Genomic DNA, 288,358 nt, shown 5'->3' on the forward strand with positions numbered 1-288,358 from the left:
ATCATGGCTGTGGTAAAGGAGGACACTATGGAGGGCTTGAGCAGGGAGGCATTATGGGTAGGGCTGAGAAATAAGGGTGCAGTTACATTGTTGGGCTGTATTACTGGACTCCCAACGGTGAGCATGAGGTAGAAGAACAAATAGGTAAAATAGAGGCAACAAGGTGATGGTAATGGGAGGTCTTAATTTTCTCAACATTGACTAGGATACACAGTGGCAGAGGGTCTAGATGGGACAGAATTTGTAAGGAATGACCATGAAAGTTTTCTAAAGCAGTATGTCAATAGTCCAATTAGGGAAGGGGCCATATTTGGACCTGATGTTGGGGAATGAGCCAGGCCGGGTGCTAGAAGTTACAGTGCGGGATTTCTTTGGAATAGTGACCACAATTCTGTAAGTTTTAAAATACTCGCAAACAAACATGAGAGTGGTTCTAAGGGAAGAGGTACTAAACTGGGCCAAGGCCAATTATATCAAAATTCAGCAGAAGCTGGGAAATGTGGATTGGGGGCAGCTATTTGACCCTCTGCCACTGTGTATCCCAGTCAATGTTGAGAAAATTAAGACCTCCCATTACCATCACCTTGTTGCCTCTATTTTACCTATTTGTTCTTCTACCTCATGCTCACTGTTGGGAGTCCTGTAATACAGTCCAACAATGTAACTGCACATTTGTATTGTGGGAGGCTTTCAAAGATAGGTTGGAGATAGTGCAGGATAGGCATGTCCCTTTGAAAACACGGGATAGAAAAGGCAAGATCCATGGATGACCAGAGAAATTGCGACTAGCCAAGAGGAAAAGGGAGGTGTAGCCAAGAACAGAACAGGCTCTGGGGGAATATCAGGAGAGTAAGACCAGTCTTAAACGAGGAATCAAGCGGGCTAAAAGGGGTCATGAAATAACTTGAATCAGCAGAATTTAGGAGAATCCCAAAGCACTTTATTCTTTTATAAGAAGCAAGCGGGTAACTAGAGAAAGGATTGGTTCACTAAAGGTTAAAGAAGGAAGGCTGTGTGTCAAACTTGAGAAAATGAATGAGATTCTGAATGATTACTTTGCATCAGTGTTCATTGAGGAGAGGGACGTGATGAAAGTTGAAATTAGAGATAGAAGTTTATTTACTCTGGATCACATTGACATAAAGAGGGAGGACATTTTGGGTAGGCAAAAGACTATTAAGGTGGACAAATACCTAGGACTGAATGGGATCTATCCCAGGTTGCTGAGGGAGACGAGAGGAAGTAGCTGGGGCCCTGACATATCTTAAAAGTGTCCTTAAAACACAGGTGAAGTGTCGGAGGACTGGAGAATTGCTAATGTACCCCTATTCAAGAAGGGTAGTAGAGATATTCCAGATAACTACAGACCAGTGAGTCTGACATCAGTGGCGGGAAAGTTGCTGGAGAAGGTACTGAGGGATAAGATCTATTTATATTTGGAAGAGAATTGACTTATCAGTGATAGGCAACATGGTTTTGTGCGGGGGAGATCATGCCCAAAAAAGGAAATTGAGGGGGGAACCTGATTCAAGTTTACAAAATCCTGAAGGGTATAGACAGGGTGGATAGAGATAAGCTTTTTCCCAGGGTGAGAGATTCAATTATAAGAGGTCACGTGTTCAAGGTGAGAAGAGAAAAGTTTAAGGGGGATCCACACGGAAAGTACTTTACACAGAGGGTGGTAGGTGCCTGGAACGAGTTGCCAGCAGAGGTAGTAGAGGCAGGCACAGTAGATTCATTTAAGATGTGTCTGGACAGATGCATAAATAGTAGATGGGGAGCAGAGGGATGCATATCCTTAAGAATTGGGAGATAGATTTAGACAGTGGATTTGGATAGGCACAGGCTTGTTCCCAGGCTGTAATATTTCTTTGTTCTTTGAGAAATGAAGTGAAAGTGAGTAACCTTGGCATTAAGGCATGATTTGGCAAAGTGGCATTGACTTCAGCTCTTAATAAAACCACTCCAGGTATTTCCATAGAATTGAAATAAATGAATTTTTTTTCACAATAGTTCAAAATATTAAAAATGAAGCATCCTCACCGTCAGTTCTGGGATAGTACTGCAGGAGTTGCTTGGTATAGTCCTAAGTCCAACAATCTTAGCTGTGAGGTCATAAACAAGAATGCTGATGACACAATGAATCAATGTTCAATATCATTTGTGATGCTTCAGATTCTAAACCAACCTGTGGGCCTGTGTAGACAGACTGGACAATGCCCATCTCCAACAAGAAATAATCTAATCATCTCTCCGGATATTTGGTATTGCCATCACTAAAGTTGCCTGTTGCCAACATCCTGGAGGTTGCCACTGAACTGGAGCAGGGAGAACGTGAGGACTGGAGATCAGAGTCGAGAGTGTGGAATGCTAGAAAAGCACAGCAGGTCAGGCAGCATCTGAGGAGCAGGAAAATCTATGTTTGGGGCAAAAGCCCTTCATCAAGAATGAGGTCATTCTTGATAAAGGGCTTATGCCCGAAACGTCAATTTTCCTGCTCCTCAGATGCTGCCTGACCTGCTGTGCTTTTCTAGCACTCCACATTCAACACTGAACTGGAATAGCCAGTTAAGAAACTGCTGACAAGGGTATATCAGATACTTGGGATTCTGCAGTCTGATGAAGGTTTATAATGTTGAGAGCCTGGTTTCAGAGTAAAAAATAGCCTTAAGTTGAATTAATGTGTGACATATGTGACTAAGAGGAAGACACTTATAGATTATAGAACAGAGAACATTATAGTGCAGTCCAGGTCCTTCGGCCCTCGATTTTGCACCAAATGTGAGATTATTCTGGCCTACACCATTCCATCATTATCTATATGTATGTCCAATGCCCATTTAAATGCCCTTAACATCGGTGAGTCTACTACAGTTACAAGCAGGCTGTTCCATGCCCCTACTACTCTGAGTCTTGTGTTTTAGGTTTGTTTTGAGTGGTGAAGAGGCTCAGCTGGAGATTTATAACTTTATATGCATTTTAAATCCTTTAAACCATTGAAGTTTGATTTAGCTCCTTCCTGCTCTCCCTACTGCTTCACTTTTGATGGTTTGCATAGCTCATAATAGGTTTTACTTAGCAATATCTAATTGGCCACAATGGTTAGATCTTTAAAAAGACAGACTGGTTAAGGCAATTAACACACTTGCCTTCATTGTTCAGACTGGGAGAAAGTGAGGACTGCAGATGCTGGAGATCAGAGCTGAAAAATGTGTTGCTGGAAAAGCACAGCAGGTCAGGCAGCATCCAAGGAGCAGGAGAATCAACATTTCAGGCATAAGCCCTTCTTCAGGAAAAGTCCTGAAGAAGGGCTTATGACCCAAACGTCGATTCTCCTGCTCCTTGGATGCTGCCTGACCTGCTGTGCTTTTCCAGCAACACATTTTTCAGCTTCATTGTTCAGACCGTTGAGTATAGGAGTTGAGGTGTTATATTGAGGCCACACAGAACGTTGGTGAGGCTGAGAGTAAGATGTACAGTTCTGATGCCCTTATTAGAGTCATAGAGATGTACAGAATGGAAACAGACCCTTCGGTCCACCTGTCCATGCTAACCAGATATCCCAACCCAATCTAATCCCGCCTTTAGCAGCCGGCCCATATCCCTCCAAACCCTTCCTATTCATATACCCATCCAAATGCCTCTTAAATGTTGCAATTGTACCAGCCTCCACCACTTCCTCTGGCAACTCATTCCATACACGTATCACCATCTGTGTGAAAAAGTTGCCCCTTAGGTCTCTTTAATATCTTTCCCCTCTCTACCCTAAACCTATGTCCTCTAGTTCTGGACTCCCCGACCCCAGGGAAAAGACTTTGCCTGTTTACCCTATCCATGCTCCTCATAATTTTGTAAACCTCTATAAGGTCATCCCTCAGCCTCCAACGCTCCAGGGAAAACAGCCCCAGCCTGTTCAGCCTCTCCCTATAGCTCAAATCCTCCAACCCTGGCAACATCCTTGTCAATCTTTTCTGAATCCTTTCAAGTTTCACAACATCTTTCCAACAGGAAGGAGACCAGAATTGATTAGATTAGATTTTTTTTAGATTAGATTAGTTTACATTACAGTGTGGAAACAGGCCCTTCGGCCCAACAATTCCACACCGACCCGCCGAAGCGCAACCCACCCATACCCCTACATTTACCCCTTACCTAATACTATGGGCAATTTGGCATGGCCAATTCACCTGACCTGCACATCTTTGGACTGTGGGAGGAAAGCGGAGCACCCGGAGGAAACCCACGCAGACCCGGGGAGAACATGCAAACTCCACACAGTCAGTCACCTCAGGCGGGAATTGAGCCTGGGTTTCTGGCGCTGTGAGGCAGCAGTGCTAACCACTGTGCCACCGTGCCGACCACATTGAACGCAATATTCCAACAGTGGACTAACCAATGTCCTGTACAGCTACAACATAACCTCCCAACTCTTATACTCAATACTCTGACCAATAAAGGAAAGCATACCAAGTGCCTTCTTCACTATCCTATCTACCTGCGAGTCCACTTTCAAGGAGCTATGTACCTGCACTCCAAGGTCTCTTTGTTCAGCAACACTGCCGAGGACCTTACCATTAAGTGTATAAGTCCTGCTAATACTTACTTTCTCAAAATGCAACATGGCGTATTTATTTGAATTAAACTCCATCTGCCACTTCTCAGCCCATTGGCCCATCTGGTCCAGATCCTGTTGTAATCTGAGGTAACCCTCTTCGCTGTCCACTACACCTCCAATTTTGGTGTCATCTGCAAACTTACTAACTGTACCTCTTATGTTCATATCCAAATAATTTATATAAATGACAAAAAGTAGAGGGCACAGCACCAATCCTTGTGGCACTCCACTGGTCACAGGCCTCCAGTCTGAAAAACAACCCTCCACCAACGCCCTCTGTCTTCTACCTTTGAGCCAGTTCTGTATCCAAATGGTTAGTTCTCCCTGTATTCCGTGAGATCTAACCTTGCTAATCAGCCTCCCATGGGAAACCTTGTCGAACGCCTTACTGATGTCAATATAGATCACATCTACTGCTCTGCCCTTATCAGTCCTCTTTGTTACTTCTTCAAAAACTCAATCAAGTTTGTGAGACATGATTTCCCGCGCAAAAAGCCATGTTGACTATCCCTAATCAGTCCTTGCCTTTCGAAATACATGTACATCCTGTCCCTCAGGATTCCCTCCAACAACTTGCCCACCATCAACGTCAGGCTCACTGGTCTGTAGTTCCCTGGCTTGTCCTTACCACCCTTCTTAAACAGTGGCACCACGTTTGCCAACCTTCAGTCTTCCGGCACCTCTCCTGTGACTATCGATGATATAAATATCTCAGCAAGAGGCCCAGCAATCACTTCTCTAGCTTCCACAGAGTTCTTGGGTACACTTGATCAGGTCCTGGGGATTTATCCACCTTTATCCGCTTCAAGACATCCAGCACTTCCTCCTCTGTAATCTGGACACTTTGCAAGATGTCACTATCTATTTCCCTACAGTCTATATCTTCCATATCCTTTTCCACAGTAAATACTGATGCAAAATATTCATTTAGTATCTCTCCCATTTTCTGTGGCTCCACACAAAGGCCACCTTGCTGATCTTTTAGGGGCACTATACTCTCTCTAGTTACCCTTTTCTCCTCAATATATTTATAAAACCCTTTGGATTCTCCTTAATTCTATTTGCCAAAGCTATCTCATGTCCCCTTTTTGCCCTCCTGATTTCCCTCTTAAGTATACTCCTACTTCCTTTATACTCTTCTAAGGATTCACTCGATCTATGCTGTCTATACCTGATATATGCTTCCTTCTTTTTCTGAACCAAACCCTCAATTTCTTTAGTCATCCAGCATTCCCTATAACTACCAGCCTTCCCTTAAACCTAACAGGAATATACTTTCTCTGGATTCTTGTTATCTCATTTCTGAAGGCTTCCCATTTTCCAGCCGTCCCTTTACCTGCGAACATCTGCCTTCAATCAACCTTTGAAAGTTCTTGCCTAATACCGTCAAAATTGTCCTTTCTCCAATTTAGAACTTCAACTTTTAGATCTGGTCTATCCTTTTCCATCACTATTTTAAAACGGATAGAATTATGGTCGCTTGCCCCAAAGTGCTCCCCCACTGACACCTCAGTCACCTGCCCTGCCTTATTTCCCAAGAGTAGGTCAAGTTTTGCACCTTCTCTAGTCGGTACATCCACATACTGAATCAGAAAATTGTCTTGTACACACTTAAGAAATTCCTCTCCATCTAAATCTTTAACACTATGACAGTCCCTGTCTACATTTGGAAAGTTAAAATCCCCTACCATAACTACCCTATTATTCTTACAGATAGCTGAGATCTCCTTACAAGTTTGTTTCTCAATTTCCCTTTGACTATTAGGGGGTCTGTAATCCCTTTCTTATTTCTCAGTTCCACCCAAATAACTTCCCTGGATGTATTTCTGGAAATATCCTCCCTCAGCACAGCTGTAATGCTATCCCTTATCAAAAACACAACTCCCTCTCCTCTCTTGCCTCCCTTTCTATCCTTCCTGTAGCATTTGTATTCTCGAACATTAAACTGCCAGTCCTGCCCATCCCTGAGCCTGTTTCTGTAATTGCTATGATATCCCAGTCCCATGTTCCTAACCATGCCCTGAGCTCATCTGCCTTCCCTGTTAGGCCCCTTGCTTTGAAATAAATGCAGTTTAATTTATTAGTCCTACCTTGTCCCTGCCTGCTCTGACTGTTTGACTCACTTCTGTTCTCAGCTGTACCCATCTCATAGAACATAGAACAGTACAGCACAGAACAGGCCCTTCAGCCCACGATGTTGTGCCGACCACTGATCCTCATGTATGCACCCTCAAATTTCTGTGACCATATGCATGTCCAGGAGTCTCTTAAATGTCCCCAATGACCCTGCCTCCACAACTGCTGCTGGCAACGCATTCCATGTTCTCACAAATTTCTGTGTAAAGAACCTGCCTCTGACATCCCCTCTATACTTTCCTCCAACCAGCTTAAAACTATGACCCCTTGTGTTAGCCAGTTCTGCCCTGGGAAATAGTCTCTGGCTATCGACTCTATCTATGCCTCTCATTATCTAATATACCTCAATTAGGTCCCCTCTCCTCCTCCTTTTCTCCAATGAAAAAAGTCCGAGCTCAGTCAACCTCTCCTCATAAGATAAGCCCTCCAGTCCAGGCAGCAACCTGGTAAACCTCCTCTGAACCCTCTCCAAAGCATCCACATCTTTCCTATAATAGGGTGACCAGAACTGGATGCAGTATTCCAAGTGCGGTCTAACCAAAGTTTTATAGAGCTGCAACAAGATCTCACGGCTCTTGAACTCAATCCCCCTGTTAATGAAAGCAAAAACACCATATGCTTTCTTAACAACCCTGTCCACTTGGGTGGCCATTTTAAGGGATCTATGTACCTGCACCCCAAGATCCCTCTGTTCCTCCACACTGCAAAGAATCTTATCCTTAATCCTGTACTCAGCTTTCAAATTCAACCTTCCAAAATGCATCACCTCGCATTTATCCAGGTTGAACTCCATCTGCCACCTCTCAGCCCATCTCTGCATCCTGTCAATATCCTGCTGCAGCCTACAACAGCCCTCTATACTGTCAACGACACCTCCAACCTTTGTGTCGTCTGCAAACTTGCTGACCCATCCTTCAATCCCCTCATCCAAGTCATTAATAAAAATTACAAACAGTAGAGGCCCAAGGACAGAGCCCTGTGGAACACCACTCACCACTGACTTCCAGGCAGAATATTTTCCTTCTACTACCACTCGCTGTCTTCTGTTGGCCAGCCAATTCCGTATCCAGACATCTATGTTCCCCTGTATCCCATTCCCCCTGACCTTCTGAATGAGCCTACCATGGGGAACCTTATCAAATGCCTTGCTGAAGTCCATATACACCACATCTACAGCTCGACCCTCATCAACGTTTCTAGTCACATCCTCAAAGAACTCGATAAGGTTTGTGAGGCATGACCTGCCCCTCACAAAGCTGTGTTGACTGCATTTAATCAAGCCATGCTCTTCCAGATGGTCATAAATCCTATCCCTCAGAATCCTTTCTAACACCTTGCAGACGACAGACGTGGTCTGGTCTGGGCCTGGCGACTTGTCAATCTAAACGTTTGACAAAATTTTCAGCACATCAGCTTCCTCTATCTCTATCTATTCCAGCATGCACACCTGCTCTTCAAAGGTTTCATTCACTACAAAGTTTGTTTCTTTCATAAAGACAGAAGTAAAAAACTCATTTAGGGCTTCCCCTACCTCCTCAGACTCCACACACAAATTCCCTATGCTATCCCTGATCGGCCCTACTCTTTCTTTGACCATTCTCTTATTCCTCACATAAGTGTAAAATGCCTTTGTGTTCTCCCTAATCCGTTCTGCCAAGCCTTTCTCGTGCCCCCTCCTGGCTCTCCTCAGACCACTTTTGAGCTCCTTCCTCGCCTGCCTGTAATTGTCTAGAGCTGAGCTTGACCCGAGCTTCCTCCAACTTATGTAAGCTACCTTCTTCCTTTTGACGAGAAGCTCCACTGTTCTCGTCATCAGATCGATCTCTTTCCTCACTATCTCCCTGGGTCCCACCGCCCCACCTTCCTAGTTTAAATCCTCCTGAGCAGCTGTTGCAAATCTCCCTGCCAGTATATTAGTCCCCTTCCAATTTAGGTGCAATCCGTCCTTCTTGTACAGGTCACTTCTACCCCAAAAGAGATTCCAGTGATCCAAAAATGTGAATCCTTCTTCCATACACCAGCTCCTCAGCCATGCATTCATCTGCTCTATCCTCCTATTCCTGCCCTCACGAGCTCGTAGCACTGAGAATAATCCAGATATTACTACTGTCGAGGACCTCCTTTTTAAATTTTTGCCTAACTCTCTGTAATCTCCCTTCAGAGTCTCAACCTTTTCCCTTCCTATGTTGTTGGTTCCAATGTGGACAATTACCTCCTGCTGGTCCCTCTCCCCCGTGAGAACATTCTGCACCCTCTCTGAGACATCCTTGATCCTGGCACCAGGGAAACAACACACCATTCTGCTTTTTCTCTGCTGGCCACAGAAAGATCAGGCTGTACTTCGGACTACAGAATCCCCTAACACAATTGATCTCTTGGAAGCCGAAGTACCCCTCATTGAATTAGAGCCAGCCTCAATACCAGAAACTTGGCTGTTCGTGGTACGTTCTCCTGAGAATCCATCACCCCCTACATTTTCCAAAACAGCATACCTGTTTGAAATGGGTATATTCACAAACGACTCCTGCACTAGCTGCCTACCTCTCTTACCCTTCCTGGACTTAACCCATCTATGTGACTGTATCTGAGACTTGCCCCCCCTTCCTATAACTGCCATCCATCATATACTGTTGCTGTTGCAAATTCCTCATTGCTTCTATCTGTCTCTCCAACCGATCCACTCGATCTGATAAGATTCACATCCAACAGCATTTATGGCAGATATAATCCGAATAACCCTTAAACTCTCTTTAAACTCCCACATCTGACAAGAAGTACATATCACTGCAAAGGCAATTTTTGCTCCTTCACAATCTACAGACTCAGAAAATAACACCGTCTTATTCCTCTACAAACACTGCAACAGATTAAATTAATAGCTAAGGCTTATATTTTAAATTTAATCAAGAGACTTATCTCCAAAAACATATAATCAAGAAAGAACCCACTCTACTGACTAATACAGCCTTTCTCTTGGACAGTCTCTCTCTCTCTCTCTCTCTCACTCTCTGTCTCTCTCAAAAAACGGAGCAGCTCTTACAGCCAGAAATATTTCTCATTCTACATCTTGGATTACCCAGAATCCACTTCCACCCCCACCAATGCCACTCATCTGCATTCTGCTGACATGCCCCCCACAGATCCTACTGTCACCATCCCCGGCCCCCAGAACCCTGAGGGGAACACCACTGCTGCTCACGACCCCACCCCATTCCCCCCACCACCACACCCACTCCAGTTACCAGCTCCACCCCACTCCCAGCCCCACACCCACACCAGGTCCCAGCTCCCAGCCCTGCCGAGTTTTCACCATCCCCCCAGACCTCCCCCTCACTGAGGAAGAACGATCAGTCCTCAGCAAAGGACTCACCTTCATCCCCCTCCATCCACGCATCAATGAATTTTATACATGCCGTGACATCAAACACTTCTTCTGCCACCTTCGCCTCCGAGCTTATTTTTACAATCAGGACTCCCGCCCACCTTCCAAGGACCCCTTCGCCCACCTCCAACACACTCCATCCACCTGGACACCCCGTGCTGACCTATTACCCGCCCTCGACTCCCTCTGCTCCAATCCCGACCTCACCATCAAGCCAGTGGATAAAGGGGGCGCAGTGGTAGTCTCGCGCACTGACCTCTACACCGCTGAAGCCAGAGGCCAACTCGAGGACACCTCTTCCTACCGTCCCCTTGACCATGACCCCATCCCCCACCACCAAACAATCATCTCCCAGACCATACAGAACCTCATCACCTCAGGAGATCTCCCACCCACAGCTTCCAACCTCATAGTCCGGGAACCCCGCACTGCCCAGTTCTACCTCCTTCCCAAGATCCACAAGCCTGACCACCCTGGCCGACCCATTGTCTCAGCATGCTCCTGCCCCAGCGTACTCATTTCAACCTACCTTAACACTGTCCTATCCCCACTAGTCCAGGAACTCCCCACATACGACCCCACACCCTCCACCTCCTCCAAGACTTCCGTTTGCCCGGCTCCCAACACCTCATCTTCACCATGGATATCCAATCCCTCTACACCTCCATCCGCCATGACCAGGGCCTCCAAGCCCTCCGTTTCTTCCTCTCCCGACGTCCCCAACAGAACCCTTCCACCGACACTCTCATTCGTTTGGCTGAACTGATCCTCACCCTTAACAATTTCTCCTTCGAATCCTCCCACTTCCTCCAGACCAAAGGGGTAGCCATGGGCACACATATGGGCCCCAGCTATGCCTGTCTCTTTGTTGGCTACGTAGAGCAATTGATCTTCCGTAATTACACCGGCACCACTCCCCACCTCTTCCTCCGCTACATTGATGACTGCATTGGCGCCACCTCGTGCTCCCGCGAGGAGGTTGAGCAATTCATCAACTTCACCAACACATTCCACCCTGACCTTAAATTTACCTGGACCATCTCTGACACCTCCCTCCCCTTCCTGGATCTCTCCATCTCCATTAATGACGACCGACTTGACACCGATATTTTTTACAAACCCACCGACTCCCACAGCTACCTGGATTACACCTCTTCCCACCCTATCTCCTGCAAAAACTCCATCCCGTATTCCCAATTCCACCGCCTCCGCCGTATCTGCTCCCAGGAGGACCAGTTCCACCACAGAACACACCAGATGGCCTCCTTCTTTAGAGACCGCAATTTCCCTTCCCACGTGGTTAAAGATGCCCTCCAACGCATCTCATCCACATCCCGCACCTCTGCCCTCAGACCCCACCTCTCTAACCGTAACAAGGACAGAACACCCCTGGTGCTCACCTTCCAACCTACCAACCTTTGCATAAACCAAATCATCTGCCAACATTTCCGCCACCTCCAAACAGACCCCACCACCAGGGATATATTTCCCTCCCCACCCCTTTCCGCCTTCTACAAAGACTGTTCCCTCTGTGACTACCTGGTCAGGTTCACACCCCCCTACAACCCACCCTCCCATCCTGGCACTTTCCCCTGCCACCGCAGGAACTGTAAAACCTGTACCCACACCTCCTCCCTCACCTCTATCCAAGGCCCTAAAGGAGCCTTCCACATCCATCAAAGTTTTACCTGCACATCCACTAATATAATTGATTGTATCCGTTGCTCCTGATGCGGTCTCCTCTACATTGGGAAGACTGGACACCTCCTAGCAGAGCACTTTAGGGAACATTTCTGGGACACCCGCACCAATCAACCACACCACCCTGTGGCCCAACATTTCAACTCCCCCTCCCATTCTGCCGAGGACATGGAGGTCCTGGGCCTCCTTCACCGCCGCTCCCTCACCACCCGACGCCTGGAGGAAGAAAGCCTCATCTTCCGCCTCGGAACACTTCAACCCCAGGACAATGTGGACTTCAACAGTTTCCTCATTTCCCCTTCCCCCACCTCACTCCAGTTCCAAACTTCCAGCTCAGCACTGTCCCCATGACATATCCTACCTGCCTATCTTCTCTTCGACCTACCCTCCTCCACCCTCCTCCCTAACGTATCACCTCCATCCCCAACCCCATTCTCCCATTGTACTCTATGCTACTTTCTCCCCACGGAGGAGAAAGTGAGGAATGCAGATGCTGGAGATCAGTGCTGAAAATGTGTTGCTGGAAAAGCGCAGCAGGTCAGGCAGCATCAAAGGAGCAGGAGAATTGACGTTTCGGGCATAAGCCCTTCTTCAGGAATGAGGAAAGTGTGTCCAGCAGGCTAAGATAAAAGGTAGGGAGGAGGGACTTGGGGGAGGGGTGTTGGGAATACGATAGGTGGAAGGAGGTCAAGGTGAGGGTGATAGGCCGGAGTGGGGTGGGGGCGGAGAGGTCAGGAAGAAGATTGCAGGTTAGGAAGGCGGTGCTGAGTTCGAGGGATTTGACTGAGATAAGGTAGGGGGAGGGGAAGTGAAGAAACTGGAGAAATCTGAGTTCATCCCTTGTGGTTGGAGGGTTCCTAGGCGGAAGATGAGGTGCTCTTCCTCCAGCCGTCATGTTGCTATGGTCTGGCGATGGAGGAGTCCAAGGACCTGCATGTCATTGGTGGAGTGGGAGGGGGAGTTGAAGTGTTGAGCTACAGGATGGTTGGGTTGGTTGGTCCGGGTGTCCCAGAGGTGTTCTCTGAAACGTTCCGCAAGTAGGCGGCCTGTCTCCCCAATATAGAGGAGGCCACATCGGGTGCAGCGGATGCAATAAATGATGTGTGTGGAGGTGCAGGTGAATTTGTGGCGGATATGGAAGTATCCCTTGGGGCCTTGGAGGGAAGTAAGGGGGGAGGTGTGGGCGCAAGTTTTGCATTTCTTGCGGTTGCAGGGGAAGGTGCCGGGAGTTGAGGTTGAGTTGGTGGGGAGTATGGACCTGACGAGGGAGTCACGGAGGGAGTGGTCTTTTCGGAACGCTGATATGGGAGGGGAGGGAAATATATCCCTGGTGGTGGGGTCCATTTGGAGGTGGCGGAAATGACGGCGGATGATACGCTGTACATGGAGGTTGGTGGGTGGTAGGTGAGGACCAGTGGGGTTCTGTCCTGGTGGCGGTTGGAGGGGCGGGGCTCAAGGGCGGAGGAGCGGGAAGTGGAAGAGATGTGGTGGAGAGCATCGTCGACTACGTCTGGGGGGGAAATTGCGGTCCTTGAAGAAGGAGGCCATCTGGGTTGTATGGTATTGGAACTGGTCCTCCCATATCAGCGTTCTGAAAAGACCACTCCCTCCGTGACTCCCTCGTCAGGTCCACACCCCCCACCAACCCAACCTCCATTCCCGGCACCTTCCCCTGCAACCGCAAGAAATGCAAAACTTGCGCCCACACCTCCCCCCTTACTTCCCTCCAAGGCCCCAAGGGATCCTTCCATATTCCCCACAAATTCACCTGCACCTCCACACACATCATTTATTGCATCCGCTGCACCCGATGTGGCCTCCTCTATATTGGGGAGGCAGGCCGCCTACTTGTGGAACGTTTCAGAGAACACCTCTGGGACACCCGGACCAACCAACCCAACCGCCCCGTGCTTCAACACTTTAACTCCCCCTCCCACTCCACCAAGGACATGCAGGTCCTTGGACTCCTCCATCGCCAGACCATAGCAACACGACGGTTGGAGGAAGAGAGCCTCATCTTCCGCCTGGGAACCCTGCAACCACAAGGGATGAACTCAGATTTCTCCAGTTTCCTCATTTTCCCCTCCCCCCACCTTGTCTTAGTCAAATCCCTTGAACTCAGCACCACCTTCCTAACCTGAAATCTTCTTTCTGACCACTCCACCCCCACCCCCACTCCGGCCTATCTCCCTCACCTTGACCTCCTTCTACTTATCGCATTTCCAACGCCCCTCCCCCAAGTCCCTCCTCCCTACCTTTTATCTTAGCCTGCTGGACACACTTTCCTCATTCCTAAAGAAGGGTTTATGCCCAAAATGTTGATTCTCTTGTTCCTTGGATGCTGCCTGACCAGCTGCGCTTTTCCAGCAAAACATTTTCAGCTACTTTCTCCCCACCCCACCCCCCTCTCATTTATCTCTCCACCCTGCAGGTACTCTATTCCTGATTTTGCCTGAAATGTCGATTTTCCTGCCCCTCGGATGCTGCCTGACCTGCTGTGCTTTTCCAGCACCACTCTAATCCAGAATCTGGTTTCCAGCATCTGCTGTCATTGTTTTCACCCATTTTTGCTCCTTCACAATCTACAGACCCAGAAAATAACACCGTCTTATTCCCCTACAAACACTGCTCCAGGTTAAATTAATAGTTACGGCTTATAGTTTAAGTTCAATCAAGAGACATATCTCTAAAAACATATAATCAAGAAAGAACCCACTCTACTCCATACTGCAGCCTTTCTATTGGACACACTTAAAATGATTAACTTATCTGATTCTGTGCTCTGAACTTCGCCCAAACAGGTTCCTCCAAGATCAGTTGTAAATTTCACTGTTTGTTAATTTTCCCAGACGCACTCCGATGTCCAGCGATACATGAATTCAAAATCAGCAAAGGCAGTAACTGCAGGTTCTCTCCCTCCCCTGCACTGACCTCACCATGTGCTTCCTTTGTCTGTTCTCCTCGCTTTTAAATCTGCTGTTGTTTTGACTTTTTTTTTCCAAAGTTCCAAAACAATGCAATAGCATATAAAACAGGAACTGCTGCTCCTGGAATTCGAGGAAATCACCTCCAGCATCTAAAATACCCCAAAAATGGCAGCACTGCTGCTTCACAGCTCCTGAGACCCGGGTTCAATTCCCACCTCAGGCGACTGACTGTGTGGAGTTTGCACGTTCGCCCCGTGTCTGCGTGGGTTTCCTCCGGGTGCTCCGGTTTCCTCCCACACTCCAAAGATGTGCAGGGTCAGGTGAATTGGCCATGCTAAATTGCCTGTAGTGTTAGGTAAGGGGTAAATGTAGGGGTATGGGTGGGTTGCGCTTCGGCGGGTCGGTGTCGACTTGTTGGGCCAAAGGGCCTGTTTCGACATTGTAATGTAATCTAATCTAATCTAAAAAAAAATCTAATCTAATCAAAAATTCTGGTCTCCTTCCTATTGGAAAGATGTTGTGAAACTGCCCCCTGAACAAGAGTCTTTTCTCAATGCCCCTGTATCAGAACAAAAGGTGCAGGAGGCTGTCAGGCAGCTTCAGGGTGGAAAGGTACCCAGTCTTGATGGACTTCCCAGTGAATGTTATAAGGAGTTTATAAGCATATTGTCAGGCCCAATGTACAACATGTTCAATGACTGGGACAGGTATGATCATCTCCTGCCATCTTTAAGAGAAGCTGATATCTCTCTTATTCTTAAAAAAAGGGAAAACGCCAGGAACTGTGCTTCCTACAGACCCATTTCACTTTTAAATGTTGATTTTATAATCCTTTCCAAGACTGTTGCATTAAGGCTGGAAACTGTTACCTTCTATTGTTACAGAGGACCAGACGGGCTTCATAAAGGACCGCAGTCCTTCCAAGAATGTTAGGAGGTTGTTTAACATGACTCAAGCATGTCAACAACAGTCCGTGTAGGGATTGGTGATCTCTCTACATGCAGAGAAGGCAGTTGACTGGGTCGGGTGGCTGTACCTTTCTTATACTCTGCAGTGGTTTGGCTCGGGTGAAGATGGGTAAAGGTGCTCTATAGTGACCGTCTTGCTGCAGTTCTCACCAAAGGTGTGCAATCAAGCAATTTTAATATCTTTAGGGGTAGCTGACAGGGCTGTCCCCTTTTGCCATTGCTTTTTACATTGGTGATCAAACCACTGGCAGAAGCCATTCATAGGAATGGGCAGCACGGTGGCACAGTGGTTAGCACTGCTGCCTCACAGCACCAGAGACCTGGGTTCAGTTCCCACCTCAGGCCACTGTCTGTGTGGAGTTTGCACATTCTCCCCGTGTCTGTGTGGGTTTCCTCCCACTGTCCAAAAATGTGCAGGTCAGGTGAATTGGCCATGCTAAATTGCCTGTAGTGTTAGGTGTAGGGGAATGGGTCTGGGTGGGTTGCTCTTCGGAGGGTCAGGATGGACTTATTGGGTCAAAGGGCCTGTTTCCACACTGTAGGTAATCTAATCTAAACTAATAGGAATCCTAATATACCTGCTCCAGAAGTGGGGTCAAAATTACATTAGATTTCATTGTACACGGACAATATTCTCATCTTTTCGTCAAACCCAGCAGTTTCAGTGCCTGATGTGATAAAATGTATCAATTCATTTGGCACCTTTTTGGTTTACAAGATCAATTTTGCAAAATCAGAGGCTATGCCTATGGGTGGTCTTACAAAAATACTGGGTTGAGGGTGAATCTGGAGTTGGTGTGGTTGTGGGGGGAATAGGGGTGGAGTCATGAGCAAGGTTAGTGTTCCCCTCGGGGTTCTGGGGGGTGGGGATAGTGACAGTGGGGTCTGTGGGGGGCATGTCAGCAGAATGCAGGTGAGTGGCGCTGGTGGAGGCGGAAGTGGTGGTGACCATGGCAGTAGGGGTGGCGGAAGTCACTGAGCTTGTGGCATCAGCGATGATGTGAGGGGGCGGAAGTGATGTCACGTGTGATGCATGAGGAATTCTGAGGGGCAGAGTGGTTATGGGAGTGGCCATGATGGGGACGGAAGTGACGTCATCAATCAGTGTGGGGGTAGCAGCTGCATCAGCCGCATGGCTAATGGCGTCTGAGTAGTTTCCAAGGCCAGGGGAATCTTCTGGAATGTTTGAGGAGTGCTGGTTAGATAGAGTTTGGCGTCAAAATCTCCTCAGAGACATAGGAAGATATTTGGGAGAACATGGGAAAGATCTCAATTTGCGATAGGACTCATGCTTTACAGTTGAAGATTTTCCACAGGGTCCACTTGGCTCCAGATCGTTCATCAAAATTTAAAGTGGGAGTATCTTCAACATGTCCTACGTGCAAAGCGAGTATGGGCACACTTACTCATTGCCTCTGGTCCTGCTGTAGACTCCGGACATACTGGAGTGCTGTAGTGCAATCGAGAGGATCCTGGGGACAAGGGTGCAGATGGACCTGATTTCTCTTCTTCTTGGTCTGCCCAGTGTACTCCCTGTGGATGCACATAAGAAAAGACTTTTGTCCTGGGTTGGGTGTCTGAAAATCCTCCAGGTTTATCGGGTTGGTGTTAGATTGTTATGGAGCATTCCCCTTTGGATTTTCTTACAAGTATGGTGCATCATAAAACTAAGAATTTTTATAAGACATGGCAGCCCATTTTGGATTACCTGGATACAGACCTGCTGCCAAACTAGTAAAGAATTTTATATAGCCGTTAATGATTAATACCCAGAGAGGGGGATCTGCGAAGGTATGAATATGTGTAAATTAATGCTCTCAGCGGCTGAGTGCCAGCGTTCTGTCTCACTGAGCCCTATTATTTATTATTATTATTATTTATTATTGGTTGTTATTTGTTATTATTTATTTATATATTTAGTTGTTTTTATATATAATTTATACATTTGTACATGAGTGCAGTTTGGTTTTCTCTTGTTCTTTGTACTGTTTTGAATTATATTGTTTTGTATTTGTTGTAATATCAGAATCCATTTTTAATAAAAATATATTTTTTAAAAATATACTTTATTAAGAGTCTTTCAAAGAGATCTGGTTCAACAGCAATCATCTTCCTTCACAGGTTTTCAAATTCGCAGGTTTCACAACTTTCCAGGTTGCTTTTATGGAAAAAGGGTAGACTGGGCTTTGAACTTAACACACAGGGTCTTGACAATGTGAACGTGGAAAGGATGTGTTCTTTTGTCGGAACATCTCGAAATAAGGATTACTGTTTGAAACAGGGGACCATGTCTTTTGTATAGACATTGAGAAAAAGATTTTCTGTTATGTGTTTTTGGAACTCATATTCAAAAGCTGGTGAAAGCGGAGTATTTGGATACTTTGTTTAAGGGACAGGTAAATTCTTAATGAGAAAGAGAGTGAATTATTATTGGAGGTAATGTGGAATTGGAGGTTTTTGGAATGTGGAGTTGGGGTTGCAGTCCGATCAACAATCTTATTAAATAAAGCAGGCTTGAAGCAGCTGAGTGACCTCTGCAGCACCTAATTTGTACATTTTGCCACCTGCATTTTTCTGGACACCACAGCTTCTAAATCTGCCTTTCTGTTGTTCATATCAACTTATTTTCTACATTTTGCACACCTGCGATATTTCTGTCCATCCATTTAAACCTGTTTCTTTGTAACCTAAATAACCTCAACCAGGAATTGCTTCTTATTCTGCAGGAATAGAAGCTGGTTAATTGGTGAATGCTTGGAAGTGATTAAAAGTTAAGCTAGGACAAATGTTCGGCACAACATCATGGGGCAAAGGGCCTGTTCTGTGCTGTATTGTTCTATGTTCTATGTTCTATATGTTCTTTCCAGATTTAAAAAAAATCTCATGTCACTTTTAGTTATTTTCATCACTGATCTTAAATCTACGCCTTCTGGTTTCAGATCTTCCTACTACCCATCAAACCCCTTTATGATTTTAAACACATCATTTCTCCTCAAAACCTTCACACTTTGAGGAAAACAATACACATTTCCCTAGTCACCACACTACTGGATTTGTTTAGATATGGGAAGAGGTTTGTATACATCCCTTTTGCATTTAGTTAATAGATGTTTGAACAGTAGCACACTGTAAGCCATTTACAAGAGGGAATAATGAGAGCTTGTGAGAAAAGGGAGATTTCCAATTACATATGGGTGGGTGATAGTAACCTGGAAGCTGCATTCACAGCGTGTTTTGGGACAATTTCTAAGACCACATACTCAAGCCAAGCAGAGGAAGTCATTCTAGATCTGGCAATGTAAGTAAGACGAGAATTGATTAATGATATTGTAATTATAATGCCCTTGAATAGTGTAATGGGGTAATGTATCAGTAATACAGAGGCCAATGATAATACACTGGGATCAGGGTTCAAATTTCATCCTGATACCTCATGGAATTTAAATTATAAAACCATTCTTAGTAATGATGACAATGAAGACACAATGTTGTAAAACTACATCAGGCCCATTAATGCCTTGAGGGAAGGAAATCTACCATCCTTTACCTGGCCTACATGTAACTCCATCCCACAGCATCATTGTTGGCCCCTAACTGCCCTCTGAAATGGCCTATCAAGCCAATCAGTTCAAGGGCAGTTAGAAATGGGCAACAAATTCTAGCCTTACTAGTGACACCCACCACATCCTATGAAAAATTAAGAAAAGGGTTGAATTTTGTGTTCAGATTTAGGGAGAGAAGCGTGGCACAATGATTGGATGGGTGATTGACGATGAAGAAGATCAAAGTGAGATTGCTAGATGCTGTTTGCTTTAAATAATATTCATTCATGGTTTATGCGTTGTGCTTGTTTGACCAGCATCTATTGCGCATCCCTAATTGCCCCTGAGGGAGGGAATTCTAGGATTTTGACCCAGTGACAGTGAAGGAACAGTGATATATTTCCAAGTCAGGGTGATGAGTGGCTCAGAGGGAAATCTGTAGGGGGTGGTGTTCCCATGTATCTGCTGTCCTTATCTTTCTGCATGGAAGTAGTTGTTGGTTTGGAAGGTGCTGTCTGTGGAGTATTGGTGAATTTCTGCAGTGCTACTGAGCAGTGTTGGAAGGAGTGGATGTTTGTGGATATGGTGCCATTCAAGTGGGCTGCTTTGTCCTGGGCATAGTCTCAAGAGTCATTGGAGCTGTCCCCATCCAGGCAAATGGGGAGTATTCCATCACACTCCTGACTTGTGCCTTGTAGATGGTGGATGGGCTTTGGGGAGTCAGGAGGTGAGTTACTCCCTGCAAATTCCTATCCTCTGACTTGCTCTTGTAGCTACAACTTTTATGTGACAAGTCCAGTTGGGTTTCTGGCCAAAGTTTAACTCCACGCTGTTGATAGTGGGGGTCTCCTTGATAGTTACACCATTGAATGTCAAAGGGCAATGGGTTAGGTTCTCTTGTTGGAGATGGCCATTGCCTGACATTTGTGTGGTGCACATGAGCCTGTTATACCTCAGCCCAAACCTGAGTATAGTCCAAGTTTTGCTACATTGGGCATGGATAGCTTCAGCATCTGAGGAACTACAGGTGGCACTTCGGACCTTGTGGATGAAGCAGCTGACAATGGTTGGGCCTCAGACACAACTGAAAAACTCATGCAGAGACTGATCTCCATAAAATCCCTACAGTGTGTATACAGATCATTTTTCCCTGGAAGTCCACACTGACCCTCTGAAGAGCATCCCACCCAGACTCACCCCACTACCCTATCTCTAAAACCCAGCATTTCCCATGGCTCCACCCACCACAGGCATCTTCCTATGTTCCAGGTATGATCAATGGAAAGCTTTCCCCTGATTCCCATTTCCTCCAGTCTACCAGGGCCTATTGATGCCACACTCAGTGAAATGCAGCCTTGATGTCAAGGGCTGTCCCTCTCCCCTCCCCTCTAGAATCCAGCTCTTTTGTCCATGTTTGACCCAAGGCTGTAATGGGGTCAGGAGCTGGGTGACCCTGGGGGAACCCAAACTGGATGTCACTCAGCAGTTGCTGAGTAGGTGCTGCTTGATAGCCCTGTGGATGACCCCTTCCATCACTTTAACTGATGATCAAGAGTAGACTGATGGGACAGTAATTGGCTGGTTGGATTTGTCTTGCTTTTGATATGCAGGACATACTTGGGCAATTTTCCACATTGTTGGGTAGATGTCAGTGTTGAAACTGTACTGGAACAGCTTGGCCAGGGAAGCGTCAGGTTCTGGAGCACAAGTCTTTAGTACTATTTGTGAATGTTGTCAGGGCCCATAGTCTTTGCAGTATCCAGTGTCTCCAACCATTTCTTGATGTCACATGGAGTGAATGGAATTGGCTGGTATCAGTGACGCTGGGGACCACTGGAGGAGGACAAGATGGATCATCCACTCAGCAATTCTAGAGAAAAATTTATTGCGAATGCTTCAGTGTTATCTTTTGCACTGGGGTCCTGGGCTCCCTATCATTGAAGATGGTGATGTTTGTGGAGTGTCCTACTCCAGTGAGTTGTTTATTTGTTCACCACTATTCACAATTGGAAGTGGCAGGACTGCAGAGCTTAGGTCTGATTTGGTGGTTGTGGGATCACTTAGCTCTGTCTATTACTTGCTGCTCATGCTGTTGGGCAAACAAATAGTCTTACCAGGCCTTGAGGTTACAGATTGTGCTGGAGTACAGTTCTGCTGCTGTTGATGGCCCACAGTGCCTCATAGATGCCCAGTCTGGAGTTGCTAGATGGGTTCAACGTCAGTACCATTTAGCATGATGACAGTGCCACACAACACGATGGAGGTTATTCTAGGACCTGAAGTGGACATTGAGACCCCCCACCTAGAGTATATTCTTGTACCCTCATAACTTTCAGTGCTTCCTCCGAGTGTTACTCAACATGGGGTGGCATCAGTGGGAAACAGACGGAGGGTACCTTCTACCTTATTTAGCAGATTAAAACAGGAAGGATCTGAAAAAAACTCACAAGTGCAATCAGATAAGAGTCAACATGATTCTGTGAAAGGATAAGCCAACTAGGTCTGATTTATTTGTGCTCTTTGGGGAATTAGTGTGCAATGTGGATAAAAGGAGAGTTACATATCAGTAATATAAAGAACAACGTTTCAACCTGGAGTTTATACTCTCTTCCTCTATTTAAGCCAATGCAAGTAAAAAAAAAATTAAAAATTTAAACAGCTTTTTTAAACTTATTCTGTCACCTTCAGAATTATGAACTCAGGCACCCAGTTTTTTTTCTGTTTCAGCAGCCCAGTTAAATTTGAAGTTAATTTTGCCTCTGCTCATACTCCTTAAAAAGTGTCTGTCCAGCACGTGGATGGCAGCTCACCAACACTTTCTCCCCGTTACAACCTGGGAATAAATTGGAGAGATGTTTTCCTGCCTCTGAACACGTTGACAGACAACATCATTGGTCAGGAGACCTGGGTTCACAGTTCACTGTTGGCCCTCTCCTTCCCTTCCCTTCTCTCCTCAGTGTAATCACAGCAGCTCTTTTCTCCTTGTGAGTGTCAGGGTCACTCCCTCTCTGTCAAGGTCACAGAGTTTCACTCACAATATTGCCAGCAATCACAGTGTCATGTGAAACCATTGTGTGCTGCCTTTGCTGAAGGTCATTCACAGAAACTTCCAATCTCGCCTTAAAGGAACAATCAAGTCACTGATGCACACTGCATTTACCCAACAACTCGGAACTCACAAAAGCTATTGTAAAAACATCCTGAATCTTAAATAGGTGCAATGCTGTTGTTGGATAGGCACCTTTCAAATAACCTTGCGATGGACTGGCTGATCCAAAACACACACGTTACAGACTTTGTAACAAGATTAACAGAACATTTGTGTAAACCTAATATTACTTCTGTATTCTTGCTGTATGATCAAACATAACTCAATACATTAACAAAGTCGTACCACATTTTATCACGATTCTGTTTTAAGATAGGCTTCCCCAGTTGTTCACAAATTGCACTGTCCCTGTCAGTGTAACTTGACAACACGTAGCCTGACAAAGTCAGAGTGAGGCAGCTGCTCTCTGCTCAGTCTCCACCTTAATCAACATCCCTCTGTCTTACACAGTTTCACCTTGCCGTTCTCCTTGTACAGCACAGTTGCTTCTCGGTTAGAAACTCATGGGTTCAAGCCCTAACCTTCAACCGCAACCTGCAGTAAAATAATACCCTGTGATGGAACATTCACAGCTGTTCATTCATAACAAACACAATGAGGTTCAAAGCCATGAAAGGCCATCTTGAGACAAAAACCAAAATCTGGTCAAGGAGTGGTGTATAAATGGGAAGAGACAAAGGTCAGAATATTGTTTCAATTTCCAGTGCTCCTCTGAAGAGGCTTTTGTTTATTTTTGGGGGCTACCTTTTCATTAGAACATAGAAAAGTACAGCACAGAACAGGCCCTTTGGCCCATGATGTTGTGCCGAGGATTAATCCTCAAGTAAAAGTAACCTAACCTACACACCCCTCAACTCACCACTATCCATGTGCATGTCCAGCAGTCGCTTAAATGTCCCCAATGACTCTGCTTCCACCATCACCGCTGGCAACACATTCCATGCATTCACAACTCTCTGCGTAAAGAACCTACCTCTGACGTCTCCTTTATACCTTCCCCCTAATATCTTCAAACTATGACCCCTTGTACCAGTCAATCCTACCCTGGGGAAAAGTCTCTGGGAATTGAACACAGAACATAGAACATTACAGTGCAGTACAAGCCCTTCGGCCCTCGATGTTGCGCCGCCCTGTCATACTAATCTGAAGCCCATCCCACCTACACTATTCCATGTACGTCCATATATTTGTCCAATGACTACTTAAATGCACTTAAACTTGGCGACTCTCTACCGTTGCAGGCACCGTTGTGGAGAAACAGATTGGGAAACAGATTTTGGAAAGGTGCAGAAGCCACAGGGTCGTAGTCATGGGCGACTTCAACTTCCCAAATATTGATTGGAAGCTCTTTAGATCAAGTAGATTGGATGGGGCGGTGTTTGTGCAGTGTGTCCAGGAAGCTTTTCTAACGCAGTATGTAGATTGTCCAACCAGAGGGGAGGCCATATTGGATTTGGTACTCGGTAATGAACCGGGACAAGTGGTGGGCTTGTTAGTGGGTGAACATTTTGGTGATGGCGACCACAATTCTGTGACTTTCACCTTGGTTATGGAGAGAGATAGGTGCGCACAACAAGGAAGTTTTTACAATTGGGGGAAGGGAAATTACGATGCTGTAAGACAGGATTTGAGGAGCATACGTTGGGAGCATAGGCTGTCAGGGAAGGATGTGGTGGAAATGTGGAACTTTTTCAAGGAGCAGATACGACGTGTCCTTGATATGTATGTACCGATCAGGCAGGAAAGAAATGGTCGTGTGAGGGAGCCTTGGTTGACGAGGGAGGTTGAATGTCTAGTAAAGAGGAAGAAGGAGGCTTACATAAGGTTGAGGAAACAAGGTTCAGACAGAGCAGTGGAGGGATACAGGATAGCCAGAAGGGACCTGAAGAAAGGGATTAGGAGAGCTAAGGGAGGGCATGAAAAATCCCTGGCGGATAGGATCAAGGATAACCCCAAGGCATTCTATGCGTATGTGAGAAACCTGAGAATGACGAGAACGAGGGTAGGTCCGATCAAGGACAGTAGTAGGAGACTGTGTATTGAGTCGGAAGAGATAGGAGAGGTCTTGAACAAGTACTTCTCTTCAGTATTTACGAACGAGAGGGACCGTATTGTTGAAGAGGAGAGTGTGAAACGGACTGATAAGCTAGAAGAGATACCTGTTAGGAAGGAAGATGTGTTGGACATTTTGAACAACTTGAGGATAGACAAGTTCCCCGGGCCTGACGGGATATATCCTAGGATTATGTGGGAAGCAAGAGAGGAAATTGCAGTACCGTTGGCAATGATCTTCTCGTCTTCACTGGCAACTGGGGTGGTACCAGGGGACTGGAGAGTAGCGAATGTTGTGCCCCTGTTCAAAAAAGGGAATAGGGATAACCCCGGGAATTACAGGCCAGTTAGTCTTACTTCTGTGGTAGGCAAAGTAATGGAAAGGGTACTGAGGGATAGGATTTACGAGTATCTGGAAAGACACTGCTTGATTAGGGACAGCCAGCACGGATTTGTGAAGGGTAGGTCTTGCCTTACAAGTCTTATTGAATTCTTCGAGGAGGTGACCAAGCATGTGGAGGAGGGTAGAGCAGTGGATGTAGTGTACATGGATTTTAGTAAGGCATTTGATAAGGTTCCCCATGGTAGGCTTATGCGGAAAGTCAGGAGGCATGGGATAGAGGGAAATTTGGCCAATTGGATAGAAAACTGGCTAACCGGTCGAAGTCAGAGAGTGGTGGTAGATGGTAAATATTCAGCCTGGAGCCCGGTTACAAGTGGAGTTCCGCAGGGATCAGTTCTGGGTCCTCTGCTGTTTGCGAGTTTTATTAATGACTTGGAAGAGGGAGTCGAAGGGTGGGTCAGTAAATTTGCAGATGATACAAAGATAGGTGGAGTTGTGGACAGTGAGGAGGGCTGTTATCGGCTGCAGAGGGACTTAGATATGATGCAGAGCTGGGCTGAGGAGTGGCAGATGGAGTTCAACCCTGCCAAGTGTGAGGTTGTCCATTTTGGAAGGACAAATAAGAATGCGGAATACAGGGTTAATGGTAGGGTTCTTGGTCAGGTGGAGGAACAGAGGGATCTTGGGGTCTATGTACATAGATCTTTGAAGGTTGCCACTCAGGTGGATAGAGTTTGTAAGAAGGCCTATGGAGTATTATCGTTCATTAGCAGAGGGATTGAATTCAAGAGTCGTGAGGTGATGTTGCAGCTGTACAGGACTTTGGTTAGGCCACATTTGGAGTACTGTGTGCAGTTCTGGTCGCCTCACTTTAGGAAAGATGTGGAAGCTTTGGAGAGGGTGCAGAGAAGATTTACCAGGATGTTGCCTGGAATGGAGAGTAGGTCGTACGAGGATAGGTTGAGAGTTCTCGGCCTTTTCTCGTTGGAACGGCGAAGGATGAGGGGTGACTTGATAGAGGTTTATAAGATGATCAGAGGAATAGATAGAGTAGACAGTCAGAAACTTTTTCCCTGGGTACAACAGAGTGTTACAAGGGGACATAAATTTAAGGTGAAGGGTGGAAGGTATAGGGGAGATGTCAGGGGTGGGTTCTTTACCCAGAGAGTGGTGGGGGCATGGAATGCGCTGCCCGTGGGAGCGGTAGAGTCAGATTCATTGGCGACCTTTAAGCGGCATTTGGATAGGTACATGGATGGGTGCTTAATCTAGGATAGAAGTTCGGCACAACATCGTGGGCCGAAGGGCCTGTTCTGTGCTGTATTGTTCTATGTTCTATGTTCTAAAGCATTCCATACCCTTACTACTCTCTATCTATTCCTCTCATTATTTTGTACACCTCGATCAGATCTCCTCTCTTCCTCCTTCTCTCCAGAGAGAAAAGCCTGAGCTTAGTCAGCCTTTCTTCATAAGATAAGCCCTCCAGTCTAGGCAGCATCTGGTAAACCTTCTTTACACCCTCTACAAAGCCTCTGTATCTTTCCTATACTCAGGCAACCAGAACTGGACACAATATTCCAAGTGTGGTCTCATCAAGGTCTTGTAGAGCTGCAGTAAAACCTCACAGCTTTTAAACTCAATCCCCCTGTTAATGAAAGCTAAAACACCATATGCTTTCTTAACAACCCCATCCACTTGGGTGGCAAGTTTGAGGGATCTATGTTCTTGCACACCCAGATCCCTCTGTTCCTCCACACTGCCAAGAATCCTGTCTCTAATCCTATATTCAGCATTTGAGTTCGACCTTCCAAAATGCATCACTTCACATTTATCCAGGTTGAACTCCATCTGCCATTTCTCAGCCCATCTCTGCATCCTGTCTGTGTCACGCTGCAGTCTGCAGTAGCCCCTAATACTGTCAAAGGCACCTCCAACCTTTGCGTCTTCTGCAAATTTACTAACCCACCCCTCAACCTCCTCATCCAAGTCATTTATAAAAACTACAAAGAGCAGAGGCCCAAGAACAGAGCCCCGCGGGACCCCACTCAACACAGACCTCCAGGCAGAATACTTTCCATCTACAACCACTCTCTGCCTTCTGTCAGCCAGCCAATTCTGAATCCAGACAGCCAAATCTCCCTGTATCCCATACTTCCTGACTTTATGAATGAGCCTACCCTGGGGAACCTTATTAAATGCCTTGCTGAAGTCTATATACACCACATCCACTGCTTGACCTTCGTCGACCTGTCTTGTCACCTCTTCAAAGAACTCAATAAGATTTGTGAGTAATGACCTGCCCCTCACAAACCCATGCTGACTGCCTTTAATCACACTATGCTTTTCCAAATAGCCATAAATCCTATCCCTCAGAATTCTTTCCAAAACATTGCTGACCACAGACTTAAGACTGACTGGTCTGTAATTGCCAGGGATTTCCCTATTCCCCTTCTTGGAAAGAGGAACAACATTTGCCTCCTTCCAATCCTCCGGTACGACTCCTGTGGAGAGTGAGGAAGCAAAGATCTTTGCTATTGGCTTAGCAACCTCCTTTCTCGCTTCCCGGAGCAGCCTGGGATAAATCTGGTCTGGCTCTGGGGACTTATCAAGCTTAATGTTTTCCAAAATTTCCAGCACATCAACTTCATCAATCTTGATCTGTTCAAACCTGTATCCCAGCTCCTGAAATTTCTCATTCTCACTAGATTAATTAGGTAATGCTGACATGTGGTAACAGTGTATTTATAATCTGTATTTGTGGTGATACACAAGGTATCTGAACGTCTCCACAGAAGCAGAATGAGAAGAATTTGTTAATATCATCAATAATAATCAAATCTTCATTAAACACAAAGTCACAACACATAAAGATAGGAGTGTAGTGGTAATGTGAAGGTAACATTCTGATGGCATGAATTGAAATTCAAGTTGATGAAATTTGAATTCATTAAAAAAGACTAGAATAAAAAGCTAATCTAATGATGACCATATGATCACTGTTGAACTTCGTAAAAACCCATCTAGTTCACTAATGTCCTTTAGGGAAGGAAACTGGTGTCACCTGACCCGGCCTACATGTGAGTCCAGACCCACGGCAATATGGTTAAATCTTAACTGCCCTCTGGGTAATTGGGGATGGGTAATAAATGCTGGTCTGGTCAGCCATGCCCACATACAACAAATGAATATTAATAAAAACATTAATTTTTGGATATTACAGTATTTAAATTCACAGAATTGTTACAATGCCAAAGGAAGACTGCTCTGGTTTTTGAAGCATTCTGATTTAGTGCTATAACAACACAAAGGTAGCAAGCTACTTCACTGGATTTACAACAGAGTGATATTAAAACATGAAATGACTCTGAATTGCTTCATTATTCCCAACCAGAGTTTACAAATAACAGATCTCGGACACCAAATTTATAACTTAAACAAAAAGAAAATCAACAATTTGCTGTTAAGAATATAACTTCAGCAGAACACTGTTGCAAAGTTGGGAAGAGTAATTGTAGATTGGGAGGCAGGAAGTTAGAATTTGGTGTGTGCAAAATGCTAGCGGGGAGAGGGGGTCGAAGCAGTGCATGGTGTTTTTTCTGTGCTTAGAGATTAAAATGGATGTCTGTGAGCAGCAGGTTGGAGGTTTGCAAGAACACAGAGCACCCGAGCTGAAACATTTTGTATCGAAAGGCCGTACTGTTAGAAGGTCAAGCAGTAGTTTTTAACCAAGGCAACAAGCTTCTGAATTTAGCTAATCAATTTGAACCAGGCACTTATGTACCAAAGGTACCATTCCTGAAGAAGGGCTGATGCCCAAAACGTCGATTCTCTTGCTCCTTGGATGCTGCCTGACCTGCTGCGCTTTTCCAGCAACACATTTTCAACTTAGGTACCAAAAACTTCTTCAGTTTAAAATCTGATGGTTTTGGCAACGTAGGACCAAATCTATTGTAAGAAATATTGTGATGTCAAAATGGGTATAAAAGTAAAGGGCAGGTGGACAGATACCCTAGAGTTAACGGTCATCCACCAGAGCTAACAGCCCTCAGCTCAGAGAGAGAGAAACTCATTCTCACAGTTATCCAGGTATTAGAGAAAGCACCATATGAATAATAATGGTAGCAATGATGAAGAATCAGAACAAAAGGCATTCCTGACAGAAGACTCAACAGAAGAAGGCACAGAACATTCTGGAAGAAATGTAATCTGGCTATAATTTTGAGAGAGACTAAATTCTGTTTTTTTTTGTATATGAATTGGACTTGTATTTATTGGAACAGCATACTGTTAGAATCTTGTTTTATTTGGGAATAGTTAGAAGGGATTTATTCGGTTTAGTATCGGTTGAGTTAATTTGTTCACTGTTAGAGTTAGATTAATTATTATTTGTTGATTTTAAATTGAATGTCAGGGATTAATTTTTTTGAACAACTAGAAGTTGCTGAAAAGCAGGTTACACCACTTTTCACACTTTTTTTAACAGATTATCGGGCAAGCTGCTGCTGTTTGGGTGTTTCAGGCTTAGTTCTCAGAGGGGGGTCTACCTCTACTTTATAATGACAGATAAGTGACAAAGTAATCTAATTCATATTTATGATTTCAGCCCAATTATCTTTGGATATTAACTCCCACTCTCATACTGACAGACATACTGATACAGATAAGGGATATTTTAAAGAAGAAAATGACAATAATTTTAACCTATCATTTTCAATTATGAATTCCAGGGTTTTATGAAATCCTTGAGCAATGGTATGTAATACAGATATATAAAACTGCATATCTTCCTTGAATTCCAAAGTCTCTAATCAATGTAAACAGTTTCCACTGACCACTGGAGTCTTTTACTTATTTCTTACAGACTGAGGTTTTTCTCTCAGTATTTTCAACAAGTCAACAACTCAAGAAGAAGTAAAGAAAGAAAAACCAGTTTCCCAGTCCAGCAGCTTCAGTAATGCAAACCTGCTTCCTACCCAAAAGCAGCAGTCAGAGTCAGTTCAATCGTTGTTTTCTCTTTCTTTATCTATGTTCTCTGTGATTGGCTGGTCAGTACCAGTCCTTTTTTGATTGAAGAATTCAACATCCAACCCGCTGTCAGTCCCTGAGCAGAACACCATCTCAGTGCTGAATCATCTACAGTGTTCTTGATGCAGTAATTATCTTTCCAGGCCAGTTGCCACCAGAAATCATGAGTCTTTTGTTCTTCCCTTTGCTTTTTTTTTTACAAAAACACAGGCTGCTCAAAGTTCAAAGTTCAATTCTGAATTGCAAATCATAGTACCAAAAGATGAGAAGAAAAGAAAAATAATGATAGTCTCAACATTGCCAACCTTGTGCCTTTTCTTAATAACCCTGTACGTTGCTTCTATTCAAATAACCATCCAATCCCCGCCGAATGCCTCACTGAACCTACCTCCCCCACATTTCCAGGCAATTGCATTCCACACACTAACTATACACTGAGTAAAAATGAAAACTGGCATATGTTAACAAATCGCTTTCAAAATATCCATCAAATATTTCTGCACATGAAAAGCCATCACCTTAAACACGTCTTCCCCAAGGCAGTGAGGCCATAGCTATTACACTTCCATTACATACAGAATCCTTACAGTACAGAGAGAGGCTATTAGCCCATTGATCTTCACTGATCACCCATACAGCATTCCACCCAGACCTAACCCCTGACTCCATCCCAAACACAGGGGACATTGCTCAGGACAGGAAGCCTGTCTGTAAGTCTGTGCTGTATGTCAGTGAAGCAGCACAGACAGAATCTTTGGCTTTGGTTGACACACAGGCACAATCACAGGTTTGGGAAGGCAGGGATGGTGCAAACGTACAGGTAAGTGACGGGGAAGCCCACCTGAGCTGCAGCCTGGTCCAGTCGATGAGCTGGCTCCCTGTCTCTGTACACACCGTCCCTGTTGGGGTGCCCTCCAATGCAGGTTTGTGCTGCCTGACTTGTTTTTCTTTATTCATTTGTGGGATGTGGATGTTGCTGGCTGGGTTAGTGTTTATTGCCTGATCCTAATTGCCCCTTGAGAAGGTGGGGGTCAGTTGTTTTCTTGACTACCCACAGCTGCAGTCCATCTGCTGTGGGTAGACCCACAATGCCTTAGGGAGGGAATTCCAGGATTTTGACCCAGTGACAGTAAAAGAGCAGCAATATATTTCCAAATCAGGATGGTGATTGGGAGGGGAACTTAAATGTGGTGCTGTTCCTAAGCATCAGCTGCCCTTGTCCTTCTCGATGGTAGTCATTGTGGGTTTGGAAGGTTCTGTCTGAGGATCTTTGGTGAATTTCTGCAGTGCATCTTGTAGATGGTACACACTGGTGTTACTGAGGGTCGGTGGTGGAGGGAGTGGATGTTTGTGGATGTGGTACCAATCAAGTGGCTGCTTTGTCCTGGATGGTGTTGAGCTTCTTGTATGTTGTTGGACCTACCCCTATTCAGGGCAAGTGGGGAGTATTCCATCACACTCCTGACTGGTGCCTTATAGATGGTGGACAGGCTATTGGGAATCAGGAGCTGAGTTACTTGCCACTGGAGTCCTTGCCTCTGCTGCTCTTATTGACTTTCAAATGGATTGGAGAGGAGCCATGAGGGTGGTGAGGGGTTGGTAGGTGCCAGGTCCCAATGCCTGTAGATGATGGGTCTGTGTGAGACTTGTGCCTGTAGATCTTACCCAAGGTGCTGCTTAGTTATAAGCAACATGAGGGCCTTTCAAATCAAGTGGCGAGCTGTGTCCACCAGGCACTCACTCTGGTGCCGACTTCTCAGTGTCGAGCTTATTCAGTGAGTTTGGGGAGATCAGCAGCTGAATGTTACTGGGTCGAGCTGAGCCATTCACAAGGTGTTTCGCAGCGATCAGTTCCCCCCCCAGCTCACTGCTGCTTGCTGCAGAACTCCTCGCTACTTGTGGAAATGATAAAAAAAAGAGAGTGAGTGGAGATGCTCCCACCATTGGGTCAGGAACAAGGGGGTGTCATTTTAAAGTGAAAGGCAGAAGCTTTCGAGGGGACTGGAGGAAAACTGTTTTCACCCAGACAGTGGTAAGGGTGTGGAGTGCATTGCCTGGGAGGGGGAGTTAGGGAAGGAAACCTCACAACCTTAACATTCAAGGATACGGAACTTGCATAGGAAAGTGGCACTAGTGCAGGGAATAGTATATTTTGTGTTGGTACAGACTTAATGAGTTGAAGGACCTCTCCTGTACTGTACAATTCTATGGGCCTTACTAGAATTCTTGTCTGTTTCTGCCATAAAATCCCACCATAGCCCACGTCCCTCAAACCCTATAAAGATTCTGCCCAGTGTTAGTGCTTTGAATCTGATACAACTCTTCTTCAGAATTCAAGCAAAATGTACTGTTTATCATTCACAAGTGTGCAAATTTTAGAGAACAGAATACAGGTTAAATAAAGAGAAGAAGAGATGAGGAGCGTGGAGGCAGATAGAGGCAGGTTGATTGAGTGGGCAAAAAAAACGGCCAAATGGAGCACATTGTGGGAAAATGTGAAGTTGTTCACTTCAGCAGAAAGAATAAAAGGCAGACTGTTACTTAAACAGATAACTCCAATGGGATTCTGAACTGCAAGGGCACCGAGCTGGAACAAACACAGACAAAACTGAAGAGACTCTGGGCAGCATCAGTAGAGAGAAAACCAAGTTAAAGTTTGAGTTCAGTAGGACTCTTCCTCAGAATTGCAATAAAGAGAAAACAATTTAAAATCTATCAACAAGGGAAAACTCTACTAACTGTGATTCAACTAAACTTTAAGCCACTGAGGTAATAAACTGCTAGCAATCAGATATCAGATGAATATGGGATGTCTAATTTCGAGCTGACCAAGTCCAGGAGCTGTTACATACAGCAAAAACGGATCCTGTTAAATTTAAATCCGAGATTGTTATCCAAGATGCAGTAAATAGGGTTCTAACTGTTTAGCTTTGTATATACAGTGGCTCAGTGGTTAGCACTGCTGCCTCACAGCGTCAGGGACCTGGGTTCAATTCCACACTCAGGCGACTGTCTGTGGAGTTTGCATGTTCTCCCAGTGTCTGTGTGAGTTCCCTCTGGATTCTTGCATTACCTCCTACAGTGTAGGCTTGGTGGATTAGCCGTGCGAAGTTACCCTAGCATCCAGGAATGTTCAGGCTAGGTGGGTTAGCCATGGGAAATGTCAGGCTTAAGGGGATAAGTGGGCCTGGGTGGGATGTTCTACAGAGGGTTGATGCAGACTCGATGGGCCAAGTGGCCTTGATATGCACTGTAGGGATTCTCTCAGAGACTCAAAGAGGAGCTTCAGGTGTGGCCTAGTATCTAAATGGGGACTAGGGAGCGATTTCTGCCCAAGAACATTGTGGATTTACCTATAGCCCATGGACTGCAGTGGTCAGAAGGAAGGCAGCTCACCACCACTTTCTCAAGGGGCAACTAGGGATGGGCAATAAATGCAGAACACATCCCACGAGTTAATGAAAAAAAGAGAATGGGGCTGTGTGTACGACAGCAATAGACAGCATTTGTTGTTGCTGTGCTATTACGGTGGAGAGGGGCTACGGCAGTTTGCCAACAATTGTCTGGGTGCACTGCAGGATCTCAAGGATGGCATGGGCACAAGAGATGCCAATCTGACAGATATTCACTGGGTGGCAAGTTGCTTCAGGAACAGCTTGTGGTAAGATGGTTCTAGGGTCAGATGAAAGGAATGCCATTGTTCAGGAGTTGGTTACTGCAGCTCATTTCGTAAAATATGAGAAATCTCCCTGAGCCTTGTCACAGAAACCCCTCCCAAAAAACCCCTGATGCAACTCGCAAAAGAAATGTCACATTCATTCTCTGTTTCTCTCTCCACACAGACACTGTGCCAGAGCCGCTGACTTTCCCTTGCATTTTCTGCTTTTTTTATTTCAACAAAGTTGAAATCTTTCACGCAAGCACGAGCCAAAAGCAATCAGGAAGCAGAGGACTGACCTCTTGTGACAAGAAGAGGAACTGAACCTTATTGAGTTGTCACTGAAGATATTAAATGTAAGATACTGATTGTTGATTAGAGTCAACGAGTCATAGAGATGTACAGCACAGAAACAGACCCTTCACTCCAACCTGTCCATGCCGACTAGATATCCCAACCCAATCTAGTCCCATTTGCCAGCAGCTGGCCCATATTCCTCTAAACTCTTCCTATTAATATACCCAGCCAGATGCTTTTTAATATCGCAACTGTACCAGCCTCCATCACTTCCTCTGGCAGCTCATTCCATACGCATACCACCCTCTGCGTGAAAATGTTGCTCCTTAGGTCCCTTTTAAATGTTTCACCTCTCACCCTAAACCTATGCCCTCTAGTTCTGAACTCCCCAACCCCAGGGAAAAGACCTTGTCAGTTTTTCCTATCCATGCCCCCCATGATTTTATAAACCTTTACAAGGTCACCCCAAAGCCTCTGATGCTCCAGGGTAAACAGCCCCAGCCTATTCAACCTGGCTGGGGGAACACAGCAAGGCAGGCAGCATCAGGGGACAGGCAGGAGGCTGGAGGAACATAGCAAGGCAGGCAGCATCAGGAGGGACAGGCAGGAGGCTGGGGGAACACAGCAAGGCAGGCAGCATCAGGGGGACAGGCAGGAGGCTGGGGGAACACAGCAAGGCAGGCAGCATCAGGGGGACAGGCAGGAGGCTGGAGGAACATAGCAGGGCAGGCAGCATCAGGAGGGACAGGCAGGAGGCTGGGAGAACACAGCAAGGCAGGCAGCATCAGGAGGTGGAGAAGTCGACGTATTGGGTGTCACCCTTCTTCAGGACTGGGGGGGGTGGGTGTGGGGGGAGCTGCAGATAAACGGGAGTGACGGGGACAGGGTGGTGAAGTGGGGATGGGTGAAGACTGGCCGAGGGTAGGAACTGATTGGTCAATGGGAGAAATGAATCCGGTTGGTGGCTGGGAGGAGTGGAAGTGAGGGGGAGGGACTGGGAAGGGAGTCAGCGGATGGGGAGGGAGGTTATTTGAAATTGGTGAACTCATTGTTGAGTCCTCCGGGCTGTAGGCTGCTCACGCAGAAGATGAGATGTTACTGTTTACTGTTTGGTTCGTTATGGCAATGGAGGAGGCCGAGGATGGTCATGTCAGAAAGGGAGTGGGAAGGGGAATTAAAATGGGCGGGGACTGGGAGGTCCGGTCAGCCCCTGTGGGCCCGGCTGAGCTGCTCGGTGAGTCGTTCCCTAAGTTTGCGTTTGGTCTCCTCGATGTAGAGAAGACCACATCGGGAGCTGCTGATGCAATAAACTGGGTTGGAAGAGAGGCCGGTGAACCTCTGTCTCACCTGGAAGGACTGTTTGGGGCCCTGGATGGAGGTGAGGGGAGTGGTGTACCAGCAGGTCTGCATCTTTTCCAGTTCCAGGGGAAGGTACCTGGGGGTACAGGCTGAAAGCATCAATACAAAGTGAGAATCCTAAACTAACAGGAGCGCGGGTAGTGATAGGTTTGGTGATTAGAACAAACAACAAGAAATGTGGAACTATAACAGAAGAATGGACCTCAGGAATGACCAGGGAATAGTCAATAAATGGTTTCGATGTGACTCAAAGTATGTGAAGAATCGTCAAAGAACAGTACAGCACAGTACACGCCCTTTGGTCCCTGATGTTGTGCTGACCTTTTATCCTACTCTAAGATCAAACTAACTTACATACTCTTCAATTTACTATCATTCACGCGCCTATCAAAGAGTCACTTAAATGTCCCTGATGTATCTGACTCTACCACCCACTGGCAGTCCATTCCAAGCCTGCACTGACACATGATGCCTTTTTAAACTAAAAACCTTTTGCCTCTACACAGTCAATACCGCTCTACTACCTGCTTATTCATATGTCTGTCAAGATGCCTCTTAGATGTTGCTATTGTATCCACCTCCACCACCTCCTCTGGCAGTGCATTCCAGGTACTTACCACCATCTGTGTAAAAAAAAACTGCCTCTCCCATCTCCTTTAAACTTTCCCCCTGTTACCTATGTCCCCTAATAGTTGATATTCCTATTCTGGGAAAAAGACTCTGACTGTCCATTTTATCCCTGCCTCTTGTAATTTTGTAAACCTCTATCAGTTGCCCCTCATCCATCAACATTCAAATGAAAACAAACCAAATTTGTCCAATCTTTTCTCTTGGTTAATACCCTCCAAACCAGGCAACATCCTGGTAAACCATTTCAGTATTCTCTCCAAAGCCTCCACATTCATCTGGTAATGTGGTGACCAGACTGTACACAATATTCCACATGCAGTCGAAGTTCGATACAGCTACAACGTGACTTGCCAATTTTTATACTTTATGCCCCAATCAGTTAAGGCAAGCATGCCACATGCTTTCTCAATCATCTTGCTCCCTTGTGTTGCCACTTTCAGGGAGCTGTCGGCCTGTATGCCTAGATCCCTCTGTATGTTGATACTTCTAAAGGTTTTTCCACTTATTGTATAGTTTCCTCCTGCATTAGATCGCCTCAAACTTATTAATTCAACCATCTGCATTCTCCTCCATATCATTTATATATATTACAAACAACAGGGGTCCCAGCACTGATCCCTGTGGAACACCACTGGTCACAGAACTTCAGTCAGAAAAACACTGCTACACTCTACCTTGGATGACAACCATCAGGTACTGGGGACTTGTCTACCTTAATGCTGTTTAAAACACCCACCACCACCTTTCTTTATAATCAACATGCCGTAGAATATTGATATACCCATCTCTAGACTCACCATCCACCATGTCCTCCTCCTTTCTCAACTCTGATGCAAAGTACTTGTTAAGGACCTTGCCCACTTCCTTCGGCTCCACACATAAATTCCCTTCTTTTTCCTAAACAAAACAATCAGTTTATTGAAATCCGTACAACGTCAATGTTTTGGAAGGAGAATGTAGTGATACGGATCAGACAAAGGCTCAGAACAAGCAGCATCAGGCCAGTCACAAAGATTTTATTCTCTGACTCAGTCACAGTTACAGTGTCAAGAGTATGGTGCTGGAAAAGTACAGCAGGTCAGGCAGCATCAGAGGAGCAGGAAAATCGACGTTACGGGCAAAAGCCCTTCATCAGGAAAGAGGCTGGGAGCCTAGGGGGTGGAGAGATAAATGGGAGGGGAGTGGGGCTGGGGAGAAGGCAGCTGAGAGCGCAATAGGTGGATGGAGGTAGGGGTGGAGGTGATAGGTCAGAGAGGAGGGTGGAGCGATTAGGTGGGAAGGGAGATTGGCAGGTGGGACAGGACATGAGGATAGTGCTGAGCTGGAAGATTGGGACTGGAAGAAGGTGGGGGGAGGGGAAATGAGGAAACTGATGAAGTCCACATTGATGCTGTGTGGTTTGAGGGTCCTGAGGCAGAAGATGAGGCGTTCTTCCTCCAGGCGTCAGGTGGTGAGGGACCACGGTGGAGGAGGCCCAGGACCTGCATGTCCTCGGCAGAGTGGGAGGGGGAGTTGAAATGTTGGGCCACGGGGCAGTGGGGTTGATTGGTGCAGGTGTCCCAAAGGTATTCCCTAAAGCACTCTGATAGGAAGCGTCCAGTCTCCCCAATGTAGAGGAGACCGCATCGGGAGCAACGGATACAATAAATGATATTGGTGGATGTGCAAGTGAAACATTGATGGATGTGGAAGGCTCCTTTAGGGCCCTGGATGGAGGTGAGGGAGGAGGTGTGGGTGCAGGGTTTGCAGTTCCTGCGGTGACAGGGGAAGGTGCCAGGACGGGAGGGTGGGTTGTAGGGGGGGCATGGACCCGACCAGGTAGTCACAGAGGGAACGGTCTTTGCAGAAGGCAGAAAGGGGTGGGCAGGGAAATCTATCCCTGGTGGTGGGGTCTGTTTGTAGGTGGCAGAAATGGCGGAGGATGATGTGATGTATATAGAGGTTGGTGGGGTGGAAGGTGAGGACCAGGGGGGGGTTCTGTCCTTGTTGCGGTTGGAGGGGTGGAGTTAGAGGGCGGACATACGGGAAGTAGATGAGATGAGATATACGGCATCATCGACCACATGGGAGGAGAAATTACAGTCTTTAAAGAAGGAGGCTATCTGGTGTGTTCTGTGGTGGAACTGGCCCCCTGGGAGCAGATGCAACAGACGCGGAGGAATTGGGAATTAGGGATAGCATTTTTACAGGAGGCAGAGTGGGAGAAGGTCTAATTCAGGTAGTTGTGGGAGTCGATGGGTTTGTAAAAAATGCCAGTGTAGAGTCAGTCACCGGTGATGGAGATGGAGAGGTCCAGGAAGGGGAGGGAGGTGTCAGAGATGGTCCAGGTGAATTTAAGGTCAGGGTGGAATGTGTTGGTGAAGTTGTTGAATTGTTCAACCTCCTCGCGGGAGCACAAGGTGGCACCAATGCAGTCATCAATGTAGCGGAGGAAGAGGTGGGGAGTGGTGCCGGTGTAATTACGGAAGGTGGACTATTCTACATAGCCAACAAAGAGACAGGCATAGCTGGGGCCCATACATGTGCCCCTGGCTACCCCTTTGGTCTGGAGCAAGTGGGAGGATTGGAAGGAGAAATTGTTCAGGGTGAGGACCAGTTCAGCCAAACGAATGAGAGTGTCGGTGGAAGGGTACTGTTGGGGACGTCTGGAGAGGAAAAAATGGAGGGCTTGGAGGCCCTGGTCATGACGGATGGAGGTGTAGAGGGATTGGATATCCATGGTGAAGATGAGGTGTTGGGGGCCAGGGAAACGGAAGTCTTGGAGGAGGTGGAGGGCGTGGGTGGTGTCTCGAACGTATGTGGGGAGTTCCTGGACTAGGGGGGATAGGACAGTGTCAAGGTAGGTAGAGATGAGTTCAGTGGGGCAGGAGCAAGCTGAGACAATGGGTCGGCCAGGGTGGTCAGGCTTATGGATCTTGGGAAGGAGGTAGAACCAGGCAGTGCGGGGTTCCCGGACTATGAGGTTGGAAGCTGTGGGTGGGAGATCCCCCGAGGTGATGAGATTGTGGATGGTCTGGGAGATGATGGTTTGGTGATGGGGGGTGGGGTCATGGTCAAGGGGGCGGTAGAAGGAGGTGTCTTTGAGTTGAAGTCTGGCTTCAGCGGTGTACAGGGCAGTGCGCCAAATTACCACTGCACCTCCCTCCCGCTCCCCCCCCCCCACCTCATCCACTAGTTTGATGTGAGGTTGGGGTTGGACCAGAGAGAGTGGAGGGACTCTGCATTGTGATAGTTATAGTGTGTTAAACGGTGAATGGATATCCGCAGTGTGTGGAGTGGATTGGCTAAAATATTACACAGATTTTTAAAAAAGTATTATGAAATGAAGTAAGGTTCGGAATTTGAGAGTTAGGAATGACAGAGTCCTGCAGCATGGAGACAGGCCTTTCAGCCCAAACTGGTCCATGCTAACCCCATTTCCCTGCACTTGGCCCATATCCTTCTAATCCTTTCCTATCCATGTATTTGTCCAAATGCCTTTTTTAAATGTGGTTAATGTAACTGACTCAACCACTTCCACTGACAGCTCATTCTATGTGTGTACTACCCTCTGTGTAAAAACGTTGCCCCTCCGGTTCCCTTTTATTCTTTTCTCTCTAACCTTAAACGGATGCCCTCTAGTCCTCGATTCCCCAACCCTGGGAAACAGACTGAATCCATGCCTCTCATAACTTCATACATTTCGATAAGATCCCTCCTTCAGTCTCCTGCGCTCGAAAGACAAAAGTCCTAGCTTGTCCACCCTCTCCCTCTAACGCAAATCCTTGAGTCATGGCAACATCCTGGTAAATTTCTTCTGCACTCTTTCCAGTTTAATAACATCCTTCTTATAGCAAGGTGACCAAAACCAAACACATTACTCCAAGCGCAGTCCTGTATAACTGCAACTCCTATACTCGATGCCCTGACAATGAAGGCTAGTATGCTTAAGGTCTTCTTCACTGCCCTGTCTTCCTGGGACTCCATTTTCAGAGAACCGTTCTACCTGCTTCAGATCCAGGGATGACAACATGTTGACGTCACTCAAACTGGAGATGTCAGTGGTAGGAAAGTTGTTGAAGGGAATCCTGAGGGACAGGATGTGCATGTATTTGGAAAGGCAAGGACTGATTAGAGATAGTCAGCATGGCTTTGTGAGTGGGAAATCATGTCTCACAAACTTGACTGAGTTTTTGAAGGAGTAACAAAAAGGATTGATGAGGGCAGAGCAGTAGATGTGATCTACATGGACTTCAGTAAGGCATTCGATAAGGTTCCCCATGGGAGACTGATTAGCAAGGTTAGATCTCACGGAATACAGGGAGAACGAGCCATTTGGATACAGAACTGGCTCAAAGGTAGAAGACAGAGGGTGGTGGTGGAGGGTTGTTTTTCAGACTGGAGGCCTGTGACCAGTGGAGTGCCACAAGGATCGATGCTGGGCCCTCTACTTTTCATCATTTCTATAAATGCGAGCATAAGAGGTACAGTTAGTAAGTTTGAAGATGACGCTAAAATTGGAGGTGTAGTGGACAGCAAAGTGCGTTACCTTAGATTACAACAGGATCTGGACCAGATGGGCCAATGGGCTGAGGAGTGGCAGATGGAGTTTAATTCAGATAAATGTGAGGTGCTGCATTTTGAGAATGCAAATCTTAGCAGGACTTATCCACTTAATGGTAAGATCCTAGAGAGTGTTGCAGAACAAAGAGACCTTGGAATGCAGGTTCATAGCTCCTTGAAAGTGGAATCGCAGGTAGATAGGATAGTGAAGAAGGCGTTTGGTATGCTTTCCTTTATTGGTCAGAGTATTGAGTACAGGAGTTGGGAGGTCATGTTGCGGCTGTACAGGATATCGGTTAGGCCACTGTTGGAATATTGCGTGCAATTCTGGTCTCCTTCCTGTCGGAAAGATGTTGTGAAACTTGAAAGGGTTCAGAAAAGATTTACAAAGATATTGGAGGATTTGAGCTATAGGGAGAGGCTGAACAGGCTGGGGCTGTTTTCCCTGGAGCGTCGGAGGCTGAGGGCTGACTTTATAGAGGTTTACAAAATCATGAGGGGCATGGATAGGATAAATAGGCAAAGTCTTTTCTCTGGGGTAGGGGGTTACAGAACTAGAGGGCATAGGTTTAGGCTGAGAGGGGAAAGATATAAAAGAAATCTAAGGGGCAACCTTTTCACACAGAGGGTGGTACGTGTATGGAATGAGCTGCCAGAGGAAGTGGTGGAGGCTGGTACAATTGCAACATTTAAGAGGCATTTGGATGGGTATATGAATAGGAAGGGTTTGGAGGGATATGGGCCGGGTGCTGGCAGGTGGGACTAGATTGGGTTCGGATATCTGGTCAGCATGGATGGGTTGGACCGAAGGGTCTGTTTCCATTCTGTACATCTCTATGGTTCTGTGTAAAACAGCTGAGGAAAACCATTTTATCAGCACAAAGATCGTGTCAGGTGAAATACCCTGAGTGTTGAGTAAACTGCATCCCTACACAGTGTGAAAACAGTCCATTTGTCCCAACCATTCCTCAGTGACCCTCTGAAGAGCAACCTGAATAAAGCTCAATTGAACCAGAGTACAGAATACAACAATGCAGTTGTTTTTCGGAAGTGTGTAGACTTAAAGGTGACACCACCTGGACATTATTGTGTCCCTTTAACAAGAGTTGCACTTAGTCATAGAGATGTACAGCATGCAAACTGACTCTTCGGTCCAACGCGTCCATGCCGACCAGATATCCTAACCTAGTCTAATCCCATTTGTCAGCATTTTGTCCATATCCCTCCAAGCCCTTCCTATTCATATACCCATCCAGATGCCTTTTAAATGTTGTAATTGTATCAGCCTCCACCACTTCCTCTGGCAGCTCAGTCCAGACATGCGCCACCCTCTGTGTGAAAAAGTTCTTCAATAAAATGTTCAGCAGCTGATATTGACATTAAGAGGCAGGAGATTAGAGGAAAAAACAGGGTGACTACAGGAAGTGAGGGAAGACATTGCTGCACCTTTGGCTATGATGTTGCATCCTCACTGTCCACTGGAGTAGTGCCAGATGATTGGAGGGTGGCAAATGTTATTCCCTTGTTCAAGAAAGGGAATAGGGATAACCCTGGGAATTACAGACCAGTCAGTCTTACATCTGTGGTTAGCAAATTATTGGAGAGGATTCTGAGTGACAGGTTTTATGATTATTTGGAAAAGCATAGCTTGATTGGAGATAGTTAGCATGGCTTTTGAGAGGCAAGTCATGCCTCAAACTTTACTGAATTCTTTGAGGATTTGTCAAAATACATTTTTGAAAATAGAGCAGTGGATATGGTGTATATGGATTTTAGCAAGGTATTTAAAAAGGTTCCCCATGGGAGGCTCATTCAGAAAGTAAAGAGGCAGGAGATACAAGGAAACCAGTCTGTCTGAATACAGAATTGGCTGGCTCATAGAAAACAGAGGGTGGTCGCAAATGGAAAGCATTTAGTCTGGAGCTCGGTAACCAGTGATGTTCCACACAAATCGGTTCTGGGACCTCTGGGCTGAGAAGTGGCAGATGGAGTTCAACCTGAAAAAGTGTGAAGTGATTCATTATGGAAGGTTGAATTTGAATGCCGATTACAGGGTTAAAGGCAGGATTCTTGGCAGTGTAGAGGAACAGGAGGTCTATTGTTGATAGGCCTGTTAAGAACAACTAGGGGAAAGTGAGGACCGCAGATGCTGGAGACCAGAGTTGAAAAATGTGGTGCTGGAAAAACACTAACAGGCCAGGCAGCATCCGAGGAGCAGGAGAATCGACGTTTCGGGCATAAGCCCTTCTTTTGGCTGGTGTGCCAGGCGGGCTGAGATAAAGAGTGGGGGGGGGGGGGAACTTGGGGGATGGGCGCTGGGAATATGATAGGTAGAAGGAGGTGAGGATGAGGGTGATAGGCCGGAGAGGGCCGAAGATTGCAGGTCAAGAGGGCGGTGCTGAATCTGGGGGTTGGGACTGAGATAAAAGGTGTGGGAAGGGGAAATGAGGAAGCTGGAGAATTCAGCGTTCAATCTCCAGAGGAGATTTACCGGGAAACTGCCTGGACTGGAGGGTGTGTCTTATGAAGAAAGGTTGAGGGAGCTGGGGCTTTTCTCACTGGCGTGAAGAAGGATGAGAGGTGACTTGATAGAGATGGACAAGATGGTGAAAGGCAGAGATAGCGTGGATAGCCAGAGACACTATTCTTAGGGCACAAATGGTAATTACTAGGGGGCATAATTTTCAGGTGTTTGGAGGGAGATTTGGGGGAGATGTCAGAGGTAGGTTCTTCACACAGTGAGTGGTGGGTGTATGGAATGCACTTCCAGCAGTGGTAGTAGAGTAAGGTACATTAGAGACATTTAAGTGACTTTTGGATAGACACATGGATGACAGTAAAATGTAGGATATGAAGGTTAGTTTGATCTTGGAGTAGGATAAAAGGTTGGCCCAACATTGAGGGCTGAAGGGCCTGTACTGTGCTGTACTGCTAAACACAAACAAAAAAAAACAGAATACAGAATAACTTAACCTATCCAACAGACTCTGCCAACTTAATGATGCTGTTCTAAATTCCTGCAACAATTCCCATAAACATGCCTTGGCAAAAAAGCTAAAATTGAGCACAGGGTATTGCAGGAGAGAGAGAGAGATGGTAGAGGGATTCAGTATGGAACACCTTCCTCCATGAAGCTGGTTCTTGGACCAGCAGCTTTGAAAACTGAATGACTGCATGCTGTGAACAGCCAGACTGCTAAAAACCAAACCAAACCAGAGGAAAACTGAGCTGGGAGAACTGGCCACTCCCTTTCCTGCAGATTTTCCTGCTCCTCGGATGCTGCCTGTCCAGTTGTGCTTTTCCAACACCACTCTAATCTAGACTCTGGTTTCCAGCATCTGCAGTCCTCACTTTTGCCTACTCCCTTTCATTGTACAAGCGTTATTTTTAAACTTGAAAGCCTTTTCACTAAGGCAGTATCTGTTAGCTATTTTCAAACTGGCCCTAAAACCCTGCAAACCTAGACTTTTTGGAATCACTGCTTTTACAATTTTTCTGAAAAAAAGCCAAGGACAGCATAATCTTGTTAAAGGGGCAACATTGTCACAATATGTTGCTTAATTGAAACAGTACTTTCTATATCTACATAAGTAGATTAGTATTTCTCAGCTTATTCCCACATATCACCCTTTGTAATAACCTTCAGGTCATTTCGATATTCCCCTGGAAGATCACTCAATAATTTATCCCAATTTTAGGGAACTTCCTCATTGTCTAATTTAATTTGAGGAACGTCAAATTCAGAATCCTCTGCTCTCTGTGGTGCAACCAGTTACACATTCTCCTTTTGCTTTCCTTCTCTGTCAAATACCTTTTCAGCATATTCACATGACACTCTGTGAGATTCCTTTCTATCTGGTGTTCTTATCAAATAGTTCAATTTATTCAATTTCCTTTTGATTTGATAATGCCCATGAAACCTTGTCTTTAAAGGTTCACCTACCACTGGATGTAACACCAATACTTTATCTCCACGGGAAAAATTGTGAATTGATTTCTTGTCATCCAGATGATGTTTCAACAGCGCTGTGAGGTTTTGTAAAAAAAAGGTAAGCAGCTGAAAAAAGACCCAACCTGTCGCTCTGCCTCTGAAGAAAAACCAGATACCTTAAGCAGCTGGAATCTCTTCCAGAAGGTAATTATCAGTAATAAGCTCAAGGGAAACCTTATACAGCCAGTAACAGGGCAATTACATTTATAAACAGCAGTGACAACACTACGGTCATAAAGTCAAAAACTGAAATAACTTAACTCTACCGAGGCTGGTATCCTGTCATCGAGTCCCCCTTATACATGAATAGACCTTGACTCTGGTAATGCCTCTTCCGAGCCAGCTCTCAGATTGCCACAACTTCTGACACTCCTGAGTTTTATTTTCTGTCAATCCCCGAAGTGAGAAGATCCTGAATTTCCTGTTTATGCTCAGTGACGCCCCCCCCATACCCAACTTTTCTTCCCTGCACTACTTCACAACATTAGTGCTTACTTTTTCCTACATCATCTGTGCTGTGCGTGTGTACACACTGCAACTCAATAAAGACCACACTGTGCAAAAAAACTTTATTCAATATTTCCACCACCAGGAAAGCACCCGTACAGACACTCCTGGTCCGTTTTGTCAGCTAGCGCTCCCTAATTGGAACAGGTTAATACCTCCAATCAGGGAACTCATATTCTAAGAGGTCACAGAGTCATAAGGCTGGACAGCTCCCGACCTTCCCCATCATTTTTTCATTCACATAAGCATTGCCCTTGATGAGAAGGGCACAGCTGGTCACCAGCCATTAGGGTGTTTTTTCTTTCTTGATGGGGGAATGTGAATAAAGTTTTCTGCACTCGATGCTTATTTACTGTGACCTACACCTACACGCATACAACATGGGTGCTGGGGAGAAATAGAGCTGGATAGCATGGAAACAGATCCTTTGCTGACCAGATGTCCTAAATTAGTCTAGTCCCATATCCCTCCAAACCCTTCCTATTCATATACCCATCCAGTTGCCTTTTAAATGTTGCAATTGTACCAGCCTCCACCACTTCCTCTGGCAGCTCATTCCATACACGCACCACCCTCTGTGTGAAAAAGTTGCTTCTTGGGTTCCTTTTAAATCTTTCACCCTCACCCTAAACCTATGCCCTCCAAGAACAAAGAACAAAGAAAATTCCAGCACATGAACAGGCCCTTCAGTCCTCCAAGCCTGTGCTAATTTGGACCATTTATCTAAACCTGCTGCCTATTTTCTAAGGATCTGTATCCCACTGTTCCCTGCCCATTCATGTATCTGTCTAGGTATATCTTAAATGACACTATCATGCCCGCCTCTAACACCTCCATTGACAACATGTTCCAGGCCCCCACCACCCTCTGTGTGAAGAACTTTCCACGTAGATCTCCCTTAAACTTTTCCCCTCTCACCTTGTATTCCTGACCCCTAGTAATTGAGGCCCCGACTTTGGGGAAAAATTTCTTGCTGTCCACCCTGTCTATACCTCTCATGATTTTATTGACCTCAATCAGGTCCCCCCTCAACCTCCATCTTTCTAATGAAAACAATCCTAATCTACTCAACCTCTCCCCATAGCTAGCACCCTCCATAGCAGGCAGCATCCTGGTGAGCCTCCTCTGCACCCTCTCCAAAGTATCCACATCCTTTGGGTAATGTGGTGACCAGAACTGTACACAGTATTCCAAATGGGGCTGAACCAAAGTGTTATACAACTGTAACATGACCTGCCAACTCTTGTACTCAATACCCCATTCAGTGAAGGAAAGCATGCCATATGCCTTCTTGACCACTCTACTGAACTGCATTGCCACCTTCAGGATACAATGGACCTGAACACCCAGATCTCTCTGCATGTCAATCTTCACCAGGGCTTTTCCATTTACCATATAGTTCACTCTAGAATTGGATCTTCCAAAATGCAAAACCTCACATTTGCCCTGGATTGAACTCCATCTGACATTTCCCCGCCCATCTTTCCAATCTATCTATATTCTGCTGTATTCTTTGACAGTCCCCTTCATGATCTGCTACTCCACCAATCTTAGTGTCATCTGCAAACTTGCTAATCAGGTACCTTCCTCCAGATCATTTATGTATGTCACAAACAACAGTGGTCCCAGCATGGATCCCTGTGGAACGCCACTGGTCACAGTTCTGCATTTTGGAAAACTTCCTCCCAATACTGCTCTCTGTCTCCTGCTGCCCAGCCAGTTCTCTATCCATCTAGCTAAGATGGATAAGTTCTCATTAAGAAACTCATCCATTTTCTCTGACTATACGTATAACTTTCCTCCTTTGTGCTGGAGTGAGCCAACCCTCTCTCTAGTTACTCTCTTGCTCCTTATGTATGAATAAAAGGCTTTGGGATTTTCCGTAACCCTGTTTGCTAAAGATATTTCATGACACCTTTTCGCCCTCTTCATTCCTTGTTTTAGATTGGTCCTACTTTCCCGATATTCTTCCAAAGCTTCATCTGTCTTTAATCACCGAGACCTTATGTAATGCTTCCTTTTCACTCTTAAATAGTCTCACAATTTCACCTGTCACCCATGGTTCACTAACCTTGCTGTTTCTATCCCTCATTTTCACAGGGACATGTCTGTCCTGCATCCTAATCAACCTCTCTTTAAAAACCTCCCACGTATGAAATGTAGAAATACCCTCAAACAGCTGCTCCCAATCCACATTCCCCAGCTCCTGCCCAATTTTGCTATAGTTGGCCTTCTCCCGATTTAGCACTCTTCCTTCAGGACCACTCTCGTCTTTGCCCATGAGTATTCTAAACCTTATGGAATTGTGATCACTCTTTCCAAAGTAATCCCCAACTGAAACTTCATCCACCTGGCCGGGCTCATTCCCCAACACCAGGTCCAGTATGGCCCCTTCCCGAGTTGGAATATTTACATTCTGCTTGAGAAAACCCTCCTGGATGTTCCTTACAAATTCTGCTCCATCTAAATATCTAACAGGGATTTACATGGAGAGTCAGGCCTCCATTTTTCGGGAGCAGCGAGGAAAGAGGGAGAGAGGCTGCTGGGAAGGTAAATCACTGCTTTAAAAAATTACCTTGTAATAGGTGGAGCACTCTGAGCACAAGTGGACATGGGACTACAGAGTATGTGAAGTAATAAACTTGGGTAGTTCCGTTACCCAAAATACTACTTAGATCCATCCTCCTCCTCTAACCATAAAAAGGTTCTGTGTGCCAGATTTGTAAGGTAACAATTAATTCTTTATTTTTCAATAGTCTCTTTGGGAATTTAGAACAGTGGGAACAGAGGTTAGGACAGTTGAATGTTCCTTCTGCAGTGTGTGGGAGGTAAGGGTCACCACGAGTGTCCCGGCTGACTGCATGTGTGGGAATTGCACCCAACTCCAGCTCCTCAAAAACAGCGTTAGGGAACTGGAGCTGGAGCTGGATGAACCTCGGATCATTCAGGAGACAGAGAGAGTTATTGAGAGGAGTTACAGGGAGGTAGTCACACTTCAGGTACAAGAAGGTTGATGGGTTACCATCAGGGGATGGAAAGGGAACCAGCAGGCAGTTCAGGGACCCACTGTAGCTGTTCCCCTCACTAACAAGCATAACATTTTGGATACTGCTGGAGCAGGAGCAAGTTACCAGGGGTAAGCCATGGCTACAGGTCTCTGGCACAGAGTCTGTCCCTGTTGCTCAGAAGAGAAAGGGGAAGGGGAGCAGAGCATTAGTCATTGGGGACTCCATGTTAGGGGGAATGAGAGAGACTCACAGTTGGCGTGTTGCCTCGCAGGTGCCAGGGTTCGTGATGTATCGGATCGTGTTTTCGGGATCCTTGAGGGGGAGCGGGAGCAGCCCAAAGTCATGGTCCACATAGGCACCAACGACATAGGTCGGGAAACGGATGGAGATTTAAAGCAGAAATTCAGGGAGCTAGGTTGGAAGCTTGGAGCTCGAACAAACAGAGTTGTTATCTCTGGTTTGTTACCCATGCTATGTGATAGTGAGGCGAGGAATAGGGGGAAGAGAGGAGTTGAACACATGGCTACAAGTATGGTGCGGGAGAAGGGTTTCAGATACCTGGATAATTGGGGTTCATTCTGGATAGGTGGGACCTCAACAAACACGATGGTCTACACCCTGAACCAGAGGGGTATCGGTATCCTGGGGTAGGGGGGGGTTGGGGGCTGGGGTTTGGAATTTATTAATGCTCTTTGGGAGGGTTTAATTCAGCAGGGGGATGGGAACCTCAATTGTAGTTCCAATGTCCAGGAGGTTGAGAATAGGGAGGTCAGAAATAGGGTTTCAAGGTCGCAAGAGTGCACCAGCAAGCAGGAAGGTGGTTTGAAATGTGTCTACTTCGACACCAGGCGCATCTGGAATAAGGTGCAGCTTGGGTTGGTACCTAGGACTGCGATGGTGTGGCCATTTCGGAGACAAGGGTAGAGCAGGGAGAGGATTGGTTGTTGCAGATTTTGGGATTTGGATGTTTCAGGAAGAACAGAGAAGATGGTGAAAGAGGGGGAGGTGTGGCATTGTTAGTCAAGTACAATGTTATGATAGCAGAAAGGACATTTGTGGACTCATCTACTGAGGTAGTATGGGCTGAGATTAAAAACAGGAGAGGAGAGTTGGGAGTTTTCTATTGGTCTCCAAATTGTTCCAGAGATGTTGAGGATAGGGTAGCAAAAATAATTCTGGATAGGAGTGAGAGTAACAGGGGTGTTGCTATGGAGGATTTTAACTTTCCAAATATTGACTGGAAATACTATAGTTTGAATACTTTAGATGGATCAGATTTTGTCCAATGTGTGCAGGATGGTTTCTTGACACAGTATGTAGACAGGCCAACAAGGGGCGAGACCACATTGGGTTTGGTACTGGGTAATGAACCAGGCCAGGTGTTAGATTTGGAGGTAGGTGAGCACTTTGGTGATAGTGACCACAATTCGGTTATGTTTACTTCAGCGATGGAAAGGGATAGGTATATACACCGCAGGGCAAGAGCTATAGTTGGGGGAAAGGCAATTATGATGCGATTAAGCAAGATTTAGGATGCAGAGGATGGGGAAGGAAACTGCAGGGTATGGGCACAGCTGAAATGTGGAGCTTATTCAAGGAACAGTTATATATCTGTCAGGCAGGGAGGAAATGGTTGAGCAAAGGAGCGATAGTTTACTAAGGAAGTTGATTCTCTTGTCAAGAGGAGGAAGAAGGCGACTTATATTACGATGAGATGTGAAGTCTCAGTTAGGGGGTTTGAGAGTTACAAGTTAGCCAGAAAAGACCTAAGGAGAGCTAAGAGGAGCCAGGAGGGAACATGAGAAGTCACTGGCAGATAGGATCAAGGAAAACCTTAAAAAGGTATATCAGGAATAAAAGAATGACTAGAGAAAGATTAGGGCCAATCAAGTAGTGGGACATTGGTGGTGGAGTCTGAGGAGATGGGGGAAGTGCGAAATGAATATTTTTCATTGGTGGTCACACTGGAAAAAGACAATGTTGTTGAGGAAAATACCGAGTAACAGGCTACTTGACGAGATGGGATTGAGGTTTACAAGAAGGTGGTGTTAGCAATTCTGCAAAGTGTGAAGATAGATAAGTCCCCTGGGCCGGATGGGATTTTATCCTAAGATGTTCTGGGAAGCCAGGGAGGAGATTGCAGAGCCTTTGGCTTTGATCTTTATGTCATTATTATCTACAGGAATAGTGCCAGAAGACGGGAGGATAGCAAATATTGTTCCCTTGTTCAAGAAGGGGAGAAGAGACAATCCTGATAGTTATAGACCAGTGAGCCTTACTTCGGTTGTGGGCAAAGTGTTGGAAAAAGGTTATAAGAGATAGGATCTACAATCATCTAGAAAGGAATAAGTTCGTGCCTCACAAACCTTATGGAGTTCTTTGAAAAAGTGACCAAACAGGTGGATGAGGGTAAAACAGTGTATGTGGTGTATATGGATTTCAGTAAGGGGTCTGATAAGGTTCCCCACGGTAGGCACAAAATACGGAGGTATGGGATTGAGGGGGATTTAGCGGTTTGGATCAGAAATTGGCTAGCTGAAAGAAAACAGAGGGTGGTGGTTGATGGGAAATGTTCATCCTGGAATTCAGTTACTAGTGGGGTACTGCAAGGATCTGTTCTGGGGCCACTGCTGTTTGTCATTTTCATAAATGATCTTGATGAGGGCATAGAAGGATGTGTTAGTAAATTTGCGGATGACACTAAGGTCAGTGGAGTTGCGGATATCGCTGAAGGATATTTTAGGCTACAGAGGGACATAGAAAAGCTGCGGAGCTAGGCTGAGAGGTGGCAAATGAAGTTTAAATGTGTAAAAGCACTAGTATTAGAGACCTGTCAGAATTGATCTCCTCATGCACAAATGCTTACATCATTTTTCCCCTTAGTCACACTGACTTCATTATCTAGTTCCTTACAGGCTTTAGTTACTACCTCCTTACTGTCTTCTAATCTTATTTGATTCCCAACCCCCACATCAGTTTAAACTCCCCCCAAGGATATGGGTTCCAGTCTGGCCCAGGTGGAGACCGTCCAATTAGTAATAGTCCCACCTCCCCCAGAACCAGTCCCAAAAAATCGGAACGTCTCCCTCCTGCACCATCTCCCAAGCCACGCGTTCATCCTGCCTATTCTTTCATTTCTACCCTGACTCGCACTGGGAGCAATCCTGAGATTACTACCGCTGGAGGTCCTACTTTTTAACTTGGGCTTCCTAAATTCTGATTATCGGACCTCATCCTGTTTTTTTTACCTCTATCACTGGGGCCTATATGCACCAAAACAACTGACTGTTCATCATCCCCCTTCAAAATGTCCTGCAGCCGATCCAAGACATCCCTAACCCGTGCACCTGGGAGGCAACATACCATTTGGGAGTCTTGTTTTCGATCACAGACCTGCCTATCTACTCCCCTTACTATTGAATCCCCTATGACTATGGCCCTTCCACTCTTTTTCCCGCCCTTCTGTCCAGCAGAGCCAGCCACAGTGCCATGAAGCAGACTACTACCACCTTCCCCTGGTGAGCAATCTCCCCCAACACTATCCAGTTTTGGACACGCCCACTCCAGGGGGAAAAGATCTTGTCTGTTCACCCTATCCATGCTCCACCCCTCAGTCTCTGGCTCTCCAGGGAAAATAGCTCCAGCCTATTCATTCTCTCCCTGTAGCTCAAATCCTCCAAACCTGGCAGCATCATTGTTCTGAACTTTATCGACTTTCACAAAATCCTTCCAATAGGAGGGAGACCAGAATTGCATGCAATATTCCCAAAGTAGCCTAACCATTGTCCTGTAGAGCCACAAGTCCTCCCAACTCCTGTACTCAATGCAGCAAAAGTGAGAACAAAGAAAATTTACAGCCCAGGAACAAGCCTTTCGGTTCTCCAATCCACTGTCTAAAGCTGTCGGTCAATTCCTAAACATTTGTATCCCTCTGCTCCCCACCTACTCATGCATCTGTCCAGACACATCTTAAATGAATCTACCGTGCCTGCCTCTACCACCTCTGCTGGCAACGCGTTCCAAACACCCACCACCCTCTGTGTGAAGTACTTGCCGCGTGTATCTCCCTTAAACTTTTCACCTTTCACCTTGAAAGCGTGACGTCTCGTTATTGAAGCCCTCACCCTGGGAAAAAGCTTGTCTCTATCCACCCTGTCTATACCCTTCATGATTTTGTAAACCTCAATCAGGTCCCTCCTCTATCTCGTTTTTTCTAATGAAATCAATCCTAACCTACTCAACCGCTCTTCATAACTAGCACCTTCCATACCAGGCAACATCCTCATAAACCTTCTCTGGACCCTCTCCAAAGCGTCCACATCCCTTTGGTCCAGAACTGGACACGGTATTCTAAATGTGGCCGAACCAATGTCTTGTACAATGTTAACACGACCTGCCAGCTCTTATACTCAATACCCCGTCCCATGAAGGCAAGCATACTATATGCCTTCTTGACCACTCTATCCACCTGCACAGCAACCTTCAGGGTACAATGGACCTGCCCTCCCAGATCTCTCTGCTCATCAACTTTTCCCAAGGCTCTTCCATTTACTATATAATTCACCAAAATTAATCACCTTACATTTGTCTGGATTGAACTCCATCTGCCACGTTTCTGCCCAACTCTCCAGTCTATCTGTATCCTCCTGTATTCTCTGACAGTCCCTTATGCTTTCTGCTACTCCACCAATCTTCATGTCATCTGCAAACTTGCTGATCATACCAACAGTGCCCTCTTCCAGATCATTTATGTATATTACAAACAACAGTGGCCCCAGCACTGACCCCTGTGGAACACCCACAAGCCACCTTTCTCCATTTCGAGAACTGCTGATGCTGGAAATTAGAGTAGAGAGTGTGATGCTGGAAAAGCACAGCAGGTCAGGCAGCATCCGAGGAGCAGGAAAATCGACATTTCAGACAAAAGACCTTCATGAGGTCTTTCCTGATGAAGATCTTTTGTCCAAAACGTCGATTCTCCTGCTCCTTGGATGCTGCCTGACCTGCTGTGCTTTTCCAGCACAACACTCTCGACTCCTTTACTCAATGCACTGACCAATAAAGGCAAGTGTACCGAACGCTTTCTTCACTATCTTATCAACCTGCTCCACTTTCAAGGAGCTATGAACTTGCACTCCAAGGTCTCTTTGTTCAGCAATATTCCCTAGGACCTTACCATTGTGTGTGTAAGTCCTGATTTGCCTTTCCAGAACACAGTACCTACGTGTCCAGCTGGCTAATCCTGTTACAATTCCTCCCCTTCCAGACATAAGACAATCATTTTTCTTGCGGAACCTCCTGGAGCAGTGTAGCACCAGGTCAGGTTCCTCCGACTTGGTGTCCAATATGGACGCATAACACACGGGAGCTCACATCTTCTTCCAGGAGCATTTTGGTCTTATGTCACTCTCTTCCACTGGCAACAAAGGCATCAAGGCAACTACATCCATCACATCCATTTCAGATTCTGATTGACAATACTTGATGGAGGGGGTGACCTCATGGTTCCCGCCAGCCTTTCCAACTGTTCTGAGGGGCCGGGCACATTTTGCTAATGCACCATCTGAGAGTTTGTGGCTTTTATATGGTCCACGTACTTGTTCAAGACTATCACACTGACCTGAATTTTATACGTCATTGGTCCTGACCTCAGATCGACCATGCAGGGCCATTTCCATGATTCTTACACCTAACTTCATCCCCTGTACAAGCTGTTTCTCTCTTGCTTGGCAGAGTCTTGTGTCTGCATTGACATCCAAATGTCATTTCATCCTGCCCCCAGGGCTGGGGAGATCTGAGTTAACCTGTTGCGGAGTTTTCTCCCCATTAGCAATCTGCCAGTGCTGTCCCTGTACTTGCATGTGGGATGGTCTATAACCAAATAGGAACCATGACAATTTGGTATCTTGGGAGGGTGTAGGCTGTTTCTTCAAGCCAACCTTCAAAATTTGGACTGCTGTTGCTGCCAGGCCATTGGATAACGGATGAGTTGGAGCTGTCTTTATATGTTGAACACCATTCGAATTTAGGAAATACCCAAATTCCCTGCTGGTAAACAATGGCCCATTATCTGTGACCAACACTTCTGGGAGTCCATGTATTGACAAAGACATGTGCAATCCTTCTCTCATCATCCCTGTGTTTGATGAATGGACCACTTTGAGTGAGCATCTACAATGACCAGGAACATTGAACCCATGAAAGGACCTGCAAAGCCCAAGTGTAACTGTGTCCAGGGTTTACCTGGTCATTCCCACAGATGTGGGGGAGTTGTTGGCAATAATCTTTGTCCTTGTTGGCACTCTAGGCACTGCCATACCAACACACCTATGTCTGCATCCAATTCTAGCCACAACATAACTTCTCACCAACAACTTCATTTTGGAAATCCATGGATGACCCTGGTGGAGTTCAGCTAGTATCTGCCGGCTTCCTTTGTTCAGGTCAAAGGCTCTTTCTCCCAAAAATAATATGCCGTCCTCTGCCGTGATCTGGTCTCTCCAGGTCCAAAAAGATTAGATTAGATTAGATTCCCTACAGTGTGGAAACAGGCCATTCGGCCCAACAAGTAAACACTGACCCTCCAAAGAGTAACTCACCCAGACCCCATTTCCCTCTGACTAATGCACTTCACACTATAGGCAACTTAGCATGGCCAATTCACCTGGCCTGCTCATCTTTGGACTGTAGGAGGAAGCTAGAGCACCCAGAGGAAACCCATGCAGACATGGGGAGAATGTGCAAACTCCACACAGACAGTCACACAGAGGCTGGAATCGAATCTGGGTCCCTGGTGCAGTGAGGCAACAGTGCTAACCACTGAGCCAACGTGCCACCCCCAGAAGGTTTCAGTTCTGGTTGTGATGGGCCTTTGGTTTTCCCCATTACCACCAACTGTATCAGTTTTGACCAGACTGGATCTTATCTGAGGTAAAAACAATGACTGCAGATGCTGGAAACCAGATTCTGGATTAGTGGTGCTGGAAGAACACAGCAGTTCAGGCAGCATCCAAGTAGCTTCGAAATCGACGTTTCGGACAAAAGCCCTTCATCAGGAATGATGAAAGGCTTTTGCCCGAAACGCCGATTTCGAAGCTATTGGAAGCTGCCTGAACTGCTGTGTTCTTCCAGCACCACTAATCCAGAATCTGGATCTTATCTGATATGGTCAACTGTGACTGGGAGCATACCCAGAAAATTTAATATCATTACAGACTCTTCCACTGGAGTATCCCTGAGGCTGTTTCTGCTAATGGGAAGCAGCTCAATGCATCCATATTAACTACTTGATCTCCCGGATGGTGTCCTAACTTACAATCATAAATACTTGATGTATTCACATTCTGCATTAGCCAAATTCCTGCATGTATGTGCTAATGGGCTTTCCTCTCCACTGGGTCACCCATGAGCTAATACGATCTCAACGCTGTATGGGGAGGCGTCACATATCGATACCAGATCTTCATTGGGATCATACTGTGCCACCACCTTGGAGGAGGACAGCTGTTTCCTTACTTCACTGAAAGCTAGGGTTCATTTACATAACAATTTCGAAGGCTAACTGTTTTATAGAAATTGATGAAACAGTGCCATCTAGTTCACCAGCCCTGGAAATGAGCTATGCTTTTTCTTAGATGTGGGGGCCGGGGCACCTTTGATTGCCCTCAATTTATTTCCCAACACGTGTAATCTGGTCTAGTTGACTTTATAGCCCAAGTAGGTGACTTGGGATGCCTAGAACAAACATTTTTCCCTTCAAAGGCATGTGCCTGCCTGGAAGAAATACTTTTGGACTACATCCAAGTTCTCTAAGTGACCCTTTTTGATCCTCTTATTAGCATCTAGATAAATGGTGACCCGAGGTAGATCTTGTAATCTACTATCTGCTGAAAAATTGTATAGCCTGATGATACCCCACATGCAAATCTCATATCTTGGTACAAACCCTTATGGGTACAATTCTGGGAAGCCTCATCTAACTGCAATTGCAGGTACACGTGGCTCATGTCCAGCTGTGTGAAGGACAGCCCCCCTGCCAGCTATGTGTATAAAACCCCTCTCTGAGGGATTGGGTATTGATCCAGCTGCAAGAAGCAGTTTACCATTAGTTTTAAATCCTCACAAAGACAGATCGACCCACTGGGCTTCACCATCAGTATGACCGGTGCTGTCCATTCTGGAAACTGCTGGGTTGATGGTTCCTTCCCTTCCCAGCCTCGACCTTTGCCCATGAGGCAAATGGCACTGGGTGGACCTTACAGAACTAGGGAATTGCTTCGTGGTTAACAGACAGGGTGGCCTTTACTCCTTTCATAGTCCCTAGACCTTCTTAAAAAACTTCCAGGTATATTATCGGACTTCACCCAGGCAGCCATTTTCTAACTGAAAAATGTTGAACCAATCTAAGTGAATCTTTCACAACTAAGTTTGCCCCAAAATGCTTGGGCCCATACCTTTTACTCCAATCAGTGGTAGCTGAACCAGCTGCTTCTCATAACAGACCAGAACTGAAGTTGTATGTTTAACTGAAACAGTCCCCCGGTACAGGTTCTCATCCTAGCCAAGGTCTTGCACAAACATAAGGACTGAAGTCCAGAGTGAATTTTATTAAAAATTGATTTGGAGATGTCAGTGTTGGACTGGGGCGTACAAAGTTAAAAATCACCCAACACCAGGTTATAGTCCAAGGGGTTTAAGTGGAAGCACTAGCTTTTGGTACCTTCATCAGGTGGTCAGACAACTGAAAACTAGTGCTTCCAATTAAATCCCTTGGACTATAACCTGGTGTTGGGTGATTTTTAACTTATTAAAAATTGGTCTGTAGTCACAGTTACGTCCGCACCTGTATCGATCTCCACTAGAATTGGACGACCATTGAATCAGGTTTATTTTGATTGCTTAGCAACATCCAAATCAGAACCAATGCAACTGCCCCAAACCAGGTGGACTTTCTGGGGTGTGCACTCTCCTAGATACCGGTCTAGGAGTTATCTTATTCAGTTTAGGTCCAGTGGGATTGTGTAACTGTCTTGGGTCTGCATACCAGCAGCAACTACAATGACTCACTGGCCAGGATCCTAAAGAATATTTTAACCATTCAGCTGAGGCTTGGCTTTGTTTTGGGGCGTTGCTGTGGGCTGGTCTAGAGTCCTTCTGTTCAGGATATGTCCTGAGTGAGGTGATGCAATTGCCTTCACTCAAGTGGTGTTCCCCAACCTCAGTCGGCCTGGCGAGGGTGTCCACTTCCATTGGAATACCCTGCAACTCATGCTGCACTTGCTCTATTTTCCAATTGTAAAGCTAATTATAAATTATAATTTATAAAGCTAATTGTAAAGCTAATTATAGTGCCTGTTTGAAATCCAGTTGGGCTTCAGCTAGAGGGGCAGGAAAATCGATGTTTCGGGCAAAAGCCCTTTATCAGGCTTTTGCCTAAAACATCGATTTTCCTGCTCCTCGGATGCTGCCTGACCTGCTGTGCTGTTCCAGCACCACTCTAATCTTGACTCTGATCTTCAGCGTCTGCAGTCCCCACTTTCACCTTCAGCTCATCGGCACTTTTGCCTAGTTACATCATTAATCCCATATACAAAACAAACAGTCTCTAAACTCTCATTAAGAGTTAAACCAAAGTCACATGCTTCTGACAATGGAATTAACAAAAATCCATCTATGGATTCTCCCTGTTCTCAAATTGCCGAGTAAAAACAATAGTGTCTCACAATTAGAGAAAGCTTGGAGTTATAGCATTCCTTAACTCTGTCCGTCAATTCTTTTAGTATCTGCTGCCTTAGGGAAACTTAGGCTCCCAATAACAGATAAAGTTACATCTCCACGGGCTGTCAGGAAGATCATCTCCACGGGCTGTCAGGAAGATCATCTCCACGGGCTGTCAGGAGGATTACTTACTTTTCATCTGCTATAATGTCGATTACCCAGAAAAAAATACATTCGTTCCACATCCTGGGGCGAGTCGTTGATGGCAGGATCAAACAAGTCAAGCCTCCCAAACAAAGGCAATAGACAATGGGTGCAGGAGTAGGCCATTCTGCCCTTCGAGCTTGCACCACCATTCAATATGATCATGGCTGATCATCCTTATTCAGTATCCTGTTCCTCCCTTATCTCCATAACCCTTGATCCCAATATCCTTGAGAACTCTATCCAACTCTTTCTTCAATGAATCCAGAGACTGGGCCTCCACTGCCCTCTGGGGCAGAGCATTCCACACACCCACCACTCTCTGGGTGAAGAAGTTTCTCCTCATCTCTGTCCTAAATGGTCTACCCTGTATCTTTAAGCTGTGTCCTCTGGTTCGGCACTTACCCATCAGCGGAAACATGTTTCCTGCTGCCAGAGTGTCTAATCCTTTAATAATCTTAAATGTCTCAATCAGATCCCCTCTCAGTCTTCTAAACTCAAGGGTATACAACCCCAGTCGCTTCAGTCTTTCCGTGTAAGGCAATCCTGCCATTCCAGGAATTGACCTCGTGAACCTACGCTGCACTCCCTCAATAGCCAGAATGTCTTTCCTCAAATTTGGAGACCAGAACTGTACACAGTACTCCAGGTGTGGTCTCACCAGGGCCCTGTACAACTGTAGAAGAACCTCTTTGCTTCTCTACTCAATTCCTCTTGTTATGAAGGCCAGCATGTTACTAGCCTTCTTCACTACCTGCTGTACCTGCATGCTTACCTTCATTGACTGGTGTACAAGAACACCCAGATCTCTCTGTACTGTCCCTTTACCTAAATTGATTCCATTTAGGTAGTAATCTGCTGTTAGCACGGATGAAACGATCTCAGTCCAAGCCCAGAGTGCGGTTCGGCAGTCGGTAACTTTATTAAAGTATTTAACGCTGGCGGAGACCAACCGAGGTCCGAATCTCGATCGCTCTCCCGTTCCCCGCGCGATGTTACAAGTTATATACTTCATGAGTCAGGATGTAGGAGATTGGGTATGAATGAGTGTGAATGGTGGTAATCATGGCTGGAGTATGTGTGAATGTCAAGCTTCCTGCCGTCCTCGGAGAGTCGGCAGCATACACAAAAGGTGTGCTGTTTATCTTTACGTAAATGGACCCGGGTGCTATCTGCTTGTCTCTCCGTGAGGGCTGGAGGCTAGCACCCCCCCTTTGTTACTTCCAAAGTGTCTGTTAGGTTCATCCTGTTTGTTTGGTGTTTGCCTTTTGTGTAGGACTGCTTTGCAAACAGGTTATGGATGTGTGTCAGCTGGAACCTTGACGAGATTATAAGGTGGGTTTCGATCTGTGAGTCGTGACCATTGTCTGGAGTCCTGACTAGTGTCTGGTCCGGTGTGTATTCGGATCTGTCTTTGGGCTCCCTTCTCCCGATCACATGGTCGGGCTGGCAGCTGCTGTCTTAAAATGAATACTGTTTGCTTTAAAATGGATACTGCTGGTTTTCCCGATGTGGGCCTTGCTCCATGGTAAACACGGGGCAGTTTATACCCGCCTTCACTGCCTTCCTGTTCTTGCCACCAAAGTGGATAACCATACATTTATCCACATTAAACTGCATCTGACCATTCACCTAACTTGTCCAGGTCACCCTGTAATCTCCTAACAGCCTCATCACATTTCACCCTGCCACCCAGCTTAGTATCATCAGCAAATTTGCTAATGTTATTATTAATACCAACATATATTGTAAAAAGCTGCGGTCCCAGCACTGATCCCTGCGGTACCCCACTGGTCACTGCTTGCCATTCCGAAATGGAGCCGTTTATCACTACTCTTTGCTTCCTGTCAGCCAACCAACTTTCAATCCAAGTTAGTACTTTGCCCCCAATACCATGCACCCTAATTTTGCTCACTAACCTCCTATGTGGGACTTTATCAAAAGCTTTCTGAAAGTCCAGGTACACCACATCTACTGGATCTTCCTCGTCCATCTTCAGAGTTACATCCTCAAAACATTCCAGAAGATTAGTCAAGCATGATTTCCCCTTCATAAATCCATGCTGACTCTGACCTATCCTGTTACTGCTATCAGATGTGTCATAATTTCATCCTTTATAATAGACTCCAGCATCTTTCCCACCACTGAGGTCAGACTAACTGGTCTATAATTTCCTGCTTTCTGTCTCTCACCTTTCTTGAAAAGTGGCACAACATTAGCCACCCTCCAATCCGCAGGAACTGATCCCGAATCTATCGAACTCTGGAAAATAATCACCAACGCATCCACGATTTCTCGAGCCACCTCCTTCAGTACCCTGGGATGTAGAACATCAGGCCCCGGGGACTTATCAACCTTCAGACCTAACAGTCTCTCCAACACCAATTCCTGGCAAATATAAATTCCCTTCAGTTCAGGTCCTTCAGCCACTGTTACCTCAGGAAGATTGCTTGTGTCTTCCCCAGTGAACACAGATCTGAAGTACCAATTCAATTCTTCTGCCATTTCTTTGTTCCCCATAATATATTCCCTTGTTTCTGTCTGCAAGGGCCTACTTTTAGTCTTCACATCCCTAAAAAACCTTTTACTATCCTCCTTTATATTATTGGCCAGTTTACCTTCGTACCTCATTTTTTCTCTGCATATTTCCTTCTTAGTAATCCTCTGTTGTTCTTTAAAAGCTTCCCAATCCTCTGTATTCCCCACATATCTTTGCTATGTTATAAAAGTTAAAAGAGAAAAAGTATATGTTTCTTAACTGCCCTCGTCAGCCACGGCCACCCATGCCTCCTCCTAGGATCTTTCTTCCTTCCTGATCCTGCAACTTCTGCATTATACACAGAAATATCTGCCATTGTTCCTCCACTGTCATCCCTGCTAAGGAATTGCACCATTGAACTTTGGCCAGCTCCTCCCTCATAGCTCCATAGTTCCCTTTATTCAACAGAAATATTGTCACTTCCGATGGTACCCTCTCCCTCTCAAATTGCAGATTGAAGCTTATTGTATTATGGTCACTACTTCCCAATGGCTCCTTCACTTCGAGGTCCCTGACCAATTCTGTTTCGTTGCACAATACCCGATCCAAAATTGCCTTCTCCCTGGTAGGCTCCAGCACCAGCTGTTCTAAGAATTCATCTCAGAGGCACCCCCACAAAGTCTCTTTCTTGAGGTCCAATACCATTCTGATTCTCCCAGTCTACCTGCATGTCGAAATCCCCCATAACAACTGTAGTAACATCTTTGCGACAGGCCAATTTCAGCCCCTGATTCAACTTACATCCGACATCCAGACTACTGTTTGGGGGCCTATTTGAGGCATGATGTAAGAAATGCTTACCCTAATCAAAGGGGATTATTGGGAGTGAATTTCTTCAGGATCGTGCTTTACCCTTGTCACCAATGAAATAACTTCACGGAGGCCAGTATCCCATCACTGAGTCACCCTTTATTTACACATGAACAATCCTGGACTGTAGGCTTGCCTCTTCAGAGTATCACAGCCTCTGACCCTCCTCTTCTTAGCTGTCAGCCAGGATTCCTTCATTGTGGCTATTAATCTGGCCCAGTCAGGGATATCATATTCTCCAGGTTCTAGCTGGCTGACCTCATTACAATCACTACAAGTAGTTCCTCAAAAAGAACACTCAAAGCAGATTCATTCCTTAAGAAAGGGGAGAACAAAAATTAGTTTTACCTGAAAAACTGTTGGAAAATGAAATTAAGGCTTCCAACACTGATTGTAACATCTCGCATTCCCAATGAAAAAGATAAAGGAAAAAGGAAACTAAATTCAAAAATAGGCTTATATAGATCGATTGGGAAAATGAGTAACAAGTATTGACTATTGCAATTGAAAGCATCAAAGCCCTTATAATCATAGCATGGAGTATAGCAGATGAGACATCTTGTTGCAGCTGTACAAGATTTTGGTGAGGCCACATTTGGAGGAGTACCGTGTGCAGTTCTGGTGACTGTATTATAGAAAGGATATTATTAAACTAGAAAGAGTGCAGCAAAGATTTACTAGGATGCTACCTGGACTGGAAGGTTTGAGTTAAAAGGAAAGGATGGATAGGTTGCGATGTTTTTCCCCTGGAGCGTAAGAGACTGAGGGGTGACCTTATAGAAAATCATAGGAGGCATAGGTTAAGTATGACGGGGAGGTGCCAGTGTTGGACTGGGGTGGATAAAGTTAAAAATCACACAACACCAGGTTATAGTCCAACAGGTTTATTTGGAAGCACTAGCTTTCGGAGCGCTGCTCCTTCATCGGGAAACGAGAGGGGCAGGATGATAAGATACAGAACTTATAGCAAAAGATCACAGTGTCTTGCAATTAAAAGGATATATTGAGCAAACCTAGACTGCTGTTAAGCATTTCATCTCAGAGTGCGCTTTATAGGTTTCGATTATTAAAATGTAAATCCCAGAACATCTTTTAAGTCGCATTCTCAAGATAACTTGAGGTTTTATACAAAAAAAAGACATCTCAGCTCAGACAATTGCGCGACACTGATCTTTTATTAAAAGTTTTGTTTCTTATGATCCTGCCCACTAGCTACCTGATGAAGGAGCAGCGCTCCGAAAGCTAGTACTGTACTTCCAAATAAACCTGTTGGACTATAACCTGGGTTGTGTGATTTCTAACATACATGAGATAGACAGTGGACAGCTTTTCCCCATAGTAGGGGCATCTAAAACTACAGGGTATAGGTTTAAGGTGAGAGGGGAGAGATACAAAAGGGTCTAGAGAGGCAATTTTTTCACACAGAGGGTGGTGAATGTCCAGAACAGGCTGCCAGAGACAATGGTGGAAGCGAGTATAATTTTGTTATTTAAGAAACATTTAGACAGGTAAATGGATGGGATAGGTGTGGAGAGATGTGGACCAAATGCAGGCAAATGAGATTAGTTCAAATTGTGAAAACTGGGGAATATGGGAAAGTTGGGTTGAAGGGCCTGTTTTCATGTTGTAGACCTCAATGACTCTAAGTTAAATATTTATTTTTTTCCCCAATGGGTTTACATAGAAAATAGGAACACGAGTAGGCCATTCAGCCCTTTGAACCTGCTAAGCCTTCAATGTGATCATGGCTGACTATTCAGTTCAATACTTGGTTCTTGCTTTGTCCCCATACCTTGATCCCTTAGGCCTAAGGGAGACTGGACTAATAAACAAAATAAAAGTAGTCTTACTGATTTTAATGGGAACTTCCAACCTTTAAAAATTGCAAAAGAATCAAGTATTTAAAAAAGAGAGAGAGATTTTAACCGTATGGTATCAATCTGACACCAAAATAAACAGAAAAAAATCAGCAGCCATTTCTAATAGTCATAAGCCAGGCAGACATCTTTGATGCAGGCAGAACATTTATTAACTCTTTTGAGTGAAGCCATTTTGAAAAGGTCTACCCAGAATGCATTGGAAATCCTATAGACATCTTGGAAAAGGAAAGCTTCTTTACAGCTATGACCCAGCCATATTGGTAAAGGAAACGTAACTTTACGTTCGGAAAACATTTAAGACAACTTATCAGAGACTTCAATAGCTATTAGTTTTGCTACTACAACAATCATTAAAAGTTCAAAGATTCAACAACCATCAATCAATAAAGGATACAAGATAACATGGAGTATGGTACTGGAGATCATTACGAAGATGAAGTAGTAATTTAAACTTTTAACTGTCAGCAATGAAACAATACACTGATATTCACCTGCACCATCTTTTCCACTTGAAACATTCAAACTATCCAATCCAATTGATAGACTAACAAATAGACAAATGTGGAAAACTCAATTCCTAAAATCTTGAATAGTTTCAGGATTGGACAACATATCAAATGCAGAAACAGGTTAGCACACTTCTCTATTACATGAAAAGGACAACTCATATATTACATAGAGAACATATTGATTGAACTAAATTACCTTTGACAATCCTCTAAAAGTTTTCACTTCATTATTTCACTTCAACAACAAACAGAACACTAATGAGGTTACTTCCAAAGCAGATATCAACTTCTAGGAGAACCTGTATAAAGCGCCATTGGTGCTGTGAATTCTATATGAGCCATACAGTGATGGAAAGTTATATCGAGAGTTTATTTGCATCAGAATTCTCATTGGTCCTTTGGATTTATCAGTGACTGAAGTTTTTCAATTTAAAAGAGGGTCTAACTCTAGAATTAGCAGTCCAAATAGTGAATACAGAGTCTAGAAAATTGTTCAAGAAGAATTCTGAGCAAAAATGCCATTTAATATCAAATATTCTACAGAGAGTATTGATGACTTAAAGACAGAATATTTGAGAAGAGAAAGACAACACAAATGCCAGGCAAAGACCATCTCCAATAAGAGACAAGTTAAGGTGCTAAATTGCCCCTTGGTATTCAATGGTATTACCATCACTGAATCTCCCATTATCAACATCCTGGGAGTTAGCATTGAACAGAAACTCAGCTGGACTAGTCACAAATACTGTACTTCAAGAACAGGTCAGAGGTTGGGAATCCTGCAACAAGTAACTCATCTGCTGATTCTCGAAATCCTGTCCCTTAACTGTGAGGCACAGAGGAGGGGTGTATACAAATATCCAAACAGGGAATGGGATGAGGCCAATTAGTTCCTCTCAGCTGTTCTGTTATTCAATAAGTCATTGTTGATTGGATTATAAACTCAAATCCACATTTCCAGCTCTCTGTGATAACCTATCAGCCCCTGGTTAAACAGGAATTGATGTAGCTCCACCTTAAAAATATCTAAGCTGTCTGCTTCCATCATCTTTACAGGAAGTGGGTTCCAAAGATCCATAATCTCTAAAGAAACAAATATTACCTCATTTCCGTTTTAAGTGGTTGACCTACCACTTTCAGGTTCTTTCAGAATGCTCCCACTGGGCTGGATGGGTGAAGCTCCAAAAACACTCAAGAGGCTTGATGAAGGGCTCTTGCCCAAAACATCGACTCTCCTGCTCCTCGGATGCTGCCTGACCTGCTGTGCTTTTCCAGCATCCCACTCTTGACTCAAGAAGCTTGATACCATCCAGGATAAAGCAGCCCATTTGATTGGCACCACATTCACAAGCATCCACTCCCCCCACCACCAACACTCAGTAGCAGCAGTGTGTAATATCTACAAGAGGGACTACAGAGATTCTCCAGGGGTGTTTAGATAGCACCTTCCAAGCTCCTCACCACCAGCACTGTAAGCAGCTCTTCATGAGCTGAGAGTCAACTTCCACCTGTGACTTCTTACCCTTAAATCTCCTTATATCCACCCAAACTATTGCAGCTATATCCCTCCTCATCATTGCAGATACAGATTTTATTAATAAAGTTAACCCTGCCTCCTTTTACTTTCTACCTATTCTTCATGAAAATCTATTAGCCTTGAAAACTAAGTGCCCAGTCTTGGTCACCTTGCAACCATATCTCCACATTAGCTGTCAAGTCCCATTAATTTGTTCTATCTACGCAATTAACTCATTTATCTTATTGCAAATGGTCTGTGCATTTAGATAAAGAGTGTTGCTTTGATCTTTACCAGTATTACTTATTGTGGTTCCAATTGTTGCTGGACTCTTCTGCTTATAGTTTTCTATCCATTCCTGTCACATCTTGATAATCATAACCTGCACCTTTCATTGCTTTTTCCTTTTTAAAATTTTGGATCTCCCTGCCCAACCTCATTGACTAAAGCCCTATCTCTCCACAACCCTAGTTATATGATTTGCCATGGCAGTGGTCCCAGCATGTTCCAATTTAAGCCTGTCCAAATGTAACAGGTCTCTCTTTTCCCATTACAATGGCGAACAAACAGATCAGAAACAAAAACAAAAATTGCTGGGAAATTTCAGCAACTGTACAGTGAAATCAGAGTCAATGTTTCAAATCCAGCGACCTTTCTTCAGAACTGGCTTGTAGAGATTAAATTACTTACAGTGTGGAAACAGGCCCTTCAGCCCAACAAGTCCACACCAACCCACCGAAGCACACCCACCCAGACCCATTCCCCTACATTTACCCTTGCACCGAACACTACACACAATTTAGCATGGCCAATTCACCTAACCTGCACATTTTTGGATGTGGGAGGAAACCCGAGCACCTGGAGGAAACCCACACAAACACTGGGAGAACGTTCAAACTCTACACATTCAGTTGCCAGAGGCAGGAATTGAACCCAGGTCTCTGGCGCTGTGAGGCAGCAGTGCTAACCACTGTGCCACCCACTAGGATGAATGATAATTATCAACACTGACATTGATGCTGGATTAGAGTGGTGCTGGAAAAGCACAGCAGCATCTGAAGAGCAGGAAAATCGATGTTTCAGGCAAAAGCCCTTCACCACGACAAGCCTTGAAGAAGTTTTCCTCCTCTCTCCACATTGACATCGATGCTCCCACCTCGGGTACACATTTTAAGAAGGAGAAAGTGAGGACTGCAGATGCTGGAGGCTCAGAGTCAAAAACTGTGTGCTGGAAAAGCACAGTGGACCAGGCAGCATCTGAGGAACTGCGTGAACCGCTGTGCTTTTCCAGCATCAAACTTTTTGACTACAAAAATTTAAAAAGCCAGTGTGTATTGACAGCAGTTTTGGGTCAGAGGGGAGTGCTCTTCATATCCCAATCACCCCCCCCCAGCCTGGTGAGTGTTTTCCTGATAATATCAATGGACTGGGTATCTGTTCCAATCCTGCCTCAGGAAGGCACTGGGTCTGTGTCTGGGCGGGGAGTAGCAGAATGCCAGGAGGATAAGGGGGTAGTAGTGTTGGGGTTGAGTGGAGGAGATGTAGATTGACACTGCCTGCCCTCCACCTCCTACCAGCAGCCCCACAGGACAGGGAGAGGGACAGGGTTTGGGGCTAAGTAGACCTGGAGCAGAGGCAGATTGAGCTAAGGCAGAGACAGGGGCTGGGCTGTATTAAGACTGAGCAAAGGCAGGGCTGGGGCTGAGACGGAAAAGGAAGGAGTTCTCTCGCAGTTTTTTTTGTGTGTGTTGTTGCTGCAGACCGAGGGGCGAGTGTCGGGCCGGCTGCTAGCCCCAGGAGTGGCCAGAGGGCAGCAATGACCCCTGCGGAGCAGAATGTGACCTGGCTGATCTCCCTGGGGGTGCTGGACTCCCCCAAAAAAACCATCTCGGATCCGGAAGAGTTCCTGAGGAGCGCCCTGCGGGACGGGCTGGTTCTCTGTAAACTCATCGAGCGCTTAGTGCCCGGCTCCGTGGACAAGGTCAGAGACACCCCCAACCCCTCCCGGGAGAGGGAGAGACCCAGGCTCGGGGGTGGAGGGGAAACTGCACCCCCCCCGGGGGGGGGGAGCCGCTGGAGACCGGGGGGGGGGGTGGGGAAGAGATGCAGGAAATGAATTAATGTGAAGGGGAGGCCAGGATAGATCCTGGGGGAGGTGGGGAGAGACATTGAGGGTTGTGGGGAGAGACCTCTGGGGTAGACTGGCTCGGGCTGAACCCTGGGGGACGGGGCTGGAGGATAGACCGCGGCTGGGACGGTGTGGGGCTCGGGCTCAGGCTCAGGGCGGGGGAATGGGGGTTAAACCTGGGGCTGGTGTGGTGGGTGTAGGCGAAGTGAGTGGAGTCCCCATTCTCCCCCCTTCCCCGGAACGGAACCCCTGAAGTGCACTGCACTGTGACAGGTTCCACATTGCAAAGGCAGAGAGACAATGGTCAGCCCAGGGCCTGAGAGAGGGCACTGGCTGCAGACAGACAGACAGAGAGAGAGAGAGGGCTGTTCTCTTTGTTGTTTAATATGGAGCTGGGATCGTGTCAGGGAAAGGTTACAGACTGTACATGTAAAGCCCATCATGGCACAGGTTGTGAAACTCATCAGAAACTGTGAACATGCTGAAAAATACAACACGTTTGAGTTATCCTTTTCACTGACATATCAACTTGCACAAAATGCATCTTCATTATTGCAGTGGGCAACAAATGTGAAGTTTAGTCTTTAAAAACTGGGCCAAGTGACAGGCAGAGTTAGGCAGCTGACATTTCTGGTGGTTAATAAATGTCAGTTGAACCGAAACCACAGCTTGAACAGTTGCTGCATTTGGCAGTTTACAGCGTGTACATGAGAACACAGTGTGGACACCCGATTATGGCATCTGCATGAAATCATATAATGTACAGTGGATCAGGATATGTACACTGAATCACGGTACATGCATTGTGCTCCAATTCTAGGCTCATGATCTGGGCTCACAGTAAGAGGTTAAAATTGCTGCCCTGTCACTCTCACCATCTCCACGTCACTAGGCACTATTCCTGTTTGGTTTAATTTAATTATTGTAATAATGGGATCTTGATCAGATGGGCCGATGGACCAAAGCGTATCACATGGAGTTTAATTTAGATAAATATGAAGTACTGCATTTAGGAAAGGCAAATGAGGGCAAGACTTATACGTTGGATGGTAAGGTCCTGGGGAGTGTTGTTGAACAAAGAGACCTTGGAGTGCAGGTTCACAGCTCCTTGAAATTGGAGTCACAGGTAGATAGGATAGTGAAGAAGGCATTTGGTATGCTTTCCTTTATTGGCAAGTGCATTGAGTATAGGAGTTGGGAGGTCATGTTGCAGATGTGCAGGACATTGGTTAGGCCACTTTTGGAATAGTGTGTGTAATTCTGGTCTCCCTGCAGTAGGAAGGATGTTGTGAAACTTGCAAGGGTTCAGAAAAGATTTACAAGGATGTTGCCAGGGTTGGAGGATTTGAGCTACAGGGAGAGGCTGGATAGGCCGGGGCTTTTTCCCCTGGGGCATCGGAGGCTGAGGGGTGACCTTATAGAAGTTTATAATATCATGAGGGGCAAGGATTGGGTAAATAGACAAGGTCTTTTCCCTGGCATGGAGGAATACAAAAGTCAAGAAGTTTAAGGTGAGAGGGGAAAGATTTAAAAGGGACCGAAGAGGTAACGTTTTCACACAGAAGGTGGAGTGTGTATGGAATGAGTTGCCAGAGGAAGTGACAGAGGCTGGTACAATTACAATATTTAAAAGGCACCTGGATGGGTATAAGAACAGGAAGGTTTTAGAGGAATATTGCCAGGTGCTGGCAAATGGGACAAGATTAATTTAGGATATCTGGTTAGCATGAACAAGTTGGACCAAAGGGTCTGTTTCTGTCCCCATGACTTTAATTCATTTAAAAAAAAATCCATTTGAGTTTCAATATCCTAGAAGTAAATGTTGTTCTGATACTGCAGTGCTCCCACAGCACAGACCCTCCAACAATGTGGTACTCCCTCAGCACTGACCCTTCGACAGTGTGGCGCTCCCCCAGCATTGACCCACCGACAGTTCGGCGCTCCCTCAGCGCTAACCCACCGACAGTGCGGCGCACCCTCAGCGCTGACTCTCTGACAGTGTGGTGCTCCATCAGTACTTCACTGGAATGTCAGCATTGAATGTGTGCTCACTTCTCTGGAGTGGGACTTGGAACGCACAAACTTTGAACTCAGAACTGAGGAATCTACCAACAGATCATTGATTGAGTAGTTTTAATCCTTTGCTTTGAGCTTGAAGGCTCCATGATATGCAGTTGATTGGACAGTTAAAAAAGAAGCCTCAAAATTTTTTTTGATCCAGGGCATAAATTAGGAAGTACCAAATGAAGGATGCCACGTCTCGCCTACTGGTGCTGCTCCTGAGGTGGTATTACCCACTTGAATGCCATCTCACAGCTCTCCCCTTCTGCTTGTCCATGACCCTGTGCCTTTGAGCCTTGATCAGCTCCCAGTCTGGCAATACCTCAAAGTTCACATTCTTGGCCTTGTTTTCAAATTCCTTTGTGACCTCATCTTCCTTACTGCAAACTTGTCCAGCCACTCATTTCATTTATTCACTCATGGGATGTGGGCATTGCTGGCTAGACCAACATTTATTGCCCATTCCTAGTTGCCCCTTGAGAAGGTGGGAGTGAGCTGCCTTTTAAACTGCTGCAGTCCATGTGCTGAAGATTGGCCCACAATGCACTTAGGGAGGGAATTTCAGTATTTTGACCCAGCAACACTGAAGGAACAGCGAGATATTTTCAAGTCAGGATGGGGAGCGGCTTGAAGGGGAACTTGTAGGAGGTTGTGTTCCCATGTATCTGCTGCCCTTGGCCTTCTAGTTGGAAGTGGTTGTGGGTTTGGAAGGTGCTCTCTCAGGAGCCTTGGTGAATCTTGGTGATAGCGGGAATGGATGTTTGTGGATGTGATGCCAATCAAGCGGGGGCTGCTTTATCCTGGATGGTGCCAAACTTCTTAAGTGTTGTTGGAGCTGTTCCAGAGCAAGTGGGGAGTATTTCATCACACTCCTGACTTGTGCCTTACAGATGATGGATAGGCCTCAGGGAGTTGGGAGGTGAATTACGAGCTACAGGATTCCTGGCCTGAACTTTTGAGATCTCTGCAATCATCTGGCCTCTTGCACATCCCTGATTTTATTTGATCCTCCAGTGATGGCTATGCCTTAAGCCCTGGAAGTCCTTCCTGAAACCTATCCATGATTCTCTCCTCCTTTAAGAAAGTGTTTTTTAAAACACCTACCTCTTTGACCAAGCATTTGGTCAACCTGTTGTGCTATCTCCCTGTCAGTATCTCATTCTGTTACTTTACAGTTCTGTGAAACACCTCGCTCAATTTGACCTTATTAAAAATGCTGGATCATTCATTATTCAACAAGGTCAAACTAATATTTATAATTCAGGCATTTCTTGTGACATCTAAGTTGGAACGATCCAGTCCCATCAGAAACCTTTAAAGAATTGAATGCAGTGTATCAGTCTCAACGATCAGTGGAAAGGAATGCAGTGCTCATTCATTTCAAAGGCAAGCAAATATGTGTTATAACTTGGCACAAGACAGAATGAAAGGTTTATCGAATCAATAGGAACTGGCAGGATTTTGTACCAAAACCTGACAATTGATGGTAACTGATGGAATGAGGAAGTTCCACTTCCTCTGTTCATATTTAATGTTAAGTGAAATATTGGAACTTTCTGTTTTTGAAAAGAATAATGTGCAGATTAACAGGGAATGTGACTTGATGACTTCCCTGGGTAAAGCAAACTTTACCAGCATATGGAGAAAGTGAGGACTGCAGATGCTGGAGATCAGAGTCGGAAGTGTGGTGCTGATAAAGCCCAGAAGGTCAGGCAGCATCTGAGGAGCAGGAGAATCAACGTTTCCCAGTGAAGGGCTTATGCCCGAAACATCGATTCTCCTGATTCTCAGATGCTGTCTGGTGTGCTTTTCCAGCACCATACCTTTTACAAGTTAGAAAATTCTTCTGCAACAACTTGCTGAGGACTTTAATACTCGGGCAACTCTCTCATTAGGGAGAGTGAGAGGAGTCATGGCGGTTTAACCTGAGGGTCTGCAGGGGAAAGGTTGAGAAGACAGGACCTTTTGTGGTAAACTCAGCTGGTGCAGGATTGAACCCACACTGTTGGTGTCACTCTGCATCCAGGCATCCAGCCAACTGAGCTAACTGATCCCAGAGGCTATCATACTATGACAACTTGAATGTTTAAAGGTGCAGAAATGCAGGCCTGAGTATTTTGCAGGATGTGTGACAGGTAATAGAAAGTTTTAAAAATTCATTCGTAGGACTAAGTTTTGAGATGACACCAAAATTGGAGGTGTAGTGTACAGCGAAGAAGGTTACCTCAGATTACAACAGGATTTTGATCAGATGGGCCAATGGGCTGAGGAATGGCAGATGGAGTTTAATTTAGATAAATGTGAGGTGCTGCATCTTGGGAAAGCAAATCTTAGCAGGCCTTATACACTCAATGGTAAGGTCTTAAGGAATGTTGCTGAACAAAGAGACCTTGGAGTGCAGGTTCATAGCTCCTTGAAAGTGGAGTCACAGGTAGATAGGATAGTGAAGAACGGTGTTTGGTATGTTTTCCTTTATTGGTCAGAGTATTGAGTGCAGGAGTTGGGAGGTCATGTTGCGGCTGTACAGGACATTGGTTAGGCCACTGTTGGAATATTGCGTGCAATTCTGGTCTCCTTCCTTTTGGATAGATGTTGTGAAACTTGAAAGGGTTCAGAAAAGATATACAAGGATGTTGCCAGGGTTGGAGAATTTGAGCTATAGGGAGAGGCTGAACAGGCTGGGGCTGTTTTCCCTGGACCGTCGAAGGCTGAAGGGGCGACCTTATAGAGGTTTACAAAATCATGAGGGGCATGGATAGAATAAATAGACAAGGTCTTTTCCCTGGGGTGGGGGAGTCCAGAACTAGAGGCCATAGGTTTAGGGTGAGAGGGGAAAGATATAAAAGAGACCTAAGGGGCAACGTTTTCAAGCAGAGGGTGGTACGTGTATGGAATGAGCTGCCAGAGGCAGTGGTGGAGGCTGGTACAATTGCAACATTTAAATGCATCTGGATGGGTAAATGAATATGAAGGGTTTATAGAACATTACAGTGCAGTACAGGCCCTTTGGCCCTCAGTGTTGTGCCGACCTGTCATACTAATCTGAAGCTGTACACTACACTATTCCATGTGCGTCCATTTGCTTGTCCAATGACGACTTAAATGTACTTAAAGTTGGCGAATCAACTACCGTTGCAGGCAAAGCATTCTATACCCTGACTACTCTCTGAGTAAAGAAACTACCTCTGACATCTGTCCTATCTCTATCACCCCTCAATTTAAAGCTATGCCCCCTTGTGCTCACCGTCCCCATACTTGGAAAAAGGCTCTCCCTGTCCACCCTATCTAACCCTCTGATTATCTTATATGTCTCTATTAAGTCACCTCTCAACCTTCTTCTCTCTAACGAAAACAGCCTCAAGTCCCTCAGTCTTTCCTCATAAGACCTTCCCTCCATACCAGGTAACATCCTAGTAAATCTCCTCTGCACCCTTGCCAAAGCTTCCACATCCTTCTTATAATGTGGTGACCAGAACTGTACACAATACTCCAAGTGCGGTCGCACCAGAGTTTTGTATAGCTGCAGCATAACCTCATGGTTCCGGAACTTGATCCCTCTATTAATAAAAGCTAAAACACTGTATGCCTTCTTAACAACCCTGTCAACCTGGGTGGCAACTTTCAAGGATCTGTGTACCTGGACACCAAGATCTCTCTGCTCATCTACACTACCAAGAATCTTACCATTAGCCTAGTACTTTGCATTCCGGTTACTCCGACCAAAGTGAATCACCTCACACTTGTCCGCATTAAACTCCATTTGCCACCTCTCAGCTCAGCTCTGCAGCTTATCTATGTCTCTCTGTAACCTACAACATCTTTCATCACTATCCACAACTCCACCGACCTTAGTGTCGTCTGCAAATTTACTAACCCACCCTTCTACACTCTCATCCAGGTCATTTATAAAAATGACGAACAGGGATATAGGCCAGGTGCTGGCAGTGGACTAGATTGGGTTGGGATATCTGGTTGGTATGGGTGAGTTGGACCGAAGGGTCTGTTTCCATGCTGTACATCTCTATAACTCTATGACTAGTGTATTGCTGACTGGTCCAGCATTTATTGCCTGTCCCTAGTTGCCCTTAGGAAAGTGGTGGTGAGCTGTCTTCTTGAATTGCTGCAGTCTATGTGCTGTAAGTAGATCCACAATGTCCTTCAGGAGGGTATTCCGGGATTTTGATTTCCAAGTCAGGATGCGGCTAGGATGTAACTTGGAGGTTATGGTGTTTTCATGCTTCTGCTGCCCTTCTAGATGGATGTGGTCATGTGTTAGGAAGGTTCTGTCTAAAGAGCCTTGGTGAATTCTGCCCAGCATCTCCTATTAGTACATACTGCTGCTACTGAGCGTCAATGGTGGACGGAGTGGATGTTTGTGAGCGTGGTGCCATTCAAGTGGGTTGCTTTGTCCTGGATGGTGTCAACCTTCTTGAGTGTTGTTGGAGCTGCCCCCATCCAGGCAAGTGAGGAGTATTCCATCACACTCCTGACGTGAGCCTTATAGATGACAGGAAGTTTTGGGGAGACAGGAGGTGAGTTACTCACTGCAAGACTTTTAGCCTCTGATGTGCTTTGGTTGCCTCTCAGTGCCAAGGGATGGTGGTTATATTGACTAAATAAAAACAAATTACTGCGGATGCTGGAACCTGAAACCAAAAAAGAGAAAATACTGGAAAATCTCAGCAGGTCTGGCAGCATCTGTAAGGAGAGAAAAGAGTTGACGTTTCGAGCCTAACTGACCCTTTGTCAAAGCTGGTTATATTGACACTTGTTGGTGATGGTCAGACACTGGCATTTGTGTGGTGTGAGAGTTACTTGTCACTTGTCAGCCCAAGCCTGGATATTGTCCAGATCTTGTTGCATTTGGAAATGGACTGCTTCAGTATCTGAGGAGTCATGAATGGTGCTGAATATTGTGTAATCATCAGCAAACATTCCCACTTCTGACCTTATGATGGAGGGAAGATCATTGAAACAGCTGAAGATGATTGGGCCTCAGACACTACACTGAGGAACTCCTGCAGAGATGTCCTGGAACTGAGATGACTGACCTCCAACAACCACAATCATCTTCCTTCATGCTAGGTCTGACTCCAACCGTCAAAGATTTTGCCCCGATACCCATTGATTCCAGGTTTTCTAGGACTCTTTAATACCACACTCTGTTAAATACTATGTTAATCCAAAGAACAGTCACTCTCACCTTTATCTCTAGTAGTTAGCGTTTTTTGAACCAAGGCTGTAATGAGGTCAGGAGCTGAGTGACCCTGGGGGAACCCAAACTGGGCGTCACTGAGCAGGTTATTGCTGAGCAGGGGCTGCTTGATAGCCCTGTTGATGACAACTTCCATCACTTTACTGAAGATCAAGAATAGACTGATGGGATAGTAACTGGCCGAGTTGGATTTATCCTGCTATTTGTGTATAGGACATACCTTGGTAAACATCCACATTGTCGGGTAGATGCCTATGTTGTAACTGTACTGGGACAGCTTGGCTAGGGAAGTGGCAAGTTCTGGAGCACAGGACTTCAGAACTATTGCCGGAGTATTGTTCCTTTGCAGTAGCCAGTGCCTCCAACAATTTCTTGATATCACATGGAGTGAATTGAATTGGCTGAAGACTGGTATCTGTGATGCTGGGGACCACTGGAGGAGGCCGAGATGGATCATCCACTCGGCACGTCTGGGCTGAAGATTGCTGTGAAAGCTTCAGCCTCAACCTTTGCACTGATATACTGGGCTCTTCCATCATTGAGGATGGGGATACCTGTGCAGCTGCCTCCTCCAGGGAGTTGCTTAATTGTCCACCATCATTCATGATTGGATGTGGCAGGACTGCAGAGCTTAGATCTGATCTGTTGGTTGTGGGATTGCTTAGCTCTGTCTGTCACTTGCTGCTTATGCTGTTTGGCAAGTAGTTCTTTTTGGAGCTTCACCAGGTTGACACCTCATCTTCAGGTTTACCTGGTGTTGCTCCTGGCATACTCTCCTGCACTCTCCATTGAACCAGGGTTGATCCCCTGGCTTGATGGTAATAGTTGAGTGGGGGATATGCCAGGCCATGAGGTTACAGATTGTGCTGGAGTACAGTTCTGCTGCTGTTGGTGGCCCACAGTGCCTCATGGATGCCCAGTCTGGAGTTGCTAGATGTGTTCGAAGTCTGTCCCATTTAGCACAAGGATAGTGCCACACAACACGATGAAGGGTAGTCTCAATGTGAAGGTGGGACTTTGTCTCCACAAGGACAGTGCGGTGGTCACTCTTACTGATACTGTCATGGACAGATGCATCTGCAGCCGGCAGATTGGTAAGGATGAGGTCAAGTCTGTTTTTCCATCTTGTTGGTTCTCTCACCATCTGCCCCAGGCCCAGTCTAGCAGCTCATCAGTAGCACTGCTACTGAGCCACTCTTAGTGGTGAGCATTGAAATATCTGACCCAGAATACACTCTGTGCCCCTGCCACCCTTAGTGCTTCCTCCAAGTGTTGCTCAACATGGAAAAGGGTGCTGAGGGAGAACAGAATTGTTAAAAGAGCTTGTAATGCAGATTGAAATTGGTGGGTACAATGTTGTGGGTATCACAGAGACATGGCTGTCAGGGAATCAGGGCTAGGAACCAAATATCCATGGATACACATCTTATTGAATGGACAGGTAGATGGGCAGAAGGGGGCAGGAAATGAAATTAAATCAGTACCATGAAGCAGAATAGAGTTGGAGGGCTTACAACCTGTGTGGGTAGAGTTGAGAACTGCAAAGGGATAAAGACCTTGTTGGGTTATGCACAGGCCTCTGACCAGTAGTCAGGAAGTGGGGACGAAAATAAATCAGGAGATAGAAAAGGCGTGTGAGAAAGGTAATATTACAGTAAACATGGGGGACTTCATATGCAGATGAACTGGGAAAATCAGGTTGGTAGGAAATCCCAAGTAAACGAATTTCGTGGAATGGTCACGATTTTTTTTGGAACAGTTTGTGGTAGAGCCCACTAGGGAACAGTCAATTCTACATTTGATGATGTGCAATAAGGCAGACCAAAGTCCCACCTTCACATTGAAAATACCCTCCATTGTATTATGATTAGGGAGCTTAAGGTGAAGGAACCCCCAGGGCAATAATCATAATTTAATGGAATTCACCCAGCAGTTTGAGAGGGAGAAGCTGGAATCCAGTGTAACGGTATCACAGTTGAGTAAAGGTAACTACAAAGGCATGAGGGAGGAGCTGGCCAGAGTTGATCGGAAGGGGAGCCTGGTGGGGAAGGCAGAGGGGCAGCAATGGCAGGAGTTTCTGGGGGTAACTCAGGAGGCAGAGCAGAAACTCATCCCAAGGAAGAAGAAACACACAAGGGGAGGATAAGGCAACCGTGACTGGCAAGGGAAGGCAGGGACAGCATAAAGGCCAAAGGAAAAACCAGACAATGTGGTGAAGGTTAGTGGGAAGCCTGAGGATTGGGAAGCCTTCAAAAACTAGCAGAGGATAACCGAAAAAGCAATAGGAGATGAAATATGAGAGTCAGTTAGCTAGTAATATATAAGATTGCAAGAGACTTTTTAATATAAGAAAGATAAAAGAGGAAAGAGTGGAAAATTAGACTGCTGAAAATGAGGCTGGAGACGTAGTGATGGGGAAGAAATAAATAGCAGAGGAACTGAATAGGTACTACTCATCAGAAGACACCAACAGGAGGCTGGAGCTTCTAGACAGTTGGGGAGCAGTAGTGAGTGTAGTGTCCATCACTCAGGAGGAGGTGCGGGGGAACTGCAAGATCTGAAGGTGGATAAATCACTCGGATCAGATGGACTACACCCCAGAGTTCTGAAGGAGATAGCTGAGGAGATCATAGAGGCATTTGTGCTGATCTTTCAGGAATCTCTGGAAGTGGGAGGATCCCAGAGGAATGGCAAATGTAACCCCCTCCCCCATTTAAGAAGGGAGGGAAGCAGAAGACAGGAAACTATAGGCCAGTTAGCCTGACCTCAGTCACGGGTAAGATTTTCGAGCCCATTGTTCAGGATGAGACTGCAGAGTACTACTAGGTGTATGATTAAATAGGGCTGAGACAGCACGGCATCATCAGAGGGAGGTCATTCCTGACAAAACTGTTAGAATTCTTGGAGGAGGTAACAACAAGTTGGACAAAGGAGAGCCAGTGGATGTGAATTATTGGGATTTTCAGAAGGCCTTTGACAGGTGCCACACAGGAGGCTGCTGAGTAAGATGAGAGCCCATGGTGTTCGGGGCAAGGTATTGGTATGGATAGAGGATTGGCTGACTGGCAGAAGGCAGAGAGAGTGGATAAAGGAATCTTTTTCAGGATAGCAGCCAGTGACTTAGGGACCTTCCACAGTGGTTATTGGGACCACAACAATTCACATTATGCAATAATGATTTAGACGAAGGAATAATAGAGTGGGCATAGAGAAGATGTTCCTCCAGTAGGGGAGGCTAGGACCTGAGTGAAGGGATGACCCTTGAGATGAGGAGGAATGTCTTCAGCCAGAGGGTGGGACTTTGTGGAGGCCAGTGGCTGAGTGTGTTTAAGACAGAGAGAAATAGATAGGTTCTTGATTAGTAAGGGGATCAAAGGTTACAGAGAGAAGGCAGCAGAATGGGGTGAGAATCACATCAGGAACAATCCAACGGTGAAGTAGCCTCAAAGGGCCTTATGGCCTAACTCTACATCTATATATTATGTTCCAATGGTAATTATTTGAGGTTTCCTTGCCCATGTTTAACCTGAAGCCATGAGACTTCATGGAGGTCCAGAGTCAGTGTTGACCACTGCCAGGGTAACTCCCTTCCGACTTTATCCCACTCTGCTGCCCCCTCTGCTGGGTCTGTCCTGCCAGTGGGACAGCACATATCCAGGAATGGTGGTGGTGTTGGTGGGATTTGGGACAATGTCTGCAAGGTATGGTCTGTGAGTGTGACTATGACAGGCTGTTGCTTGAATCATTTGGGAGTTAACTCTCCCAACTTTGGGAGAAAGTGAGGACTGCAATGCTGGAGATCAGAGTTGAGAATATCGTGCTGGAAAAGCACAGCAGGTCAGACAGCATCCGAGGAGCAGGAGAATGGGCGTTTTGAGCATAAGCTCTTCATCAGGAATGACACTAGCCCCCAGATGTTAGTAAGGAGAACTTTGCAGGGTCAACAGGATTATTTTTTGCCATTATCATTTTTGGTGCCCAGGTCTAGGCCAGATGATACATCTGATTTCATTTTCTTTTGAGACTTTTTTGGAAATGACACTTTAGATATCTTGATCAGCCATTCAGAGGGTTCTTAAGAGTCAAACACATTTTTGCAAAAGCTGGAGGAGGTTATAAAGATAGGGAGGGGGTGCAGGGACTGGAGGGGGTTACAGAGATAGGGAGGGGGTGTAGGAGCTGGAGGGGACTACAGAGATGGGGAGGGGGTGTAGGCTGGACGGGGTTACAGAGATAGCAGGGGGACGTAGGGGCTGGAGGGGGTTACAGAGATAGGGAGGGGATGTAGGGGCTGGAGGGGGTTACAGAGATAGGGAGGGGATGTAGGGGCTGGAGGGGGTTACTGAGATAGGGAGTGGTGTAGGGGCAGGAGGGGGTTACAGAGATAGGGAAAGGTGTAGGGGCTGGAGGAGGTACAGAGATAGGGAGGGGGTGTAGGGACGGGAGGGGGTGTAGTGACTTGAGGGGGTTACAGAGACAGGGAGGGGGTGTAGGGGCTGGAGGAGGTACAGAGATAGGGAGGGGGTGTAGGGGCTGGAGGAGGTACAGAGATAGGGAGGGGGTGTAGGGACTGGAGGAGGTACAGAGATAGGGAGGGGGTGTAGGGACTGGAGGAGGTACAGAGATAGGGAGGGGGTGTAGGGACTGGAGGAGGTACAGAGATAGGGAGGGGGTGTAGGGACTGGAGGAGGTACAGAGATAGGGAGGGGGTGTAGGGACTTGAGGGGGTTACAGAGACAGGGAGGGTTGAGTTGGTGAAATGATTTAAACACAGAATTTTAAAATTGAAGTGTTGACGCAAGTGGAGACCAGTGAAAGTGGTGATGTGAGACGGTCACTTGTTGTGGCTTTGGATGTGAGCATCGTAGTTTCAGGAAATGAGGATCATAGAGGCTGTGAGGAAGAGCCTAATGAGTGGATTAATGAGACTTTGTAAACAGGGTCAAGGTGGGCAGTCTCAGTGGTTGAGAGTCTGAGTCCGAGAAATTCAGGATTGTGGAACAGTCTGGTTCATCCTGATCGAGGGAATGGAATTGTGGCCAAGGCAGTGACTTTGACGTAGATGTTAAACTAGAGGAACCTGCACATCTGACATTGGCAATGAGACTAAGATATTGGAACAGAATTAGGCGATTTTGGCCCATCAAGTCATCTTCCCTATTCGATTGTGGCTGATACATTTCTCAACTCCAATTCCCTGCCTTCTCCCTATAACTCTTGATACCCTACCAACCAAGAACTTAGCTATATCTCCTAAATACCCTCAATGACTTTGCCTCCACAGCCCTCTATTAAAATGGGAGGTGGTGATGGTGATGGTGATGGTGATGGTGATGGAGGGCTTTGAAAATTGGATAGTGGTGACAGGACAATGACATGGGATAGCGTGGTAGATAATACCAGAGGCTGATAGGAGGTTGAGGATGAGGAGAGCTTGTTTACTGTGGCCATTATCATGGAGAATGCCAGCTCATCCCTATCACAGCCTGACTTTGATGGAAACCTGATTGGAGTGGGAGCTGGTGGGAATTTTTGTAAACACTGGTTTGAAAGGCCACACCATGTGGAAGGAGAGGCAGCACAGATTGAAGATGGTGCCAGTAGTTTGAAATGGAAGACAGAAAGAAATTGGTTTTTTTGAGAAAGGAGAAGTTCTTGATTGTTATAAAAGGGGGCGGGGAAACAATTAGTTTATCTGTGAATGGAGAGGCCGGAACAAGACATGGTGCCTGGAGGGGTTGCAGTTTATGGAAAATGGTGTCTCATGGACAAAATGGTCTCAGAAAGGCGAGAAATGAGAGAAACAGCAGAGTTTCCGAGCTCGGGTAAATGTACTTGAATTGGAGAGGGAGAGGAGTGGCAGATGTAGCTGAACAAAGGATCACACTCTAACAAAAATGTTCAATCATCAATAACCTAAAATGTTAGCTCTGTTTTTCTGTTTCCACTCATGCTGTCTGATCTGAGGAATTCCGGTATTTTCTGTTTCCATTACAGATTTCCAGCATCTTCCATATTTTACTTTTGCATCTGTGAATGACTAGTTTGTGTTGGAAGTGGAAGGGGCAGAGAATGTGCATTGAGCAGCCCGTTGATGATGAAGTCGAGTAGTTGGAGGGTATTGTTTGTTCTCCAGGGTGACTCTGGAGGAGTCGGCAGAGGACACTTGCCCAGGAGTGGGGTTTGTTGTGGTCCAGTGAGTTGTGCTGGTTCATTCTTTAACAAGTTGTGCTCTAGACACAAACATCTCTTGGTGCTGAGGCAGGACTGTTCCATAAGGAAATGCTGAGGGTGGGGAGAGGAATTGGACAAGTCAATAAAGGTTCCCGATAGGACAGTCATTGAGCCAGTTGACCACTGCTGAAGCATTGATTTCCAGTCCAGTTTCTAGTCAATGAAGAAAAAGAAAAATGTGGTACCTTACATTAAGATATTAAAATAAGGTCCTGCCTGTTCACTTAGATAGATGTTAAAGATCCCACAGTGCTCTTTTGAAGAGGAACAGAGGAATTCCCTTGGTGTCCTAGCCAATGTTTACCTCTCCAGCAACATGATGTGGCTGCTCTCATTGTGAGTGTCAGGACATTATTAGGGTCTCTGACACGACCTTTCATGAAGCATGTTGCAGTTTTTGTCTAAACATTTTTATGAAATAAACACAATGTTAAGTACACAAACTCTTGTTAGTTTAACCAATGTTAGCTTGCTAAAACAGAAGATCAATGACTCGTTATTTCAAATCTAGATTGTTTCACAATTTCACCATCATGAGACATCCAGCATGTGTTGTCTCATGATACTATCCCTGTGTCAGCCTAGTTCTCTCACTTGAATGTACGATCATATTCCTTTTATAACCATCTTTACTATGTACAAGCCACCCTTGTGTTTGTTTGTCTCTCTCTCCCTCCCTCCCTCTCTCACTGTCCCTCTCTCTGTCACTCCATTCTCCCCCTATCCTTCCTGTGTTGCCCTTCCTCTTCCTTTCACGCAATTCTCTTTGGGCTTCCTTTCTCTCAGACTCTATTATGCACACACATTCTCTGGAGACCTAGCTGTACTGACACAGTTCTCATTGTTAATGGTCCCTCATGGTAAAGCACACTAGACTGAGGCTAGACGTCATATTAGACTTATAGACATTAGGAGCAAAGAAGAAAGCATTTCAGCCCATTATATCCACAACGCTCAATAAAGATCTGATCAACAAATCCCATTTTCCATCTTTCCAGCCCTGGAGACTATGGAAATGTAAGTAAATATCTAAATGCTGTTTAAATGGAACAAGAGTTTCTGACTTAATCACCTTTTCAGGGTGTGAGTTTGGACTCCCAGCCCCCTCTAATATAAACAGCTTGCAGGAGGCCAAGCAGTAAGAAAAGCTGAATCCATTTTGATGATTTATTACTGATGTTATTGCAATGGAGCCCTGAGCTAGGTGACCTCATGCCAGTGGATGTGTTATTGTCAGGATGAAGTGGTAAATCAGCATGTAGGAACAGACACAAGTTAAGCCTTTTTGTTTGAGAATAACCATCCCTTTCACCCTGGACAGGGTGAGGTTTGGACAGATTGCCGCTGGGAGCCCTTTAAGAGTCTCTGGGCCATATTTTATATTCCCCGCTTCCCTCCCTCCCCCACCCTACCATACCCTGCTGGGCATAGTTTTGATGGGTATGTGTAAAATATGTTGTTTGCCCACAACACTAGCTTCCTGTCCATCAGAGACCCATTTCTCATAATAAGGGCAAGGAATGGGTAAGGTGCCTCTAGGCTGGCCCTTGGACTAGTGAGGCCTTTAACTGCCAAATGGAGTGACCCAATCTACCTCCGCTGCTACAGAATCCTGGGTAGTGCCAGGTGGGTCAGAATACAGAAGCTGTATTGAAAGGGTTGGTGCAAAAAGGTAGGAAAGATGGGAGCGGGTGCAACAATTGTGATTGCCCAATGTGTAACTCCACGCCACCCCCTTTTTTCTCATTCACACCTGGGCTCCAAACTGCACCCCCCCCCAACTCCATTCTCTGCCCCTCCTTGGTTTGTCCAGATCTTCCCTGCTGTAAAAGTATAGGCCCTGACCTGTGCTCAGTTGCCATTGATGATCTGCCTGGGCCTCCTCTCGTCCTGACAATGCCCTACTGAGGTCTGGGATTATTCAAGCTGCTGCCCAGCAAGAAAGTTATAAAACTGCTACAGGGCAGCAGAGGGATATTCAGCCCATCCTATCTCTGTCAGCTCTCCAACTGAGTAAGTCACTCAGTGACATTGCCCTTCACTGTCCCTGTAATCCTGCACTTTTCAAATAACCATCTAATTCACTTTGGAAAGCTTCAATGGACCCTGCTTTAATTAGACTCTCAGGCAATGCCTTCCAGATCCTGACCACTCACTGAGTGAAAAGGCTTTCCTTCATATAATTTTTCCTTTCTTTATTAATTATTTTAAATTTTATAGCTCTGCCATCTTTGGTAATTTATGTACATGTAGATCCAGTTTTCTCTGCTCCGACAGCCCTTTTAGAATTATCCCCTTTACTTTATGTTGTCTTCTAACAAGAATGTATCACCTCTCCGCTCTCCATATTGAACTTCATCTGCCACCTATGCACCCACCCAATAAACCTGTCAATCTTTCTGAAGTTCCACACTATCCTCCTCACAGTTTACAATTCCCACCAGTTTTGCATCATCTGCAAATTTAAAAAATTTGCCCTGCATACCAAAGTCTAGATCATTAACACAAATGAAGAAATGCAAGGGACTTCACCTGATCGTTCATGATCTCCACTACAAACCTCCCCCAGACCAATAAAGATCCATGAACACAACTTTCTGTTTCCTGTCACTCAACCAGTTTCATGTACATGTTGCTACAGTGTCTTTTACTCCATGAGCTGTAACATTACTCACATGCTTGTTGCATGGCACTTTATCCAATTCTTTTTGGAAGTCCATATACATCTCCTGAACAGCATTGCCCTGATCCACCCCCCAAATTCCTCATCAGAAAGCTCTAGCAAGTTAAACAAACACAATTTTCTCTTAGGAAACCCATGGTCGTCATGGTTGTTAGCAGTGAGCAGTCAAGGGGCGGATATTTTGCTGTGAGGCATGGTACCATATCAATCTCACTTGTGACCAGTGACTGGTGATGTCGGTGGCAAACCTACTGTGTACTTCAACCTAATGGCTATGTTTCAAAGTCTAAGAAGAGTCAAATCAAGGGAGACAGCTTTCAGTGAGGGTGTCCTGACATAGGAAGGACAGCTTCTGATACAGTCCAGGGATTTGTGCACGGTTAATCAACCCCCTTGGGACAATTACAGTCCGCTACTCTTTACAAAGGGGTTAAGGAGCCAAATGTTTCAAACTCTACCTCCCAGCTTGACTCAATCTGCTTGTTTGTGGGATGGGTTTTCCTCCTGGAATGAGAGGAAGGGAGGCAATGAGTAGGTGGCATAGCTGTTAGTGTCGATAGAGAGAGGGGAAAATTGGTGTGGTTCCTGAGCGAGTGAGTCGGCAGAAGAGTTGATACGTGGTTAGTGGTAAGGGTTGGGGTGAGTGAGGGAAGATTTTGGAGGCATTAGTGAAAGTGATAGAGCATGAGCCTAAAAAGGTGGCTGCAATGGCAGAGAATGAGTGAACATGAGACAGTACTTACGCTGGGGGAGTGGAGAATGCCATTGTCCTTCCGCAGTGCTGGACATTTCTGAAGATGCCTGAGACTGCACTGACCCAGGTAGCAATCTCAGACCAGGCTGGCGTGGTCTTGTAATGTGGCCTTGTCTGCCTGTCATGTGGGAAAGAACAGCCCTCTTCTGGACAATAACATCCTCCAGGTCCCTGTCCACGAAGTTGGGCACTGATTCCTCCCGAAATACCATGTCCGGGGCAAACACCATGACCTGTGCAGAGTGTCATTGGGCAGACACTGCTTGAGTGGGTGCACAACTGCTAATTGTTGACGAAGTTCCTGATGAAAGGCTTTTGCCCGAAACATTGATTCTCCTGCTCCTCAGTTGCTGCCTGACCTGCTGTGCTTTTCCAGCACCCACACTCCTGACTCTAATCTCCAGTCCTCACTTTCAGCACACAATAGATAGTGCTGACTGCAGGGATCTCAGAATATCTTGGCAGCGTAGAGGACATATGCTACATGTCTCGTGGTCACCCATTCCCCCTCTCCCTGCATCTTCATCCACTGCAAAGCGATCAGATCTGTAAATATGTTAGACACTTCACTCTCAGCCTCACCGATGCACAGCAGTAACTCAAGCTGCTGCTCACGTTCTGAAGCCTGGAGTTCAAACTGCTGCTACTAACAACACTTGCTGCATAAATAGTTATCCAGGAGATGGGGAGTGTTCTGGACTTCCCTTATCAGATTTACATTCTCATGGCTTTCCCTTATTCATTACTACTTTTAAAAAAAAACCTTACAGACACTCAAACACCTCACAGTTATTAAATAAACCCTCACTGGTACTGATAAGTCCCACAAATAATCATCACAGTTTGAGTTAAAACAAAGACCATACTTCAAAAATGATAATACTTACCAACTCTTCACTCACTCACTCATTGATTTTTCTCCTTCCTTTTAATCAAATTGATTGGCAGCTGTCAGGGTGGGTCTCTGTGTCCCACTGAGGAAGTCTGGCTCTCGGCCTTATTTTTGCACTCCACTCTCCCCAGCATGTTATTGCTGCAGGCCTTGGGTGGGTTTTATCCAAGGGGAGGGGTTGGTCTATTTGAAATGGACTTTCCTTCTGGATGTTGGGGGTTCTAACACTTTGCTTAGTTACAGTCTAAGCTTCCCAGTCTTTAGAGGTCAGCTGGGTTTGCTGAGGAACTTCTCAGTTGTCACAAGGATATGGGATGAAGTTCAACTCCAGAGCCTTGAGTACTTAGTAGAAGCCAGCACTCTTGGAGTGCAGCACTGAGGGAGCACTACCCTGTTGGAGGTGCTGCTACTCAGATCAGATGCTAATCCAAGCTCCTTTCTACCCTCCCAGGTGGACCTATGGAAATCTCATGGAGAAGCATTGGATAGTCTAGGGCTGTTTTCCTGAGATCAGAGAAGGCTGAGAGGGCATCCTGACTGAGGTGTATGAAGTAGTGAGGGGCATAGATATGGCAACTAGGAAGAAACTGTCCCCTGAGTGAAGGGGTCAACCACCAAGGAAGCAGGTTTAAGTTCTAGTCGCCACATTACCAAAAGATGTGGACACTTTGGAGAGGGTGCAGAGAAGGTCTATGAGGATGTTGCCTGGTATGGAAGGTGCTGGCTATGAAGAGAGGTTGAGTAGGTTAGGTTTATTTTCATTAGAAAAAAGGAGATTGAGGGGGGACCTGATTGAGGTTTACAACATCATGAAGGGTATAGACAGGGTGGATCGGACTTTTGCCCGAAACGTTGATTTCGCTGCTCGTTGGATGCTGCCTGAACTGCTGTGCTCTTCCAGCACCACTAATCCAGGGTGGATAGAGACAAGCTTTTTCCCAGGGTGAGGGATTCAATAACAAGAGGTCACGCTTTCAAGGTGAGAGGTGGAAAGTTTAAGAGGGATACATGCGGCAAGTACTTCACACAGAGGGTGGTGGGCGTTTGGAACGCGTTGCCAGCAGAGGTGGTAGAGGCAGACACGGTAGATTCATTTAAGATGTGTCTGGACAGATGCATGAGTAGGTGGGGAGCAGAGGGATACAGATGCTTAGGAACTGACCGACAGGTTTAGACAGTACATTTGGATCGGCTCAGGCTTGGAGGGCCAAAGGGCCTGTTCCTGGGCTGTAAATTTTCTTTGTTCTTTGTGAAGCGGTTAAGTTCATTCAAGGCGGAGACAGACAGATTTTTAATCAGTACAGGAATCAAGGGTTATGGGGGAAAGGCAGGAAAGAGGAGGTGAGGATTATCAGATCAACCACAATCTCATTGAATAGTGGGACAGACTCAGTAGGCTGAAGGCCTACTCTGGTCCTGTATCTCGTGGCAGCCGGCTTAATAGGGGACTTAAGGAAGAAAGTTTTCACCCAATGAGTAGTATCTGGAACTCTCTGCCGAAAGTAGTTTCAGGAACCATCTGTTTCTGTTGATGTTGATTAAAGGATAAATATTTACCAGGACAATGGATACAATTCTCCTGCTTTTTCAAAATCCTGCCTGAGGATATTTTACTTCCACCTCAGGTGGGAGATGAGGCACTAGATAAACATCTCATCTCAAAAATGACCTCTCTAAAAGATCCCACCTGCCCACTACCATATGTTAAACTGTGCTCAGGTCCTGGAGTGGGACCTGAACCCACAATATCTTAACTTGGGAAAAGTGCAACCAACTGAGCCATGATGACCATGAAATCGGGGGTTCGGGAGCAACGATTGAACAATGGAACAGGCTTGAGGGGCAGAATGGCCTCTTGGCATTCATTGATTGCTTTTTAATGAATTAATTTCTAAAAGTACAGGTGTGCCTGGACTTGGAAGGGGGAAGGTGTAGGGTGGTGGCGAATGGGGAGAGGGCGAAAGAATACTGGACAGTGAGGGTGGCCCATCCTTGAAGGGTTGGATGTGGATCTTCAAAAGGGGATCTATAATCAAGGCCCTTTCTTTACTCAGTAGAGTGATCTGATGGGCTTTCCCACCATCTCTGAACTCCTCCCATCAGCCCATAATTGGCCAAAGGCCTGAATTTGGGCAGGGGTGGTTCAGACCTTGTCTGTGCGCCCAACCCTCCTGTAAAGTTGTAGACAGGTTGGGTGGGTGGGGTGTATGTGGGTAGTCATGGGACCATCAGGTGGGTTTTACAGACTCCCCCTGGACCTGTGACCCTGCCATCATGTGTGTGCCTGCGACACTATCTGACATCTGTGTCACTAACCAGACTATTTGTTGCACACAATTGGATTTTCCTTCAGTTATTAAAGTACTCTGCACGTTGGAAGATTCTGAAAGTTATTATTGTTCCTAGTTTTCACTGTGACGATTGAAGCAATAAAAAAACCTGGACGAACTGTGGATACTAGAAATCAGAAAAAAAACACAAAAATTGTTGGAAAAACTCATCAGGTCAGGCAGTATTTCAGAGAGAAAGCAGAGCTAACATTTCAGGTCCAGTGACCCTCAGAACCTTCAAGGTTTCAGCAATACTTAGTAACCAGCTAAAGCAACTTAATTGGGGTGGCACGGTGGCTCAGTGGTTAGCACTGCTGCCTCACAGCACCAGGGCCCAGGTTTGATTCCAGCCTCGGGTGACTGTGTGGAATTTGCACATTCTCCCCGTGTCTGCATGGATTTCCTCCGGGTGCTCTGGTTTCCTCCCACAGTCCAAAGATGTGTAGGCCAGGTGAATTGGCCATGCTAAATTGTCCATAGTGTTAGGTGCATTAGCCAGAGGGAAATGGGACTGGGTGGGTTCCTCTTCGGAGGGTCGGTGTGGACTTTGGGCCGAAGGGCCTGTTCCCACACTGTAGGGAAAATTAAACTAAAGCTATGGCCCCATAGGGCTACTCTCTTATTAAAGAGAGGGAGATGACTGGTGATGATTTAACCTGAGGGTCACATTGCCTCAGGCAAAGATTGAAGTTGAAAAGGCAGGACTCTCATGGTAACCTCAGCCAGCATGGGAATTGAACCCACACTGTTAACATCACCCTGCATTGCAAACCAGCTATTCAGCCAGCTCAATCTGCTCCTCATCTTCAAATAATTTTGGTTTTAGCTCAGTTTGCAACTCAGGAAAGTACTGAGGAAATTGTCGGAGCTGTGAGCTGACAAGTGCAGTTCCTGATTGACTTTTTCCCAGGGTCGTAAAAGAAGTGGCCAGAGAGAAAGTTGATGCAATAGTTTTAATTGTCCAAAATTCCCTTGATTTGGGGATAGTGTCATTGATTGGAAGCTAGCAAATGTAACATAATTCAAAAAGGGAGGCAGAAACTTCATCTATCATAATGAATATGTTAAAAGCTAAGACTAACAAGGTTATAATAGGGCACATGAATATGTTCAAAATAATGGGTAGAGTCAACAGGGTTTTGTGAAAGGGAGAATCACGTTTGACCAATCCTTTTGTGTTATTTCAGGTGGTAACACATGCTGGGAAAAGGGGGAACCAGTCTCCACTTAACTTAAATTTCCAGAATGCACTGATAAAATGCCACATCATATGTTATTGTGTAACACTGAAGTAACACTGAGAGGGGGGGGTGAGTGGATCCCGGGCTGGGGGGAGGGGGGGGGGGTGAGTGGATCCCGGGCTGGGGGGAGGGGGGGGTGAGTGGATCCCGGGCTGGGGGGGGGGGGGGGTGAGGTGAGTGGATCCTGGGCTGGGGGGGGGGGTGAGTGGATCCCGGGCTGGGTGGGTGAGTGGATCCCAGGCTCGGTGGGGAGGGGGGGGGTGAGTGGATCCCGGGCTGGGGGGGGGGGGGGGGTGAGGTGAGTGGAACCCGGGTTGGGTGGGGGTGGGGGAGGTGAGTGGATCTCGGGCCGGGTGGGGTGGGGTGGGGTGGGGTGAGCGGACCCGGGCGGGGTAGGGATGGGGGGGTGAGTGGATCCCGGGCTGGGTGGGGGAGGGTGAGTGAATCCTGGGCAGGGTGGGGGTGAGGGGGGTGGGGAGAAGGGTGAGTGGATCCCAGGCTGGTGGGGGAGGGGGTGAGGGGTGTGTGGGGGGTGAGTGGATCCTGGGCTGGGAGGGGGGTGGGGGGTGAGTGGATCCCGGGCTGGGAGGGGGGTGGGGGGTGAGTGGATCCCGGGCTGGGAGGGGGGTGGGGGGTGAGTGGATCCCGGGCTGGGTGGGGGTGGGGGTGAGGGATGTGTGGATCCCGGGCTGGGTGGGGGTGGGGGTGAGGGATGTGTGGATCCCGGGCTGGGTGGGGGTGAGGGGTGTGTGGGGGGTGAGTGGATCCTGGGCTGGGAGGGGGGTGGGGGGTGAGTGGATCCCGGGCTGGGAGGGGGGTGGGGGGTGGGGGGTGAGTGGATCCCGGGCTGGGTGGGAGTGGGGGTGAGGGGTGTGTGGATCCCGGGCTGGGTGGGGGTGAGGGGTGAGGGGTGAGGGGTGTGTGGGGGGTGAGTGGATCCCGGGCTGGGAGGGGGGTGGGGGTGGGGGGTGTGTGGATCCCGGGCTGGGAGGGGGGTGGGGGGTGAGTGGATCCCGGGCTGGGTGGGGGTGAGGGGTGAGGGGTGGGGGGTGTGTGGGGGGTGAGTGGATCCCGGGCTGGGAGGGGGGTGGGGGTGGGGGGTGTGTGGATCCCGGGCTGGGAGGGGGGTGGGGGGTGAGTGGATCCCGGGCTGGGTGGGGGTGAGGGGTGAGGGGTGGGGGGTGTGTGGGGGGTGAGTGGATCCCGGGCTGGGAGGGGGGTGGGGGTGGGGGTGGGGGGTGTGTGGATCCCGGGCTGGGAGGGGGGTGGGGGGTGAGTGGATCCCGGGCTGGGTGGGGGTGAGGGGTGAGGGGTGAGTGGATCCCGGGCTGGGAGGGGGGTGGGGGTGGGGGGTGAGTGGATCCCGGGCTGGGAGGGGGGTGGGGGTGGGGGGTGAGTGGATCCCGGGCTGGGAGGGGGGTGGGGGGTGAGTGGATCCCGGGCTGGGAGGGGGGTGGGGGGTGAGTGGATCCCGGGCTGGGTGGGGGGTGGGGGGTGAGTGGATCCCGGGCTGGGAGGGGGGTGGGGGTGGGGGGTGAGTGGATCCCGGGCTGGGAGGGGGGTGGGGGGTGAGTGGATCCCGGGCTGGGAGGGGGGTGGGGGGTGAGTGGATCCCGGGCTGGGAGGGGGGTGGGGGGTGAGTGGATCCCGGGCTGGGAGGGGGGTGGGGGGTGAGTGGATCCCGGGCTGGGAGGGGGGTGGGGGGTGAGTGGATCCCGGGTTGTGTTTATTTTGGGGGGGACGGGGCGGGCTGGGAGTGGATCCCGGATCCCGGATCCCGGAGGGTGTGGGGCGGGGAGTGAGTGGGTCCGGCCGGGGCCCCCCCCCCCGCTGTCAGTGCCGACTCTGGGCACCGCTCGGTGGAGCCGGGGAGCGGGCGGAATATGAACGTGAGCCCGGGGATCGCGGCCTGCTCCCGGCTCCGGCCCCGAGGCCCAGGCCGCGGTGTGTCCGCACAGCCCCCACCCCCCTCTCTCTCTCTCTCTCACTGTGTGTGTCCCTGTCCCTCAGGTGTGTCCGGAGCCCAGGACCGAGAGTGAAAGCTGCGCCAACATCCGCGAGTTCCTCAGGAGCTGCTCGGCCCTTCACCTGGAGGTCAGTCCCTCACCATCACCGGGCCCGGGGTGGGGGGGTGGGGGGGGTGGGGGGTGTGTGTGTGGGGGGTTAGGGATAGGGGGATGGGGGGGTGTGGGGGATGGGGATGGGGATAGGGGGATGGGGGGGGTGGGGGGTGTGGGGGATGGGGATGGGGATTGGGGGATGGGGGGGGGGGGTGAGTTTTATGGCCCTTTTAAAGTGAGGGTGGGAGGGACTGGGGCCAAGTAGTTGTTCCTCTTGAAATTAGTCTTTCTGCATCTGTTTGTGTCTCATACTGCTCCTTGTATTTGGATTTTTATCAGAGTTTAGAGCCTGACTCTGTTAGCTACAGGTTTCTCCTTTTTAAATATCCTTGGTAGACTGTATTTATTACGATCTGTTGATAGCATGTGTATTTTCATTCCATCTGTCTCTCAGTTGAGCTGCCTGGGCACTTTTACTTCCCTTGCCCTTCCTTTTGCTGTCCAATACCAACATGAGCCCTCTCAAACACTTCACTGACATCCCCATGTATTTTCACTTTGCAATGCTTGCATCCTGACCCTCAGGCAGCTCTATTCCATCATCCTTGTACACTGTGTTGATGAGTTTCAATTGCTGTTTCACTTGAGTTAGAGCTGTGCTCTATAGTCTACAAGTTGCTTATCTTGTATGCTCTCCAACTGTACCTGTTCCCTGCTTCGATCACTTTGTGTTGACCAGTATTTGGACTCTGTTAAAGACAGCTCGAAGCATAAGATTTCATTCATTAAATCCAAACACCAGTGCCTCAGCAATTACTGTTCCCAGCTCTAACTGAAACACTTTGTTTCTGTCATTTGGAAATAAGATAAGCTAGTTTGTATTGCCCAGTCATAGAGATGTACAGCATGGAAACAGACTCTTCGGTCCAACCTGCGACCAGATATCCCAACCCAATCTAGTCCCACTTGCCAGCACCCGGCCCATATCCCTCCAATCCCTTCCTATTCATATACCCATCCAAATGCCTGTTAAATGTTGCAATTGTACCAGCCTCCACCACTTCCTCTGGCAGCTCATTCCATACCTGTATCACCCTCTGCGTGAAAACATTGCCCTTGAGGTCTTTTTTATATCTTTCCCCTCTCACTCTAAACCTATGCCCTCTAGTTCTGGACTCCCTGATCCCAGGGAAAAGACTTTGTCTATTTATTCTATCCATGCCCCTCATAATTTTGTAAACCTCTATGAGGTCACCCCCTCATCCTCCGACGCTCCAGGGAAAACAGCCCCAGCCTGTTCGGACTCTCCCTATAGCTCAAATCCTCCAACCCTGGCAACATCCTTATAAATCTTTTCTGATCCCTTTCAAGTTTCACAACATCTTTCTGATAGGAAAGAGACCAGAATTGCACGCAATATCCCAACAGTGGCCTAACCAATGTCCTGTACAGCTGCAACATGACCTCCCAACTCCTGTACTCTGACCAATAAAGGAAAGCATACCAAACGCCTTCTTCACTATCCATCTACCTGCGACTCAATTTTCAAGGAGCTATGAACCTGCACTCCAAGGTCTCTTTGTTCAGCAACACTCCCTAGGACCTTACCATTAAGTGTATAAGTCCTGCTAAGATTTGCTTTCTCAAAATGCAGTAATTCGCATTTATCTGTATTAAACTCCATCTGCCACTTCTCAGCCCATTGGCCCATCTGGTCCAGACCTTGTTGTAATCTGAGGTAACCCTCTTCGCTGTCCACTACATCTCCAATTTTGGTGTCATCTGCAAACTTACTAACTGTACCTCTTATGCTCGCATCCAAATCATTTATGTAAATGACAAAAAGTAGAGGATCCAGCACCGAACCTTGTGGCACTCCACTGGTCATAGGCCTCCAGTCTGAAAAACAACCCTCCCCCACCACCCTCTGTCTTCTACCTTTGAGCCAGTTCTGTATCCAAATGGCTAGTTCTCCCTGTCTTCCATGAGATCTGACCTTGCTAATCAGTCTCCCATGGGGAACCTTGTCAAATGCCTTACTGAAATCCATATAGATCACATCTACTGCTCTGCCCTCATCAATCGTCTTTGTTACTTCTTCAAAAAACTCAATCAAGTTTGTGAGACATGATTTCCCACGCACAAAGTCATGTTGACTATCCCTAATCAGTCCTTGCCTTTCCAAATACATGTACATCCTGTCCCTCAGGATTCCCTCCAACAACTTGCCCACCACCGAGGTCAGGCTCACCGGTCTATAGATCCCTGGCTTGTCCTTACCACCCTTTTCAAACAGTGATACCACGTTTGCCAACCTCCAGTCTTCCAGCACCTCACCTGTGCCTATCAGTGATACAAATATCTGAGCAAGAGGCCCAGCAATCTCTTCTCTAGCTTCCCACAGAGTTCTCGGGTACACCTGATCAGGTCCTGGGGATTTATCCACCTTTAACCGTTTCAAGACATCTAGCACTTCCTCCTCTGTAATATGGACATTTTGCAAGATGTCGCCATCTATTTCCCTACAGTCTATATCTTCCATATCCTTTTCCACAGTAAATACTGATGCAAAATATTCATTTAGTATCTCCCCCATTTTCTGTGGCTCCACACAAAAGCCGCCTTGTTGATCTTTGAGGGGCCCTATTCTCTCCCTAGTTACCCTTTTGTCCTTAATGTATTTGTAAAAGCCCTTTGGATTCTCCTTAATTCTATTTGCCAAAGCTATCTCATGTCCCCTTTTTGCCCTCCTGATTTCCATCTTAAATATACTCCTACTTCCTTTATACTCTTCTAAGGATTCACTCGATCTATCCTGTCTATACCTGACATATGCTTCCTTCTTTTTCTTAACCAAACCCTCAATTTCTTTAGTCCTCCAGCATTCCCTACACCTACCAGCCTTCCTTTTCACCATGACAGGAATATACTTTCTCTGGATTCTTGTTATCTCATTTCTGAAGGCTTCCCATTTTCCAGCTGTCCCTTTACCTGCGAACATCTGCCTCCAATCAGCTTTTGAAAGTTCTTGCCTCATACCGTCAAAATTGTCCTTTCTCCAATTTCGAACTTCAACTTTTAGATCTCGTCTATCCTTTTCCATCACAATTTTAAAACGAATAGAATTATGGTCGCTGGCCCCAAAGTGCTCCTGAACCGACACCTCAGTCACCTGCCCTGCCTTATTTCCCAAGAGTAGGTCAAGTTTTGCACCTTCTCTAGTCGGTACATCCACATACTGAATCAGAAAATTGTCTTGTACACATTCTTCACATCAATGATGAACATTCACTGAGATCTTGACTTAATGTGAATCACATTGATTAACAGTAAGAAGTGGAACATGGGGTTTTAATAACTTAACTCTCAGTTCTTGATTTCAAAATAATAAATGACGCAATGCTTGCTAAGATTGTAACATCAGGTTCCCCACTTCCCCAGCAGCCCCTGCATGTTCACTTGCATGTGAGGTGAACTGCCCTATTGCTGTATAACAGACTTAGGCCATCCATGACTACAGGATGTCCTAAAGCGTGATACAAAATAGAGTAATTTTGAAGTGTAAAGTCGTGAGTGTGGTTCTGGAAAAAGCACAGCAGGTCAGGCAGCATCCGAGGAACAGGAGAATTGATGTTTTGGGCATAAGCCCTTCATCAGGGCCCTGATGAAGAGCTTATGCCTGAAGCATCAATTCTTCTGTTCTTCAAATGCTGCCTGACCTGCTGTGCTTTTCCAGCATTACACTCTTGACTCTGATCTCCAGCATCTGCAGTCCTCCCTTTCTCTTACTTTTGAAGTGTAGCTGCTGATGGGATATTGACAATCTGGCAGCCAGTTTACACACAGAAACCTCCCACAAATAGCTCCTCTTATACAGTCCCTCAGGATTAGAGGATGACTTGCTGCTACTGTGGCTCAGAGGTTCTGAGGAGAGTAATGTCCATTCTGTGATGTTGTGTGGGGGGTGGGCCTTGTTTGTCAATGTCTCATTTGGAGGCTTGTGTGCTTTGTCTGAACCTTGAATCATCCTTTGCATCTGTTGGTGAAGTCCTGTGGTATCTTTGATGCCTTCTTTTGGTCAGTAACAGGCCGGGGACTCCTGTAAATTGGCGGTGCTGTTTGACATCAAGCGATGCTCTGAGGGCGTCCCTAAAATGTTTTTGCCATTCTTCCCGGAGTCTTCTCTTTCAACCAAGTTTCAAGTACAGCAGTTGCTTTGGGAGTCTGGTGTCAGGAACTTTAACAACATGTCTCTGCCATTGGGGTGGTTTTGATGCTTGGCACATTGGCTTGGGAGAGGCCACTGCAGTCAGATGGCCTTTCTTGCCACTGAGTTTGTAGGATGTTGCGAAAGCTCTGCTGGAGGTGTGTATGTTTTTCAAGCTTTTGGAAGCAATGAGATCAAGGTATCTCAATAAACCAGGGCCTCAGTCTCTGGTTTTAGATCCTAGTCCTCAAATACTCTTTTCCTCAATCAATTGAAATCTCCCAGAAATGGGACCAGACAATCTCACTCATGGTTTGGGTTACATGATACATATTGGTCAGAACACTGAAGAACTCACCCCATTCATCATTGAAGTATTGAGGCTGGGAGTTTTGACAGCCAGCTGTGAAACAAATTTCATGGAAAGATTAAGTATAATTGACAATGCAACAGAGTCAGCCTGGATTTTATCTTCCAGTCCCTGGAACCAACAATCTCACAACATGATCTATGCATGCACCAAAACCAAAAGTTTCTTTATTTATTCTCTCCTATTCCTGTATTAGTTTAGTGCCTTGTTTATATTCACCTCTTGGTATCCGTGCTCAGGGAAATTCGAATCAAGTTAATGCATTTGTTTTCAAGTAACATTCTGTGGTCTGTTGTGCAGTAACCTCCCAAGGGCCAATACTTGTTCAAAGAATATGAGTATTCTTGGCCAGGTCAGCATTTGCCACCATCCCAAATTTCCTTTGACAGCATGGTGCTGAGCCATCTTTTTGAATGAATGCAGGCCATGTGGTATAGATAGGGAAGGGACTCCATGGTATTGACCCAATGACTGTGAAGGAACGTCAGCGGTGGTGGTGTTCCCATGTATCTGCTTCCCTTGTCCTTCCAGATGTCATGATCATGGGTTTGAAAGGTGCTGTCAAAGGGACCTTGGGGAATTTCTACAGCGCATCTTGTAGATAGTGTATGCACTGCTGCTACTGAGCATTGGTGGAGAGAGTGAATGTTTGTGAAGTGATGCCAATCAAGCGTGCTGTTTAGTTCTGAGTGCTGTCAGACTTTTTGAGTGTTGGAGCTGCAGTTATCTCGGCAAGTGGGGAGTATTCCATCACATTCCTGACTTGTGTCTTGAAAATGCTGGTCAGCCTTCGGGGAGTCAGGAGGAGAGTTACTTGCTGCAGGATGTATAGCCTCTGCCCTGCTCTTGTAGTCACTATGTTTATGTGGTGAGTCCAGTTGAGTTTCTGTCAATGATAGTTCCTAGGATGTTGATGGTGGAGGACTTCGTAATGGTAACACCATTGAATGTCAAGGGGCAGTGGCTAGGTTGTCTCTTATTTGAAGGAGATGGTTATTGGGGAGAAAGTGAGGATTGCAGATGCTGGAGATCAGAGCTGAAAATGTGTTGCTGGAAAAGCGCAGCAGGTCAGGCAGCATCCAAGGAACAGGAGAATCAACGTTTCGGGCATAAGCCCCCGAAACGTCGATTCTCCTGTTCCTTGGATGCTGCCTGACCTGCTGCGCTTTTCCAGGAACACATTTTCAGCTCAGGAGATGGTTATTGCCTGGCACAGGAACTGCTTCAGAATTTGAGGAGTCATGAAGATGCTGAACATTGTGCAATAATCAACAAACATCCCCACTTCTGATGGAGGGAAGGTCATTGAGGAAGCTGAAGATGTTTGGGCCTAGCACACTACCCTGAGAAACTCCTGCAGAGATGTTCTGGAGCTAAGACTGACATCCAACAACCACCACCATCTTCCTATGTGTCAGTTATGACTCTAACCAGTGGAGAGTTTCCCTTTGATTCCATCTTGCGAGAGCTCCTTGATGCTGCAGTCACTCACATGATTTACATGTTAGGGCAATATTAAGATAGGTGAAGTTTTCGCAAGAGTTAAATCTTTGTGAGGATTTTTTCATTTTTTTGTGAGTTTATTTTCGTGTATCCTTTCCCCTGCCCATTGGATAACTTGATGCTGAAGCCCTGAGCCTCTGATTTCAATTATTCTGCTGTTTTCTAATGGCTCCCACCCTTGAGTGAATCTTGGAATATTCAAGACTTAAACATTGTGTTCCCACCAGGTTGTGCTCACCTTCATCCCTGTACTTTGCTTCCTATATCAAGTCTCACTCTGACAGTGCCTTCATGTTAAGCTTTGCCTCCTTGTTGCAAAATGGTTTGTGGCCTCTTTACCTCCTCTCCATCTCCACAATCCCACCCAGCTCCCACTGCTCCACATCGAGCCTCCTGTGCTTTGTCAGTTTTTACTATTAGTGGCCTGCTTTTGGCAATCTGAGTCCGAACCTCTGGAATTTCCTCTCCAACCTTCCCCGCCTCTCAACCTCGCACTCCTTTGAAATATTCTTGAAAACCTCCCTACTTGATGAAGGTTTTTGACATCTGTCTTATGCAACCTACAGAACTCGATGTCACTTTAGTCACTGCTTGGTATGTTTGTTATGTTTGAGATGCTATAAAAACTGAAGTTATTCTTAATATGGTGGGGGTAGTTTTAAAGTGGTAAGTGAGAGGAGTAGGCTGGGGTCACTCAATAACCCAACATCCATTCTGAGCCAGATGGGCACGATCTGACTGTGGAGTAAAATATTTATTTTCTTGGTAAATTTTTGAAGGGAAGGGAAGTCTTGTCTTGTGCTTGGCAAATTTACTGCTGTCCAGGAAGGATTCTTGATTTTTAAGTCGTGGCTGAAGGTTGTTATTCAAATGGAGTTTTTATGTGTTTTTGCTGACAAGCTGTAAGTCTTATTAAAAGTGTCTGTGATTCTGTATAAATGATATGGTCCTGGGATGTGAGCAGTTCTTGGGAGGTGCTCTAACTTACACAACTGTCCTAAACTGAAACTATATACGTACTACTAGCAAATGTACAGCATGGGATAAGGATGGCAGTATAAACTACTGTTTCATGTGACTGCTGTGGGTTACTAATTGTGTTATCTAATCCCCTCAATTATTCACTCCTGTGTCTATTATTAATGCAATGTATATGTATTTGTATTATTAATAGAAAGTACTTCTAGAGAGCAGGAATAAAGAGCTAAGTTTAGGCATCATTTGTTAAAGAGTCTGTTTCTGCTCATTTTTTTGATCATTTTCAGACATTCTTGCCTCCTGGAAGGTGGTTAATTTGAGAATTTAGTCTGTAATCTAGTTTGTCACTGTTCCAGTACTAAGAGAGTTCCAAAAATAAAACCAAACAACGGCGGAAGCTGGAAATTTAAAACCAACAGTGAATGCTAGAGAAACTGAGCAGGTCTGGCATCTGTGGAGAGAGAAACAGCTTACGTTTTGAGTCTAATATCACTTCTTCTAGGTGTGTGTGGCCTGAATGGGAGCCAGTGCTTGAAGTGAATCTGATCAGAACTAGGCGCATTGTTCACGGTGGGGTGTGAGCACAACATTGTAGAAATTAAAGTAAAACAACTGCAGATGCTGGAAATCTGAAACAAATTACTGGAGAAACTCTGCAGGTCTGGCAGCATCTGTGGAGAGAAAGCAGAGGTCTGAAGAAGGATTACTGGACCTGAAACATTAACTCTGCTTTCTCTCCACAAATGCTGCCAAATCTGCAGAGTTTCTCCAATTTCAGTTACTGTGCTTATGGAGATTACCGTGCTGTGCATTCTGACTTTTGAATGGGTAACCTAGCATCTGTCGGATTTGTTGTGATTCGTCACATTTCAGTTGATTGTGTACAGACCAGTTAGAGGTGTCTGTGAGAGACTAGGGGTAAGATATTGTGTTTTCCTGTCTTCCAGCTCATGTCAAGTTTGTATTTATTTTTACATGATAACGGTGATTTCACTTCAGAAGCATATAATTGTCTGTAAAGTGCTTTGGAACATGAGTCTACAGATGATGCTAAATAAATGCAGGCCTTTCTTTCTAAATCCATTTGCCTGGATCAGGCTCCAGTATTGGATGAAGTCAGTGAGCTCTGACCTGGAGGAGACTTTGGGAGGAACTGAGTGATATAGTTGATCTTACAGAGGCTGCGCTCTGTTTTGTAGTTACTGTGTAGCAGCAGAAATCTCCCTGTAATCCTTCAGTCCTGTTTCACTCTCCTGGGTTCTCTTTACTCTCGAGATGTCTAGTTTCATGTAGAATTCTCTCTGGGATGTCTCACTTCTTTTTCAGAGCAGCTGTCATGTCTCTCTCTTCCAGATATATTTTTAAATATTTAGGACAATATTTTGGAATGTAAACCATCCCAGTGTGTGCACCTCGAATTGATAGGGAATACTACAAACTCTCAGAACTGGACTCCTCAGGTAACGGCTTCTTTTTAATTAGTTTACACATAGATACACGGGATTGAAGGTGATTTAGTGGTTTGGATCAGAAACTGGCTAGCTGAAAGGTGGTGGTTGATGGGAAATGTTCATCCTGGAGCTCAGTTACCAGTGGTGTGCTGCAAGGATCTGATGTGGGGCCATTGCTGTTTGTCATTTTTATAAATGATCTGGATGTGGGTGTGGAAGGATGGGTTAGTAAATTTGCAGATGACACTAAGGTAGGCAGAGTTGCGGATAGTGCCGAAGGATGTCAGAGGTTACAGAGGGACATAGATAAGATAGAGATCTGCTGAGAAGTGACAAATGGAGTTTAATGTGGAAAAATGTGAGGTAGTTCACTTCAGAAGAAGTAACAGGAATGCAGAGTACTGGGCTTATGGTAAAATTCTTGGCAGTGTAGATCTTGGTGTACAGGTGCATAAATCCCTGAAAATTGCCACCCAGGTTGACAGGGTTGTTAAGAAGGTATATGGTGTGTTGGCGTTTATTGGTAGAGGGATTGAATTTCAGAGCCACGAGGTCATGCTTCAGTTGTACAAGACACTGGTAAGGCCGTACCTGGAGTATTGCGTACAGTTCTAGTCACTGCATTATAGGAAGGATTTGGAAGCTTTGGAAAGGGTTCAGAGGAGATTTACTAGGATGTTGCCTGGTATGGAAGGAAGGTCTTATGGGGAAAGGCTGAGGGCCTTGAGGCTGGTTCTTGTTGGATAGAAGAATGTTGAGAGGTGACTTAATAGAGACATATAAGATAATCAAAGGGTTAAAATGGGTGGACAGTGAGAGAGCCTTTTTCTTTGGATGGGAGAAGGCTAAAATAAGGGGACAAAGCTTTAAATTGAGGGGTGATAGATTTAGGACAGATATGAAGGGTAGGTTCTTTACTTGGAGAGCAGTAAGAAGGTGAAATGCCCAGCCTGCAACAGTAGTAGACCTGCTGACATGAAAGGCATTTAAATGGGCAGTGGATCATAATGGAAGAGTTTAGGTTAGGTGGGCATCAGATTAATTTCACAGGTTGGCGCAACATTGAGGGCCGAAGGGCCTGTGTTATAACGTTCTATGTAGATACAAATCTGTATAGGAAGATAGCTGGAGAGGATGTGAGGTGCAGTTTGATCAGGCTGGGCCCTGTGGTTAGACACTCTGACATTGGCAGCTCCAGGCTGGGCAGTTATACCAGAATGGGGCATGGTCAGAGCTGTCAACCTCTCAGGAAGTGGGGAGCCAAGTAACTTGTGTTGTATGGCTAGCCCAGTGGGAAAAGTGTACTTCAGTCCTTACCCAATTTAAAAATCAAACTGAAGAACTTCAATCCTTTTACACTTTAACTGTGCTTGCAAACTTTCTTGTATAACTTTCTTGTAGATATTTGTAGCATTTTATCCAGAGTGAGTTTTCATCTTGGAACAAAACACAGTTGGAAACATTTGCTGTCTTTACCAAATGTAATTTGTTGGTGCCTTCACTTCTGTTGTGATGTTGCATCTATAACGAGCTAATTATAGCCTCCAATAAAGGGAAGTGTTGATCAGGTTGGATCTCTTTATCTTCCTTTCTGAGAGAAGACTGAAGAATAACTTGATTGAGGTCTTTATCGGCAGTAACTGTTACTTGATTTGATTTACTATTATCACATGTACCTAGGTACTGTGAAAAGTTTTGTTTTGTGTGCAGTACAGGCAGATCAGTGTGTTAGGGTCATAGGACAGAGCGAGGAATACAATGTTACAGCTGCAGAGAAGATGCACAAAGTAAGATCAATGTTAACTTAAAAATTTAAGATGTCCATTCAGGAGACTACTTGTAGCGGGGAAGAATCTGTTGGTATGTGTGTTTAAGCTCTTGTATCTTTTGCCTGACGGAAGAGGTTGGAAGAGATTATTACCGAAGTGGGAGGATCTTTGATATTGGCTGCCTTCCCGAGGCAGTGGGAAGTATGGATAGAAGGTTAGTTTGTCTGATGGACTGAACTGTGTTCACAACTCTCTGTAGTTTCTTCTGGTTCTGGGCAGAGCAGTTGCCATACCAAGCCATGATGCGTCTGGATAGAATGCCTTGTATGGTGCATTTAATAAAAATTGGCAAAAGTCTTTAAGGACATGACGAATTTTCTCAGGGAGTAGAGACATTGTTGTGCTTTCTTGTGCAGTATGGATGGACCACGACTGATTTGTTGATGATCGTCACTCCTTGGAATTCTCGACTATCTCGCTGTGCCCCCCACTTTGCTCCCTGTGTCTACTCAGGGTCACGACTTGCTGCAGTGGGACTTCAGGTGACTGAATAGGTGGACTCTTAAACGGCAGGTCTTTGCATGCAGATCTCCTGTGAGGGAATGGGATTGAAGAGTGGGATTGGTTTCCTTTTCCTTCCCCTCTGCCTTATCGTTAAGGTGTTTGGACCTGGTGTGATGCAGCTTGATGGCCACGTTGTCACCCATCAATGCTCCTGAGCTTCAGAGCATCTATGCAGTGTTTTCTTTGACCACACCCTGAAACACTGACCATTTGAGAGTCAAAATGACAGATCTTAACCTGGGAACTGCTGTCTAGCTTCTGGGTACAGCCACCAGTGTAGCTGGTTTTATCAAGGCTTTGCCTGATGTTTATGGAGTTGCTTCAAGAAGGATGCAGATATTTCAGTGCCCCCCCCCGCCGGGTTGTGGAGAGGCAATGCTGGTGGAATTTCTCTAATGCACTTATCTGTTTCTGATCCACATTGCAGCTCTCACTGCAATACAGCAGGGTGGTGATGGAACCAGGACCTTTTGTTGCCTTGTGGAAGATTCTCTGGTCAAATATTTACTGCCATAGTTTGGAGAATAGACACAAAAAATCAGAAAATGCTGGAATCCAAAGTAGACACGCAGAGGCTGGGAGAACATAGCAAGGCAGGCAACATCGGAGGGACAGGCAAGAGGTTGGGGGAACACAGCAAGGCAGGCAACATCAGGGGGACGAGAAATCGATGTTTCGCATTTAACTCTTCTTCAGGACTGGGGGGTGGATGTCGGGGGAGCTGCAGATAAAGGGGTTGGTGGGGACAGGGTTGTGAAGTGGGCATGGGTGAAGACAGGCCAAGGGTACGACCTGGTTGGTCAATGAGAGGAATGAATCCGGTTGGTGGCTGGGAGAAGTGGAAGTGAGGGGGAGGGGCTGGGAAGGGAGACGGGGGAATGGGGTGGGAGGTTATTTGAAATTGGAGAACTCATGGTTGAGTCTTCCAGGCTGTAGGCTGCCCAGACGGAAGATGAGGTATTGTTCCTCCAATTTGCAGTTTGGTTCATTGTGGTAATGGAGAAAGCCAAGGATGGTCATATCAGAAAGGGAGTGGGAAGGGGAATTAAAATGGGCGGTGACTGGGCGGTCCGGTCAGCCCCTGTGGGCCCAGCTGAGATGCTCGGTGAACCGTTCCCTAAGTTTGCATTTGGTCTCCTTGATGCAGAGAAGACCACATCGGGAGCAGCAGATGCAGTGAACTAGGTTGGAAGAGAGGCCGGTGAACCTCTGTAAGACAGTGTTCTTCCAGCCTCCTACCTGTAGTTTGGCGAAGGCTGAACTTTGGATTCGGTTTTGAATCTTTTCATCAATGAGAGCTCTTGAGCATGTTTCTACTTGTAGTTGAGTCCAAGACTAGACATCATAAAGGGAAGCTAGTCATTAATAAATCCATGAATAAATGGGACTTTGGGGAATTCTCTCTCCAGTCAGTGTTAAGAACATGGAACGTGCTTCCACAGTGAGTGGTTGAAGTGAATCATATCAATACAGTTTAGGAAACCTGGATAAATACTTGTGGGTGGAAGGTGCGGGTCTAAGCTCTCAACCTTCTGCTTTGGAGAAGTGAACTATTCCCATCGAGACATCACTGGCACCCAGGCAAAGCTTCGAGCTGCTGTTTGTTTTTCATTCCAGACACCTTTTGCAGAGTCACTGTTTGAAGATTCTGTGTTGAGCATTTTGAAATCTGTGCAAACTGGGAAAGGAAGCTGCTTTTCCCCTCTTTGTTCATTCTGACCTTGCGTTAAACTATTCCTCCATTGCAAACAGTGGAAGTACAGAGCTCCCATGTCTCAGGATCCTCCCAGCAGCACAGTCAGTTAAGCTGCGAGAGACCCTCCTGGTGACCCCAACTTTCACCCCAGAGACAACTAGGGATAGTATGGGGTAAAATCTCACCAAACAGCAGGAATATGAGACAATGAGTTAGTAAAGTTTGTTGTGAAAGATAGATCGGGTATGTATTGATCACAGAAACATCCTTGATTGATTTCCAAAGAACTATTTTGATTTTGTCAGTTTGCAAAAATGCACTTTGTATCTGCGTTTGTGAGAGGCTGTGTTTGAGTTTCCAGTGCTGGAACGTTGGCCATCGGTTTGAGCTGCTGTTGATGTGCTTCCTTTGTTTTGACTTTTCCCAAAGTTCCAAAATAATTGCAACAGCATATAAAACAGTAACTGTTGCTCCTGAAATTCGAGGAAATCACCTCCAGCACCGAAAATACCTCAAAAAAAGGGGCAGCTGTTACAGCCAGAAATTTTTCCCGTTCTCCATCTTGGTTTAACCAGAATCAAGACAATTTTCTGATTCAGTATGTGGATATACCTACTAGAGAAGGTGCAAAACTTTACCTACTCTTGGGAAATAAGGCAGGGCAGGTGACTGAGGTGTCAGTGGGGGAGCACTTTGGGGCCAGCGACCATAATTCTATCCGTTTTAAAATTGTGATGGAAAAGGATAGACCAGATCTAAAAGTTGAAGTTCTAAATTGGAGAAAGGACAATTTTGATGGTATTAGGCAAGAACTTTCAAAAGCTGATTGGAGGCAGATGTTTGCAGGTAAAGGGACGGCTGGAAAATGGGAAGCCTTCAGAAATGAGATAACAAGAGTCCAGAGAAAGTATATTCCTGTCAGGGTGAAAGGGAAGGCTGGTAGGTATAGGGAATGCTGGAGGACTAAAGAAATTGAGGGATTGATTGAGAAAAAGAAGGAAGCATATGTCAGGTACAGACAGGATAGATCGAGTGAATCCTTAGAAGAGTATAAAGGCAGTAGGAGTATACTTAAGAGGGAAATCAGGAGGGCAAAAAGGGGACATGAGATAGCTTTGGCAAATAGAATTAAGGAGAATCCAAAGGGTTTTTACAAATATATTAAGGACAAAAGGGTAACTAGGGAGAGCATAGGGCCCCTCAAAGATCAGCAAGGCGGCCTTTATGTGGAGCCGCAGAAAATGGGGGAGATACTAAATAAATATTTTGCATCATTATTTACTGTGGAAAAGGATATGGAAGATATAGATTGTAGGGAAATAGATGGTGACAGATGTCCAGATTAGATAGGAGGAAGTGCTGGATGTCTTGAAACGGTTAAAGGTGGATAAATCCCCAGGACCTGATCAGGTGTACCCAAGAAGTCTGTAGGAAGCTAGAGAAGTGATTGCTGGGCCTCTTGCTGAGATATTTGTATCATCGATAGTCACAGGTGAGGTGCCGGAAGACTGGAAGTTGACAAACGTGGTGCCACTGTTTAAGAAGGGCGATAAAGACAAGCCAGGGAACTATAGACCAGTGAGCCTGACCTCGGTGGTGGGCAAGTTGTTGGAGGGAATCCTGAGGGACAGGATGTACATGTATTTGGAAAGGCAAGGACTGATTTGGGACAGTCAACATGGCTTTGTACGTGGGAAATCATCTCTCAAACTTGAGTTTTTTGAAGAAGTAACAAAGGGGATTGATGAGGGCAGAGCAGTAGTTGTGATCTATATGGACTTCAGTAAGGCGTTCGACAAGGTTCCCCATGGGAGACTGATTAGCAAGGTTAGATCTCACGGAATACAGGGAGAACTAGTCATTTTAGATACAGAACTGGCTCAAAGGTAGAAGACAGAGGGTGGTGGTGGAGGGTTGTTTTTCAGACTGGAGGCCTGTGACCAGTGGAGTGCCACAAGGATCAGTGCTGGGTCCTCTACCTTTTGTCGTTTACATAAATGATTTGGATGCGAGCATAAGAGGTACAGTTAGTAAGTTTGTAGATGATACCAAATTTGGAGGTGTAGTGGACAGCGAAGAGGGTTACCTCAGATTACAACAGGATCTGGACCAGATGGGCCAATGGGCTGAGAGGTGGCAGATGGAGTTTAATTCAGATAAATGCGAAGTGCTGCATTTTGGGAAAGCAAATCTTAGCAGGACTTATACACTTAATGGTAAGGTCCTAGGGAGTGTTGCTGAACAAAGAGACCTTGGAGTGCAGGTTCATAGCTCCTTGAAAGTGGAGTCGCAGGTAGATTGGATAGTGAAGAAGGCGTTTGGTATGTTTTCCTTTATTGGTCAGAGTATTGAGTACAGGAGTTGGGAGGTCATGTTGCGGCTGTACAGGACATCGGTTAGGCCACTGTTGGAATAATGCATGCAATTCTAGTTTCCTTCATATCGGAAAGATGTTGTGAAACTTGAAAGGGTTCAGAAAAGATCTATAAGGATGTCGCCAGATCTGGAGGATTTGAGCTATAGTGAGAGTCTGAACAGGCTGGGGCTGTTTTCCCTGGAGTGTCAGAGGCTGAGGGGTGACCTTATAAAGGTTTACAAAATCATGAGGGGCATGGATAGAGTAAATAGGCAAAATATTTTCCGTGGGGTCAGGGAGTCCAGAACTAGAGGGCATTGGTTTAGGGTGAGAGGGGAAAGATATAAAAGAGACCTAAGGGGCAACTTTTTCATGCAGAGGGTGGTACGTGTATGGAATGAGCTGCCAGAGGATGTGGTGGAGGCTGGTACAATTGCAACATTTAAGAGGCATTTGGATGGGTTTATGAATAGGAAGGGATTGGAGGGATATGGGCCGGATGGTGGCAGGTGGGACTAGATTGGGTTGGGATATCTGGTCGGCATGGATGAGTTGGACCGAAGGGTCTGTTTCCGTGCTGTACATCTCTATAACTCTGTGATGAAATTATGAATTGTGGATTAGGAAATTGCTGGCTTCATCAGTTTTTTATCTCCTGTTGGGGTATGGTTGGGGAGTGAGTACAGACCTTGTTGCAGCTACAAAATATCTCCTGGCTGCCAGCTTGATTCAGTGGTAACATTTGCTGTGGGCTGGATCTCCCATTGCTGCAGCAGCGAAGGATTGTTCGAGTTGGACCCATCTAAGTAAGAAAGTCAGTTCAAACCCGATGCTGTCTGTTCTGCAGGAATGGAGTATTCAGAGACAGCCAGTTGTGGCTCCTGGTCACCAAGTTTTCTTGTGAACTGGTTTGTTATTGGACGCTGCCCTGATTGGTTCCCCTTTCCATCTTGGTTGGCCATTTGGTAGGAATGTAGAGATTCTGTGGAGGTGCTTATTTTGAACATGTTTGCTGTGAATTCAATACAGTGCAGCTTGTGTTTTACATGGACTCATTTTGCCAAAATGAGATCTGCTTCCTGGCTAACAGCTATACCTTTGACCCAATAGATAAACAGTCAGTTGGGTTTTTCTTGTGTTAGAGGTTTGCTTTCTGTAAACTGGCTGCCATGTTTGCCTACAAACAACAGTAATTGCAATTCAAAAGTACTTTGTAGACTGGATAATAGACTGGGAGATCCTGAGGGCTTATGGTAGATGTTGTTTTACTGCAGGTTCTCTCTGTGACGAAATGGGATGACAAACCAGAATTACTTAGTGGATTAAATTAAATATTTTCGAGTGTGGAAAGTCCAGACTATTGTATCCAAAGTCCCATAAATGGTTAATCTCAGCAGTGAGCTTCATACGCTGAGCTGTTTTTCAAATATTTTGGGTTGCTCCTGCCGTCCGTGGTAAAGAGGAAGGAAACACAGATCAGATGGTTTAAAACAAAGTTCACTCACTTCAAACTGATTCACTTCATTTGTCCTTTTTCTCCTCTTCCTGCCGATGTAATTGGCAGCTAAAGTAATCTGTTCTTAAATTTTTGGAATAGTTTGAATAAATATTTAATGCTGTAAGTTTTGTGATTCAGGCAATTGAACATGGCTATTTTACAGAAGTGTCCTGTTATCAGGAAGGTTCACATCCCCTTTTGGTGGATTGTGGTGCATCTTAATGAAACAGAAGTTAAATTGCTTCATGTAAAAATAATTTTTGTTTAAATGGTGTTAATGAACTTCACTATAGTGAGGCAGACAACAGATACTGTAGACTGTACACTGAATATTGATTCGTGGATGATAGCATCATCGTATGTCTAGTGTTCTCGAAACCAAGGTTAATAATTCATACAACTTAAATCTCACCATTAACAGATTACAAACTTAAATTTAGATTTAAGAAACAATATGTGAATAAAAATTAGGACTCAGTAAAAGTGATTTGTGAAGCCATCAGATTATCGTAAAAATCCATCCAATTGACTTGTGTCCCTCAGAAGGAAATCTGTTTTAGGATTGGACAATAAATGGTAACCTTACTATCATTGCCCACTTCCTGAGCGTGTAATGTTTCTGTACGAGTTTAACTTTGATTTTCTTTTGACTTTGTTGTTTGCAGCAAACATTTGATGTCAATGACCTGTACAAAGGACTAAACTTCAACAAGGTTTTGAGCACCCTTTCAGCAATTAACAAGGCCACTGAAGGTAAGATGGGACTCACTTTGCCTTGGGAGGGGATTTACTTTTTCAGCATCTTCTCATCTGGCTGGTGGCTTTGGATAGCCATCAGTGTGATTTGCTCATGCTGTGTTGAGTGGTTTGTTTGGTGTTGCATGCTTTTCTTGGAATGTGTGAAGGGATTATTGAAGACTGTGAATTGTATGTTCAGTTAGGTTGCAGGTTTGAAATAAGAAGTGAGCTGTTTGTATCCAACATGACGGTAGTATCACAGCTCTGCTGTTAGTTAAACATGAATAAAAACCTGGCAGCATCTGTGCGGACAGAACCAGTTAACATTTCAAGTCAGAGTCATATTGGACACGTTAGTTCTGTTTCTCCACAGATGCTGTCGCTTAGCTTATCCAGCGCTGTTTTTTGTTTCAGATTTAGAGCACCCGCAGTATTTTGTTTATATGTAAGCAAAGATCTTTCCTTCACCAGCACTGCACATAAAATTAATTCCTAAAATTGGTTCAGTTGTACGCAGGGAAACTTTGCCCATCTTTCAACCTGAACCCCAAAAACACATGCTTTAGTCTGAAGAGTATGTTGAGCACCTATGAATCCAGACTGATAGATCTAATATTCAGTGAGCTGGCACTCTAGTAAAGGACTGGTTCTTCATAAGTGATTTATCTCATGTTGCTTATACATGACTTCAGCTCCTCCATTATTGAGACGGCTCAGTGACCTTTGAAGTAGCCTTGCAACACTGGGTGTACAGGTTACAGAAATCTAAAAAAAGACTCAACTCGGTTTAGTTTTTGCTTTCCTTGGTTTGCCACCCCTCACCAACCTGTGGTGATTATCATCTCCCCAGAACTTTACACTGGGGAAAGACTCCCTACAGTTGAACTGTCTTTTCTATTTGTACTTAATGTGTGCTGGTATCACTGGATTCTGACAGATCTAACAGATTGTAAAAGGGCAAAGTTGAGGGAAGGCATATTGATAAATCAGGGTGTGTATTTTTTGTCATTCCTGTAGCTATGTGAGACACACCAACACAGGGAAAAAGAAATCTCACAACAATTACTTGCATTTATACATTGCCTTTAGCATAGTAAAATGGTCCCAGGAACATATTGACACCAAGACACACATGGACATACTGGAGCAGGTGACCTAGCTTTCAAGGACTGTTCTGTAAAGCAGACAAAGGTGGAGAGGGTTCATGGGGTCATTGCAGAACTGAAGATACATCCATCAATGGTGGAGTAATTGAAATCAGTGAGATACAAGAGGAACAGAGCAGAGAATGGTGATGATAATGGGGCTGGAGGAGACTACAGAGATAGGGAGGGCTGAGACCAGGGACCAATTTGAAACCAAGGATGAGAATGTTAAACTTAATGAACTCATCAACCATGAACCACTGTAGATCAACGAGCATGGGTTGAGCTGATGACCGATGTGAGCAGCAGAGTCTTCAATGAGCTTTCAAACCATGCACATAGAAGCAGGAATAGGCCATTTGACCCAATCGCTTATGCTCAGACTATACCCTCTGGTCCAAGACTGTCCCACAAGACGAAATAACCTTTCTGCATCTGCCTTGTCGAGACCCTAAACATCTTTTAAGTAGAATCAAGCTGACTGTAGGTGCTGGAAGTTTCAACTCAAATCATTGTGCTGGAGAAGCTATTTTTATGCCATCCGCAAACTTGGTTATAATACTTCCACGTTTTTCTCATCCCAGTCACTAATATCTATTGCATGTAACTGTGGCCTCAGTACAGATTGCTGTGGCTCTCCACTTGTTACAGGTGGCCATCTTGAAAATGCCCCCTTTATCCCAACTCTGTCTTTTATTAGTTGGTCAATCCTTTGTCCATGCTCATATATAGCCCCAGTATCATGCGGTTCTATCTCATTAAGTAAATTTACATATGGTACCTTATCGGATGTCTTATGGAAATCAAAATAAATTTCATCTGCTGCTTCCCCTTTATCTCTCCAGCTTCTTACCTCTTCAAAGAATTCTAATACATTTATTAGATATGATTCCCCTTCATGAAGTCTTGCCAACTCTGCTTGATCAGATCTCTAAATGCTCTGGTATTACTTACAATCACACAGCATGGAAACAGATCCTTTGGTTCAATTACTCCACGCTGACCATGTTCCCAAACTAAACCAGTTCCACCTGCCTGTGTTTGGCCCATGTCCCTCCAAATCTTTCCTATTCATGATATTATACAAAAGTCTTTTTAATTGTTGTAACTACACCTGCATCCACTACTTTCTCTGGCACCTCATTTCACACACTAACCACTCCCTCTGTAAAAAAAAGTTCCTCTAATGACGTATTTGAAGCTTTCTCCTCTCATCCTAAACATATGGCCCTAGTTTTAATGGGTTTAACAGTAGTATCAGATTTCTACATTTTTCCAAGAACAGATACTCATCTAACTGGTATACAATTACCTGTTTTTGTCTCCTTCCTTCGGCCTCCTCCATCGCCAGACCATAGCAATACGACGTCTGGAGGAAGAGCGCCTCATCTTCCGCCTAGGAACCCTCCAGCCACAAGGGATGAATGTAGATTTCTCCAGCTTCCTCATTTCCCCTTCCCCCACCTTATCTCAGTCCCAACCCCCGGACTCAGCACCGCCTTCTTGACCTGCAATCTTCTTCCCGACCTCTCCGTCCCCATCCTCTCTCCGGCCTATCACCCTCACCTTAACCTCCTTCCACCTATTGCATTCCCAATGCCCCTCCCCCAAGTCCCTCCTCCCTACGTTTTATCTTAGCCTGCTTGGCACACCTTCCACCTTCCACATTCCTGAAGAAGGGCTTTTGCCTGAAACATCGATTCTCCTGTTCCTTGGATGCTGCCTGACCTGCTGCGCTTTTTCAGCAACGCATTTTTCAGCTTTGGTCTCCAGCTTCTGCAGTCCTCACTTTCTCCTTCCTTTGTGGAAAGGAGTTACATCAGCAGTTTTCTAATCCTTTGGGACTTTTCCACAATCTAATGATCTTTGGAAGATTGCTACCAGTGTGGTCACTATCTCTTAAGGCACTTCATTTAATATCATTGGATGCATCCCATCCCATCCTGTCCCATCCCTCCTATCGCAGGGTCATGGGACTGATTGGTCTTTAGCCTCACTAGTTTCTCTCATTGTTTTTCTCGAGCAATAGTCATTGTATGTTTTTTTGTTCTACCCTTCTTGTTGTCTTAGGTTATTTAGTTCTTTGGAATGCTGTTAGTGTCTTTTACTGTGAAGATTGATGCAAGATATTTATTCAACTCCTCAGCCATTTCCTGATCCCTATTATTGTTTTCCCAGCCCAATTCTCAAAGGGGCCTAAGCTCACTTGGACCTCCCTCTTCCTTTTTATATATTAAAAAAAATTTTTTGTCTGTTTTGATATAAATTGCAGGTTCACCCTCAGAGTTTATTTTCTCCCTCTTTACTTTTGGTTGTCCTTTATTGTTTCTTTAAAATTTTTCATTCTTATGATTTACCACTAATATTTGCCACATTTTGTTTTCTTTCAATTTGATGCTGTCCTTCACTTCCCTGAATAACATGGTTGACTTATCCCCTTTCTTTTATTAAAATGTGTTCCTATGTCCAGGAATGGCAAAACAATTGTGTGTACCATGCACGAGAGAGTTTGTTTAATATCCGCACTAGTGTTTGGTATGCGGTAAAATTTTGTGTAGTATGTATGTATTAGGTATCAAAATGAATTCAACTGTAGCCCATTTCAACTTTGCTTTTAAACCTATTGGAACAATTCATCTCTCTGACACTGACCAGGGTCCCATTTGCATTCATTCCCTTAAATCCAAATGCCACTGACTTGAACTGGCTTAGCCACTCCTGCTAAACTTCATGACACACTGTTGGACCCTGCTCTTCCTATGAAGATTTTTCATGATTCTAGGATTATCCTGGAACACAAACAGATCTCTTGGCACCTTTTCTGTATTGCAGCCCATCTTCTCAAATCCTTCTCCCTGTGGCCTCTGCTTTCATCCCCACCAATAATGGAGAGGTGCTGGTGGACCTCTCTGTCTATGAGTAGATGGTGTGGTGCTGGGAAAAGCACAGCAGGTCAGGCAGAACCTGAGGAAGGGTGCTGCTTGAAATATCGGTCTCCTGCTGCTCAGTTGCTGCCTGACCCGCTATGTTTCTCTCAGCATCACACACTATCCTCTGTGACTCTCCAGCATCTGCAGTCTTAGATTCCCTACAGTATGGAAACAGGCCCTTCAGCCCAACAAGTCCACACCGACCCTCTGAAGAGCAACCCACCCAGACCTATTCCCTTACATTTACCCCTGCACCTAACAGTATGGGCAATTAGCATGGCCAATTTACCTAACCTGCACATCTTTGGATTGTGGGAGGAAACCCACACAGACACTGGGAGAATGTGCAAACTCCACACAGACAGCTGCCCGAGGCGGGAATTGTACCTGGGTCCCTGGTGCTGTGAGGCAACAGTGCTAACCACTGAGCCACAGTGCCGCCCCGAGTCCTCCCTCTTTCCCCTCTGTCAGTGATACGATCTGCCTCTGTCAGATCTCTCTACAGTCTCAACCTGAACTGGATTGTTCACAATGCCCTATTTGACGCTTGGGTAAGTTTCTAACCTCACCACCTTTTATAATGTCATCTAACCCTGTCCTGCCTCGGTTCATCTGATCTGGAAACCCTCCTCCCTGCCTTTACTACCTCAAGACTTGACTTTTCTAACTCCTTCCTAGTCATTCTCTCATCTCCATAAACCTGAGCCCAACCAGCAAAGATCCATAGGTGAATTTATAAAAAGCTAATCTAAAATTGGCCAAAAGTCCTGTTTGCCCATTGTCCCAAAGCTTGCTAACTTTTATTGACCTCAATCTGGCAACATTTTTGTGCATACCATCAGCACCTTGATCTTTAAACATTCTTATCTGTCTTTCACAGTCTTCCATATGCTTGCCTCTCTCTACCTCTATCATCCCCTTCAGCCCGCCAACCTCCCGAGGTATGTACACACCTCCAATTTGGCCTATAATGTGTCCCCAGCTTTATGCACTCCCTCATTGATGGCCATGCTGTCAGTTTAGGTCCCAACCTATATAGGTAATGTATAGACAGGGAGGTTCAGAAAGCATTTAGCGTGCTTTCCTTTATTGTTCAGATGGAGCTGGGAGCCCATGTTGAGGCTGTACAGGATATTGGTGGGGCCTCCATTGGAGTACTGTGTCCAGTTCCTGGTGGCCCTGTTAGAACAATACTGGCCCTTGGGCTCTCGATGTTATGCCGACCTTTGATCCTACTCTAAGATCATTGTTGTAGGAAGGAGCTCATTAAGCTGGAGGGGGTTCAGAAAATATTTGCCAGGATGTTGCTAGGAATGGAGAATTTGAATTATAAGGACAGGCTGGATAGGCTGGCATGTTTTTCACTGGATCATAGGAGGTTGAACGGTGACCTTGTAGAGGTTTATGAAATCATGGGGGTTATAGGTAAGATGAATGGCAGTTATCTTTTCCCTCGACTGGGAGATTTCAACACTAAGGGGAGTATTTTTAAGGTGAGAGGAAAAAGTTAAAAAAGATATGAAGGACAATAGTTTTTACACAGTGGTTCATGTGTGGAATGACCTTCCAGAGGAAGTGATGGTTGTGGCATTTAAAAGACATTTAGATAAGTACATGAGCAGGAAAGGTTTGGAGGGATCTGGACCAAGCACAAACAAGTGGGACTAGTTTAGTTTGGGATTATGGTCAGCATGGATGAAGGGTCTGTTTCCCTGGTCTATGGCTCTATGACAACTGGAGTATCCTCTCTTCACCTTTCTGTTCTATCTTCATCTTTACCAGGGCCACACCTAATGAAGGGCTCCTGCCTGAAACATCGATTCTCCTGCTTCTCGGACACTGCCTGACCTGCTGTGCTTTTCCAGCACCACACTCCCACCTCCCTCTTTACCATGCTGCGATAAGCTGATCTCTTTAATCAAGCTTTAAACTCCTGTGCTAATGTCTCCTTATGGCCCAATGTTGAGTTTTGTTATTGACCTCTTGTGATATACTTTTGCGATCGTCACCTTTGAATATATTTTATAAATCCAAATTGTACTGTTGAAGAGTAATGTAACTTCCACATTGAGGGACAAAGCTGCATTATTTAGAGGAGGAGTAATGATTCCTCCAGCTCGGTTATCCTAAATGTGCATGGCTTCTTTTTCCTGTGAATGGTTAGATTACCATGACAGACTTTAGTGCTGCCTTGTTGGAAAGTGAGGTAATGGAACAGTTGTAATTAGTGTGTAGAGTTCATCCACTGAGCATCAGCATGCTGTTTCAGAGAGGTGATGTCATGGGTGAGTCTGTAATTAATTAATTATAGGCTGGTTGAGAAGATATTTGGAATAAAAATATATTGTTGAATCTAGCACTGTACCATTACTGCATTGATATAGAGTTTAAAGGTTTGAACAATGAGGACAGTTTACATTAAGGGAACACAAACCAAGTTAAATTTAGTAGGTTGAGGGGAGACCTAAAATGATCAGTGTTCTGTTTGGTTCACTGCAGAAAAGCTTTCCTCTGGGGAAGGAATCTGGAAGCAGTGGGTGCATGAACCCTCTTTCCGTAAAAGCTGTCGGTGTTGGAGGTCGATTAAAATCTCCACAATGAGGGATAGTAGGTTTTCTCAGAGTAAGAGAATCCAAGAAAGGAGAAAGAGTAAAGACAAATAGAGTTTAGACACAGGTCACCACAATCCACTGAAACAGAACAGAGGGACCTAGGGAGTTGGGGGTGCCTCTTCCTTTTGGACTTCCTCTAACCTGGAGATCACTTTTTTTTAACCTAAAGAGTCTTTATTGAGAAATTTGAAATCCTATGTACAAAATGAAGCTGCAAAACGTCAGTCTTCAGCTGAGAATTAAACATCAATCACAGATTTAATTAGACCAAAATGATTTTCATTTCTCGTGTTGGCACAGTTGACATTGTAAAAAGGGCTTTTGCCTGAAACGTTGATTTCGCTGCTCGTTGGATGCTGCCTGAACTGCTGTGCTCTTCCAGCACCACTAATCCACAGTTGACATTGTGATAAAGTTATCTTTTTAATTTAAATTTCAGTTAAACCATCTTTAAAACAGGGTTTTGGTCAAAATGTTCAGAAGAAAACTAATTTTCCAATTCATATATCTTCCTGGTACAACACTGTTTGTAATAGTATTCAGAATAATTGGTTCCTTGCAGTGATGTTTGAAGTATCATTGTTGCAGAAACTTATCCTCAACAACTAGGCAGACAGGGACAGGTTTGTGGGAACAAGCATAGGCCATTCGTCCCATTGAGCCTGTTCCACCATTCAGTGCAATCATGGCCTTTTACACCACCTTCATAACCCTCTTCTCCGATCATGATCAGGAAATGTATCAACCTCCTGCATCATGTCACCTTTCCTTAAGAAAGTCATTTATTCAGCCTCACCTTCAGCATTGATTATGCATGGAAGCTGGATTCATACTTTAAAAATGTAAATACACTTTGTCAGGATCTCACAGATCAGAAAGAGGCCATTCAGCCCATTACATCTGTACTGCCTCTTTGTAAAGAGATGATCTTTCCCTGTAACCCTGCACACTTCTTTCCATTCAAATATTTCAACAATTTGTCTTTGAAATTATTTTTGAAACTGCTTCTGTTGCCCTTTAAGGCATCTTTAATGTGTGAAACTTATAAGAAATTTTGCAGGAATATCATCAAAGTTTAGCATCTAGCTATGTGAAAACATATTTGGTCATTTGATCAAATACGTGAAAGGTAGGTTTTAAAGGAGCAAAGAGAGTTAGTGATGGAGAAGTTTAGGACAGGAATTCCAGAAATTAGGACCAAGGCCCATGAAGGCATAGTCACCAGGATGCAACAATTAAAATCTGGGACGTGGAAGAGGCTAAGTTTAGAGGGGATCAGATATCATTTGAGGGTTGTAGAATAGGAGGAAGATAGAAAGGGACTTAATTTCCTTGGATTGTTATGCTGTGTTTGTTTGTAAGGCTAAGGATTCAAAATGCGTTTTCAACAGTCTTCTGAACCTGTTCAAACATCATCAAAGAGTTGAGTACCCACACCCTCTGGTCACACTGTCCCTGCACCCTCTTTAAAATAGTCCCATTCCACTTGTATTACTTCTCGTAATTCTCCCTTTAAAATTAACTTCTTAAATGTGTCTTCCCACTTGGCCACTCTCTCTCACTGGTGTCTTTCACTTTGTGTTGTAATTGAGAAGTAAAAAAGTGTCTCGCTGGAAAAGCACAGCCGGTCAGACAGGATCAGAGAATCAGGTGAGTCGATGTTTCACGTCTAAGCTGTTCGTCATTGCTGATGCTTGAAATGTTGACTCTCCTGCTCCTGTGATCCTGCCTGCCTGGCTGTGCTTTTCCAGCACCACACATTTTGACGCTGACCTCCAGCATCTGCAGTCCTCCCTTTCTCCTATAACTGAGAAGTGGTAGCCTTGTATAAGGAGTAGCTACATTGGAAAGTAGACTTTCTGAAGCCTGGAGTGTAATTACTGTTGGCTTCAATCCAGAACCATCGTGGATAGGACAGGCTCCCTCACTCTGCAGCTCCATCCCACCTGGCCATGCGTGGTTCTTTAGCTCCTGCTGCAGACAGCTGTGAATTCCTCTCTGAATAGTCAATATTTACCTTTGCTTTTTGGGATTTTTGGCGTTCTTGACTAATCAGTGATTTTTGCTCAAACTCATTCATTTTTGAATTATAAATTGCAAAACTGCTCTAGAGGATGGTATTTGAATCTGTGACTGTGCTCCATTGGCAGTGAGGAAGGTCACTGCTTTTCATTGCTCAGATCAAGGCTTGCTTTAATTAACTGGGATTTCACTGTTTGGACTCTGAGCAGGACCAGTCCTGGGCATGTGGAATTATGCAGGTTAGTTTCACCATTAGCTGCCCTGTCAGGAGGTGAAGGTCACAGTTTCCTGATTAAACTGGTGCAGTGCTCCCAGCGAAACCAGGAAGTTTTAACCAGCTTTCAGAATGCTCAATGGAGATGTGATTTGGATAGTGCTTTTCTGTCGAATGTTTTCAGGGTGAGCAGCAGCAGCAGCACCACTGAGGAAAGAAGGAGAGGTCACGGGTAAAACAAAGACAAAACCTGGGTGTGGAAACATTTCTGAATGAAATCTAGACCTGGTTATGTGTATCCTGCCATGTGACTGTGTTCAGCAGCTCGCTCAGTTTTTAACAGAGTTGGTTCTGCAGCACAGCCATTGTCAGCCTTGAACTGCTAAATGGGCCTAATTAACTAATTAGAATTTCTCAATCAGTTCAGTTTATCAACTACAATTATTCAGGCTTTAAATTGAGTTGGCCAGTCAAGGCACAGTAATGCATATTGCTGAGATGGTCTGGATTTGATCTGAAGCTGTTGTCACAGTAACGCAGTTCTATTTCTGTGTCAGATTAACAAGATCAGATAGGAGTTTTGATAAGATGCCTGAGGTATACCATTGCCTAACTCGCTGGTGAGTGTGTCTTCTGCTGTCATCTGTTGAGCTGTTTGTGTTTAAATACCCAGCTTTAGCTCTCTTATGAATTGAGCGTTTAGTGTGTGATGAATATTCCGCTTATACAGGATCTTTATTAAAAGATTGTGTGTGTGTGTGTGTGTGTGAGAGAGAGAGAAAGAGAGAGAGTCCAACGCTTGGTATTCATTTGTTCACCCTAAGCCAAGTGAGAGATATTTTGGTGAGTGTTTCCTTTTAGCTGTGTTCCACGTGGTGAACCTAAAGGGGCAGCACAGTACCATGAGCCAGCCACATATGGCAAAGCAGATACTTTGCTGTCAGTTATTTGGTTCCCTCTGTTATGCCATTGATTAGCTTAGACCTAATGATCTAGAATTCCCTCACTAAACCCCTTTGCACTCACTCCCGTTCTTTCCTCATTTAAGAAACTCCTTCAAACTGACCTCTTTGAGCTTCTGTCACTTGTTCAAACCTCTCCCTGTGTAGGCTGTTTATTAAAAAAAATTAATCCTGTACTATGTTCTGGCATGTTTTACTACATAGGAACTGGAACAGGCCAATCAGCCCATCAAGCCTGTCCTGTCATTCAGTACAGTCATGGCTGATGAACCATTTACCTGTCTATTACCTACCCCATCCCTGTAACTGATACACCGCTAATCAGAAATCCCTCAACCTCTCCCCTAAATACACTCAAAGAATGAGGCTCTACAGCCCACTGTGGTAGAGAATTAAAAATGGTCACAGTCTTCTGAGTAAAATAATTTCTGTTCAGCTTGGGCCTAAATGGCATTTCCCCAACCAGTGGAAATGTCTATCCTAAGTTGCGATGAGATCACCTTTCTTTCTGCAAAACTATAGAAAGTACTGGCCCAGTTTACCCAATCTCTTCATCGGACAGTTGTGTTATTCCAGGGAACCAGAATTGAACACCATGTTGTAGCTGAGCCAGTGATTCATGAAGATTTACAACAAAAACAGAAGTTCCCAGTTATACCAGTCTTGACTGTAGTACGTGTCTCAGTGCATTCTGAGAGCATTTGATAATAAACCTCATGTAGGAGATTTAAGTGATCAAAAGCTTGGTCAGAGAGGGAGGTTTTCAGCAATGTCTTTAAGGGGACGATTGGGAGGGACGGAATTCCAGGGTTTATGGCTCCGTGGGTAAAGACACAGGCACCAGTAAAATTGGAGGTGCTGAGGAGGTGAGATTTTTGGGAGTGCAGCAGTCACAGACAGTTGTAAAGTAGAGAGAGAGAGACAGAAGAGGCCGGGAAGAGCTTCCTTCTGTACTCTGACTCCATATGCTTTTTTTTAAGTCTTCTGAACCTGTCCTGCTAACTTCAAAGATTCTTGTACGTATATTCCCAGGTCTTTCAATTTCTACACCCTCTTTGAGATGACCCCATTCTGGGTGTGTGGATTCTTCCTTTCAAAATGAATCCCTTCACACATTTTTACGTTAAATTATATCATTAATGTCTTCTCATTTTCCCTGTGTCTTTCGGATTGTGTTGGCTGTGCTGGAGCTGAGAAGTGGTCTCACTGCACCTGCTCTGGAGAATAGTCTCACTGAATTTGCAGAGCCTTAGGGAAGCATGGTCCTCAGTTGTATGGCCAGCCATGCTGTGGAATGATAATACCCAGCGATGCAGTTTAGTCTGTAATCCTTTTGACATTTCACTTGAATAATCTAAGAATGTCATGAATAACGAGTTATAACCAGTTAGACAATAATGATAATGGTCATTAAAATAGTCATAGTAGTTATAAAAGAAGACCAAGAAGAAGAAAAGACGGTCAATTGAAATAATTCAAGGCAACTCACTGCTGGAGACCACAGCTGCTATCGAGCCAAGCTGCAGAATAACCTTCAAAGGTGCAGTAGCATCCCTGGCAGATATTTTGAAAGCACTGTTTCTAGATTTCCTGTTGACATTTTCTCTTGGTGAAATGTATTGCTGGAAAAGCGCAGCAGGTCACGCAGCACCCAAGGAGCAGGAGAATTGATGTTTCGGGCATAACCCCTTCTTCAGGAAGGCTTATGCCCGAAACGTCGATTCTCCTGCTCCTTGGATGCTGCCTGACCTGCTGCGCTTTTCCAGCAACATATTTTTCAGCTCTGATCTCCAGCATCTGCAGTCCTCACTTTCTCCTATTTTCTCTTGGTGCCAGTGTGTCACTGGGCCTGATATCAGGGTGGTAGAAATTCTTAGTGCCCATTCCATCCTTTAATCCGTCATCCACTGTGAGCCCTTGATTGAAGAACATTTCAATAAAATGTGTTTGGTGCTCAGAAAAGGGCAAGCCTGGTAAGGCTGTCTACAGGAGTGCAGAGTCACAGGACATTTACATAGGTTGGAGAAGGGTTTGAAACTCTGGTTCTGTCCAGTCAGAGGTGAAAGGGTCACTTAACAAGTCTGAAGAAACTTAGTCTGTAATGTGTGTTGGATGAGTAATGAGGAGGCAGGAGAGGAGGTGATCGATAGGCAGGCAATGTGTGGTTATCAGGGATCCATAATAGCTGGTCTCAAAAATCTTACCTTGGGGTGTTTCATTGTTATTGAAGAAAGTAGTTATGTAAAAGGTGTTAGGGAGTCCACTGTCTGTGTAAACAGAAGGCATAGAATCAGAGAGCCCCCACAGTGTGGAAGCTGGCCATTTTGTGTCATTGAGTCCACACTGACCCTCTGAAGAGCATCCCACCCAGATCCCCCACCCCTTATCCCTGTAAACCTGCATTTCCCATGTCTATCCCACCTAGCCTGAAACATCCCTGGTCATTACGGGGTAATTTAGAATGGTTAATCCACCATAACTTGAACATCTTTGGACTGTGGGAATGTGTAAACTCCACACAGACAGCCACCCAAGGATGGGATTGAACCTGGGTCCCTAGCACTGACACATTGAGGGTTCACCCGATTGAATCCTGGCTGGAGAGGATTACCTTATGTATACATATTGTGTGGGCATATATTCCTGGACAGTAAAAGAATAAAGGATGATCTCATTAAAATATAGAATATTCTTGAGGACTCGAGTCCTGGCTCCTCAGGATAAGTGATTCTTCCAGCCACAGATTCCAGATTAGATTAGATTAGATTCCCCCTACAGTGTGGAAACAGGCCCTTCGGCCCAACAAATCCACACTGACCCTCCGAAGAGTAACCCACCCAGACCCATTTCCCTCTGACTAATGCACCTAACACTATGCACAATTTAGCATGGCCAATTCACCTGATCTGCACATCTTTGGACTGTGGGAGGAAACCGGAGCACCCGGAGGAAACCCACACAGACACTGGGAGAATGTGCAAACTCCACACAGACAGTCACTCAAGGCTGGAATTGAACTTGGGTGTCTGGCGCTGTGAGGCAGCAGTGCTAACCACTGAGCCACCGTGCCGCCCACATTCTGAGTTGCTGTCTCAGAATTAGTGATTAACCGTTTACAACCGAGCTGAAGAGGACATCTTTCTTTACTCAATTGAGTGCGAGCTGTGGTTGCTCAGTTGTAGAGTACCTTCAGGAAAAGTTGAGAGATTTTCTTTGCAGCGAAGAGTATAGGGATAGACTGGGAGAGCGAAATGGAGTAGAAAATTATCCATGTAAATGGCAGAGCTGACTTGAGAAAGTGAAGAGCTTCTTCGTTGTGTTTCTTACATCTACATGGAGTCTTAGAATCCCTATATTGTAGTGCAGAAAAAGGCCACTTGGCCCATCCAATCAGGTGGCTAATCCATCTGGCCTGTACATTCCTAGACACTAGGGGAATTTTGCATTTACCTAACCTGTATATCTTTGGGATAGTTGTTTTAGAAAAACTGGCTGAGTGGCTGGCTCTTGTGCTGTAAGTACAAGAATTTTCTGAAGATCTGGAAAGTGATGAGCAGACTATGTTAATGTGGGCAATGCTGTAGCCAGAATAAAAAGTTTTTATGTCGAGGCAGCAACTGAGCTGAGCTTGGAGAACATGCTGACGTCTGTAATTGGTACAAGATTCACACCCGATGCCCAACTGTGACGAGGCTTTATTGACTGAGCTCATCGACTGAAGCAAGCAGAGCTTTGTGTTGTTTCAAGACTTTGATCAAACATCAGAAATCAAAGGTTTTTAAATCAAAAGAAATGTGAAAATCCAGGACTTTTCAAGTATGAACCTCTTGAAACAAGATAGCTGAGCCTCTTGCTGTTTAACGATGTAAATATGTAAATATTTAAACAGATAAATGATGCGTGGGTATCTCATTTCCAGTGGTTCCTGTTTGATGAAAATATTAAATTGGTGAGGATTCCTGACGTTTAAAGAGGGAAGGAGAGAAAGATGAGAAGAAGAAAGCTTGAATGCAGGGAAAGAAATTTGCATTTCTATCTCAATTTATCACCTCTCTTCAAAATCTCTTGCACAGTTCATACACACTGAATTGCTTTGAAGTAAATTGGCTGCTATGGATGTCACACGGCCATCAACTTGTGCATGGCAGGATCCCACAAACATTAATTCACCAATTCCTCTGTTTTTTTGTCAGGCAGGAATATCACAGCTTCGTGAAAGATTCCCTTGAGTTGATTCCCTTGGGACCCTTCAAATAATTCTATGGAACTTTTATTATCTATTCAAACTGAATACCTAATCTCAAGGAAATACATCAGATCTGAAATAAAAGGGAAATGCTATTGTCACAGAAAGATGAAATTGCCTCTTAAAGTTACCTTTTTGTTGCATTTCTAAAGTGGAAGAATTATACACTGAGCTTGGTTTGTATTTCTGTGCTGTGTACAGTCCGAAGGGGATACATGGTTTTAGTTTCATTTTAGATTTGTGCTAGGTGCTGAAACTGATTTACACGTGAATGTTTAATAGGGATTTACAGCCTTAGAGCTAGAGATGAACAATTCAGTGCAGGGTAGAAGGAAGAAAACTGAGTGTTCATGACAGGAGTCCAATATCTCTCAGACAGAGCCATCAAGGAGGCCGATTAAGTCAGAATGAAAAGAAGTTGTTACTTTAGCAGTCTCCAAAAAGACAGTGCAGGGTCAAAGTACAGAGTATCTTAAGAGAAAACCCTTCATGTCAGTGAGTGTATGCTTCTATGTTTGTGAATGTTAGACAAAGGAAACTGAAGCTGGCCAGAAAGCGGCTGGAAGGTGAATAAATAGAAAACCCATGTGTACTGAAAGTGTTCAGGTGTCAGGAAGAATAAAGCACCAGAAATCAATGACACTGGTGCAAACTGAACAAGGAATTTTAGAGTAGAGGCCGTGCGCTGCTTTACTGAGGCTGGAGTATCTGTTACGCTATTGTTGAGGTAATAGTGAGGTAATAGGGTTGTTGAGGTAATAGGGTTGTTGAGGTAATAGGGTTGTTGAGGTAATAGGGTTGAATCTTTGTTTCTGATATAGTATAAGAGAGTTTCAAATATTGCTTGCATGGTATATTTAGTTTAGTGTATAATAAACTTTATTCTTAAAAGTATATTGACAGCAGCTATGAATGTGGCAGAAGTGGGTACTGCAGATGCTGAGATTAGAGTCAAGATTAGAGTGATGCTGGAAAAGCACAGCAGGTCAGGCAGCATCCGAGGAGCAGGAAAATCGACGTTTTAGGCCAGAGCCCTTCATCAGGAATGCACGGGTGGAGAGATAAATGGGAGGGAGGGGCTGGGACTGGGGAGAGGTCTTTCAGCCCCTCTTAGCTACCTTCTCCCCTGCTGTGCTTTTCTGGCACCACTCTAATCTTGACAGCAGTTTCGAGTGTATTCACTGATTGACCACTGCTGTAAACTAATAACATAAGTAAAACCTGTGATCTATTAAGCCAGCTCTCACTTTGGATCTGACGTGTTCAGTATTTCCACCAGCTGGGATCATGCCAACATATCTGCTGCCTCTGTCCCTCTAAGTGGGATAGGTTGTGGTTTTGGAAGGTGCTGTCAAGGGAGTCTGGGTGAGTTGCTGCAGGCCTGCATCATGAGAGTGCATGCTGCTGCCCCTGTGTGTTGGTGGGGTAGGGGTTGGTGAGGTTGGGCAGGGAGAGGGTTAGTATTTAAGGTGGTGGATGGGACGTGAGTCAAGCTGCTTTGTCCTGTATGATATTGAGTGTTTTGGTGTCATTGGAGCTGCACTCACCCAGGCAAGTGAAGAGTATTCCATCACCCTCCTGATCTGTGCTATGTCGATGGTGCTCAGGATTTCAGGGGTCAGGAGGTTACTCGCTGCAGTATTCCTAGCCTCTGATTGGCTTTTGTAGCCATAACGTTTATATGGCTGATCTAGTTTGGTTTGTGTTTGATGGTAACCTCCAGGATGTTGGTAGTGAGGGATTCTGTAATGTGAAATGGATAGATTCTTTCTTCTTGGAGGTAGTTGGTGCCTGGCACTTGTGTGGTGTAAATGTTGCTTGCCACTTGTCAGTCTGAATGTGGAAGTTGTCCAGATCTTGCTGCCTGTTGGCATGGGACTGCGTCAGTATCTGAGGAGTATGTGTGATGCTGCTCATTTCCTGTGAAAATAATTTCTTTCCCTTTCCATCAGTTTTCATTTTGATTAATGTTCAACTGATTCCCTTTTGAAGCAAAAAAATCTAGCACTTAAAAAGTGCAAACATTAATTGACAGCTTCTATACATAAAGCACAGGAGCATTCCAAAGTGTTTTGCAGGATAGTAATCGACTGTAATTGACACTCCGCCAAAGAAAAAGACTTGGCCAAAATTTCAGTTGGAGAAATGTAAGGAGTGTTTGGGCTGTGATGGGCAGGGTTTGAAGGAAGGAATTCTCAAGCATGGAACAGCTGAAAGGCCAGAGCTGATGGGAGTAGGGAAGCAAGATTGTCGAATTGTGTAGCTGGTTTTAAAAGAAAGGATTCAGTATGAGCTGCTTCCTGTTTGATTCTGCACAGTTCTGGGTGACGTGTTGTTCAGGAAGGAGAGGTTTATCTCACACATTCTCGCTTTCCTGCCTGTAACACAGGAAGTTTGAGACTAGTCTGTGGTTGCACAAACTGTGTCTCTGTGGTCTCTACAAGGGGATAACTGCCTTTATCAGCTTGTGAGCACATTTAAGCACATGGATAAACTGGGCTGGAACAGCAGGGATTATAACATGAACTAAGGAATAGAGAACAGAAAAATCAAACAAAGAACTGGGAATGTTGGAAATCTGAAACATAAACAGAAATAGCTGGAGATACTCTCTGTCTGGCAGCATGTGTGAAGATACAGGAGAATTAACGTTTTGGGTCCAAAATGGAATTGGGTCAGCCACAAAAGCCACACATTATGGCTACAAGAGCGGGTCAGAGGCTAGGGATACTGCAGCAAGTAACCTCCTGACCCCTGAAATCCTGAGCACCATCGACATAGCACAGATCAGGAGAGTGATGGAATACTCTTCACTTGCCTGGGTGAGTGCAGCTCCAACGACACCAAAACACTCAATATCATACAGGACAAAGCAGCTTGACTCACGTCCCATCCACCACCTTCAATACTAACCCTCTCCCTGCCCCAACCACACCATCTTAAATACTAACCCTCTCCCTGCCCCAACCACACCATCTTAAATACTAACCCTCTCCCTGCTCCAACCACACCACTTTCAATACTAACCCTCTCCCTGCCCCAACCCCACCACCTTCAATACTAACCCTCTCCCTGCCCCAACCCCACCACCTTCAATACTAACCCTCTCCCTGCTCCAACCACACCACTTTCAATACTAACCCTCTCCCTGCCCCACCCCTCCACCTGATGAATCACCTGTTGAAGGAGCAGTGTTTTGAAAGCTAGTGCTTCTAATTAAACCTGTTGGACTATAACCTGGTGTTGTGTGATTTTGAACTTTGAGTTTGGTGAATGGCTGTTTCATTGTGGAATGGAGAATAGCATACAGTGGAGTGTACAGTTGCTGCTGATATCGTTGGCCGATTATAATTGGAGTCAGATTTGGGGAGTGTTACATGGCACAATTTCAAATATTGATGGTGACAAACTTGGAAGCAAGTGGTAGGCCTCAAGAGGGCATGGACTCTTGAGACGAACCAAGAGCACAAACACCTGGCAACATCAACTCCATCAGCAAGGAAGGACAGCATCCTCAAACTAGTAGACCTGTGCTTCACTACCACTGCACCTTCAACAACAAGATCTACAAACAAATCAATGGCACACCTGTGGGATCACTAATATCAGGACTCTTAGCAGAAGGCAGTGATGCAGAGGTTAGAACAAACAGCCCTTCCCACAATCCAGCCCAAGCTTTGGGTCTGCGAGGTGGATGACACCTTTGTCATCAACAAATTGGAAGAAACTCACAAACACAAACAACTTCTGTATCAGTATAAAGTTCACCAAAGATGGAGAGGACAGCTTCAGACTCCCCTTCCTAGATGTCACAGTAGAATGAAAAGCCAGTGGAGAGCTGCAGACCAGTGTCTACAGGAACACCACACACATTGACCAGATACTCAACCATCCCAACACTCTCAAATGGAGCTGCATCAGGCCGTTATTTAAATGAGCCACAACACACTGCAGCACCCAGGAACTACGAGAAGCCGAGAAAAACACCCATACAATGTATTCAAGACCAACAGGTACCCGACAGCATAGGGCAAAAGTGAGGGCTGCAGATGCTGGAGATCAGAGTCTAGATTAGAGTGGTGCTGGAAAAGCACAGCAGGTCAGGTAGCATCCGAGGAGCAGGAAAAAGCCCTTCATCTGGAATTCCCGAATTCTGCCTGAAATTTTCCTGCTCCTTGGATGCTGCCTGACCTGCTGTGCTTTTCCAGCAGCACTCTAATCTAGACCTGATATCACAGTCTGCCGATTCCTACACAACAGACCAAAACAAGAAGAGACAACACGCTCAGAAATTCTAGCCACGTTACCATACATTAAAGGCATCTCTGAGATGACGACTAGACTACTCCGGCCCCTAGGCATCATGGTAGCCCACAAACCTACCACCGCACTGAAACAGCTCCTGCTGAATTTAAAGGATCCCGTACCAACAACCAGCAGAATGAACGCCATATACAAGATGGACTAGAACCGACATTACAATGGAGAGACAAGCAGGAAACTAGCCACCAGGATACATGAGCATCAACTAGCCACCAAAAGACATGATCAACTATCACTGGTATCCGTACACACAGACGAAGAGGGATACCAGTTCGACTGAGACAACACATTCATCCTGGGACAGGCCAAACAAAGACACGCACGAGAATTCCTAGGTTCAAACCGGAACTCCATTAACAAACATTTTGATTTGGACCCCATTTGCCAGCCTCTTGGAGACAGACCCGGGAGTGATATCAGCCACCACAGCAGACCAAGCCAGACAGAACACCAGCGCTTCATTAGAGGCTCACTGATGTTACCTCGCATGGTGATGAGACATCTGAGAACAAATCTACTAGCACAGTGAGCAAACTTACAACCTGATCCACAACCTGAGCTATAACTCTTCCCCAAAATCACAGGGCATTGAGTATTTGAATGGGAGGGCACATGGGAATAAAATTAAATCGGCAGAATGGGAAGTGATGCATTTTGATTGGGTGAATGGTGAGGTATTCCACATTAAATGGGACAGTTATCAAGTATATACCAGAGCAGGTTTGAGGGTATTTCTGCACCAATCTTTGAAGGTGGAAAGACCGTTTAACAAAGCAGTTTATAAAACCTCTGGGATTCTGGGTTTCCCAGAATGCCCAAAGGCATCTTACTCATACGTGAGGAATAAGAGAATGCTCAGTGAGCAGGTCGGGCCGATCAGGGATAGCAGAGGGAACTTGTGCGTGGAGTCTGAGCAGATAGGGGAAGCCCTAAATGAGTTTTTTCTTCAGCTTTCACCAAGGAAAGGGACCTTGTGAATGAAAATTTAGAGGAGCTGGGATACAGGCTTGATAAAAACAAGATTGAGGAAGTTGATGTGCTAGAAACTTTGGAAAACATTAAGATTGATAAGTCCCCATGGCCAGACCAGATTTATCCCAGGCTGCTCCAGGAAGTGAGAAAGGAGGTTGCTAAGCCGCTGGTGAGGATATTTGCCTCCTCACACTCCATGGGAGTCGTACCGGAGGATTGGAAGGAGGCGAATGTTGTTCCTCTTTTCAAGAAGGGGAATAGGGAAATCCATGGCAATTACAGACCAGTCAGTCTTATGTCTGTGGTCAGCAACGTTTTGGAAAGAATTCTGAGGAATAGGATTTATGACTATTTGGCAAAGCATAGTGTGATTAAAGGCAGTCAGCATGGCTTTGTGAGGGGAAGGTCATGCCTCACTAATCTTATTGAGTTCTTTCAGGAGGTAACAAGACAGGTCGACGAAGGTACTTCAGCAAGTCATTTGATAGGGTTCCCCATGGTAGGCTCATTCATAAAATCAGGAAGTATGGGATACAGGGAGATTTGGCAATCTGGATTCAGAATTGGTTGGCTGACAGAAGGCAGAGAGTGTGTAGATGGAAAGTATTCTGCCTGGAGGTCAGTGTTGAGTGGGGTCTCAAGGGCTCTGTTCTTGGGCCTCTGTTCTTTGTAGTTTTTATAAATGACTTGGATGAGGGCCGGGTTAGTATATTTGCAGATGACACAAAGGTTGGAGGTGTCGTCGATAGTATCGAGGGCTATTGCAGGCTGCAGCATGACATAGACAGGATGCAGAGCTGGGCTGAGAAATGGCAGATGGAGTTCAACCTGGATAAATGTGAAGTGATGCATTTTAGAAGGTCGAACCCGAATGCTGAATATAGGATTAAAGACCGGATTCTTGGCAGTGTGGAGGAACAGAGGGATCTGGGTGTGCAAGTATATAGATCCCTCGGAGTTGTCACCCAAGTGGATAGGGTAGTTAAGAAAGCAAATGGTGTTTTTGCTTTCATTAACAGGGGGATCCAGTTTAAGAGCCGTGAGGTTTTGCTGCAGCTCTATAAGACCCTGGTGAGACCACACTTGGAATATTGTGTCCAGTTCTGGTCGTCCTACTACAGGAAAGATACAGAGGCTTTGGAGAGGGTGCAAAGAAGGTTTACCAGGATGCTGCCTGGACTGGAGGGCTTGCCTTATGAAGAAAAGTTGAATAAGCTTGGACTTTTCTCTCTGGAGAGAAGGAGGAAGAGAGGATCACGGTTTACAAAATAATGAGAGGAATAGATGGTCAATAGCCAGAGACTTTTCCTCAAGGAATGACTGGTATGAGGAGTCATAGTTTGAAGATATTAGGAAGAAGGTATGAAGGAGACGTCAGAGATAGGTTCTTTACGCAGAGAGTTGTGAATGCATGGAATGTGTTGCCAGCGGTGGTGGTGGAAGCAGAGTCATTGGGGACATTTAAGCGACTGCTGGATATGCACATGGATAGCAATGAGTTGAGGGGTGCGTAGGTTAAGTTACTATATTTGACATTAGGGTTAAGACTCGGCACAACATCGTGGGCCAAAGGGCCACTGTGCTGTACTTTTCTGTGTTCTATGTTCTAATAAAGGCACAGAGTAAAAAATGCAGCAGGTTCATTCAACCATTGTCCAATCCCAGGTGGAGGCTTGTGTCCAATTCCAGGCAGCAAACTGTCGAAAAACATGAGGGTCTTGGAGAGAGTGTGGGGGAAATTTATTGCAGTAGGACTGGGGTGAGGACTTCAGTTACTGGAGAGGCTGCAGAAGCTGGGCCTGATCATCTTAGAGCAGATGAGAGGAGTTTTGATAGAGATATTAAAAAGCCAGTGAAATGAATAAAGCAAATGGTTTCTAGTGGTAGACAGTACAGATTGAAATTGATCAGCAAAAAGAATCGGGGAAGATGAGGACAAACGTTTATGCAAAAAGTGGTAAGAATTTAGAAATCACTGATTTGGTTATAAATATGCATTCAATCATAGCCTTTGGATATGGATTGGATTAAAACATGAAAAATATTTTGATTAATGAGGAGGAAATAGTGTAGTCATGAGATTAGAACCACTGCCAGTCTAATGGGCAGAATGGCATCATCCTGTCCTCTCTGATTCTAACATGCACACTCAATAGGAAGCAGAGTCCAGAGATTAGATTCTCAAATGGAAATGTAAGTCAGTTAATTATTTATCATGGATGTCATTTGTTCACTGTCAGCTCTGAGGGGTGTATAGTCTCACCAAAAGCCCTGAAACAATCGATATTTATACTCCTGCTTCACACTCAGTTTGAATTTTGTAGCCTGCAGATTTGGAAAGCTCGAATTGGAGGAAACACTCTCTCAACCACCATTACATGAAGAAACTAAGAGAGAGGGGTCTCCCAGATTACCCCAAGAGAACAGAAAGCTCTGGGGAAACTCGGGTTCAGCGGCTTTTGTGGGTGGTGACAGAGAAGTAGTTAACATTCTGAGTCCGAAATGCTGCTGCTTCAGAATCTGAGCTCAGAATCTGACCTGAAGAGTGCAGTCTAAGAACTTGATCCAGTTTTAGAAATTTGGAAAGAAGAAAGCGGTCTCGCTGGAAGTGACAATGAATATGTCGCGTTGTTGTAAAAACCCAACTAGTTCTTTAATGCCCTTTAGGGAAGGGAAGCCGCTGTGCTTACCTAGTTTGGGTCTCTGTGTGACTCCAGACCCACAGGAAAGTGCATGGATCTAAATTCTCCCTGAAATGGCCCAGCAAGCCTAACCAGGAACCTCCAAACATCGTGACAGGCATTAAATGTGAGCAATACCCACATCCTGGATCCAGATTTTTAAAAATTGAACTATCACAGCAGAAACACTTGATAAAGAGTTGGCTTTACAGAACACACTTCTCTGTGGTTTATATCGTTTGCATTTCATTCAAGCAACCAATTAATGCAGGAAGTTGCTAAGCTGTAGGGGATAAATTTGAAAGTGCAGTTGGTAGATATCTTTTGAGAGAACAAATTGATTATCCAAATACATATCGAAATTACAACTGAATTGTTCTTTAAATGGGTGATTTTGCTGTAGGTGCAGTAATTGCAAACCCTTGGAAGACCCTTGTACTGTACATCAGTCATTTCAGCAGCAGAGAGGATGGCACCAAGAGCAACAAGATAGGGATGTCTGCCTGCTCTTTTCATACAAACTCAGGCTCCCATTCACCAATAGTAAAGACTCTGCTTAACAAAACAACTTAACAAGCCAGTTTCTGCCTTAATTTATTTTGAAAAGGTTGAAAAATTTTGTGAAGGTACATCTGACAAGAGTAGATGTGTTTTCCTTTCCTAGGGTGTTAGTAGTGACACAGTTACCAGAGCAAACATCCAAGAAACAAAAGATTATACCACTATGACTCTAACTTTATAAATATGTTAAGGGTGAAAGGGTAACTAGGGAGAGAATAGGACACCTCAAAGATCAGCAAGGCAGCCAATGTGTGGAACTGCAGGAGATGGGAGAAGATACTAAACGTATTTTGTAGAAGTGTTTACTGTGGAAAAGGACATGGAAGATAGACAATGTGGGGAAATAGATGGTGACATCTTGAAAAATGTCCATATTACAGAGGAGGTGGTGCTCGATATCTTCAAACACACAAATATGGATAAATCCCTTAGGCCTGATTATCTCTGTCACCCTCCTTCACCAACGGGACAACATTGGCTTTTTTCCAGTCCTCTGGGACCTCACCAGTGGCTAAATACGATACAAAGGTATCTGTCAATGCTCCAGCAATTTATTCTCTTGCCTCCCTGAATATTCTGGGATAGTTCCCATCAGGAACCAGGGTCTTCTCTAGCTTAATACTTTTTAAGATGCTCAACACTTCTTCCTTTTTAATAGCAACTTGGCTTAGAAATTCAACATTTCATTCCCTGTGATCATTCTCCACCAATTCCTTCTCTTTGGTGAATATCGACACAAAGTATCCATTTAGAACCTCTCCTCCTTCTTCTGGCTCCATACATAGATTCCCTCCTCTATCCTTGAATGGGCCAACACTTTCTCTAGCTACCCTCTTGCTTTCTTTATAAAAAGCCTTTGGAGTCTCCTATTTTGCTCATGATTTTTCTTGACCCTTTTTAGCCCTTCGAATTCCTTGTTTAGGCTCTTTCCTACTTTCCTTATTCACCTTGAGGGCTTTGTCAGTTCACATCCTCTCAGAGCTCTTTTTGATCAAGGTTATAATAGCTCTAGTCATCCAAGGTTGATGTAACTTGCCACACCTATCCTTCATTCTTGCAAGAACGTGCCGCTCCTGAACTCTTTATCAACTGCCATTTGAAATACTCCCACAATTCCGATGTGCATTTACTTCAAGCAGCTGCCTCAAATCAAAATTCTCCAGTTCCTGCCTAATGTTGTTATAGTTTTCCTTCCTCCAATTTAACATCTTCACCCAAGAACTGCTGTTATCCCTATACCTGGGTATCTTAAAACTCACTCTGTTCTGGTCACTGCTCCAGAAATGCTCTCCCACTGAAACTTCACTCGCCTGACCAGGCTCATTTTTCCAAAACCAAGTCTAGTTGAACCCCTTCCCTGGTTGGACTGTTTACGTACTGCGTCATGGAACCCTCCTGAATGATCTTTACAACTTCTGCCCCATACAAATCCCTAGCATGAAGTGAGTCCCAGTCAATACGGGGGAAGTTAAAATCATCCATCACAGCAACTCTGCTGTTTTTTACAACTTTCCAAAACCTGTCTACATATTCTCCCATGTATCTCCAGCTGGCTGTTGGGAGGCCTGTGTTATACCTCCCAGCATTGTGATTTAATCTTTCCTATTCCTGAGTTCTACCCATGTTGCCTCACTGCATGAGTCCTCTGCACAGCTGTGAGATACTGCTTTACCAGTAATGCAACTCCCTGACCCTCCAACAATGTCTCTGTATGTGTGTGTGTGTGTTTGTTTGTTTGTGTGGTGGGTGGGAGGGGTGTGCAGTTATAGTAGGCAGCTTTAATATTCATTGATTAATTAAAACAATTGTAAACAGCTTTGGCAAACTCATACTTGACTGAAAGCAACAAATGCTGAAGATCATGACAGGTCAGGCAGCATCCATGGAGAGAGAACAAATTAACCTTTTGAGTCTGGATGCCTCCTCTTCAGAGCTGGACTGAAGTGTGGAGGGGGCAGTATTGGTGAGGTAGTTTGGGGGAAGTGTGGGGCTGGTGAAGAAAGGATGTTAGTTCAGATAAAGTAATCGGAATGTGAGAATGCCAGACTTGAAAGGACAGTAAGTGGAATGGGGGGAGGGGAGGACATGATAACAAGCTAAAAGGAAGAGAAGAAGTGGTTCACAATCTGAAGGGGTTGAACTCAGTATTAAGTCCAGAGGCTGTAAAATGCTCAGTCTGAAGATGAGATCTTGTTCCTCCAGTATCCGCTGGGATTCACTGGAACACTGCAGCATGCTGAGGACAGACACATGGGCATACAAGCAGGATGCTGTGTTAAAATGCCTGACTCTGGGAAGTTCAGGGTCATGCTTGCGCACAGACCGGAGGTATTCTGCAAAACAGTCACCCAGTCTGTCCTCCGAGAATGGGGCTGAACAGGTAGAACGGGGATCAGCTTGAACATGATTTGCTGGCTTCTCTAATCCTTTTTTGGAATTATCTGCCATCACTTTCTGGGCATGAATCTACTTCAGCTGTGTGTGGGCACAAACATGATTGCATAATGACTAATATCTGTAAACGTACACAATATCTAATCCAGTTTATTATATTCCCATTTAATTGGGCTTTGTTTTTGTTCAGTATGTTAATTCTTTGGATTAAATTCTGATCCTGAAAGGAAGCAAGTGCAATAATTCTATTACAGTGTACTTATTTCAGTGTTACCCTCTTTCTGCCAAATATTCCTGTCTGTGAATTATTGTAGAATACTTGGTAATTGTTTGTACTGAGATCTGAGTCATTAATCTGAACATTAACGATAACTTTATGCATCGTGTGGCTTTGCTGAGTGTTGTTTCTCAATAATACCGTTCTATTTTGTTGCTCATGTCCTTGTTCTCACCAGGTACTGTTTCCCTATCAGCTGTACGTGTACTGTAATAGCAAAACATTTAGAAATGCATGATTTGATCAAGCAGAGTCAACGGGGCTTCATGAAGGGGCGTTCATACCTGACCAATTAATTATCACCGTTCTTTGTGGAGGTAACAGCCACAATAGATAAAAGGGAGCCAGGCGATGTGAAATGCTTGGATTTCCAAAAGCTGTTTGATACTATACGCAAACGACTGTGTTTTATTGTTTCCCGGGGTGGGGGCATCTCTGGCTGGGCTGCCATTTGTTGCTCGTCCTGAACAGCACTTAAAATGGTTCAGACCGTTTCAGAGGGCAGTTCAGAATCAACCAAATCTCTGTGGGTCTGGAGTCATATGTCAACCAGGCAGGGTAACAACAGTGGATCTTTTTCCCATAAAGGGCAATACTGAACCAATTGAATTTTTGTCAATTGGACAATCGATAATGATTATGTGGTCATGGTTTAGTTACCTTTTTATTCCAGACTTTGTTTGAATACATTTTCACCATCTGCCACATGGGATTCAAACCCATGTTACCCGATCATATATCAATCACAAAAAGCTAGCATCCAAGTTCAGCTGGCAGGAGGGAAGGCAAATGAAATTTTGGCTTTTTTTTTTCAAGGGGAATGGAATGTAGAAGTAAGGAGGTCATGCTAAGTCTTTACAAGACACTATTCAGACCACAGGTGGAATAATGTGAACTATTTTGGCCCTTTATCTAAGGCAGGAAAGACTGGGATTGGTGACAATCCAGAGAAGGTTCACTCGGCTGAATGTACTTATGGAGGGATTTTCTTTTGAGAAGAGGTGAAGTTGGTGGGTTTGTACACATCGGACTATAGAAGAATGAGAGGTGACCTTATTGAAATGTACAGGATGCTGGCGATTTGGCAAGGTCAGTGAAGAGAGGTTGTTTCCCCTTGTGGGAGAGTCTAGGACCAGAGGGTATAATCACAGAATAATGGGGTCATACCTTTAGGACTGAGATGGGGAGGAATTTCTTCTCTCTGAGGGTAGTGAGTCTGTGGATGTTTTTTTTACCACCGAGGGCTATCAAGGCTGTGTCATTAAATATAACTTCGGCTGAAATAGAGAGATTTTTAGTCAATAAGGAAATCGCGTTATGGGGGGAAAGACAGGAAAGTGGAGTTGAGGATTTTTAGATCAACCACAGCCTCATTGACTGGTGGAGCAGACTCGATGGGCCGAATGGCCTACTGCTCTTGCATCTTACAGTCTCATGTTTCTCATCATGATATTTTGTTTGAAAATGCTGCTGTGAATAACCTCAAAATGCTTGAATTGGGTAAAGCTGCTGCATAAGTATCAGTTATTGTTTAATGATTGATGGGAAATGGTGCTCCTGGTCTTCAGCCCTCCTTTTATGTTTTGTTTTAAAACAGAGCGAGGAAGGACATGTTCATCTTTCTCGTCCCATCAGAGTAACTCTGCCACTTCTGCCAGCAGTTCCCAAGCACCTGCCTCGAAAGCATCCAGAGCTCTGCGGAGACCATCAAAAAACCTGGTAATATATCTCCTTTACAAGTCCTTTTGAAAGGAAACTCTGTGGGACTGTACAGTTTTTAATTTCCTTTTGCAAAATGATCCTGATTTTGTTGGCTTCCTCTTGTGATCGTTCAAATTGAAGTCCAAATTAAACATGGAATGCACAGCACAGTGTCTGGACCTTTTACCAACCAATCTGCAGTATATGGACCTCTTCCCAGACCCACAACAACCCATCTCATTCTATTGCTTTCTCTCCATGTTAATCCAGCTTCCCCCTGTAAGCACACCAGCCCTGGTTAGTCCCCAGTCCCTGGGGCAATGAGTTCCGCGTTCTCCCCACTCTGAGGGAAGACATCTCACCTAATTTCCCGTTGGATTTATTAGTAAGTAGCTGACATTTTTGACAGCTTGCAGCAACTGGTGGAGGAAGTCACTGGCTTTCTTTAAGCTCAGCCATTTTCCTGGAAACATATAGAAAGGTAATGGGAGTAGGCCATTCCGCCCTTTGAGCTGGTCTACCATTCATTATGAGTGTGGCTGACCGTCCAACTCAAAAGCCAGTTGGGGCCACTTTTTCCCCATATCTTTTCATCCTTTAGCCGTAAGAACTATATCTACTCTTTCTCGAAAACATTGAACGTTTTGGCCTCACCCACTTTCTATGGCAGAGAATTCCACATGCTCCCCCCTCTGTTCCAGAGTCTATACAATCTTGGAGAATGACCATCAATACACCCACTTTTTCTCGGGCCGCTTAAGTACTCTAGGATGTAGATTATCGGGCTCTGGAGGTATAGTGGCCTTTATTCCCATCAGTGTCCCTAATAGCATTCCCTACTAATACTGATTTTCTTCAGTTTCTTCCTCTTACTAAACTCTGGGTTCCACAACACCTTTGATGTTATTTTTAACTTTCTTTGTGAAGAGAGAATCAAAGTATTTATTTAATTAGTCTGTCATCTCTCTGTTCCCCAGTCTAACTTCCCTGTTTCTTACTGTGAGGAATCTGTGTTTAACTTCACTAATCGTTTGCTCTTCACATACCTACAGAAAATTTCAAAGTCTGTTTTTTATGGTCTTCGCAAGCTTACTCTCATACAATTTTTCCCCTCGTCTTCATCAATCCCTTTGTCCTCCTTTGCTGAATTACAAACCGCTTCCAATCTTCAGTTTTGCTGCTTTTTTTTTGGTCTATTTTTAAAACCTTTCCTTAGACCTGATGCTACTACTAATTTTCCTTGTTAACTATATGCCAGTAGATGGAAAATTATAGAAAATGTTAGTGGTGATGGGCTCAGCCAAGGCTATTAATGTTTCCCAAACAACTAATAGGACAGAGAGTTTGGAAAGGGTCAGGAATCTAACTCCAGGTACAGCAGGTAAGGGGACAGCTCTCAGAAGGAAGGGGGTCAGTCAGTGCAGGACTGAGGGTGTTGTACTGAAATGCACACAATGTACGGAGCAAGGGGAATGAGCTTGTAGCACAGATTGGGCGCCTGGGCCTCCATTTGTCAAGAGGTGAGAATGAAGACCAGAGGGCTGCTGGGAAGGTGAGTGAAACAGTTTTATTTGGGTAGGGGTTGAACCCAAGACGCTACATGTGTAGTGTCTCCCAGCAGCCCACCCCCTCCTCACCACAGAGTTCTTTTCTTTTGGTTAGAGTTGATCTGGTAAGCTTTCTCTATTTCCTTTTTTTAATTGTTTTATTGAGTGATTTGGTGAAAACCTTCCTTTTATAATTTACTTAAACTAAGACTAAAATGAAATTTAAGGTTAAAACTGGCAGGTGATCTCCGCCCCATGTTAAGCTCATCTTGCTCAATATGGGAGCTCAGGTTCATGGCTCATGTCCCGGACTCCTTCACGTGCAGGAAGTGTATCCAGCTGCAGCTCTTGTTAAACGGCATGACGGCTCTGGAGCTGCGGATGGACTCACTTTGGAGCATACGTGATGCTGAGGGGGTCGTGGGTAGCACATTTAGTGAATTGGTCACACCCCAGATTAGGATTGCTGAGGGAGAAAGGGAACGTGTGACTGAAAGGCAGAGAAAGAACAAAAAGGCAGTGCAGGTGTCCCCTGTGGTCATCTCCCTCCAAAACAGGGACACCATTTTGAATACTGTTGGAGGAGATGGCTCACCAGGGGAGGACAGCAGTAACCAGATTCATGGCACCGTGGCTGGCTCTGCTGTTCAGAAGGGCAGGAAAAAGAGTGGAAGGGCCATAGTCATAGGGGATTCAATAGTAAGGGGAGTAGGTAGGCGGTTCTGTGATCGAAAACAAGACTCCCAAATGGTATGTTGCCTCCCGGCTGGCCGGGTCAGGAATGTCACCGATCGGCTGCAGAACATTCTGAAGGGGGAGGATGATGAACAGCCAGCTGTTGTGGTGCATATAGGCATCAATGGATATCAGTAAAAAAAAATGGGATGAGGTCCTCCAAGCAAAATTTAGAGAGTTAGGAGCCAAGTTAAAACATAGGACCTCGGAGGTAGTAATCTCAGGATTGCTACCAGTGCTGGTCAGAGTAGAAACAAAAGAATATGCAGGACGAATGCGTGGCTTGAGAGATGATGCAGGAGGGAGGGGTTCCGATTTTTGGGACATTGGGACCGGTTCTGGGGGAGGTGGGACTATTACTAATTGGATGGTCTCTGCCTGGGCAGGACTGGAACCGATGTCTTTGGGGAGAGTTTAAACTAATGTGGGGGTTGGGAATCAAATAGGTTAGAGGAGTGTAAGGAGGTAGTAACTAGAGCCTGTAAGGAACTAGATAATGAAGTCAGCGTGATGAAGGGGAAGCAGGGAGCAGATGTTGCACGCAGAGGAACTGGTAGTCTGAGGTGCATTTGTTTTAATGTGAGAAATGTAGTAGGTAAGGGTAGATGAACTTAGGGCTTGGATTAATACCTGGGAGTATGACATTGCTATTACTGAGACTTGGTTGAGGGAAGAGCATGATTGGCAACTAAACATCCCAAGATATTGATGCTTCAGGTGGGATAGAGGAGTTGCATTTCTGGTCATAGAGGGTATCATAGCTGGGCTGAAGCAGGGCAATATGGGCAGAGTTCAGAAATAGGAAGGGTGTGGTAACAATGTTGGGGCTTTACTACAGGCCTCCCAACAGCGAACATGAGATAGGGGTACAAATATATGTAAACAGATTTTGGAAAGATGCAGGAGCAACAGGGTGGTGGTGATAGGAGATTTTAATTTCCCCAACATTGACTGGAGTTAGTGTTAGAGGTCTAGATGGAGCAGAATTTGTAAGGAACATCCAGGAGAGTTTTCTAGAGCAGTATGTAAATATTCCAACTCGGGAAGGGGCCATACTGGACCTGGTGTTGGGGAATGAGCCCGGCCAGGTGGTTGAAGTTTCAGTTGGGGATTACTTTGGAAAGAGTGATCACAATTCCATAAGTTTTAGAATACTCATGGGCAAAGACGAGAGTGGTCCTAAAGGAAAAGTACTTGGGGGAAGGCCAACAATACCAAAATTGGGCAGAAGCTGGGGAATGTGGATTGGGAGCAGCTATTTGAAGGTACATCCACATTCAATATTTGGGAGGCTTTTAAAGAGAGTTAGATCAGAGTGCAGGAGAGACATGTTCCTGTGAAAATGAGGGATTGAAATGGCAAGATTAGGGAACCATGGATGACAGGTGAAATTGTGAGACTAGCTAAGAGGAAAAAGGAAGCATACATAAGGTCTCGGTGACTGAAGACAGACAAAGCTTTGAAAGAATATTGGGAATGTAGGACCAATCTGAAATGAGGAATTAAGAGCATTGACAGGGGTCATGAGATACCTTTTAGTAAACAGCATTTAGGAAAACACCAAAGCCTTTCATTCATGTATAAGGAGCAAGAGGGTAACTAGAGAAAGGGTTGGCTTACGCAAGGACAAAGAGGAAAGTTATGCGTAGAGTTAGAGAAAATGGGTGAGATTCTTAATGAGTACTTTGCATCGGTATTCACCGAGGAGAGGGGCATGGCGGATGTTGAGGTTAGGGAAAATATTTGATTATCCTACGTCAAGTCAGCATGAGAAGGGAGGAAGTGTTGGGTATTCTAAAAGGCATTAAGGTAGACAAGTCCCCAGATCTGGATGGGATCTACCTCAGGTTACTGAAGGAAGCGAGAGAGGAAATAGCTGGGACCTTAACAGGAATCTTTGCAGCATCCTTGAACATGGGTGACGTCCCAGAGAACTGGAGAATTGCTAATGTTGTCCCCTTGTTTAAGAAGAGTATCAGGGATGTCAGTGGTAGGGAAGCTGCTGGAGAAGATACCGAGGGATAGGATCTATTCCCATTTGGAAGAGAGTGGGCTCATCAGTGATAGGCAACATGGTTTTGTGCAGGGAAGGTTATGTCTTACAAACCTAATAGAATTCTTTGAGGAGGTGACAAAGTTGATTAATGGTGGAAGGGCTGTAGATGTCATATACATGGACTTTAGTACGACGTTTGATAAAGTTCCCTATGGTAGGCTGATGGAGAAGGTGAGGTCACATGGAGCTCAGGGTGTACTAGCGAGATGGATAAAGAACTGGCTGAGCAACAGGAGACAGAGAGTAGTAGTGGAAGGGAGTTTCTCAAAATGGATGCCTGTGACCAGTGGTGTTCCACAGGGATCTGTACTGGGACCACTGTTGTTTGTGATATACATAAATGATCTGGAGGAAGGTGTCGGTTGCCTGATTAGTAAGTTTGCAGATGACACCAAAATTGGTGGAGTGCAGGTAGTGAAGGGGACTGTCAGGGAATACAGCAGAATATAGATAGATTGGAAAGATGGGCAGAGAAATGGCAGATGGGGTTCAATCTGGGTAAATACGAGGTGATATATTTTGGAAGATCCAATTCAAGAGTGAACTACACAGTAAGTGGAAAAGTCCTGGGGAAAATTGATGTACAAAGAGATCTAGGTGTTCGGGTCCATTGTTCCCTAAAGGTGGCAATGCAGGTCAGTAGAGTGGTCAAGAAGGCATATGGCATGCTTTCCTTCATTGGATGGGGTATTGAGTACAAGAGTTGGCAGGTCATGTTACAGTTGTATAACACTTTGGTTCAGCCCCATTTGGAATACTGTGTACAGTTCTGGTCACCACATTACCCAAAGGATGTGGATACTTTGGAGAGGGTGCAGAGGAGGCTCACCAGGATGCTGCCTGGTATGGAGGGTGCTAGCTACGGGGAGAGGTTGAGTAGATTAGGATTGTTTTCATTGGAAAGACTGAGGTTAAGGGGGGACCTGATTGAGGTCAACAAAATCATGAGAGGTATAGACAGGGTGGATAGCAGGATGCTTTTTCCCCAAAGTCGGGGACTCAATTACTAGGGGTCATGAGTTCAAAGTGAGAGGGGAAAGGTTTAGGGGAGATATGTGTGGGAAGTTCTTTATACAGAGGCTGGTGGGTACCTGGAACACATTACCAGGGGAGGTGATGGAGGTGGGCACAAAAGCATCATTTAAGATGTATCTAGACAGACACATAAATGGGCAGGGAACAGAGGGATACAGACCCTTCGAAAATATGAGGCAGGTTTAGATAGAGGATCTGGATCGGCGCAGGTCTGGAGGGCTGAAGGGCCTGTTCCTTTGATGTAATTTTCTTTGTCCTTTGTCTATTGTATGATGGGATTTATGTACAGGCCTCCTGGCATTAGGCAGGATGTGGGGAAGGAAATAAATCAGGAGATAGAAAAAACACTATGTAATGGGGACTTCAAGATGCAGGTAGGAAAATCAGGTTAGTGATGGATCTCAAGAAAACAAATTTGTACAATGTTTGCAAGAGTTTTTTTTTAGAGCAGTTTGTGGTAGAGACCACTTGGGAGCAGGCACTTCTAGATTTGGTGATGTGTAATGAGGCAGACTTGATTAGGGAGCTGAAGGTAAAGGACCCCGAGGGGATAGTGACCGTAATGTGTTAGAATTCACCCAGCAGTTTGAGAGGGAGAGACTGGAATCCAATGTAACGGTATCACAGTTGAGTAAAGGTAACTACAAAGGCATGAGGGAGGAGCTGGCCAGAGTTGATCGGAAGGGGAGCCTGGTGGGGAAGGCAGTGGGGTAGCAATGGCAGGAGTTTCTGGGGTAATTCAGGAGGCAGAGCAGAAACTCATCCCAAGGAAGAAGAAACGCATAAGGGGAGGATGAGGCAACCGTGACTGGCAAGGGAAGGCAGGGACAGCATAAAGGCCAAAGGAAAAACCAGACAATGTGGTGAAGGTTAGTGGGAAGCCTGAGTAGAGGATAACTACGTCAGCAACAAGGGAGAAGATGATGAAATATGAGAGTAAGTGAGCTTGTCACATAAAAGATTGCAAGAGTTTTTTTTAAAGACACCTAAAAGTTAAGACTGAAGCAAGAATGGACATTGGACTGCTGGAAAATGAGGCTGGAGACAGTAATGGGGAACAAAAGAAATGGTGGAGGATCTGAACAGGTACTATTCGTCAGTTTTCACTGTGTAAGGCACCAGCAGGAGACCAGAACTTCGAGAGAGTCAGGGGGCAGTTGGGAGTGTAGTGCCATCACTCAGAAGAAGGTGCCAGGGAATCCGAAAGGTCTGAAGGTGGAATAATCACCCAGATCAGATGGACTACACCCCAGAGTTGCGAAGGAGATAACTGAGGAGATTATAGAGGCATTTCAGGAATCTCTGGAGACAAAGAGGATCCCAGAGGAATGAAAAATGGCAAATGTTAACCACGTTTAAGATGACAGGAAACTATAGGCCAGTTAGCCTGACCTCAGTCATGGGTAAGATTTTAGAGCCCATTGTTCAGGATGAGACTGCAGAGTACTACTAGGTGTATGATTAAATAGGGCTGAGACAGCACGGCTTCATCAGAGGGAGGTCATGCCTGACAAAACTGTTAGAATTCTTGGAGGAGGTAACAACAAGTTAGACAAAGGAGAGCCAGTGGATGTGAATTATTGGGATTTTCAGAAGGCCTTTGACAGGTGCCACACAGGAGGCTGCTGAGTAAGATGAGAGCCCATGGTGTTAGGGGCAAGGTATTGGTATGGATAGAGGATTGGCTGACTGGCAGAAGGCAGAGAGAGTGGGGATAAAGGGTTTTTTTTCAGGATGCCAGCCAGTGACGAATGGAGTTCTGCAGAAGTTCGTGTTGGGACCACAACTATTCACGGTGTACATTAATGACCTGGACAAAGGAACTGAGGACATTGTTGTTAATTTTGCAGGTGACATAAAGATAGGTAAAGGGACATAGGTAAAGGGACATGTCGTGCTGAGGAAATGGGGAGTCTGCAGAACTACTTGGACAGGCTAGGAGTGTGGGTAAGGAAGCGGCAGATGGAATACAGTGTAGGGAAGTGTGACATTCTGCACTTCAGTGAGAGGAATAGAGGCATAGACTATTTTCTAAAAGGAGAAAGGCTTCAGAAATCTGAAGCACAAAGGGACTTGGGAGTCCTGGTTCAGGATTCTCTTCAGGTTAACATGTAGGCTCAGTTGGCAGTTAGGAAGGCAAATGCAGTGTTTGCATTTATCTCCACAGGGCTAGAATACAAGATCAGGGATGTCCTGCTGAGGTTGTATAAGGATCTGGTCAGACCACATTTGGAATATTGTGAGCAGTTTTGGGTCTAGTATCTAAGGAAGGATGTGCTCACATAGGAGGGAGTCCAGAGGAGGTTGACAAGAGTGATTGCCTGGGATGAGGAGCTTGTGATATGAGGAGCGGTTCAGCACTCTGTGTCAGTACTTGGAGTTTAGAAGGATGAGGGGGGTCTGATTGAAACTTACAGAATACTGGAAGGCCTGGATAGCGTGGATGTGGAGAAGGAGAGACTAGGACCCGAGGGCACAGCCTCAGGGTGAAGGGACGACCCTTTAAAACTGAAATGAGGAGGGATTTCTTCAACCAGAGGGTGGGGAATCTGTGGAACTCATTGCCACAGAGGGCGATGGAGGCTATGTCACTGAGTGTATTTAAGACAGAGATAGATAGTTACTTGATTGGTCAGGGTTCAAGGGTTACGGAGAAAAGGCAAGACAATGCTTTTGAGAAACTTCTCCGCCGTGATCAGATAGGCTGAATGGCCTAATTCAGCTCCTGTGTCTTATGATCATAAGGACACATGCACGCAGGTTCTCTCTCTCTGTCACTCTCTGTCACTCTCTGTCACTCTCTGTCACTCTCTGTCACTCTCTGTCACTCTCTGTCACTCTCTGTCACTCTCTGTCACTCTCTGTCTCTCTCTGTCTCTCTCTGTCTCTCTCTGTCTCTCTCTCTTATCCTCTATATCCCTCTGTTCTCAATACCTGCTCCACCATTTAATGTGATTATGCCTGATCATCAGCCTCAATACCGTCATTCCGTCCTCTCCCATTTTGCTGATTCCAGCCTCAGCTGACTGTCTGTGTGGAGTTTGCACATTTTTTCTGTATCTGTGTGGGTTTCCTCCCACAATCCAAAGATGTGCAGGTTAGGGTGGATTGGCCATGCTAAATTGCACATAGTGTTCAGAGATGTGTAGGCTAGGTGCATTAGTCACAAGTGAATATACAGTAGGGGAATGGGTCTGGGTGCGTTACTCTTCGCAGGGTCGGTGTGGGCTTGTTGGGCAGAAGGGCCTGTTTCCACACTGTAGGGACTCTACTTTAATTCTAAGTCTTTAGCTGCAAGAGCAGTATCTGCTTATTTTCAATAACTGGTGCATGAGGACACCCCGGTCTCATTGCACATTTCCCCACCCTCAGCCTATAGTCAATCGTACAAAATTCTGTTTTGCGATCAAAGTAGATAACCTCCCATTTATCCACATTATGTTGCATCTGCTACCCTCCCACCCAGCTTTGTCAAAGTTGAGATATTATATTGAGTTCCCTTATCTGAATCATTAATATATATATTGTGAACAGCTGGGCTCCTTGTTACGACCCCTGCGGTATCCCACTGCCTGTGATCAGAGAAAGACCCATTTATTCTTACTGTTTGTTTCCTGTCTGCTGACCAATTTTCTATCTGTCTCAATACACTACCCCCAATCTTGTGTGCTTTAATTTTACACATTCTTCTCTTATGAAGAGACTTTGTTGACAGCCTTCTGAAAGTAAAAGTAAACCAAATCCATTGGCTCCTTTGATCAACTCGGCTAGTTACTTCCTTGAAGAATTTCAGTAGATTTGTCAAGCCTAATTTCCCTTTTGTAATTCCATGCTGTCTGAGTCTGATTCTCCCGCTGTTTTCAGTGCTCTGCTATAAAATCCTTTATAATGGACTTTAGCTACTTCTCCAATGCTAATGTCAGACTCGCTGATCTATAATTCTCTATTTTCTCTCAACCTCCCTTTTTAAATAGTAGGCTTACGTTAACAAGCTTCCAATCCATAAGAGCTGTTGCTGACTCTCTCAAATCTTGGAAGATGACCACTAATGCAACCATTGGGTTTCTTGGGTCCACTGCCTTCAGTAATCTGAGATGTAGGTATCAGCCCCCTCGGAATGTATTGGCCTTCAGTCCCATCAATTTCTCCAACATTATTTCCCTACTAATACAGAGTTCCTTCAGTACCTCTCTCACTAAACCCTGCATTCCCTTTTTCTTGTGGGACATTATCTGCCTGTCTTTGTGAAGACCAAAGCAAGGTACAAATTTTGTTCATCAGCCATTTCTTTGTTCCCCAATATAAATGACAACCTGAGTCCTACCCAGAAAAGCCCCTTCACGTCTCAATCTTCTATAAACTCTATTTAACTCCGTATTGGAAACGTTGTCTTCCTAGAGACCAATTGAGTTTGTTGTATCACCTTCAATACATGTGTACTCTTCCTTCAAGATTCAGCCACATGACCATATTTAGTGGCATTATGGGCTTAAAGACCTAATTAGTTGACTTATTCATCTTGGTCTGTTCCTACACTGGCAAACTTTGGCGAAATGTTTTTGATCGGATGACACTGAAGTATCTTTCCTTCCTTTAGGAGATGACGGAAAATGGGAGTCATCAGCTGGTGGTGAAAGCCAAATTTAATTTCAAGCAGAACAATGAAGATGAGCTTTCCTTTTCAAAAGGCGACATTCTTTATGTAACACGAGTCGAAGATGGAGGATGGTGGGAAGGTTCACTGAAAGGGAAGTCAGGCTGGTTCCCTAGCAACTACGTGAGAGAGATAAAACTGAGTGGTGAGTTGCTCATTTTTATGTATAACTCCGTCTTCATTCTGGCTGTACAGAAAATCATACTTTTTGTTTTAAACTGCTTTAAGCTCAGTGTGTCCATGGTCAGAGCTTTCACTCCAGCATTGAAACTTCAGTTTAGTTTCTAATTTTTGTCCAATAGCTAAGTTAAAGAGATTTTCATTTCACCAAATGTGATGGAGTTATAATTTAATTAACTGCCCTCACTCAAAGACAAGCAAGTCTAACTTGTTCATAGCCGTGGATGTGTTGTTCCCACCTCGATCTTACTGTTTGAAATTGCACCTCACCCCTTTGCAGACTCTGAAACTCCTCAGGGCTTTTCACCTCCCTCTCTCTGGTTCATCAACCTCGGGAACCATCTCTTTGACTTTTATTTTGAATCCTCCTCACGTCTGTGATCCTGGCCCAGCATTGGTCCACTTCACATCCTCTCAGTGAGATGCCTTGTTTGTGTCTGTTATTGAGAAACTACTGGAAATAGACAGTGCTGTTCAAGCTTGGACCCTCATCCCACTTATGATGGGATAAGGACCGGTTGAAGAATAGTGATTTGTGTAGAATGAAACTGTTTGAGTGGAACACTTGTTCTAACTTCAACACTTGTTGCAGAATGATCTCTTGTCATTTTCAAAACGTGCAAGAGTCTTATGATAAAGTGACTAGATCCAGAGGCTTGGAATAATAATCCAGAAAAAGGTGAGCCCAAATCCAGCTTGAGTCCAGGAATTTGAATTTGGTTTGGGGAAAAAAGCACTTCCTAGTCTGGAAATAAAAAGCTGGTCTCAGTAAAAATGATCCTGAAGCTGTTGGACTGTTATCAGCTGTTGGACCTGGTTCCTTTAGGGATGGAAATCTGCCATCTCAGCAGGTGTGGTATTTGTAAGTATTTCACTTGACCTTCCTTTGCTGTTGCAAATTACGTCGTCTAGAAAAAAGGAATGTGTATAATTTACTCCTAGAGTCACAGAGGCCTACAGCACCAAAAAAGGCCTTTCAACCCATTGAATCTGTACTGGTCAAAATAGCCACTTTTTTGCATTCGTCTGTGGAGTGTAGTGTTGCTGGCTGGGCCAGAATTTACTGCCCATCCCTAGTTGCCCCTTGAGAAGGTGGGGGTGAGCTGCCTTCTTGAACCACTGCAGTCCATGTGCTGTGGGTTGACCCACAATGCCCTGAGGGAGGGAATTCCAGGTTTTGACCCTGCGACAGTGAAAGACTGGCAATATTTTTCCAATTCAGATGGGGAGTGGTTTGGAAGGGAACTTGCGTGGGGTGGTGTTCCCATGCATCTGCTGCCCTTGTCCCTCTGGATGGAAGTGGTCATGGGTTTGGAAGGTGTTGTCTCAAGATCTTTGGTAAATTTCTGTAGTGCATCTTATAGATGAAACACTCTGCTGCTACTGAACATTAGTGATGGAAGGAGTGGATGCTTGTGGATGTGATGCCACATGTGGATGTGATTGTTGGCTGCTTTGTCCTGGATGGTGTCAAACTCCTTGTGTGTTGTTAGAGCTGTCCCCATCCAGGCAAATGGGGAGTATTCCATCACACTCCTGACTTGTGCCTTGTCGATGGTGGACGGTCTTTGGGGAGTCAGGAGGAGAGTTACTTGCTGCAGTATTCCTAATCTCTGACCTGCTCTTATAGCCACTGTGTTTATGTTGGGAGTCCAGTTGGGTTTCTGCTCAATGGTAACCCCAAAGGTATTGGTAGTGGGGGACTCAGTAATGATAACACCATTGAATGTCAAATTGTCTCTTATTGGCAATGTTCGTGTCTGTCCTTTTTTTGGCGTGAGTGCTACTTGTCAACCCAAGCCTGGATATCATTCGGGTCTTATTGCATTTGGACGTGGACTTCTTTAGTATCTGAGGAGTCATGAATATTGCTGAACATTGACCTTAAGATGGAGGGAAGGTCATTGATGAAGCAGCTGAAAATGGTTGGGCCTAGAACACTACCCTGAGGGACTCCTGCAGAGATGTCCTGGAGCTGAGATAACTGAACTCCTAACAACCATGACCATCTTTCTATGTGTCAGGTGTCACTCCAGCCACGGGAGAGTTTGTCCCCAATAGCCACTGAGTCCGGTTTTGTGAGGGCTCCTGAATACCACACTCCGTCAAATGTAGCCTTAATGTGAAGGGCTGTCCCTCTCCCCTCCCCTCCCCTCTTGAATTCAGCTCTTTTGTCCATGTTTGAACCAAGGCTGTAATGGGGTCAGGAACTGAGTGACCCTGGCAAAGTCCAAACTGGGTGTCACTGAGCAGGTGCTGCTTGACAGCACTATGAATGATGTCTAACCCATTGCCATTTTCCAGCACTTGGCAAATAGCCTTGTTTGCCGCCTTCAATGTGATGAGGGTTTCTGGCTCTCCCCCTTACAGGCAGTGAGTTCCAGATTCCCCCCATCCTCTGGATGGGGAAAACATTCCTCACATCTCCCCTAAACCTCTTCCCCCTTACCTTAAATCTGTGCTCCTGGCCCCCTTATCTGTGCCCCTCAATTGGTATCTCTCAATCAGGTCCCCTTTCAGGATAACCCCACTCTGTTCATTCTCTCTCCATAACTGAAACTTTCCAGCCCAGGCAACATTCTGGTAAAACTCCACTGCATACTCTCCAGTGCTGTCAGATTCCTCCTATCGTGTGGATTCCTGAACTGCATGTAATAGATTAGATTAGATTCCCTACAGTATGGAAACAGGCCCTTTAGCCCACCATGTCCATTCCGGCCCTCCGAAGAGTATCCCACCCAGACCTATTCCCCTACCCTATATTTACCCCTGACTAATCCACCTAATGCTGTGGGCAATTTCCCATGGCCAATCCACCTATTCTGTGCATCTTTTGGATTGTGGGAGGAAACCCATGCAGACATGGGGAGAATGTGCAAACTCCACACAGACAGTTGCCCGAGGTGGACTCAAACCCAGGTCTCTGGTGCCGTGAGGCAGCAGTGCTAACCACTGAGCCACCGTGCCTGCCCAATACTCTAGCTTTAGCCTATCTAACTAACTTTTTATAAAGTTTCAGTGTAATTTCCCTTCTCTCAAACTCAATGCTTTGACTAATAAAGACAAGTATCCAGTTGCCTCTTTAAGTACACTATCCACCTTTCCAGCTACACTAAAGGATCAGTGTACATGCACACCAAGGTCCCTCTGATACTTGGTACTGTCCTTGCCTAGTTTGTCCTGCCCATAGGTTTACAGAACTTTGTCGACTGATCCATCGATGTGCCCTTTGCAGTCCTCCATCTGGTTTTCCCAGGGTTGATATGATTGCATTGGCCTCCCTCCTTTTCCCTTGCCTGGCAAGCCAATCTCAGCAGCCAGAAACATAGCTCTCTGTACAAACCAGGGCCTTCTTTCTGGCACAGTTTTCAGAATGTGGTGATCAAAGCAGCATGCCAGACAGCAGCTGCTGCTGCTCTGTCTCACTGTGGTACCCACGGTGGGGAGGATTGAGTTTACACAAACCACTGCAAAGTCGACTCTTTTTCAATTTGAAATTGCTTCTTACCAAAGTGGAGTTGTTTAACTCTGCCACTTTGGATTGATGACGAGGAGATGAACCATATGCTTTTGCTGACTCCCCGTTGTTTTTTTAGAGCATGATTGTGCTGCCGACTGTGTCTGACTCTGCAGAATATAGAGGCACACAGTGTGACATAAGGAGAGGGGGCAGAGAATACAGGGCTCCAACAGCATTCATTTCCTTAAAGGGAACTCGATAAAAGGCTCAAAACAGTTGTTAAAGTCCACTAACTGATGATAAGGGCGATGCATTTACTACTCTGTGGTGTGTGACATCCCTTTGCCAAGTTGCTAGTGTCCATAAGGTATCACATTAAGAGCGACAAGTTGTTGGCTGTCAGTTGGAGGTTGATGGTGGTAGAATTGAATGTGCACAAAATACATCAGCCTTTCATTTGCGCATTTCTTTGGAGAATGCAGTTGGCCGAAGTGGGTGGTTTATGAGATGATGTGCATTGAGGATGTCTGTACTTTGCCAACACCAAAACACTTTGGCCTGCAGTAGGAGCACCCTGCCCTGCAGCTTCTCTCTCCATCAGGCGGCCAGTCAGGTGTTCAGGCCCTACTCCTGGACTTGAGGATGGAGCCAATGTAGCTCTGAATATCTCTATTATTGCCCAATGTCCTGATAGTGTAAAAGGATCAGCATTTAAGTGTCGGTGTCCCAGTGTGTTATTTCAGGGCCGATTAGAAAGAAGAAAAATATTTTCAAATTATTCAGATAGAAAGATGTGAGAAATCAGTGAAGTTTATTGATCAACTGCCCTTTCTGATATTAAAGCTTCCCTCCTGCTTGTAGGAACTGTTTAAAGGGGGAGACTGCAGTGCAGTGGGTGAGTCTCTACAAACCAGGGTTAATGCTGGTAGAATTTAAATCCATTTATTAAATCTGGACTTGAAAGCGATTTTCAGTAATGGTGACCATGAAATTCCCATCGATTGACAACTGTCCTTTCAGGAAGGAAATCTGCCATCCTTACCTGGTCTGGTCTACATGCAACTCCAAATCCACAGCAATGTGGGTTACTCTGAACTGCCCCCTAAATGTCTGAGTGAGACACTGAGTTTAAGGGCACTTAGGGATGGGGAACAAATACATGCATTCATTGAATGAATAAGAGAGAAAAGAGAGAATGTGAAGTACACGTGGTTGTGTTTTATGCACAAGGCAATGAGCAAAACCTTTTCAGTCCATGTTAATTACTGAGTATTTTGTGCAGCAGCTGGGTAGTGCCAACTACTTCTGCCCTTTCTAACTAAAACTCAACCTTCACCCGCACCAGAGGGAGTGTGACCTTACCCATTGGTTCCAGTTCAGTGTTGTGTGCTGTATTCTCCTGGAGAGTTCTGTGTGAAATGGACCATCAGTCCTTTTTAATTCCAAGTTCTTAGTTCAGCTAATTGCAGTCTGTACGGATCTAATTCTGTCATCACCAAAATTTAACGAATTGACTTATCAAGCATGTTTTTGATTTGCAGATAAGTCACTTTCCCCCAAATCTCACAAAGGATTTGAGACACCTTCAGTTACGAAGAATTATTACAGTTTGGTAAGTGCTTTGATTTGATTTTAATCCCTGTTTTCACTGGGATAATTCTGGCTAATAAAGTAATGCTTGTGAATTAAACTCACCAGCAAATCATTTGCAAAAGTAATAAGTTTTACCTAAATTCAGAACAGTCGACAAAAACCTGTTTTAAGAGCCATAATCTTTATGTAAGCTACTTCCATTTAAAAAATCACAACACGTGCTAAATCTGATTTTTGCCCATACCGCTCTTGTATTCTGCAGCATAACCTGGTTAGCAGCAGGGTCTTCACACGAATCTCAGCAGGAAAATTCTGAAAATCCGACAGCATATGTTTTGAACAAAACTCCTCCTTCACCCCCACCCAGTGGTGTTGATGTGCAAAGTGGACATGGCTTTCCTTTAGAATCGCTCTCTGACACAGGCAGGCGGCATACTCTCCAGTCCACAGTATATTTACCACTCTTTTTTTAACAAAGGGCTTGCATTTATTTAGCACTGTTAACACCGTCAGGACCTTCCAAAATGCTTTACAGCCAATGCATTGATGTTGAAGTGTAGTCACTGTGTAATACAGCGTTCACTTCCTAGCAACCTGCCTGAGGCAGCAAAGTGCAGATGACTAGACAATCTGTTTCCAGTGATGTGAATTGAGAGATAAATATTGGCAGGGCACAGGGAACTAGCCTGCAATCTTCAAAATAATGGCCATGGCATCATTTACATCAACCTCAGTTTGATGTCCTATTCAAGAAGCAGCACCTTATGACACTGCAGCACTTCCTCAGCCCTGACCCTCCGACAGTGCAGCACTCCCTCAGCACTGACCCCCCCCCTCCGACAGGGCGGTGCTCCCTTAGCACACCCCACGACAGGGTGGCGCTCCCTCAGCACTGACCCCCTTCCCCTCCCCCGCCCCCCGCCCCCCCGACAAAGCGGCGCTCCCTTATTACTGACCCCCCGACAGGGCGGCGCTCCCTCGGCACTGACCCTCTGACAGGGTGAAGCTCTGTGCACACCTCACACAGACAGTTGCCCGAGGCTGGAATTGAACCTGGGTTCCTGACACCGTGAAGTAGCAGTGCTAACCACTGAACCACCGTGCTGCTCTGATAGGTGGGATAGGAGAGTGGAGCAGATAGGTGGGAAGGAAGATGGGAACAGTAGGACCATTCGAGAGGTCTGTGCCGAGTTGGAAGGTTGGGACTGGGGTAAGGTGGGTGGAGGGGAAATGGGGAAATCCACATTGATCCCATGTAGTTGGAGGGTCCCAAGGCGGAAGAGGAGGTGTTCTTCCTCCAGGCTTCGGGTGGTTAGGGTTTGACGATGGAGGAAGCCCAGGACTTGCATGTCCTCGACAAAGTGGGAGGGGGACGTTAGTGTTCAGCCACAGGACGGTGGGGTTGGTTGGTGCAGGTGTCCTAGAGGTGTTCTCTGAAACAATCCGCAAGTTGGCGTCCTGTCTCCCTGATATACTCCCAGGGTGGTATGTTTTGGAGGACATGTTAAATCAGAGCCTCGGCTGCTTGCTAGGGTAACATGCAAGTGGTAACAAGGCACTGTTTTGATGCAGGGGAACATTACCATTCTCCCTAATGGCATGGACAGTATTTATCCCAACATCAACATTGTCCAAAATCCATGTTCACTGTTGCTGTGTATGGGACCCTGCTTTCTAACATTGAGCTGCTTAATTTTTTATCTTACAGCAATGACTAGCCTTCAAGGTGTAATTTGGTGGCTGGGTAATGCATTGGGACTGCCTGAGCTGTCTCTCTAGGCATGATTATGGTTGAGCTGTTCAGTTAATGCAGCTGGAATTTCTGTGGGATTATTCTCTCCGGGTATTCTGTTGCCAGGGATATTCTACACGTGTATAAAAGTCATGCCTCCATTTACAAAATATAGTGGATTAGTGGGATACCAAGTTATGATTTGTAGTTCACCTGAGCTCTCGTCAATAATGAAGAAGGGGCTGTGTTTAAAATGGGCCACATCTTTAGGTACTGTGTTCCACACTGAATGGAAACAATCCAATTGCCTTGTTCCCTTGGTAACAGATTATTGCCTTGAACTTTCCTCCTGGGCTCGGGAATTTCATTTGCAATGTGTATGTAGCATTCGCCTGAACAGCCTTCGACTGATGCACCCTGCAGTTATCCACATTACTTCAGAGGAGGGCAGAATTTTAAATATTTTGCCCATCAAAAAATGCAATGAAATAACAGTTTGCATCCCCAGTACTCTCCAAAAATGCTTCAGCACCCAGCCCCTCCCCACAGAGCTGCCAATCACACAGACACAAAAGCAATCTGCACTTCAGTCTGGCATCCTACATCGCTGGGATTTGGAGTTTGTCTCGGTTACCATCCAGAGTTGTACCAGTTCTTCACAGTAAGAGGTGTTACAGGGTGGTGGGAACTGGGATTAGAAGGTCTGAACTTCACTGTTCAGAAAATGACTGGTCAGGCCTCTTTGGAAAATCTATCTAATTTGCCTGACCTCCCTGCACTTGCCCCATCACCCTCCCAAATTTCATTCTTGTTACATATTTATCTTGTTCCCTTCTGAAAGGTATTATTGAATATACTCCCGCTGGCCTTTCAGACAGGACATGACCAGATCACAACAACAGGCTACATGAGAAGGTTTCTTCATATCTCTGATAAACCAGGAGCAGGGTGAGACCATTCAGCCCATCGAGCCTGCTCTGCCATTTAGTTAATTGCGTGATTTGTGGGCGGCACGGTGGTTAGCACTGCTGCCTCACAGCGCCGGAGACCCGGGTTCAATTCCCGCCTCAGGTGACTCTCTGTGTGGAGTTTGCACATTCTCCCAGTGTCTGCGTGGGTTTCCTCCGGGTGCTCCGGTTTCCTCCCACAGTCCAAAGATGTGCAGGTCAGGTGAATTGGCCATGCTAAATTGCCCGTAGTGTTAGGTAAGGGGTAGATGTAGGGGAATGGGTGGGTTGCGCTTCAGCGGGTCGGTGTGGACTTGTTGGGCCGAAGGGCCTGTTTCCACACTGAAAGTAATCTAATCTAATCTAATTAGATGGTGGTCTCAAGGAAAGATTAGAAAAGAGTAAAAGATAACATCATTGAAACTTAAAAAAATCCTTTAAGTGATAGACAAGACTGGATGCAGAAAAGATGTTTTCCTTGCCTGTGTAGTCCGGAACGAGGGACCCCAGTATCAGAACACGGGGCAGGTCATTTCTGACAGACATGAGGAGGACTCTCTTCACTCAAAGTGTTGAATCTTGGGAATTTTCAAGCTGGAGGGCCGTGGAGGTTTAGACTTTGAGAATATGCAAGACAGAGATATCAAAATATCTCTGGATACTCATGACATCAAGAAATATGGGAAAATGACATAAAAATAAATGATCAGCCATGATCTACAATGACAGAGGCATTTCAAAAGGCTGATTGGTCTACTCATTCCCCAGTGGGAGCCTTGCTTTTCCTGATGTATGTTAATGATCCTGGTTTGCAGGGGACAATTCCGAGTTTACAGATTTAGACTCCACTTGGAAGCACTGCAGAAGGACATTGACAGGTTGGTGGTGTGGCCAGGAAAGTGATATGAGCTTCAATGCAAAGAAGCACAAGATGATGTCTTTTGGTTGGAAGAACTTTGAAAGTCAATATAAAGTATAAATACTAAAGTTTAGGAGCAGGAGACCTGGCCGTATATGTGCATGGACAATTAAAGGTGGCAGGACAAGTGGAGAGAGCAATTAATAAAGCATATAGTTTCTTAAGCTTTTTAATAGGGACGTAGAGAACAATAGAAAAGGGTTGGTGGTGAACTTGTATAGGACATTTGTTCATTGACTAAGCTTCAATCAGAACCCACCCCACCATCCTTACAAACTACATCAAGTACACACCCAGAATCCTCGACTGCTCCTCACGTGACAAACTCTTCATCCTCGGTATCATTCTTGTAAACCTCCTCCAATGCCAGCACATCCTTAGAAACAGAGCCCAACATTGCTCTGAATATTCCAAATGTGGTCTGACCAGAGCCTTATATAGTCTTGGCAGTACATCTCTGCTCCTGTATTCTAGTCCTCTGAAAATTATGCCAGTGTTGCATTTGCCTTCCTAACTGTCAGCTGAATCTACGTCTTAACTTTAAGAGAATTCTGAACTAGGATTCCTGAAACCTTTTGTATTTCAGATTTCCGAAGCCTTTCCCCCTTTAGAAAACTGTCTACACCTCTATTCTTTCTGCCAGTGCCTAACCTCTCACTTTGCTGAGTTGAATTCCATTGCCACTTTTTTGTCCACTCTGTTAGCCTGTCTAGCTGCTTCTGCAGCCTTGCTGTTTCCTCAACACTACCTGTTCCTTCACCTACCTGCAAACCAGTAACAATGCCCTCAGTGTAACGTGAATAATTGTGGTCCCATCACTGACCCCTCCAGAACTCCACTAGTCACTGGTTGCCTTCTGAAAAACACCCCTTTGGCTGACTGGCAGAAAGCAGATACAGATGATCATCTGCCAATGCCAGTACCTTATCCCTAACACCATGGGCCTTTTTCTTACTTAGCAGCCTCCTGTGTGGCACAAGTCAAATGCTTTCTGGAAATCCAAATAATTCACATCCACTGCCTCTCCTTTGTCTAACTTGCTCGTTTCTTCTCAAAGAATTCTAACAGATTTGTCAGGCATGACCTCTCCTTAATGAAACTGTGCTGACCCGGCCCTATTTTGCCATGCACTTCCAAATGCTCCACTGTATCCTTAATAATGAACTCGATAAAACCTTACCGACCTTACCTTAGCGGGCGGCACGGTGGTACAGTGGTTAGCACTGCTGCCTCACAGCATCAGAGACCTGGGTTCAATTCCCGCCTCAGGCGACTGACTGTGTGGAGTTTGCACATTCTCCCTGTGTCTGCGTGGGTTTCCTCTGGGTGCTCCGGTTTCCTCCCACAGACCAAAAATTGCAGGTTAGGTGAATTGGCTATGCTAAATTGCCCGTAATGTTAAGTGAAAGGATAAATGTAGGGGAATGGGTCTGGGTCGGTTGCGCTTCGGCGGGTCGGTATGGACTTGTTGGGCCGAAGGGCCTGTTTCCACACTGTAAGTAATCTAATCAACAACTGAGGTCAGACTAACTGGCCTACAGTTTTTGGTCTTCTCTCTTCCCCCGGGGGTGTTACATTTGCCGTTTTTCAGGCCTCTGTCATCCAGATACCTCGGGAAAGAGTAGGGCCCATTAAAGACTGCACTGGTAATTTGTGTGTTGAACTAGAGGACATAGGTAGGGTTCTAAGTGAATATTTTGTGTCAGTGTTGACTAGTGATAGCGACGATGCAAGTGTAGAAATAAGGGGCATGGTCTGTAATGCAATTGAAAACACTAAGATAGACAGACAGGAGTTCCGAGTGAGGAGAAAGTGAGGACTGCAGATGCTGGAGACCAGAGCTGAAAAATGTGTTGCTGGAAAAGTACAGCAGGTCAGGCAGCATCAAAGGGGCAGGAGAATCGGCGTTTTGTTCCGAGTGTAAAAACAATGACTGCAGATGCTGGAAATCAGATTCTGGATTAGTGGTGCTGGAAGAGCACAGCAGTTCAGGCAGCATCCAAGTAGCTTCGAAATCGACGTTTTGTTCCGAGTGACCTGGTGGGCTTATGTAGGTGTCTGGGCAAGATGAAATGTATCCCAGGCTGTAGAGTGAGACAAGGGAGGAAACAGTAGGGGTGCTTGCAGTAATGTTTAATTCCTGTCTGGCCACAGGAGAGGTACCAGAGGACTGGAGGACAGTCAGTGTGATACCGTTATTCAAGGAGGGAGCAAGAGATAATCCAGGAAACGACAAAGCAATCAGTCTAACCTCTGTGGTGGGGAAACAGTTGGAGACAATTCTAAACGACAGAATTATTCTGCATTTGGAAAGGCAGGGATTCATCAAGAACAGTCAGAATGGTTTGATTAAGGGAAGGCTGTGTCTGATCGAGGTGATTGAATTTTCCGACGAGGTGATCAGGTCTGTGGGTGGGGGTAATGCTATTGATGTAGTCTACTGGATTTCAGCAAGGCTTTTGATAAGGTCCCATATGGGAGTCAGGTAGCAAAGGTAAGAGCCTGTGGGATCCTTGGAAATTTGACTCCAGAATTGGGTGGAGTGGTAGGAGGCAGAGAGTGATGATTGAGGGGTGTTTTTCCAACTTGAAGTCTGTGACAAGTGGGTTCCTACAGGAGGTGGTGTTGGGGCCTTTGATGTTTGGCCCTATCTCCTTTTAATCTGAGCAGACCACTCAGAAGCTCCTGTTTGTCTGTGTTAACTTCTTTAATTGTGTCACAGACTCTCTCCCTGCCACTCAGCCAATTCTAAATAACTTAGACTTGAATGTTGGAGGGTTATCAGTCAGTTCACAGACAATGTAAAAATTCAGTAAATAGGAGGAGAGCCTTAGTTTACAGGAGGGTGTAGGTAGGCTGGACAAATGTGCTGACCACTGGGAAATGAAATTGGATCCAGCTCACTGTGAGGTGATGCACATGGGCAGGACCAACAAGGTGTGGGAATACCTGATGAACGGTAGGACCCTGGGAAGCACCAAGGATCAGAGGGACCTTGGTGTGTTCATACACTGCTCCCTTAAGGTGGGCAAAGTGGTTGAGAAGGCATATGGGATACTTGTTTTAACTAACCAAGGCACAGTGTTGAAGAGCAGGGGAGGTCATGCTGAAACTGAATGAAATGTTGGTTCAGTCACAACTGAGTATTGTGTGCAGTTCTGGTATCCCCATTGTAGGAGGGATGTGACAACAGTAGAGAGGATGCAGAGGAGATTTACCAGGATGTTCCTAGGAGAGTGATGAAGGGAGATTGGACAGATTGAGGTGGTGTTCCTTGGAGCAGAGGAGACTGAGGGTGGATATGTTTGAGGTGTACACAATTACAATGGTGTAAACAGGAAGAAAATGATCCCCTTGATGGAAGGATCAATGAGCAGGAGACATTGATACTATTGAGGGAGTCCAGCAAAGACTCTCCAGGCTGATTCCTGGGTTGGTAGGAGTGACCGATGAGGAAAGGCTGCATCAACTAGGCCTGTACTCCCTGGAATTTAGAAGAACGAGGAGGGATGTCTCATAGAAACATCTAAAATCCTGATGGGATGGGACTAAGGGTCGCAGTCTAAGAATAAGGGGTAAGCCATTCAAGACTGAGATGAGGAAGAATTTCTTCCCTCAGAGAGTTGTGACACTGTGGAATTCTCTCCCACAGGAAGCTGTTGGGGCCAGTTCATTCGATAGATTCAAGAGGGAGCTAGATGTGGCCCTTGGGGTGAAGGGGTATGGGGAGGTAGTGGGAATGGGATACTGAGATTGCATGATCATATTGAATGGTAGGGTAAGCTCGAAGGGCTGATTGGCCTCCTCCTGCAGCTATTTTCTATGCTCCTATTTTGGCTAAAGGGGCAGGAGGTTTAGAGGGGACCCATATGCATAGTATTAAATCAAGACAAAATAATTAATAATGCAAATGCAGGTTAGCAGATGTGATCTTACAGGTATATATGCACATGGTTACATGGAGATCAAAGCTGGGAAGTAAATATTCAGGGCTATGTCACATATCCAATAGACAGGCAGGAAAAAAGGAGCGCTGTAGTAGCTTTGTTAGTATAGGATATAATTAGTAAGGACACAAGAAATGATCTTGGATCATAGAGTCATAGAGATGTACAGCAAGGAAACAGACCCTTCGATCCAACCTGTCCACGCCGACCAGATATCCCAACCCAATCTAGTCCCACCTGCCAGCACCCGGCCCATATCCCTCCAAACCCTTCCTATTCATATACCCATCTAAATGCCTCTTAAATGTTGCAATTGTACCAGCCTCCACCACATCCTCTGGCAGCTCATTCCTTACACGTACCACCCTCTGTGTGAAAAAGTTGCCCCTTGGGTCCCTTTTATATCTTTCCCCTCTCACCCTAAACCTATGCCCCTCTAGTTCTGGACTCCTCGACCCCAGGGAAAAGACTTTGCCTATCAACTCTATCATTGCCCCTCATGATTTTGTAAACCTCTATAAGGTCACCTCTTAGCCACTGACGCTCCAGGGAAAACAGCCCCAGCCTGTTCAGCCTCTCCCTATAACACAAATCCTCCAACCTTGGCAACATCCTTGTAAATCTTTTCTGAACCCTTTCAAGTTTCACAACATTGTTTCTGATAGGAGGAAGACCAGAATTGCACACAGTATTCCAACAATGGCCTAACCAATGTCCTGTACAGCTGCAACATGACCTCCCAACTCCTGTACTCAATACTCTGACCAATAAAGAAAAGCATACCAAACGCCTTCTTCACTATCCTATCTACCTGCGAGTCCACTTTCAAGGAGCTATGAACCTGCACTCCAAGGTCTCTTTGTTCTGCAACACTCCCTAGGATCTTACCATTAAGCGTATAATGTTTGCTTTCCCAAAATGCAGCACCTCACATTTATCTGAATTAAACTCCATCTGCCACTTCTCAGCCCATTGGCCCATCTGGTCCAGATCCTGTTGTAATCTGAGGTAACCCTCTTCGCTGTCCACTACACCTCCAATTTTGGTGTCATCTGCAAACTTACTAACTGTACCTCTTATGCTCGCATCCAAATCATTTATGTAAATGAAAAAAAGTAGAGGACCCAGCACCGATCCTTGTGGCACTCCACTGGTCACAGGCCTCCAGTCTGAAAAACAACCCTCCACCACCACCCTCTGTCTTCTACCTTTGAGCCAGTTCTGTATCCAAATGGCTAGTTCTCCCTGTATTCCATGAGATCTAACCTTGATAATCAGTGTCCCATGGGGAACATTGTCGAATGCCTTACTGAAGTCCAAATACATCACATCTACCACTCCGCCCTCATCAATCCTCGTTGTTCCTTCTTCAAAAAACTCAATCAGGTTTGTGAGACATGATTTCCCACAAACAAAGTCGTGTTGACTATCCCTAATTGGTCCTTGCCTTTCCAAATACATGTACATCCTGTCCCTCAGGATTCTCTCCAACAACTTACCCACCACCGACGTCAGGCTCACCGGTCTATAGTTCCCTGGCTTGTCCTTACCACCCTTCTTAAACAGTGGCACCACGTTAGCCAACCTCCAGTCTTCCGGCACCTCACCTGTGACTATCGATGATACAAATATCTCAGCAAGTGGTCCTTCTCTAGCTTCCTGCAAAGTTCGAGGGTACACCTGATCAGGTCTTGGGGATTTATCCACTTTTAACCGTTTCAAGACATCCAGCACTTCCTCCTCTGTAATATGGACATTTTGCAAGATGTCACCATCTATTTCCCTACAGTCTATATCTTCCATATCCTTTTCCACAGTAAATACTGATGCAAGATATTCATTTAATATCTCCCCCGTTTTCTGTGGCTCTACACAAAGGCCGCCTTGCTGATCTTTGAGGGGCCCTATTCTCTCCCTAGTTACCCTTTTGTCCTTTATGTATTTGTAAAAACTCTTTGGATTCTCCTTAATTCTATTTGTCAAAGCTATCTCATGTCCCCATTTTGCCCTCCTGATTTCCCTCTTAAGTATACTCCTACTTCCTTTATACTCTTCTAAGGATTCACTCGATCTATCCTGTCTGTACCTGACATATGCTTCCTTCTCTTTCTGAACCAAACCCTCAATTTCTTTAGTCATCCAGCATTCCCTATACCTACCAGCCTTCCCTTTCACCATGACAGGAATATACTTTCTCTGGATTCTTGTTATCTCATTTTTGAAGGCTTCCCATTTTCCAGCCGTCCCTTTACCTGTGAACATCTGCCCCCAATTAGCCTTTGAAAGTTCTTGCCTAATACCGTCAAAATTGGCCTTTCTCCAATTTAGAACTTCAACTTTTTGATCTGGTCTATCCTTTTCCATCATTATTTTAAATCCAATTAGATTATGGTCGCTGACCCCAAAATGCTCCCCCACTGACACCTCAGTCACCTGCCCTGCCTTATTTCCCAAGAGTAAGTCAGGTTTTGCACCTTCTCTAGTAGGTACATCCACATACTGAATCAGAAAATTGTCTTGTACACACTTAACAAATTTCTTTCCATCTAAACCTTTAACACTATGGCAGTCCCAGTCGATGTTTGGAAAGTTAAAATCCCCTACCATAATCACCCTATTATTCTTACAGATAACTGAGATCTCCTTACAAGTTTGTTTCTCAATTTCCCTCTGACTATTAGGGGGTCTATAATACAATCCCAATAAGGTGGTTATCCCTTTCTTATTTCTCAGTTCCACCCAAATAACTTCCCTGGATGTATTTCCGGGAATATCCCCCTCAGCACAGCTGTAATGCTATCCCTTATCAAAAATGCCACTCCCCCTCCTCTCTTGCCTCCCTTTCTATCCTTCCTGTAGCATTTGTATCCTGGAACATTAAGCTGCCAGTCCTGCCCATCCCTGAGCCATGTTTCTGTAATTGCTATGATATCCCAGTCCCATGTTCCTAGCCATGCCCTGAGTTCATCTGCCTTCCCTGTTACGGCCCTTGCATTGAAATAAATGCAGCTTAATTTATTAGTCCTACTTGTCCCTGCCTGCCCTGACTGTTTGACTCGCTTCTGTTCTCAACTGTATCAATCTCAGATTGATCTCTTTCCTCACTATCTCCCTGGGTCCCACTTCCCCCCCCCCCCCACCTTACTAGTTTAATTCCTCCCGAGTGGCTCTAGCAAATCTCCCTGCCAGTATATTAGTCCCCTCCAATTTAGGTGCAATCCGTTCTTCTTGTACAGGTCACCTCTACACCAAAAGAGATTCCAATGATCCAAAAATGTGAAACCTTCTCCCATACACCAGCTCCTCAGCCATGCATTCATCTGCTCTATCCTCCTATTCCTGCCCTCACTCGCTCGTAGCACTGGGAGTAATCCAGATATTACTACTCTCGAGGACCTCCTTTTAAAATTTTTGCCTAACTCTCTGTAATCTCCCTTCAGAATCTCAACCTTTTCCCTTCCGATGTCATTGGTTCCAATGTGGACAATGACCTCCTGCTGGCCCCTCTCCCCCGTGAGACCATTCTGCACCCTCTTTGAGGCATCCTTGATCCTGGCACCATTCTGCTTTTTCTCTGCTGGCCACAGAAAGATCAGGCTGTACCTCGGACTACAGAATCCTCTACCACAATTGATCTCTTGGAAGCCGGTGTACCCCTCGTTGCATTAGAGCCAGCCTCAATATCAGAAACTTGGCTGTTCGTGGTACGTTCCCCTGAGAATCCATCACCCCCTACATTTTCCAAAACAGCATACCTGTTTGAAATGGGCATATCCACAAATGACTCCTGCACTAGCTGCCTACCTCTCTTACCCTTCCTGGAGTTAACCCATCTATGTGACTGTATCTGAGACTTTCCCCCCTTCCTATAACTGCCATCCATCACATACTGTTGCTGTTGCAAATTCCTCATCGCTTCTAACTGGTAAGGGGTAAATGTAGGGGTCTGGGTGGGTTGTGCTTCGGCAGGGCGGTGTGGGCTTATTGGGCTGAAGGGCCTGTTTCCACACTGTAAGTAATCTAATCTAATCTAAACTGTCTCTCCAACCGATCCACTCGATCTGATAAGATTCGCAGCCTACAGCATTTATGGCAGATATAATCCGCAGTAACCCTTAAACTCTCTTTAAACTCCCACATCTGACAAGAAGTACATATCACTCTATTAAAGACCATTTTTGCTCCTTCACAATCTACAGACCCAGAAAATAACACCAGATCACAATCACATGATGAAGGAGTAGCGCTCTGAAAGCTAGTGCTTCCAATTAAACCTGTTGGACTATAACCTGGTGTTGTGTCATTTTTAACTTTGTCCACCCCAGTCCAACACCGGCATCTCCATGTCATGACTGGTAGGAGTAGTCTATATACATGCGAATAGTAGCTATACTGTAGGACAGAATAAGGAGGAGATAATGAGGGCAAGAAATAAAGGCAGTGTACTAATCATGGGGGACTTTAATATTCATGTTGTTGGGAAAATAAAATTGGCAGAGGTAGTCACAAGGAAAAATTCATTACATGTACTCGGGCAGTTTCCCAGAAAAATATGTCGTGATCCAAATAAGGATCTGCTTTGAAATAGTGACAAAAGTGTGTTCAAATTTAGCATTCAGTTTGAGAGTGAGAAACTTAGTTTAGCAACAATTGTATTAAACTTAAATCAAAGTAATAATAAAGGAATTGGCTGGACTGGGCTAGGAAAGGACTTTCACAGTAAAGGGACTGTTGAAACAATGTCAGATGTGTAATGACTCCTGAGAGAGATATCTCAGTAAAGGTATTAGAGAAAGTCTCGACAGAGATAGTGGGTTCACTGATCATAATCTTCCAGAAATCCTTGGATTCTGAGAAAGTCCCAGAGTATTGAAAATGGCTAATGTTACACCTTTATTCGAAAGACGAAAAGCAGGTATCTATTGGCCAGTTAGTTTAACATCTGTCATTAGGAAAGTATTTGAATCTATTATAAAGAATTTACTAGCAGACTATTCAGAAATATTTAATCTGATTAGGCTGAGTCAGCATGGCTTCATGAAGAAGAAATCATACCTAACCCATTTAATAAGGTTCTTTGACGAGTTAACAAGCAGGAAGATAAAAGGGAAACAGTAGATGTCAATTTTTGGATTTTGAAAAAGGCATTAATCACTAAAAATTACCCAAAGCTTCCATCCGAGTTCAGCAGGTATTAGGGAAGGCAAATGGAATCTTTGTCTCTTCTTCAAAAGGAATGGAGTATACAAGTAGAAAGATTTTGCTAAGCACTAGGCAGGTCACAGCTGGATTACAGAGAGCAGTTTTGGGCTCCGTATCTAAGGAAAGATATCTTGGCATTGGAGACAGATTCACAAAAGTTTCATCAGGCTGATTGCTGACTTTCTTATGAAGACGATTGAGTAGTTTGGGCTTGTTGCCTGACCTACTGTGCTTTTCCAGCACCGATCTAATCGAGACTCTGATTTCCAGCATCTGCAGTCCCCACTTCCGCCTAAATTGGGCTTGTACTCATTGAAGTTGAGAGAATGTGTTGACCTTATTGAAAGATACGGGGTTGTTGGAGGACTGACTGCAAGGATGCCTGCCTTGAAGAAGTTCTCCTCCTCTCTCTACAAGGATCTCAGTGAGTCTTTCTCTCACTGCAACCCCCAGATCATCTCCTCTGCTCTGAAGCTCTTCCAACCACATCCTGAAACAGACTCGCTACCACAGCCACATCTGTACTTCACCAGTTTCCACATCTTCCCTCTCCCCATTTTACTCCAGTTCCAACCTTCCAGCTCAGCACCATCCTCATGACCTGTCCTACCTGCCAATCTTCCTTCCCACCCTACTCCCTGACCTATCACCTCCATCCCCACCTCTATCCACCTACTGCACTCTTAGCTGCCTTCTCCCCAGTCCCATCCCCTCCCATTTATCTCTCCACCCCGGAGGTTCCCAGCCTGATTCCTAATGAAGGGCTCCGGCCAGAAACGTTGATTTTCCTGCTCCTTGGATGCTGCCTGACCTGCTGTGCTTTTCCAGCACCACTTTAATCTTGACTCTGATTTCCAGCATCTGCAACCCTCACTTGTTGGAAGACTGGACAGGGGAGATGCTGAGAAGTTGTTTCCCCTTGTGGGTGAGTCTAGGGCCAGAGGGCATCATCTCAGAATAAAGGTTTGTGCATTCAGGACAGATGAAGAGTTTTTTCTCTGAGAATAGGCAATCCTTTTGTTCCCATTCATTCATGGGATGTGGATGTGACTGGTCAGGTCAGCATATGATTGATCATCGCTTGGCTGTTGAGAATCTACCACATTGTTGGTGGTCAGGAGTCACATGTAGGCCAGATCAGGCAATTTCCTTCCCTAAAGGACATTAGTGAACCACACGAGTTTTTCCAACAATCAACACCAGATTCATGGTCATCATTATTGATGGTTAATCCTGGATATTTCATTGAATTCAAATCTCATCATCTCTCTTAGATTAGATTAGATTCCATACAGTGTGGAAACAGGCCCTTCAGCCCAACCAGTCCACACCGGCCCTCCAAAGAGTAACTGACCTTGACCCATTTCCCTCTGACTAATGCACCTAACACTACGGACAATTTAGAATGGCCAATTCACCTAACCTGCACATCTTTGGACTGTGGGAGGAAACTGGAGCACCCGGAGGAAACCCACGCAGACACAGGGAGAACGTGCAAACTCCACACAGACAGTTACCCGAGGCTGGAATTGAACCTGAGACCCTGGGATGCTGGATTTATAGTCCAGTGATGATACAACCAATATCACCTCCCCAAGTGTGGAAATCTTTACCTCAGAGGGCGATCATTAAAAACCTGTCGTGGTTTTCAATATACTTGGTAAGGGGAATGGCAGGAAAGTGAATGTGAGGATTATTAGATCCACCATGATCTCATTAAATAGCGAGTAAGTTCGATGGGCTGAATAGTTATGTCTTATGGTGTGACTATTCACCTCCGGTGTAACCACTCGGGCTAAATACCAACGAACTGCAGATTCTCACAATGTGATCTGCTTCATATTGGGGAGGTGAAATGCAGACTGGGTGACCACTTCGCAGAACATCTTGTTCCATCCACAAAAGTGATCTTGAGCTTCCTGTTTGCTGCCAGTTCAACACCCCGCCCTGTACCTTGGCCAACACCTCTCTCTCTCAGGCTTGGTGCAGCAAAGCTCCATGTGAGCTGGAAGGACAGCATCTCACTGTTTGCCTGGGGACCTGCAGCCCTCTGCACTCAGTATCAAATTCAACAGTTTTAGGGCTTGACCTCCTTCGGCTGTGTCCTTACCCAACCCCCCCCCACACCAGGCTTTCTCATCACATGGCCTGTTACCACAGACAGTCTATTGTCAGACGCTAATGGTTCCCAGTAGCAGCTATCCATTCCCCCAGGCTGACCTTTTCCCATTCGTTCATCTACCCAACTGTTGTTCTCTCTCTCTGGGCTCCACCTCCCCCTATCATTTACTCCCCCACCCCTACTATCTTCAGCATATATACCAACTTTTTCAGACTACAATCAGTCCTGAGGAATGGTCACTCGACCTGAAACATTAACTCTACTTTCTCTTCACAGATACTGCCTAACCTGCTGGGTTTCTCCAGCAGTATCTGTTCTTGCATTTTTATCATGTTATTGTCACCACACGACATATGAAAACATTTTCCTGCCAATGGTGTTAGTGGAGTTGGTGCTGTAATGTATAAAGCAGTAAACTCAGTTGGCTTTATCCCATTGTTGAATGTTCTGTGGAAATCTTATTGACCAGCAATTCTATTGCTGAATGAAGTCATCATGTTGGAGACTGCGTAACAATCTGGCAGTCACTTTGTCAGGAGCAGAATGTCAAGCTGAGCCCTCAGAATGTGCTTAAATTTGTAGATATTCTTAGCACAGCTTATGTATGTCTGGTGTCCCTCAGCGAATTTCCCAAGTAATAATGCGGAATTTTAAAATGAATCTTCCCTTCTGCACACAGACTTTTCTTTCTAACTGCCTAGGGTGTTGGAAAAGAAGTGAAGGAATATTTCACAACTTGTTTATCATGTCGCAAGGTGTCAGTCATCCCAGACTCTCAGTGCCAGGCCTGCAGGCTGATCACTCTTCGGGCTAGTCAGAAACTGAGTGCCGTTTAGATATAGTCTGCCTGTACTGCTGGATTGAAGCAGCGGTGTCTGCTTTATAAATCGAGAAAAGTATCAACTCAGTATTTAATAAAGACACTCACTTGAGAGTGAATGTAAGACTTTGCAATTGCTCAGATCACAGCTGTTGGGGTTTGCATCTGATGCTGCTTGTGCCACGAGTCACGTTGAGGATAAATGTAACCCCTCATTGTAGGCTGCAGCACAGTGAGTATCTGCACCAGCATGATGATCTGAATTTCAGCTGCCAAGTCACGTTAACCTGCAAGGATATTTGCAATCGTTTGAGGCAATGTTTTGCAGAGATTGAATAGAATGTTTTGTTTTGAGCAAGGAATAAAATCTATTTGAGGCATTTGCAATTGAAAATGCATTAAGTTTTGTTTGGACTTGAAATTGAAATGAATATTGATTTTAAGGCTGTGTATATGTGGCCACATTAATGTTTAATAAATGTCTTTTCTCCTCAAAGGTTGTACAGAATATTTTGGACAATGAACGAGATTATGCAAAGGAGCTCCAGGTCTTGCTCAGCACATACCTGCGGTCACTGCAGGCCAATGACAAGTCAGTATCCAAACCTGCACCTTCTCTGATAACATGCTCATTAGACTAACAGTTTTAGATCAAAGTTCAAATTATTCACATGGTTCTTGCGATTTTGTACTTATGACTGGTCTTGGGAATATCATTCTCAACCCAGTCTTCTGGAGTGTTTGTTGCAATAACAGAGCAGTTTCCTCAGAAGCTTTCCTTCCGACTTTCTAATTTAGTGCATTTCCTTTCAGATATTTTAGTTCCTTTTTCATTCCTGCTGCAGAGCTCCTCAAGAGTGCAGTACAGTTCTCCTCTTTGTTCAGTACATTCTGGGCCCTTTGACACACTGTGACCTGGTTATGTCACAGGATAAATAATCCTGAAAATGTAGATGAGAATTTCAATTCCGTGTACTCTGGAGATGAAAGTCCGACCCTGGTAAAGTGTTAAGGAGCTGCGTGGTTACTCACTAATGCCCTGTAAGGGGTTCCAATCTGTTGTCCCTGCCCTGTCTGGCTCAAGTCTGACTGCAATGCAGTTGACTCTTAATCGCCCTCTAGTGGCTGAGCAAGAACTTGGTTACAGCAAGACTGCAAAACGTCTCTCCGAATTGACCAACACTGGCCTCGCCGGTGACCCCCACATCCTGAAGGTAAAACACATGCCTCAGCTCACCTGTTGTTTTTATTCCTGGAATGTGACCATCACTAGCTAGCCCAGTATTTACTCTCCATACCTAATTGCCTTTGAAGATGAGGGGAAATGGTGAATTCACTACAGTAAAAAGCAATTGAGACCAAAACATTGCAGGATTTCAGGAGGGAGTTGTATATGGCATTTGGGGCTTAAGAAAACAAAAGTTACAAGGGAAAAGTGGGAACAGGGTGTAGAGTTGGTTGATCATATTGAATGATGGAACATGCTCAGTAGGCTGAATGGCCTGCTTTGTTTCAATGGAGTGACTCTCTGGGTCATTTCAGAGGGCAGTAAGGCTGAACCACATTACTGAGAGTCTGGAGTCACGTGTTTGAGCCCAGACCAGGTAAAGGCCGCAGATTTCCTTTTCAGGTGGGGTTTTTTTAATAACAACATAGGTACTGTTAGGTCAGTTTCTCACTGATTCAGTTTCATCATCTGCCGTGGAATTCCCAGAACATTAAAATGAATGTTCAGGATTACTGACCCAGAGGCATTACCACTACACCCCTTATCTGTGCTTTTACGGTGAAATCATGATGACGCAAAACCAGATAACCTAAAATTGTCGAGCTTGCTGACAGGAAATCTACCGAAAGTGCCCGTGATAAAATGAGGTCCCAGGCTGGTAACTCCAGATCAGCTAAACCTGTGCCAGCTTGGTATGTGACTGTGGTGACCATACCAACCAGTCAGAGCAGATTTATGCCATGTTACAGTAAGTCAGGTCACCACCTGACACTCTGATCTCTGTGCGAAGCCTCCACATTAGGGCTATGGAGGCTGACAGACCCCTGCAGGATGACTGGCTGCTTCTCTGTTTGAAACTGCAAAGACTGACAGGGTGCCCTGGGCACCATGAGAGTGTTTGATGACATTGATGACATGGAGCTCTGTATCGCTCTCATTCAAAGATACCACATCAATCAGAAAAAAAAATAGCTGACTTTCTCCCGGGTTAACTCCCAATATATTTCCATCTTTTATGTACTGTACAAGGTCAGACCATTGTAAGGTGTGGACGGTTTGAAAAACAAACACATTTTTCACATGTTTATTGCATCACCTTTCATTTGCTGGCAAGGAGTGTGTTTGTAGCCTAAATAGAATTGCACAGGGAGCTAGCCTGAAGATTCCCATTGGCTGCAGCCTTGTTTGGGTTCTTTAATGTGGCATTCAATGAAATGCAGCCTTGATGTCAAGGGCTGTCCCTCTCCTCTCCTCTCCCCTCTGGAATTCAGCTCTTTTGTCCATGTTTGACCCAAGGCTGTAATGAGGTCAGGAGTTGAGTGGCCCTGGTGGAACCCAAACTGAGTGTCACTGAGCAGGTTCTTGCTGAGCAGGTGCTGCTTGATAACACTGTTACTGACCCCTTCCATCACTTTAGTAATTAATGGTCAAGGCTGTTAGGGTGGTAATTGGCCGGGTTGGATTTGTCCTGCTTTTTGCGTACAGGACATACCTGGGCAATTTTCCACATTACCGAGTAGATGTCACTGAGGTGAGGAAGGCATGGTAGGGTGAAGGAACCTTAGGGGACAAGGGATATGGAACATCTAGTCAAGAGGAAGAAGGAAGCTTATTTAAGGTTGAGGAGGCAAGGATCAGACAGAGCTGTAGAGGGTTACAAGGTCGCTAGGAAGGAACTGAAGGATGGATTCGGGAGAGCTAGAAGGGGCATGAAAAAGCTTTAGCAGGTAGGATTATGGAAAACCCTAAGGTGTTTTACACTTATGTGAGGAACAAGAGAATGGCCAGAGTGAGGGTAGGGCCGATCAGGGATAGTGGAGGGGACGTGTGCTGGAGTCGGTGGAGGTAGGGGAGGTCCTTACTGAATACTTTGCTTCAGTATTCACTTGCGAGATAGACCTTGGTGTTTGTGAAGACAGTGTGAAACAGACTGATATGCTCAAATAGGTTGATGTTCAGAAGGAGGATGTGCTGAAAATTTTGAAATTCATGGGGATGGATAAGTCTCTGATCCAGACGGGAAACACCCAAAGTTACTACAGGAAGTGAGGGAAGAGATTGCTGTGCCTTTGGCGATGACCTTTACACCCTTGCTGTCCCCTGGAGTAGTGCCAGATGATTGGGGGGTGGTAAATGTTATTCCTTTGTTCAAGAAAGGGTATAGGGATAACCTTGGGGAATTACAGACCAGTCAGTCTTAGGTCTGTGGTGGGCAAATTATTGGAGAGGATCCTGAGAGACAGGATTTATGGTTATTTGGAAAAGCATAGTTTGATTAGAGATAGTCAGCATGACTTTGTGAGGGGCAGGTCATGCCTCACAAACCTTGTCAAGTTATTTTGAGGATGTGGCAAAACACATTGAAGGTAGAGCAGTAGTTGTGGTGTACAAGGATTTTAGCAGGGTATTTGATAAGGTTCTCCATGGTATGTTTCTTCAGGAAGTAAGGAGGCATGGGATACAGGGAAATAGAAGACAAAGAGTGGTAGTAAATAGAAAGTATTCAGCCTGGATCTCGGTGACCAGTGGTGTTCCCCAAGGATCTGTTCTGGGACCTCTGCTATTTGTGATTTTTACAAATGACTTGGATGAGGAGATAGAAGGATGGGTTAGTAAGTTTGATAATGACACCAAGGTTGGTGGAGTTGTGGATAGTGTGGAGGGCTGTTGTAGGTTGCAACGGAACATTGATAGGATGCAGAGCTGGGCTGAGATGTGGCAGATGGAGTTCAACCTGGAAAAGTGTGAAGTCACTCACTTTGGAAGATCGAATTTAAATGCAGAATATAGGGTCAAATGCAGGATTTTTGGCAGTGTGGAGGAACAGAGGGATCTTAGGGTCCATGTCCATAGATCCTGCAGAGTTGCCGCCCAGGTTGATCGGGTTATCGAGAAGCTGTATGGTGTGTTGGCTTTCTTAGCAAGGGGCTTGAGTTTAAGAACCACAAGGTTATGCTGCAGCTCTATCGATTCCTTGGAGCACACTTGGAATATTGTGTCAGTTCTGATCGCCTCATTATAGGAAGGATGTAGAAGCATTAGAGAGGGTGCAGAGGAGACTTACCAGGATGCTGCCTGGACTGGAGGGCATATCTTATAAGGGAGCTAGGGTTTTTCTTATTGGAGTGAAGAAGGTTGAGAGGTACAAGATGATGAGAGGCATAGAGTGGATAGCCAGAGACTTTTCCCAATGTGGAAATGGGGGAACATAATTTTCAGGTGATTGGAGGAAGGTTTAGTGGAGATGTCAGAGGGAGGTTCTTTATGGAGAGTTTTGAGTGGGTGGAATGCACTGCCAGTAGTAGTAGTAGAGTCAGAGACTTTAAGGACATTTAAGTGACACTTAGGCACATAGTACAATGTTAGGGTTTGTTGAATAGTCTGATCTAAGAGTAGGATTAAAATTGAGGACTGAAGGGTCTGTACTGTTCCATGTTCATCTTCACGAATGCCTGGAGCAGCTGTTTGACTGAAATCCCAGGTTTATTAAAGTAACTGAAATGGCTGTTTCTGCCCAACTAGTTATTCTCATTTTTATGTTTAATTTGTATTGTTTCCAGATTAACTGCTGCTGATATCGGGGCATTAAAAGGAAACCTGGAGGAAATCTGCTCATTTCAGCAAACCCTCTCCCAGACTTTGGAGGAATGTACAAAGTAGGTCAACAGATCATTGATTAGGTCGAGTCCTTCAGCGAAACTCCGCAGTACCATTTCCCTTGAATATTTTGAGCGGCTTTTACTATTTTATTATCAGTTTGGATTTGCAGTCTGTCAGCACCTTTTGGTTTAGGGGCAGATGTTTTGGGTGACGAGGAATTTATTCCCTTAGAAGGTTGTGATTGTTTTGAACATCTCCCCACAAGAACTGTCGGTGCGGACACCACGTGTGTGTGTGTGGAACCTGCGCGTGTGTGTGTGTGTGGAACCTGCGTGTGTGTGTGTGTGTGTGTGGAACCTGCGTGTGTGTGTGTGTGTGGAACCTGCGTGTGTGTGTGTGTGTGTGGAACCTGCGTGTGTGTGTGTGTGTGGAACCTGCGTGTGTGTGTGTGTGGAACCTGCGTGTGTGTGTGTGTGGAACCTGCGTGTGTGTGTGTGTGGACCCCGCGTGTGTGTATGTGTGGAACCTGCGTGTGTGTGTGTGGAACCTGCGTGTGTGTGTGTGTGGAACCTGCGTGTGTGTGTGTGTGTGGAACCTGCGTGTGTGTGTGTGTGTGGAACCTGCGTGTGTGTGTGGAACCTGCGTGTGTGTGTGTGGACCCCGCGTGTGTGTTTTTAAAACTGAGATTGATAGATCAGTCAGAGAATCATAGGTAACTGAAAGGTCAGGAAAGCAGATGTGAGGAATGTCGGACCATAAACAAAAATGGGAATTACTGGAAAAACCTAGCGGTATTGGCAACATCTGTGGAGAGAAAGCAGAGTGAACATTTAGGGTCCAGTGGCCCTTCAGAAATTCAGCTCGGACCTGAAACATTAACTCTGCTTTCTCTCCACAGATGCTGCCAGACCTGCTGAGTTTTTGCAGTAATTTCTGATTTTGTTTCTGATTTCCAGAATCTGTTTTGTTTGGTGTCAGATCAGCCAGGATCAAGGTGAAGGGCTGGAATAGCTTATCCCTGTTCCTATTTCTTGTGATCTTATCTCTGTAAACCTTCTGCCCCTTACCCATAATTCCATGCTCCCTGGTCATTGATCGCTCCACCAAGGGGGTGATGTTGTGTGCCATGGTCCATGGCCCTCAGCTTTAACTTGGAAATATAGAAAAGGAGAAAATAGGAGGAGGCCATTTGGCCCTGTCTGCCTTCACCATCAATAGGCTCACGAATGATCATCCAACTGTGCCCTGTTCCCACTTTCTCACCAGTAACCTTTGACACCTTTAGATCAAAGAACCATATCTAACTCTTTAAAGTCAGTGGGGAGTCTGCCTACAATTCCGATGGATTTCCCACTGCACTGTGACACTGAAAGGGAGGTTAGTTCCACTAGGTCCAGGGAAGCTGCCAAAGTGATTCCCCCCCCCCCGGTGGATACCAGCCAGCACAGCTCAACGATGAGGTGATTAAGCCACCATTCATTGACCACTTCACCTGACGAAGGAGCAGTGCTCCGAAAGCTCCTGATTGTAAATAAACTGACTGGACTATAGCCTGCGGTCGTGTAAATTCTGATTTTATCCAGCCCAGTCTAACATCAGCACTTCCACATCATGACTGCTTAAGGAAATCAGTTAACCCAAAAACAGACAGGAAAGCTGAGGAGGTGGGTCTGGGCTGGGAGCGAAGGACAGCGAGAGGCCCATGAAGCAGTTCAGAAGGGAGGCCATTCAATGTGTTGTGCCTGGGCTGGCTCTTTGAGTTGTCCAATTGATTGGTGTCTCTGGATTCTCCCCTTCAAATGTTTCTCCAGTTCCCTGTTTGAAAGTTTGAACTGAATCTGTCTCCACCATGTTCCAGGTCCCAACACCACTCTCTCATTAAAGCAATGTCACCACACCCTGCGTCTGCTACTCTGGCTAATCGCCTTTGACAGCTGGCCTTTGCTTCCTGGCCCTGTACCAGCCGAGAGCATCCGGGTCCATGTAGAGGAGCTTTTCAGCTCTGAGCCCCGCTGGCCTTGTATCAAGAAGCTGGTTAGCATTCCAGGTTCAAACTGAAGCCAGCTCACACCCCCTTCCCAAGAGCATTCTGTTGAGTGATTGGTGTTCAGTGGCCCCGGCTGAATGTTGGTCAGGGTAGAATCTGGCTAGTTTGTGAGTCACTATCCAGTTGATATTGTCCGTAAAGGTTTGCAAACCAGTAAAGGCTGCATCTTATGGGAGGGCACACCACATGGTGACAGATGGCCCAGGGAATTGCCAGTGCCCTCAGCGATGGAGGAGGTTAGCAGAGGGAGGGAGCGGTGAAGGTGCTGGTCGCTACCCAAGGGCCATGGTGAGCAGTTTCACAGGTTAAATTGTTGTGTTTCTGCTGGAACAGTTAATGACTCACACAGAGTAGCTGACTATGTTTTCTGAGGCATAAGATTCTGAAAACATTTGTATTTCCTTCCTGTAAGGCAGATGGTAGGTTATTTCAGGAGAAAGCATAGAACAGCACAGATGGTCATCGAAGCCAGTTGTGAACTGTTGGTGAATCTGTGGTGAATATTGTGAAGAACAGAGAATGGAAGATGTTGTCATGTGTGAAGGACAATCAAAGTTTGATAGTTTATAACGAGGCAGTTATCAACAGGAGTACTCCCCTCCGGTCAGTGTCCTTCTGGTTACTGGCCCACTTACAATTTCTTCTTTTTCTGTCAAATCCCTCATGGTTGGGAATACTCATATCAAAACATCCGCTGAGCTGCTGTGAGGTTATTTTACCTGTGAAGATGGGTTGATGTCGGGCGTACACTGCATTGTAAAAGGTGCCTTTCTCATGTGCAGCAAGACATTGAGGGGCCCCCTCCAGTAACGTGGGTGGGGTATTAGTATCACAGTCAATTCTTCTCCCTCCCTAACAGTCACTGGGTTAGGTGCAAAAGCAAAACCGACATTGGATACTGGAGATTGGAGATGGAAAAGGAAAATGCTGGAGATACTCAGCAGGTCTGGCAGCTCCAATGACCAGAACAGAGGGACTTTCCTTGGACCTTTCGATGGAATGTGATATTTCACAGCTGGCCGTAACTTAGGCTTCGTGTTTTTGTGAGCAAGAAAATGAATCCCTGCTCCTGGGATCAGACAATGTGCAAAGTGGCTGCTGTCTTTGTTGCAGAGTAGGTCAGCTTAACTCTTCATGAATATTTGTTCACACAAGTTGCTTTGGTGGAAGAGATTAGATGTGGAGAGTGACCCTTTAGCAAAAAGAGTCCGCTGCTGATGGTTTAGATAAATGTTGCACTAACATCTCACAAACAGGAAACCCCATTTTATGATATATTCACATTGTGTTTTTACAAGGGGCTCTCTCCCATTGGTTGACTGTAACCATCAGAACACTTTATTTATTAATGTTGGTCCGAGCAGAAATCCACAAGGAGTGATGGCCAGGAAATCGGAGACTCTGAGGGCACTAATTCTGATAGAAACCTGTCAGAATTATTCTCCAAAGGTGCTCAGAAAGTGAGCTCAGACCTAACAGCTTTCCAATAACAACTTCCCTTTGAGGTAATAATGTCAGAAGCACAGCAACTAGATTGCACACGCAGCAAGATCGCACAGGCAGCAGTGAGACAAATGGCCAATTGAAAATCTCACGGAACTAGCAGTTTCTGCCCAACTGAGTATTGATACCATAGAATCAGTCACCACTACCTAACAGGGAAGAAGAGGGCTAAGTTTCATGTTGATGATGAAAGAAGATGACTCTGACAGTGCGGCGCTCCCCCAGCACAGACCCTGTGATAGCTCGGCGCTCCCTCAGCATTCACCACCCCAACAGTGCGGCACTCTCTCAGTACTGACCCTCCAACAGCGCAGAGCTCCCTCAGCATTGAGTATGTCAGATTTGATTATGTAATTTGTTAATTATTTCATTCTCAGATTACCAGATTCCCAGCAGAAAGTTGGTGGTTGCTTTCTTAATCTCATGCCTCAAATGAAGTCATTGTATCTCGCGTATTGTGCAAATCACCCATCTGCTGTTGGTGTGCTCACAGAACACAGGTATGATCTGCCGGGGGATGGGGGAGGGGAGTGGGGATGGGGGGAACATTATGTGTTGTGTTTATATTTGGGGTGGGGTGGGGTGGAGGGGTTTGGAATGCCTACAAGCTGTAAATTAAAAAAAACCTCAGTGTTTTACAATCATGTTTTGAAGCAGATGGTTTATTTATATTCTAATAAACGTGTATTAACAGGTTTCAAACAATGAAGAGAAGTGTGGAGTTTTGTGTTAGAGTATTTCAAAGGAATCCTCCTTGTGAATGAAATAATTTCATATTTACGCATAGTGAAAAGAGTTTAATTGATGGTAACAATCTGAGTGGTGCCAGTAACAACCTGACACAGTACTCCAGTGTTTGAGCAGTATTATACTGACAGATTACTCCAGTGTTTGTGCAGTGATATACTGACAGATTACTCCAGTGTTTGCGGAGCTATGTTCTAACTTGACCCAGATGGTGGTTTGGGAGAAAGTGAGGCCTGCAGATACCAGAGTTCAGAGTCCAGTGTTGCTAGAAAAGTACAGCCGGTCAGGCAACATCCGAGGAGCAGGAGAATCGACCTTTCCCAACGAAGGGCTTATGCCTGAAATGTTGATTCTTCTCCCGCTCCTTGGATGCTGCCTGACCTGCTGTGCTTTTCCAGCAACAGCCTCTCGTCTCAGGTGAAGAGCTGGGATCAAAATTGGCCTGAATTTACTTTTTGCACCCATGGGAATTAATTTATACATGAATCCAAAGATATATTCTGGATGAGGTGGAAACGGTTCAACCCATTTCTCCAATCATGGTGGTGCTGGCTCGACGGGCAGAATGGCCTACTCCTGCACCTTTTGTCTATTGTCTAATCATACGTTAGCGGGAAGTTTATTTACACAAAATAATGCCAGGAACAGCAGAAAATACTCATCCCTTTGAATTCTGTTTTTCAGTCAGATCATAGCTAACTGTTTGCCTCTGCATCAGTTTCCTGCTCTACCCCTAAGTCTCTTCATGTTTGTCAGACCAGAAATCTGTTGATCTCTGCTTCTAATATACTTGACTAGGCAAAAGTGAGGACTCCACCTTGGAGGCTTCCTGCCTCCATTCCTGATGGAGGGCTTTTGCCCAAAATGTCAATTTACCTGCTCGGGTGCTGCCTGACCTGCTGTGGTTTTTCAGCACCACTCTGCTCTAAAGTCTCATATGCTTGATCTAAATCTCCACAACCCTCTGACTGAGAGAATCACTGTCCCCTGTGTGAAATACCATCGGGAAGGTGAGTGATGTGCCCTACCATTGGAAGGCTTTGTAGTTAAGCGATATTGATTAAAATGTCTTTTATGGTATGTTATGACATTTGCTGAGAAAACAGAGCTCTGTTTTAGCATTCTTTTTGCATCGTCAGATTTCCCAGAGCAATTTCTGACCAGTTTGAGATGCAGTGCACAGAGTAAAGTCCCACAAATGTTGCTTTTTCCTTCACTTGCTCAATACATAAGTGGCCAGGATACTGGGAAAATGCCCTCCCATTCTCCTGTCATGCCCCATAGTGACCCAAATGATAGGATTTCAGAACACAAATTATTTTGAAGAAAAATACAGTGTCCTCAGTTCATAGTTACCTGTCAGCCAGCTTTCCCTATTGACCTTACATTTCAGTTTGTGGGATCTTGCTTTGTCCAAATTGGCTTCTTTATTTGATACATTATATCGGTGAGTACATTCTGAAAGTAGTTCATAGGCTTGAAAGCACTTTGGGATGTCCTGCGGTTATGGTTGGTGTGAGAGATTGCAAGTGTTTCTTTGCTCTGACCTGTAATTATTAGGTCAGAAGAGATCTTGTGGTCACAGCAGCAATGTTGTCGATGTAACCAGATAGCAATCTGTGTTTTCAATAAAATAGCAGGATGTGGACTTTGCAATTGAGGCCAATGCTTATTGACCATCCCTTACCTAAACAGATATTTTCATGACAGAAATGGACTATTCCGTGCTTCTGGTCCACACAAGCTGCATGTAGTCTCTCTTCATCTCACTCTGTCACCCTCGTTTATTCCGTTTCTCCTTGTAGGTATCATATGTCAGTTGGTTCTGCTATAGTGCGATAGTTCCGTTCTCATGCAACCCCATGTTATAAGATAATCGTGTAATCGCAGCACCGTTTCAACTAATGGGGCTGGAATTGTGTTTTAACCAAGACATGTTTTAAATGTTTGCGCTATAAAAACCATGTCCCCAATTTGTCAATCGTGTTATAGTGAATGCACATTAATGAAACGTGTGTTACAGCAGAACGACCTGTATTTATCTAGGCTATTCCCTGTGGGGGCTGGTTCCACATTCTCACTGGCCTGTGAATAAAGAGGCTCCTCCCATATTCCAGATTGGATTTGTTTGTTACCATCTCACTTTAGTTGCCTCCCAGTTGTGACACCTTCTCTATAGAGTCATAGAGATGTACAGCATGGAAACAGACCCTTCGGTCCGACCAGATATCCCAACCCAATCTAGTGCCACCTGCCAGCACCCGGCTCATATCCCTCCAAACCCTTCCTATTCATATACCCATCCAAATTCCTCTTAAATGTTGCAATTGTACCAGACTCTACCACTTTCTCTGGCAGCTCATTCCATACACGTACCACCCTCTGTGTGAAAACGTTGCCCCTTAGGTCTCTTTTATATCTTTCCCCTCTCACCCTAAATCTATGCCCTCTAGTTCTGGACTCCCCCACCCCAGGGAAAAGACTTTGCCTATTTACCCTATCCATGCCCCTCATAATTTTGTAAGCCTCTATGAGGTCACCCCTCAGCCTCCGACACTCCAGGGAAAACAGCTTCTCCCCATTGCTCAAATCCTCCAACCCTGGCAAAATCCTTGTAAATCTTTTCTGAACCCTTTCAAGTTTCACAACATCTTTCCAATAGGAAGGAGACCAGAATTGCACGCAATATTCCAACAGTGGCATAACCAATGTCCTGTACAGCTGCAACATGACCTCCCAACTCCTGTACTCAATACTCTGACCAATAAAGGAAAGCATACCAAACGCCTTCTTCACTATCCTGTCTACCTGTGATTCCACTTTCAAGGAGCTATGAAACTACATTCCAAGGTCTCTTTGTTCAGCAACACTTCCTCGGACCTTACCATTAAGTGTATAAGTCCTGCTAAGATTTGCTTTCCCAAAATTCAGCACCTTGCATTTATTTGAATTTAACTCCATCTGTTGTAATATGAGGTAACCCTTTTCACTGTCCACTACACCTCCAATTTTGGTGTCATCTGCAAACTTACTAACTGTACCTCTTATGCTCGCAGCCAAATAATTATATAATTGACCATAAGAGGACCCAGCACCGATCCTTGTGGCACTCCACTGGTCACTGGCCACCAGTCTGAAAAACAACCCTCCACCACCACCCTCTGTCATCTACCTTTGAGCCAGTTCTGTATCCAAATGACTAGTTCTCCCTGTATTCCATGAGATCTAACCTTGCTAATCAGTCTCCCATGGGGAACCTTGTCGAATGCCTTACTGAAGTCCATACAGATCACATCTACTGCTCTACCCTCATCAATCCTCTGTTATTTCTTCAAAAGACTCAATCATGATATGATTTCCCACGCACAAAGCCGTGTTGACTATCCCTGATCAGGAAGAGCACAGCAGCATCCAATGAGCAGCGAAATCGACGTTTCGGGCAAAAGCCCTTCATCAGGAATAATTTATTCCTTTATTCCTGATGAAGGGCTTTTGCCCGAAACGTCGATTTCGCTGCTCGTTGGATGCTGCCTGAACTGCTGTGCTCTTCCAGCACCACTAATCCAGAATTTGGTTTTCAGCATCTGCAGTCATTGTTTTTATCCCTGATCAGTCCTTGCCTTTCCAAATACATGTACATCCTGTCCCTCAGGATTCCCTCCAACAACTTGCCCATCACCGAGGTCAGGCTCACTGGGCTGTAGTTCCCTGTCACAGTTTTAAAGACATCATCTGCTTCGGTTTTTCTGCCCAGTTCTCTGCAAGATCCTAGCCATGCAGTGTTTCCTCTGAGTGGCTGGTAATGGAGTGCTGTTGGTCTGGAGTCACCCATAGACTGGAACAGGGGGATTGGCTGACAGGTTCCCATCCCTAAAGAATATCAACAAACCAATAGCTTTCATGACAGCAGAAAACGTAGGAGAGAAGTGGCCTATTCAACCCATCAAGCCTGTTTCACTAACTGATATCAGTGAGACAATGCTGATCTGATAACCCTGAACTCCCTGTTCCTGCCTTTTCCCCATAACCCTTCTTGATACTTCATGAGTCCCGTGTTGACTCATGACTCTTTAATCTGTATTAAAGAATTCCTCAGATTCACTCCCCCCGAGAGGAGAAATTCCTCCTCATTTCTGTCTTAAATGGGTTTGCATAATGCACCGTTTAGAAGGGTTTACAGATTCAGAACTTTCAAAAGAGAATCGGATCAGTATTTGAAGGAGAAAGAGTCAGGAACCCAACTGAACTGCTGTACAAAAAGTTGATCCATTAGCCTTTGATTTCTGCGCCATATTCCCTGTGTCAGTGTCGATAGTTTCACTGAACCTCACCAGATCAGAGCAGGACTTATGCACTTAATGGTAAGGTCCCCTGGAGTGTTGCTGAACAGAGAGACCTTGGAGTGCAGGTTCATAGCTCCTTGAAAGTGGAGTCACAGGTAGATAGGATAGTGAAGAAGGTGTTTGGTATGCTTTCCTTTATTGGTCAGAGTACTGAGTACAGGAGTTGGGAGGTCATGTAGCGGCTGTACAGGACATTGGTTAGGCCATTGTTGGAATATTGCGTGCAATTCTGGTCTCCTTCCTATCAGAAAGATGTTGTGAAACTTGAAAGGGTTCAGAAAAGATTTACAAGGGTGTTGCCAGGGTTGGAGGATTTGAGCTACAGGGAGAGGCTGAACAGGCTGGGGCTGTTTTCCCTGGAACATCGGAGGCTGAGATAAACTTTATAGAGGTTTACAAAATTATGAGGGGCATGGATAGAATAAATAGACAAAGTCTTTTTCCCTGGCATGGGGGAGTCCAGATCTAGAGGGCATAGGTTTAGGGTGAGAGGGGAAAGATATTAAAGAGACCTAAGGGGCAACTTTTTCACACAGAGGGTGGTACGTGTGTGGAATGAGCTGCCAGAGGAAGTGGTGGAGGCTGGTACAATTGCATCTTTAAAAGGCATTTGGACGGGTATATGAATAGGAAGGATTCAGGGAGATATGGGCTGGGTGCTGGCAGGTGGGACTAGATTAGGTTAAGATATCTGATTGGTATGGACGGGTTGGACCGAAGATCAGTTTCCATGCTGTACATCTCTGTGACTCTCTGCTCTTGGGTAATTGTGAGCAAACTCAGTGCTCAGAGGAAAAGGAAACCCTGCATTTATGTAGCTCCTAAAGGCTTCTGACAGTCAGTCAGTGTGACCTATCACAATCAGCTGAAAGATCATTAGGGAACCTCTGTTATCTAAATCTGATACGATGAGTTAGGGATGGGGCAAACTCATTTTTTAAATGCTACACATTTCACCTACCTTAGTGTTCAGACACATTTAGAATACTTTGCAGATGTTATTTAGATATTCCTGATGCGTTGTTTTTTATGATGGAGGACCATTGCCTTTCCAAGTGTGATATTTGCAACTCAGTGGTGAGAAAATTGAGATTTCGGTAGGTGTCACCACTTCCTTTGGGTCAGACAATCTGAGTGAGAGAATTCTCCCTTTCACTCCATACCAGTGGCCTTAAGTGTGGACCAATGGAGTTGAATGTATGATCCCAAGCCTTTGATAAAAGTGAATCAAATTTAATGTATTTTCTCACATGAATCTGATCTGAGACCGGGAAATGGTCAAAGTGTGAAACGTCTCGGAATGCAGGGTGATCGCTTCAGCAGCCATTTGTAGTTATTTGTTATACACAAGAGGGCAGTGTTGTGCTATGGTACCTGCAGAGCCTTTAGCTTGACATTTATTTAACATCGTTTAAAAAAAAGTAATTACAAATAAAAGAATGCTTGTCAGTCTTCAGTTTGGTTTTTCAGAATAATAACTTACAGAAATGTTAAGTGGGTGTTTTGTCTGAGCAGGATCTGATTAGCAAGGTTGGATCTCATGGAATACAGGGAGAACTAGCCATTTGGATACAGAACTGGCTCAAAGATAGAAGACAGAGGGTGGTGGTGGAGGGTTGTTTTTCAGACTGGAGGCCTGTGACCAGTGGAGTGCCACAAGGATCGGTGCTGGGCCCTCTACTTTTTGTCATTTACATAAATGATTTGGATGTGAGCGTAAGAGGTACAGTTAGTAAGTTTGCAGATGACACCAAAATTGGAGGTGTAGTGGACAGCGAAGAGGGTTACCTCAGATTACAACAGCATCTTGACCAGATGGGCCAATGGGCTGAGGAGTGGCAGATGGAGTTTAATTCAGATAAATGTGAGGTGCTGCATTTTGGGAAAGCAAATCTTAGCAGGACTTATACACTTAATGGTAAGGTCCTAGGGAGTGTTGCTGAACAAAGAGACCTTGGAGTGCAGGTTCATAGCTCCTTGAAAGTGGAGTCGCAGGTAAATAGGATAGTGAAGAAGGCGTTTGGTATGCTTTCCTTTATTGGTCAGAGTATTGAGTACAGGAGTTGGGAGGTCATGTTGCGGCTGTACAGGACATTGGTTAGGCCACTGCGTGCAATTCTGGTCTCCTTCCTATCGGAAAGATGTTGTGAAACTTGAAAGGATTCAGAAAAAATTTACAAGGATGTTGCCAGGGTTGGAGGATTTTAACTACAGGGAGAGGCTGAACAGGCTGGGGCTGTTTTCCCTGGAGCATCGGAGGCTGAGGGGCGACCTTATAGAGATTTACAAAATTATGAGGGGCATGGATAGGATTAATAGGCAAAGTCTTTTCCTTGGGGTGGGGGAGTCCAGAACTAGAGGGCATAGGTTTAGGGTGAGAGGGGAAAGATATAAAAGAGACGTAAGGGGCAACTTTTTCACACAGAGGGTGGTACGTGTATGGAATGAACTGCCAGAGGATGTGGTGGAGGCTGGTACAGTTGCAACATTTAAGAGGCATTTGGATGGGTATATGAATAGGAAGGGTTTGGAGGGATATGGGCCAGGTGCTGGCAGGTGGGACTAGATTGGGTTCGGATATCTGGTCGGCATGGACGGGTTGGACCGAAGGGTCTGTTTCCATGTTGTACATCTCTATGACTATGACTCTAATTGATGATCTGGTTAAGTTATTTCCTGATTTGGAGGTACTGGAGTGGACAAAGTTAAAATTCCCTCAACACCAGGTTATATCCAACAGGTTTATTTGGAAGCACTAGAGTTCGGAACGCTGCTCCTTCATCAGGTAACTTTTTTTTGCTATAAATTCTGTGTCTTTTGATCCTACTCCACAGCTACCTGATGAAGGGGCAGTGCTCCGAAAGCTTGTGCTTCCAAATAAACCCGTTGGACTCTCACCTGGTGTTGTGTGAACTTTAACTAACTTATTTCAGACAGTCTATTCACTAAATGGCAGGCCATACATCAGCTAAACACCATTCAGCCCATCATACTGGTGCCAGTTCTTTGAAAGATCTATCCAATCCATTCCCTGCTCTTGCCTGATAGACCTAGAGTTATCTTGTCTTCAGATATCCAGTTCTCCTTTTGGAAGCTGTTATTGAGACTTTTCCTTTCCAGTTGGCCCAATCGAGGCAGACAGAATTCCTTCTCTGAGGGAATTGAATTGGAGGGTTTCTTTAATGCTGAGGGTTGCAGGATAGCTCAGTATTATTTAGGACAGAGACAGACAGATTTTTAATCAATAAGAAAATCAAGGGTTTTGGAGAAAAGGCAGGAAAGTAGAGTTGAGGATAATCGAATCAACCATTGAATGGAGGAGCAGACTTGATGGGCCAAATGGCCTACATCTACATCTTGTGGTCACTGGGCCTACTGCCATGGGTAGCAGTTGACTGAAAGGATAGTGAGTTTCGGAAACCAATCGCATGAATGTAGAGAGTGGATACAGGAACTTTAGGATAAGATACTTTAGGAAAAGCATTCACAGGAAAGGGATCTCCACATTATTGTTCAAAGATATTTTTGAATCACTTTGTCCAGAGCTGTTGTTATTTACCTCTGGAGCACGTGGGTCTTGAACCTGGGCCTCCTGGTGCAGAGATCTGATCATCCAATCCTAGTCTTGAAATTTCCAGTTGACACCTGACATTTTTTGTGTGTGGAGGAGAGAGCACTCTCGATGTGTTGGCTTGCATGGGGATGGGGAGATATTGCTGATTTCCCCCTGGGAACTGCCTGATTCAAGATAGAAGGCTCTCCCAGTCTGGGCTCCCTCGAGCAGGGAAAATGGTCTCTCTGTATCTCCCTTCAATACTTCTCATGTTTGGAACTCCTCAATTAGATTACTCATCAATTCGTAAATCTGAGGGGGTATAAGCCTAGGCTATGCAGTCTATCCTCATAATTTTAAATACTTAATGTTTCATTGTTGTAGTCCTGGCTCACCAATGTGGTAAATCCTCATTCTTATCCTCCAAATAGCCTCCTTGAGGTACAGACACCTGAACTGAACACAGTACAAGCATACTTATTGTTTGAGCTGTTCTCTCTGTTGGTAAAATGCTTTACAATGTATTCTGTGTGTTCTGGCAGTGAGGAGTTGGATAAATTTATGGAGAGACAAGGAGCGAGCAGCCCTGGGATTCTGATGTTAACAACGAGCCTCAGCAAACCGTTTCTGAGACTGGACAAGTATCCGGCATTATTCCAGGAACTGGAACGTCACATGGAGGTACAAGCAGCAGGATCTGAGTGGTGCGGTCTCTGGCCAGGAAGCCTTCTCTGCGTTTGTGGTCATGTTTGTGTTGAAAGATATGGAAGCCTAGATAAACACAGAGCACCACAACTAACTGTGAGGCCATCAGATTCTGAACACATTTCAGATGGAGCCTGGTGAAGGTCATTGATGAATGATCTTTATGCAAAATGCTAATCTCCTCTTTTCGGGGACCTGTGTGCCTATTGTGTATTTCTAGCATTTTCTGTTTAAATTTGAGTTCTAACACTTGTGCTGCTGCATTTCAACAAATGAGGGTCTGTGAGCATTTAATCTCAGTGTTTCCAGAGGGATGTTGCAGGCTGTCTTTTTAACTTTGATGCAACTAACTGTCTTGCCAGGGTTTCTGAGTGTAGCTAAGATTCTGTCATACAGATGTGAGTTTGTACACATTTGCCCTAGATTGAGGAGCAGCGATCCAATTTCTTTCCCTTTCTCCCTTAGGGCATTGGGGAAGACTGTGCTCACACAAGTAGGCAGAGTCCTGACAGCCCATTGTATCAAAATGAAGAGTTGTTCATTCTAAGCCAATATACAGGTTATCATATAGCCATTTTGACTTGTAGGACTTCCCAGATGTTGCATAAATGAAACCAGAGCTGATGAGCTGATGTCTATTGATGACTGATATGGGGAGAGTGTGGTAACAGTTGGTATTTCCTTTGATATTATGTGGCATCCTGACCTCAGTGAGAAGTGGGTTCCTACTGGCACAGTATGTGTCACCAGTAAAGTGCAGGAATTTATTGTTCTGACAGCCCACTGCATTTACTGTCAGCTCCCCAGCACAATTTGCCACCCCATTCTACCCAACCGTTACCCATCCCCAACCTTTTTTCTCTTCTAAGGTCTTGAAACATTTGCTACCTCACCACCAACTCCAACCTCCAATTGATCCAGATGTCCAATTCGATGCTCTAGATGGAGCCAGCTAGCCTGTCTCATAGTGACACCTCCATAGTGCTGACATCCAGCCATATCCTTTGCTCATACTCCATCCATCTGGAGTGTGAACATTCAGCTGTGGGGAACCTTTGCCCTGCTGTTGGAGCCCATCACAGTCTCCCTAGTTCTTGTCAATTTGCTGAAACTTAGCATTTCCCTCTATTACCTATCCCTCCAGGTGAAAATTGTCTTTCCCTGCACAGTGAACTGTGGGGCTGGTTTGTTTACCTACATTGGGTTGGATGATTGTTGAGTTCTTTGCTGACTAAACATATTCTCTGCATTCTGCACAATCTTATCTTGCATTTCTCCACGAAAATCTGTGACCACATTCTGTTTGAAAAAGTGGTGCAGGGCATGCTGTGCAGCATGAGATCCTGAGCTAATAGCCAGGCCAGTAGTCAGCCTGCTGGAACTGCTCACTATATCCCCTGACCCAGTCTCTCTCTGACAATAAAACAGGGCAACGTACTTTGAGAAGTGGTGCTGCTGCTGGCCTTGTTTCACAGTTTAATGTCAGTCCTACATTGAAGGCCCTAAATTGGGGTGGGATTGCATTGTGGCTGGGCTGGTGGTTTCTATCACTGCTAGTTTTAATTTATTAACCTTGCACAGTTTGTACCCTTGACATACATAAGAGTTTGAAGACTATAATGACTGAGAAGGGTTGTAATGATAAATGTAAAAGGAATGGGCTATGATTTGTGTGTTGTATGTAGACTTCTTCCCTGACATGTTCATTCTCGAGGTCTCTTGTTGGTTCTTCTTTGAGAACCAGAATCCAAAGCCCAGAATCCACAAAGTCTTCACTTTGGCATCGTGTCCCACTTCTGACAGATATATCAAACTAGAGGTACAGTCCCAAAGTTACTCCGAGCTCCAGCTGTTACAGCAGCCAATGACCTCCAGCAATTGTTCCGCTATGCCAAGGATCTCCCCGGTTACAGTTATTACCAACAAGCCCATACTTAACAAACCCTCCTCAGGTGACAACAAGCCAGATACTGCAGAACTCCAGAGGCTTCTGCTTCCAAGTTCATTCAACATTTGAGAGTCAGCCCCACAGTGAGCTTCACTTCTGCCCTATTCCGCAGAAATGATGGGAAGCAGAACTGCCCCGAGGGAAAGCTCCAACTCTTCCGCACAACTCTTGACAAAGACAGTCCCTATTTCTCTGTGAAATGCTGGGAAAGCTGCTAAACCTGCCTCTCTTAACTCAAGGGAGTTTGGTCCCTCCCTATGATATCCAGACCCAAGTGGGAATCTCTCAGAATTGGTGTTTATCAAGAATACAAATTACGTGTTGCTATCCAGAATTGTGTTTGATGTTAAACTAAAATTGCATGCTAAAGTGTGATCATCTTGTTAAGTTCAGTATTGCTGACAAAGGTGAAATAAGTTCAAACCACTTTTATAAATCTTTTCCTGTCTGAGGTAATCCCCATTTGATATGCTTGGCAACATTATCTCGACTGACACTCCAGTGCTGAGGGAGTGCCGCACTGTCGGAGGGTCAGTGCTGAGGGAGTGTCGCACTGTCAGAGGGTCAGTGCTGAGGGAGTGTCGCACTGTTGGAGGATCAGTGCTGAGGGAGTGCCGCACTGTCGGAGGGTCAGTGCTGAGGGAGCGCCGCCCTGTCGGAGGGTCAGTGCTGAGGGAGTGTCGCATGCTCGGAGGCATTCAGTACTGAGGGCAACGTGTATTTCCAGTATGTAACTCCAAACCCACATTGTGGTTTACTCTAAAATGGTCTGGCAGACCACTGCTCTGTATTCCAGAAGCTGATCAGCCCTTTGTCTGGAGTGGTTCAGGTGGATAGAAAGTTCTAGTGTAGCCAGCAGCACCACCTTCAGCCACTGAATTCCAAAGGATTGACTGCATTTCAAAAATTATTAATTTATGGTGGATGACCTTGGGATATCCAGTAGTTGTTGATGTAGTTAATAAAACGCAATGTTCTTTCTTCAAATATTTTTAAAACAATTTGTGTGAATTTTTCATTTTGTTTTTCAGGAATCCCATCCCGATTATCCAGACATTTTAAAAGGAATGACAGCATTCAAAAATTTAGTGGTAGGTTGTGATATGTCCTTTGGGCCTAACCTGTCAATCCCCAGAAATCATCACTACAGATACTTTCAGCGTCATTACTGATCCTGCAGGGAGACTTTCCATGATTTAGATTCTTCGCTGGTTTAATATTAGTTTGCAGGTACAATTTTGGAATAAGATGGACTTTGCCCAGACCTTGGAGATGCTAACATCCTTTTGGAGCTTAGGCAACTGAAACTGCAGTGTGTTCCATCCTTGATTTGTGTCTGCTTTGTTCTCTATTAGCTGTGATTTAGTCACTGGTACACTGTTACTTTGTTGGAAAATGTTTGGTTCAAGTTGCACTCCAGAGTTGATGGCAAAATCAGAGCTGATGCTCCTGTGACAGTATTGTGGGACTGTCAGATCATATGATCCCATTAGCAGGATTTTGAAGTGCTGGGGAGCTTGTATCATTGATAAATAATTATCCTTCAGCCAAGATCATGAAACTTGATGATCTGGTGATGATTTTTGGGTCTTACTCACGCATAATACAATGGCTCCACTTCATTGGCTGTGGAACCTCCAGAGAGGTTTGGAAGTTACACAGTGGTCATTCTGAAGTGTACTCCACTAGCTTCCAAGTGATTTCCTTTGTTGATCATTGTTGACATCAGCAGGTACTTTGTGTGGTAATTCTCCTATCCTGTTCCCTCTGAGCCCCTGGCAGTGAGGTAAATAACTGAAGCAGATGTGTAACTTCAGTGAGGCTTACTGTACGTGTATGACGTGAGTTTTTCTGCTCCGCATTGAGACGTGACTGCTCGCTTGTTCGAATGATTAAGTGTGAAATTTCCAGGGCCGTGTTGGGCACTATCTCTGTTTTGGGTTAGTCACCAATTTCCTCTGGCCATAAAAACCGAATACGAACCTCTGGCTGCCTCCTTTCCGCTCCAGTACATTCTGCTTCAGTTTAATAATTCCATCATCTTTACCCTATAAAGATCAAGCTGAGAAACATGATGACATAATCGTACAATGTTACAAGGAGGCCATTTGGTCTATCGTTCCCATACTGGCTCTACACCCAGTTTTTGCCCCACCACACTTAAGTTTTTTCCCAAATTCCCAATTCATCACCTTCAGCTATATGCCAGTTGTCTTTGGAAGTTGTCTCTTGGAATAAACATAGCAACATCGAAGATATGAGCAGGAGTAGGCCATTAGATCCCTTGCACCTGCTGCACCATTCAGTGTGATCATGGCTAACCATTGAGGTCAGTCCTTTAATTCCGCTCCCCCACCCCCCCCAGGTCTCATCGCACATTCCCCTGTTTCAATTTGCAGCATTCATGTTGTAATCTGCCTTCCTACTTTTGTCATCAAAGTGGATTAGCTCACATTTATTCACATTTACTCAGTCTGTCCAAATCACACTGAGACATCTCTGCATCCTCCTCACAGCTCCCCCTCCCACCGGCTTTGTGTTGTCTGCAAGCATTGAGACATTCCATTGAGAGCTCTCTTCTCTAAAATGTGAATATATATTGTGAATAGCTGAGATTCTCATACCGATCCCTGCAGTAGCCCATGAGTCATTGCCTGCCATTCAGAGAAAGACCCACTTATTCCTACTACTTGTTTCCTTTCTGCTAACAAATTTTTTATCCTTGTCAATACAGTACCCCCATGTACTTAAAACTTGAACATGCATCTCTTCTGTGGGACTTTGTTGAAAATCTTCAGAAAGCCCAAATAAACCACATCCACTGGCTCTCCCTGATTACTATTGCACCCTCAAAGAATTCCAGTAGCTTTGTCAGACCTGATTTCCCTTTTGTAAATCCTTTTTTTCTAAGTCTGATTCTCCCACAGTTTTCTCAGTGCTCTGCTATAAAGTCCTTCACAATGTACTCCAGAAAGTTCTCCAGTACTGATGTCAGACTAGTCTATAATTCCCTTTTCCTCCCTATCTCCTTTTTAGAAAAGCAGGGTTTCACTGGAACAGTTCCTACAGGTTAGGGGATAGCTAGAGTCTCTGAAACCTTGGAAGATGATCAAAAATGCATCCACCATTTCCAGTTCCTTTACTCTGGGATGGAGCTGATCAGGGCCTGGGCCTTCAATCCCATCACTTTCCCCAACACCATTTCCCTACTAATACAGATTTGCGTCAGTTCCTCCCTCTCACTGTGTTTCCTATCATTTGTGGGAAGTTGTTTGTGTCCACCTTTTATGAAGACAGAGGTGAAGTATGAATTAATGAAATCTGAAACCAATGTTGAGAATGCTGGAGAAACTCCACAGGACTGGCAGCAACTGGAGAGAGAAACAGAGTTAATGTTTTGAGTCTGTTATAAGTCTTCAGAACTGAAAAGGCTTGGAAAATGTTTTTTTAAAAATAGTATTGAGAGAGTCCGATTAGGAGCAAAAGGGCAGGTGGTGTAGAGTGCAACAAACAAGGAGTTTGTTAATTACAGTGAAAGTGAAAGAGAGATGTAAAATGAGTATGAATTAAAGCGTGAAAGGTGGAAAATAGCTCCTCGCCACTAAGCGTTAAGTCAACAAGATACAAACAAGCCTGGGCTGCGGGTGCATGCCTTCGACACCATTCTGCCCCCTTGCTTCCTCCTCCTCTATCAAAACTATAAAATAAAGGCTTTCCAAAGCCTTTGAGCTCTGAAGAGGAATCCAATTGGACTCAAAACATCAACTTTGTTTTTCTCTCCACAATTGCTGCCAGACCTGCTGAGTTTCTCCAGCATTGTGTTTTTGTTCTGAGCTTTTCATGGCTGAAGGAACAACTCCAGTTTCTCAGATCTCTTTCCATGAATTGAAGTTGCTCAATCTTGCTATCTTCTAAACAAGTATGTACCTATAAGGCAGGAAGGAAGTGGTCGAGCGAGGGAGCCGCGGTTTGCTAAATAAGTTGAATCTCTTGCCAAGAGGAAGAAGAAGGCTTATGTTAGAATGAGATGTGAAAGTTCCGTTGGGACGCTCGAGAGTTACCAGTTAGCTAAGAAAGACCGAATGAGAGGGCTAAGAACAGCCAGGCGGGGACATGAGAAGTTGTTGGTGGACAGGATCAAGGAAAACCCTCAGGCTTTCTATCGGTATATCAGGAATAAAAGAATGACTAGAGAAAGATTTGGGGCCAATCAAAGAAAGTAGTGGGAAGTTGTGTGTGAAGTCAGAGAAGATTGGAGAAGTGCTAAATGAATATTTTTCGTCAATATTCACACTAGAAAAAGACAATGTTGTCGAGGAGAATACTGAGAAACAGACTACTAGACTAGACTGGTTTGAGGTGCAGAAGGAGGAGGTGTTAGCACCTCCTCTTCTGGGAAGTGTGAAAATACATAAGTCCCCTGAGCTGGATAGGATTTATACTCTGATTCTTTGGGAAGCCAGGGAGGAGATTGCACAGTCTTTGGCTTTGACCTTTATGTCGTCTTTGTCTACAGGAACAGTGCCAGAAGACTGGAGGATAGCAAATGTTTCCTTGTTCAAGAAGGGGAGTAGAGACAACCCTGGTAATTATAGACCAGTGAGCTTTACTTTGTGGGTAAAGTGTTGGAAAAAGGTCATAAGTGATAATCATCTAGAGAGGAATAAGTTGATTAGGGATAGTCAACATGGTTTTGTGAAGGGTAGGTAATGCCTCACAAACCTTATTGAGTTCTTTGAGAAGGTGACCAAACAGGTGGGTGAGGGTAAAGCTGTTGATGTGGTGTATATGGATTTCCGTAAGGCGTTCGATAAGGTTCCCCGCAGTAGGCTATTGCACAAAATATGGAGGTATGGGGTTGAGGGTGATTTAGTGATTTGGATAAGAAACTGGCCAGCTGAAAGAAGACTCAGGGTGGTGGTTGATGGGGAAATGTTCATCCTGGAGTTCAGTTATTAGTGGTGTGCCACAAGGGTCTGTTTTGGGGCCACTGTTGTTTGTCATTTTTATAAATGATCTAGATGAGGGTGTAGAAGGATGGGTTAGTAAATTTGCGGATGACACTAAGGTCAGTGGACTTGTGGATAGTGTTGAAGGATATTGCAGGTTACAGAGGGACATAGATAAGCTGCAGAACTGGGCTGAGAGGTGGCAAATTGTGGAAAAGTGAGATGATTCACTTTGGCAGGAGTAACAGCAATAAAGAATACTGGGCTAATGGTAAGATACTTGGTAGTGTAAATCAGCAGAGAGATCTTGATGTCCATGTACATAGATCCCTGAAAGTTGCCACCCAGGTTGATAGGGTTGTTAAGAAGGTGTATAGTGTGTTAACTTTTATTGGTAGAGGGATTGAGTTTCGGAGCCACAAGGTCATGCTGCAGCTGTGCAATACTCTGGTATGACTGCACTTGGAGTATTGTGTACAGTTCTGATCACCACATTATAGGAAGGATGTGGAAGCTTTGGAAAGGGTTCAGAGGAGATTTACCAGGATGTTGCCTGGTATGGAGGGAAGGTCTTATGAGGAAAGGCTGAGGGACTTGAGGCTGTTTTCGTTAGAGAGAAGGTGGTTGAGAGGTGACTTAGTTGAGACATACAAGATAATGAGAGGGTTAGGTAGGGTGGACAGGGAGACCCTTTTTCCTCAGATGGTGATGACTAGCACGAGGGAACATAGCTTTAAATTGAGGAGTGATAGATATAGGACAGATGTCAAAGGTAGTTTCTTTACTCAGAGAGTAGGGGTGTGGAACGTACTGCCTGCAACAGTAGTAGACTCGGTAATGATAAGTATATGGATGAAATTGGAATAGTGTAGGTTAGATGGGCTTTAGGTTGATTCTACAGATCGGCGCAACATCGAGGGCTGAAGGGCTTGTATTGCGCTGTAATGTTCTAGGGGGAAGCCATTTAGACTCTTGAGCCTGTAACTCCCCATCCACCTCGAGACCTGGCTATGGAAAGCAGCCCATGTTCTATCAACCTTATACTTAGAACCAATACTTTGTAAAAGAGAGTTCCAAACTTTGACCACTCTTCATAGTTAGTCTAATTTAATTTTTTAAAACCTGCTGTGCCTGCTATGTCCCAAATAGTAAAAATAGTTTATCTCCATTTACTGAACCTCTTCCCCTTAACATCAATACAATAACTTCTTATAAGTTCCTGGTCTAACTTCTCAGCACATTCCGAAATTGTGGAGTCCTGGTTTGTGTACAATTACCGAGCTAAGGCCAAACCAGAGACTTAAAAACGTTTACATTAATTTCTTATAGTTGTGATCAGTTCCTCTGTTTACAAGGCCAAGTATTTTCTGTGCTTTCCTACCTGATTTATCAGTGTGCTCTGTCATCTTCCAAAGATAACTGCATTAACCTACATTTGCCATTTTTCCAGTCTGTTTATACCCTCCTGATGTCTGCTGCTAATGTCCAAGCAGGAATTCATTTTCTTTGCCAATGTGTTGTTTATTTGATAATTCAGACAGGTTGACTCTCTCCTTAACTTCCAACTCACGTACTATTACAGTTCCATTACTCCAGTGGGCCTATTGGGTATCTGGTCTGTGTCTGTGTGCCCCTCCCTCCCTCCTGATGGATTGGTCCACACAGTGGGTAATATGCAGCAGTGAGTTTGCCATTGCTATCTGTAAGATGTCTGACCAGGAGATTCTCCCATTGACACTTGGCACGCTGTGGGGATCTTCAGGCTGATGAAGTTGTTTTGTGGGCCCTATGTTCTAGAATAGGGACAGAACCCCTGAGCCACAACATCTCCTCTGTATTAGTCAGTACCTGTTCGAGTATCCTGTGTTTTGTACCGAGGAAGGGAATGGCGTGTGTTGGTTGTGGCTCAGTGGGCAGCTGCCTTGCCTTGAGGTCAGAAGGATGTGTCAATCCATTTTCCAAGGACACAAGTGCATGAAAAAGCTGCCACTCCCGATGGCATACTGAAGGAGTGCTGCCATCCTTTGAATGAGGCATACAGCTAAGGCCAAATCTGTCCCTCAGGATGTTAAAAAAAAAACCCACAGCCAGAATTTGAAGAAGAGCAGAGGGATCTTTCCTGCTGCCTTAGTTAATGTTAATTCTTCAGCCATATAGCTAGCTCTCCCTCCCCGATATCTCACTGTGGTTTTCGGGAGTTTGTTGTGCAGCATTTAGCTGTGGTATTTACATTTCAAAGTAAGCAGTTGGCTATGAAGCATTTTGGGATGTCCTTTACCCCAGGATAACACTCTCTCTCCCACTGACCATCACCCAAGGTGAGAATCTCACTGAGCGGGAGTTATAAGCACACGGTGAGTTTTACGCTTCATGCAAAAACTGCAGCATCATTGCACTAATCCAACTTTGGTAATGGAAGGTTTGTGACATTACCATCGAAGTCTGATGACATCTTGACCTTCACTAGTAGCCAGCTAACAAAGTTTGGGTTTGCTGTGGAACTGTAAGTATTTCCTTATAATGAGAAAAAGCACATTGTTAATTTCCAACCGTGGAGGATGTGTTTTTGGTGAAGAAAGAAAGGAATTATTGGTTCCTGTGATCACCTGTTTGTCTTCTAAATCGTACCAAGTCCCATTTCTCCATTACCCCATGTACTCACCGACCTGGACTGCATTCACTGCCAGTCTCTCAAAGCCTCAGTTTTAAAATTTGCCCCTTTGTTTTTGAATTCGTACATGGCCTCTCATATTCTTCTCTCAGCAATCTCCTCCTCCCTCCACCCCCACCTCCCCCCTCCACCCCCGCCACCAAAAAAACAAAGACCCTTCAAAGCCTCTCCTTTCCCTCCTGTTCTGGACCTGTTGTACATCCCTCGTTTCAATCAATCACTCCATGATTGGTGGCTGGTGTCTTCAGTTGCTAAGGCCCGAAAATCTGGATCAGTCCCTTCCCCTAAAACCCCTCCCTTTTCCTTTTCTCTCTCATTTAAGACCCTCCTTAAATCCTGTTCTTTGCCTTAGTGTTCCTAATATCTCCTGTTGTTTGGTGTCATTTTTGTTTCGCCTAACTGCATTGCTGAGGAGCTCCTTTTTGTTGGTTTACAATGTCAAAGGCTCTATATAACTGCAAGTGTCTTGTATAGAAGTGTCTGAATGACAATATCCTGTTAACTCCCCGATCCTGTTTACTGTTTGAGAAACAGCAGCCAGTGCCACTGTTGTTACAATAATAGTGCTCTCTCTCTCTCCCCAGTCTCAGTGTCAGGAGCTGCGAAAGAGGAAGCAACTCGAGCTACAGATATTGTCTGAGCAAATTCAGGGCTGGGAGGGTGAAGACATCAAGACCCTTGGAAATGTCATCTACATGTCCCAGGTTATGGTGCAGTGTGGAGCAAGTGAGGTAAGCAGGCTGACAAAGTTGGCTTTGGTAAGAATACACTTTGGACAGATACACTTTCATCTAAATTTACACTGCTTCTTTGTCATGACTGGATTTGAAGCTTTGTATTTGAAAACAGTTACCAGTTCTAGTCGTGAGCCAGTACAATGTTTTACTCCACTTAATCTTAATTATAGAATCAAAGCCACTGACTGGTTTCTAATTTTAAATAAATAATGTTAATGTACTATAGTTGCTGGAAGTCTGAAATAAAAGCAGAAAAGGCTAGAGAAACCTGTCAGGTCTGGCAGTGTTAATGTTTCAAATCCAGCATGACTCTTCACGTGAACTCAGAATGTTAACTTTGATTCTCTCCCCACAGGTGCTGTGAGATTTGCTGAGTCCCTTCACACTTTCTGTTTTAATTCCAGTTTTGTGTGTTGTGTACAGTTCTGGATCTTTTGCAGTGATGGAAGGAGAGTTGGGGGCTATCTTGGTCTGGGAGGGAGTGAAAGAATAGGCAGTACTAAGCTGCTAAATGAGATTGGGGATCCGAATGCTGAGCATTGGTAAGGGATCATCGACAGTGCTTACATTGAGAACAGGCAGAGTGGAGGGAATTTTATTGAATTCCTGAAGATCCTCATGTTACTGCATGGCTGTGTGTGCTGGACCATGGCAAAAGTTGAACAAATGTTGTGACCAGCAATGATGACTTGGTTTAAAAGGAATGTTAGACTACTGAGAATATTCAAGAGTGACATAAGGAGAACATGGCTTAGACCAGAAACTTCACAAAGACTTAGGACAATTAGCTGATAGTTTTGGCGCAAGCTTGCAGAATGGAACAAGACAGAAAATGTTTACAAGTCAAGGAAGACTTAAGGCAGCATTCGATATAAAAAACAATGTCAAGAGTGACTCCACTGAGCGGCTTTAGATGACACCAGCGGTTCCTTCAGAGTTGACAGCTATACAGAGGATTCTTTGGCTGCATTGTTGATGCTGAATTGCTAGATGAGGACTTCTTGGAAATAATATCTTTGAGGGAGACAGTGATGTCCTGGTATAGAATCATAGAATTACTACAGCATGGAAGCAGGCCATTCTGCCCATCAAGTCCACATTGTCCCACCCCCTACCCTGTACCTGTAATCCTGCATTCCCCACAGCTAGTTACCTAACCTGTACATCCCTGGACATTATGGGGCAATTTAGCACAGCCAATCCACTAACCCCCAGAGGAAACCCATGCAGACATGGAGAGAATGTGCAAACTCCACACAGACCGTTGCCGGATGGTGGAATCAAACTCGGGTCCCTTGTGCTGTGAGGCAGCAGAGCTAATCATTGCACCACCATGGCAATGTCTCTGAACTATTTATAATCCTAGGAGGGCCTCTCAGTTCCAGGACAGTGTAGGAAGGGTAATAAATACTGGCCTCCCCATTGATGCTCCCATCTCCTGAAGGGGTAAATGGAGGTCAAAAAGCAGTATCCAAGGTTTCCAGGAACGGAACAATCTGGTCCTGGGTGTCCAGTATTAGCATGAGGGGTCTGACTTCACATTTCAAGAAGGGCTGGAGAATTACATAGTGAAGGTATCACTTCAAGATCCAGGTGACTGGGAGAACTCTGTGTAACAATGGGAAGCCTGGGTACTATAAATTCAAAACAAAAACAGAAATTGCTGGAAAAGCTCAGCAGGTCTGGCAGCACCTATGGAGAGAAATCGAGTTAATGTTTCTGATCCAGTGGCCTTTCCTCAGTTCTGAATGTTTATGCTGTAAGGTTGAAGTGCATGCTAGATTGATTTATGGCAGGCTAGACTCATCCTGTATAACTGATGTCAAGAACTAGGATACATGAAAGTTAGCTTCATGGGGGGAGATGACAGGTGCTTATTCCTTTCACAGCCTACGAAATCGAGACTTTGCATAGGATGAGAAGTTAGGGTGAATTCCCCAGAGATTTTCCAGAATTTGGCCACAGGTTGTCCCACTGTGCTTTGCTGCTTTGGGATCACCTATTGCTGCTTTCCCAGATGGGCCAAGAGAACAACTTTTTAACATCCTTTTCCAAATGCTTCGTAGTCATTTAGTTCAAAGCCGCTGCAATTCAAATGATCTGAAAAAGCGCCAAGTTGATATTTAGCTGCATCATTTACATTGCTTGGTGCAAAGCTATGGAAAATTCCCCTCTTTAATTACAAATGCTGACTTTACTCTGAATAAATTTAGAGCCTTTATTTGTAAAAGGAAGCTTAGGGTACTTCCCCTGACAATTTGATGTAAATCTTTGTTTCAACTCTTTGAGCACAATCAAAATCCAGGACGCAGGTTATTATATCTTCCAGCAAGGTTTGCCATTTAAAGCAATGCTGCATACATGAAACATCATTTTAAAAATAAAATTAAAATTGTAACCTAATCTGCCTTTAAAGGAGGGGGCAGAGTCAACCTTTTCAATCCTACGCCCTTTGATAGGGTGGCTTCCCTCAGCAGTCTCTGCAAGACTGGAAACTCTGTGTGGGTTGAGTCCTCAGCAACTTTCTGCATCCCACCACTCAACAGAAAGTTGTGTTTGTGCAGCGCCGGGCAGTTTGAAACATGCCCCAGTTTTATTGCAAAATTATTCATCAAAGGAAAATAGACACGATTGGCCAAGTCATAGTGCCTGCAGGCCTTTGGTAATTCACAAGGTGCTGGAGATACCTGTGTACTGCACCCTTGTCACTGTCTGGGTCGTTTTGTTTGTGGGGCTGTGGGTGTTGCTGGTGAGGGCAGGAACTGGAGAAGGTAGTGGGGCCCCCTTCTTGAACCACTGCAGTCCTTTGTTGCAGGGAGACTTAGTATGCTGCAAGGGGAGGCAGTTCCAGGATTTTGACCCAGTGACACTGAAGTAATGGTAATGTATTTCCAAGTCAGGATGGTGAGTGACCTGGAGGGGAGCTTGCAAATGGTGGTAGTAAGAACGTAAGAAATGGAAGCAGGAGTAGCTCATTTGGCCCTTTTTGTCCTGCTCCACCATTCACTACTATCATGGCTGACCCTTGGCTTTAACCCCCCTTTCCCTGTTATCCTTCTTTTCTTTGATTTCTCCAAGAGGTCAGTAATCTGACTGGCCCAGCCCGAAATATATTCAGCATTGGAGCATCCACAGCTTCTGGGGAGAGATTTCCAACAATGCACAATCCTTAGGGTGAAATACTCTCTCCTCATCCTAGTCCTAAATGATTGACCCCTTATTCTGAAACTGTAGCCCCATGTTTGAGATTCCCCAGCCGGAGGGAAACCTCTTCATTTTGATGCTGTCGAGCCCCTTCAGAATCGTTGAACGTTTTAATGAGATCACCTCTTATTTTTATAAGCTCCATAAAATATTGACCCAATTTACTCTCACTGTAGGGAAACCTCCTTTCATTCCAGGTACCAAATTTAGCAAAGCATTGCTGTAGCATCCAGTGCAAGGTCAAGATTGATCAGTTTCTGATGATGAATGCTGTACAGGGTTTGGGGGCAGGAGGTGTAAAGGTTGGATCAGCAACAACAGTATTCAATAGTAAGACAGGTTTGACGGGCTGAATGGTCTACTTCTGTTCCTATACCTTTCTCTAAATATGCAGAGTAACATTGTGCATAGTATTACCGAGTGTAAGCTGTCCTTGTTCGTCGTGGTATTGAAGTGTGGTACATTTTGGAACATAGAAGGTTGAGAATATGGAGACTGGTGAAGTTTCTCAGTGTTGAAAGCTTTGTGTTTATTGGGCAGGATTTTGAGCAAAGTGAACTTGTGGCACAATTTGGTAGAGTCCAAATGGTATTGTTACAGCTTAGGTTTATTAATGCCTTTATTATTTTAGTTGTTTAAAATCATTTTTGGTTTGGAGCTGTGAGCTGAGAGTGGAAGGTGACCTTTTGACTGTGAGCAGCAGTTTGCTTTAAAGCAAAGGGAACATTCCAGCTGGTTATTGTTTATGAGGCCAGCCCTGGAAGATAACGGCAGGTTGATTCTTGTTAAAAGAAAGGAGTGTCACGCGAAGCTGTCATTCCGTAGATGTGCAGTTCTCCAACAGGTGGCCAATGTTTGAATGGTAACAGGACCCTCACAGGGAGTGACCACTGAGAATGTAAAAACAAAACAGAAAGAGAAACCAGAGTTTGAGATGGTTTTGAACTGTGTGTTTCAAGTCAGAAGACTGGTGGTGGCCCAGGCTACAGGATGGCAGTTTGACTGCTCTCTGGCTATCCTCTCATTGTCAACTTAATGAAAGCTCAGAGAACAGAACCTCAGTTATCAGTATAAAGTGACTATTTCTTAGAACCTACTGGAAACTATTTGCATGCACTGGTTTGTCTTCAGAAACCTAGCACAATACAATCCCGTGGTCATGAAGTCTGCTTGAGTGAACTGGCTAGTTTCATCTCATTTACTTTTTCTTCTGATTTATTCCTGGACTCTGTCTGTTTGGCTGTCTGACCATGTGTGAGGTCAGATCACATTAGGGATATTGTACGTGATTTTGAGTCCTCTATCTAAGGACTGATGTGCTAGCATTGGATGGGGTGGACAGGGGGTTTAGAAGAATGATACCGGGAATAAAGGGCTTGTCCTATCAGAGCTGAAAATGTGTTGCTGGAAAAGCGCAGCAGGTCAGGCAGCATCCAAGGAGCAGGAGAATCGACATTTCGGGCATCAGCCCTTCTTCAGGAAACGTCGATTCTCCTGCTCCTTGGATGCTGCCTGACCTGCTGCGCTTTTCCAGCAACACATTTTCAGCTCGGATCTCCAGCATCTGCAGTCCTCGCTTGTCCTATCAGAAACAGTTGAGGATTCAGGATCTGTACTCCATGGAGTTCTGTAAGGATGAAGGAAGATCTGATTGAAACTTACAGAATAGAGTCATAGAGTGATACAGTAGAGAAGCCCTTCAGCCCAACTCATCCATGCTGACCAGGCTTCCCAAACTGAACTGATCCCATTTGCCTATGTTTGACCCATATCCCTCTAAACCTTTCCCATCCATGTACCTGTCCAAGTATCTTTTAAATGTTGTAGCTGTACCCACCCCTACCACTTCCTCTGGCAGCTCGCTCCTTATATGTGCGACCCTTTATGAAAACATTGCCCTTCATGTCCCTTTTAACTCTTTCCCCTCTCACCATAACCTATGCCCTCTAGTTTTGATTTCATCTACTCTGAGGAAGGACATTTGCTTTTCACCCTATCCATGCCCCTCATGATTTTATAAACTTCTGTAAGGTCACCCCTCAGCCTCTGACGTTCCAGTGATAAAAGTCCCAATCTGTCCAGTCAATCCCTGTAGCTCAAACCTTCCAGTCTCAGTAACATGCTTGTAAATCCTTTTTGCACACTTTCTAGTTTAATAACATCCTTTCTACAGCAGGGTGACCAGATTTGTATGCAGTACTTCAAATGTGGCCGTACCAATGTCTTGTACACTGTGACATGACGTTCCAACTCCTATATTCAGTGCTCTGACCAGTGAAGGCAAGCGTCCCAAATGCCACCTTCACCATCCTGCCTACCTATTTACGCCACTTTCAAGGAACTGTCCACTTGCACCCCTTAGTGTCTCTGTTCAACAACACTCCCCAGGGCCCTACCATTAACTGTGTAAGTCCTGCCCTGTTTTGTCTTACCAAAACGCAATACCTCACCATTATCTGAATTAAACTCCATCTGCCACTCCTCAGCCCTTTGGCCCAATTGATCTCAAGATCCAGTTGTACTGTCAATAACCACCAATTTTGCTAACTCATTTACTAACTTATTAACCATGGCTGCTGTATTCTCATCCAAATTGTTTATGTACATGGCGAACGACAGTGGACCCAGCACCAATCCTCACAGCATCCCTCTGGTCGCAGGCCTCCAGTCCAAGCATCGACCCTCTACCACCATCCTCTGTCTTAAAGATCAAGCCAAGTTTGTATTCCCTGGATCCCATGTGATCGAACCGTACTAATGAATCTGCCATGCAGAACCTTGAAGGCCTTGCTAAAGTATATGTTGACAACATCTATTGCTGTGTCTTCATGTATCTTCTTGATTACCTCTTCAAAAAACTCAATCAAATTTAAGAGGCATGATTTCCCACTTACCAAGCTATGTTGACTATCCATAACCTGTCTTTCCAAATGCATGTAGATGCTGTCTCTCAGAATCCCCTCCAACAACATACCTATCATTGATGTCACACTCACTGGGCTGGAGTTCCCTGGCTTCTCCTTATAGCCTTTCTTAAATAATAGCCACCCTCCGGCTTCCAGCTGTCAATGATACAAGTATCTCTGTTAGGGGCCTCACAAATTCCTCCCTAACCTCCACAATATCCTAGGATACACTTGACCAGATCCTGGGGATTTATTTCCCTTTACGCACGTTAAGACCTCCAGCCCCACCTCTTCTGTAATGTGGACTTTTTCCAGGGTGGACTTCGGAATACGCAACAACACAGAGTGGCCGAGCAGAGGCTGAGCGCCAAGTTCGGTACCCCTGGGGATGGCCTTAACCAGGACCTTGGGTTCATATCAGACAACTGGTGACCCCACTGCACTATACACTCTCATACACACACACGCACACGATCACGAGCGCACGTGCAGTCACTCACACGATCCCCCTCTCACACATGCATGCACACACACACATATATAGGTCTATGGGGTGAACTTGTATTTGCAGATAAATTCTATTTCTTTCAAAAAGCACATAATCTGTAGGCAGTCAGTCCATGTGACATTTTATAAGTTCCTATTTTGGCAGTAGAACCAGAGTGACTCCAGGTTGGGATACAGACAGACTCTAACTGCACACCCTTAATGCAGTGTCTGAGCTGAGATGTCACTTTTTAAAAAAATAAAACCTTAAGTTCAGATCGGATGGTAAGACCTTGCAATGGATAGTGAGGACAGCTGAGAAAGTCATTGGGGTTTCTCTTTCTCCACCCCCTCCTCCCCCCCCATTACAGACATTTACACCACAAGATACATTGGAAAGGCTAAGAGCATTGTGGAAGACCCCTCACTCAAACTCTTCTCCCTCCTGGATTATAGTCCAACAGGTTTATTTGGAAGTACAAGCTTTCAGAGTGCTGCTCCTTCATCAGGTAGCGAATGGGTCAGGACCATAAGACACAGAATATAATCTGGTGTTGTGTGACTTCTATCTTTGTCCACCCCAGTCCAATACTGGCACCTCCACATCTTTTCAAGACATCACTATGTATTTTCTCGAGTTCTCGGCCTTCCTCTCCTTGGTGAATATTGATGTGAAATATTCCTGCCCATCTACTGTGGTTCTACACATAGGTGGCTTTGTTATCTTTAAGGGTGCCTATTCTCTCCCTAGTTACTTTTCTGTGTACTTAATATACTTGTAGAATCTCTTTGGATTCTCCTTTACCCTGACTGGTAAAGCTCTCATGCCCACTTTTTGCCCTCCTGATTTCACTCTTAAGCGTACTCCTACACCCCCTAAACCCTGCAAGGGGTTCACTTGATCCCAGCTGTGAGTGGCCTGGATAGAGTGGACATGGAGAAGATGTTCCCACTAGCAGGAGAGACTAGGACCCGAGGGCACAGCCTCAGAGTGAAGGGATGACCATTTCGAACGGAGATGAGTTTTTTTCAGCTTGAGGGTGGGGGATCCATGGAACTCATCGTCACAGAGGGTTATGGAGGCCAAGTCATTGAGTGTCTTTAAGACAGGGATACTGATTAGTAAGGGGATCAAGGGTTACGGGGAGATGGCAGGAGAATGGGGGTTGAGAAACATATCAGCCATGATTGAATGGTGGAGCAGGCTTGATGGGCTGAGTGGCCTAATTCTGCTTCTTATGGTGTTATAGAACATAGAACAATACAGCACAGAACAGGCCCTTCAGCCCACGATGTTGTGCCGACCACTGATCCTCATGTATGCACCCTCACATTTCTGTGACCATATGTATGTCCAGCAGTCTCTTAAATGTCCCCAGTGACCTTGCTTCCACAACTGCTGCTGGCAACGCATTCCATGCTCTCACAACTCTGTGTAAAGAACCCACCTCTGACATCCCCTCTATACTTTCCTCCAACCAGCTTAAAACTATGACCCCTCGTGTCAGTCATTTCTGCCCTGGGAAATAGTCTCTGGCTATCGATTCTATCTATGCCTCTCATTATCTTGTATACCTCAATTAGGTCCCCTCTCCTCTTCCTTTTCTCCAATGAAAAAAGTCCGAGCTCAGTCAACCTCTCCTCATAAGATAAGCCCTCCAGTCCAGGCAGCATCCTGGTAAACCTCCTCTGAACCCGCTCCAAAGCATCCACATCTTTCCTATAATATGGCGACCAGAACTGGACGCAGTATTCCAAGTGCGGTCTAACCAAAGTTTTATAGAGCTGCAACAAGATCTCACGACTCTTAAACTCAATCCCCCTGTTAATGAAAGCCAAAACACCATATGCTTTCTTAACAACCCTGTCCACTTGGGTGGCCATTTTAAGGGATCTATGTACCTGCACCCCAAGATCCCTCTGTTCCTCCACACTGCCAAGAATCCTATCCTTAATTCTGTACTCAGTTTTCAAATTCGACCTTCCAAAATGCATCACCTCGCATTTATCCAGGTTGAACTCCATCTGCCACCTCTCAGCCCATCTCTGCATCCTGTCAATATCCTGCTGCAGCCTACAACAGCCCTCTATACTGTCAACGACACCTCTAACCTTTGTGTCGTCTACAAACCTGCTGACCCATCCTTCAATCCCCTCATCCAAGTCATTAATAAAAATTACAAACAATAGAGGCCCAAGGACAGAGCCCTGTGGAACACCACTCACCACTGACTTCCAGGCAGAATATTTTCCTTCCACTACCACTCGCTGTCTTCTGTTGGCCAGCCAATTCTGTATCCAGGCAGCTATATTCTCCTGTATCCCATTCCTCCTGACCTTCTAAATGAGCCTACCATGGGGAACCTTATCAAATGCCTTGCTGAAGTCCATATACACCACATCCACAGCTCGACCCTCATCAACTTTTCAAGTCACATCCTCAAAGAACTCGATAAGGTTTGTGAGGCATGACCTGCCCCTCACAAAGCCGTGTTGACTGCATTTAATCAAGCCATGCTCTTCCAGATGGTCATAAATCCTATCCTTCAGAATCCTTTCTAACACCTTGCAGACGACAGACGTGAGACTTACTGGTCTGTAATTGCCGGGGATTTTCCCTATTTACTTTCTTGAAGAGAGGAATTATATTTGCCTCTCTCCAGCCCTCAGGTACGACTCCAGTGGAGAGCGAGGATGCAAAGATCTTCACAAGTAGTGAGGCAATTGCATTTCTCATTTCCCAAAGCAGCCGAGGACAAATCTGGTCTGGGCCTGGCAACTTGTCAACCTTAACGTTTGACAAAATTTTCAGCACATCAGCTTCCTCTATCTCTATCTATTCCAGCATGCACACCTGCTCTTCAAAGGTTTCATTCACTACAAAGTTTGTTTCTTTCATAAAGACAGAAGCAAAAAACTCATTTAGGGCTTCCCCTACCTCCTCAGACTCCACACAGAAGTTCCCTATGCTATCCCTGATCGGCCCGACTCTTTCTTTGACCATTCTCTTATTCCTCACATAAGTGTAAAATGCCTTTGTGTTCTCCCTAATCCGTTCTGCCAAGCCTTTCTCGTGCCCCCTCCTGGCTCTCCTCAGACCATTTTTGAGCTCCTTCCTCGCCTGCCTGTAATCCTCTAGAGCTGAGCTTGACCCTAGCTTCCTCCACCTTATGTAAACTACCTTCTTCCTTTTGACGAGAAGCTCCACCGCTCTCGTCATCCAAGGTTCCTTTACCTTACCCCTTCTTGCCTGTCTCAGAGGGACATATTTATTCATCACTTGCAACAACTGTTCCTTAAACAGTCTCCACATGTCTATAGTGCCCTTTCCATGGAGTAATTGCTCCCAATCCATGCTTCCTAACTCATGTCTAATTGTATCATAGTTTCCTCTTCCCCAATTAAATATCCTCCCATTTTGTCTAATCCTCTCCTTCTCCATAGCTATGTAGAATGTTATTATTTTGTGAAAACTATGAATTTGGTGTCTGGCATTGGTTATTCACAAAGTCTGGTTGGCAGCCAATCTTTCGGGTCGTTGAGTGTGTTGCTGAATTGCAAATACAGGGATGGGGAGCTGATCTGATTTGACTCTGTGTGTCATAAGGATATACATCACGAAGCCCCTCCCAACCACTGAGCCACTAGCCCAGGTCCCAGGCGCTCTCACCAGGAGAGCAGACATTGTCAGTCCATGAGAAACTGAGCAGGTTTCCTACAGTCATGAGGGACTCAGTGCTGAATATGTGTGATTAGATCATTTACCTTGTGCTGTCCATTTTGAACCTGTTTTCTACAACATGCAGGCTACCACTGAGCTACTGGTTTCAGCAAAACATTGTTTTAAACCCTCTAATATAACACTACCTGCCCCCTCTTTATCCTGGAAAAAGAGAGCTCGGTCCATTCACTGTAAGATGGCTCCCTTTGAGCAGTGTCACTCACAGCAGTCACTCGGTTGTTTCAAGGATTGCTTTGTTTTGTGGGCGGCACGGTGGCACAGTGGTTAGCACTGCTGCCTCACAGCGCCTGAGACCCGGGTTCTATTCCCGCCTCAGGCGACTGACTGTGTGGAGTTTGCACGTTCTCCCCGTGTCTGCGTGGGTTTCCTCCGGGTGCTCCGGTTTCACCCCCACACTCCAAAGATGTGCAGGTCAGGTGAATTGGCCAGGCTAAATTGCCCGTAGTGTTAGGTAAGGGGTAGATGTAGATGTAGGGGTATGGGTGGGTTACGCTTCGGCGGGGCGGTGTGGACTTGTTGGGCCGAAGGGCCTGTTTCCACACTGTAAGTAATCTAATCTAATCTAATCTAAAAAAAAGTAGCCCATAGGTTATACCGTAACTGGAATTTCCATCGTCACCTTATTACAGCGCCATTTGCTAGATTGTGTCTCAGGCAAAATAAAGCAATATCTGCTGATGGAGGAAATCTAGGGCAAGGGGGCGGAAGGTCAAAGCTAGGTCATTGAGGAATTTGTCCCGCACACCAGGTACGGTCTGTGCGTAGAATTCTCCCCAACAATACCTATCAGATGCTGAAGCTCAACAATGTCACATCTGAGGTCATTGGTATCAAGAATATGAAAGATAGCAAAGTGGAGGGCAAAAGCAAATTACTGCGGATGCTGGAATCTGAAACCAAAAGAGAAAATGCTGGAAAATCTCAGCAGGTCTGGCAGCACCTGTAAGGAGAGAAAAGAGCTGACATTTCAAGTCTAACTGACCCTTTTGTCAAAGCTGGAGGAGTGTGAATGAAGGTCATGTGGAGATCAGCTGTCGTCTCAGTGAATAGCAGCTGAATGGGGTTGAATGGCCTCCTCCTTGTTCCCATGTACAGTTCCATTCTTGAAGAAAATGATGCCAGCTGTTCTCTCTGTTTGGATCGGTTGCTGTGATTTGGTGAGACTGACTGGGTTAGGAACATGAACTGATTGTTCTTGTTCAGCCTTGTTTATACTCACCTGAGGATTTGTGTTTTAGTTTGGATTATGAGTGAATTGTAAATAATGACTGGTGCCTTCAGCTCTTGATCAGTGCAGTCAAAAGCCCTGGGTTCTCCACTCAAAATGCCCTCGGAAGTATTTGCCAAAACAATTTCTCGAGGAATGGTTTAACTCCTTGCTGTCCTCTCCCCTGCTGTCTTTCCTGAATACAAATTAAAAAGCTTTTATTGTATAATGTTGAAATCCAGGTTAAATAACAAGAGCTTTGTTATGTTGCCAAACGAATGGTTACTGTTGTGAAATGGTTATTGTTGTGAATTTAATTTTAGGAGAAGGATGAAAGATACTTCATGTTGTTCCCAAAAGTGCTGCTCATGCTGTCTGCGAGCCCACGGATGAGTGGCTTCATTTATCAGGTGAGAAAAGCCACATTTATCTTCTTGTGCAATCACCTAAAGTATATTTTCATTTTACTACCGTGTTGTTTTTGAGCCACATTAATGTACTGTTTGAATTAGAGTTCAGGAACTGCAAAGTTGCCTCCTGTGCTGACATTGTAATGTTATTTTCTGCTGCAGGGAAAGTTGCCATTGACAGGAATGACAATAACAAAGTTAGAGGAAACGGAAAACTTCCACAATGCCTTCGAAATCACAGGTTTGTACTTTATAAATTGACACAGTCTCTCCAGGCATGCACAGTGATGGGATATGTTCATGGGTTTATTGCTGGTGGCATTGATGGTTTAATTTGGTCAAAGCCATTGAAAGGCTCCCTTTTAAGTGCTGGAGTATCTTTTACACTCACTTAGTTTCTCTGATGTTGGTTGTGGGAAAAATATTGTCCAGGACATCAGAAGAATGTGACTGCTCTCCCTTCAGTACTGCAAAAGAATCTTTTACACTCAACTGAGAGACCAGACAGGTTTCCATATAATTCCATATCTAAAGACACCACCTCTGACAGTGCGGCACCAGTGCTGAGGGAAGCTCAGGACTTGACCCTCCAACAAGTGCGGCGCTCCCTCAGCACTGACCCTCTGACAGTGCGGCGCTCCCTCAGCACTGACCCTCCCTCAATTTGAGTTCAGTTAGCTCAGTTGGGTGGCTCAGTGGATAGCACTGCTGCTTCACAATGCCAGGTACACTGATTCGATTTTACTCTCCGGTGACTGTGTGGAGTTTGCAGATTCTCCCTGTGTCTGCATGGGTTTCCTCCGGGTGCTCCAGTTTCCTCCCACAATTCACAGACATGCAGGATAGGTGGGTTAGCCATGGGAAATGTAGGGCTGCAGGGATAGGGGCGGGGTGAGTCTGGGTGGGATGCTGTTTGGCAGGTTGCTGTGGATTTAATGGGCCAAATGGCCTGCTTCCACACAGTTAAGGATTCTGTGACCTTCTATGATCTACGCTGAGCTGGCTGGGTGGCTGGTTTACAATTCAGAGTGACAACAGTGTGGATTGAGTTCCTGCATTGGCTGAGGTCACCATGAAGGTGTCTCCTCCTCGAATCTCCCCTTGCCTCAGGTGTGGTGACCTCAGCTGAAACCGCCACCAGCTACCTCTCTCTGTATGGGGAGAGCAGTCCTTTCGTGCAGTTGGACTATAGCGACTTCCTCAGTGCTGACTGTCTGTTAATATGTGCACCCGCAAAGCTGCTGTGAATAATTGGATACTGAAATGTTTGGCACGTCAATCTGCCTTACAGTGTGCAAGGTGCTACCCACTGAGCTGAGGCTAATGTGAATGATATTACCATGTGCCTACTTCTGTAGATTGGCTCAGTCTGAGAGCGATAATAATCAAAATGTTTAGTTGTAGAAAATAACTTAAGTGTTTCAAATGTTTGCAGGTAACATGATCGAGCGGATTCAGGTGTCCTGTAGTAACAGCCAGGAGCTCCATGACTGGGTAGAGAATCTCCTGATGTTAACCAAAGGCACAGTCCCTGGGAATACTAACACAAAACCAGTTTCTGCCACGTCACAGCCAGTAAGGAGTCGTTAACTACTTGTTGTTTTAAATATATTGCATGGACTATAAGAAACTGTCCCTGTTAACTGGTGCCTAAACTGCCGACAACGATAGTGACAAAAACTAAAATTCCTGGAAAAACTCAGCTGGTCTGGCAGCAACTGTAGAGAGAAAGCAGAGTTAGTGTTTCAGGGGCTGTGAAGTTCTGAGGAAGAACCACTGGACCCAAAATGTTCACTCTGATTTCTCTCCATGGACACTGTCAGACCTCCTGAGATTTTCCCGCAATTTCTGTGTTTGTTTCTGATTAACAGCATTTGCATTTCTTTTGGTTTTTTACAAAGATGGTGAGCCAGTGTGATAAAATGCAAATGTTTCAGGTGTCGTATTACAGCTTAAATGTTCCTCTGGATTAGCATGTCAGTTACTATAGGTCACAGTTTCAAGTGAACTAAGAGTGAGATGAGGAGAAATGTCTTTATTCAGAAAATTGTTAGGATTTGGAATGTGCTGGGAGAGTGGTGGAGGTGGATTCCGTGGGAGGTTTTAACAGAGAGCTGGATATGTATATGTGAAGAACTTAGGGCTGGAGCATGGGAATGGCTGGGTAGGTTGTTCAGGAGCTGGTACAGATACAGTGGGTTGAGTGCCCTCATGCTGTAAAATTGTACGATTCCAAGGTAACTGTGCCATTCTCAGTGCATCCTTGATTAACCGTTTTTATAAAGATCTTTTTCATGTTTTCCACATGCAAAGTTGGTGTTGTGAATATGGATGGATTTTGTCCTGTTTATTGGAACTGAACAGATTTTGATTTCACTTTGTGCTGGAGGTATTGATCAATCTGTCTTTATACCTGGATTGACACATCCAGAGTTTTCACAGTTTGAAAGGCTCCCTGTTAGAGGGAACTGAAGTGGGTGGCACAGAGGGTGTTGCTGGGCCCGGGGAATGTGTTGGGTCAGTAAATACACCTCAAGTGAAGGCAAGTATCAAACTCCTCTTTATGTGATTTCACATCAATTTGTGCAGCATGTGATTGGCAGCAGCGACATGGACTCGTACAGCGCAGAAACAGACTCTTTGGCCCAATTCTTTCAGGCTGAACACGTTTCTCAAACTAAACTCGACCCACTTGCCTATATTTAGCCCATATCTCTCTCAGCCTTTCCTCTGCATTCATGTACCTGTCCAAACGTCTTTTAAATGTTGTAACTGTGCCTGCATCTACCACTCCCTCTGATAGCTCATTTCACATACAGCACCTTGCATAGTCAACTGCCCAACGGTGCATCCCAGCATTGCACCTGGACAAAATGTGGCACCAATTTTAAAGAACCATCTCTAATCCAACAACCCTCCAGTATTTCTGCATTCCTGTAGTTCTACTGCCCTGTTTCTCCCTCAACTCCCCACATGAGTAGCTGCTCTTTCATCTGTCTGGAATTTTGTCTGTTCTCCTTCCCATTTTTCCGCATCTTTCTCCTCCTTTCATCTACCTTTTAGACCAAACTTTCAGTCCTAATATCTCTCTTTTACTCCTGAGAAGCAGCTTGGAACAGTTTTCAAGTTAAATGCGCTATATGAATGTTCTTAGTGTCATTGATGCCAAGTCTTTTAAATATTTGATACCAATTGTCAAGTAATTTGAGGTGTAGTGATGTCACTGTACTCTGCATCTATTGACATGGGGTTGAACTTCAGAAGTGATCAACCCCTTAGATATTTCATCAGTGGGAATCTCCAGAACTGCCTGCTGTCTTTCTCTGTAATTAGCAGCTTCAAGCTAGTCCACATTCAACCATAATGCTGGGAAGGAGAATTTTGTGTGTCCAAGTTGAGGAATATCTGGGTTATCACACAATCAATTCACCAATGATGAGTTATCCCATTAGTCTGGAGAGCCAGCCCTGACTGTATTCAGTCCCTGGCTTCTCACAGTCATTGATTCTGCAGAGACCTCTGTTCCTGCCGAGATTTGGAATATCTCTATCTGTGCTAAAGTGGAAAAGCATTGGGGAAACTCGATAACAAGGGAGAAGGGACTGGAACGATATGCCGATTGTCAGGGAGCACAAACACCAGTTTCTGTGAAAGTCCTGTTTCGGCACTAGATATTCAGCATAATTCTCCTAGTGTGTTGGTTAAAATCTGAAACGGAGCAGCTTGAGAGTGACTTGCTGCTCCCTTTGCAGCTGAGATCTGTCTATTGCCCAGTCATTAATACCAGCAAAGCACCTTCAATTTCCCCGTGAAACAGAACGGCAGTTTATTGGGAATGCTGAGTAACTCAGACAAACAGCGTTAACGTTTCAGATTTACAGCTTCTCTTAGTTTACAGTGGGGCTCCTGAAGCATTTGTTGAAATGTCACACACACTAACTGAATTGTTTGCAATGTTAAGGCTCAGGGAGTTGAAAAGGCAGGTCTGAAGTGGTTGCCAGAAGCACCAGAGGGTAAGGTGAGAAATTACATAGAGCATAGAACATTCTAGCGCAGTACAGGCCCTTCGGCCCTTGATGTTGCACTGACCTGTGGAGCCAATCTGAAGCCCATCTATTCGACACTGTTCCACTTTCATCCATACGTTTATCCAATAAATATTTAAATGCTCTTAAAGTTGATGTGTCCACTACTGTTGCAGGCAGTGTGTTCCATGCCCTTTCTACTCTGAGTAAAGAACCTACCTCTGACATCTGTCCTATATCTATCACCCCTTAATTTAAAGCTAGGTCCCTTTGTGCTAGCCATCACCATCCGAGGAAAAGGCTCCAAAGCTTCCATATCCTTCCTATAATGCGAGCACTATCCACAACCCCACTGACCTTAGTCTCATCCGCAAATTTAAAAACCCATTCTTCTACGCCCTCAACCAGGTCATTAATAAAAAAATGGCAAACAGCAGTGGTTTCAAAACAGATCCTTGTGGTATACCACTAGTAACTAAACTCCAGGATGAACATTTCCCATCAACCACCACCCTCTGTCTTTCAGCTAGCCAATTTCTGATCCAAACCGCTAAATCACCCTCAATCCCATGCCTCTGTATTTTGTGCAATAGCCTACCGTAGGAAACCTTATCAAACGCCTTACTGAAATCCATATACACCACATCAACCACTTTACCCTCATCCTCCTGTTTGGTCACCTTCTCAAAGAACTCTGAGGTTTGTGAGGCATGACCTACCCTTCACAAAGCCATGTTGACTATCCCTAATCAACTTATTCCTCTCTAGATGATTATAAATCATATCACTTATCACCTTTTCCATCACTTTACCCACAATTAAAGTAAGGCTCACTGATCTATAATTACCAGGGTTGTCTCTACTCCCCTCCTTGAACTAGGGGACCACATTTGCTATCCTCCAGTCTTCTGGCACCATTCCTGTAGACAATGACGACATAAAGATCAAAGCCAAAGGCTCGGCAATCTCCTCCCTGGCTTCTCAGAGAATCTTAGGATAAATTCCATCTGGCCCAGGGGACGTATCTATTTTCACACTTTCCAGAATTGCTAACACCTCCCCCTTGTGACTGTCAATCCTGTCTAGTCTAGTAGCCTGTATCTCAGCATTCTCCTTGATAACATTGTCTTTTTCCAGTGTGAATACTGACAAAAAATATTCATTTACCGCTACCCCTATTTCCTCTGACTCCTCGCACAACTTACCATTGTTATCCTTGATTGGTCTTAATTTTTCTCTAGTCATTCTTTTATTCCTGGTGTACCTATAGAATTGTTTTATGCATTGAGTTGTGATGTGGACCGCACTGCCTGATGCAGATTTGGTGATAACTTTCAGAAAAGGACTGGGTAAATATTTGAAAAGGATACAAAAATATATATATTTGAGTAACTGAAAAGACAAATCTATTTTCATCTCATTCCTACCCAGCAACACTCTGAGAGTAAGCAGCCTCCAGCAACTCCGTCACACCAGCCCCTCACTTATTCACCTCCACAGTCTTACAGCACAGCTGGACAAAACCGCGGCCTCTTGGAACCTCCCAAAATCCCCAAGGCTTGGACTCTGAGCTGCCTGAGACCAGCGCCCCCGCTAAGACCATCAGCTGCATTAGGTTGTAAGGAGGTATGTGGTCCATTCACAAGGCACATTGCTTTCAACATAAAAGGTTTGCCAGCTACATCAAAAATAACCCCTCAGCCCCATATACTGATCCTGAATGAGATGGGTTGAATTATTGTCAGTTGATCGCAATTAATCAAAGTCTGTTTTATAACAAAACTCCCTTATTTTCCACTGTTATGCAATGATTCCTGGTGAATATTTACTGTTTATTAATAAAGGTATTTATAATGGAGACAATTTTAAATGTGCATGACACTATTACTGCATTGACTTGCATGGATAATAACCTTTTAGACTAATAGAAATTACTTGGATGATGCACTGATAGCGAAATTAACACTAATATAGATGACACTTCTCAATTACCTTCAAGATAGTGAATGAACTTTTCATATAATAATCATCAATTATTTGCTTTCACTTTCATCTTCTCTTTCTTTCCCATTTGTTACATTGTAGAGGATGTCTTATATTCTAAAGGTAAGGGGTTAGATGAGTGACTTTACTCCTAGTTTGTGTTGTGTGCATGCCAGCGATGCAAGACTACATTTGCTGCCTCACCACCTTCCTTCACCTGCTTACCTTAACGCTGTTCTGAGATGTTTGTAAGAGTTGTATGCAAACCGCATTAATCTTCTTGCAGTATTTGAGGCCAAAATGATTCCTCTGGCTCTGTTAAAGATGCAGAAATGTATTTGGTGTCTCAACTTGGCAACTAACTAGTGAAGCACAAGCTCTCTCTGATCAGTGTAGCTGTGGCATGGCTGCTTCTGTACTCGTAACAAACTGAACTGTTTACAGAACATACTTCATGCTGCTGAACGAGATATATTGATTCTGACTGACTGTTGGCTGCTGTCCTACTGTGCAGGATTCCAGTAAAAGCCCCAAAGCAGTGAAAAAGTTCTTAACCAAGAGGAAGACGGAACGGAAAACATCCGAAGATGAGTTCATTCTGCGGAAAAGTAAGTTGATCCCTCCAGAAACCTGAGGTACAGAACAATCACCAAAAATAGTTTTCATAAACAGGACTGATATAAAAGTTACAGAAGTTCATATTGATCGTTGAACAGATTAAAACGAAGGAAAGAAGAGAGAATTAAATATCACCTCAATTAGCAGGACAAACAGTTACAGCTCAGTGCTGAGGTAGCGCCGCGCTGTCGGAGGGTCAGCGCTGAGGGAGTGCCGCACTGTCGGAGGGTCAGCGCTGAGGGAGTGCCGCACTGTTGGAGGGTCAGCGCTGAGGGAGCGCCGCACTATGGGAGGGTCAGCGCTGAAGGAGCGCTGCCTTGTGGGAGGGTCAGCGCCGTGCTGTGGAAGGGTCAGTGCTGAGGGAGCGTTGCGCTGTGGGAGGGTCAATGCTGAGGGAGGGTCAGCACTGAGGGAGCGCCGCGCTGAGGGAGGGTCAGCACTGAGGGAGCGCCGTGCTGAGGGAAGGTTAGCGCTGAGGGAGCGCCGCACTGTCGGAGGGTCAGCACTGAGGGAGCGCCGCGCTGAGGGAGGGTCAGCACTGAGGGAGCGCCGTGCTGAGGGAAGGTTAGCGCTGAGGGAGCGCCGCACTGTCGGAGGGTCAGCACTGAGGGAGCGCCGTGCTGTTGGAGATGCTGTTTTCTCATAGTCCATTTTCTGTCACGTTAGTCGGTAATATCCTGTGCACTACTTCCATAACAGGTATGGTGTAACAGTGCCTAGGCCAACATATATCTGTCTACCAACATCGTTATCTGGTCATTGTTATAATCATCAATTTTGTGAAGCCTTTGTGTTTAAATTGTCAAGCAAGTTCCCCACATCACAGCTGTGATGGCACTTCCAATTTGCTTCATGGTGTGTTCAGTTTGTTGGAAAGGTTAGAACATGAGAAAGCCACAATAAAAATGCCAGTTCTGTCAAGAATCACTGAGGTTTCATTTTCCCATTCCTCTTGGTAAAGTGTCAGATTTTGTCAAAATGGTAATTGTGCATAAACAGGTTCTTTCTCTGGCTCTGTGATTCTCACAGTCTTTGTGCCATGAGCGTTGTTGCTAATGATGTCACCTACAACAGAATTTTAGTCCTGTTTCAAACTGGGTAGCTGAGGCAGTTAGTTAAACATTAGACTTTTGAGGGTTAAAAGCTGTACCTGTAGGCGGAGGAAGCTTGGTTTTTGCTAATATCAAATGTTAAATTGATTGGTTGTGTCTACGAGGATAAACACATTGTCTTTTATCCAACTAAAATCTCTACTGTTTGGTTTGAGCAGGTTTCGATGTACATGATCTTTCAGTGAGGAAAAGTTTATTTCCGATTAATATCAGCCAGAACTAGGTTTTAGTACAGAGTCAAGAGAGTGGTGCTGGAAAAGCACAGCAGGTCAGGTAGCATCCAGGGAGCAGGAAAATCAACATTTCAAGCATAAGCCCTTCATCAGGAATGAGGAGGGTGGCCCAAGGGGCTGAGAGATAAATGGGTGGGGGTTGGGGGAAGGTGGTAGCTGGGAATGTGATAGGTAGATGGAGCTGGGGAGACACACACTAAACAATCCCACTTCCCTGTGGCCGAGCAGTAACTCCCCCCCCCCCACTTCACCAAGGATATGCAAGTCCTGGGCCGGCTCCACCACCAAACTCTAGCCACTGGACGCCTGGAGGAAGAACGCCTCATCTTCCACCTTCAGACCCTTCAACCAGATGGGAACAATGTGGATTTCACCAGTTTCCTCATTTCCCCTCCCTCCACATTATCCCAGATCCAACCTTCCAACTTGAACTGGACAATCAAATATTGTTTATTTCTCATCCTTGAATTTTGTCTAAATTGAAAAATAAAATATATTTTTGAACAGTTGATTTGTCCCCCCCCTCATTTTGTCAGTAAAATTAGATGGGTAGCACTGCTGCCTCACAGCACCAGAGACCCGGGTTCAATTCCAGCCTCAGGCAACTGTCTGTGAGGAGTTTGCACGTTCTCCCTGTGTCTGTGCGGGTTTCCTCCGGGTGCTCCGGTTTCCTCACATAGTCCAAAGATGTGCAGGTCAGGTGAATTGGTCATGCTAAATTGCCCGTAGTGTTAGGTGCATTAGTCAGGGGTAAATGTAGGGGAATGGGTCTGGGTGGGTTGCTCTTCGGAGGGTCGGTGTGGACTTGTTGGGCCAAAGGGCCTGTTTCCACACTGTAGGAAATCTAACCTAATCTAAAAAAATTGATAATATCTGCAAGAAAAAAGGTGATTTCAGCAGCAAATAGTGATATTTAACAGAAATGCAAAGAGTGGCAGGGAGGTAATCATTTGCAGTTACAGAAGAGCTGAACAGCACAGATCTCGCTGATTTAACGGACCATTGTATCAGTCACAGAAACATGTGCTCAGATTATCTTCTGCCTCCTTCAGCCACTGCCACCTTACTTCAGAGAACCTGAACTGGACTCACCACATAAATACTGTGGCTACAAGAGCAGGTCAGAGGCTAGGAATATTGCAGCAAATAACTCACTGCCTGACTCCCCAGAGCCTGCCCACCATCTACAAGGCACAAGTCAGGGGTGTGATGGAATACTCCACACTTGCCTGGGTGGGTGCAGCTCCAACAACACTCAAGAAGCTTGACACCTCCAGGACGAAGCAGCCAGTTGATTGGCATCGCATCCACAAACATCCACTCCCTCCACCATCGACACTCAGTAGCAGCAGTGTGTACTATCTACAAGATGCACTGCAGAAACTCACCAATAATGCAGAGCACCTTCCAAACCCATGACCACTTCCATCCAGAAGGACAAGGGCGGCAGACACGTGGGAATGTTCTCCCCTGCAACTTCCCCTCCAAGCCGTCACCATCCTGACTTGGAAATATATCACCGCTCCTTCACTGTCATTGGGTCAAAATCCTGGAATTCCCTCCCTGAGGGCATTGTGGGTCAACCCACAGCACATGGGCTATTGCAGTTCAAGAAGGCAGCTCACCCCCACCTTCTCAAGGGCAATTCGGGACAGACAATAAATGCTACTCCAGCCAACAATGCCCACACCCCATAAATGAATGAACAAAAATTAGTCGTCTTACCTATGGAAAGATATACTGACCTTGAGGGGAATGTGATCAAGATTACCTGGATGGGTTTATGGGTGAGGGAACTGTGTATATTAGGAGAGGTTATGAAAATAGGTCTTAATTCCTTTGAATTTGGAAGAATGGGAGGCATTTGAAACCTGAGGAATTCTTAAAGCGGTAACTAGAACGAAAAGCTCCAAATGTTGAAAATCTGAAGCAATAACAGAAATCACTAGAGAAACTCAACAGATCTGGCAGCATCTGTGGAGAGAGAAACAGAGTTAACATTTGAGTCCAGACACCTTTCTTCGGAATTCTACAGAATTCTTAAAAGACCTTGACTGGGTAGATGCTGAGAAACTATTCCTCAAGAATGGAGTATCCAGATCGAGAGATCACTATCCCGAAATAGAGACGGGCAATTTACATTCAATTTGACACTTGTTTTCCGTGTGGTTGCTGTAGTAATGTAAAAAGTGCAGGAGTCAGTTTGCATGCAGTAAGTGGTATGATGGTAACCACGAAGTTTCTAACTTTTATACAGATGTTTGTTGAGGGATAAATGTTGGCAGGAGCAGTGATTACTCCCAGCACTACTTCACAAAAGTGTCATGAATCTTTTATGTGCAGCTGAGAGGTCAGACCAGAGGCATGTTCCCCAGGTACAGTGTCCCTCTGCACTGCCTTCTCCAGGGGGGGGGGGGTTCCCCAGGTACAGTGTCCCCCTGCACTGCCTTCTCCAGGGGGGGGGGGGGGGGTTCCCCAGGTACAGTGTCCCCCTGCACTGCCTTCTCCAGGGGGGGGGGTTCCCCAGGTACAGTGTCCCCCTGCACTGCCTTCTCCGGGGGGGGGGGGTTCCCCAGGTACAGTGTCCCTCTGCACTGCCTTCTCCGGGGGGGGTGGGGGGTGTTCCCCAGGTACAGTGTCTCTCTGCACTGCCTTCTCCAGGGGGGGGGGGGGGTGTTCCCCAGGTACAGTGTCCCTCTGCACTGCCTTCTCCAGGGGGGGGGGGGGGTGTTCCCCAGGTACAGTGTCCCCCTGCACTGCCTTCTCCAGGGGGGGGGGGTGTTCCCCAGGTACAGTGTCCCTCTGCACTGCCTTCTCCAGGGGGGGGGGGGGGGTGTTCCCCAGGTACAGTGTCCCTCTGCACTGCCTTCTCCAGGGGGGGGTTCCCCAGGTACAGTGTCCCTCTGCACTGCCTTCTCCGGGGGGGGGGGGGGGGGTTTCCCCAGGTACAGTGTCCCTCTGCACTGCCTTCTCCAGGGGGGTGTTCCCCAGGTACAGTGTCCCTCTGCACTGCCTTCTCCAGGGGGGTGTTCCCCAGGTACAGTGTCCCCCTGCACTGCCTTCTCCGGGGGGGGGGTGGGGGGTGTTCTCCAGGTACAGTGTCTCTCTGCACTGCCTTCTCCGGGGGGGGGGGGGGGGGGTTCCCCAGGTACAGTGTCCCCCTGCACTGCCTTCTCCAGGGGGGGGTTCCCCAGGTACAGTGTCCCTCTGCACTGCCTTCTCCAGTGGGGTGTTCCCCAGGTACAGTGTCTCTCTGCACTGCTTGCTCGAGAGTCAGCTCCATTTTTGTGCTTCTGTCCCGGATTGAGAATTGAACACACAACCCTCTGACCCCCAAGGCAAGGACTTTACCCTCTGAATCGTGTCTGACAATAGCGGGAGCTACAAAAGGCAAGAGCATGTGATAATTTCGTAAAGAAAAATGCTCATTTGACATTTTTAATTCATTTGGTGTTCACCAGTCTGCATCTGTTTGTGGAGATCAAAAACATTTGTTGTCAATGTAATTTTAAAAATGTCAGTTTTACTTTCCACCTGAACTTTGTTCCACATGCTCAGATTTGAAACCACACTTTGACAGGTCAACTCTTGAGGTCTTAGCATGAGAAACCAGCAAACGCTTTTTAATTTTTGGTTCCCACAGGTACAGCAGCCTTGGAAGAAGATGCACAGATACTCAAAGTCATAGAGGCTTATTGCACAAGTGCAAACCTACAGCAAACTCATAGCTCAGGCAAGTGAGAGTTTAATTGTTTAAAATTCTGTTTATAGGTGGCCTAAGATGTTGAGTTTTGGGGTCAGTGTTTCAAGTCAAATATGACTTCTTCAGAACTCAGCTCCCATTACAGCCTTGGCCCAAATCGAAGTGAATTCCAGAGGTGCTGAGACAGTGACAGCCCTTGATGTCAAGGCTGTATTTGACTGAGTGTGGGGTATCAAGGAGACTGAACAAAACTGGACTCCGTGGGAAACGGGGTAAACTCTCTGCTGGTTGGAGTCATAGCTGGCACATAGGCAGATTGGTAGAGGCGGGAAGAATAGAAAAGCACTCTACAATTTGAATGGAGAGTGATTGCAGAGTGTGACTGTGCAGATGGATCTGGGTGTCCTGGCACACAATCCATAAAACGTTTGTAGGCAAATAGTGCAAGTGATTAGAAAGAGAAGAAGGACATTGGTGTTTATTGCATAAAGAATAGAAGCTAAAAGTCAGGAAGTTTTACTGCAGGTGGAGGAGAGGCGGTGAGATCACCCAGAGTGCTGTCTACAGTTTCAGTCTCTTTGCCTTGATGACAGTAGAAGCTATCCAGAAAAGTTCACTTGACTGAAGGATATGATGGGATGGGTTGGGCGTGTATCCATTGGAGTTTAGAAAACTTAGAGGGCATCTTAATGAAACCTGTACATTTCTGAGGGTGCTGGACATGATGGGTGAGACAAGAGTTAGTAGGTACAGTTTTAAAATAAGGACAAGATTAGCCAAAGGGAATAGAGTTGCAGTACCCCAAATCTGGCTGTCCAAATTCGGGACAGGTTCTCTCTGTCTGCTGCTCAACACTTCGCTGGTTAGTTCAGATGTACAGCTGCTTCTTGCTCAGTAGCTGAGGTCCCGTAATTTGTTTCTTTTGGTCTGTGCTGCATCTTAGCATCGGTAACTCAGACCAGATCCAATACAATACTTTAACATCTGTCTCCCCTCAGCCTGCACTATCCTCCAGCACATTTCCCTGTTCCACCAGTGAGTAATACACAAAAATATATAAAAATAAAGGAGGGAGACTTGAAACTGAGGCAGCGGTTTTGGAGTGATGATGAAATCGACAGGAATTTTAAAATGTATTCATTTATTCACTAACCAAGGTTGGTGCTGCTGGCTGGGCCCAGTATTTATTGCCCATCCCTCGTTGCCCCTTGAGAAGGTGGGGGTGAGCTGCCTTCTTGAACCACTGCAGTCCACATGCTGTTGGGTTGTCCCACAATGCCCCTTAGAGACGGATTTCCAGGATTTTGACCCAGTGACAGTGAAGGATTTTCAAGTCAGGATGGTGACTGGTTTGGAGGGAAACATAGATGGTTGCACTCCCATGTTGCTTATTGTCCTAGATGGAAGTGGTCGTGGGTTTGGAAGGTGCTGTCTGAGGATCTTTGGTGAATTTTTGCAGTGCCTCTTGTAGATGGTACATACTGCTGCTACTGAGTGTCAGTGATGGAGGGAGTGGATCTTTGTGGATGTGGTGCCAATCAAGCGGCTGCTTTGTCCTGGATGGTATCAATCTTCCTGAGTGTTGTTGGAGCTGCCCCCATTCAGACAAGTGGGGAGTATTCCATCACACTCCGGACTTGTGCCATGTAGATGGTGGACAGGCTTTGGGGAGTCAGGAATTGAGTTATTTGTTGTAGGATTCCTAACCTCTGACCTGCTCTTGTAGCCACTGTGGTTAGTCCAGTTCAGTTTCTGGTCAATGACAACCCCTCCAGGATATTAATAGTGAGGACTTCAGTGATGGTATTGCCATTGAATGTCAATGGTTGATAATTAGATTCTTCCTTGTTGGTGATAGTCATTGCCAGGTTCTTGTCTGAATGTCAGTCTAAGGCTGGGTGTTGTGCAGGTCCTGCAACATTTGGCCCTGGACTGAGTCACTCATCACTAAGCATTCATCTGTTTTCATCCCAACTTCCAGCATGTGGCCTGTTGCCTTGTTTACCAAGTCTTGATCAAGGAAGGAGTTTCTTAAGGAGCATTTCTGAGAAGCGAGTCTGGGAGATAAAAGGAGGAAGTTCCAGAGATGAGGCTAAAACCAGGATGAGCCATGGGGAAGCAATGATAGTGAAGGACATAAGAGAAGCCAGATTAGGAGAAATGTCAAACTGGTGGAGAGTTCAGAGATGGGGAAGGGTGAGGCCTTGCTGGGATTTGAAAATCAGATTGAATTTCAAAGTTGGGGAGTTGCTAAACTCGGAACGAGCACAAGTCATCAGCATGGGGTGACAGAGGAATGGTCTTAGTGTGAGTCAGAACATCCAGGTGGGTTTAGGATGAGCTATAGGTTGTGGAGGGTGAGAAAGAGGCCAGCCAAGGGAACATTTGGAATAGCTGAGGCAAGAGCTAACAAAGGTATGGCTGAGACTTCCAGCAGCTGATGAACTGAAGCAGACCCAGAGTTGGCTGTCATTGTTCTGTTGCCCTGTTCCATCTCTATAATCATAAATACATTGTTCAGGGGAGTGCAGTTCGTTACATAGCTATTATGAAGAGTTGATACAGACACCATGCATGGAAATATCTCCTTCCATGCTCTTAAATCTGTAAATCTTTTGATTGAAGTTCTTTTCTGTTCCTGTTTTCCCACAATATATGCATTGACTCTGTTATTATATCATTGCATTGGTGCTACCATACCATTCCATTCCATCCTCAGTCTCCAGGTGACCAGTTGGATGCTGGATTGTTGAAAGCATCATAGCTGCCTGCCGTTGTGTGTTGTGCCTGCCTGGGGTATCTGTACTTGCTGGAAGGGGAGGCAGAACAGTGACTGGGGATATGATTTCTGGCTGATTGCCAGTCCCTCCCACCGGTCTGGAACATGAAGTCATTGCTTCAGCCTCTACAGCTCGCCCCGTTAAAGACGACAAGCTTGCCTGCTCTGTGTCTGACTAAAATAGATAAACTTAAGCAAATGTTAACCTTCTGTCCTGTACTTCACAGTTTGTCGGAAGGAGTCGGCACCACAGGTATTACTTCCCGAAGAGGAGAAAATAATTGTGGAGGAAACCAAGAGTAATGGGCAAACTGTAATAGAGGAGAAGTAAGAGACCTTTACCTTTACAGCCATTACAGTTCATTTCTGTGAGCTTTCCCACTCACTGCAGTTTTGTTAAAGAGTGTGAATTGTAACTGGAGAGAGGGCATTAGACTTTCTCATTACACACCAGTAGGCTGAGCCTCTCCTGTCTTACAGATGAGCTTCAGGAGGAGAGAAGGGAGAAATGAAGATTTGTGCATTCTAAAATTTGACAATGTCAGCTCAGGTTTCAATTTTAAAACCTGAAATTTTTAAAGATTGATTCCTGTAGAAAGGGGAAGACTTTAATGAAGAAAAAATGATTCCAAGATGTTGCCCTGACGTGGAGGTGCCAGTGTTGGACTGGGGTAGACAGAGTTACAAATCACACACAACACCAGGTTATAGTCCAACAGGTTTATTTGGAAGCACTAGCTTTCAAAGTGCTTGTGGACGTATATGTCACATGATCCTGCTCCACAACCACCTGATGAAGGAGCAACGCTCTGAAAGTTAGTGCTTCCAAATAAACCTGTTGGACTATAACCTGGTGTTGTGTGATTTTTAAAGATGTTGCCAGGACTGAGCAGTCTGGATTATAGGAGGGATTGGACAAGCTAGGACATTTTTTTTTTCTTTAGAGCATAGGAGACTGAGGGGGAACCTTATATTAGTGAATAGGATCATGAGAGACATGGATAGGGTGAGTGCACTCAGTGTTTTTCCCAGGTTTGGGGAATCGAGGACTAGAGGGCATCAGTTTAAGGCTAGAAGGGAAAGAATAAAAGGGAACCTGAGGGGCATCTTTTTTACACAGAGGGTGGTATGCATATGGAATGAGCTGCCAGCAGAAGTGTTTGAGGTGAGTACATTAACAATGTTTAAAATGCATTTGAACAAATACATGGATAGAAGAGTTTGAGAAGGATATGGGCCAAGTGCAGGGAAATGGGGTTAGCGTTGATGGACATTTTGATCAGCATGGACCAGTTTGGGCCAAAGGGCCTGTCTCCGTGCTGTAGGGGTCTGTCACTCTAATTATCAAACCAAGTTTGACATTAAAGCACATTAGGAAGTCTTGGAACCTGGTAGGTTGGAGAGATGGGTGTGAAGGAGCTTGTTACAGGAGCAGCAGGAAACAGAGGTTTTGGGGAGGAGATACAAAGATGAGGTAAGTTGGGAGTGATCGAGAGGCCTGAATGTTTAGAGGGATGCAGAGATCCCAGAGGGAGGAGGTTACAGGGGCACGGGGTTGAGGGCATGGAGGGATTTGAGAACAATTATGGGAAGGTGGATGGTCATTCTCTTTTCAGTTTTGTGTTCACAGATTGTTCAGTGTGAGAGTTAACATTAATTCAGCGCCTTATAGAGAAAGAGAGAGACACAAGTACAAGGTTTTAAAGATGGGAACGTGCATATGAAAAGAAGTGGGAAGAGGCAAATCGAATTGTGCATTTATAACCTACAGGTTCACCGTTGGAGATATTAGAAAACAACATGTATTATTTGTAGGTCAGATCCATTCTGGCTGTCTCAGCCTTAAAGACTCTATGAGTGGGGAAAGGATTCAGAACAAAATGTACTGGAAAAACAGCACCTCTACTATATATACACATTCACCAATAATACAGGGATAAGGTCGAATTAGAATGTAATAAGTGACACTGAAGAGTTGAAAGTGGGATTACGATGATGAGGAAGAATCAGAAATGATTGGTCATTGTAAAAAGCAGGAAAAGTGAGGGGTTTTACAGGTTATGAAGATGATTGTCTTGTATTTTAGGAGTGAAAGATGCTTGGAATCTCACAGCATAAATATCCACTGGGAGTTGAGGTTGTGTCATTTAGAAACTTTGTGATGACTGGTTCTGATCAAGATGCAGAGAGTGAGCTCTGTTTTTATGCCTCTGTGATGTCTGCACTCAGCTGTTGAAAACCTTGTGGCTTTGTCAATTGTTTTTCTGAGTAACTCAATAACTGTTTGTGTTATTTGTCAGGAGTCTTGTTGACACAGTTTATGCATTGAAAGATGAAGTTCAAGAGCTGAAACAGGTCAGAATCACAATCTAACACAGAATTCTGCTCCAATTCTGTCAGCCACATTCCAGGGACCCAGTATTGTTGTGATAAACTGTTATCCTGTTCTTTTCCAGGAAAACAAACGAATGAAACAAAGTCTGGAGGAGGAACAGAAATCTAGGAAAGAGTTAGAGAAAATGATCCGAAAGGTTCTGAAACAGTTGAATGAATCAGCGTGGGATGAGGGTAACCACTAAAAGCAGCTGACCAGCTCTCTACAAGGCTTCCAGCAGTCGGCAGGTCTGACCGCGCTGCTACAAGGAATTCTTTGAAATTCTCAGTCACACTGGGGTCATTTTTGGTTTTTTTGGCCTGTGGTTCCTCTGGAGGAGCAAGCACATGAGGGAAAGCATACCTGACACCTGCTCTGGAAGGACTAGAGCAGGGCATTAGGAGACATGCAGGCTCTGAGGAGAGGGCACAGCAGCAGCAGCAGTGAAACCTGAGAAATGGTGCAGCATCCCAACACGCAGCCACCTCGTGCTGGCTCAACTCGGGCAAGGAACGGTGCCTCTTCATTCTCCAGGAATGGATGATTTTGTGTCCTCCAACCAGCACTAAAGTATTTGACTGCTACACCAGCACAGGATGCTCACTCGTGGGCACAGCTGACTCCTTTAAGTTCCCTTTGTTTTTGTATCAGGCCATGACCAAATGCAATCCTCCCTCGTACTGGATCCTCAGCTGCGTGCTTGTATTTTCTGGGTATAACTAAGGTTTTTGAGATGGCCCAGTCTGTCTTGCTGATTTATTTATGTTTTGCTGTGTAAAATTACTCCCCCATCCTCAAACACTGTGCAGAGTTCTTGTGTCGGACGCAGCCTTGATTATGGCACTGCATCTAATGCACGTAAAGCTCCTGCCTGTGCCTTTGATAGATACCCCTTTGGATTACAGCGTGTGTACATATCCAGCTCGCCTTTTATAAACTGGCTCTAGCTTGAACGTTCCTGTATATTACAGGATTGTGTTTAATACTGTATAAAAGGATACAGGCAGCTTACCTCCCTGGCCGTTGTGGAACAAAGCAGGTGTTACTAGTCAGTGTTGACTGAGTCTGTTAGTCACGAGGTGTCCACAGACTCTACAGTAGGAGTTAATGATGCATGCACAAACTTAGTTTTTCATGAGTTAAGTGATGCCCAGGAATGAATGCAGGATGACAGGCATCTGATTGTGGGCTGTGTGCACAGAGTAACTGAGCACACTGCAGAATATTTCCAGCCAGATTGAAACCAGACTCAGAGCCTGAACAAAGTGGGAGTTGGATTTGGGAGGAGGTCACTTCAGATCAGTTGGTCAGATCAACTTCTCACCAATAATGAGCAGGGAGTGTGGCTCCTTCCTACAAACATCTTGTAAATCCCTCTTCACATCCAACTGGCAAAACGTCCCCAAATTTCCTGTGCAGATTTTTATTTTGGAATTGTAAATAAACAGAGTTCAGATGAAATATTTTGGGAACTGTCACGGCTGTGTTCTCCAGGTGGTGCCTGTATGTGTCTGGAAGCCCTTCCACCCAGCACACATCCATCAAGTAGGAAATCTTTTGTAAATGCAATTTTTTTTTAATAAAGCCTGAATATCGAGCCTTCCCTCGGCTGTACCTTGTAAATAAATAGCTCCTCTATTTTGGCAAGATTTCTCAACACTCCATGATTTATGAAATTCTCCTGTTGCCTGAATTTTTTTGCTGTTGGCTTCAATACAATTAAATTGATTTTCTGAATGGGTTGGGAGTGCTTGCTCTTGGTATTATATGTTCTAACAACTAGCGTTGATCTATCGGACAGAACTTTAATGTTGCTAACAAGAGACATGAAGTTTTAATAAAAAAAGGAATTGCTGGAGATACTGAGCATCTGTGGAGAAAGAAATAGAGTTGTTAATATTTCAAGTCCAATATGACTCTCCTTTGAAATTGAAAGGAACTGGAAAATGGTGCTTTTTCTGCTGTAAAGCAATGGGGAACAGGAGCAATTAGAATAGATTGTGAGGGGTGTCCAGGATAAAATACAAAGGGAGTGCCAATGGCTGTAAAGGAGAGATCAAGATGTAAAATTGGTGCCAATAGTTGTGTATAGAGGAGGAAATTGGCCCGTTGTACTGGAGGTATTGCACAGAGTGGAGAGAGGGGCTGAATGAAGAGATACCCTGAGGAGGGGGAGTTGATGAGCGACTGTGAGGATTGATTGAGAGTGGACCAGAGTGTTAATCGATTAAATTCAAACTTTATGCTTGATTGGTCATGATATTGCCATGGAGATGGAGCAGGAGTTGGCTGTTTCCACAGCCTGCACTCTGTGAAGAAGGTGAAACACATGGACATATTCCTTCATCCTGGAAAGAGCTGGGTGTGAATAAATGTAACTTTTAGTGTTTGCAAAGAGACCACACTTCAAACCTAAACAAAAACCACAAGAACTGTGGGTGCTGTAAATCTAAAACAAAAACAGAAAGTGCTGGAAAAGCTCAGCAGGTCTGGCAGCATCTGTGGAGAGAAATCAGAATTAATGTTTTGGGTCAGGTGACCCATAAGATTATAAGGAACAGTCACTGGACCCGAAATGTTAACTCTGATTTCTCTTCACAGATGCTGCCAGATCTGCTGAGCTTCTCCAGCAGCTTCTGTTTTTGCACACTGCAAACTTGACTGATTGTGGTAAATTGGTATCTGGTATAATTCTTAGTGCAGTCAGGATTATTTGGTGAATATTGTCCAACAGCAGAATCACATCTAACCTGTATGTGACAGTTTTTCAAACGTATGGCTCTGCTGTGTTCCCATGGCAACATCCTGACCAATCAGAGCTGACCTGTCTTAATTTCAGGGCTAATTTTCAAGCTACATTACTTCTTTCATCTGGTAACTAACAGCTGCTGTGATTATGTGTAGGTTTAGTCACATTTCTGAAACAGGAGTTAGCGGAATCAATTTCAGGCAGAGTGAAATAACTGAATGATCGTTTGCTCTATATCAGCTTTTGTTTTTAGGGCTCTCTGAGGTGGGGGTGCTGCTTGGCTCAGTGTTTTGGAGTCAGGCGGAAACAGGGCGTTAGGGAGACGGGGAGTAAGTGAAGTGGAAAGATTGAGTGTGGGTCTCCGTTTCGGGCCAGTCAATTCAGAAAGTGACATAGTCCCATCAGAAACAGCCAATTGGTGATACCTACATGGTTTGGAGAGGGTGGGCGCGAGGAAATTGTTTCTGTTAGGCGAGGAGACTAGGACCCGTGGACACAGCCTTAGAATTAGAGGGGGTAAATTCAGAACAGAAATGTGGAGACATTTCTTCAGCCAGAGAGTGGTGGGCCTGTGGAATTCATTGCCGCAGAGTTCAGTGGAGGCCGGGACGCTAAATGTCTTCAAGGCAGAGATTGATAAATTCTTAATGTCACAAGGAATTAAGGGCTACGGGGAGAGTGCGGGTAAGTGGAGTTGAAATGCCCATCAGCCATGATTGAATGGCGGAGTGGACTTGATGGGCTGAATGGCCTTACTTCCACTCCTATGTCTTATAGTATGTTGTGGTTCTGTTCGCCGAGCTGGGAATTTGTGTTGCAGACGTTTCGTCCCCTGTCTAGGTGACATCCTCAGTGCTTGGGAGCCTCCTGTGAAGCGCTTCTGTGATGTTTCCTCCGGCATTTATAGTGGTTTGAATCTGCCGCTTCCGGTTGTCAGTTCCACAGAAGCGCTTCACAGGAGGCTCCCAAGCACTGAGGATGTCACCTAGACAGGGGACGAAACCTCTGCAACACAAATTCCCAGCACTGCGAAAAGAACCACAACAACGAGCATCTGAGCTACAAATCTTCTCCCAAACTTTGAACCTACAGAGTATTTTCTGACAGTTTTTAAAGCATAATATATTAGCTTAAATAAAAGCATGAACTTTCAATTCCTATAGAAGTGTTTGAAATGAAGGAAAGTCTTGGGCTAAATTCTCTTAAAAGGAGTAACTAACTTAATCCTGAGAGAAGTGATGACAGGAGACCTCAATGTAGGAAGCTACTGGCTGCTTTTCGGAGCTGGAGCTGTGGGTGGGCTTGCTATGGAGTGTCCACGATGCTGAGAATGTCATGGACAGCACGCTTAGCAAGGTGGTCCCACTGCCGGTGAGGATTCCACAGGCAAAAGGAAAATGGGTGGCCATCAGATAAAGTCAAAAGCCAAGGGAGGAAGTGCAGGAGTCCCTTGTGGGTCATCTCTCTTTCAGACAGATACATTACTTTGGATACTGTAGGGGAAGGGGTGTGCGATGGCCCCTCAGGAAAAAGGACAGTAGGGCTAAAGTGATTAGAGATTCAGTAGTGAGGCATACAGACAGACATTTCTGTGCCATGAGCTAGTGAAAGCAGGAATGAGAAGATAGATCAGATTAATACATGGCCGGAGGAATGGCGTTCCAGAGGGGTTTAGATTCTTTAGGTATTGGGCACATTTCTGGGGAAGATGGGACCTGGATGGGTTGTACCTGGGCAGAGCTGAGATAAATACCCTCATGGGGGCTTTTGTTAGTTCTGTTGGTGAGATTTTAAACTAGTATGACAGGGGGGTGGGAACCAAAGTGTGGGCTGGGGTGGGTCAGGTTCAGATCAGGAAACGATGTTAGTGATGTGGTCAGCAACTCAGAAAGACAAAAGGAATGAGAATTGAAAAGTGTCCAGGAATGGAAATTGATGGGGTTGAGCTGTTACCACTTCAATGCAAGGAGTGTCACAATCAGAACGGAGGAACCAGGAGCATGGACAGACACAAGGCAGAACAATGTCATTTCTATAACAGAAATCTGGCTAAAGAAGGGGCAGAATTGGCAACTCAATGTCCATGGATCAGGGGTTTCCAGGTAGGATAGAGTGGGTGACAAAAAGGCAGGGAGTGGTGTAGCGGTAATGGTTAAAGAATCAGTTACAGTTGAGAGAGTGGATGATGTAATAAACATGTTCACAAATAAGTCAATATGGGTTGAGCTTAGCAATAAAAAAAAAGGGGCAGTTACACTACAAGGAGTGTACTATAGACCCCCAAATATTGGGAGGGAGATGGACACAAACACGTGGAGAGAAAACTTTGCCTGTCAGAATCAGGGCAGAGATTTTAACTCTCCCAATATCAACTAGATTCTGGATTTAGTTTTGGGAAATGAAGATTGGCAAGTGGGTGAAGTAACAGTGGGCAACTATGTCAGGGATAGTGACCACCGTTCGGTTAGATTCATTATTATAATGGAAAAGGGCAGAGATAAATCTGGAGAGAAAGTTTCAAACTGAGGAAAGGTGCACTTTCCGAAACTGATTTGGCTGAAGTGGACAGATCAGGGCTGCTTGAGGATCAATTGGAGATGAACCCGTAGGGGCCACTAAAAAATGACAAGTAGCAGAGGTGTCCCCTCTGAAAATAAGAGAGAAATTGCCAAATATAGACCCCCCATGGTCATCTAGAAAAATACAGGAGAAGATTAAACAGGAAAAGGAAGCTTATGAGTCAGAAAAAACTCAACACTGCGAATAATCCAGAGCAGTTTACAATATCCAAAAATCAAAGAAAATAAGTAAATCAAAGAGAGGGTATGAAAAAATATTAGCAAGGAAGATGGTGGAAAACCCAAAGCTATTTTAGCAATGTCCAAAAAGCACATGGATAGTTACAGGAAATGTAGGAGCTATCAGAGCTGAAGGCAACGTGTGAGAAGATGTAGAGGATGTGGCAACAATTTTAAAGGACTTTTTTTTTTGTCTCCATATTCACAAAGGGTAGAGGTGATGTGGATACAGGAATCCAAGAGCAGCAGGGTGAAATATCGGACAAAATGATCATAATGATCGAGGAAGCACTGGGGGAGCTAGAATCCTTGACCGTGGATAAGTCATCAGGGCCGAATGAATTGTTCCCTAGGCTGTTGCAGGAGGTTAGGGAGGAAATGGAAGATGCCCTAAGGATTATTTTCCAATCTTCACTAGACACAGGTAAGGGGTCAGAGGACTGGAGGAACACAATGTGGCTGTATTGTTTTAAAAGGGTCCAAAAGAAATGTCAAATAATTCAAGACTGGTTAGTGTTAGTGGTGGTCAAATTGTTAGATTCAATCCTGGGATATTGGATAAACTTGTCACTTAGAAAGGCATGGATTAGTCCGGGATAGTCAGCATGGTTTTGTTATGGGAAGGTCATGACTTACTAATTTGATTGAATTCTTTGAAGAAGTGGTAAAGAGGATCGATGAGGGTAGTGCAGTGGATGTTGTCTACATGGATTTTAGTAAAGGATTTGAAAAGATACCCCATGGCAGATTGGTCAAAAAAATGAAAGCCCATGAGGCACAAGATAATGTGTTGAATTGGATCCAAAGTTGGCTTCGAAACAGGAAACAAAGGATAGTAGTCCCTGGCTGCTGTTGCCAATGGAAAGCTGTTTCAAGTGGTGTTCTGCAGGGCTCTGTGTTGGGATCCCTGCTGTTTGTTTAATTTATTAATGAATTGGACTGGAATGTGAGGAGCACAATTGGGGAATTTGCAGATGGCCCACAGGTTAGCCACGTAATGGGTACCGTAGAGGAAAGCTCCAAATGATATAGATGGGTTGGAGTGGGCAGGGAAACTCTTGGAACAGAGAAAGCTGAGAAGTGACATGGTTGAGATATAGAACATTGCGAGGGATAGGGATTGAGGTAGAGCAGACAGGAGGAACCTGTTCCCATTGGCAGACAGTTTAAAAACCAGAGATCATAGATTCAAGTGAACTGGCAGAGGATTCAAGGGAACTTGAGGAAAACCTTTTTATGCACAGATTGTGGTGGGTGTCTGGGATTTGCTGCCTGAGTTGGTACTGGAGGCAGAGACCCTATGATAGCACCTTAAGTGCTGTAAGCTGCAGGGATATGGGCCGTGTGCAGAATGATGGAATTAAGAAGGACATCTGGATGTGTTTGAGTCAGCGTGGGCAAGATGGACTGAATGATCCCCGTGCTGTATTGTTTCTTTAGTATTGACTAATCCGTTCTTGCTGCATCTCCATGACAATCATGGTTCAGCCAATTAGCACCTTTATCTCACCCTCCAGGAAAATAGTGTTGGGCTTTCTGTGACGATGGGATAAGGTGAAAAGCTTCATGTATCTTTTTAACAATCTCTGATTGGACTGCATGTTTCCACTAGCTCTGAGGGACCCGTGTGCATCAGGAAGCAGAACAGATGATGAATTCTAGGAAGATGAGCCTATATCCCATTATAGACGACGCAACATTTGCAGCCTCTGTAGTTCATCAAAGTTGATTTATTTTTTAAAACAATTTTTTCAAACAGTTATTGTATTCTAATTTAAGTGCACCAAAGTTATAGAAAGGAGAGTCTTCAACCCATCGCATCCCCTGCTAGCTCTGACAGAACTCCCTTGAGGAACAGCATCTTAACTTTCAGCTCCATATTTCCCAAGCTCCAGGACACAGCATGGTGCGTTTAACAACTTTTGGCTCTAATCTCTTCTCCACCCTGTGGTGTCTCTATTTCTTCCTGTCTGTTTTACTTGCTTGGTCCTGATTGTGTTTCCATCTACACACCTTTGTGCTGAAGGTGCAACGTTTAATGTAACAATTCAGGTCTCATTTGGACCCTGTCTTTTGTACTGTATCATCACCGATCCTGTTTGGTTGCTGTATTAGAAAATCCTCACCTGGCCTCCACCCAATTGCAGATTTTGTTCTTTATTCTCTCTTCCCCCCCCCCCACACACACACACATGCACACAAAGCAGCTACCTTTCATTGTTCAGCTAACTATTTTAAATCCTCAGTTTATTCCTGCTGCAGGTGGAAACAGTTTCTCCTTACTATCAAAAGGAGATTTTGTGATTTTGACCACTTTGTTTCTCCAGGTAACTGCTCATTTATCCCTGCTATGATTCTGGCAAATTTCCTCTTCTGTCTGTCTCTCTCTCGCTCACTCACGCTCTCCCTGGCTCTCTTGCTGTCTCTCTGTTTTCAACCTTTATGCATCTACTCTGTCCCCTTAAGGATTTTGAGATTACCTCATTTTTTCTAAACTCCAGAGGATATAGACCCCAATCTCCTAACCCTCCCCGCACAGGACAGTCTCACCATCCCAATAATCAGTCTGCTAAATTTCCTGCACTCCCTCCATAGTAAGTATCTGCTTCCTCAGACAAGGAGACTGGAACCTGCCTCATCACCCCAGGTTGTGTCTCGCCATGTTCAGTACAACCTCAACAAGATGTCATTGCTCCTGTAGTTCAGTTCCTATGCAGTAAAGGTTGACAGCCTGTCCAAACCTCCTTGATCCTGTTTGGATCCTCCTCATAACTCTTACTCCCAAGTTTTTGTAAAATGCAGAAATTTGGGAATAGTACAATCGATTGCCACAAACAAGTCATTAAGGCCCACCTTTTCACAGTCTGGATTAAGTACTAATCCTTGTGGTACCCCACTGGTCACCTGCCAACCTGAGAATGACCCATTTATTCCTGCTTTGTCTGCAAGTTAGCCAATACCTAAATTGTGCTAGAATATTTTACAACATTTAAAAATGATTTGGATAGGTATATAAATAGGAAGAGGTTAGAAGGATCTGGGCCAAGTGCTGGCAAATAGGACTAGATTTATGTATGATATCTGGATTAGTGGTGCTGGAAGAGCACAGCAGTTCAGGCAGCATCCAAGTAGCTTCGAAGCTCCTCGGATGCTGCCTGAACTGCTGTGCTCTTCCAGCACCACTAATCCAGAATCTGGTTTCCAGCATCTGCAGTCATTGTTTTTACCTTCTGTATGATATCTGTTTGGCATGGACGAGTTGGACCGAAGGGTTTGTTTCTATGCTGTACAGCTCTGTGACTGTAATTCCACACACTTTAATTTTATTCATTAACCTGCTGCATGAGAATTTATCCAAATATACCACCTCCACGGTTCCCCCTCGTCATCAGTGCCTGGAATATCTAAAAAAAAACATAAGTTTTGTCAAACATCATTTTGCCTTTAAGTCCATGTTAACTGCTTAATAGGTTATAATACATTCTAGTATTTGCCTTATTACTAACAACAGGCTAACAGGCCAGTAGTTGCCCACTTCTCTCCCCTTCCTTTCTTGGACAACGGGGTTACATTCAGAATCTTCTTACCTGAAAGCTCTACTGTTGCTAACATCCCCCTCGACACTTTAGGGTGAAAGTCACCAGATCCTGGGGATTTGTCAACTTCAAATTGATTTACTGATACTATTTTTTACTGTCAATAATTTATTTCAGATCAACATTGACGCTTGACCCATGGAACTAAATTATTTTAGGGAGACATCTTGTATCTTTCTTTATTAAAACAGAGACAACGTTAGGATTTCTGCCGTTGTTCTATCCCTAACCCTATACCTTTCACAATGTTTCCTGTCAAACTCTCCTGTCTCTACCTGTAATGGGTCCATGTTTGCTTATGATTTTATTTTTTCCTATTTACACACATGTTGAAGCTTTCCAGTGTATGTTTATGTTGGTTTTTGCTGTTTTACAGTTATCATTACAGTTATGGTCCTTTGCTGAATTCTAAAATGTTCCCAACTCTCCCAGGCTTGCAAAGTGTTCTGATGACCTTATAAACCATCTCCTTTGATCTGATACTATCTTATTCTTCCCTTGTTAGCCTGCTCTTTTGCTTTTCCTGTTGTGTATTTTTGCCTTAAAGATGTTTTTAAAACCAATAATTAATTCTTTAAATATTAGTCATTTCCCATCTACAGTCAAACTCAATGTATTTTCGAATCTACCACAAGCTGCCTCCTCCTCAGACCTCCTTGTTTCACTTTTAAAATCCTAATTCTTGATTGAACGACATCTTTTTCAAACTTAATGAAAGATTCTCTCATACGATGATCGCTTGTCTTGAAAGGTCAGTTTTACCAACAGGATATTCTTATTCCATAATGCCTTATCTAAGATAACTTATTCTACAGTTGGTTTTTCGGTAAATTGTACCAAGAATTCCTCCTCCATGCATTGATGCTCATTAGATTTACTTGGCCTTTACATAAATTAATGTCACCCTTGATTATTGCATTCCCTTGTTGCATGTGTCTCTCATTTCCTAGTTTGCACTGTGCCTTACATTGACGCTGTTGTTTGCTCTATAAACCACTCCTACCTGTGTTTGCTGCCCATGGCTAAACATAAAACAATACGCTTCAGGCTCACTGCCTTTATTCCTGATGAAGGGCTTTTGCCCGAAACGTCAATTTCGCTGCTCGTTGGATGCTGCCTGAACTGCTGTGCTCTTCCAGCACCACTAATCCAGTATTTGGTTTTCAGCATCTGCAGTCATTGTTTTTACCTTATAAAACAATACAATGCAGGAGCAGGCTCTTCAACCCACCATGTCTGTGCTGTTCGCTATTTCCTAGCTCCACCTAAACACATTCAACATCCCATTCTTCTAGGCAGAGATCCTGTCTGTCTCCTACACCGACCCCATCCTTGAAGATCAGCAGAACTCCAGTTCCATTTCCTCCTCTTATTTCCCTATTGCCTGTCCTTCCTTCCTAAATGCAGAATATACTTAAACCCTCTGGTCCTGGGTTGGTCACTGTGCACCCACTTGTCCATAAAGGCAATTAAATCATACTCTTTAATTTCTAACACCATTGATTCCCCTGTCATGTTGCATGCATTCAGATAGAGTGCATGTAATTCTGCCTTGTGAACACGATGCTGTAATGTGAGCCTGGGTGATTCTGGGACTTGTTTCTGCTGCTTTCCACTTTCATTTCCCATAAGCAGCTTTGGGTTTTATTCTTGATGAATTCCCTCTTGGGTTCCTGTTCCCCTAATTGGCCAGTCTAATCCTTCTGCATGTCTCCCATGAGGATGTTAGCCCCAGTTTCACGAAGGTACCAACATGATACATTCAGTTTCTGCTGCTGCTCTTACTTGGGTATTATGCTCACTGGCTCAGGATTTTCTCTCCAACACACATTTTCTCTTCTCACTTCTAGCTCTCACTTTCTCCCTCCCAATCTGCTGCAGGCTTTCACATCATCATCTGGCCGGTCTCTCAATTTCACTCTTGTATCTGCATGATCAACCTGCTCACCTAATTAAGTATTCTCACACCATCTCTCTCTCATGCCTGTATTCATCTCCTTCACATGTATTCAAACACATTTACCCACTCATACTCCTCTTCTAGTTGCACTCTGTCGGTTGAAATAAAGGCAGCAATTCAGCCCCTCGAGATTACTGTCATTCTATAAAATCATGGCTCATTTAATCGGCTTTGAAATTTCATGTTCCCAACTTGCTGCCGTTTACAACTTCACTGATCGTTGTATCTCACTGCTGTGTAAGGCAGCAGCGAATGTGTCAAATGTGACCCCGACTGCTATTCAGGAAGAAGGAAATCAACATCTTTGTTAACTGGGAAATAACCATTTGTTGCAACGTATGACTTAAAAAAACAGAAATTTCTCATCTACTATACCTCTTCAAAAACCCCAAACACACGCAGTTATGATTAAGACCGAAGTAAGACAAGCATTTAACACATACTATGAGTGGAGACTGAAATAGACAGGGTGAGCAACGTTCTGTGAATCAACAGTTTGTATTTCAAGTGTGGGTTAAATTGTCTCTCAGTCTACTGATTTTTCATACCGATTACACACTGGAAAGCAACCATTGCTCCAGAGACAATGGTCTGATGGTTAATCGGGGGTCTTGAGTCTTTTCTTGTTAAAATTCTATCTTCTAAGCATTTTTTTTTCCCCCTGTCTTGAGACCAAATGTGTGTATGGACATAATGAAAGGGAGATTAATGCTTTCTGTTTGCAGGCTCTGGATGTTTCTCTCTGGTGCCCAGATATTTTTAGCTTTTCAACTTGGTAGTTCGCCTAGTCAAATGGCTGTCGCCAATCAGAATTTTTTAAATTCAAAACACTCTTGATGTTCAGAACATAGAACATTACAGTGCAGTACAGGCCCTAAGGCCCTCTGTGTTGCGCCAACCTGTGACATCAATCTGAAGTCCATCTAACCGACACTATTCCATTATCGTCCATATGTTTATCCAATGACCAGTTAAATACCCTTAAAGTTGGCGAGTCTACTACTGTTGCAGGCAGTGTGTTCCACACCCCTACTACTCTTTGAGTAAAGAAACTACCTCTGACATCTTTCCTGTATCTATCACCCCTCAATTTAAAGCTATGTCCCCTCATGCTAGCCATCACCATCCAAGGAAAAAGGCTCTCCCTGTCCACCTGATCTAATCCTCTGATTATCTTATGTCTCTATTAAGTCACCTCTCAACCTTCTTCTCTCTAACGAAAATAGCCTCAAGTCCCTCAGCCTTTCCCCATAAGACCTTCCCTCCATACCAGGCAACATCCTGGTAAATCTCCTCTGATCCCTTTCCAAAGATTCCACATCCTTTCTGTAATGCAGTGCCTAGAACTATACATAATACTCCAAGTGTGGCAGCACCAGAGTTCTGTACAGCTGCAATATGACCCTCTACCAATAAAAATTACCTTCTTAACAACCCTATCAACCTGGGTGGCAACTTTCAGGGATCTATGTACATGGACACCGAGATCTCTCTGCTCATCTGCACTAACAAGAATCTTACTATTAGTCCAGTACTCTGTATTTCTGTTACTCTTGCCAAAGTGAATCACCTCACACTTTTCTGCATTAAACTCCATTTGCCACCTCTCAGCCCAGCTCTGCAGCTTATCTATGTCCCTCTGTAACCTGCAACATCCTTCAACACTATCCACAACTCCACTGACCTTCGTGTCATCCGCAAATTTACTAACCCATCCTTCTATGCCCTCATCAAGATCATTTATAAAAATGACAAACAGCAGTCGTCCCAAAACAGATCCTTGCAGTACACCACTGGTAAATAAACTCCAGGATGAACATTTCTCATCAACCACCACCCTGTGTCTTCTTTCAGCTAGACAATTTCTGATCCAAACTACTAAATCACCCTCAATCCCCATACCTCCGTATTTTGTGCAATAGCCTACTGTGGGGAACCTTATCAAACACCTTACGGAAATCCATATACACCACATCAACCACTTTACCCTCATCCTCCTGTTGGTCACTTTCTCAAAGAACTCAATAAGGTTTGTGAGGCATGACCTACCCTTCACAAAACCGTGTTAACTGTCCCTAATCAACTTATTCCTTTCTAGATGATTATAAATCCTATCTCTTATAACTCTTTCCAACACTTTTCCCACAACTGAAGTAAGGCTCACTGGTCTATGATTACCAGAGTTGTCTCTACTCCCCTTCCTGAACAAGGGGACAATGTTTGATATCCTCCCGTCTTCTGGCACTATTCCTGTAGACAAGCTCAAGCTCCAACTCTCCCTCTCACTGTTTCTCAAAACAACCATTGCATGTTTCTTCTGCTGTTGGAGAAAACAATTGCTATTCCAACTGCAAATCTCTCCTGCAAATCCAGGTACTGCAGCCCAACTTCTGTTTCTGTTTATGGTCCTGAACAGAAAGATGATCTTTTATTTCCTGAGAACCTTTGATTCACTTTCCCAACAAAATCCGAACTCAGCAGAAGGTTCCTTCTGACTGGAAAAATCTAGATCGTGGTCCAATGTTTAAATTCATGGTTAATTCTTGATTTGTGTTGGGTATACTCGAGGTTATTAAGGTGGACAAATCCCCAGGACAGGATGGGATCTATCCCAGGTTGCTGAGGGAGGTGAGAGAGGAAATAGCTGGGGCCCTGACAGATATCTTTGTGGCATCCTTAAATACAGGTGAGGTGCTGGAGGACTGGAAGGTTGCTCATGTTGTCCCCCTGAACAAGAAGGGTAGCAGGGATATTCCGGGTAACTACAGACCAGTGAGCCTGACATCGGTGGTGGGAAAGTTGCTGGAGAAGGTACTGAGGGATAGGATCTATTTATTTTTGAAAAGAATAGGCCATCAGTGACAGGCAACATGGTTTTGTGCGGGGGAGATCGTGCCTTACCAACTTAATAGAGTTCTTCGAGGAAGTGATCAAGTTGATAGATGAAGGGAGGGCTGTTGATGTCATTAAGGTTCCCCATGGTAAACTAATGGAGAAAGTGAAGTCACATGGTGTGCAGGGTGTCCTAGCGAGGTGGATAAAGAACTGGTTGAGCAACAGGAGACAGAGAGTAGCAGTTGAAGGAAGTTTCTCGAAATGGAGAATGGAGTGGTGTTCCACAGGGATCAGTTTTGGGGCCACTGTTGTTTGTAATATACATAAATGATCTGGAAGAGGGCACTGTTGGTATAATCAGGGAAGTTTGCAAATGACACGAAGATTGGTGGAGTAGCAGAAAGCATAAGGGACTGTCAGAGAATACAGGAGGATATAGATAGACTGGAGTTGAGTGGAAAAGTGGCAGATGGATTTCAATCCAGACAAATGTGAGGTGATGCATTTAGGCAAAACTAATTCTAGAGCGAATTATACAATGAACGGAAGAGCCTTGGGAAAAGTTGATGGGCAGAGAGATCTGGGAGTGCAGGTCCATTGTACCCTGAAGGTTGCTGCACAGGTGGATAGAGTGGTCAAGAAGGCATTTAGTATGCTTGCCTTCATGGGACGGGGTATTGAGTATAAGAGCTGACAGGTCACGTTAAAATTGTAGAAGACTTTGGTTTGGCCGTATTTAGAATACTGCGTACAGTTCTGGTCGCCACATTACCAAAAGGATGTGGATGCTTTGGAGAGGGTGCAGAGAAGGTTTACGAGGATGTTGCCTGGTATGGAAGGTGCTAGCTATGAAGAGAGGTTGAGGAGGTTAGGATTGTTTTCATTAGAAAAAAGGAGATTGAAGGGGGACGGGCCTGATTGAGGTTTACAAAATCATGAAGGGTATAGACAGGGTGGATAGAGACAAGCTTTGTCCCAGGGTGAGGGATTCAATAACGAGAGAACACGCTTTCAAGGTGAGAGGTGGAAAGTTTAAGGGGGGCACACGCAGCAAGTACTTCACACAGAGGATGGTGAGTGTTTGGAATGCGTTACCAACAGAGGTGGTAGAGGCAGGCACGGTTAGATTCATTTAAGATGCATCTGGACAGATGCACGAGTAGGTGGGGAGCGGAGGGATACAAATGCTTAGATATTGACCGACAGATTTAGACAGTAGTTTTGAATCGGATCGGGCTTGACCTGTTCCTGGGCTGTAAAATTTCTTTGTTCTTTGTTCTCTGTTCTCTTTGCTGCTCTCATGTGCCTTGCTGTGATACAGACAAAACCTGTAAACTGTCACACTGTAGGATAAAGCAGTCAGCTGGGGGTCAGTGCAGGACCATCTCAGCTCTGAAGAGACTCAAGTCCCACTCCCACTTTGGTTTACGTTCCTGGTCAGCAAACCTTTTTCAGTAAAGTCAGTGGGTAAACCAGAGGGTCAGGCCTGAAGGAACCAGACAAGTTAAAAAGATCAGCTCTGAGACGGTGCATGAAATTGGACGGTCAGTGCTGACGGAGTGCCACACTGTCGGAGGGTCAGTACTGAGGGAGTGGGCACTGTCGGAGGGTCAGTGCTGAGGGAGTGCCGCACTGTCAGAGGGTCAGTGCTGAGGGAGTGCCACACTGTCGGAGGGTCAGTACTGAGGGAGTGGGCACTGTCGGAGGGTCAGTGCTGAGGGAGTGCCACACTGTCGGAGGGTCAGTACTGAGGGAGTGGGCACTGTCGGAGGGTCAGCGCTGAGGGAGCACCGCCCTGTCGGAGGGTCAGCGCTGAGGGAGCACCGCCCTGTCGGAGGGTCAGTACTGAGGGAATGGGCACTGTCGGAGGGTCAGTACTGAGGGAGTGCCGTGCTGTCGGAGGGTCAGTGCTGAGGGAGTGCCGCGCTGTCGGAGGGTCAGTGCTGAGGGAGCGCCGCACTGAGGTGTCTCTCAGTTATTTGGAGAGGATGAGAACTCTGAAGAAGCTGGTCAGAAACATGACGTAGCAGGCAATGTTACCATAGCCCACCCAGACCACATCCCAGCTCAAAGGAGGCTTCAGGACAAAGATTGTGATAATGTTCTTGCCGCCAATCACTCCAAAATCATACAGAAGATAGCAGATAAAGAGAAGAGCTATCTGTATGCTGTATCTCTTCAGCCCAGGGTCATTTACTTCTGTGGGGAGCTGATGTTGTGGCTGAACAGAAGGATAATGGAGGGTAAATGCTGAATACAGCAGACTTAGTACAGTATCAGGCACAGGCAGATCAGGAAGATCCCCTGTTGGTTATTAATTTTCATCAAAACGAAGTGGCCGGATGCCAGGCTGCCAATGAATCCAGCCATCCCCGATGCCAGCACAGCACATTTAACCTTAGACTGTGTTTGGCTGGTCCTGACCTTAGGGCAGTGATGGTATTAATCCCACTCCAGTCAATCCACTAATCGCTGCAGAGCCGAACATCACATTGACCGGCAGCTGGAAAATGTGGGTGAACAGGAGTAAAAGCCTTCCCAGCAAGTAGCCCAGTAATGGCACTACCAGCAGCACCTCCTGGCCTTGCCGATCCGCCCACATTCCCAACAGCACTGTGGTCAGAAAGGGGGCCAATGAGTAGATCATGTTATAAATCATGTAGAATCAGGCTACTTCCTTCTAACCACGTCACTGTTCCCAGCTGCTGTCCCATGTAGCTGGTCATATACCTCCATCAGCAGTGCTGTATCAAAGAGAGAATTGGCCACATTGGTAACAACCATCACTGGCCCCACGTAGCTCAACAGAGAGTTCATATCAACACCCAAAACCACCTCTACCACCCAATTCCTGCTGCCTATCAGACTCTGTAAAAGGTAGAGGTGACTGTCTCCTGGACCAGACATTGCTCCTGGATCAGACACTGCTCCTGAACCAGACACGGCTCCTGAACCAGACACTGTCCTGGGACCAGACACTGCCCTGGGACCAGACACTGCCCTGGGACCAGACACTGCTCCTGGACCAGACACTGCCCTGGGACCAGACACTGCCCTGGGACCAGACACTGCCCTGGGACCAGACACTGCTCCTGAACCAGACACTGTCCCTGGACCAGACACTGCCCTGGGACCAGACACTGCCCTGGGACCAGACACTGCCCTGGGACCAGACACTGCCCTGGGACCAGACACTGCTCCTGAACCAGACACTGTCCCTGGACCAGACACTGCCCTGGGACCAGACACTGCCCTGGGACCAGACACTGCCCTGGGACCAGACACTGCCCTGGGACCAGACACTGCCCTGGGACCAGACACTGCCCTGGGACCAGACACTGCTCCTGGACCAGACACTGCTCCTGGACCAGACACTGCTCCTGGACCAGACACTGCCCTGGGACCAGACACTGCCCTGGGACCAGACACTGCCCTGGGACCAGACACTGCCCTGGGACCAGACACTGCTCCTGAACCAGACACTGTCCCTGGACCAGACACTGCCCTGGGACCAGACACTGCCCTGGGACCAGACACTGCCCTGGGACCAGACACTGCCCTGGGACCAGACACTGCTCCTGAACCAGACACTGTCCCTGGACCAGACACTGCCCTGGGACCAGACACTGTTCCTGGACCAGACACTGTCTCCTGGACCAGACACTGCCCTGGGACCAGACACTGCTCCTGAACCAGACACTGCCCTGGGACCAGACACTGTCTCCTGGACCAGACACTGTCTCCTGGACCAGACACTGTCTCCTGGACCAGACACTGTCTCCTGGACCAGACACTGTCTCCTGGACCAGACACTGCCTCCTGGACCAGACATGGCTCCTGGATCAGACACAGTTGTGCAGAAGATTTGAGCCCTGCATCAGACTCCATCCTTGGTAAGTGTCTGGGCTCCAGTAATCTCTCCACTCAGGGTTCAGTTTTTCAACCTCACGCACAGGAGTGTATCTGTGATTTGTTGAATTCTGCGTGCAAATCAGGAAACTTCCTCGTGGCACTTGGTTCTCTTTAATATTAGTCCCTGTGAGGAGCTCGTTCGGTTTGAGGAATTGTAAGCATGAAAAATGAAAGGCAATTTACCTAATGCATGATTTAGTGACTAAATCTAAATCTGCATGACTGAAAACAAAGTACCTGCTACTCCTCCAACTTTAAAAACTATTCTATTATTAATGAATTATTACGATCTCTGTGGAATTCTACTTCACCATAACCATATCTCTCTCCGTCTGTTCCACAATGTAACTGTCACTTGATTTCAAAAACATTTGATTGTTCTCTACACAACCAAACCATGTGGGGACGTCTCAGAGCTAGACTGTTTCTGGCATTTCCAATTTTACTTTATGTTAAAGGAGATATTTTGAAACACACCCATCTTGTAGAGTCTAGTATTCACAGTATAATTGACTCTGTGCCTACACTGTCATCTGAACATTCTGCCCAGAGAGCTGGTAACAGTTTTGATATAATTCAGGAATGTGCTAGACCAATACAGTGGGCAGTTAACCATCTGGGATTTGATGTCACATGCCAGTCAGACTGAGTTTCCTTTCCTAAAATCAGTTAGGTTTTTAACAACAACCTTGGCCTCTTTTACTGGTGCCACTTTTTTTTATTTCCCCGTTTTTAAACTGATTTCTAATCAGAAACTGCCAGATTAGTGTTTAACTATTGTTCTCAAGATTAATGTCTGGTAACAAAATAACTCCATTATCTGTATAGCTGTAAAGCTCATTTTGGGTAATCATTTACAACATTCATTCAGCAGATGTGGAACACAGGGGTAGGAGAGGAACATTCAGCCTATCAAGCATTCCCACTGTTCAATCAGATCAGAGTCAATAGAAGGTGTATTTGACTCACCAGTCTGAGTTCCACAATCACGAACATGCTTTACCTATGAGGAAACCCACTAATTGCAGTTGTTGAGATGGTTAGTTTTAAAGGATGATGTATGCTATATTCTCTGCATGAAGAAGTGTTTTTCCATCACTGCTGAATAATCATGCACCTTAAAACCTTGACTTTTAAGGTTTTTGTCCTTTGTTCTAAAGCAAACCACTACAAGAGGGAGAAGTTCCTCTCTCAACCCTATATAATCTTTTAATTACCCTAAACACCTCGATTTGATAACCTCTAAGTCTTCGACATTCAAAGATATATGACTCAGTCGACATATATGTTAACAGCAGGAGGCCATTCAACCCCTCAAGCCTGAACCATTATTTAATATCATGATTGACTGATTTTGACCTCAGCTTCACATTCCTTTGTTAATGAAGAATCTATCTATCTTTGCCTTAAAACCAGCCTTTCCTGCTCTCTGGATATGAGGATTTCAAAGACTCACTATCATCTGAGAGAAACACATTTCTCCCATCTCCATTTTATATGGGTGACCCCTCATTTTTAAACTGTGTGCCCTAGCCCTAGGGTTAGTGGGCGGCATGGTGGCACAGTGGTTAGCAGTGCTGCCTCACAGCGCCAGAGACCCGGGTTCAATTCCTGCCTCAGGCGACTGACTGTGTGGAGTTTGCACGTTCTCCCCGGAATGCGTGGGTTTCCTCCGGGTGCTCCGGTTTTCTCCCACAGTCCAAAAAAATGTGCAGGTCAGGTGAATTGGCCACGCTAAATTGTCCGTAGTGTAGGTAAGGGGTAGACGTAGGGGTATGGGTGGGTTGCGCTTCAGCGGGGCGGTGTGGACTTGTTGGGCCGAAGGGCCTGTTTCCACACTGTAAGTAATCTAATCTAATCTAATCTCCTTGACAATTCCTCTCTGAATCCACTCTATCAAATCCTCTCATAATCTTATGTGTTTCAACAAGGTGACCTTCCAGTTTCCTAAAGTCCAAGAGATACAGCTCGGACTGTCCAAAGTCTCCTCATCAGCTGACCCCCGCATCCCAGGAATCAGTCAATGAACTGTATTGGAACAGCTATTGATGTCGTCAAATCCTCTCTTACATCAGGAGATCATGAGTGTACACAGTGCACAAGATGTCTCATCAATTGGAACACCACTTGTATGACATATAACCACCATCTTACATTGCCTTCCTAATCACTTGATGTACCTGCCAACAAATGTTTTGAGAGTCATGGTCTAAGTGAGCTGGCTGTATAATATTTGTAATATATAATGTATATATATAAAATATATAGTGATAATATATGTATAACAGCACTGGTGTCATTCAGGTGACTCTGCACGGGACACTGTCCAGCTCACTCTCTCCTCTGACGTGCGGTGGCCAGGCACTGGTTTCAGTTGGGACCTAATCAGAGCTTCAGGAAATCTCCACGGCTGCCAACTCAAAGTTGTTCACCAACTCCCATTACAGCTCTAGACAGGTTGCTCTGCCATTCATCTTTAGTGTCATCTGCAAACTTTGACACCTCACACTTGGTCCCCAACTCCAAATCTTTGATATATATTGTGAATAATTGTGGTCCCAACACTGATCCCTGAGACACACCACTAGTTACTGATTGCCAACCAGAATAACACTGATTTATCCCCACGCTGTTTCCTGTTCGTTAACTAATCCTCTATCCATGCTAATACATTACCCATAACGCCATGCACCTTTAGCTTATGCAGCAGCCTCTTGTGCGGCACCATATCAAAGGCCTTTTTGAAATCCAGGTACACCACATCCACTGGGTCCCTGTTATCCTCCTTGCTCGTAATGTCTTCATAGAATTCCCAAAGATTAGTTAAGCATGACCTTCCCTTCATGACCCCATGCTGCATCTGCCCAACTGGACAATTTCTATCTAGATGCCTTGCTATTTCTTCCTTGATAATCAACTCAATCATCTTCCGCACTTCACAAGTTTAGCTAACTGGTCTATATTTCCCCACCTTTTGTCTACATTCCCTTTTAAACAGTGGTATCACATTTGCTGTTTTCCGATCTGCTGGAACTGTCCTAGAATCCAGCGAACTTTGGAAAATTACCGCCAGTGCATCTGTTATTTCTCCCACCATCTCTTTACTACCCTGGGATGGATTCCATCAAGGCCAGGAGACTTATCTATCCTTAGATCCATTAGCTTGCCCAATACTACCTCTTCCATAATGATGATTGTTTCTAAGTCCTCACCTACCTTTGTCTCTGTCAATTACTGACATGTGATAGTGTCCTCTGCTGTGAAGACCAAGACAAACGACTTGCTCAGTGCCTTGGCCATTTCATCACATCCCATAACTAACTGCCCCTTCTCATCCCCAAGGACCAATGCTTACTTTAGCTGCTGTCTTTTGTTTTATATATTTATTGAAACTTTTGCTATCTGTCTTTATATTCTGTGCTTTTTTTTTCTCATGTTCTATCTTACTTTTCTTTATAGCTCATTTTGTGGCTTTCTGTTGACCTTGAAAATTTTCCCTATCTTCTAGTTTCCTGCTGTTTCTGGAACGTTGTATGCCTTCTGTTTGAATTTGAAAAGCCAAGGCTGGCATTCCAGTGATGTACTGAAGGTACAGGAGAGACAAAAACACTGCAGATGCTGGAATCCAAAATCGACACACAGCAAGGCAGGCAGCATCAGGAGGGACAGGCAGGAGGCTGGGGGAACACAGCAAGGCAGGCAGCATCAGGAGGGACAGGCAGGAGGCTGGAGGAACACAGCAAGGCAGGCAGCATCAGGAGGGACAGGCAGGGGGCTGGGGACACACAGCAAGGCAGGCAGCATCAGGAGGGACAGGCAGGGGGCTGGGGACACACAGCAAGGCAGGCAGCATCAGGAGGGACAGGCAGGAGGCTGGAGGAACACAGCAAGGCAGGCAGCATCAGGAGGGACAGGCAGGAGGCTGGAGGAACACAGCAAGTCAGGCAGCATCAGGAGGTGGACAAGTCGACATTTCGGTCTAACTTAGAGTTGCTGATGCCCCTGGCTCTTGTTTGTCCTGTTTTGAGGTGCAGGGGAGCTATCCCCAGTTCCTTGAAGAATATTTATCTCCCAAACAGATAATCTCACCATTTTGTTACCTGCTGATTTGTTGACCTGTGGAATTATTGCTGAGCCATTAGTTATTCATACATTAACTAACTTATTATAATGTGGAGATGCTGGTATTGGACTGGGCTGGACAAAGTTAAAAATCACACAACACCAGGTTATAGTCCAACAGGTTTATTTGGAAGCACTAGCTTTCGGAGTGCTGCTCCTTCATCAGGTGGTTGTGGAGGTTAAGATCATAAGACACAAACCAAGATTGCTGTTAAGTCTTTCATCTTTTAGAATGTGTTGCAGACTTCGGTTCTTTTGGAATTTCTTTTAAGTCACATTCTCGAGATAACTTAAGGCTTTATAAAAAAGGTGACATCTCAACTTAGACAATGCCTTAAAGATGTGAGGTTAGAGTCTGTCTGTATCCCAGTCTTGAGTCAGGCTGGTTCTATTTCCAAAGTAGGAATTTATAAAATGTCACACAGACTGACCGCTTGCAGATTGTGTGCTTTTTGAACAGATTAGAATGTATCTGTAAATACAATTCTGCAAATGCAGATTCACACCATAGACTTGTGTGTGTGCATGTACATGGGAGGGAGGGAGAGAGAGAGTATATGAGTTTGTGGGTGGGAGGGAGTGTGAATGTGTGCATATGACTGTGTGTGTACGAGAGTGTGTGTGTGTGCTTGGTAGAGCGTGTGCGTAGGTGTGTGAGAGGGTGTGGGTGTGGGTGTTGTATGTGTGTCTGTCTGAAAGTGTCTGTGTGTGTGTAGTGGGGTCACCTGTAGTGTGACATGAACCTAAGGTCCTGCTTAAGGCCATCTCCCTGGGCACCGAATTGGCTATCATCCTCTGCTTGGCCACTTTTCATTGTCACCTGTCTTGAAGATTGCCTTGGAGGACGGTCACCCAAAGGTCAGAGGTCAAATGTCTCTGATGCTGAAGTGCTCCTCCATTGGAAGGGAACACTCCTGTCTGGTGATTGTTGTGCAGTATCCGTTGCCATAGCCTCTGCTCGGTCTCTCCAATGTACCATACCTCGGGGCATCCTTGCCTGTGGTGTATGAGATAGACAATGTTGGCTGAGTCACATGAGTACCTGCCATGTACAAGGTGGGTGTTGTCCCCATGTGTAATGGTAGTGTCCGTGTCGACACTCTGACACGTCTTGCTGTGTCTGCTGTGTCAGGGTTGGATGGTGTTGTGGTTGATGTTGTCCGGAAGGCTGGGCGGTTTGCTGTGAACAATGATCTGGTTAAGGTTTGGTGGTTGCTTCAAGGCAAGAAGTGGAGGTGTGGGAAAGGTCTTGGTGAGGTTCTCATCCTCATTAATAATGTGTTGCAGGCTGTGAAGAACATGGTGTAGTTTCTCTGCTCCCAGGGAGTACTGGACACCGAAGGGGACCCTGTCAGTTGCATCCTGTGTCTGTCACCTGAGCAAGTCATTACAGTTTCTCACTGTGGTACATTGGAACTGGCTATCGATGAGTTGAGCATCATATCCTGTTCTTATGAAGGCATGATATCAAAAGGTTTCATCACACCATCAGACTCACTATGGACTACTCTTTCGTATTTGTCTTATTCTTGGACACATGTGTCTCCATCAAGGATGGGCACCTCGGCATCTCACTCTACCACAAACCCACAGACGACCTCACGATGCTACACTTCTCCAGCTTCCACCTGAAACGTATTAAAACAGTCATCCCCTATGGACAAGCCCTACACGTACACCAGACCTGTTCAGATGAGGAGGAACGTGACGGGTACCTGAAGGTGCTCAGAGATGCCGTCTTAAGAACAGGGTACGATGCTCAACTCATCCACAGCCAGTTCCGATGTGCCACAGCGAGAAACTGTAATGACCTCCTCAGGAGACAGACACGGGATGTGACTGATAGGGTACCCTTCATTGTCCAGTACTTCCTGGGAACCAAAACATTACGTCATGTTGTTTGCAGCCTATAACCCATTATTGATGAGGATGAGCACCTCACCAATACCTTCCCCACACCTCTACTTCCCGCCTTTTAATAACAACCAAACCTCAAACAGATCATTGTTTGTAGCAAATGCCCGGCTTTCAGGACAATATCGACCACAACACAGAGAAACCCTGTCATGGCAGCCATTGTCAGATGTGTCAGAGTGTTGACATAGACACCACCATTACAAGTGGGGACACCTCCCACCGAGTACTCATGTGACTTGGCCAATGTTGTCTATCTGATACGCTGCAGGTAAGGATGCCCAGAAGCATGGTACATTGGTGAGACCAAGCAGACGCTACAACAATCGATGAATGGACACCACACAACAATCACCAGACAGGGGTGTTCTCTCCCAGTTGGAGAACACTTTGTCAGTTTGGGACAATCGGCCTTGGACCTTTGGGTGACCATCCTCCAAGGTGGATACGCAACAATGCAGAGTGGCCAAGCAGAGGCTGATAGCCAAGTTCGGTACCCATGGGGATGGCCTCAACTGGGACGTGGGGTTCATATCACACTACAGGTGACCCCACTATACTCTACACTCACACACTCACACACTCATACACACACACACTCTCTTACATACTCTCACACTCACTCAAACCCTCTATCATGCATGTGCCCTCTCTCAGACACACACACACATACAACCCCCACACTCTCACACATGTACACACCCTCTCACAGGCTTATACTCCATTACACTCATGCACACTCTGTCACACTCATGCACACGTTCTACCAATCATGCACACATGCAAACACACACTCTCACACACACTCACACTCTCTCCCCCACACAAACTCATATAGGACACATCCACTCTCTCTGTCTCTCTCTCTCTCTCCCTCCCTCCCATGTGCACACACACACTCTCTCTCACACACACACACACACACACACACACACACTCTCTCACACACACACACGCGCACACACACGCACACACACACTCTCTCTCACACACACACACACACTCTCTCACACACACACAAGTCTATGGTGTGAATCTGTATTTGCAGGTACATTCTAATTCATTCAAAAAGTGCACAATCATTAGGCAGTCAGTCTGTGTGACATTTTATCAATTCTTACTTTGGAAATAGAACCTGTCTGGCTCAAGACTGGGATACAGACAGACTCTAACCTCACACCTTTAATGAGCTAAGATGTCACCTTTTTCAGAAAGCCTTAAATTATCTTGAGAATGTGACTTAAAAGCAGTTCTAGGATTTACATATTAATGAACTAAACCCTGCAACCCATTCTAAAAGATGAAAGACTTAACAGTAATCTAGGTTTGTTCAATATATCATATCAGTTACATGATGCTATATCTTTTGCTATAGATTCCATATCCCGCCTCAGGCGACTCTCTGTGTGGAGTTTGCATGTTCTCCCCGTGTCTGCGTGGGTTTCCTCCGGGTGCTCCGGTTTCCTCCCACACTCCAAAGATGTGCAGGTCAGGTGAATTGGCCATGCTAAATTGCCCGTAGTGTTAGGTAAGGGGTAGATGTAGATGTAGGGGTATGGGTGGGTTACGCTTCGGCGGGGCGGTGTGGACTTGTTGGGCCGAAGGGCCTGTTTCCACACTGTAAGTAATCTAATCTAATCTAATCTAATCTAATCTAATCCTATGATCCTGTTCCACAACCACCTGATGAAGGAGCAACGCTCTGAAAGCTAGTGCTTCCAATTAAACCTGTTGGACTATAACCTGGTGTTGTGTGATTTGTAACATATTATATATTGATGAATTCTCCGCAAATCTCTATGACCCAACTTCCAGTATGGAAACCTTGATTCTTCTCCCTCCAAGCCTCTCTGTCATATTTCTGGGCGGCACGGTGGCACAGTGGTTAGCACTGCTGCCTCACAGCGCCAGAGACCCGGGTTCAATTCCCGCCTCAGGCGACTGACTGTGTGGAGTTTGCACGTTCTCCCCGTGTCTGCGTGGGTTTCCTCCGGGTGCTCCGGTTTCCTCCCACAGTCCAAAGATGTGCAGGTCAAGTGAATTGGCCATGCTAAATTGCCCGTAGTGTTAGGTAAGGGGTAGATGTAGATGTAGATGTAGATGTAGATGTAGGGGTATGGGTGGGTTACGCTTCGGCGGGGCGGTATGGACTTGTTGGGCCGAAGGGCCTGTTTCCATACTGTAAGTAATCTAATCTAATCTAATCTAATCTAATTTATGTCTCTCTCCGTCATCATTAGGGAGGTGTATTTACATAACTAAAGACATTAACCCTTTCCAATCCAGCTTGCTACAATGTTGGTGTAAGCTGCCTAGGAACAAATTCACTGTTTTGTTTCATTAGCTGTAAAGCTCTTTGAGGTGCTCCATTAATGTGAAAGGTGCAAAGGATGTACCTCCTTCATACAAGGAAGATGAGGGGCAGGTCAAACCTCACAAACATTACTGAATTCTTTGAGGATGTGACAAAACACATTGATGACAGTAGAACAGTGGATGTGGTTTATATAGATTTTAGCGAGGTATTTGATAAGGCTCCCCCTGCAATGTTCATTCAGAAAATAAGGAAGCATGGGATACAGAGCAACCTGGCTGTCTGCACACAGAATGCCCATAGAAGACAGAGGGTGGTGGGAGGTAGAAAATATTCGGCCTGGAGCTCGGTGACCACCGCTGCTCCGCACAGATCTGTTCTGGGACCTCTGCAATTTGTGATTTTTTTATAAATGACTTGGATGAAAAAGTGGAAGAGTGAGTTAGTAAGTTTGCCTTGCAAAGGTTGGTGGAGTTGTGGATAGTGTGGAGGGCTGTTGTAGGTTACAATGGGACATTGACAGGGCTGGGAAGTGGCAGATGGAGTTCAACCTGGAAAAGTGAGAAGTGATTCATTTTGGAAGATTGAATTTGAATGCCGATTACAGGGTTAATGGCAAGATTCTTGGCAGTGTGGAGGAACAGAGGGATCTTGGGGTCCATGTACTTAGATCCCTCAAAGTTGCCCCCCAAGTTGATAGGGTTGTCAAGAAGGCGTATGGTGTGTTGGTTTTCATGAGCAGGGGGACTGAGTTGAAGAGCCGTGACGCACTCCCTCAGCACTGACCCTCCGACAGTGCGGCACTGAAACAGTTTGTCTCAATGTTATACTCATGTTTCTGATGATGGACCTATAGTGCCCTGGTTAGACCACATTTGGAATATTGTGTTCAGTTCTGGTCGCCTCATTATAGGAAGGATGTGGAAGCTTTAGAGAGGGTGCAGAGGAGATTTCCCAGGATGCTGCCTGGATTGGAGGGTGTGTCTTATGAAGAAAGGTTGAGGGAGCTTGGGCTTTTCTCATTGGAGCGAAGAAGGATGAGAGGTGACTTGATAGAGATGTACAAGATGATGAGACCATCGAGTGGATAGCCAGAGACTATTTCCCAGGGTGGAAATGCCTATCATAAGGGGGTATAATTTTCAGGTGATTGGAGGAAGGTATAGGGGAGATGTCAGAGGGAGGTTCGTTACACAGAGAGTGGTAGGTGGGTGGAATGCACTGCCAGCGATGGGAATAGAGTCAGAGACATCAGGGATATTTGAGTGACTCTTGGCTAGGCACATGGATGATAGTATAATGAAGGGTTGGTCTGAACTTCGAGTAGGATTAAAAAGTTGGCCCAACATTGAGGGCCGAAGGGCCTGTACTGTGCTGTTCTGTTCTATGTCCTATGTAATGACATTGCTAGGGCAATGGGAACAGTCACAGGGATGAATGTTCACAAAAGCGATGCAATTAGCAGAAGGATGGGATGTCCAGAGGGCCCGAGTAGTTAAAGGGTTGCAGACTCCACTGTCGGCTCTGACTTTCCGAGGATTGGAAGTACTCAGGAAATTATCCAGATCTCTGCTTCATTACTTCAGCTATTCGAGACATCAGTGGAGTATACAGGCTCCCTTGGAATTGACCCTCCGACAGTGCGGCACTCCCTCCGCACTGACCCTCCGACAGTGCGGCACTCCCTCAGTACTGACCCTCCGACAGTGAGGCACTCCCTCAGCACTGACCCTCCGACAGGGCGGCACTCCCTCAGCACTGACCCTCCGACAGTGCGGCACTCCCTCAGTACTGACCCTCCGACAGTGTGTCAGTCCCTCAACACTGACCCTCCGACAGTGCGGCACTCCCTCAGCACTGACCCTCCGACAGTGCGGCACTCCCTCAGCACTGACCCTCCGACAGTGCGGCACTCCCTCAGCACTGACCCTCCGACAGTGCGGCACTGAACCAGTTTGTCTCAATGTTATACTCATGTTTCTGATGATGGACCTGAATCATTGACCTCTGGCTCCAAGCCATGAATCCTCTCTGTTATTTATTGATGTAAGAGAGATATTTCCTATTGGTCTGATTTCAATTGCAGGTCTTTCTTTCATGTCTTACTCATGTAGGTTTCATTTTTTAAGATCCATTTAGTATTCAGGAATAAGAAACAAGTGATTGAATTTAATTTCAATTGTCCATATTTACTAATATTGTAACAGTATTGTGTTTGTAAATGGTAAGGTTAAACTCAAACAGAGATTTTAAACCAACACTGACTGTAGATGCTGGAAACCAGATTCTGGATTAGTGGTGCTGGAAGAGCACAGCAGTTCAGGCAGCATCCAACGAGCAGCGAAATCAACGTTTCGGGTAAAAGCCCTCCATCAGGAATAAAGGCAGTGAGCCTGAAGCGTGGAGAGATAAGCTAGAGGAGGGTGGGGTTGGGGAGAGAGTAGCATAGAGTACAATGGGTGAGTGGGGGAGGGGATGAAGGTGATAGGTCAGGGTGGAGTGGATAGGTGGAAAAGGAGATAGGCAGGTAGGACAAGTCCGGACAAGTCATAGGGACAGTGCTGAGCTGGAAGTTTGGAACTAGGGTGAGGTGGGGGAAGGGGAAATGAGGAGCTGGTGAAGGAAGATTGGAAACTCGGTTAAAATAATTTATGGTGGACACAACAACAATCGTGTTTTCATGGATTAGTTCATTAAACTGCAATAAATATGCACTCCTTCATGAAAGATCTGGTCCATTGTGATAACAAACTGAGTTAAAGGTAATGTTCAATTCCCAGAAGAGGCTCTCATTAAATTGTCAAATAAGTGAAAAATGCTCTGGGTTGGGAGAATGTTACAATTAAACAACATCACCAAGAAAATTCTAACAAAGAAGGGAACGTGAGGGCAACTTAACAAGAGGCATAAAACCAGATGGTGTGTTGTCCCGAGGGTGTGGGGTTAGGAAGAGATGACTGAAGACAAAACTCAATGAAGGGAAACATCCAAAAGCAATTATTTTGGATAGAGCATGCCACTACACAGAAAAACGTTGGGCTGATTAGGAAGAGTCGGCATAGATTTCACACGGGAAAATCACGTTTGACCAACTCGCTGGAATATTTTGAAGGGACTCATGATGTTTTGGGATATTGGTAAAGTAGTGTAACTATTGCAATTATTACCTATGCAAGGTAAATGCACTCTCACCAGTGTATAATTGTTTCAACCAAGAGCTGAATCAACAAGAATGAAAACTATGTGAAGGAAATATATAATTGTTTTTGTATGAGCTAAAATGTGAATGCAAGAATGAAACGTGCCTGTAAACAATGGTAGATGTTATAGACAAATAGATAAGGTGCTGTGAGGATTTAGGTTAGGCCAGATGTGCTTGTACAAACAGTAGTTATAAGCATCTGTTTCCAACTTCTGCAAAAACACAAAAACAAACCCCAATTAAAAGGTCATAAGGATCAATATGGTTGGGGAAAGGGAGGAAATGTCACAAGTGGGGGAAGTAGACAGTAGTGAAGGAGGATATACCTAACAATGGGCCACAGCAGGATGTGGTGAAATGGCCAAGTAAAACTGGTACTTTATTATGCACAAGGCCGGATAAGGCAAGAGATAAACAATAGTAATGGGCACTGGGTTTGGAGGAGTGAATCCGATATAAGATATGTACTTGCTAAACTCTGCATGCCCTATTCCAGGCACCGCGCTTGCAAGTGTATAATAAACATACTGATTGCTTCAGATCTTGTCTCGGACTGAAATTATTGAAGTGAATGGGCTTCGTTTCTCACAATGTGGAGGTGCCAGTGTTGGACTGGGGTGGACAAAGTTAAAAATCACACCACACCAGATTATAGTCCAACAGGTTTAATTCATCAGGTGGTTGTGGAATCAGAAAGCTAGTGCTTCCAAATAAACCTGTTGGACTATAACCTGGTGTTGTGTGATTTTTAACTTTTTATTTTGAAGGGGCAATAGAGACTTTCAATGTGGATCCAGAATCTTTCAACAAAAATATCACACATAATCATTCCTTTGATCTTAACACTTCATTAATGACTGAAATTGATTAAAGAGATAAATTAGCACCAATTAGTAGATTAATGAGACCTTTTCAATAAATAAACTACTGGCTGGGTTTTATATTTACTGGCTGGAATAATAAATAATTAAATGACCAAGATAAATAAATTATTTTACTAACTCATTCCATTAATTTGATCTCCTGACAGATGAAATAAATGAATTGTTTGCTGAGAGCTGGCTCTGAAGGAGTTGGACCAGTGTTCAAGGGCTCTCCCCTTAATTGTTTCAGAAGGAGGGGGAAATGATTCTGGGACTGGCCAGCCCACAGCCAGAGAGAGGAGGAGGAGGAGGAGGAGGAGGAAGAGGCAGAGGCAGAGGCAGAAGGAGGTGAGAGTTCTGAGGCCTGGGCCTTGCCTACAGCTGTCCCAGTTGCTGCTGCTGCTGCCAGTGTCTCGCCCAGGTCGAGGGAGTGTTGCTGCTGCCTGGGGCCCACTCCCACTGCTCGTCTCTAGGACCCCACCCAGGCCTGCCTCAGCTGCTACCTGGGACTCGCCTTGGGCCCCTCCCAGAACCTCCACCGCTGCTGCCCAGGACTCACTTTGGGGCTGCCTGAGACTTGCCTTGGGGACCACTCCCCAACAGGCCTGCCCCCATTGCTCCAACCAGGGGCCTACCTGGAACTCACTCTGGTACTGCTTAGCACTTGCCCGAAGCCTACCTGCACCATTGCTGCCTGGGACTCGCCGTGGGCCTCTCCCCAGGACCTCCACCACTGCTGCAACAAGAGGCCTACCAGGAACTTGCTTTGAGAACCTCCTAAGAACGCCACTGCTACGACCTGAGGCCTACCTCCACCTGCTGCTGCTGCCACAGCCTGAGGCCTCAACTGGACTTAACAACACAGCTGGTTCCTGGGGCCTACCAACATTCAGCAGCACAGTATGCTGAGTCCCAAAATTGCAGGACCTAGCCGCACCTATGCCAGGGTAGCCACTGCCTTAGGGTCGGCTGTCCCAACCCCGGCTGCAACCACGACCCCCTTCAGGCACCTGACTAAACGCCTGGGGGTAAAGGCCTATCCCCATCCCAATATGACCATCGAGGCCTACAGCAAGGCCATGGCTAGTGTGGTCGGCCCACTGGCCATCGTCGCTGCGGCCCGGATGTATGGGAAGGCAGTGTTTTTCCTGAAGACCGAGCAGGCGGTCCACCTGGCCGTGGAGAGGGGGCTCACTGTGGGCGGGACACATTTGCCCGTCGACCCTCTGGAGGTTACGGCCCAGAGGGTCGTGATCTCCAACGTCCCGCCCTTCATTGCCAGCGAGCTCCTTCTCCCCCACCTCACCACCTTGGGGGAGATCCGGTCGGGGATCCAACCGCTCCTGCTCGGTCTAAAGGACCCCGCCCTCCGTCACATCTACTCCTTCCGACGCCAGGTGTTTATTTGCCTGGCCCGGGAGGAGGTCACCGAGGGATCATTCACCCTCCTCTGAGGGCGCAACCTACCGCGTCTTCTGGATAGCGGACAGTGTGCAGTGCCACCTGTGCCGTGAGGTGGGGCACATTAGAAGAAACTGCCCCACCCAGCAGGCCGCCCAACCCACACCAAATGGTTGAGGATGGCGCCGTCACACCCACTCCCCCTCCCCCAAAGCCAACACCACAAGCCCCAGTAGCGGGGGCTAAGCCGGAGGCTTCCAATGCCTCGCCCTCTGGCAGGGAGGAGGGTGAGCGTCCAGCCGGCTGGAAGGCGTTCAGGAAGACGCAATGCGCCAAGCCCACCCGGGGGGGGAGACGATCCTGTCACCTTCCCCCACAACGGACCCACAACCTGCCCCACCCCGGCACGACAATGCCCCTGCAGCCATGCCAGCATCACCCTGGCACGGAAACCCTGACCCCCCCAAACCCGTACCTGATCCCAGCCCTACTGCACCCACTGACCCCACACCCAACCCCCCCAACCCCACCCTGTTACAGAAACCCCTGGGGCTTCAACGCCTGCTCCTGGCGCTACACCACCTGGCCCGGGGGCCCCCGAGCCCGAGCCCCACCACACCCTGACACTAACCTGCAGGGAACCACCACCTGCAGCAGCTACCTCTCTGGGCCTGGGCCGCACCCCACCATCACCTGATAAACCAGGGGTGGGGCAGGAAATGACACAGCTGGCCCTGGCCACACCCCCTGCCTTCCCCCAGCCAATAATATTCTGGGAGAAGCTGGGTGGAGGAACCTCAGGTCCCATGACCACCAAGGCAGGCAGGGAGGGGAAGGCCCATAAATTCCCCCCTGTCTCTCTGGGGAAGAGGTGTCAGCCCTTGTGGAGAGACATCTCCAGGTGATGAGCCTACAGTATCTCCTGCATGTCCCTCATTGCAGCCTGACCTGCACAAACCCTCCCCCCAGGGGGCTACAGCAGGGCCCTCTGCTGCTGTAATTCCACTGGGCCTTGGGGAGGACTTTTAAAAACCACATGGGCTGTGGTGCGGGTGACAACGGCAAACTGTCCGCTGGGTCGTTGAGTGGTGGAGGTGAGGAAGGTGTTACCCTCACTCCTCCTTCCCAGACTGTTTTTCCAGGGGCCTTGGACCAGGGGGAGGACCTTTTCCCCGAGGAGCCAGGCGTCCCAGTGTCGGGAGAGGAGCGGGGCCCCGAGCCTCTGCCGCCCGTTGACCCAAATTTGGGGCGTTCCGGGAGGGGCTGCACAGAGGATGGTACTGCCAATGACCCTGGGGGTGGGGTCGCTGGGGGTTTGAGGCCGGTTGGCGGCGCCGGACCAGCCCCCACTCTCATGGTGGGGGAGGGGTTGGTGACCGAGGGTGACCTCCCGGAGGAGAGTTCGGGGTCGGTGGCGGACACCGGGGACGATGTGGAGTCTGTCTCCAGTGACATTTGAGTCCCAGGTGCCCCCCATTGATCTCCCCCTCATCCCCCTCGAGGAACTCCGGGAATTTGTCGAGGAAACTCGAGGTCGCCGGGATAGAGCCCAACTGGCTCTCGACCGCTGGGGCTCTTTCGAGAAAGTTTATTGGTCGGCCCACGCTGCTCGCCAGGCGACTGGGCTCGACGTCAACGAGCGAAAGCGAGTCAGGAACTTCCTGGGGGCACTCCTGGTGAGGGCGAGGGACTCCTGTGCCCCTCCCTCGTCCTCCCAGTAATTGTATTTGTTTTTTAACTGTACTGGTGGTGGTTGCACAACGCTTCCGACATGGCGACGACTATAGCCAGCCTCAACATCAACGGCAGCAGGGAGTCACAGCGCAGATTCCAGACCCTCTCGGTCCTTCGGGACGGGAGGTATGTGGTGTGCTTCCTGCAAGAAACCCACACTACCCCGGGAGACGAAGCCACCTGGCTCCTGGAGTGGCGAGGGGGGGTCTACATGAGTCACCTCACCCGCAGATCTGGCGGGGTGGCTATCCTGTTGGCCCTGCATTTTCAGCCGGAGATCTTGGGGGTCAGGGAGCCGGTGCCAGGCCGTTTGCTTCACCTGACTGTTCGGCTGGGGGGCGCGGTGCTTCACTTGGTGAACGTATACGCTCCCCTGGCCGGGCCGAGGCAAGCGAGCTTCTTCGATGAAGTGTCCGCTCATCTCGCTTCCATCGACGAGAACCAGTGCGTTGTCCTCGGGGGAGATTTTAACTGCGTCCTCGAGGGCAGGGACCACGGCGGTACCCGCACTGGCTGTGCGTCGGGGAAGAGGTTGGGGGACTTGGTCAAGTCCTTCGACCTGGTGGACGTCTGGCGGACTCTCCATCCCGACTCCATCGCCTTCACCTTCGTGAGGCCTGGGGTCGGAGCGTCCAGAATCGACCGCCTGTCCGTTTCGCGGGCGTACGCCTCCTGTTTTCCGAAGGCCTCCACGCGGCAGGTGTCGTGCACGGACCATCACCTGGTGTGGGCGGAACACCTTCCGTTCGGCGCCAGGCTCGGCTCCGCGTCCTGGCACTTTAACAACCTGCTGCTGGAGGACGAGCGGTTCCGGGACTCGTTTCGTCGTTTCTGGGCCGGCTGGAGAAGGAAGCGGGGAAGCTTCCCCTCCCTGAGGCTATGGTGGGACGTGGGCAAGGCTCACGTCCGCGTCTTCTGTCAGGAGTACGCGAGGGAGTCGACCAAGAGGCGGAAATCCAGGATCGTGGAGTTGGAGAGGGAGATGCTCGACCTGGAGTCACGCCTCGGTCAGCCCGACGCGGACCCGGCCCTGCGCGGGGTGTACGAAGAGAAGAAGGCCGCGCTCCGGGACCTGCAGCTCGTCGGGGCTCGGGGCACGTACGTGAGGTCGCGGATCCAGCTCCTGCAGGACCTGGACCGCGGCTCCCCCTTCTTCTACTCGCTGGAAAAAAGGCGTGGCACCTGTCAGCAGCTCCTTGTGCTGCTGGCCGACGACGGGTCCCTCGTCTCGGATCCGGAGGGCGTCAGGGCCCACGTCCGAAACTATTACACGGCTCTGTTCTCTCCGGATCCGTCCAGCGAGGATGCTCGCAGAGTTCTGTGGGAGGACCTGCCGCAGCTCGGCCCGGAGGACGCTGGAAGGCTCGACGCTCCCGTCACTTTAGAGGAGCTGACCGGCGCCCTCGACTGGCTCTCGAGGGGCAAAACCCCGGGGCTGGACGGGCTGACTGTGGAGTTCTTCAGGGCGTTCTGGGACGTCCTGGGGAACGACTACGCACAGGTCCTGGGGGAGTGTCTAAATGCCGGACAGCTGCCCCTTTCTTGGCGCAGGGCGGTTATCGTCCTGCTGCCGAAGAAAGGGGGACCTTCGTTCCTTAAAGAACTGGCGTCCGGTCTCCCTCCTCAGCACGGACTACAAAATCTTCGCCAGGGTGTTGTCTTCTCGCCTGGCTTCCGTGCTGGCCCACATGATTCACCCGGACCAGTCCTACACGGTCCCGGGCCGGAGGATACACGACAACGTCCACCTGGTCCGGGACCTGATCCATTTCTGTCGACGGGCTGGTCTGCCGAGCGCCTTCCTGTCTCTCGACCAGGAGAAGGCGTTCGACAGGGTCGATCACGAGTACCTGCTCTGGACTCTGCGGGCGTTCGGGTTCGGGACGCGGTTTGTCGCCCGGGTCCGACTTTTGTACGCCGCCGCAGAGTGTCTGGTTAAAGTTAACGGGTCCCTGACGGCGCCCCTTCGCTTCGGGAGAGGAGTGCGTCAAGGCTGCCCCCTGTCCACCAGCTGTATTCCCTGTGCGTGGAGCCTTTCCTGCGCCTCTTGCGGAGGAGGTTGTCGGGGCTGGTTCTGCGCGGCGCAGGCACGGGGGTGGTCCTCTCGGCCTACGCCGACAACGTGCTCCTCACTTTCACCGACCCGGCTGACCTGGGGAGGATGCGCGAGTGCCAGGCCGTGTACTCTGCGGCGTTTTCCGCCAGGATCAACTGGGCCAAGTGTTCCGGACTACTGGTCGGTCCGTGGCGGGTGGACTCTCTGCCGGAGGAGTTACGGGGGTTCAGCTGGAGCACCACCCATCTCCTCTACCTGGGGGTCTACCTCAGCCCGGCTGAGGAATCCTGGCCGGCCAACTGGCAGGAGCTGGAGGCCAAAGTCTCGGCTCGCCTAGGCCGCTGGACAGGACTGCTCCGAGTGCTATCTTACAGGAGTCGAGTGCTGGTCATAAACCAGCTGGTGGCCGCCATGCTGTGGTACCGGCTGGTCACTTTGGTCCCTCCTCCTGGCTTTGTCGCTGACATCCAGAGAACGTTGGTCGACTTCTTTTGGGACAAAAAGATGCCCTGGGTCGCCGCGCAGGTTCTGAGTCTCCCTATTGAGGAGGGCGGTCAGTCGCTGGTGTGTGTCCGCACCCAGGTCGCGACGTTCCGCCTTCAGACCTTGCGGCGATACCTTTACGTCGAGCCTCCTCCTAGGTGGTGCGCCCTGGCGACGTATTTTTTCCGCCAGGTGCGTAACCTCAACTACGACACGCAGCTCCTGTTCGTCGACCGTGACGGTTTGGAGGTCGCCCTCAAGGTGCTGCCTGTCTTTTACCAGGACCTGATCACTGTCTGGAACATGGTCGAATCGCGTCGCGCCTACCCTCCGGCTGGAGTAGCGGCTGTCGTCAGGGAGCCGTTGCTCAGGAATCCGCACCTCCGTACTCGCGGGTTCGAGTGGCTGTCGGAGGGGAGGGCCGTGGCGGCGAGGGCGACCAGGGTCGGGGACGTGCTGGGTGCCGGGGGCCTGGGCTGGACGCTGCCGCAGGACATAGCGAGCAGGGCAGCGGTAGACGTCCGGTACGTGGCCGCCGCCATCCGACGCCTTAAAACGGCGGTGCTCGGACCCGACGTAGTGCACCGGTTGGAGGACGCTCAGGTGTGCGGTGGGATCCCGTCCGCGCTCACCCCGGCCCGGACGGAATTTCACATTGGCCCCAAGGTCCCGTACTTCCCGCGGGAGCCTGTGCCCCACAACCTGAGCCGCCTCCGGAATTTTAATTTTGTTGCTTTTAGGGACATAAAAAGGAAAGCCCTGTATCGACTGCTGCTGCACACCGTCCACCTCTTCTCCCTCATCCACCGTCCGGACACGCCTTGGCGTGCCCATTTGCCACCGGGCGGTGGGGATCCCCAGTGGAGGGCTCTCTACGCGGGAGTCCTCCCCCTTTCTCTCAGGGATCTGGGGTGGAGGGTGCTGTACACACCGGTCCCCTGCAACCACAGATTGCGGTGGTTCACGGACTCCCAGCCCAACTGCTTGTTCTGTGGCGCTGTGTGCCGCACTGTCGGAGGGTCGGTAGTGACAGGGAATGTCTTAATAAGCAAGAGGGTTGCAGGGCAGTGATATGGATATTGATACCCAAAGACCGGGACATAATGTACAATCATAGATAAACAGCAGCAAGGGAGATCAAAGGGAAAACAAAATGGGCAAAGTCCAAAATTATTAGCTCTATCCTTCAATGTATGGAGTACATTTTATTTTATTCATTGAGACGCGGCATCACTGGCTGGGCCCAGTATTTATTGTCCATCCCCAGTTGCCCCTTGAGAAGGTGGGGGTGAGCTGCCTTCTTGACCCGCTGCAGTCCCTGTGCTGTAGGTTGACCCACAATGTCCCTTAGGGAGGGAATTCCAGGGTTTTGACCCAGTGACTGTGAAGGAACGGTGATATGTTTGAAACAAAATCAATGAAGTAATGCTACAAATGTAGAATAACAGGTTGTGATGTTATAGACATTACAGAGACATGGTTACAAGGAGATCAAAGCTGGGAGGTAAATATTCTGGGTTATGTGATTTTTTTTTTCCAAAGGATAGGCAGGAAGAAAAGGGGTGCTTGGGGTAGCTTTGATAGTGCAGGATGGAATTAGTACTTTAGCAAGAAGTGGATTGGAAGATGTCGAATCTATATGATGGAGTAATAAACAAAAAGGGGATGATGACACTGACAGGAATAACCTGTAGGTGCCCAAACAGGAGCGATACTGTTGGACAGAGACGAAAGGGGAGATCATGAGGGCATGTAATTAATGCAGCGCATTAATCATGGCCGACTTTGATCTTGATGTGGACTGGAATAGTCAAGTTGACAGACAGTCATGAGGCAGCATTCATCATGTATTTGGGACAGCTTCCTGGAACAATATGCTGTGGATCAGATTATTTTAGATCTGGTGATGTGTCATGAGAACGTTTTACATCAGGAATAAATGATCCACCAGGAAATAGAGACCATAATGATAAAATTTAAGCTTCAGTTTGAGCCATAGAGATGTTCAGCACGGAAACAGACCCTTCGGTCCAACCCATCCATGCTGACCAGATATCTCAACCCAATCTAGTCCCACCTGCCAGCACCCAGCCCATATCCCTCCAATCCCTTCCTATTCATATACCCATCCAAATGCCTCTTAAATATTGCAATTGTACCAGCCTCCACCACTTCCTCTGGCAGCTCATTCCATACACGTACCACCCTCTGTGTGAAAAAGTTGCCCCTTAGGTCTCTTTTATATCTTTCCCCTCTCACCCTAAACCTATGCCCTCTAGTTCTGGACTCCCCAACCCCAGGGAAAAGACCTTGTCTATTTATCTTATCCATGCCCCTCATGATTTTGTAAACCTGTATAAGGTCACCCCTCAGCCTCCGACGCTCCAGGGAAAACAGCCCCAGCCTGTTCAGCCTCTCCCTATAGTTCAAATCCTCCAAACCTGGCAACATCCTTGTAAATCTTTTCTGAACCCTTTCAAGTTTCACATCATCCTTCCGATAACAGGGAGACCAGAACTGCATGCAATATTCCAAAAGTGGCCTAACCAATGTCATGTACTCAATACTCTGACCAATAAAGGAAAGCATACCAAACGCTGCCTTCACTATCCCATCTACCTGTGACTCCACTTTCAAGGAGCTATGAACCTGCACTCCATGGTCTCTTTGTTCAGCAACACTCCCTCAGACCTTACCATTAAGTGTATATGTCCTGCTAAGATTTGCTTTCCAAAATGCAGCACTTCACATTTATCTGAATTAAACTCCATCTGCCACTTCTCAGCCCATTGGCCCATCTGGTCCAGATCCTGTTGTAATCTGAGGTAACCCTCTTCGCTCTCCACTACATCTCCAATTTTGGTGTCATCTGCAAACTTACTAACTGTACCTCTTATGCTCGCACCCAAATCATTTATGTAAATGACAAAAAGTAGAGGACCCAGCACCGATCCTTGTGGCACTCCACTGGTCACAGGCCTCCAGTCTGAAAAACAACCCTCCACCACCACCCTCTGTCTTCTACCTTTGAGCCAGTTCTGTATCCAAATGGCTAGTTCTCCCTGTATTCCATGAGATCTAACCTTGCTAATCAGTCTCCCATGGGGAACCTTGTCAAATGCCTTACTGAAGTCCATATAGATCACATCTACTGCTCTGCCCTCATTAGTCCTCTTTGTTACTTCTTCAAAAAACTCAATCAAGTTTGTGAGACATGATTTCCCACGCACAAAGCCATGTTGACTATCCCGAATCAGTCCTTGCCTTTCCAAATACATGTACATCCTGTCCCTCAGGATTCCCTCCAACAACTTGCCCACCACCGAGGTCAGGTTCACTGGTCTATAGTTCCCTGGCTTGTCCTTACCACCCTTCTTAAACAGTGGCATCACGTTTGCCAATCTCCAGTCTTCCGGCACCTTACCTGTGACTATTGATGATACAAATATCTCAGCAAAAGGCCCAGCAATCACTTCTCGAACTTCCCACAGAGTTCTAGGGGATCAGGTCCTGGGGATTTATCCACCTTTATGCATTTTAAGACATCCAGCACTTCCTCCTCTGTAATATGGACATTTTGGAAGATGTCACCATTTATTTCCCTACATTCTATATTTTCCATATTCTTTTCCACAGTAAACACTGATGCAAAATACTCATTTAGTATCTCCCCCATCTCCTGCAGCTCCACACAAAGGCCACCTTGCTGATCTTTGAGGGGCCCTATTCTCTCCCTAGTTACCCTGTTGTCCTTTAGGTATTTGGAAAATGGGAATGGAGTTTAGCAGCAAAGATGGTCCAGGAACAATGGCAGACATTTAAGAAAATAGTGTGTATCTCACAACAAAAATATATTCCAGTGAAGAAAAAGGATTCTGGGAAGGGGAAAAGCCAGTTAAGGTTAATCAGGGAAGTTAAGAATGGCATCCCATTGAAAGAAACCATACAATATGGCAAAGATTAGTGGTGAACCTGAAAATTAGGAATGATTATAAAAACTGAAGAAATAAAGAGGAGGAGAAAATAAACTTTGAGGGTCAACTTACAAGTAATATCAAAATGGATGGGAAGAGCTTTTTTAAATATATAAAAATGAAGACAGAAGCCAAAGTGAACAGAGGCCCCAAGTTAATGAGGCTGGAGAAATAATAATAATGGGGAATTAGGTGTTATGGACCAGGCCAGACCCCCTCAGGGAGGTAGCCCAGACCCTAACGTTGTTAGTTGATTTAAGCAGGTGTACAGTGGATACTCCAGGAGGGAATCAGTTGGTCAAACCACTTAGTTTTAGACAAAAGAGAATTTATCTACAAGATTACTGAATGAAACATAAACAAAAGAGAATAGAATACAGAATAACTTAACCTATCCAAAGGTCCAACAGATCATCCCAACTTAATGATGCTGTTCCCAATCCTTGCAACAATCCCCATAAACCCCCTTTGGCACAAAAGGGAAAATCAAACCCAGGGTCTAACAGGAGAGATGTCAGTGAGAGAGAGGACCAGCCTGGGGCTGCTTCAGTGCATCCAGCAGCTTGTTTTCCCACACTACAGCCATAAACCAACCCAAACCAGAGAGAAGCTGAGCTGTGAGAACTGGCCACTCCCCTCTCATTGTACAAGGGTTTTTTTTAAAACTTGAAAGCCTTCTCCCTGAGGCAGTGTCTGTCAGTTATTCCCAAAGGGGCCCTGAAACCTTACAACCCCAGACGTTTCAGAGTCTGTGTTGTTTACATCCTCTCTGAAAAAAAACCCCAAGGACAGTGTAACCTTGTTCAAGGAGCAGCTTCATCACAAAGAAATAGTTGAATAAATACATTGCATCAGTTTTCACATGAGAAGACACGAACAGCATTCCAGAATGACTAAATATTCAAGGGACAAAAGGAGGAGCAGGAATAAATATAATAACTGTCACAAGAGAAAAATACTACACAAACCACTGGGGCTAAAGGCGGATAAGTCCCCCGACCTGATGGGATGCACCCTCAGATATAAAAGGAAGGAACTACAGAGATAGTGGATACACTGGCAGTAATCTTCCAGGAATGCTTAGATTCTGAACAAGTCCCAGGGGATTGGAAAACTGCCAATGCGACACCTATATTTAAAAAGAGAGGGAGACTAATGCAGCCAACGCGGTTCACTTAGCTGATACCAGGTATGGAGGGACTGCCTTGGGTCTGTTGGCATTTAGAGAGATAAGAGGTAAGATTATTGAAACATACAAAATCCTTACTTTGCCTGACAAGATATGGAGAGGTTGATTGCCCTTGTGGGATAGTCCTGGACCATGAGGAAGGGTATCATCTTAGAATACAGGGTCACCCATTTTGGACAGAGATGGAGAGGGATTTCTTCTCCCTGAGGGGGGTGAATCCACGGAAGTCTTTCCCCCAGAAGGCTGTCAAGGCTGGGTCATTCTGTATATTCAAGGTTGGGGTAGGATTTTAATCAGGAAGGGAATCAGGGGTCCTGGGAATAAGGTGGAGTTGTGGATGATCAGGTCAGCCATGGGGACACTGAATAGTAGAGCAGACCCGATAGGCTGAATGGCCTGTTCCTGCTCCTATGTTTTCGAGTCTTGTGGTTTTTAAATAACCAATGATATGGCTATTTGACAGCTGGCTCAATGTAACATGGTTTCAAGTTTCTCACAGTTGTCCAATTCCAAAAGAATTTACTGGCTGTGTTTGGAATGGGGTGATGTTGTACACCTTTTTGTCCTGTTGTGAATAATGAATGTGAAGGTTTGGATTGGAAGTTGACCTTGTTTCAGTCATACAGTGATGGTATTATCTGACAGCCTCACTCCGTCTGTGTGAGTGCCACCATTTTGTGCAGTTTCCGTGTTTTCAGCCTCAGCCCCAGTCTTGCTGACCACCAACGGTATCGAGTCACTCCATTGTAACCACCAGCCACGGCATTCTGATGGACAGTGAGTGTGGGCTCTCTGTAATGATCCTTGTACTGGAGCAGAGGCTCGTGGTGATGGACAAGGACTTGTCAGGATTTGATATCTCAGCGTTGAAGCTTAGAACATAGAACAATACAGCACAGAACAGGCCCTTCGGCCCACGATGTTGTGCCGAACTTCTATCCTAGATTAAGCACCCATCCATGTACCTATCCAAATGCCGCTTAAAGGTCGCCAATGAATCTGACTCTACCACTCCCACGGGCAGCGCATTCCATGCCCCCACCACTCTCTGGGTGAAGAACCCACCCCTGACATCTCCCCTATACCTTCCACCCTTCACCTTAAATTTATGTCCCCTTGTAACACTCTGTTGTACCCGTGGAAAAAGTTTCTGACTGTCTACTCTATCTATTCCTCTGATCATCTTATAAACCTCTATCAAGTCACCCCTCATCCTTCGCCGTTCCAACGAGAAAAGGCCGAGAACTCTCAACCTATCCTCGTATGACCTACTCTCCATTCCAGGCAACATCCTGGTAAATCTTCTCTGCACCCTCTCCAAAGCTTCCACATCTTTCCTAAAGTGAGGCGACCAGAACTGCACACAGTACTCCAAATGTGGCCTAACCAAAGTCCTGTACAGCTGCAACATCACCTCACGACTCTTGAATTCAATCCCTCTGCTAATGAACGATAATACTCCATAGGCCTTCTTACAAACTCTATCCACCTGAGTGGCAACCTTCAAAGATCTATGTACATAGACCCCAAGATCCCTCTGTTCCTCCACCTGACCAAGAACCCTACCATTAACCCTGTATTCCGCATTCTTATTTGTTCTTCCAAAATGGACAACCTCACACTTGTTCCTCTGTGAGTGCTGGGATGGACAGGATGTAGTGAGTGAAAGTCCCACATTGTCCGTTTGGTGTAATATTTCTCCAATTCCACTTGATCGAGGCATGTGCAGAATCACATGTTTGTTATCGAGAGGGCTATCTTCTGACATTGAGGGCCAATTCACATCTCCTCGCATGTAAGTGCATGTGCCTCAGGAACCTATTCATTGGTGCGGTTCCCTCGAGAGTTGTCCAGCAGCAGACCTCTGATGATCTTGCAGGTATTATCCCGACTAGATTGAGTTTTTCAGGAGCTGTGTGTGAGGTCAGAGACAGCATGTGACCTCCTGGCTAACGCTGTCTGTACTGCCGGGGGTCCTGCAGCGGTTTGGAACAACACTGGGTGTGACGTGGCCCAGGTGTTTCTGGGTAGAGCCAGTGTCTGGGCCAATGGGATTGCTGGAAAATCAGTGATTTGGGCAAAGTGACTAAAACACAAAAAAACAACAGTTGGAAATTCAGGCTATACGTTTCCTTTGGGAGTGTTTTGGATATTTTATCAATTTTGCCTGCGATCCTCCAAGCCACACCTTTAGCCTCTGGTTGGAAGTTTTTGTAAATGTGACAGGCCTCATAGTCAGTGCACAGCCTGGGATGGTGCTTTTTCATTCTCCACTGACTATCCCAGCTGTCTGTCTGAGGCCCCAAACATGGCCATATTTGGCCCTGAGATGATCTCTGATCACACATTGATGCCAACACAAGGTTTATTTCAACCTCTGTAACATTCTGCAAGTTTCCCCCGTCTAACTCCTCTGCTGCTGAATCCTTTACCTGTCCCGTCTAACTCCTCCAACTTTCATTATTCCAATATACTCCTGGCTATACTCCCACATTCTCTGCCATCGTAAACCTTAACAGCATCCAACTCATCACTCATCTGTGTCTTGGGTCACAACAAATCCCCTATCACCTGTTTACTCACTGCATCGGTTTCCATTATAGCAATGTCTCAGGATTAAAACTTTCATCGTTCTATCCAAATCCCTCCATGTCTTCATCTCTCCCTATCTTTGTTCTCTCGTTGAGGCCTAACAGCTCTCTGGGATCTCAGTATTCCTCTCATCCTGGTCTCCGGACAATTAACTGATTTTAATCACTTAACTACTGATGCCTTCCATTCAGAAACTCAGATTTACCCTCCCTAAACTTGCTGTCTCTTTCCTACTTCAGGAATCTCTTTTAAAACTTAACTCTTTGACCATATCTCGCAGTCATTCCAGCCAATATTGTTTCCTGTGGCCCCGAATGAACTTTAGTTTGATCAAAGTGTCTTTGGGTATTTTATTACATTTGAGGTGCTAGGTAAATGCTGTGGGTTATATGAGGGAATGTACCTTCAGTTGTTGACCCAGATTCACGCAGCTGATTTGAGGTTTTTTGATGCAGATCAGTAAGATCCGACAGTTATATTTGTAAAATTTAAATGTGTTCAGTGGAACAGAAAGAATTGTATCTGGAGAGGAGATGCTGATTATTAATTGATAATTAACCTGGTAAGGTCTGTAGTTTTTACCCATGAGGACATAGAAATGTTCTGTTGTTACTTCCATACAATAATCTGTGAGAGGACGGTCAGCAGTGACACCCATCCCTCACATTAATAAACAATGTGTAAGAAAATGTGTCCTTTAAATGGGAGGTTCCTTGGACCGAATCCATTGACTCACCAATATCTCAAGAAGCCTCCAGCAGCTTGTCATGTATAAAGTATCAGTCAGTGCATTACCTTGTTTCAGTATCAGTACACACGGTAACTTTATAAAATGCTTCTCATAAGTGAACAGCCACACTGAGATGTCATTAGATCATTTCTGAAGCTAGGTGGGTGTTCTGTATAACTATAGTCACTCAATGTGTGAAAGGTGGTTTCGTGTTAATACTTCTGTTGAAAAAACACCGGAAATGCAGAATTTGGGGAAATCAAATGAATATCTGACCTAACTGCATGGAAATACCAAATAACAAGGTTGGAATTTGCTAAACATTTTGCTGTTTGAATGAAACAGGTTCCTGTAGAGTGAGCTGTCTCTGGGACCTGCACTGTCCCTGTTTGATGTGGTCATTGTTCAGGACGCAAAGTCAACTAAAAAACAGTTTGGAATTCTCAGTATGGCCAACTATTTCACAGAAATCTAAACTTGAAGGTTAGACCAGGTAATGAGAATTCATGACCTCTGATCATCATTTCTGGGTAGCCCGTAGTTTCATTCAGTACCATGTGAATAGTTGCGTTTCCGTCTACATTTTCTGTTTTTAACTATCAAGCACTCATCACTATCCTGCTTTAATCAATATCTGTCACAGACAGACCCTGTGTATAAACTCTCAGCACACAGACCGGCCCAATGTTGGCAAACTGCGGCAAGCTGTATAATTATTTTATACCATAACGAGGTTTACAGCTGTAGAATGTGGACACATGATGGAAAGATTTCACTTTAATGTAATCTGGGTGGTTGACCAATGAGCCAGTATTCATCATTGACTTTGAAACAAGGAGAAAGACAGAGGAAAAAGCCCTAGTTCTACAATTGGCTCAGTCACAGCTCACACCTTATTGGTTCCTCCAAGTCAGCACCTTCCCAGTCAGGAATCACGTAATTCGGATCAGCAATCCCAGTGCCTCTGGAGGAGGTGGAGCTCATTGTGTGTATTAAACACTGAGGTCACTCATTGAGAATATTAAGCTTTGTCATTCTGAGTATTAAACCCTGCCATACTGAACATACATATTAAATACTGTCATTGAACATTGTGATTATTGAGGTCTATCATTGGTCACTGTGTGTACTAAAAGCTGTCACAGAATCGCAGAGATGTACAGCATGGAAACAGACCCTTCAGTCCAACCCGTCCATGCTGACCAGATATCCCAACCCAATCTAGTCCCACCTGCCAGCACCCGGCCCATATCCCTCCAAACCCTTCCTATTCATATACCCATCCAAATGCCCCTTAAATGTTGCAATTGTACCAGCCTCCACCACATCCTCTGGCAGCTCATTCCATACACGTACCACCCTCTGTGTGAAAATGTTGCCCCTTAGGTCTCTTTTATATCTTTCCCTTCTCACCCTAAACCTATGCCCTCTAGTTCTGGACTCCCCCACCCCAGGGAAAAGACTTTGTCTACTTACCCTATCCAAGCCCTTTATGAATTTATAAACCTCTATAAGGTCACCCCTCAGCCTCCAACGCTCCAGGGAAAACAGCCCCAGCCTGTTCAGTCTCTCCCTATAGCTCAGATCCTCCAACCCTGGCAACAAAAGGCAGCTTATGTTAGGATGGGCCATGAAGGGTCAGTTCGAGGACTTAAGAGTTAGGGGTTAGCCAGGAAAGATCTAAAGAGGGAACAAAGAAGAGCCAGGAGAGAAGTCATTGGCAGATCGGAAAACCCTCAGGCTTTCTCTAGGTATATCAGGAATAAAAGAATGACCACAGAAAGATTAGTGCCAATCAAGGATAATAGTGGGAAGTTGTGCGTGGAGTCAGAGGAGATCAGGGAAGCACAAAATGAATACTTTTCATCAGTATTCACACTGGAAAAAGACAATGTTGTCAAGGAGAATACTGAGATACAGGCTACTAGATGAGATGGGATTGAGGTTCATAAGGAGGAGGTGTTAGCAATTCTGGAAAGTGTGAAAATAGATAAATCCCCTGGGCCGGATGGGATTTATCCTAGGATTCTCTGAGAAGCCAGGGGAGGAGACTGCCAAGCCTTTGGCTTTGATCTTTATGCTGTCATTATCCACAGGAATGGTGCCAGAAAACTGGAGGATAGCAAATGTTGCCCCCGGTTTAAGAAGGGGAGTACAGCCAACCCTGGTAATTATAGACCAGTGAGCCTTACTTCAGTTGTGGGTAAAGTGTTGATGAAGATGAAAAGAGATAGGATTTATGACCATCTAGAAAGGAATAAGTTGATTAGGGATAGTCAACACAGTTTTGTGAAGGATAAGTCGTGCCTCACAAACTGATTGAGTTCTTTGAGGTTACCAAACAGGTGGATGAGGGTAAGGGGGTTGATGTGGTGTATATGGATTTCAGTAAGGTGTTTGATAAGGTTCCCCACGGTAGGCTATTGCACAAAATACAGAGGCTTGGGATTGAGGGGGATTTAATAGTTTGAATCAGAAACTGACCAGCTGAAAGAAAACAGAGAGTGGTGGTTGATGGGAAATATTCATCCAGGTGTTTAGTTGCTAGTGTCGCAAGGATCTGTTTTGGGGCCACTGCTGTTTGTCATTTATATAAATGGCGTGGATGTGGGTGTAGAAGCACGGGTTAGCAAATGTATGGATGACACTAAGGTAGGTGGAGTTGTGGATAATGCGGAAGGATATTGTAGGTTACAGAGGGACATAGATAAGCTGCAGAACTGGGCTAAGAAGTGGCAAATGGAATTTAATGCAGAAAAGTGTGATGTGATTCACCTTGGAAGGAGCAACAGGAATGCAGAGTACTGGGCCAATGTTAAGATTCTTGTTAGTGTAGATGAGCAGAGAGATCTCAGTGTCCATGTACATAGATCGCTGAAAGTTGCCACCCAGGTTGACAGGGTTGTTAAGAAGGCGTACGGTGTGTTAGCTTTTATTAATAGAGGGATCGAATTCCGGAACCATGAGGTCATGCTGCAGCTGTACAAAACTCTAGTGCAGATGCACTTGGAGTATTGTGTACAGTTCTGGTCACCGCATTATAAGAAGGATGTGGAAGGTTTGGAAAGGGTGCAGAGGAGATTTACTAGGATGTTGCCTGGTATGGAAGGGAGGTCTTATCAGGAAAGGCTGAGGGCCTTGAGGCTGTTTTCGTTAGAGAGAAGGAGGTTGAGAGGTGACTTAATAGAGACATATAAGATAATCAGAGGTTAGATAGGGTGGACAGGGTTTTTCCAAGTATGGGGACAGTGAGCATGATGGAACATTAATTGAGGGGTGATAGATATAGGACAGATGTCAGAGGTAGTTTCTTTACTCAGAGAGTAGTCGGGGCATGGAATGCCCTGCCTGCAACGGTAGTAGACTCACCAAGTTTAAGGGAATTTAAATGGGCATTGGATAAACATATGGATGAGAATGGAATAGTGAAGGATAGATGGGCTTCAGGTTTGTCTCACAGGTCGGTACAACATCGAGGACCGAAGGGCCTGTACTGCGCTGGAATGTTCTATGTTCTATGTTATAAATATTTTCTGAACTCTTTCAAGTTTCACAACATCCTATAGCAGGGAGACCAGAATTGCACACAATATTCCAAAAGTGGCCTGTAGAGCTGCAACATGACCTCCCAACTCCTGTACTCAATACTCTGACCAATAAAGGAAAGCATACCAAACGCCTTCTTCACTATCCTATCTACCTGCGACTCCACTTTCAAGGAGCTATGAACCTGCACTCCAAGGTCTCTTTGTTCAGCAACACTCCCTAGGACCTTACCATTAAGTGTATATGTCCTGTTCTGATTGGCCTTTCCAAAATGCAGCACCTCACATTTATCTGAATTAAACTCCATCTGCCACTCCTCAGCCCATTGGCCCATCTGGTCAAGATCTTGTTGTACTCTGAGGTAACCCTCTTCGCTGTCCACTACACCTCCAATTTAGGTGTCATCTGCAAACTCACTAATTATACCTCCTGTGTTCACATCCAAATCATTTATATAAATGACAAAAACTAGTGGACCCAGCACCGATCCAGACCTTTCAGGCCTCCAATCTGAAAAGCAACCCTCCATCACCACCCTCTGTCTTCTACCTTTGAGCCAGTTCTCTATCCAAATGGCTAGTTCTCCCTGTATTCCATTTGATCTAACCTTGCTAATCAGTCTCCCATGGGGAACCTTGTCGAACGCCTTACTGAAATCCAAATAGATCACATCTACCACTCTGTCCTCATCAATCCTCTTTGTTACTTCAAAAAACTCAATCAACTTCATGAAATATGATTTCCCACATACAAACTATCCCGAATCAGTCCTTACCTTCCCAAATACATGTACATCCTGTCCCTCAGGATTCCCTCCAACAACTTGCCCACCACCGAGGTCAGGCTCACTGGTCTATAGTTCCCTGACTTGTCTTTATCGCCCTTCTTAAACAGTGACACCACGTTTGCCAACCTCCAATCTTCTGACACCTCATCTGTGACTATCAATGATACAAATATCTCAGCAAAAGGCCCAGTAATCACTTCCCTAGCTTCCCACCGAGTTCTGCCCTTGATCAGAGTGTTCTAACCACTGTGATTGTGAACAATAAACACTGTCATTGTGCATTGTCAATATCAGAAACTGTCTTTGCTCACTGAGAGTATTAACACTGTCCTTGTTCGTTGTGAGGATTAAACGCTGTCGTTGCTGATTGAGAGTATTAAATATTGCCATTACTCAGCGTGAGGATTAAACCATGCCGTGGGCCATGAATATTAAACACTGTGGCTGCTCATTGAAAGTATTAAACACTATCCACAGACAATATTAAACATCGTCATTGCTCACTGTGTGTACGAAATGCTATAGTTGCTCATTGAGAGTATTTAATACTGTTGTTGCTCAGTGCTGAAAATGTGTTGCTGGAAAAGCGCAGCAGGTCAGGCAGCATCCAAGGAGCAGGAGAATCGATGTTTCGGGCATGAGCCCTTCTTCAGGAATGCTGCCTGGACTGGAGGGTGTGTCTTAGAAGAAAAGTTGAGGGAGTTGTTGCTCAGTGTCAGTCTTAAACAATCTGATCGCTCATATTGAAGATTAAACACTGTCCTTGCTCATTGTGAATATTAAAAATATGAATTAGTTTACTGTGTGTATTAATACAGTCAGTGTGAACATTAATGAATAGCTTCTGAAATTTGGGGCCAGTGTTAATGGTAGCGGTGAGTAACTGAAGCACACAGTATCGATGAGGTGGATATGGACGCTCCGAGAACCTCCTCCTGGTGATGCACAAACAGGAAACTTGGTCGGGATTGTGTGACAGGTGGGTGTTGTTCCAATCAGCTGTGAAATGGAGCAATTCTATTGGCCCCAGGATAGATCTTTTTGCCAGTGGGTATTTACTGAGGGTCTGCAGTGTGTTAGAAACTCATTAAACTTTCATCAAAGTGGGGAATGAGCATCATAGAACATAGAACAGTACTGGCCCTTCGGCCCTCGATGCTGTGTTGACTATTTATCCTACTCTAAGATCAGGCTAACCAACATACCCTACATGTGACTATCTTAGACTCACTTAAATGTCCCTGATGTCCCTGACTCCACTCCCACCGCGGGCAGTGCATTCCACACACCCACCGCTCTCTGCCTCTGACATCTCCCCTAAAACTATTCCAATCATCTTAAAGTTATGTCCCCTCAAGATGGTCATTTCCGCCTTAGGGAAAAAGTTCCTGACTATTCACTCTATCGATGCCTCTCAACATCTTGTACACCTCTATCAAGTCACCTCTCATCCTTCTTCACTCAAGGAGAAAAGCCCTAAGACACACCCTCCAGTCTAGGCAGCATCCTGGTAAATCTCCTCTCCACCCTCTCTAAAGCTTCCACGTCCTTCCTACAATGAGGCGAAGAGAACTGAACACAATATTCCAAGTGTGGTCTAACTACATCTGCAGCATAACCTTGCGACTCTTAAACTCAATCTCCCTACTAATGAAAGTCAACACACCATATGCCTTCTTGACAACCTGTCAACTTGGGTGCCAACTTTGAGGGATTTATGGACATGGACCCCAAGATCCTTCTGTTCCTCCACACTGCCGAGAATCCTGCCTTTAATCCTGTAATCTGCATTCAAATTCAACTTTCCAAAGTGAATCACATCACACTTTTCCAGGTTGAACTCCGTCTGCCACTTCCCAGCCCAGATCTACATCCAGTCAATGTCCCGTTGCAACCTACAACAGCCCTCCACATATCCACCACTCCATCAACCTTCATGTCATCGGTATACCTACTAACCCACCCCTTCACTTCCTTATCCAAGATAATTTTAAAAATCACAAAGAGCAGAGGTCCCAGAATAGATCCCTGTGGAAAATCATGGTCACTGAGCTCCAGGCTCAAGATTCTCCATCTACTACAACCCTCTGTCTTCTATTGGCCAACCAATTCTGTACCCAGACAGACAGGTTTCCCTGTATCCCATGCCTCCTTACTTTCTGAATGAGCCTCCCATGGGGAACCTTATCAAACACCTTGCTAAACATCACATCCACTGCTCTACCTTCATCAACGTGTTTTGTCACAGTCTCAAAGAATTCAATAAGGTTTGTGAGGCATGACCTGCCCCTCACAGTGCCATGCTGACTATCTCTAATCACACAAAACCAGGCTATAGTCCAACAGGTTTATTTGGAAACACTAACTTTCGGAGCGACGGTCCTTCATCAGGTGGTTGTGGAGCAGGACAATAAGATATTAGTCACCTCAGCACCTCCCTCTCTACCGCAAACTCACGATAACCTCACGATGCCACACTTCGCTGGCTTCCACCCTGAACATATTAAAACAGCCATTGCCTACGGATAAACTCTACACATACACAGGATCTGGTCTGATGAGGAGGAACATGATGGACATCTGAAGGTATTCAAAGATGCCCTCATAAGAACGGGGTACGATGTTCAACTCATCGACTGCCAGATCTGATGTGCCACCGCGAGGAACCGTAATGACCTCCTCAGGAGACAGACACGTGCTGCAACCGACAGGTTACCCATCGTTGTCCAGTACCTCCCAGGAGCCGAAACACTACACCATGTCCTTCACAGCCTGTAACACATTATCAATGAGGATGGGCACCTCACCAAGACCTTCCCCACGCCTCCACTGCTCACTTTTAAACAACCACCAAACCTCAAACAGATCATTGTTCGTAGCAAACTGCCCAGCCTTCAGGACAACACCATCCAACCCTGGTACAGCAGCCACTGCAGGACGTGTCAGAGTGTCGACACGGATACCACCATTACATGTGGGGACACCTCCCACCGTGTACATGGCAGGTACTCATGTGACTCGGCCAACGTTGTCTGTCTTACACAAGGATGCCCTGAGCCATGGTACATTGGGGAGACTGTGCAGAGGCTACGGGTGAGTGGACACTGCACAACCTGTCCCACTTGTCCATCGTCCATCACACCTATCTGCACCACCTTCCTCACCAATCTAGCACTCTCAGCTACCTTCCCCCCAGCCCCACCCCGAGGGTCCCTGCCTCATTCCTGATGAAGGACTTTATCCCAAAGCATCAATTCTCCTGCTTCTCGGATGCTGCCTGACCTGCTGTGCTTTTCCAGCACCACTCTAATCTTGACCACACAACAATCACCAGACAGGAGTGTTCACTCCCAGTCAGAGAACACTTCAGTGGTCAGGGATTTTCGGCCACAGATCTTCGGGTGACCATCCTCCAAGGTGGACTTCAGGACAGGCAGCAGCGAAAAGTGGCCGAGCAGGGGCTGATAGCCAAGTTCGGTACCCATAGGGAGGGCCTCAACTGAGACCTTGGGTTCATGTCACATTACAGGTGACCCCACTGCACTATACACACACACAGACACACACACAGACACACACACACACACACCACACACACACACACACACACACACTTTATCAAGCTTGTACACACACAAACAGACACTCTCTCATGTGCACTCACATGCACATGCACTCTCTCTCTCTCTCTGTCTCTCTCTCTCTCTGTCTCTCTCTCTCCCTATCTCTCTGTCTCTCTCTCCCTCACACACACACACACACACAAATATAAGACCGTGGGGTGAGTTTGCAGAATTATATTTGCAGCTACATTCTATTTTGCTCAAAAAGCACACAGTCTGCAGGCAGTCAGTCCTGGTAATATTTTATAAATTCCTACTTTGGAAATAGAACCAGTCTGTCTCAAGGTCGGGTTACAGACAGACTCTAACCTCACACCTTTGAGCTGAGATGACACCTTTTTTTATAAAACCTTAAGTTATCTCAAGAATGTGACTTAAAAGATGTTCTGGGATTTACATATTAATGATCCGACATCTGCAACCCATTTGAAAAGATGAAAGACTTAACAGCATTCGAGGTTTGTTCAATATACCGTTTCAGTTGCATGACACTGTAGTCATTTGCTATAAATTCTGTGTCTTATGATCCTGCTCCACTACCACCTGATGAAGGAGCGGTGCTCCGAAAGCTAGTGCTTCCAAATAAACCTGGTGTTGTGTGATTTTTAACTTTGTCCACCCCAGACCAACACGGGCATCTCCATATTATCTTTAATCAAACTATGCTTTTCCAAATAACTATAAATCCTGTCTCTCAGGATCCTCTCCAATAATTTGCCCACCACAGACCTAAGACTGACTGGTCTGTAATTCCCCAAGGTTATCCCTATACACTTTCTTGAACAAAGGAATAACATTTACCACCCCCCAATCATCTGGCACTACTCCAGGGGACAGCGAGGGTACAAAGATCATCGCCAAAGGCACAGCAATCTCTTCCCTCACTTCCTGTAGTAACTTTGGGTATTTCCCGTCTGGATCAGAGACTTATCCATCCCCATGAATTTCAAAATTTTCAGCACATCCTCCTTCTGAACATCAACCTATTTGAGCATATCAGTCTGGTTCACACTGTCTTCACAAACATCAAGGTCTATCTAGCAAGTGAATACTGAAGCAAAGTATTCAGTAAGGACCTCCCCTACCTCCACCAACTCCAGCACACGTCCCCTCCACTATCCCTGATCGGCCCTACCCTCACTCTGGCCAATCTCTTGTTCCTCACATAAGTGTAGAACACCTTAGGGTTTTCCATAATCCTACCTGCTAAAGCTTTTTCATGCCCCTTCTAGCTCTCCTGAATCCATTCTTCAGTTCCTTCCTGGTGACCTTGTAACCCTCTACAGCTCTGTCTAATCCTTGCCTCCTCAACCTTAAATAAGCTTCCTTCTTCCTCTTGACTAGATGTTCCATATCCCTTGTCCCCCAAGGTTCCTTCACCCTACCATGCCTTCCTCACCTCAGTGGGACAAACCTGTCCAGCACAAACTGCAAGTGCTCCCTAAACAACCTCCACATTTCTGTTGTTCATTTCCCTGAGAACATCTGTTCCTAATTTCAGCACTCCAGTTCCTGCCTAATAGCATTGTAATTTCTTCTCCCCCAATTCAATGCTTTCCCATACTGTCTGCTTCTATCCTTCTCCATGAGTATAATAAAGGTGAGGCAGTAGGTGGTCACTGTCACCGAAATTCTCTCCCACCAAGAGATCTGGCACCTGGCCTGGCTCATTGCCAAGCGCCAAATCCAATATGGCCTCCCCTTTAGTCGGCCTATCTACATATTGAGTCAGGAACCCTTCCTGGGCACACCTGACAAAATCTGCTCCATCCAAATTATTGGAACTAAGCAGGTTCGAATCAGTATTAGGGAAGTTAAAGTCACCCATGACAACAACCCTGTTACTTCTGCTCCTTTCCTGCAATGGGAGTTAAGAGAGTGTAAGTCAGGGGCAGCTGGGAAGGGAAGATTGAATATAAATACTGACCCGGTGAATCAGCAGAGTGATGGCTGAATGGGAGCAGAAGCGGACATGGGGACTGCTGCTAAACCCAAAACACTACATACGTAGTGTCTCCCACCCATCCTCCTCCTCAAACCCATAAAAAAGGCTCTGTGTGAAAGGTTGGTAAGGTCAATTTTTTTTCAATCTCTCCTCACAATTTAGAGCAGAGGGGATGAAAGCTAGGGTAGTTGCATGCTCCTGTTGCAGGATGTGGGAGGTAAAGGTCACCGCTGGGGACCCTGCTGACTTCACCTGTGACAAGTGCATCCAAACCCAGCTCTTCACAGACTGTTAGGAAACTGGAGGTGGATGAACTTTGAATTGTTTGAGGCTGAGGGGATGATAAGAGAGGGATGTAGGGTGGCAGTCACACCTAAGTTACAGGATAAAGGGAGCTGGGTGACCACCAGGAGAGGAAATGGGAAGAGGCAGACAGTGTAGGGACCCCCTGTGGCCATCCCCCTCAATAATAAGTATACCGTTTTGGATACTGTTGGGGGGGACCCTACCAGGGGAAAGCCTCAGCGGCCAGGTCTCTGCCACTGAGCCTTGCTCTGTGGCTCAGAAGGGAAGGGGGGAGAATAGGCAAGCAATAGTGATAGGAGATTCAATGGTTAGAGGAATAGACAGGAGATTCAGTGGTCACAAACAAGACTCCCAGATGGTATGTTGCCTCCAGGGTGCCAGGGTCAGGGATGTCTTGCATCGAACCCACAGGATTCTTAACGGGGAGGGTGAGCAGCCAGAGGTAAGTGGTACACATCGGTACCAAGGACATAGCTAGGGAAAGGGAGGAGGATCTAAAAAAGAGAATATAGAGAGTTAGATTGGAAGCGAGAAGGCAGGATGAGCAGAGCAGTAATCTCAGGATTGCTACCAGTGCCATGGGCAAGTGAGGCTAGGAACAGAGAGCGGGTGCAGCTCAACATGTGGCTGCAGGGGCTGGTGTTGGAGGGAGGGCTTCAGATATGTGGATCATTGGGCTACCTTCTGGGGAAAGTGGGACTGGTACAAGGAGGACAGGTTGCACCTGAACTGGAAGGGCACCAGTATCCTGGCGGGGGGTTTGCTAGAGCTCTTCTGGAGAGTTTAAACTAGTTTAGCTGGGGGTGGGGGAGGGGGGGGGAACCTGAGCTATAGACCAGAGGATGGATAGGTAGTGAACGGCCAGATACAGCATACACAGAGTCTATGAGGAAGGATAGGCACATGATAGGCCAAAGGTGCAGTCAGTGTGATGGGTTAAAATGTGTCTATTTAATCCAAGTAGTATCAGAAATAAGGGTGATGAACTCAGAGCATGGATCAGTACTTGGAACGATGATGTTGTGGCCATTATGTAGACTGGGATATCACGAGGCATGAATGGTTGTTGGATGTTCCAGGGTTTAGATGTTTCAAAACAAATAGAGGGGGAGGCAAAAGAGGTGGAGAAGTGGCATTGCTAATCAGGGAGGTCATCGAGGAGCGTTTGTCTACAGAGTCAGTAAGGGTGGAAGTCAGAAACAAGAAAGGGGCAGTCACTACCATGGGTGTGTAATTGAAAGGGAGAGATTGAAGCGATGCAAAATGAACAAACAACAAACAGATCCAGAGATCTCCTTGAAATGTGCAGCCCAGAGATCTCTCTGATCCAGTAGATATTACATAATAAACCATCAAGGGATATGGGGATTGTAAATGGAAATGGTGTTGCAGTGGGAGACCAGCTGTGATCCAGTAAGTGGCCTGGAAGGTTCACCTCCTCTTTCTCTTTCTCTTCTTTCTGGAGATAAAGCTTGAGGTTGTCTTGATGGTGGAACAGATGCTGCATTTTTGGGAAAGCAAATCTTAGCAGGACATATACACTTAATGGTAAGGTCCTAGGGAGTGTTGCTGAACAAAGAGACCTTGGAGTGCAGGTTCATAGCTCCTTGAAAGTGGAGTCGCAGGTAGCTAGGATAGTGAAGAAGGTGTTTGGTATGCTTTCCTTTATTGGTCAGAGTATGGAGTACAGGAGTTGGGAGGTCATGTAGCGGCTGTACACGACATTGGTTAGGCCATTGTTGGAATATTGCGTGCAGTTCTGGTCTCCTTCCTATCGGAAAGATGTTGTGAATCTTGAAAGGGTTCAGAAAAGATTTACAAGGATGTTGCCAGGGTTGGAGGATCTGAGCTACAGGGGGAGGCTGAACAGGCTGGGGCTGTTTTCCCTGGAGCGTCGGAGGCTGAAGGGCAGCACGGTGGCACAGTGGTTAGCACTGCTGCTTCACAGCGCCAGAGACCTGGGTTCAATTCCCACCTCAGGCGACTGACTGTGTGGAGTTTGCACATTCTCCCCGTGTCTGCGTGAGTTTCCTCCGGGTGCTCCGGTTTCCTCCCACAGTCCAAAGATGTGCAGATTAGGTGAATTGGCCACGCTAAATTGCCCGTAGTGTTAGGTTAGGGGTATGGGTGGGTTGCACCTCGGCGGGGCGGTGTGGACTTGTTGGGCCGAAGGGCCTGTTTCCACACTGTAAGTAATCTAATCTAAAAAACCTTATAGAGGTTTACAAAATTATGAGGGGCATGGATAGGATAAAGAGACAAAGTATTTCCCTGGGGTGGGGGAGTCCAGACCTAGAGGGCATTGGTCTAGGGTGAGAGGGGAAAGATATAAAAGAGACCTAAGGGGCAACGTTTTCACACAGAGGGTGGGACGTGTATGGAATGAGCTGCCAGAGGATGTGGTGGAGGCTGGTACAATTGCAACATTTAAAAGGCATTTGGATGGGTATATGAATAGGAAGGGTTTGGAGGGATATGGGCCGGGTGCTGGCAGGTGGGACTAGATTGGGTTGGGATATCTGGTCAGCGTGGACGGGTTGGACCAAAGGGTCTGTTTTCATGCTGTACATCTCTATGACTCTATACAAACAGAAGAAAATCTTTCATCCGAAGATCAGGATTTGAGTTGGATGAGGCTCCAACAATGCTCAGTAGCAGCAGTGTGTTCCAGCTACAAGAGTCACTGCAGAAATTTACTAAAGATCCTCAGACAGCACCTTCCAAACCCATGACCACTTCCATCTCAAAGGACAAGGATGGCAGATACCTTGGAACACCACCCTCTGCAAGTTCCCCTCCAAGCCCCTCACCATCCTGACTTGGGCCCAGCCAGTGACACTCATGTCTTGTGGACAAAATTCTCTTTCTGTCACCTGACCTACAGTTGAAAATGTGTTGCTGGAAAAGCGCAGCAGGTCAGGCAGCATCCAAGGAGCAGGAGAATTGACGTTTTGGGCATGAGCCCTTCTTCAGGAATGAGGAAAGTGTGTCCAGCAGGCTAAGATAAAAGGTAGGGAGGAGGGACTTGGGGGAGGGGCATTGGAAATGCGATAGGTGGAAGGAGGTTAAGGTGAGGGTGATAGGCCGGAGTGGGGGTGGGGGCGGAGAGGTCAGGAAGAAGATTGCAGATTGGGAAGGTGGTGCTGAGTTCAAGGGTTGGGACTGAGACAAGGTGGGGGGAGGGGAAATGAGGAAATTGGAGAAATCTGAGTTCATCCCTTGTGGTTGGAGGGTTCCTAGGCAGAAGATGAGGCGCTCTTCCTCCAGCCGTCATGTTGCTATGGTCTGGCGATGGAGGAGTCCAAGGACCTGCATGTCCTTGGTGGAGTGGGAGGGGGAGTTGAAGTGTTGAGCCACGGGGTGGTTGGGATGGTTGGTCCAGGTGTCCGAGAGGTGTTCTCTGAAACGTTCCGCAAGTAGGCGGCTGGTCTCCCCAATATAGAGGAGGCCACATCGGGTGCAGCGGATACAGTAAATGATGTGTGTGGAGGTGCAGGTGAATTTGTGGCGGATATGGAAGGATCCCTTGGGTCTTGGGGGAAGTGAGGGGGGAGGTGTGGGCGCAAGTTTTGCATTTCTTGCGGTTGCAGGAGAAGGTGCCGAGAGTGGAGGTTGGGTTGGTGGGGGGTGTGGACCTGACGAGGGAGTCACGGAGGGAGTGGTCTTTTCGGAATGCTGATAGGGGAGGGGAGGGAAATATATCCCTGGTGGTGGGGTCCGTTTGGAGGTGGCGGAAATGACGACGGATGATACGATGTATCCAGAGGTTGGTGGGTGGTAGTTGAGGACCAGTGGGGTTCTGTCCTGGTGGTGATTGGAGGGGCGGGGCTCAAGGGCGGAGGAGCGGGAAGTGGAGGAGATGCGGTGGAGAGCATCGTCGATCACGTCTGGGGGGAAATTGCGGTCTTTGAAGAAGGAGGCCATCTGGGTTGTACGGTTTTGGAACTGGTCCTCCTGGGAGCAGATGCGGCGGAGAGGAAGGAATTGGGAATACGGGATGGCGTTTTTACAGGGGGCACGGTGGGAGGAGGTGTAGTCTCGGTAGCTATGGGAGTCAGTCGGTTTATAATAAATGTCCGTGTTGAGTTGGTTGCCCGAGATAGAAATGGAGAGGTCTAGGAAGGGGAGGGAGGAGTCTGAGATGGTCCAGGTAAATTTGAGGTCGGGGTGGAAGGTGTTAGTAAAGTGGATGAACTGTTCAACCTCCTCGTGGGAGCACGAGGCAGCGCCGATACAGTCATCGATGTAGCGGAGGAAAAGGTGGGGGATGGTGCCAGTGTAGCTGCGGAAGATGGACTGTTCCATATATCCTACGAAGAGGCAGGCATAGCTGGGGCCCATGCGGGTGCCCATGGCTACTCCTTTGGTTTGGAGGAAGTGGGAGGATTGGAAAGAGAAGTTGTTCAGGGTGAGGACCAGTTCAGTCAGTCGAACAGTTGTCCTGTGTACTCCATGCCTTACTGTGCTTGATAATTGCTCCTGTGATGACAGTTTCATTAAGTTAAAGGTGCTATATAAATCTCCGTCGTTGTCATTATGAGCAATTACCCTGACTAGCTGACTGCATTGGTACAATGGTTCACTCAGGGAGTTTACAAACACAGCTCCAAGATTGACAGGTTCAACTTTACCCAGGGGCTGAAGGGTTTTAGAGCTAACGTGGATAAACCCCAAAAAACTAGGTGGTTGAACAGTATTCAAGGGGCTGAATGGCCTCCCCCTATTTATGAACTGTGTCCAATGTGAGTACTTTCACATTGAATAGACTCCTTGAAAAACACAGGAATATTTGCATGCTGTAACAGCCTTGCTTTGAGGGGAACTGTCTATTTATTCCCCTCCTGCACAATTCCAAACGTACAGAAAGGAAAGAGAATGACTGGGCACCTCCAGGAAGCCTCACATTTTTACTCAATCCGGGGAAAACCTGAGACATGTCTATCCTGCAGCAGTCCTCATTGAGGTTGAACCTTTTCTGCCTGTTTCAGATGGACCTCTCTTTAGCTGTGAAATGGAAGGAGAAAACTGACCATAATTCCATTGAGGTTATTGGGAACATTCGTGTCACGGAAAAAGCAGGGGTCCCCCACGGTGAGTCTCCAGAGTGCTGCACTGACCCAGTTTACAGAAATACTCACCCTTCACTCATCACTTTTCTTAGAAGTGGTGCTTGCTTGCATTATTGTTTTCCTTGAGGTATCTCTTGTGGTTATGATTGCAAGAAAAAAACCCCTTGTATTTCTTTTAGAATCATTTAGTTTCACCAGGTTATCCCAACAGGCAAATCATTTTGAATCAGGTGAAAATACATAGCTGACTGTACAGCAGGATTAAAAAAAAAGAGAAAACGTCAGGGGAAAGAACACTTCAACCACCTTGAGATAAATTTAGGAGTAGACCATTCAGCTGCCCACCCCCCATCCCACCCAGGTCTGTTCCACTATTCAACAAATGTTATAACCCCAGCTCCTGGCAATACTGAACATCATTTGGTCCCAGTGACTGGGACTGGGACACTATGCCCAAAACGTCGGTAATCTACTTTTAATAAAATAGTTCAGCTCTATTGCACAGAAGAAAAGGAGCACAGTTTTACGCAAAAGACAATCTGAAATTCTTGTCTGAAATCTTCCAAGAAAATTGCAAGGAATATGATCTGTATGAGTAACAGTTTCTGCAGAGTTGTTTGATATGTGGAATTTGAAGTGTCGCACAACCAGTGCTCAGTCTCTCTTTCTCCTGTAGAATATTTCTGCAGATAGACAATTAAAGCACTGATGAGCTATCCAAAACCTATCTCATCTTTCTGCAATAACATTGTACCAACACCAATGTTGCTGACATTAACCACCAGTTGAAATACCTGAGTATAATTTGTCTGTGCATTTTTATTTCCAAACAGCATAACTTTGCAATGATAAATTCTATCCAGGGTTACAAAGGCTGGGAATACTTTGGTTGTATCAGTTAACAGAATTTGGCAATATCCTTTTAATAAGTGAATCTTTGTGAGAACCACAGTTGACCACTTCTCTCCATCCACCATCTGCCCCCCAATACCTGTAGTTGGCATTTTGTGAGTTATTTCGATACCCAGATGGAACAGCCATGTGATGACCTCATCAGCTGGTATTTGAGATGGGCTGAATGTTATCATTATTCCATTATCTTTAAAATAATGACATTTGGGTATTGGTGATGATTCGATTTATGAGTCGTTGTTTCTCGTTTCTCAATTCGGAATCTTTTTATTGCATTTGTACTGAAGAAAGTAGACTAACTATGTCAGCTTCATTCTGTTTATTTCTTCCCTTTTAGCTTAACATTTTGAAATCACTGTCAGAAATCTGCATTTCTATGTCATCTCCCTGTTTCATACACTCTATTTGCCAGCTAAATCTATTGGCACAAGATCTAGGCACAACACAGTCAGGAAATAATCCAGAATGTCCCTCCTGTAGGATTTCAGGTTTCGTTATTTCCACATGCTGTTCGAACACACACAGTGAGGCTAACATTCTACAACAGCCAAGTCATTCCCTCAAAAAATGTCAATTCCTTTTGTGGGGTTTTGTTGCACAATTTCATCGACAACGTCATGCGAAGTCACTCTTAAAATTGCAAGTTGCACAATAGGGCCAGTTTGTAATTTCCACGTGAACCTCCAGCAATATTCTCCTCTTCATTAGATTTTTTGCAGGACACCGTGATATCCTCGGTTAGCTGCAGTGACTGATGTGATGTGATAGTTCTCGGTTTCTATGTTGATTTGGCTCCTTGTTTATGCTGACTCCCTGTGAAATAAAACTTTCTGAACCTGCAGTAGTTTGATTTTCAGGAATTGATGCAGAAATGTTTTGACTGCCCTGAACTCCTTTTCCCTTCCTGGTAAGTTTTGAGGGAGCACCATTGTTGTAGTTTAAGATCCATTACCTTTTCCAATACATTTTGTTACGTGGATTCCTGCTCCTGCAGCCAAACTCCTATCTAACTGCCAGGTATTAGCCTCTGTATCTCCAATCTTACCACAGTGAGAGTGTACTATTTTCTTTGCATCACTTTTAACTTTAATCTTTTATTTATTTTGGCATTCTCTGTTTGTTCCACAAAAGTAATGGCTTTCCATCCCTGGGGCATCTAATTCCTCCAGTTTTCTCCAGGATTCCCAGGATGACCATTACCCAGCCTGTAACTCTCCGTGTGAGATATCATCCAGATCTGGCAGAACAACTGATCTTCGATTCTTGAGAACTACATAAGATTGAAGGGCTATTGGAATACTGATCCTGAGCTAATTTCATAATTAGGATTTTCCTCAGGTTCTCAATAGTTCCCTCCAGCTTCACTGATTTTTCTTTTACTCTTCCAGTTGTTTTTTCTTTGGGAACAGAGAATATAGAACATTCCAGCACAGTACATTCATTGTTGTGCCACCCTGTGGAACCAATCTGAAGCTCATCTAACCTACACTATTCCATTTTCATCTATATGTTTTAATCCAATGACCAGTTAAATGCCTTAAACTTGATGATTCTACTACCGTTGCAGGCAGTGCGTTCCATGCCCCTACTACTGAGTAAAAAAACTCCCTTTGACATCTGTCCTATATCTATCACCCCTCAATTTAAGGCTATGTCCCCTCGTGGTCGCCATCACCATCTGAGGAAAAAGGCTCTCCCTGTCCATCCGATCTAACCCTCTGATTATCTTATATGTCTCTGTTAAATCACCTCTCAACCTTCTCCTCTTCAACAAAAACAGCCTCAAGTCTCTCAGCCTTTCCTCATAAGACCTTCCCTCCATACCAGGCAACATCCTGGTAAATCTCTGAACCCTTTCCAAAAACGTTCCACATCCTTCTTATAATGCGGTGACCAGAACTGTACACAATACTCCAAGTGCGGCTCTACCAGATTTTTGTACAGCTGCAGCATGACCTTGTGGCTCCAAAACTCAGTCACTCTACCAATAAAAGCTAACACACCGTATGCCTTCTTAACAAACCTGATCAACTTTCAGGGATCTGTGTACATGAACACAGAGGTCTTTCTATCGAGAGTGTGGTGCAGGAAAAGTAAATGAAACTAATCCCTTCTGTCTGCCCTTGGTCTATATCCCTCCATTCCTTGGATATCCATGAGCTTATCTGAAAGCCCCTTAAACACCCCCATTGTATCTGCCTCCACCACCATCCCTGGCAGTACATCCCACACCCCTACCCCTCTCTGTGTTAAAAAGCGTGCCCCTCACATTGTCTTTGAACTTTCTCCCTTTCACCTTAAACACAAGCCCCCTAGCTTTAGACATTTCAACTCTGGGAGAAAGATCCTGACCGTTAACTCTACCAATGCATCTCATAATTTTATAGACTTCGATCAAGTGTCCCCTCAGCCTCTGCCACTCCAGAGAAAACAGCTTGAGTTTTTCTAGTTGTTCCTATTGGAACGTTAGGGTTCAAACATCTTTTGGCCACTTCAGCTCCACACTTGTATTTGAAATGAGGTAGAATCTTTCAAATACATCTGTAAATGTACACAGTAAATTAGCTTAATCCTTCACTGCATCATCCTTTCAGCTGGTTACTCTTTTTTTCTTCCTTTCTCTAAGTGTTTAACTGGACAAGTCATGTTTGATTTCCCTCACTCTTTGGTTTTCAAACTTAAAATTTCATTTTCCATACCTATTTTTCTTGTCAGTCTGAGATTTCATATTTCAAATTGCCTTTCCATTTCTCTCTTTTCATAGATTCATAAAAGAGTACAGGTCCTTCAGCCCTTGATGTGCCACATTTCATCTTACTCTAAGATTAGATTAATCCACATACCCTTCATTGTTCAAACATCCATGTGTCTATCCAAGAGATGCTTAAATGTCCCTAATGTCTCTGACTCTACTACCACCGCAGCAGTGCATTCATTCCACCCATCACTCTCTGCGTGAAGGACCTACCTCTAACATTTCTCCTAAACATTCCTCCAATCACCTTAAAATGATGACCTCTTGTGATAAATACTTACATCATGGAATAAAGTTTCTGGCTATCTACTCTATCAATGCCTTTCATCATCTTGTACATCTCTATCAAATCACCTCTCACCCTTCTTCACTCCAATGAGAAAAGCCCAAGCTCCCTCAACCTCTCTTCATAAGACACACCCTCCAATCCAGGCAGTATCCTGGGAAATCTCCTCTGCACCCTCTCTAAAGCTTCCACATTGTTCCCATAACGAGGTGACCAGAACTGAACACAACATTCCAAGTGTGGTCTAAACTGGGTTTTATAGAGCTACAGCATAACCTCATGGCTCTTTTTTTCCCCACACTACCGCCTAAGTGCGGGAGTGCTTATTTTTAACCTCATGGCTCTTAAACAAAATTATTCTGCTAATGAAAGCCAAAATACCATTCACCTTCTTAACAACCCAATCAACTTAGGTGGCAACTTTGAGAGATCTATGAAGATAGACCCCGAGATCCCTCTGTTCCTCCGTGTTGCCTTTCACATCTTTTTTCTTTTTGTTTCTTTTTCTCTTCTCCTTTTCAGGTAATTCAAGCTTTTAAAAAAAAATAACTTTTTTCTTTGCATATCAAGATTTTTTATTTCTACTTCATTGCTATTTCTAATGGTGATGTATTCATTTCACGTGTCCCTCCCTTTAATTCTAAATGCTAATTAATCACTTTAACTAATGGGGAAAGTGAAGCCACATGGTGTGCAGAGTGTCCTAGTGAGGTGGATAAAGAACTGGTTGAGCAACAGCAGACAGAGAGTAGTAGTTGAAGTGAGTTTCTTGAAATGGAGAAAGGTGCCCAGTGGTGTTCCACAGGGATCAGTTTTGGGGCCACTGTTGTTTGTAATATACATAAATGATCTGGAAGAGGGCACTGTTGGTATGATCAGCAAGTTTGCACATAACACAGAGATTGGTGGAGTAGCAGAAAGCATAAGGGACTGTCAGAGAATACAGGAGGATATAGATAGACTGGAGAGTTGGGTGGAACAGTGGCAGATGGAGTTCAATCCAAACAAATGTGAGGTGATGCATTTAGGCAAGACTAATTCTAGAGCAAATTATACAATGAACAGAAGTGCCTTGGGAAAAGTTGATGGGCAGAGAGATCTGGGAGTGCAGGTCCATTGTACCCTGAAGGTTGCTGCACAGGTGGATAGAGTGGTCAAGAAGGCATATAGTACACTTGCCTTCATTGGACGGGGTATTGAGTATAAGAGCTGGCAGGTCATGTTAAAATTGTAGAAGACTTTGGTTTGGCCGCATTTAGAATACTGTGTACAGTTCTGGTCACCACATTACCAAAAGGATGTGGACACTTTGGAGAGGGTGCAGAGAAGGTTTACGAGGATGTTGCCTGGTATGGAAGGTGCTGGCTATGAAGAGAGGTTGAGTAGGTTAGGATTGTTTTCATTAGAAAAAAGGAGATTGAAGGGGGGTGGGGGGGGGGCCTGATTGAGGTTTACAAAATCATGAAGGGTATAGACAGGGTGGATAGAGACAAGCTTTGTCCCAGGGTGAGGGCTTCAATAACGAGAGAACACGCTTTCAAGGTGAGAGGTGGAAAGTTTAAGGGGGAAACACAGAGGGTGGTGGGTGTTTGGAACACATTGCCAACAGAGGTGGTAGAGGCAGGCATGGTAGATTCAGGCGTGGGTTTCCTCCGGGTGCTCCGGTTTCATCCCACAGTCCAAAGATGTGCAGGCCAGGTGAATTGGCCTTGCTAAATTGCCCATAGTGTTAGGTAAGGGGTAGATGTAGATGTAGGGGTATGGGTGGGTTACGCTTCGGCGGGGTGGTGTGGACTTGTTGGGCCGAAGGGCATGTTTCCACACTGTAAGTAATTTAATTTAAGATGCGCCTGGACGATGCACGAGTAGGTGGGGAGCAGAGGGATACAGATGGTTAGGAATTGACCGACAGGTTTAGGCAGTACATTTGGATCAGCTCAGGCTTGGAGGGCCGAAGGGCCTGTTTCTGGGTGTAAATTTTCTTTGTTCTTAGTTAAACATTCTGCCTTAATTGGTCGGGGAATTGAGTACAAGAGTCAGGACGCCATGTTGCAGCTTTATAAGACTCGTTAAGCCAAATTTGAAATATTGCATTCAATTCTGAGGTTTGCCACAGAAGGGATGTGGAAGCTTGGGAGAGGGTGCGGAGGAGGTTTACCAGGATACTGCCTGGATTAAAGGGTATGGGCTATAAGAAGAGGCTAGAAA

General features: G+C 45.6%; 1 protein-coding gene and 1 pseudogene across 3 annotated transcripts; one reads left to right on the forward strand and one right to left on the reverse strand.

The window, feature by feature from the left end:
- Window positions 1-66,522: 66,522 nt before the first annotated feature.
- On the forward strand, window positions 66,523-224,100 carry arhgef6 (Rac/Cdc42 guanine nucleotide exchange factor (GEF) 6). 3 transcript variants are annotated; one of them, XM_072595636.1, is made up of 22 exons: window positions 66,524-66,948; window positions 90,516-90,599; window positions 107,623-107,710; window positions 134,632-134,753; window positions 144,706-144,907; window positions 149,944-150,014; window positions 166,182-166,276; window positions 170,473-170,568; window positions 174,440-174,562; window positions 183,248-183,386; window positions 186,390-186,449; window positions 193,563-193,709; window positions 205,584-205,670; window positions 205,833-205,911; window positions 207,106-207,245; window positions 211,127-211,321; window positions 211,781-211,801; window positions 212,193-212,286; window positions 217,285-217,374; window positions 220,351-220,450; window positions 222,424-222,478; window positions 222,580-224,100. In XM_072595636.1, the coding sequence occupies exons 1-22, from the start codon at window positions 66,784-66,786 to the stop codon at window positions 222,700-222,702; spliced, it is 2,376 nt and encodes a 791-aa protein (XP_072451737.1). In that variant the 5' UTR covers window positions 66,524-66,783; the 3' UTR covers window positions 222,703-224,100. The 3 variants fall into 3 exon arrangements, with proteins under 3 accessions (XP_072451739.1, XP_072451737.1, XP_072451738.1); XM_072595638.1 differs by lacking the exon at window positions 90,516-90,599 and having other exon boundaries at window positions 66,523-66,948; XM_072595637.1 differs by lacking the exon at window positions 211,781-211,801 and having other exon boundaries at window positions 66,526-66,948.
- A 14,310-nt stretch (window positions 224,101-238,410) lies between these two features.
- LOC140495678 (solute carrier family 46 member 2-like) lies at window positions 238,411-239,264 on the reverse strand (annotated as a pseudogene).
- Window positions 239,265-288,358: the final 49,094 nt, after the last annotated feature.

Source organism: Chiloscyllium punctatum, chromosome 25 (assembly GCF_047496795.1).
Source record: "Chiloscyllium punctatum isolate Juve2018m chromosome 25, sChiPun1.3, whole genome shotgun sequence".
Lineage (NCBI taxonomy): Eukaryota > Metazoa > Chordata > Chondrichthyes > Orectolobiformes > Hemiscylliidae > Chiloscyllium > Chiloscyllium punctatum.

Excerpts from the sequence above, each read along its gene's own strand:
- arhgef6 (XM_072595636.1), top strand. The coding sequence starts at position 66,784 with ATGACCCCTGCGGAGCAGAATGTGACCTGGCTGATCTCCCTGGGGGTG. Across the intron at positions 170,569-174,439 it reads ACTTTGGAGGAATGTACAAA|ATTACCAGATTCCCAGCAGA; the intron begins GTAGGTCAACAG and ends TTTCATTCTCAG. Across the intron at positions 183,387-186,389 it reads AACTGGAACGTCACATGGAG|GAATCCCATCCCGATTATCC; the intron begins GTACAAGCAGCA and ends TTTGTTTTTCAG.